General features: G+C 50.0%; 1 protein-coding gene and 1 non-coding gene across 3 annotated transcripts; both read right to left on the bottom strand.

Annotated features, from left to right (window-relative positions):
• Positions 1–40,410: 40,410 nt before the first annotated feature.
• On the bottom strand, positions 40,411–150,395 carry LOC111139160 (mastermind like domain containing 1). Of its 2 annotated transcripts, XM_022491327.1 has the most exons (6): positions 150,356–150,395; positions 93,610–93,768; positions 75,270–76,976; positions 49,146–49,389; positions 43,088–43,172; positions 40,857–41,854 (listed from the first exon to the last, which is right to left on the bottom strand). In XM_022491327.1, exons 2-5 carry the CDS (start codon positions 93,703–93,705, stop codon positions 43,132–43,134), a joined length of 2,088 nt encoding a protein of 695 aa, XP_022347035.1. In that variant the 5' UTR covers positions 93,706–93,768; positions 150,356–150,395; the 3' UTR covers positions 40,857–41,854; positions 43,088–43,131. The 2 variants fall into 2 exon arrangements, with proteins under 2 accessions (XP_022347034.1, XP_022347035.1); XM_022491326.1 differs by lacking the exon at positions 49,146–49,389 and having other exon boundaries at positions 40,411–41,854.
• A 121,294-nt stretch (positions 150,396–271,689) lies between these two features.
• Positions 271,690–271,762, bottom strand: TRNAK-CUU. The gene has a single exon. It is a non-coding gene; the product is annotated as a tRNA-Lys (tRNA).
• Positions 271,763–281,565: the final 9,803 nt, after the last annotated feature.

Below are 281,565 nucleotides of genomic sequence, written 5' to 3'. Positions count from 1 at the left end.
AGAGAGCCCGATGCGGGGCTCGATCCCAGGACCCTGAGATCATGACCTGAGCTGAAGGCAGAGGCTTAAGCCACTGAGCCACCCAGGTGCCCCGGGCAGAAACCTTTTTAAAGTCATACTACCATGGTACTTTGCAAACTGCCTCACACTTAAAAGACTTAGGTACTTTCTGAATATAATACTGAAATATGTTTTAATTGGCTATAATTTTTTTTTTAATTTATTTATTTGAGAGAGAGAGAGAGAGATCACAAGTAGGCAGGGAGGCAGGCAGAGAGAGAGGGGGAAGCAGGCTCCCTGCTGAGCAGAGAGCCCGATGCGGGGCTCGATCCCAGGACCCTGAGATCATGACCTGAGCTGAAGGCAGAGGCCCAACCCACTGAGCCACCTGGGCGCCCCTTTTAACAGCTTTATTGAGATAGTGTGTACACAATAAAATTCACCTATGTAAAGTGTACAAGTCAATTTTTTTTTAGCGTATTAACAGAGCTGTACAACCATGCCCACTATCTAAATCCAGAACATTTCACCAATCCCCAGAGAAACCTCATACCCATGAGCAGCCATTCCCCATTTCTACCTCCTGACTATCCCAGGGCAACTACCAATCTACTTTCTTTCTCTATAGATTTGCCTATTCTGGACATTTCATCAAAGTATAATCCTACAATATGGGGCATTTTGGGTCTGGTTTCTTCCACCTAGCATCACTTTTTCAAGGTTCACCCATGTTATAACATCAATCAGTACGTCATTGTTTATATATACACACACCACACTTTGTTTATCCATTCATCCTTCAGTGGTCATTTGGGTTGTTTCTATCTTTTAGTGAATAATACTTCAAGATCACTCATGTGCAAGTTTTTGTGTGGACCCATGTTTTCATTTTTCTTGGCTACACACTGGTTGCATTGCTGGCATTTGGAAGAATTGCCAGACCGTTTCCCAAAGTGGCTGCACCATTTTTCATTCCCACCTGCAGTGTGTGAGGCTTCCAATGGCTCCACATCCTCACCAACAACTGTTAATTGTCCTTTTGATTCTCCCCATCCTAGTGGGTGTGAAGTGGTACCTCACTGTGATGGCTTGGATCTGTACTTCTTGATGACTAATGATGGTGACCATATTTTCATTAGCTCACTGGCCATTTGCATATTATCTTTGGAGCAGTGTCTATTTGGATCTTTTGCTCATTGTTGAAAACTGAGTTATATGTCTTTGTGTTGAGGAGTTGTAAGAATACATATTTTGGATTCGACCCCACTATAGAGATATGATTTGTAAAAGTTTTCTCCCATCCTCTGGATTGTATTTCCACTTTCTGGATGGTTTCTTTTGAAACACAAATGCTTTTCACTTCAATGAAGTCTAATTTATCTATTTTTTTCTTTTGTTACTTGTGCTTTTGGTGCCATATTGAAGAAACTGTTGTCAAATCCAAGACCATGAAGGTTTACCACTGTTTTCTTCTAAGAGTTTTATAGCTTTAGCTCTCACGTGGAGGTCCGTGGTCTACTTTGAGGTACCTTTCATGTACGGTGTGAGATAGGGGTGGGACTGCATACTTCCGCTTGTGGGTATCCAGTTGTTGCAGTATTATTTGTTGAAAGGACTGTTCTTTTCCCACTGAGTAGTCTTGGCACCCTTGCTGAAAGTCGGTGACCATATGTGTGTGTATTTATTTCTGGGCTCTCAATTCTATTCCACTGATTCACACGTCCATCTTAATGCCAGTACCATACTTCCTTCTTTCTTTTTAAACTCTCTGGGTTTATTGGGAAAACCATCTCGGAAGGCCCCTAGTATATCTGGTGCTTTCAAGTCCCCCAACCACTCTCAACCCCTCTTGTTACCTGGTCTACTTAACAACTTTTGAAGACAAATGAATAAAGTGATCCTCCCTCATTTACAGATGAGGAAACCAAGGCTCAGAGAGGCTGCAGGGAGCTCAAGGTTACTGCGTTGGTAGACGGCAGAGCGGAGCACACAACCTCAGTTTCTAGCTACAAAACTCCCTCCTGGACAGCCACCGGCATGACTTTGAAGACATGCTATTTGACCTTTTTAAATAAAGGCAGCTTCCAGCCCTTCTTTTCCTACCCTAGCTAGTTCATAAATGTGTTGATGTAGCTCAGATAAATTAAAAAAAACCTTTGATAAATTCTCAGTGACTGAATACATGTGAGTAGTTACTCGTCGTGCGTTTCTACAACAGCTCTCTCCTGAAATCATCCGGATCAGAGGTTGAAATGGGCCATTTCCCACATCTTCTCTCACATTGCAGCTATACTGGGCAGGAGACTACTATAGCAATATCATCTCTCTTTCCCAGTGGAACAGTCACTCTAGGAGGGATCATCGTCCCAGTCATGTTATGTTGTCCAGAAAGACCCCAATATCATGTGGTATCCCTTTAAGGAGGGAAGCAAATAGTATTCAAGTATTGTACAGCCACTGAGTTACGTTTCTAAATTAAATTAAACACTCTCTCAATAAGCAGGCATTGAGAACCTCTGATGTTCTAAACACAGTATGAGGCGCTAAGGGGCGGCACAGAGAAGATGAGGATACAGCCGAGACAGGCAAGAACTGACAGCCTCACAGGGGACGACAAACACTTAAAGGAATGTGCTTTTTCATTCAAATTGTGCACCAGGACACAGACATGGTCCCCAGCGCCACGGGTTAGGGGTGAGTAATAGGTTACTGTAATGGACATGAACTCCCCCAGATAGCTCATCACAATCTGGACTACAAGCCATGTAGGAAGGAGGGTCCAGGACACCAAAAGCAGTGACCAGGGCACTGGGTCAGCTAGGGTGTTGGGGAGGCATTGCTGAGAAGATCACGTCTGAGCTGCTGTGACGTAGTAACTCCCTTGAGAACCCGGAGGGTGAATGGATGATATCTTGGCGGAGGTAGGGTATACTTCCCAGAGGCAGGGATGTTTGGGCTGGCCTTTGACCAAACATGGAACACGCAGTCCACACCAGGATACTTGTGAAAAGGGGCACTATTCACTATTACGCTGGGACAACAAGTAGAAGTTGGGACTGGCCCTGGTAACCCCGGAGGCAAGATCCCCAACCCCCGCAACCCAGCCAAAGCACATGACTCCCAGTGTGCAGAGAGTATTTAGGGAACAGAGCAGTGGGAGGGCGGAATGGGGGGGTAGAGGAAGGGATCGGGATGGAAGGTAAGTGCGTTCCTTTCCTCTGGGCTTCCAGGCTGCTGGTTACAAAGTACAACACACTGAATTGTTTAAGCAACAGAAATTTATCCTCTCACAGTCCTGGAGGCTGGAAGGCTGAGATCAGGTCGTTGGCAGAGCCCTGCTCCGCACAAGGTCCTAGGGAAGGAGCTGCGCTGGGCCTCCCGGCAAGCTTCTGGTAGTTGCTTCGCTCATGACAGCAGAACTGGGATCTTCACATGTTGTTCTCCCTGTGTGCCTGTCTCTGTGTTCAAATGTCCCTTTGTTAATAAGGACACGCAGTCATATGGGGTTAGGGTCCACCCTAATGACCTCATCTTAACTCGATCGTCTGAGAAGATCCTATTTCCAAATAAATTTCCATTCACAGGTACTGGGGTTTAGGACCTCAGCATCTTTCGGAAGGACACAATTCAGCCTTTAAGAGCAAGGCAGAAAATGGTGAGAGCTGCCAAAGAATGCCATGCTAGAGGGCCCAGACAATCCTGAAGGTCATGGGGAATTACTACCACTTGGCAAGCTGGCACGCAGCACGATCTCTTTCAAAACAGTAACCCTAGCAGCCCACACCCTCAATTTAGTCCAATTAGACATGGACAATGCTTTTTCGGCTTTTCTCCCCCTCTCCTCGCAGTTTCAAAAATACCTTTTTAGTATTACACTTCCCCTCTGGAAATCAAAGAAAACAAAATATGCATCCCAAAAACAATGGGGTCCCTTTAATAGAATGGGTATTCCCTCACTCGCAAACCATTTTCACCACCCGGCTTGCAAGACAACAATTGCACTCTCTATTAGAACATGCAGTGGGGGCTGATTCTCAGTAAATGCTTGTGGGGTGGAATAAAAAGCTGTTTAATTTTCCAGAGTGAACTTTAGGGGTGGTTGTCAATGGTGCTATGTGCAAGGTATCACCAGCGCTTAAAAATTTCATTTGCCTCTGATTCTGACCTACAATACGGGTTTCCACATGGCTCCTGATGCCCTCAGACGTACCCTGGGGACTGGAGGAGGATGGGTGGGGCAGACCAGAGAGGCTTAGCTCGGACTGTTTTTAAACTTGTTGGATGTGTCTGAAAAATACTTTCTGTAAGAAGTTGGGAAAACCTAGGACTTTATGCCCACTGCCAGCTTCTCTCAGCCAAAGGGCAAGTCCATTTGGGCACTAAATGAATTTCATTATATTCATTCGTCCAACAAACATTTATTCAGTGCCTACTTCGTACCTGGTACTTTTCTTGGGACTGGCATAGAACAGTGAGCAGGGTGTTTTTGTGGTTATCCCTTCAGAGAGAAGTTTGGTGAGAACAGAAGCTACTTTTTAAAAAAAGATTTTATTTATTCATTTGAGAGAGAGAGAGAATTAGCAGAGGGAGAGGCAGAGGGAGAAGCAGACTCCCCACTGAGTAGGCAGCCTGATGCGGGGCTTGATTTCAGGACCTGGAGATCATGACCTGAGCTGAAGGCAGATGCTTAATGACTGAGCCACCCAAGCGTCCCTTGGAAGCTACCTTGAAGCACATTTTGCTCAATCAACAACATCCTCCTAAATAATACCTAATAAAGATAATTTCCGAAATGTCTACATAGGTGCAAAATTCCATTAGGAATGTGTAGTGGGTTGAATAACGTCTCCCCAAAATTCATGTCCACCTAGAACCTCAGAATGTGACCTTATTTGGAAATGAAGTTTGGGCAGATGTAATTAGTTAAGGATCTTGAGATGAAATCCCCCTGGATTTAGGGTGCGCCCTACATGCAATGATTAGTGTTCTTAGAAGAAGCCAAGAGGACCCAGAGACACAGAGAAGACCATGTGAAGACTGAGGCAGAGATCGGAGTGATGGGGTCACAAACCAGGGAGTGCCCGAGGCCACCAGAAGCTAGAAGAGGTGAGGAAGGATCCACCTTTGGAACCTTCAGAGACACCATGACCCTGCTATCACTTTGATTTTGGACTTCAAGCCTCTAGAACCAAGACATGACGTTTCTGTTGTTTTGAGCCACCCAGTTTGTATACCTTGCTCTGGCAGCTCTAGAAAGGCTTTCTTTCCATCAAGGCTTTCCAGACCCTCTATTTAACCTTCTCTCAGAAGAGGAGGTACAGACCACACAGTACTTTCCCCACACCTCAGGACGAACTCTAGTACCGGCCCTGCCGCCCCAGAGAAACTGGCTGTTTTCTCACTTCCTTGTCCCTCGTGCCTTTTCTTGGCTTCTCAGCGAGGGCTGGCCACAAGTGCTGGAGTCCCGCAGCTCTAGAACGCCACCAGGAGAAGTCTTGACAAGAGTAGGGTGACAAGTTGGGATGGTTTCCGCTCCCCTCCCCTCCCCTCCTTTCTTTCCTTTCTTTTTTTAAGATTTTATTTATTTATTTGACACACAGAGATCACAAGTAGGCAGAGAGGCAGGCAGAGAGAGGGGAGGAAGCAGGCTCCCGGCTGAGCAGAGAGCCCGATGCGGGGCTCGATCCCAGGACCCTGAGACTATGACCTGAGCTGAAGGCAGAGGCTTTAACCCACTGAGCCACCCGGGCGCCCCCCTCCCCTCCTTTCTTAAGGCAAAAAGGTGTCACACACAGTGGTTTCAGCAGCAGCGCCGGCCCTTCTGTGTACCCCAGCCTAACCACCCTAGGCTGGCCAACATAACCTTGGTGGATGAACATGAGCCAAAGCAGCCCCTTTCCCATCTTCCCACACCACACCGTCCATACTGCACTCTCTACCTCCAGGCGGCCAAGAGGGCAATGGGAAGTGGGGCATGGTCAAGCCCATGCCAGGTGGGTCTGGGCAGTTCTAACTGGGGAGCCACTGTTGGGAAACCCCGTATGAGAACTCTGCCTCAGTGACATGCGAAGAGAGAAGAGCGGTCACTATGTGAGCAAAACACCTCTAGCCTGACTCCCACTGCTTCCAGGCTGAGGGGCATTTATTAGCTTTGTTTCTGACAAGGGTGTCCATTTCTTGAGCCCTGAACCTATCTTCCCATTTATCATCTTATTAAATTTTCATCACTGCCCTGCAAGGTTAGGATGACTATTAACCCATTTCAGAGATGAGGAAATGGAAGTTCACAGAGGCTTGGGGGGACCTTCCTAAGGTCACATGGCAATTTGACAAGCAGACTCTCCGCTGAGCAGGGAGCCCTACCCAGGGCTCCATCCCAAAGCCCTGAAATCATGACCTGATGTGAAATCAGGAGACAGAGCGCCCCTGGTCTTGGTCTTTTCAACATTCACCTTTAAGACTGATGGGCGGCTTCCCAAGGCCTCCAACTTCTGTAGTGAATTTATGGGACCTAAAAAGAAGGCACTGATTGCCTCAATCATCCTTGGGGGTGTGCCTGCTTCCAGAGAGATCTGGACTTTTCCAATAATTTCCCCTCTGAATGCCTCGAATTTGTGAAAAAGCAAACAAAATCCCTGCTAGTTTGTCATTTCTTCCTGTGCACAGTGGCTAGCATTTTAATTTTAGGCCAGATTATGTGGACTATGTATATTTGTGTGTCGGGCCTTGTATAACCTGCGTCCAGAGAACATTGGTGTCCATGGACCCCGGATCCCCCTTCTCCGTTTCCCATGATTCTCCGCGTTTAGATAGCTGCTGGGCTGGGTTAGGGTCATCAAGTGTAGTTCGTAGAGCCTCATTCGAAGAGCCCCAGTATGGGAAAATGTCCTGGCAACTGTCTTTTAGAGGTCCCATTTGCACTGCAACCGGCAAGGGGAGAGCTCGCAGGACAAGCACGCCAGGTCTGCCGAAGGTAACCTTGGAGAGGGGACTAGAGGAGGCACAAGAATCAAGAGTATGGCTCAAGGGCAGGGTCTTAGGGTGTCAAGAGGGACAGCCGCCTTGGGGACTGCTGTGGTTCCTGGGGCCACACCTGCACGCCAGAAGCCCTGAGTCCTTGTTGGGGCAGAACCAGTTCACACTCCCCTCCCCTCCTGGACCCAGAGCCTGTCCCCTCTAGTGCCACCCTTGGGCTCCCTCCCTTTTGCATCCGGCACCCTGAAGGGGGGAAGCTGAGAGGTGACCAGTGAGAATAACCGATTCCACACCGGGAGTTCTCAGGGCACTGTGCCTGCTGTGGGGCTCTGGAGCCCCTTTTAGAAATCCTCCTGAGGGGCGCCTGGGTGGCTCAGTCAGTTAAGCGTCTGCCTTTGGCCCAGGTCAAGATCCCAGAGTCCTGGGATCGAGCCCCACATTGGGCTCCCTGCTCAGCAAGGAGCCTGCTTCTCTCTCCGCTGCTCCCCCTGCTTGTTCTCTCTCTCTCCCTGTCAAATAGATAAATAAAAAAAATCTTAAAAAAAAAATCCTCCTGAAAGCATCTAGCCCTCAGGCCGCTATTCCTTGGGTGGGACTCATCTTACTTCCTCTGTTCCTTCCTTCCCCAGCTGGAGGCTGCCCCTCCTTTATCACGCTGAGTGGAGCAAACCACAGGCGGGACACCAATGGTCAGCACTTGCTCTGCGGCTCCAAGACGCTGGGGAGACGCTCAACTGAGGGGAGCACCATCCTGGGGACTCTAGTAGACGCTAGGGCCGTAGTCTGGTCACAGTTGAATCATTATTATTTTACCCTTTTGTTTGCTTATTCATAATTCCACTGTGACCAGACTTCCTATTGAAACTCCCATCCCCCCACCCCATTCATCAGCCCCCTGAGCCACACCCCCAGGGCAGCCAATCAGGCTCTGGCCCGCTCTGGGGAAGAGATGACCAGGGTGTTGGCGAGCAAGCACAGCTTTGCCACTCTTCTCAGCGAACGGCTCTGCTCCCGCTGTACGCACAAGGCTGGCCGGCTCCACGCCTCCCCCAGCAGCACTTACTGGCTTCCAGTGTAATTACGGGTTTTCACGCGGTATTCTCGCCTGGGCTTGGAGCTTCTTGCGCACTGGTTCATCGTGCTCCGGCTCCTCCACCCTCTCCCTTTCCGTAGGGTGCCCCGCCGCATTCGGGGCTCAGGGTAGGGTGAGCTCAGGGACGCCCTAAGAGTGGAACATCCGCCAGGACAAACGCCTCTGCTCACATCGGGGGTAATTTGTGACAGGAGAGGCCTGGCGTGTCTGGCTTTATCCACTAGAATGGGCAAGAGCCTACCTGCTTCCCTCCCTACTCTGTGTTCAGGGCCTGGCGCGGGGGCTTGACACCCTAAACCCGTGTTGCCCGACTCCTCAGTTGTGTTCCCGGTGACTGAGGCCCACGTCTCCCAGAGGACCGGCCTCAGCTCCCACGGGATGAGTGAGCTGGGGTGCCGGCGACCGCCACCACGGGCTGGAGGGAGAGGAGTCCGCAGGGCAGGGAGCGCGGGGGACTGTGGGCGCCGGGCGCGGGGAAGGAGCGGCCCCCTCGAGAGGGAAGCGAGCGGTGGCTGAGCCCAGGGGAGCGATCCAGGCCGTGTGCCGCGGGAAAGGCCGGGCGCTGGGGAAGCTTCCCCGTCTCCGGTCCCCGTCCCGTCCCGTCCCTGAGCGGGCCAGGGCGTGAGGGCTGGCTTCCAGCCCGCGCCAGCGGCGGGGACCCGGGTCCGGGTGGTGCTCCGGGCGCTCGGTGGCCCGCTGGGCCGGCGGCCGAACAGGTGACCCGCCCGGCCAATAGCGAGGCGGCCGGGGCCGCGGTCAAGGGCCGTGGGTGGCGCCAAGGCGCGCGGCGGCGGAGGCGGGGCGGGGCGGGGTGGGGGGGGCTGCGGGGCGGGGCAGGGAAGGGGCGTGGGGGCGGCCGCGGCCGCGCGCCGGGGGAGGCTGCCCGGCTGGCACGAGCCCCAGCCCCGGAGGGCCGCTGCGCGGGTGGGTCGGGCACGGTGGCGACTGCCGGGAAGCCGGCGGGGACTCCCTCCTCGAGCCAAGGCCGGAGGGAACGGGACGCTCCCTGACTCCCTGGGCGGCCGCAGCGGGAGGCGGCCCCTCAGACGCCTGCCTGCCTGGGGACTCAGCGGGGCAGGCCTGCTACCCTCACGCTGCCGCCCGCCAGGGACCCCACCCCCACCCCCCTGCGCCTGCCTCCCCGTCGGGGGAGCGCCAGGGGGCAACTGCCTCACCTAGCCGGGCCGGAGAGAGCGCCGGATGGAGGGAGAGGGGCCGGAACCCTAGATGAGTTTAGAGAGGGAGGCCGCCGTGGTTCACGGTCAAGGCTGGATCTCTCACCGCACTCCTACTAGGTGCTTCGGCGGGGTTTGTTGGTGAAGAAACAGAGGAGCGACGGAGGAAGCAAGGAAGCCTGGCAGTTGTAGCTGAGGCTGAGGACTGGGGGCTGTGGCTGCCTTCCCACCGTGGGGGTCCCCACCGGAGGGCCTGTGAGCTCTCGATTGCGACTGCAGTGCGGCTTTTATAACAGGGCGGTGGAAGAGGAAGCTGCCTGTTCTCTCCTGCTAAGCAGGGGTGGGCTTGGGCCAAATAACTACAGTGTTCACTTTAAGAGGACACCGTAAGCCTGAGCGATTTGATAAAACAAATCTCAGCGTCCACTGTTTCCAGTGTCATTGTCCTTCCACTGGCACGCTCTGCTCTGGGAGTGTACCTTGGATCCCTACTTCCGTGGACTACCACATGGGCAAGGTTCTACAGTTCTACAGGCCAGCATCAAAGGCCTCCTTATTTAGAAACCCCTTGCCTCCTACAGAGGGCCACGGATCCCCCCCTCCCCAGGATGTCCCCCGAACACTGGTGCAGTGGTTCCACCCTCTGGGCACAGTCCTGTATCCTGGAATCTGAAAACCCTGGGCTGAAATCCTGGCACCCCCACTTCCTAGCTTGTCTTTGAGCCTCTTTGTCTGTATCTATAAGATGGATGACCATAATGGCACCAGGATTATTCCGGGGCCCAAACGCAATGTCTCCTATGAAATTGTCTAGCACGGAAGTGGTCCTCTGAATATGGTAGTCCTCAGGCTCCTGGAGGGTATGGACTGTACCCTCTTTGCTCCCCACTCTCTCTAGCTCTGAAGCCTCCCAGATAGCTTGGTGCGAGTAGGCACTCCAGGAAAATCTGTTGTCACACTGCCTTCCCTGACCAGGACTGGTTCCCAAACCAGGCAGGGCCAAGTTTGCAGGCTGCTGCCGGGGCTGGGAGAGGGAGGCTGACCAGTCTGGCATAGTGGCTCCAAAAGGACCCACCACTGAGACCGAGTGCTTTTTGAACTGGGTGCGGAGACCTTGCTTCCTGGGAGCTGAACACCCTTCAGCTGCGTCAGTAGGGCAGCACCGACAGGAGCAAACATGTTTGGCTGTGTCCCTAGTTCAGTGCCATCCCACAAGATGGTTGCTTCTGGAGGTCTGGGCGGCCGGGGCTGGAGCTCAGGCAGCTTTATCCCCTGCTGCAATTTGCCTAGTGACCTAGATTTGTGGCCAGGCGCTGGTCTAAACTCCTGCCTGGTTTGGCTGGCACTAGGGTTTCCAGTTTTAGCAAATAAAAATACAGATAAACCACGAATAGCTTTGTAGTAGTATAAGTATGTTCCGTGCAATCTTTAGGACATACTTACACTACGAAATTATTTCTTGTTTATCTGAACATCCCATGTAACTGGACTCCTGCGTTTTCCCTGGCAAACCTAGCTGGAGCTTATCCAGCCGCTGGGGACTGGAAGGGCCTGGGCCTTGCGGGGTAGAGTGGGAGGGGACAGCTCCCACCGAAGGCACTTTGAATTGATGTCAGAACAATGGCATGGGTTGTTCTGTTTTTCTTTGCATAGAAAAAGAGCATTCCATGTCACTCAAAAGAAAACAGAACGGTGAATTTCAGCTCTCTGCCTTGCTCTATTGATGTTGACCCGGAACATGCCTGGACTCTGAAAGGGATATTGACTGGTAGACAAGTGGCCCTTTCATTTGTTTCTGCAACGCTCCTTCCAGGGGTTGGTGCCCACTTCCCTGTGGCCCGTTTGGCATACACCCGGGATGGGGTGTGCAGTGGCCATTTGCCTCTCCAGAGGTCCCTGTTTGGCTAGGCTTTTTTGATGCTCCGAGCACAAAGGCCACTTAATTGAGTGGCCTGAGCCACAGATGAAGGAACACATATAAAAAAGGAAGGGTTGGTCAATTTCCCAAACACCTCTGCAGCCTTGGGCCCTTTACGTGGCACAACCTTGAATCCTCACAACTCTGAGAGGCTGTGTTATTCCCCCTTTACAGATGGCTAACCTGAGGCCCAGACAGACAAAACGGTAGGTGTGGGATCATACAGCAGGTGCGTGCTGATGCTGGGGTTCAGACTGTTCTCTCTGAATCCAGTGCCTTAACTCTTCCTTTTTGTCCTGGCATGTGACCCTTGTGTCCACCAGCTTGCTCAATCCCTGCTCCAGGCCTCAGTTTCCCCATTCATTAAATTGTGTGTGTGGGGTGGGGTGGAGATAGACGAGGTGATCCCGGAGATCTCTCCCAGTGATTCTCTTTTTAAAGTTAAGTAAATTCTGCTCCCAACATTGGGCTCAAACTCATGTTCAGCCAGCCAGGTACCCCCCAATGATTCTTTTTTGATAGAGCTTGCCGAAAAGATGAATTCACTCACCATTTTCATGCATGCGCTTGTCACCAGCAAAGAGAATTCTGAGGATATTCTTTGGCTCAAAGCAAAAGGCTGACCAACATTCAAATCGCAAAGATCGGCCAGCAAAACATGTGGGCTGCCTGTTCCCCATGGCATGGGCCTGGTGGCTTACAGCACTTTCTGTGCAGGCCAAGGGCTACTGCATGGAGCACCTGGTCTCCAGCCCTGGGTAGGAACGGGGCGTTAGGATTAGCTACATGCCAAAAATACATGGGACATACTTGTGAGTTATGAAATGCAGGCCCAGCCTCTGCATCCGGACCCGACACTCCCACAGATAGCAGGAGAACAGAGGGAAAGGCTAGCTCTGCTTTCCCCTTCCAGACCTACAGAGACCCATCAAGTGGCCAAGACTTCCCATAGATGCCGCCAAGAACCTGCTCAGCAGCAACTCAGCGGTGGCCTGACCAGAGCTGGGTGGGACCAGGGCTGAGGACTCGGACGTGCTGCTCTTTCCGACAGGGAATAGTATCATCGTTTCCGTGTTTATAACTTCCCCCTTCTCCCCTGTCGTTGGCGGCTCACACAGAGGGTCAGTGCCCTCCCATGAGTCCCAGGACACCTGGGGCTTGACACTCTCTCGGCCTCTGTCTCCCCCACTGGGCTGTGAAGACGGAGTCCGAGTCCTTTTCATCTTGTCCCCGTGAAGTCTCCCAGCTCTTGGGTGACAGACTCATTACTTTCAAGTCTCAGCTTAAATGTTACCTCCTCAGAGAGGCCTTTATTGACCTCCCTGGCTAACACCCACCTGCACCGGGTTATTCTCTTTCAATGTCTACATGGCACTAATCACTGCAGAAATCAAATCATGTCTTTTTCACTGAGATGAAATTCACCTAACATGAAATAATCATTTTAAAGTGTAAAATGCGGTGGCATTTAGTACATTCACAATGCGGTACAACCTTCATCTCTCTCTGGTTCCAAAATATGGTCATCACCCCAAGAAGAAACCCCATGGCCATCAACCATCACCCCCCTGGGCCCTTGGCACCCACTAGTCAGCTTTCCATCTCTCTGGATTTGCCATTGTTGTCAAGGTTCACTGATGCTGTGACACGGTGTCAGCGTTTCATCCTTTTCTGTGGCTGAATGATATTCCATTGTGTGGCTAGACCACATTTATTTGTTCATTTGTCAGGTGATGGCCAGTTGTCAGGTGATGGCCAGTTGTCAGGTGATGGCCAGTTCTCACTTTTTGGCTATTTTGAAGAGTGCTGCTGTAAACATGTGTTCAAGTTTTTGTGTGAACATATGTTTTCATTTCTCTTGGTTATATACCTTAGAGGGCAATTGCTGGATCAAACAGTGACTGTATGGTAACCTTTTTGAAAAACGGGCAGAACGGGCGCCTGGGTGGCTCAGAGGGTTAAATCTCTACCTTCGGCTCAGGTCATGGTCCCAGGGTCCTGGGATTGAGCCTCACATCGGGCTCCCTGCTCAGTGGGGAACCTGCTTCTCCCTCTCTCTCTGCCTGCCTCTCTGCCTACTTGTGATCTCTCTCTCCGTCAAATAAATAAATAAAATCTTAAAAAAAAAAAAGAAAGAAAAACGGGCAGACCATTTTCTACAGCAGCCACGCCCTTTCACACTCCCACCAGCAATGCGCAGGGTTATTTTCCACATCTTGATTGTAGCCATCCTCGAGGGTGTGAAGTGGCGTCTCTTTGTGGTATTTGCTTTTATTTCTTCTTGTCCTTCTCCCTGAATGTGGGTTCTAGGAGGCTCCAGGAGGCCAGGAGACCATGTCTGACCCATTCTTGGCACATGGTAGGTTCTCAAGATGTGGAGGTCGAGTCAATGCCTGAGTGAATTTGTCCTTGCTGCATCCTTTCCCAGGGCCTGGCACGGAGAAGGCCTGCAGTGGCTGCGGGTTATATGTCTTGACCCAGTGGCCCTGGGCTGTGGTCTGGCCCCTAGGGCAAGAGACTCTCAAGACCATGCAAAGGGAAGGACCCTCGCTACCTGGGTTGGGGCTCAGAGCAGCAGTCCTGCCTTCATAGGATCTGGAGTAACACAATAGGGGTTCAGCTCACGACAAGGACACCTGCTTCAGGTGGGAATTTAGAGGGAGGTGAGCAACAAGGCCAAGGCGCGCCACTTCATGCCGCCCCTTTGGAGACCAGGCTCTGGGTTAAATGCCAGGGGGAACGGAACCTCTTTAGATGCAGCTCCTGGTAACTGTCCTTCGGTTGCTACCACGGGGCGGGGGGCATTCCTCGTACTACCTGGTGGGGGAGGGCAATGGCTTAGAAGGAGCTGGCGGGGCTGGGGCCTGGCTCTCCCATGCTCCAGGATGGGGCACGGATGGAGCCTGTCCATCCTTGGGCACTTGGCCCCACACCGCCCACAGGTGTAGTGTCTCTGCTCCCCGGGCACAGCAACAGGCCTAGACATGCAATGGACTTTTCCAAAGGCAATCCCTGCGAAACACTGGCAGTTTCTCCAGAAGCTGAGTGCGCAGAGTTACCACATGACCCAGCAATTCCACTCCTGGGTCTATATCTCAGGGAAGGAAAAAGAGATGTTCGAATGTTCACAGCACCATTTCTCATGGGAGCCTAAAGTGGGAAACAACCCAAACGTCCATCAGTGGTTAGATGCTTAGAATGTGGTATTGTCATACAATGGGCTATTATTTGACTATAAAAAGGAAGGAAATATCAAATCATTGTGTTGTACACTGAAACTAACAGGAAGCTATATGTCAGTTGTATCTAAATAAGAAAAAAGAATGAAGTACGAATACATACTACGATGCCGATGGACCTTGAAAGCATTATGCTAAGTGAAAGGAATGAGATCCAAAAGCCATGGATTGTACAACTCCATTTACATGAAATACGAAGCGTAGGCAAATCCCCAGAGACAGAAAGCAGAGTACAGGCTGCCAGGGGCTGGGGCACTAATGGCTTGACGGGCAGAGCTTTTCCTCTTGGAGTGGTGGAAATGTTCTGGAAATAGGTAGAGACGGTAGTTTTACAGCACTGTGTATGTGCCCCATGGCACTGAATCGTTTGCTTCAAATGGTTAATTTGGCGACGTCATGCAAACTCCGCCTCTCTTTTCAAAACAAAAAGCTGCTAATGTCTGCCTAATGTCCCTTTAGGTCCCAGGAGTGCAAGTCCTCCTCAGGTTCCGTTTCAGGCGAAGGCTCACTTGGTTCTCACGTGAGCCCACGGTTGTCCTCCTGCAACTTCCCCTTGCTGTTCTCACTCTTGAGAGGGGTCACCAAATCAACGTGTACTATTTGCACCCCTTGTGGGCCAGGATCCAGAAAATATGAGGTTAGGGACCTCTATGGCTTTTCACACCTGGGTAACCCCCCGCCCCAGGGATTTCTGGGGCTGGCACACAAAGTGTAGGAAGGCTCATGCTCAGTTTGGCAGAAGAGAATAGCAAAAGGCAGCCTTTGCTGTGGGATGAACACAGTCACTTCGAGAACAATCTCTGCTCCAGGCCCGTAGCATGTGGAATTATCCAGAAGTACGGTCTTGACTAGCGGGCAAATATTCAGACAAGCGCTGGTGCTGTGCTGGGTCCTGCTTCTCCCTAATGCTCTCTGAAGCTCAGGGAGCCTCAGAAAGAACAATTAGGCTTTCAGGGGCCACTTTCCCTTCCCAGGGCAGGTCCCAGGGTGTACAGGTCGCTGCAGACCTCCGGTAAGCCTTGAGCTGGGAGGTCCCAATTGCTGGGCTGCTGCTGTCCCCCTGCTTGGCCCCTCTCAGCCCAGGTCTGCTCTGAATCTGGAACACTGCTGCAGATCCAGTTTGGAAGCACATAGGGACTGGTCTACATGCTGACTAACAGCCTTCAATCATACCTCCTGATACCAGAGAGATCTTCGTAAAGTACAGATCTGCACAGTCTGGCTCTTGCTTAAAACTCTCCTAGGCCTCCCCATTGCCTTGTGGATCAAATGGAAGATCCGTACCCTGCATTTCAGAATGTCTGTAGATCCTAGGTCCATCTGGGCTCCAGCCTCTTTCCCTGTCACTTGCCGGGCACTCTTCCCCCACTCCTCTTTTCCAGACTCGAGCTTGATAATGTTCCAGCCACAGCTTACACGTCTGGGGCAGAAAGTGCAGGGAGGGGGCTTCAGTGAGGCAGGTGCTGGAGTCCAGAGGGGCCGGGGAGGCACGAGGCTTCTGGAAGAGGCTGCCAGTCACCCAGAAACAAGTGTGGAGCTCAGGACAATGGGCTGGGTCCCTGAAGCCAGAGCCGGTATGCTCCAGGTCTGCCTTGAGCTGCCCATGGTGGCCTGGGAAGAGGCCTCCTGGCTTCTACTTTGTAGCATCTTAAACTTGCCACCCAAGGTCCTGTCACACTGCTAGCAACTCAGCCCTGTGGACCTTCCGGACCTCAGCTTCCTGGCCTTCGTCCATCACCTCAGCTTGCAATGTCCTTACGCCCACTTTAAAAATTTGAAACAATAGGGAAAGTTATTAACTCATAACAGGAAGTCCAAAGGTGGGACAGGCCCCATGATACAGTCAAGCCCTCAGATTTTTTTCTGCCTCTCTCCACTGTCACCCACAGTGCTCCTCCTGAGGCCGGTTCCCCTTGGGTCCCTAACACGGCTGCCAGTAGCAGCTCTGGCCTGTGGGATTCCTCGTTCGCATCCACTGGGTGAGAGAGCCAGGAAAGGTCTGGACGGGCCCACTTAGTTCACAGGCCGGCCCCTGGATCCGTGACTGTCTCAGCAGGAAACGTCCTGTGCGTTTTGGCTTAAACCTAGGTTCTCTGTTGTCACCAGGAACTGTGGAGCAGCGTGTGTCACCAGCTCCCCCCCACCCCAGGGCCCCAGGGCTACCCCAGCCCCTGTGCCTCCATTGTCACAGACAGCACTGCTGCCACTGTGTGGTCACTGATGTATTTTTACCGTCAGCTCTGAGAGGACGGGTGGCCCCAGGGCCTGCGTTGCCTCAGCTGTTGAGGGAAGGCGAGGGAGAGCGAGTGAATGGGGGTGGTGTCTGAGTGGGGGTGGGGGTGGGACAGGGAGGCTTGGAGCGGGGAGCGGGAAGGCTGCCTGCCAGAGTCAAAGCAGGCTGTGCCCATGGGTGAGGCCCTCCTCCCGCCGCAGCGAGCCCTGGCTGACCGGAGCCTGGCCGGCTGTGGCTCCTTTAAGCAGCTGGGCCAACACCAGGTCTGGCACATCCTTCCTCCCCCACCCTGGCCTTTCCTGGCCACTGACTTCACCCCTCTTTCTCCTGCCTGTCCTTGTCTCACCCTCTGGATCTGAGGCCGCACACACCGGTGCCCTCTGTCGGCTTGCTACCACTACTCCAGGGTCGTGCTCACCGTGCCCCTGCCCTGCACAAGCGGCTGCACCAGGCGCTGGATCTCCAGCGAGCCACGCGGTGACCTAGGAATCATCACCCTGGTCCCCGGGGGGCTGCGGGCTTGGGGTGCGGCTGAAGGCTCGCCGGGAGACAAAGAACCTCGGTTGAGCCAGCGTCAGTGTGCAGTGTGGGGCCAAAGCCGTAGCTGCCGCTCTCCAGGGAACCCCCTGGGGGGGGTGCGCCCCTGCGGAAAGATGGATCATAATGGAACCGCTGGGCATTGGGGACGGGAGCCCGGCCTCCGTAGCTCCCTGTCTCATGCTCTGTGGACTCCAAGACAGCTTGGGTTCAAATCTCAGCTCTGCCCCTCACAAGCTTGGTGCCCTGAGCGAGTGGCCTCTCCAAGCCTCCAGTGTCTTGCCTGTAGTGAGGAGTGGGAGAGCACAGAGAGTCCTCACCTCTAAGGATGGTTGGGAGCATTGTGCGGTCTGCTGCGAGGTGAATGACCCCAGACGCCCGAAGAGCTTAGCACCCGGCTGGCAGCCAGTGAGGGCTCCGTGCTCTGCCTGGGGGCCTCCAGCCTCCACCATCCATGCAGTCATGTATTCCTGTGACAAGTGTCTGCTGGCGTCTCTTGTGTACCAGGCACAAAGCTGGGCACTGAAGGCCGCCCTCACGGACTGGTTGCGATCAGAGTCAGGAGAGCTGGATTAGGGACACTCCGTGCCCGAGTGCCATGGGACATGTGCATTCCCATCTCCCCAGACTCCTGTGCAACAGAGGACAGGGGCCCAGTCCTATGGTCCCTGGGCTTTCTGCAGGGGAGCCTCCTGATACTGCTGCGAGAGGGCAAATGGGGCCCGTCTCCTGCCCGCCTTTGCCAGGCCGGTGCTCTCAGCAATGTGGCCAATGTGGCCATGGAGTGGACGCTTGTGCTTGACAGTCCCAAGCCCGGGAGGCCCTCTTGGGGCCACTCTGGGTAAACCCTTCAGGGCTCAGTTCAGGCACCGCAGAAGCCCTCCCTCCAGTGAGAACCTAAAATCCCTTAGAATCAGTCTTGACGGCTGAGGGGAAGAGAGCAAAAACCCCACATCCTGCAGCCTCGAGGGACTTTCTGCGCCGTCCAGGTTTGCCCCTGGCTCAGTCCATTCGGGCTGCTGTAACAAGTACCACAGAGTGGGTGGCTTATACGCCCCAGAAGCTTACTTCTGGTAGCTCTGGAAGCTGGAGGCCCGGGATCAGGGCACCAGCACGGCCAAGTTCCAGCCCGGACGCTGCCTCCTTACACAGAGGAGGACCTGCAGGGAAAGCAGGCTCTCTCAGACTCTCAGCAGGCCGTGCATCCCATTCCGAGACTCCACACTCCGGACCTCCCATGATCCTAATTCCTACTCAAAGGCCTCAATTCCTCCTACCATTTGGGAGGAATCAGCCAAGAGCAGCCACCTGCCCCTGCCCGCGAGCATGGGTGTGGGGAGTTGGGGGGAATGCCCTTCCGGTGGGACAACCGCACACCCTCTCTTCTCCACACAGAGCCCTCCGCTGGGCCCTGCGGGGCCCTGCTGTGACGAGCTGGGCAGCCGGACGGGCGCAGGAGCCGGGCTGCTGGGCTCACAGGTGCTAGTCCTGGGACGCCAGGCCAGGCAGCCTTGGGGGCACCAGGTACTCCTGGAGGTGCCTGGAGATCCTGAGCTCAAAGGGATAGTGGGTTCTCTGATTGCCAGAAGGTCCACACCCTGGCAGGGGCACCTGCTGTTGGTTTTGCCTGGGATGCTCCTCCTTCCCCAGACTCCTGGGAGGGTCTCTCATGCCTCATCATAGGCCTGGCTTCCTCCAGGAGAGATGTCTCCCACTGCACCCTGCCCCGGCCAGGCTTGGCCTCCTCCCTTGTGGTTTCCCTGTCCCCTGAGCTTCCCTTGGCGAAGGTCCTTAACATCGTGTACCCGCACACCCTTTCCCCTCATGGCCCTGTGACCGTAACCTGTTGTCACTTATACCCCAGCTCCAGAGGATGAATGAATCAGCCATCTTCTATCAAGAATATCTTCAAGGGCAGGAGAGAAGAACCATGTATATTCCACCAAATGGCTCAACCCCAGCATGTCCAGTGCTGGCAGGCAGAGCTTGTCACCGGGCACTGGGGACATGGAGGAGGCTGGGCTCTTGGTGGCTGAGGTAGGCAAGGCCTTGAGCCCTTCCAGGGGCCGAGAGCATACACAGGGCCGGCCAGGGGCAGCAGGAGGCTGGCTGGAGGAATAGGTACCAGCTCTGGGAGAGGGGGTGAACAAGGCGGGGAGGTTTGGGGGGAGCTGTGACCCTCCTGACTTATATCTCAAGAGCTGTGTGCGAGGAGACACCTCCTGCTCCCTGGGGAAGGGGAGAGTGTGAAAGGGATAGTGGGTTCGAAAGGCAAGCTGGGATCCCTCCAGCCCGTGACCTTTTCCTGGAGGGTCCGTTTTACTCTCAAATTGGGGCAAATAGTTCTTTGAACTGGTAAGTAATGTAAATATCATCTTGTCATATTTGAACAAACATGGATGTAGTATGCCCTTGAATGCAATCTTCCTATGGATTTTTGATAGCTATAACATAAGGTATCAAAAGGGCGACTTTGAGCTGTGCCCCAGGGGACCCAGACCACCCTCGGGGGCTGCATCCCATCTCTTCAGTTGTTAGGAAAACCCGGTGGGAAAACTCAAGAAACCCAGCGTGTTGAGGGTGGGGAAAGCGGTGACCTTAGGCATTAGATGGACATGAATTCCCATCCCACTTCCCTCCATAGCTTGACCTCCCTGTTGATAAGATCGCTAGGACCTTGGGCAGGCACTTCTGATATTTGGGGATGATGATACCTGCCTTAGAGACTGGCATGAGGACCAGAGACTACGGTGGGGAAGCTGGCCCTGCTCAGACCCCTTCCCCCGAGCCTGTGTTGGGCCTGCTCTGTCAGGCGCTGGGCTGGGAGACCGAGCCCCACAATTTCTGCCATCTTCCTGCTAGCTACAAGAGAAGACAGGGGCCTTTGGAGCTTTGGGGAGGAGAGGGGACAGGGGCTTGAGGGCCCAGGAGGGCTCTAGCTTGCATAACGACCGCTGATTCACTGCCCCTGCCCTTGGAGAAGCACCTTCCTCCTCTCCATGGACATCTCAGCCTCTGGGTCAGCCTTCCCTGGGCTGGCCTCTCCTTGACTCCAAGAGGTAGGCTGACTCGACCTGACAGCTCATTCTGCTCCCTTGGCCCACTCCGGGTCTCCGCATGGGGAAATCATCATTTGCTGGGCCCCGCAGGGGTCTGCGCAGGGCTTGCATTCCTAGTCTCTAAGTATTTGGATCATCTATTCAAGGTCCCAGAGATCTTCTCACTGGTGACGCTGGGCTAGGGAGGGCTCAGGAATGTACTGTTTCATAGTCCTGGAGACTAGAAGTTGGAAAATGAAGGGTCAGTAAGGCTGGTTCCCACTGAGGGTTGTGCAGGAGATTCTGTTCAATGGCTCTGCCCTAACATCTGGTGGTTTGTTGTTGTTTTTTTTTTTTTTTTAAGATTTTATTTATGTATTTGACAGAGAATGCAAGGGAGCATGAGCAGGGGGAGCAGCAGAGGGAAAGGGAGAAGCAGACTCCCTGTAGAGCAGGGACACCGACACAGGACTCTATCCCAGGACCCTGGGATCATGACTTGAGTTGAAGGCAGACTCTTAACCAACTGAGCCACCCAGGCATCCCAATAGCTGGTGTTTTGCTGGCAATCCTGGGCTTTGAGTAACATCCCTCCATCTCTGCCTTCATGCTCACGTGGTTATTTTTTTCCCTGTGCACACATCTGTGTCCAAATGTCCCCTTCTTACAAGGACTGGGTAATATTGGATTAGGGACCCACCCCACTCCAAGATGACCTCAGCCTAGCTGACCTAATTCCGTTGACGATGATGGCCCTGTTTCTAAGTAAGGTCACATTCCGAGGATCTGGGGATCAGGCCTTCAACACACAAATTTGGGGGGAGGGACAGAATTCAACCCATAACAGAAGTAAAATGGAAATTCGGGTTCATCTGATGCCAAAGGCCACCTTTTCCCTCAAGCTGCTGGTGCTTCTCACACTGCTGTAGCGGGTTAAGTGGTGCTCTCCTCCTCACCCACCACCCCTGACCCATATGTCCGCTGGGTCCCTGTGAATGTGATCTTATTGGGAAAAAGGATCTTTGCAGATGCAGCTAAGCCAAGGCCCTTAAAATGAAGACCAGTCTGGCTTACCCGGTGGGCCTAAATCGCAAGACAAGCATCTTGACAAGTCAAGAGAAGCTGAGAAGTCACGTGTGGATGGGGTTGGGGGAGGCAGGGACTGGAGTGATGGGGCCGCAAGCAGAGAACACTTTGGAGCCACCAGAAGCAGGAAGAGGCAAAGAAGGCTTCTCCTCTAGAGCCTTCAGGGAGAGTGTGGCCCTGCAGACACCTTGATTTTGAACTTTTGCCCTCCAAACTGTGAGGGAAGAAATTTGTGTTCAAGTTACCCAGTTCATGGTAATTTTTTTCTTCCTTTTTTTTCCAAATTTTTATTTATTTGAGAGAGACAGAGATAGAGATAGAGAGACAGCGAGCGAGAGAGAGAGAGAGAGCATGAGCTGGGAGGAAAGAGGGAAACAAGCTCTCCATTAAGCAGGGAGCCCAACTTGGGGCTCGATTCTAGGACCCTGGGATCATGACCTTAGCCCAAGGCAGACACTTCACCGACTGAGCCACCCAAATGCCCCAGTTCATGGTCATTTCTTATGGCAGCCCTCGGAAACTCCTATAGAGGCTATTGCAAGAATCCAGGTAGAGGTGCCGATGCTTTGGGCCAGAGTGGTAGTCATGGAGCTGGAGAGGGGTGGACTGGCTTGGGATAGGTTTTGAAGTTTGAACTGATATACGACTTGCTGATGAGTGGGTTGTGGGGCATGAGGGAAAGCAAGGAGAGTCTTAGCTACAGATTGCTAGTGAGTGCCCCACACTACCTGGCCAGCCCAGGTGACTCTCTGGATTTGATCCTCAAGTAATTGGAGGAAGAACAGTGTCAGGTATTGAGGTGAGGAAGACTGGGGATGGGGGGAAGGCTTGGAAGCAACCAACTGGCAATGTACTTGGCCAGGTTCCCTTCGAAGTGCCTGTTGGACATGCAGGCAAGGCTGAGGAGATGGCCAGATATCTGGGTATGAAATTCAGGAGGGGACCCTGACGAGGATGCATAGATTTAGGGAGTTGTCAGTGTAGAGATGATATCAGGGTTTTTCCCCCAAAATTTTTATTGTGGTAAAAGATATCTAATAAAAAATTGACCATTGTAACCTCTTTTAAGTGTACAGTCTAGCGGTATTAAATCCATTCATGATGTTGTGCAACTGTTGCTAGAACACTCTTCTTCTTCTTGTAAAACTCTTCTTCTTCTTGTAAAACTGAAATTCTGTCCCTATTAACAGTAACTCCCCATTCTCCCCTCCATTCGGCCCCTGGAAACACCATTTTACCTTAGTATCTATGATTTTAGCTACTTTAAGGACCTCATGTAAGTGAAATCATGCAGTATTTGTCTTTTCATGATTGGCTCATTTCACTTGAAGTCCTCAGGGCTTGTCTGTGTTGTAGCTTTGAATGCATGGATATAAACATCTATTTTGAACTTGGCTTTCAATTCTCTGGGGTATATATGTGGAAGTTGAATTGCTGGGCCATGTGGTCATTCTATTTCTAATAATTTGAGGACCCTCCACACTGTTTTCCACAGCAGCGGCCCCAATTTACCTTCTCAACAGCACCCAAGGTTCTAATTTCTCCACATCCCCACCAGCATTTGTTATTTTCTGTCTTTTTTTTAAAGATTTTTATTTATTTATTTATTTATTTGACAGACAGATCACAAGTAGTCAGAGAGGCAGGCGGAAAGAGAGGAGGAAGCAGGCTCCCTGCTGAGCAGAGAGCCCGATGCAGGGCTCGATCCCAGGACCCTGAGACCATGACCTGAGCCCAAGGCAGAGGCTTTAACCCACTGAGCCACCCAAGCACCCCAATTATTTTCTGTTTTCTTAAAAAAAATAGTAGCCATCCTAATGAGTATGAGGTGGTATTTCATGGTAGTTTTGATTTGTGTTTCCCTGATGATCGGTTCTGTCGAACGCTTTTTCATGTGTTTAATGGTCATTTGAATACCTTTGGAGGAATGTCTGTTTAAGTACTTTGCCCATTTTTGAATAGGGTTGTTTGCTTTTTTGGTTGCTGAATTTTGAGAATTTAGAGATGATGTGTTTGGATAGTCATGAGACAGGGTGATGCTATCTAGCAGGGGAATGCGGACAGGAAAGAGAAGTCTGAGGGCTGAGCCCTGGTGCATTCAAATGATTAAAGAGTGAGTTGGTGAGGAGCCAGCAAAGGGTCAAACGCTGTTGCCAGATCAAAGAAGATGAGGACAGGATGTAGGTCATTGGTGACTTTTATGGGAACCCCACCGGCACGAACTGGGGAGGCAGTGGGAATAAAACACGGTACTAGCCTGTGTGGGTAAATCTTTCAAGAGCTTTTGCTGTGAAGGCAAGTGGAGAAGTGAGGTGGCTAGCTCCCGGGAGATAAGGAGTCAGGGTGGGGGGATACCTCAGGAGTGATCCAGAGAATGGGGCACCGGGGTGGTGTAATCTGTTAAGCATCTGACTCTTGGCTTTGATTCAGGTCATGATCTCAGGCGTCATGAGATTGAGCCCCACATCATGCTCCGGGCTCAGTGGGGCGACTAGTGGAGATTCTTTCTCCCTTTCCCACTGCCCCTCCCCCGACTTGCACTCTCTCTCTTTCTAAAATAAATAAATAAAACTTAAAAAAAAAAAAGGATGCCAGGGCGGTGGAAAGGGGACAGCTGTAGGAGCCAGGGACATGTCTTCTGGGTTAACATCAGGGAAGGCAGCGCCTGAGTACAGATGTGAGGCCTCGGTAGGTATGGTATTGTTTCTGCTTTCAGATGGGAAGGTGGAAAAAGTGTGAAAGCATTGTTAAGGGAAGTGGAAAAACACCTGTACTCAGGGAATGTAGTAGGTTGCTGGACGGTGCTGCCTGCTCACATGGTATGCAGTGTTACCATTATAGTGAAGCCGCCTTCGATAATTGCGTGTTTAGATATCACAGCTTGACGTATGGTGTCATGGGTAAGAGCCCTGACTTTGAACATTTGTTTCTTGGCTTGGTCCTCCCCAGCCAGAGAACTTGGACTGAGTCACCAAAGTTGTCCAGAATCGCACAGCCAAAACCGGACGGAGCTGTGGTTCAAACCCAGAACCTCCAGCCTTCCTCCTGTGTGACGTGGCCTCTGTTCACCCAAGAAAAATGCCAAATATCGAGAAATTGCCAAAACGCTTTTGCTGTTAAGATACCGTTTGGGAAAATGTGATTGGAGATGGTGGTGGGGTGGGGCGGGGGGACCAGAAGTCTGTTGCCTACTCATTTCTGGTTATTCCAGCCTGGGTTTGAGAGACTATGGAATGCTCCTTGGGCTGCCCCTGCCAGGTTCCCAGGCTCTGCCTCTCTCCTCTCCCCAGCCCTTGAGCAGCTCGTCCCTGGCACCTACTAGCCCCTCTCTTGGGGCCTGGAGCCTAGCCCAGTCAGCCTTTGTCCAACTCTGTGGGATCCTTCCCTCACTTTCCCAGAACTAAGAGGAGCCAGGACTGGGACCCTCCAATGATTACACAGCAGCAGCAGCAATGGCAACACAACAACAACACTGCTCTGAGGATCTTGAAGAGACCGGCAGAGGGGCAAGGCTTTCTAGTTCTGCCCCAACAAGCAGCCATTAAGAAAGCTCGGCCTGCGGCCAGACATTCACCAAGAAAACATAGCAAGCCACTAGGCTTGGTGTTAGGAGGAATTGGAGAGGCAAAGGTATTCTGGACCAAAGACAAAATCTCTTGTCATAGCTGGTCCCTAGCACAACAGGAGTCTCTGTGGGGAATGGGAGAACATGGCCACCAAAAGCCTCACAGAAGGGCCCGGTTGACTTCATGGGTGAATGAAAACTTTGCTTCACTGAGAAGCAATTTGGGAGATGGTGACAGTTTTGTTTGGCAGACATTCCTGAGCATGCGTTGTAGTTGTGTGCATGCACGTGGTGCACTGTCGGATCTGTCTGCTTGGGTTACAACAAGAGTCCGATAGCCATCAGTGTTGGCCCTGCATATAGGCTGTATTTCTGTCCAACAACAATGCCTTTGAGCAAAGTCATTCAACAGAATGGATCAAGTTGGGCTGCTGGGACTTGGCAACCCCACCCCTGACCCCACATCATGTCTTGTGTTCTGCCTGGGCAGCCTCGGACAGGAACGCAAACGACCTGGGACCATCCCGGTGGTAGGCAGATATTACAGTTATGAACTGTATACAGTTATGAACAGATATTACTGTTATGAACTGAATGTTTGTCTTCCTCCAAATTCATATGTTGAAGCCCTAACCCCACAATGTGACTATATACAGAGATAGAGATAGATAGAGGTTAAATGAGGTCTTAAGTGTGGGACCCTAATGTGATAGAGCTCGTGCCCTAATGAGAGGAAGAGACACCAGAGCTCTCTCCAGTATATGAAAACACAGCAAGATGGTGGCCATCTGCGGATCTGGAAGGACACCACTTCCTTGCATTGCTTTCCAAGATGGCATCTTAGGCAGGCCCAGGTATCACCCCCTCAGCCTTCACTTTACTACTGTGGGCTCCTCCCAGGCTCTCAGAAAGTGTGAGTGTGACCGGGTTCTTGGCTTTCAGGTTTCCCAAACCACCTTCCAGTGTGCTTGTCACAGGACACTAGTCCCAGGGAGAGAGATGAGACCCACATGCCGACATCTCCCTTTGCTTTCTTTTCCCTGCCATCCCTTTGGCTTGAAGTGAGTGGGTGGGGAGGGAGAACTTTCCACGTCTTTTTACTTTGCCTTAAAAAAAAAAAAGGATTTATTTATTTATTTTTTATTTTAGAGAGAGAGACGGGTTGCGGGGAGAAGCAAAGGGAGAGGGAGAAAGATAATCCGAGGCAGACTCCCCGTTGAGCACAGAGCTTAACATGGGGCTCCATCCCACAACCCCAAGATCATGACCTGAATCGAAACTAAGAGTCAGATGCCCAACTCACTGAGCCCCCCAGACCCCCTTCCCACCTCTTTTTCGTCTCAGCCTGAGTTTCTGCTCCCTCTATCATAGAATAATATGAGCTTGGTTCTTTATGGGATGATAATGGGAACTCTGTTAGTTAGGGTTCCAACCAGAGAAACAGAAGATATAGAGAGGATATAGGGTGTGTGTGTGTGTGTGTGTGTGTGTGTGTGTGTGTGTGTGTGTACTATGAAGAATGGGTTTATGTGATTGGGCGGGGTGGGGGGGTGGGTGGTGGTGGTAGTGGTGGTGGTTGGTTAGGCAAGTCCAAACTTTGCAGGGTAACTGGCAGGCTGGAAAGTTGGCCATAGCTGCTGCTGAGGCCTTGAGGAGGACTTCTGTCTTCCTCAGGGAAACCTTAGCCTTGGGTCTTCGGGCCTTTCAGCTGTTTGGATGAAGCCTGCCTAGGGTTATGGAGGCTAATCTCCTGGACTTCAGGTCAATTGATTACAGGTATTAACTATAACAACAAACACCTTCGCAGAAATACCCAAATTAGCATTTGCATAAATACCTGGGGACACAGCCTAGCCAAGGTGACACAGGAAATCGATCATCAGAGAAACTAAAGGAGTTTAGAAGAAACATCTTTTCTCTGTAGATAAAGCCTGGCTTTCAAGACAATTGTCTAGCCATGGACACAAAAATCCTATTTTGGGTATCAAAAGCTGACTTTATCTTTCTTGTTATGTTCTTCCTCTGATCGGAATATTGTGGGTAGAATATCACCCACAGGAAATGTGAATGAGAAAAACACGCGAATAAATTTTTTGTGCAACGTTTTGCCCAAGGAAGGACATTTTGTCTTTATAGCCACAAATCATCTTGTTGGAGAGGAAAAAGAAGCAACTGATGAAACCAGCAAGTTTCCATTTGAAAAGAGCGTGAACAGGGCGGGTGGTGGGGTTTGTCCCGGGTCGTGGTGGGCACAGACTGTTGGAAAAGCACCGGGAAGGCTGAAGCTGAGAGACAGGAGGCAGGGGGTGTTTTCAGCAGTGCCTGGTACTTGGTGAACCCAGAGGGATGGGCCTATTGCCTTACGAGGCTGGGTTCATACTACCAGCTGCTAGAGGCTGTGAGTTCAATTCAGGTCCTAATTTACTTCTCATCCAAGACATGATCTCACACCACGAAGGGCCCAGCTGACACTACCTTCTCCTCTTTTGATCCTCGTAGCTCCCCCATGACCTGGGGGTGGGGGGCCAGGTGCTAGGGCTGCATTCAAACCCCTGCTGAGAGGCAGCGAGGACCCTGGAGAGGTGGGTGGCTGGGATCCTGAGCCCCGTTCTCCGGGCCTCACAGGTACTGATGCTTCGTCTTTCAGTGTAATTCAGTGCGGAAGGACAGTTTATTTCATTTTGATGAATAGTTTCAGTAACATTTTTGGTTTTTAAAAAACGGTTTTGTTGAGGGGCACCTGGGTGGCTCAGTCGGTGAAGCATCTGCCTTCAGCTCAGGTCATGATCTCAGGGTTCCGGGATCGAGCCCCGTGTGGGGCTCCCTGCTCAGTGAGGAGTCTGCTTCTCCCTCTCCCTCTGCCCCTTCCCCTGCTCATGGTTTCTCTCTCTCAACTAAATAAATAAAATCTTTTAAAAAACAGTTTCGTTGAGATACAGTTCATATAACATACATTTTACCCACTTAAAGTGTGCAATGGCTTTTAGTCTCGTCACAGATCTGCATACCATCTCCAGTCAGTTCCAGGGTATTCTTACCACCGCAGAGAACCCATACCTTTAGCTACCATCCCCCGTGCACACCAGCCCCCCGGCAAGCACACAGCTACTTTCTGTCTCAATGGATTTGCCTATTCTGAACTTTCAGATGAAGCCTATAAAATATGACCTTTGATGCTTAGCTTCTCTCACGGGACAGTGTTTTCAAGGTCCATCCAAGCTGTGGCACTGATCAGCATTTAATACGTTTTAAAAAAGATTTTATTTATTTATTTGACAGAGAGAGAGATCACAAGTAGGCAGAGAGACAGGCAGAGATAGAGGGGGAAACAGGCTCCCCACTGAGCAGAAAGCCTGATGTGGGATCAGGACCCTGGGATCACGACCTGAGCCGAAGGCAAAGACTTAACCCACTGAGCCACCCAGGCGCCCCTAATTCCTTTTTATGGCTGACTAATATTCCACTGTACGGAGAGACCATGTCTTGTTTATCCATTCATCTGTCAATGGACATCTGGGTTGTTTCCACTTTTTGACCATTGCGAATAAAGCTGCTATGAACTTCTGTGTCCAAGTTTTTATGTGGACATTTGTTTTCATTTCTCTTGGCTATTGCCCAGGAGTGTCTCATGGTAACCCTATGTTTAATCTTTGAGAGGTATATTGGTTCTTTTACTCTGCACAACAGCCCTATGGGGTGTAGGCACTATTATTATCTTCATGTGACAGATGGGGAAACTGAGGCACAGAGCAGCTAAGTGGTCTGCTGAACTGCCCAAGGCCCCACAACTAGCAGGAGGTAGAGCTGTGATTTGAGCTCGGAGGCTCTGGCGCCAGAGTTCCAGTGCTGACGGCTGCCCTTTGCTGACCCTTGGCTCATAGACCATGTCCAAGTCCCATGAGGCTCTGGGGCAGCCAGGTCTTTGACCTTGGCCAGCATCCACTCTTGCCAAGTCCTCCCACTGCCGTTCGCCGGCCAGGGTAGTCAGTGTGCCAAACCCGTTCCCTTTGTTCCCAGATGAGCTTTGCAGCCACGGCCACTCAGAAGGAGGCTGGGTTCTGGGCAGGGCTGTGAAAGGCCCATACATATTGCCTCATTTTTGCTGACTGTGAACCATGTTACTGAGTGCAAGGAGAATGATTTATCAAAACCAAGGGCCAAGCGGTCCAGAGGATGAGGTTGCTACGTTTCCATGAAGGTTCTATGCCCCACACCTTGTATCTCTCATGACCAGAAGAATTCCGTTCGTGGGCAATGGCAGCTGTTTCAGTGGTCACAATGAGGCTCCAGCTCCTTCCGAAGGAGAAGCCTCCACGTATGGCCACGCCGGGGGACGAGGCTGGAAAGAGAAGGAAGAAAATCCAGTTTAGAAGAAAAGAAATGGAGCTGGCCTTGCCTGTGGAGGTGGCCTGGGGTCTGGAACCCAAGCGGGGCAGAGGCGCCAGAGGAAGAGCCTTCTGGAATCTGAGATTTGGAAAGACTTGTACCTGAATCACCAGCCTCAGTGCTGTCTCAGGTGACTTGGGGACAAATTCAGTCTGCTGGGGTAGAGCTCCCCCCATCAGAAACCACAGCAGCAGAAAGCAGGATTCCCCATTCTCCCTGCCCCGGGAGGACAAACTCTGGTGACATCTTTGGGTGCCTTCCTCCTGATGGGCAGACCAGGTTTCTGCAGGTGGCAAGAACTCTCTAGAAAATATCATTGTGCATGTGGGTGTGCACGTGTGCGTGTGTGTGTGTTCTCCTTACAGTCCTCCTGCCTCCAGTTTCAAGCAGGGATCCTGGCCTGGCTTCTTCAGGCACCTCTGTGAAGGCCGCTTTCCTTCCTGTCATTTGAAAAGCAATGGGGGCCCTGGATGGCTCAGTCTGTGGAGCATGTGACTCTTGGTCTCAGGGTCAGAAGATTGAGCCCCATCTTGGGCATAGAGCTTACTTAAAAAAGAGAAAAAAGAAAGAAAGAAAACTGAATTGAGGAGATTGTGCAAGGGGGGGGGTGGGCAGAGGGGGCAGAGGTGTGGGGGTAGAGATTTTTTACGGCTCTGGGTATTAGGCAGGGGGGGGCGGGGGTCTGCAGCACACTTTTTAAAAGCAAAACTGAATTTTAATGGTAGTTTCTTTTAAACGCATTTATTTGGCGCTAGAGAAACAACTGGTGTGGAGCAGAAAAATACTTACCTTATTGCAATTGTGTTTTGCAGAATAACACAAAGTAAAATCACCAGTGTCTACTTCCACATCTCTTTGCCACAACATTTTCCTTCATACCCTTAATACTGCATTGTGTCTTGTCATCGACTTTAGAAGCGGAAGACACACAGGCACCTGCGATTTGCCAAAGGAATGTCGAATTATGCTAACAATCATGACTTTTTAGCATAATTCTGCATCTTGTTTCCCCTTGCTTTCAACTCTCAGAAATTTTTAAGGCCACGTGGACAGTCACACCTGTATCCAATTGGATCTCCATCCCACTTGCAAGACAAAACTTTATTTTTTTTTTACTATTATTATTATTATTATTATTATTTTAGAGAGAGAGCAAGAAAAGAGAGTGTGACTGGGGTGGGGAGGAACTGAAGGTGAGGGAGACAGAGAGACCTAAGCAGTGAGGCTCAATCTCATGACCCTGAGATCATGACCTGAAATCAAGAGTCGGACACTTAACCAACTAAGCCACCCAGGTGCCCCAAGAAAAGCCTTTAGATGTGAATAAACTTAACCAAAGTAGTAAAAGGTCTGTACTCAGGAAGCTATAGAACACTGATCAAAGAAATTGAGGAAGACACAAGGAAATGGAAAAAAGCATCCCACGCTCATGGATTAGAAGAACAAATATTAAAATGTCTATGCTACTCAAAGCTATCTGCCCATTCAAAGCAATCCCTATCAAAATACCATCAGCATTTTTCACAGAGCTGGAACAAACAATCCTAAAATCTGTATGGAACCAGAGAAGACCCTGAACAGCCAGAAGAATGTTGAAAAAGAAAACCAAAGCTGGAGGCATCACAATTCCAGACCTAAAGCTGTGTTGCAAAGCTGTGATCACCAAGACAGCATGGTACTGGCACAAAAACAGACACATAGATCAATGGAACAGAATAGAGAGCCCAGATATGGACCCTCAACTCTATGGTCAACTAATTTTTGGCAAAGCAGGAAAGAAAACCCAATGAAAAAAAGACAGCCTCTTCAATAAACAGTGTTAGGAAAATTAGACTGCCACATGCAGAAGAATGAACCTGGACCACTTTCTTACAGCATACTCAAAAAACCCTCAAAATGGATGAAAGATCTAAATGTGAGACAGGAATCCATCAAAATGCTAGAAGAGAACACAGGCAGCAACCTCTATAACCTCGGTCACAGCAACTTCTTGCTAGATTTGTCTCCAGAAGCAAGGGAGACAAAAGCAAAGATAAACTCCATCAGGATCAAAAGCTTTTACACAGCAAAGTAAACAGTCAACAAAACCAAAAGACAACTGACAGGATGGGAGAAGATATTAGCAAATGACATATCAGATAAAGGGCTAATATCCAACATCTATAAAGAACTTATGAAACTCCCCCAAACCAAAAAATCCAGTCAAGAAATGGGCAGCAGACATGAACAGACATTTCTGGAAAGAAGACATCCAAATGGCCAACAGACACATGAAAAAGTGCTCAATATCACTCAGCATCAGGGAGATCCAAATCAAAACCACAGTGAGATACCACATCACTCCAGTCAGAATGGCTAAAATTAACCAGTCAGGAAATGACAGATGTTGGCAAGGATGCGGAGAAAGGGGAACCCCCTACACTGTTGGCAGGAATGCAAGCTGGTGCAGCCATTCTGGAAAACAGCATGGAGGTTCCTCAAAAGTTAAAAATAGACCTACCCTACCACCCAGCAATCGCACTAGTAGGTTTTTACCCCAAAGATACAAATGTAGTGATTTGAAGAGGCATTCACACCCCAATGTCTATAGCAGAATGTCCACAATAGTCAAACTATGGAAAGAGCCCAGATGTCCATCGACAGATGAATGGATAAAGATGTGGGATGTGTGTGTACACACACACACACACACACACACACACACACACACAATGGAATATTACTCAACCATCCAACAGAATGAAGTCTTGGCCTTTTGCAATGACATGGATGGAACTAGAGGGTATTATGCTAAATGAAATAAGCCAGAGAGAGACAAATACCATATGTTTTCCTTCGTATGTGGAATTCAAGAAACAAAACCGATGAACATAGGAGAAGGGAAGGAAAAATAAAATAAAATAAGATAAAAGCATAGAAGGAGGCAAAGGGTGGGGGGTGGGGTAACTGGGGGATGGGCATTAAGGAGGGCACTTGATGGAGTGAGCACTGGGTATTACATGCGATGAATGAATCACTAAATTCCACCCCTGAAACTAATAATATACTATATATTAACTAAATTTAATTTAAAGTAAAAATTTTAAAAAAGAAAAAAAAATAAATGCGAAGCTCAGATGCCTTGGAGTTTCTCTGTGATGGAGACACAGCAAGTTCCACTTCTGCTCTTTTTGGCAGGATCTTTTCTTCGCTGTCCTGCTGCAGGAACGAGTCTGCTGGTAGGTGGGAATAGGATGAGGGTCAAGTTACTGAGGCCCTTCCCTGGCATTCATGAGGACAGGTAAGATGGTGCTTTTCTCACTGTAAGATTTGACGAATTAATTCATGAAATTCAAATTCAAATCTCAGTCGAATCTGGTAAAGGAAATGCTAAGCGAGAGCTCCCTATTTCATTAGTTTTTCAACATCCAAGGCAACCATGTCTGCGCTAATGGCCTCTTTTGTTGGGTCTCTTCTTCATTGTCCTTTGCTTAGGGCAGCAAGTCTGTGGGAGGGGGTGGGCTGGGTAGTTGGTACCAGGGCAGAGGGGCAAGTTACTGGAGCTCTCTATCAGCATTTCTGAGAAGGAATGACAAGGAGCAGCTGTATGTTCTCAAAAATTTCTTTTGAAGCCATCTGGGAAAACTCCAGATCCAAGATGGGGTTGAACTTCCATAGCAGCTCCATGGAGGCCCGCTCACAGCAGGAAGCTCCTCTTGAGTGACGCTCAAGGGTCTCGAATGGGTGTACGTGGGCCCAGAAAGGATTCCAGCCTAGTTTGGGCAGTGGAATCCAGATTTGCAATAAATAGAAAGCCTGCGTGCTTTTCAACAGCGACATTGTTGAATGGCTTTAACCAGCCTCTATTTGGGACACTTGGGTCGTTTCTAATTTTGGGTAGGTCGCACAATGCTGCAATCAGTGATTCTGCACACACATCTTTGAACGCTTGCGCGAGTTTTCTCTGTAACAGATTCCCATCATGTTGAAAGCCTAGCCAGTTATCCTTAGCCCAGGAGCTTTAAATACAGATCCCTGGGCTTTCGTCTAGCCCCTCAAAATGCTATTCTTTGAGGTCAGGCCCCACGCAGATGTATTTATTCCAAAGCCCCAGGTGGCTCCGACTTATAGCCCAAGTTGAAATACCCCCGAATGGCCAGAATGCCCCGCCCAGCAGTTAGGTGCATCGCCCTCCAGCCTGTGAAGGAGAGAGAGGGCCTGTGAGGCCATGATCCATCTACACCCGCTGTGATCAGTCGTTACATCTGGGGCCCATCTGATAGAAACAACATGACAGAGCGTCGCCGGTGTTCCTGTCATTCCTGTCACTATAAGACAGGAAGGCGCTGGCACCCTCTCAGGTTTGACTGGCAATTTGGGGGTCCTTTGAGCATTTCCTCTTCATTGGGTACTTAATCATTTTCTTAATGTAGTACCTACAAAGGAATAAGTGTTTACCAAGGTAAATAAGTGAGAAAAATGAAAGCGGAAAATTTTACAAAGAACGATTGCAAAAATGCTGAGAACACAGACAATCGAGGTGAGTAAAACAGGCGAACCATGGTTTGGGCGAGCGGTTTCTGCAACATGTTGTCAGGATAGGGTGAGAGAAGACCAATCTTCTAGTTGTTTCATGTAGCAGGTGGCTAGGAGCTCCCTGTGGTTTTGTATTAAGCTGTACCGACTTCCGGAAAACAGACTGTAGGAAAATCAGGCACAATTCCCCTTCCACTTCTCAAGTATAAACTGGGTCTCTGTGGCCTTTTTCTTCTTCCTCAAATTGCTCTATTTATACTTAAAAAGCACCTCTGTACTTTAAGAAATTATTTTCCCTGATGTTTTATTATGGAAATTTTCAAGTAATCAGAAAAGTTTGAAGAGATGTACATTAATTCTTGATAGACCGCCTCCTAGATTCTATAATTAACATGCTATTCTATTTGCTTTACCATATCTATCTCTCTGCCCATCCTCTCTAGCCACCCATCAATCATCTTTTTGTGTGTTTCCAAGTAAGTTTCAGACATGAGTACACTTCACCCCTGAGTGCCCCAGCAGATCACAAATTACAGTTCAATACTTGTTTAAGATTTTTCTATTTTAGGTAAAATTTAGTTACCATGACATGCTCAGACCTCAAATGGAATATTTTCTGAGTTTTGACAATGCGTACACTAAAACAACCCACATCCCTAGCAAGACAGAGAATTTACCAGCGCTCCCGGGTGACTCAGTGGAGCATCTGACTCCTGATTTTGGCTCAGGTCATGATCTCTGGGTCCTGAGATCAAGCCCTGCATCTGCCTAGGCTCCATGCTGAGTGTGGAGCCTGCCTAAGATTCTCTCTCTCCCTCTATCTCCGCTCCTCCCCCCAGCTCTCCCTCTCTCTCTCAAAAGAAAAGAAGAATTTACCAGCACCCCAGAAAGTTCTGTGTCTGGCTTCTTTCTCTCAGCATATTGCATTTGCAATTTATCTACTTTGTAGCTTGTTATCAGACATCATTCCTTTCCACTGCTAAGATTGTCACTCTGTGCAGATGAGTAGTTCTGCTTTGCAATAACAAACCAGTTTGTCTATCCATTCTCCTACTGGTAGATGCCCAGGTTGTTGGTGAGTTTTGGTTATGTTGAAGAAAACCGCTATGAAATTCTGGTACTTTCCTTTTTGTAGACCATCTACTACCTTTATTTGTGAGTATTAGGTATATCAGCCTTTGTCTGTCATGTGTTCCAAATTTAAAAAAAATGTCATTTATCTTTTGACTTTCATGGTGTGTTTTCCTGTATACAAGTTTCTATATTTTACGTGGATTATTTCATCAGTCTTTTCCTTTATGGATTCTGGGTTTCACGTCATGACTGCCGAAGCCTGATCTACTCTATATTATAAAAAATACCCATCCTTGTTCTCTTATAGTACTTTTATGGGTTATTTTTTTCTGTGATAATCTTTGAATCATCTGAGTTTATCTTGATGTGTTGAGTCTCCCTCACTGATTTAAAACACCACCTTCTTCCTTGTCTTAATTCCCAAGTATGCTTCTATTTCCTTTCTGATGGCTCATCTGTCTTGTCCTGTGCCAAGGGCCACACTGAGAGAAAGAGACAGAGACAGACAGAGAGAAAGAGTTATATGCAGTTGACCCATGAACAACACAGGGGTTAGGGGAGACTAACCCCCTGTGTCGTTGAATTCATGTGTAGCTTTTGACTCCCCCAGAACATAAGTACTAGCCGCTGACTGTTGACTGGAGGCCTTACTGATAACGTCAAGTCTGTTAACACATATTTTCTATGTCATATGTATTGTATACTGTATTCTTACCATAAAGTAGGCTAGAGAAAAGAAAATGTCAAGAAAATCACAAGCAAGAGAAAATATATTTGCAGGACCGTACTGTATTCATTGGGGAAAAAAATGTACATATGGGAGGACCCACACAGTTCAAACCTATGTTGTTCAAGAGGCAAACGTGTAGAGAATGCTTAATTTTGTGTGTCACCTTGACGGGGTCATGGGGTGCCCAGATTAAGCCTTGTTTCTGGGTGTGTCTGTGAGGGTGTTTCCGGATGAGATCCACATTTGAAATCAGTGGACTCAGCAAGCAGATGGCCCTCCCCAACGTGGGTGGGCATCTTCCAATCTGGTGAGGACCTGAATAGAACAAAAGACAGAGTAAGGTGGAATTAGCCCCTTTTTTCCCTGCCCCACTCCTTGAGCTGGGACACGTCATCTTCTGACTTCAGACTGGGATTTACACAAATGGCTCCCCTGTTCTTAGGCCTCCAGGCTCACTGGCTGTCCTGGTCTCCTGCTTGTAGACGGCAGACTGTGGGACTTCTCAGCCTCCAGAATCGTGTGACCTGATTCCTCGTAATAAATCTGTGTGTGTGTGTGTGTGTGTGTGTGTGTGTGTGTGTATTCCGATCTATCTATATCTATCTATCTCTATATATAGATACAACTCCATCCTATTGGTTCTATTTCTTTGGAGAACCCTGACTAACACATAGCCCTGACTCTCTCTCTCTCTCTCTCTCTCTCACACACACACACACACACACACATATGTACACACACACGTACAGCTCCCACCGGCTCTGTTCTCTGCTATACCCCTGATGCCTAGACCCCTGACACACCCCTTTGGCTCCATGAGGCTGGGGACCGTGTCTGCGTCACTGTCTGTGCCTGGCACAAGGCTACTCGTGGAATCACTGAATGACCACACACTAGGGAAGCCAGGCACGTCTTAGAACCCCATGTTCGCTGGCAGATCCCCCGGACTTCCTAGGCTGAATGGCAGGCAAGAGATAGTACCTTATCTACAGACCTTGGCCCTGGGGGCTCCAGGGGCCTGAGCTTACTCTAGTGAAGGAGGGAGGCCTTGGGGTCTCACAAAGGTCCCTGGGGCCTTCTAGCATTTTCATTGAGGTTGACCTCAGAGTTGGGAGCGGGTGCTGGGATGGGGCGTGGAGGGAGTGATCCTGCTTCTTTCCCCGCGGCTGTGGGAAGGCCTTCGGGTTCTGGCCCGCAAGCTCCTGTGGGAAGGACTCGCACAGGCCAGGGGCCGTGAGGGACTCTGCCCAAGAGTGCTGTGGTCCGAAGCACAGCGGGGAGAACTGTCTTCGTGGGAGGCATCTGGAGGACTCTAAGCTCTTTCATTCTTTATTCAAGGGGCCTAGAGAGTTTCAGCCCAGTCCCTAAGCATTCCCCTGGGGACTGAAACCGAGGGCCTAGCCCAGATGCACCACACTCTTCTTCACCGGGCCATCAAGATGCCGAGATGCTGGAATGCAGGCTCGAAACCCTTTTGTGTGCCCAGGAGAAGGGAGGGGAAGGGGAAGGAAGTCCTACATGAGTGAGAGGAAGCGCCGGGAGAGCAGTGTCTTCTCACAGAGATGCAGGGCAGAACAGATCTCAGAGCAGGAGAGGGCTAGGCTGCAGGCCAGAGGCTTCCAGGAGCTCAGGGCCAGTGCTTTTCTGGAAGGAGGGAGAGTCCAGTGCTGCTGAAGGGGCAAATCCACGGAGGACTGGGAAGCTTGCATTGGACTTGCACCAGGCGGAACCCGTACTCTGAGCAGTGTGCTTAGGGGAAGGAGTGGGGACTGGAGCCGGGCACTCTGGTTGAGGAGTGAGTGGGAGGGTGGTGGGGAGCTACAGCCGTGGCTGGGTGGGCTGTGATATTTAGGGCTTTTTGAACATGGCTGGGTTGGGAGCCCCTGGGTGGAATCCAGCAGAGGAGAGGCTGAAGGTACAAAAGAGAGGGGAGCTAAGTGGCGGCAGAACAGTGGGAGCTGTCGCCTCCAAGGAGAAACCTGGGACAACCATGCTGGAGGAATAGGGAAGGGCCCGAGGTCAGAGGGAAAGGATGGTAAGGGTGGGGGAGGGCAGTGAGACCAGCACAGGTGGGGTGGTGGCAGGGGTGGGGGGGGACAGTGAGACCAGCGCAGGTGGGGTGGTGGGAATTGCTCAGGGAGCCGTCAACACTGCTGTCCACGCTGGCTCAGCCTCAAGGTCATGGCTGGCTGGCACTGGTCCAGTGGGCTGAGCTCAGCTTTTCTTTGGGGGCCCGGACAGTCAGCAGAGTGGGGACAGCTATGGCTCCCAGAGCCCTCTGGAAGGCTGGGGAAGCCTGACTGGGAGGGCTGGGTTGGGGGGTCTACAGGGATTCGGCCCCTCACTGGCTGGCTGGGAGCAACAGTCACTGGGCAGGTGGGTCCAACACAGAATCAGGAAGGGCACGGGGCCCCACCCCTGATGCCCCTGGGCCCGTCAGAGACAGGAGACAGGAGAGCTGGACCTGAGTGCCCCAGCATGGCCCTGAGGTGAAGCTGGGGCTTGCCTGGAGCCTGGCAACCCAGGGCACTTAAGGTAACACTGGGAGCCCCAGCGAGGAAGGCTCCTGGGGAGGTGCTGCCTGTGAGTGCCTGGGGGAGAGGGCGCGAAGACTGTGACAGCGGTTGAGGCCCATAGCTCAGGGACACCTGTAGGACACATCGGTTATCCAGACCTGGGAAGAATGTTCTGCAAGCTGGAGGGGCCTGTATGGAGCAGGAGGCCAGGGGCGGGGCTTTTGGGGAATGCCGGTGTCCTCCACCCCGCTGGCCGGAAGGCTGTCCATCTTTGCTCTTAGTCTCAGCCATTGAGAATTGTGGGTGAAGGCGTGGTCCTGGAGCTTTTTAGGCTCCATTGGACAGGACAGGATGCCTCGGCGTCCATGCGTCCCTCAGCCCCCAAAGTGTGCCATTGTGGTGGAACACTTTGTACATCCAGGATGAGGGTATCAGTAGTCCCAGGCAGTTGGGGGATACATGTGATGTATTCGGTTTGCACTACAAACGATGCCAACCAGTGATCCGCTCTGCTCTTCCAGAACACGGCAGGGAGGGGCCTCCCAAGTAGCTTGCTTCCCTGCTGCCTTCGGGGGTGGGGGACGTGCGCTTTCATGGGAGAGGCAGGGGTCCCCGCCATCCTATTAGGGTCCCCCTCTCAATGAGGCCCGACCATAAGCGAAATCCATATTAAGCTCTGTGGAAGCCACTTTGTCGCTGTGAGGGGGTGGCCCGAGTGTGGAGTCACGGAAATCCCTGTGGATTTCGTGCAGTTTAAATCGGAAACAACCGACAGCCACTCCGCGTGCTGCAAAGGTCTGCTGGGAGAAGAGCGGAGGGGACTGTAGGGGACGGTAGGGGACCGTAGGGGGCCGGGCGGGGGCAGCAGGTGGGGAGTGAAGGGGCGGTGCAGCGACTCCAGGGGGCGGGGTTTGGGAAGGGGCGGGGCTCGACGGGGGCGGGACGGGGGGCGGGCGAAGTGCCGCTGTAACTCCCCTTCCACTGCGGTCCGGGGCCTGAAGCGGAGCTCTGCGGCCCTGGAGCCCCCGCACCCAGAGCTCCTCCAGCTCCGCACTCAGGGGGGCACTGGGCTGGGTTTAGCCCAGGCTTTGGGAGAGGAGGTGGAGGGGGCGCGGCAAGTCCCAGTCTCCCCGGCCGTCCTTGCGAAGAGGCATGACTTCCCTCTTCCGTGCAGCAGACGTGCCACCTGTCTCAGCGCGCCCCCCGCCCTGTGCCCTATTTGGGTGTCCCTTGCATGGGAAGAATACGGATCTTTAATTGGGTCTGTCACCCCCTCAGTGGAAAGAGGACGGGGGCTGGGGCTGAGAGTCTGGATTGGCGGTGCAAGTCACCCCTGCCCCCTGCCGCCGGCGCAGCTACTAAAGTGGCCTCTGTTTCCTTCTCTGTAAAATGAAGGCCTTGGGGTAAAAAAAGAAAATGAGGGGCTTCACAGACTTCTTACCCATCAGCCCTCGCTGTGGCATCTTCCCACTGCACAAGGCACCGAGTAGCCTCTTGAAAGGACCAAAGTCACCAGGAGGCTTAGTGGACACAGAGACGTCGGATGATCCCTTGAACAATGAAAACATAGAGGCACTTTTCTCCTGGCTGTTTATTACAGTACAAAGAAAAAACGCACTGGCTGAAAACAGATGCCAGATTTCAAATGTAGAGGCAAAAGAGGAGGTGGCAATTAAAACTGATTACACAAGTCTGGGCACTGAGGAAAAGTTTACAGGACAGTGGGTGTGGGTTTTCTATAACAGACACTTAAATATACATGACGATAATTGCAGATAAAAGCCATCAAAGACAAACCCCAAGTCAACTATTAATGTTTACAGACTCCCCCCCACCCCACCCCCAACCACAGACCTTACATGAAAACAAACACTGAAGGGCTTTAAACCAGGAACATCTCACCTCCGCCCTGCAAGGTGCCACTGGGGAAGTGGGAGCCTGGGGGTTTCTCTCAATGATAGAGGGAGGACACCCTGGATGCTCAGCATGGACAGCATGGCCAGTGTTCAGCTCACAGGCCCTCTCTACACCCCTCCCAAATCCGAAGAACTCCAAGCCTTCTGGAAAATTTCCCCTGCGGGCCACCTGTAATATGCGCACCAGGCGGACACTAACAGGTTTGCAATAGATTTTAAGAATCACACAAGACGATAGCATTTTTACTGAAAATTGCAATAAATGGCCAAGGGGTTTCTATTTGGCCATAAATGGCCAAGGGGTTTCTATTTGGCCTTTGTCAGTTTGTACAATGCCTCTTGGTCACATCCACATATCTCATTGCATCAAAACCATAAGCGACTCAACCCCGTGGCTTCTAAGGGAAGCTTCACTGGGGCTTCACAAGGGAGCGCTGGAGCTCCATACACAGCCTGCGTATTTGCAACAGTGTGTAATAAACACAAACAATGCATAATAAACACAACTCTACTGAAACAAAAGCCGTCGCTTTATTTACAAAGTCACAAAATGAAGTATAAATACTTCTGTCATTAACGTTTAGGAAAACCATTTACAAAATTTTCAAATATGTACAGGTAGCTTGAAAAATCACCAGCTTTCCACTTTGTCACAGGTAGAGAGAGGGATGAGCACAGGCGGGTGCCACTCACATCGTAGGGAGGAAACAACTGCGTGGCTGGGGGGCAGGTGGTGAATTTGCTATGGCGTTGCACGCCACTGCCTAAAGTGGTGTGGGTGTGGGTATTTCTATGAGCACTTAAAGCCCCCCTGCGCTCTGGGGGACAGCAGTGGTGGCAGCAGCGGCAGCGGCAGCGGAAGCGTGCTCTTCCAAAACGTCATCGATGAGCCTCAGGTTGCACACCCAGCCCTCCTCGGGGCTCCCTCTGGGGCCTTTCAGGAGAGCGTCAATGAAATCCACCTCACTGTAGTCAGGGGCTGAGAGCACACCGTTGAGTTGGGGCTGGGGCGGGGCCAGAAAGTCATAAGGTGGCAGCTCAGGGGGGGAGCCCATTCTGCTGAATGGACCCAGGGACTGGCTGGTGGCGATGGCAGCAGCCACATAGCTTGGCGGCTCGATGCCCTCTATGGGACTCACAGGACCAAAGCCAGCCATGCCCTGCTGGAGGGACTTGGTGGCACTGGACACCAGCACGGGACCCTGCACTGGGTTCTGCCTGAGACTCTGGTTGCCCAGAAGGCCGAAGCTCACCTTCAGGCCAGGCCTGCCTCCTGGGGCCACTTGATTGGGGGGCACAACTGCTTGCTGTGATGGAAATGTTGGGGATCCCACCGGAGCTCTGGTGGGCGCCTTGGTGAAGATCGAGTTGCTCTCCAAGTGCGGCCGGATGCTAAGGTCTATGTGGCTAAGAGGGGGCTCCCTGGAGACCGCTGTGGTCCCAGCTGCTGCCGCCGCCACCCACGCGGCATCTGTAGGATTTCTTGGCACACAGGGCTGTCTGAGCTGGTGGGGACTTGGAAGCTGGCTGCCCAGGGGTCTGGGACAGAACCCAGGCAGGGGCGCTCCTGGGGGGATGGCCTTGGCAATCTGCAGACGGGCACTGCCTGGGGGGTTCTGGCCCAAGCGTGAGGGTATGGGAAATGGAGGGTTAGGGTTGAAAATTCCTTGTTGATTGCCCGGAGTCGGAGTCAGCGAAGCCATGTCCATGCCCTTGCGACTCTGGTGCCTGGTGGGTGGGATCATTGCTGGATTCGGATTGTTCTGAAGGAGCCCCGCTCTGGGTGGTATCATGGGTTGACTACATGGGGATCTTGCCTTAGTCTGGCTACACTTGGAGGTGACTTGTTCTTGGACGGCTACCGAAAGAGAGAAGTGGGGGTCAGTGCCACAGTCATCCGTGACCTGGGCTACAGCATCAATCTCTTGCCTTCCGCCCTTGGCTCCCCAACTCCTCTCAACTCCCCTTTTTCCTATACCCTCAGCCGACTGCGGTTCTTCTGTGAAGCCCTCCCCGAATCTCCGGTCTGTGCTCCCAGCTACCCCGAACACATGCACCAAGAGATGATCACATCGTATGAAAATGCCAGCTTATAGGGTCTACTTTTTCAGGTAGATTATAAGCTTCACAAGGCCAGGGTCTGGGTTTGCTTATATGTTCAGCACTCTGTACATAGGCCTGGCACCGGGCACGCCTTGACATATATCCACCCCTTGTTGCTGGCCTTCCTGGAACTTGTCTGTCCTGTGACTGCTACTGAAGCATGCCTGACATGTCCCTCCAGCCTGGGCAGCTGGGACATTCAGCTGGCATCAGGCCCCAAGGAATAGGGCTTCTTGCAGGAGAACGCAGTTGGCACTGGGCTAAAATGAAAATGTCGACCACCTGCCAGAGGGCAAGCAGCCACCCCTCGTCCCAGGTTAGAGTCCTCTTGTCCTGGACCAAGGTCACTCCACTGGCTCATAGAGATTGTTTAACACACATGTCCCCAGCTAGTCTGGAAGTTCCACGAAGTGGGGACCACGCCTGACATCTTTTGTTAATTTCTGTATCCCCGGCCCATAAATGTGGATTACATTTGTAGTGGCCATGGTAGAGGGTGGGGACCCCTGCTATCCGTGAAGGCTCTGGCAGCCCCTGCCACAGGCCCTTTGAGGAAGAGCATCCCCAATGCCGGCTCCACTTCCCACACCTCAGAGATGGCTCAGGAATATTTAGAATGGGAGGTCACTCCAGCAGCGGCTGTGGGTGTGGGGAGGACAGGATCAGAAAGCTGAAGGTGTGCCTTTCTCCTTTTGAGAATAACTGCTTTAAGGGGCCTGATTCAGTCTAATTAATCTCTTGAATTAAGCACTGATATTAGAGTCATTAAAACCTGGCTTTCAACTGAGATCCTACTGAAGCTTTCAATGTGGGATCGATCCCATCCTGTGTGCTGTTGAACTGAGCTGCAGACCTCCCTTCTCTCCCTCAGAACTTTCAGAAACACTGACAGTGACTGCTTATGCTGGAGTGAATTCTCACCACCCCGTACCCTCTCCACACACACTCCCAGGCCTGCCCTTTGGGAACAATGACCTTAACTGCTTACCTTGAAATTGACTCATTTGTTGGGCAATATATGCACTCCGCTGTTCAGGGGTCATTGCCGTAAGACCTGATCTCTGCTTCTCTCGCTAAACAGAAGATGAGAAAGACGTGTTAGATAGTGACTACCAAGAAAACTGGCCTTGGGATTGCTGTGTGGGGGCCCAGGACTTGGCTTTGGTGTAGCAGAAAGCATGAGTGAACACATCAACACACACTTGCATGCATGCCCCGCCCTCCCGAGCAAAATTCCACAGGTATAAACAAAAGTAGGATTCTGCACCTGGGTTAAGAAATCAACTGCGACAGCATAGGATGGGGCAGGAAACACAGAGCTTAACAGCAAGAGCACACAGAGAAAAGGTTCAGGCATTTTGGATGTCCTTCTGCTCAGGATGGGTCAGCAGTGAGATGTGGTCACCAAAAGAGCAAATGTAACATTAGGCTGCATTAATAGAAGCAGAGTATGTAGAAGGAGGGAGGTGACAGTCCTGCACTCCTCTGCCTTGGCCAGACCATGTCTACAGTGTGGACAAGAGTCTGGGTGTGCCAGTCTCAGGGAGACCCAGATGGACCGGCTGTACTGCGAGGACACTAGTGATGGGGTAAGGCTCGGACCCGGAACTGTGAGGACCACGAATGGCAGAGCAAACGAGGGATGCTGTGGATGGGGCAGAGCTGACGCTGGGCTATGTGGCTATGTGGGTACCTAGCCTCTGCCGGGCTGTCACGGGGACAGGGCCCAGGCTCGTTCTGGGCGGTGCTGGTATGAATGGCAGGATGATCACACGGTCAGATAAATGCATTGTCTGCCACCCAGTGTCGCCACTCACTGCCAACTTCCCTTCATTCTCCTGCCTGGCTGGAGCATGGGCAACTGGGACAAGCTTCCTGTCTCCATCGCAGGGGCAGTTGGTGGGCCGGGGAAGGAGCCAAGCTTCAGGGCTGTAGCCCCAGCACTGGGTCTGGGAGTGGCTCAAGGACGTAGCCAGCGGAGAAACAGACAAGGGCCCCGCAGCGAGGTTTGTCCTGAGACCCTCAGCCCTTTGGTGTCAGGTTGCGAATGGGACCCAGGTCTGACTCCCAGTGCAGTGCTCACCCACTGCCATCTCTCTCCCCTTCTCAGGAAGCCTGCTTGATAGGGTGCTGACGACCAAGGCAGCTGGGTCAGGAAGGAGCCTCTCCCACCTTAGTCTACTTGTGGAGCTGCACCCCACCCCCACCCCCAGATGCCAGAGGACTTGACCTAGAACACAGGCTGCCCGGCAGGACCTGCTTTTCAGCCCTCATGGGACAGGCAGACAACAACAGAAGCCATTTCACTGTCCCTTCCTTAGCCTGCTTCCTGTCTGGGCCCTTGCTCCCCTCCACTGGGGCCACGCCTCGGGCGGCCCATGGAACTGCCCTCTTCCTGCTAGAGCCTGGGGGGGGCCCGGGGCCAGCCCACACGTGCTCACTGTACTGAGCCGCCTACACCCTTTCTTTCACGTCCTCCTTGAGGTTGTCCCTGCTATGTCATTCTGGATAGGGATCTGGCCACTGAGGAGCGCGGGCATCACATGATGGCCCAAGGCAGGAAGTGGGGCATGGAAGCTCGGCTCTGCCTGCCCCTCTGGGGGCAGCCCTTGCCCTTCCGTTTTTCCCCTGGGCCCTATGCCAGCCTTCAGAGATCTGGGCAGAAGATCCACGGCGCCAGCTTACCGATGAGACATGTGAGGCCCTGAGAATTTAAATGACAGCCCAAAGTGGCACATCTAGGAAGGGCAATGCCTCCTAAATGAAGACCCAGCGCTCCAGCCTCTCTAACCTCTTCAGCCCACTGCTTGTGGGGACCAGCTGCTTCTGGAGACCGGCTCCTGTGGCTGGCTGGGTCAACATCAACCCTAAATCCGTCTGCACCGCCTGCCCCATCAGTTCCCTCAAACAACGCAGTTGTATAAGAGTGGGGGTTGGGGGTGGTGGGGGGACAGGTAGAGGCTACCGAGCACAGCCAAGGAAAAAGCAGAGGAAAGGCAGAAGAGTCCGAAGGGAAGGCGGTAGAGGAAAGACACTCCAAGGGCACAGGAAATAAAAGAGAAGGCTGGGCTGGGGTAGGGGTCAAGGGTGGAGGGACTGGGTGGTGTTGGCCAGATGAAAGTCCAGTGTTCATCCAGGGAAGCACGGGATCCGGAGGTTCCCGAGTTTAAGGGGGACTCTGGTCAGCGGGATGGCTACGGCAACTCCCAGGTTTAAACAGCACGTTGACACTTGGCATACAGGGCTGGGCCTCCGGCATCCTGGGACGCTGGGACGCCACCGTGGAGCAGGAGTCTCTTCGCTAGGCTGGGCGTCTGGAGGCCCGCAGCCCCGCCGCTCTGGGCCTGGTCCTGTTGGCCCTGGCAGAGGAGGCCTCCCCAGGAGGCTGCTTCCTTTGTTTGGCAGACGGAGGCCCCCATCCTTTGTTCTGAATCAATGTGCTCCAAAGATAAGCCCCGAGAAAACAGTTGTTGCCTTTTGACACTGACAATTAGAATCGCTGGGAAATGGAGAAAACAGGAAATGACAAATGTTTTCAGTGACTGGGAGGAAGTGATGGCTGAAAGCTGCTGCTTAGTGACCAACGCTTGGGAAGGATGGCTCAGGCAACCTGTGCTTTTCCTAAGCCCGGTGATGGAGCAGATCATCAAAGGACTCCTTTTTCTAGGGCGGCAATTGTCACGGCGCTCAGTGCTGTTGTGCCGGGTGACACCAACGAGCAGGGTTTGGTGAGTGCTGTGTGAGCCTGGGGGCGCTGGCCTGGGGCCGGCCGGAAGTCTCCCAGAGAACTAGGGCCCCAGTTTTCTTCTGTCACCCCTCCTCCCAGTCCTACTTGGCTGAGGTGCCACATTCACAGAGAGGTCTCAGGCAGGACGGCCACCCTGGAAGATCTGTGGCCGCCTTTCTAGAAGCTTCATGCTGATGCCCAGGAAGCTGCAGAGCCCTCACCCAACTCTGGGGGCTCACAGAAAGGCAAGTGCCTCATCTGTGCATGCTAGGCTGGAGAGAGAGAGGCAGAAAGCTGGCCTGAACCCCACAACTGCCCAACTCAGTTGAGCCTCACACAGCGGCCCCCACGAGCAGGCCCGGCTTCCTCCTTCAGCCGCCACAGGTGAATGTCTCCTGTAAGCCCAGCACCTAATCAGGCGGAGGAGGTGCGGGAGAGGCAGAAGGACAGATGCCCAGCAGCACTCACACACAGGAGCCTGCGAAGGGTTCCTGGATGTCGGCCAGATTCAGACTGAAGTTTTACCCCCGACCTCCAGGAGAGCATTCTGACTCAGAAGGGGATTCCCGAGGAGTAGCTCCTGGGGGATGGCAGGGGATGTACAGCACCTTGAGGGGGGAAGGCGGGGGGGGGGGGGGGGGGAAGAAGGAGAGGGGAAGGGAGGGGAGGGAGAGGGAGGATCTTTTTCTACCTTTAGGTAACTGGGCCTCCTTTCCAAGCACACCTGGCCCCTGAGAGTCCCCACGGGGAGCCAGCCTGCCACACAGCAGAAGGCACTCAGCTACCTTCAAGTTCAAAGGTTAATGAGCTCTCCTCTGCGTGTTGATTCATGTATTACTCCACTAGGAAAAGCACCTTCTTTTGTAGTTTCTGGAAGCCTGGTTTGGAAACAACTCACCCACCTTTCTGACTTATCCTTTGAAATGGTAGGGAAGACAGCATTGTCTTTGGAGAGCATGAAGTCAATATCGGAATTCTTGGGGCTCTCACACCCAGAAGGATGGGGACACCTGAGACCCATGGGCTCTGGCTCCCCGGCAGCCCGTGGGTGCAGGGAATGCAGATACTTCCATCGGGAGCCCTGTCGGAGGGGGTGCTGACGCTCTTGGGCTCCACCAAGTGTCCTTGGGAAACCATAGGGGTTTCCTACAGTGAATGACTGCTGAGGTTCCTTGTTTCCGGGGCCCTCCTGACTCTCAACGCCCATGACTTTCTCCAGAATGATGGGACTGAAGAGTGTGCCATCAAGCCACTTCTCTCTGTTGACAGCTGAGGCCAAGATCTGGCCCTCTTGCTTTGCCTCTGCTCAATGTCCTTCCGGGCTCAGATTGCCCCCAGCGAGATGCGGGCCTCAGTGGCTCTGGAGGTGGTCCCATAGCAGATGGGAAGATGGGGTTTACTTAGCGGCCAGAAGTCCCTCCGTCAATCAGTGGACACACATCTCTTGTGGGATAGCGCTGGGCTTCTCATTCTTCCAGAGCTTTTAATGGAGGGGGAAGCTGACAAGATACAAGTAACTTAATCGAAGAAGATCCCTGCAGATGGTGACACATTTTCTAAAGAAACCAGTGATAGAGTGAGGGGATCGAGAGCGGGTGGGCCTGGCCGAAACCCTGAGTCTGTTCTGCAGGGGTCCCTCTGGGCCCCTCCAGGACCCTGGCATAGGGGCCCTGGAGCCTCCCCCATGCAGAGGCTGCTGCCCTTGGGTCTGGACCAGTCTGAGGCTGTCTCTAGGGGCTTCACTAAGTCAATGCCATCAGCAGCAAAGATCAGAGAAGCTGCAGGTCAGCTGTTCTACTCTCCAGTTTCTGTCTTTCTGCTTGATCTCCGGCTGCGTGACCTCTATTCTGATTCCTCCCCTGTCTCGGGCGGTTCAGGGCTGCCTGGTCCTGGAAGGGCTTGGTCTAAATGCTGGGAATGATCCCAGGGCAGAGGAAACAAATGTCTTTGCGGCTTGCCTTTCTTCTTCTCCTGTGGGGCCTGCATCCTCCGTCTCACACTGATCCTGGCCTTCCTGAGTCCCGGGCTGAGCTGGCAAAGTCACCCCGTCCCTTGAAGCCCCCGAGGAGCACCCAGCTTCCAAAGCTTCTGAGGAAAGCCTGGCTGGCCAAGCATCTGCCTGGCCCTCCTCCGCTGCTGGGCCGAAGGCAGAGCCTTGGCAAGAGACACAATAAGGCAGGGGAATGAATAGGAATTTGAGGCAAGCTAGCTGGGATCCCGGTCCATGACGGTCCATGACGCTGGACTCGTGAGGAGAGGGAAAGGCAGGGAAGAGCAGGTTTGCTGATTCTGATTCCTGGGCAGTTTTGGGCTGGACTTTGAGCCGTGATTTCTCCGGGTCCAGCCGGACCTCGAACAGCTGAGGTGCCCTGTGAGTCGGAGAGTACACAGAAAAGGGCCCAAGGAGAACAAGGCCATATGTACCCGAGCAGGATTTCCATTAAAGGCCAGAATCCCGGAGGCCCTTTCAGCCTGATGAGCATCTTCTGATCACTATCACTTAGCAAACGCTCACGTCTCCAGCTTTTTCTGCAGACCGGGCAGGCGGCCTGGGCACACTGATATTTTACGCCCCAGAACAACAACGCCATAGTTCACGTGATACTCTCTGCCAAGGCCCATTCTGGCTGGCGTCCCCCATCTCGCCCCTGTGACCACTAACGTGACTCTTCAAGGCAAGTCAAGCCGTTCCTTCTAGACTCCAGGGGCTGATCCAAACTCACAGCCATCGTGGACAGGCTCGGCCTGGCTTCCTGCTGCCTGCTCTCCTCCAGCTGCCAGTCCTCTAGTGGGGGGATCCGGCTTCCCACTTCTAGGGCACACGAGTCTTGGGTGGGGTCAGAGAACACCTTGGGGGTGCAGAGTCCACAGTGGAGCTGGCGGGAGAGACAGTCCCCGAACACCCACTGGGCACAGAGCAGGCAGGCACCGGATGGGTGGGGGACCTCCAGGAGCCCAGCCCCTGTCCCCCTTCGGGCTCACAGTCTGGCCACAGGGACAGACAGGCAGGGAAAGACCCAGGGTGCTGGAAGGCTTACCGCAGGGAGGGGCAATTGCACCCGGGGCAACCCCCATTCATTTCCCTGCCGGTGAGGCTCAGGGGCCTGGAGAACTCTGCTGGCTTGGGTGGTCTCTTTGCCAAAGACTGTCCGGGGCACAGTAGAGAAAGCACTAGAGATCCCTCCTAGGTGTACAGAGCTTTACGGGCTGTCACCTCCTCTGTTCCTCCCAACAACACTGTGAGGCAGGCGGGCAGGCTGAGCAGGGGACGGCGCCCCGGTTGACAGATGAGAAAGCGAGGCTCGGGGAAGTGACTTACCTACAGCGTCGCAGCTAGGCAGTAGTGGAGCAGGCACCTGCCTCCAGGCCTTCGGATCCCAGCCGCCCCAGGGCGCTGCCTCTGAGGTGCTGTACGAGGAGGTGACTCGGGCCAGCTCATGAGCAAAGGAGCTGCTGGGCAGGAAGGACTCACTCCCCAGGGCCTGGCAGGATGGGGGCTGTCGCCCGAGGCTGACCTGGGGGTGCCTGGCTTCCCCAAGCTTGCAGGCTTTGTCTACATGAGTCTACAACAACCGATTGAACAATCCATCAGCTGCTTGGCTACAAAATGCTTCTGACTGATCTTGTCACTGCCATGACTGCCTGCCTAGCCGGGTCGTTTCTGGGGGGCTGTGGTTACACACACCAACTGGTCTGGGGCAACAAAACCAAACAGCTTTGCGGTCTTAATTGCCTTGGGTCACAAACTCCTTTGAGAATCCCTTAAAGGCTATGGTCTCTCTCCACAGAAAAAGCACTCCCAGTGGTGTTTCCCCACTCCCGGCCCACAAACATTTTACGGATAATTTCAGGGGTTTTCTGGACACTTACTGCCCGTCCATGGATCTCAGTTAGGGATCCTTTGCCTTGATCAGTCATTGTTTTGTTGGAAAGATAGCTGGTTCATCGGCAATGACCTCGACCAATCCCGATCCCTCCCACCCCCTTACCCGCCCCCACCCCCCAACAGAGCACACAGTTCTAAACCGGTTTGCAGGTTTGTGTGTGTAGAAATGCTGGGCAATCTGCAAAACCAAATGGTGAGTGCAAAACCAAACAGTCAAGTGTAAATCCCACCACAGCCGAGTCCTGAACTTGTAGCCCTCCCTGCACTTCAACTTACCAGGGCCCCAAGGCTTTGGGACTCGGGTGTGTGTGGGACCTTTCCTTGCCATCGTGTTCTAGATGACAGAGATTTTGCCAGAATGGAACCCATGACCCAATTCTTTCAGCCAAAGGCAATTTAAAAACCTTGCACTTGATAACTGTGTCAGAGAAAATTTCAAGGACCAGAGGGAGGCCTGCCTCCATGGGCTCTCCCTTCTACAAGATACTGCCTCCTTCCTCTCATGCTGGACCTCCTGGGCTGCGAGCCCTCACTCGCATCTCCCAGCATCACAGGAGAAAGGGAAATCTTTATCCCCCAAACCAAGTTAAACGGCTGGAAGCAATTCAATTCATTGTAATAAACACTTACTAAGCACTTCCCGCGCACAAGTCCTTGCAATGGATGAACACATCAATGGATGAACATCCTTGCAATGGATGTCCCGTTCGAAGTAACAATAAAAAACCGCTGCCACTGAATTTATCGAGCATTTGCTCGGCACCAGGCACTGACCCAAGTGCTTTCGACATTTGGTCTCACTCAGTCCTTTAAGCATCTATGAGGCAGGACCTGATATTGTCTGCATTTTATAGATGAAGACACTGAGGCCAGAGGTTAACTAAGTTGCCCAAGGTCACACAGCTCGTTGGTAGCAGAGCAGGATGCAAATTCAGGTTTGCCTGGTTCCCAACCCCACAGGTGGTTAGCCACTGTGTGTGTGTGTGTGTGTGTGTGTGTGTGTGTGTGTGCGTGATATCAGTCTTTAGCTTACCACGTTGCAAAACGAGTTTTGAAATGTAGAAACTATGAAAACACACCATTTAGAAAAGTTCAGGCAAAGTGTGGCAAGGGGTTTCCAAATTCTTAAGAACAAATTATAAATACTTAAAGAGGGGATTGGGAAGACAATCTGACCACTGGAGAGTTTCGGAGAGTCCCCCAGACAGATACGAAACCAAAAAACAACACAAAATGTTCTTTGCAAGTCAACTCAGCGCACTTGGGAACGAAAACTTCCTCGCCATTCTCTCAGTATACGGACTGTGTGTGTGGACTGTGCAGAGCCATCCAGGACTTTCTACAATTGACAATTCTTTTTGCCTGCATACCTAGCTCCTTGATCATTTTATTGTCTTAAAGATTTTATTTATTTATTTATTTATTTATTTGAGAAAGAGAGAGAATGAGAGAGAGAGAGGATGAGAGGGGAGAGGTCAGAGGGAGACGCAAACTCCCTGCTGAGCAGGTAGCCCGATGTGGGACCTGATCCCAGGACTCCAGGATCACGACCTGAGCCAAAGTTAGTTGCTTAACCAATTGAGCCACCCAGACTGCCCCTCCTTGATCATTTTAAATGCTATTTTATAGCTGCATCGGAGTTTTTACAATCTCTAAATGCAAATATTACTAGAGTTCTGGTTGCCCTCCCACTCTGGTGCCACAGCCTCAAAGCGTTGAATAGGGCTTATTTGGTGGGAACTGAAGCACTTTAAGCTTTTGCTCCGGAATCCCTGGTAGCTTCACGTGGCTTGGAGGGTAAGAGTGATGGGTCAAGAACCAGGACCCCCAATCAGCGTTAACATACGCTTGCAGGGCCTCAGTAGCTCAGCACTCGGAACAACCTGCGGACAGCACTTGGACATTATCAGCGGCGGAAAACGCCCCAGCTCTGTGGGCGATACTGTCTGGGCAGAGACTAGGGGTGGGCCTGGACCCACTATTCATTCTATGGGAGCAGAATGGGAGCAGCACTTGGTGGACCAATGCAATCCCCAGTTGAAAAGCGAAATAAATAAAATAGATGAGATTCAGTCTCAACTCTGACTGACTAGGCGCTTTATAACTGATGCTCATGCATCTTCTCTGTTTTATTTAACTTGGGAGGAAAAAGCCCTGATTACCACACACCCTATAAATGTGAAGCTCAACTTTCAAAAAAAAAAAAAAAAAAGGCTGCTAGGGACATTTCAACTCCTTGAGGTTTCCAAACGTAAGGTAAATCCATCTCTTTGGAACCGCTGAAAATCTCAGAATAGCAAGTCAATTAATAATTATTGGTGGGCATGATCTAGCTCTTAGACTGGCTGGTTCTCCATGAGTCTAAATTTTGCATTAGTAGACCATGGGATGGACAGTGTGTGATACTCGTAGCACCTATTTCAGAGAACTCACACCCACTCAGTTCCCTGGATCATGGGCTTTCCATGATTGCCAGAGAGCTTGTTGGACTGAGGTTGGGTCCCTTCCCCCTGAAAAATCCTCCAGTGGCTTGCAGTTGTCTAGGGACAGAAGCACATCCTGCTAAATTCTGCTCTTTGGGCTGTCCATAAGCTTGGGCTCCCGTCTTCTCAGCAGCCCTAAGAGCGGAATTTTATGTTCCATACTGTCATTTACTCTGCCATCCAGTCATGCCTGTATCAGCCCATCAAAGGCTGCCATGTGTGTTCAGCCCTCTGAGCTGGTGCCCCTTGATTCGCCCAGCCTAGAACGCCCTTTCTCCCCACTTTCACTCTGAGACTCCTGCATGTCCTTTGAGATCCAGCCCCTCCACCCTGGGAATTCTGCTTCTCCTTCGGTCCAGCTCCCACGGCTGAACACCTGCAGCTGACGGAACATCCATGCTGGGCCGGGTGTTCATCATCTCTCAATCCGTCTGGGGCCCAGACAGTGCCTGGCACAGGCAAGGGACTCAGCAGATACTCAGAAAATTCAACTGACCTTACTCTTCTAGGAGCTTGGCGTGATACGCTGGGCACTTGAGAGATGGTCATCTAGTGAAGACCGTGCTGGCCTCTATCCCAGCTGAACGTTAATGATAAATGGAGTCTCACCCCTGATTTAAGCACGTCTATTCATCCCTTTCAACACTGTTGCATTAATAAAACCCATCGGTAGAACAGAGTGGGATCATATCCACACTGTACAAATAACATCAACTAACAAAGAAGCAGAGGTAGGAGGTGGGGTACAGACCTGGATCTGATTTACAGAGTGGCTAAGACCCAAGCAACTCCTGGGTTTGGAAGCCCAGAGGCTCCTTCTCTGCACCAGAAGAGGAGCAGTCCAAGGTGTCCTCCTTCCTTTACACTGGGGCATGAAGCAAAGGTCATGACTACGCCGCATAGACATCCAGCTGCTTGGCAAGAAGTGGATGTCTGTCTAACTCTATAAATTATTGACTAGATCAGATATCAGTCCAGTCTTCTCCACCGTGGAGACTTGGAAGGAGGTAAATGTGTATTCACAAGGTTAGGGGTGTTTACTATAATTCTACCGGATTCTGGGAGTTTGCAGATTTCTAGGCTGAATCATCCAGGAGTTCAGGCAAGGAATCTTGAGCTCTTTCCTTTCTTCTCTCTGGCCTTTACTAACCGTGTAACAGAAGTGAGCAGAGAAAGCCCAAGAGAAGGAACTGGAGATGGGGAACATATGCCAGAGACTCTCAGAGCCCAGAGTCCTTCAGGGACTCTGCCGACTTCAGAAGTCAGCTCCGGTCCTTCAAGTCACAGGTGAGATGAAGGTACACGGGTACTAAATGTTGTACAGAGAGCCCAAAGAGGTCAAGGCAGAGCTGTAGAAGAAGCTGGCTCTTTGGGCAAATTGGTGAATGTCCCTACACATCAAACAGAAATGACAGGAGACCGTTTGGCAAATTTGAAGTAATGCATTGGGAAAACAGGAAGAATGTAATGTGAGTTAGACTTTTTGGCTTTTTGGCTTTTTGCTTGGCATTTCCCTACTGGGCCAAGTGCAAAAGGGATTTCAATATATCACAACCATGTGTCTATTAATAATAATACAAGAAAGCCGTATAGCTCAAGTCTCAGATTTTCTAAGGAGTAAAATCCTGGAAGCTCTATAAGTAGCATTGTCTACCAGAATGTTCTGAGATGATGTTGAATCATCCTCCCTGAAAGAAAAGAATGCTCTCTATACCTAGGCTGTCCAGCATCATAGCCATTGACCACATGTGGCAACTGAGAACTTGAATTCTTAATTTTATTTACTTTTAATTGATTTAAATAACCACATGGGGTTGCTGGCTAAGTACTGGAGAGCACAGCTCTTTGGCATAGGGGCTCTGGAGAAAGAAGGTCTGGACTGGAATCACGGACTTGCCGCTTCTTAGCTATGTCACTGTGAGGAAGTTACTGACTCCTCTATGCCTCAACTTCCTCATCTATAAAAGAGAGGTCATAGTTGTACATTATGCATAGTGTGGTAGGGGTTATGAAGATTACTTGAGTGAACACAAATTCACAAGTGCCTGTTACATGCACTCTCTGAAGATGAGCTACTGGTAGTCTTCATTACCAATAATGCCTCTGCCTTGTATTGAGCAACTGCCCAAGGTCATTCATTAGTAAATGCCAGAGTCTGGACTGGAACCCAGATATTACCTGACTTCAAAGCCCATGCCCTGAGTTTTGCATGATCAAATTGCCCAACAGAAGCCATTGCCATTATGATAAGCAGACCTGCAGGGAGAAGATCCTGGAAGGCCGCAAGGGTTCCACAGCTGTGGAATGGCTTCTGGGTTGGCTATGGTGTGACCTATGTGTCCTTCTTGCAACAGCTGTATCCTAAAATTAGGAGAACTTGAAGTTGGGGTATTTCTGTTAAGACCATGTGGTACAGGGGGTGGGAGGGAACTAAGGCTCACTGAAGAGATTCTGCCAAGAACTCTAAGGTAGCACCAATCCCACCCGCTGGGTGGAGCTTTCCCTTAAATTTTGTTCAAGTGTCGTTGGAGCAGAGTATTCCCTATGCAAGAACTGGAAGAGTTTGAGCTTTTTTGGATTTTTTCCTTTTATAAATGTATAGAATTTAACTTGAATTTTTCAAAGTTTAAATATCTGGGGCTGTCTAATATTGATGGGGTTCCCAAATCAAATTCACTTGGTCAAATCAAGATCTCAGACTTGGAATTTAATCACAGGATTAAGTTCAACTGGTAAACTGCTACTTTGCTGATAGAGCACAAAAAGGCAAATCAATAATGTATACATCAATTAAGGGATGAAGGAAAAAATTTTATGCAGCATGAATCCCAATGAGGAGGCAGGTGGCCTGCGAACCACACAAGCTAGAGACTGGTGTGCTCCTCGGGGTCTCCCATAGAGCCAGGAGCAGGGCATGTCTGCAGTCCACTGCTGATATTTTGGTTGGCCATTTTATCTGGGGCCCTTTTGTAGTGTGGCCAGAACTGCTGGGTAATTAGCTAGGAAAACTGTGGTTGGTCAGGGCAGGTGGGCCCTGGGAAACATCCCAGGAGCAAGGTGAGGTCACAAGCATTGCTGTGGAGAACCTCAAGGGCTGGGTAAAGGGGTAGAGCATCAAGGCTTTCTGGAATCCAGAGCCTCAGCAGCCAGGAGAGGCCTGTGGCACAAGTTGCTCTGACAGATTCTGGAAGGTTCCTAGGGTCTCAGGATGATGACAGTGATGTTAACACTTACCATGTGCTGACCATGTACAACGTGCCAGGCACTGAATTAAATGTAATCCCCTTGAATTCCCAAGACAATCCTGAAAGATGGGTACCATTACTATTCCTCATTTTATAGGGAGGAAAATAAGGTTCACAGAAATGAAGTAACTTGCTCCAAGTCCACAGTTAAGTAAGGGGCAGAGCTGGAAGCCAAACCTGGGTCTGAACTACTCCCAAATCCGGGCTTTTAATTACAAATACTAAAAATGCAATGTTCAAAGCCTAACCCTCATGCTTATGAGTCCCCACATTCTTTCCCCTCCAGGGACTCCCTGCTGGGTCCAGTGAGCACTGCTGATAGGCCCCAGGGTGCCAAAGGAGCCATCCAACTAACCATCACATTTGGGCAACCGAGGAAGGGAGCGGCAGGATTTCCTTTGGAGACTTCCGGATTTAGACAACCAATTTAATGCAAGCATCCAACTTCACTCCCTCCCAGAGCCCCACTAAAAATGTGGTAAGGGTTTTGTTTTGCTTTTAAAGACACAATCTCACAAGGAGAAGGAGAACAGGAGAGAAGACAACCACACCACAGTTTCCCAAGTTAAAGAATAGCTAGAAACAAGGTTAACTGACTATGCAGCCCCAGGAAACTGAATCACAAGACATCAGAGGGGAAGGTGGAAAAACAGCTTGGTGGGGATGGCCGAATCTCTACTGGGCTCAGCCCCAGGTTGTCTCTGGAAGGGAAACCAAGTGGTTGGAGGGGGCCAAAGCAAAGGGATAGAGCCTGGATCCCCTCCCCCTCTCCTCACCCGGGAGTAGCTGCTGAATTCCTGCTCTGCTTTCTAGATCCTGCTCCCTGGATCAGCTGAGGACACCACTTCACCCCAAAAAGGTGTCTGGTGTTGACCTATGCCTGGAGGCTAGAGGACTTGGAGGCAGGCTGTGGCAAGCTTGAAATCTATATCTCTTCCGGGCGTCCAATACCATGCCCATGACTCTGTCAGAAATCCCTATGGTGGCGGGCTCTATACATGCCCCAGCCCATTGTGCCTTGGGCCACCGACTTCCCTAAAAGGGGAGCTGGGGACGGACAGTGACCAAGACTACTCAGCTTCCCTTCTGGAAGCCTTCAGCACAAGCTTAATGCATAAGCAACAAAGAGCCCTATTACCACTATTAGCTTGTGCTCACTGCTCAGTTCTTCAACATGAAGTGACTGCTTAAGATTTCATTCATAAGTGGTGAAACTATCTAGAAATGCAAGAGAATGATGACGTCGGAATCAAGAGAGTGGTTGCCTCTACAGAGTGGAGAGGCTGAGATCACAAGAGGCACAAGGGGATCAACTTGGGAAGGGGGGGCAACATTCTATTTCTCAACCTAATCGGTGGTGACACAGGGTTTCACTTTCTACTTCTTTAAACTGGACGTAGAGACCTTGTGCACTTTTCTGTGTCTACGCTATCTTTCACAATAAAAGATAAAGCTATATACAAAGCTGGTGAAATAATGTGAAAGACATAGTTCTGCATAGAAAACATAATGAGGGCACCTGGAGACCTTAGTCAGTTAAGCATCTGATTCTTGATTTTGGCTCAGGTCATGATCTCATGGTTCTGAGATCACTTGGGGCTCTGTGCTGGGCGTGGAGCCTGCTTGAGAGTCTCCCTCTCCCTCTCCTTCAGCCCGCCCCCTGCTCATGTGCTCTGTCATTTAAATAAAGAAATACATCTTTTTAAAAAAGAAAAGGTAGTGAAATGCTATATCGCAACATGTTAACAGTGTTTATTCTTGGCTTATTTATATATCATATATTTATATATTTTAGTATCCCATGGAGTTTGTGTTTTCCCTATACTTGCCTGCACTTTCTAAGTTTACTCCAAAGATTACTCTTGTAATCAAGAGACTGGAAAATGACAAGGTCCCCATCGAAAATTGAAATTAGTGAGGATCAATGCAAAACAGGTGGGTGGAGCCCTCTGTGGAAATCTATGCAGACAATAGCTACCTAAAGAGATTGGTGACTGCCTGATCTACCTAAGAAGAGCTGGAAGCTCACCAAGAGGCCTAGGATGCCTTTCTAGAGTTGGCTTTTAGAAGTCAGGAGAGTCGTTATCTCTGGGGAGTGGGAAGGATACACAGATGGCTACTAAGATATTTTCAATGTTCCATTTCTTAACCTGGTTGGTGGGTACATGGCTATTGGTCTTACTATCATATGCCTTATATGCTCTTCTGTACATAACATACGGATTCAAGAAAACCAGGATTAGAAAAAACCAGGAACCATGCAAATAGAAAACACAGTGCTATGTCAAAGGAACAACTCAAATTCATAAAATATCATCAGTTTACAGGTTAGGGGAAAGTCGCTTTGGAATTTCAACCTTATTTTCTTTTTCATGGCCAATCCCAGCTCTCTGGAGATGCCCCAGTCTGACAGGTTTAGGGTGGGGTCAAGGTTAGGAGGACCTAGCACCGCACACTCTTCATGAAATTGAGGGTTGGTCTGGTGTCGGTTCTCTGATTCCTGGTGAGGATGCCAGTACTTCCGGGGCTCAGGATTCCTTCCCCAGATTTTGTCCACATGGATGTGTGAATATGTATTCTAACTACAAATGGGCCCATGCTCTCTGACTATGCCACTTTCTCACAACTGACCGGCTGGTCTCCTTCCTTTCCAACCTTTATGGCTGTGGGACATCATTCTCTACTTTCCTTTTACTGGAACCCTCATCTTCTGTCTTCTTCTGACCCATTCTGTCTCCCTGGGGCTGACTCCTTGCTCTCTCACCCTTGAACTTTTGTAACTTGAAGGGAAATGAGAGGTCAACCTATGCGAGGCACCATTTTCTGTAGATGGAGAGGTCCATGGTTTGCTTAAGACTGACAAGCAATGGATAAACCTTGTTCTGGAAAAACCACCTTGGTGATCATGGTATCCCTCCTGCCAGGTAGATATAGTGGTTGCCAAGGGCTGCGGGCAGTGTGTCACAGAGAGTTATTGTTTAATGGGGACAGAGTTTCAGTCTTGCAAAATAAAAAGAGTTCTGGAGGTGGATCGTGGAGATGGTTGCATAACAAAGGGAAGGTACTTAATATCACTGAGCTGTACACTAAAAGATTACCATTTTTTTAAAAAGATTTTATTTATTTGACAGAGAGAGATCACAAGTAGACAGAGAGGCAGGCAGAGAGAGAGGGAGGGAAGCAGGCTCCCTGCTGAGCAGAGAGCCCGATGCGGGACTCGATCCCAGGACCCTGAGATCATGACCTGAGCCGAAGGCAGCGGCTTAACCCACTGAGCCACCCAGGCGCCCCAAAGATTACCATTTTTGTGTCATTTGTATTTGAGCACAATTGAAAAAAAGAGGAAAGAAGGTGGTCAAGCAAGCTAAAGATGGAGAGTCGGAGAGTCTGAGAGACACAGAGAGCACCTTGTTCCACTGATTTGCAAGGACTCGGTCTCTGGGAATGGCACCCAGAAATGCCACCTTCTGAGAAATACTGGTTGCTACCAATTCCCTAGTTGGTAGGTGGGAACTCTGGGGCTCATGGTAGGGAAGAGCTTGGCCCCAAGACAGAGAAGAATAGAACTCGGCACAGCTGATTCCCAGTCCAGGGTGCCTCCTTGCAAGCCCACTATCCCAAAGGAAGCCAGTGTCCCTGGTCTAAATGCTAGGACAGGAGGAAAGAAGGGTGGCGGGTAGCATGTGCAATGTTGGTGTGTGGCTGGGTGGAAACATATCTATATGCAAGGCTGATGGCATGAGGAAGAGAAAAGAGTAGACCATACAAAGTCAACTGCTTTCAACCTCTCTGTGATTCTCAGAGAGAGCCAGGAGAAAGGGCAGCCCATGTTTCTGAGTTAAACAGGCAGAGTGGTTCTGTGAAAGTCTGGGAATGGCCTGAAGCCTCAGGGCTTGGCTTGGAGCGAGGGGTGGGGTGGGGGCACTCTCCAAATGTGTTTTTGAAGAGAAGAAGCTTCTGGAGGCCATGGTGAACACTCCAGAGGAAGCCTGGCCAACTGGGCCTTCAGTATAGCTCCCTCTGAGACGCTCAGGTGTGAGGCCAAAAAGAAGATACCTCATGGCATCCTGGCCCTGCCGTGTCACTCCCTGACTCTCTGAAATGTCTGCCTGCTTCTCGTCCCACTGGGAAGAGCCAGAACTCAGTAGCAAGAGATCTCACTGGGCTAGGCCCTGCCAAAATCCAGGCCAGCCTGGCCCTTAGCTTCTCCAGGAACAAAGGAACAGCCTCATTCCTCTCTTTTTCACCACTGGCCCGCACATCCCAGCTTTCTGGCCTCTGGCTTCCCCTATGCTTCTTTACAGATCTCTGGTCCTTGCACATATGTTCTAGCCAGTAGCATATAGAAATGGCCACCTGACCCAGATTTTACCGTGTTAAGTTAACAGCCTGGGCTCTGAGTGTTGTCACACACCGGCACAGGGGAGGGGCTCTTCCCCCAGAGAATTTGGAGGACACTCCCACCTGCTCTCAGCAAAAAGCCCATCTACTCGGCTTGGCAGTACATGATCTGAGAACTAATGGAACCCAGTTAATCCAGTGGCACCAATCAACGAAGGAAGCAATGAAGGGCAAGGAAAGAGCCAGCGGGGGAGTCAGGAGACCTGGGGTTTAGGCTTAGTTCCTCCTTATGCTTGGCAGCCAGGTAGACTCAGGTAAGTCCCATTGTCTCTCTAAGCCTACTTTTTCATGCAGAAATTAAGGGCAATGACAGCGCCCACTGCCAGGGGCTGTTGTGAGAATGGGATGGAAGGACAAGGGGAAATTCCTCCATATGGGCTTCGGGCAGTGCCTGCACAGGGAAGGGCTAGTTCCACCTTCCGTCCCCACTCCCATTGCTATGGAGAGCTGTGGCTCGGAAGCTGGGTCACCTGAGTGTAGCCTGGGCTTTGCTATTAACTTTCTGAGCTTGAGAAAATCCCTTTCCTTTTGTGTCTATTGAGATGGTGGGTTTTTTTGTTGTTGTTGTTGTTTTGTTCTGTTAATATGGTTCATTACATTGAATGATTTTCATAGGTTGAACCAGCCTTGCTTTCCTGGGATAAAGCCCACTTGGTCACAGTGTATAATTCTTTTATATGTTACTGGACTGACTTGCTAGTTTTTTTTGTTTTTAGAATTTTTGCATCTTTGTTCCTAAAGGGTATTGGTCTACTTTTCCCTATTAGGCCCTCCCTGTGTCCTCTTCTGTAAAAGGATGTCATTGAACTAGACAACCTCCAAGGTTTCTTTCAATATTCATGTTCTCTGACGTTGTGATACAAAGACAACTAAAAGACAGTGATTCTTAGGCCCTAGACAAAGCTTGGACTCTTCCCTGTGTAGTCAAGAGGCTGAAGATTCATTTTGCTGATTTCTCATATGACTTTAGTCTCTTCAGTTGACCTCACATGCAAGGCCCAAGCATCTTTAGATGCTTAGGATGGAAACTAAAGCCAGCCAGCCAATTCATTTTAAACTTCTTCCAAATGCATATGGTTGTATTTTCCTAGACCTGGGGTCAAAGGGTGAATTGAACAAACAAGGAGAAAGGGGGAAGGGAACCAAGAATCCAAACACTGAATGGAGAGGCAGGGAAAAAGCACGGTCCACCTGCAAACTAATCAAACAAGCCTTGGCCTCATTCTCCAAAGTAGCCAATTTGGCGCTACCCTTGCACTGGTTCCTGTCACTATCTGTCCACCCCGAACTCAGGGAAGGGCCTGTCCTGTCATAGCTACCACAGGAACGATGTGGTGATGTGGAGATCTGCTCAGATCTCCTGCCATGGGGAGCATCATTGGCTGGCAGCCTTCAGGAACCATCCCGTTGGCTTTGTCACCATATGTGGCCCTGACCCCACTCCCAACCATTGAAGGAACATGGCAGGTATACTAATGCAAGCCCACTCCTGTGAGGTATGGGACTCTTCCAGCGGCAACTCTGGCTCAAGGACTCTCCATTGGCCTTGCTGAAACTTTCCTGGAGCTGCACTGCATTCAAGGTTGTTCTTACCCAGTCCTTCTCTGGCACCCAGTCGTCACGGACCACCTGCACTGTGGGCAGAGGCTCCCCTCACCCCAATGCACGTCTTAGGCTTCTAACCGCATACTGAAGGCAGACACAAAGGAGCACATGGCTACTCAGCTCTTCTTTCTGCCCCAAATACAGAGAAAACCCTTCCCCCCCACCACTCCTTACACTGCCCGTGAGGTGCCACAGGGAGCAGTGAGCAACATAAGTAGTGCTCCCCTGTCTCTTCCCTTAAACACTTGGCTCACAGCTCAGAGACTTAATTTCTGTCTGAGTTTTATTGGAGTTTCCAGAACTTCCTGGGCCAGATATCTCTTTCTGTTATTTTCCTTCCTCACCCCAGTCATGAACTGGGCTACACAAGTCATGAGGAAATGCTGGACATGTCCAGCAGCCCTCAGTAAACACAGTACACTGCCCTGAAGAGAAAGTTCTGGTAGCTACCGTACTGCTCTCTCTCCCTCATCGAAGCTTTGCAACCCAGTAAATGGGTGGATTATGGGGCTGTTCTGAAGGAATGAGGTCTAGCTCTGGGAACCAGAAAGGCAAACATATGCATAACCTATCACTAATGCTGGATGAACAGACGTCCTTTTTGATGTGTGGACATCCAATGAAAAAGGGTACATCAGTTACACTAAACTTAGACACGGTCTTCAAAGTCAGTATGTGCAGGATATACTGATAGCTAGTTTGTGGACTTTAATAAATAATTGGCCTTCTCTGAATAAATTAATTTAAGGGTTTAGTTTAATTGTAAAATTGTATTTAATAGCAGAGGATTACAGCAGTGGTGATAAACTGTCAAGAGCACATGAAGTTTGTATCCCGTCCCCAGATTTGAAGAGCAGAATTTATGAGCTCAGGATCTGCGCCGGGAATCAGGGGACTCCAGCTGTTACTCAGAGCCAATCACTTCATGACCTTGTGGGACTGTGGGACTCCCATACCTCAGTGGAAAAGTGAGGGGTTCACCCAGATCAGCTTTCTGGACCTGGCTGCCTGGGGCCTATTATGAACTGAGGGGCATCTCTCGCTTTCCCCCAACTGCCCATCTACAAACCAGATGCGTGTGGGACAGGAGGGAGATGAGCACTCAAGGGGCTGCTGTGTAGGGCCAGGAGGCCCAGGGGTCTGGTAGGTAGGGAGGTCCCCTGGGCCGCTGATGTACCAGACTGCCAGAGAGAAGGAGGGAGACAGAGGCTCCTAAACTGTCCGTGCCGTTGCCAAGGACACTGGGGTTCTCCGTGGGGTGTGTGTGTGTGTGTGTGTGTGTGTGTGTTTCTTCTGAGGGCTTTGTCTGTTTGCTTCCTCTGGAACACCTGTCATCTTATCTTGTAAAACGTATAGTGTAGTCGTCTAGTACTGTAGAGGCGGCCTGCTCAGTCAGCCTTTTATACATTTGTGCGACACGTATTTACTGAAACACTGAAACGAGGATTTCTGGTATAGCTTGATAAGTGCAGAGTGTTTGAGAACAAACAGGAGAACCCAACCTAGTCTGGGTGGCAGTTTCATGGCGAAACCGAGCTTTCAGCTGTGGCCCGAAGGATGATGAGACGTTGGCCAGGTGAGGGACTCCGGGAAATTGGCAAAGTTCTCAAATCAACTTGATCTATGTCATAGCCATACCCAGGGCCACTCCTCTGAAGACCCAACGAACACCCAGGTCGTGGATATTTGGGGGAATGCTTGCAACATGAGGCTTATGGTCATCCCAAGGAGCACGGTGCTCTATGGGCAGTGGTGAAGGGGATGGATGGATGATCTTCACATTTCAGTTCCTAACTATTAAATTCTAGAAGCTTGTTAACCTTCCAAAAGCCCTAAGGTGTCCTGAGACATGAGGACGGTGCAGCACCTGCTGTTTCCTAGATTGGAGCTGAATCCCTTTGGGGAGGGAGTAAATAGACTTTCTATAGAAGTGAGCATTTTGGGAAGCTTGTGCTTGGGAAGGAGGGGGCAGATGGATGTGGATGGCGGAGGAGGTCAGTTATGACAGCTCAGTCAGCCTTGCTTGCCCTGTGCTGCCTATATGCTTTGGGGGAACCTGGCGTCACCCAGGGCTCTAGAAGTGGGACGCTCAGCTCCACTCCCACGAAGCGGCATAGTAGGCATGCAATCAGGGGGTTCTGGGAAAGAAGCCTCCTTGTTTTTCCGACAGAGCTTCTAGAAGCGACTCTCTGTCCAGCTCGGCTGGATGAGGGAAGAGGAAGCCTGTAGCCCCTGGAGCTGCTGGCAGCTGTGTGTGCCCACAAGGGGGAGCCAGCTTGAGGATGAAGAAACAACTTCCTCTGTAACTGTTGAGCTACCGATTCAAATCACCCCTGAAGTGGACCCAACCTCTGGACTTGCACTTACAGGACTCAGTCAGCTCCCTTCACTGGCCAAGGCAGTGCGAGCTGGTTTTCCTGTCATTCGTGACCCAGACCTCTGAGTTCGTGAGGTCCGGGTTATACCTCCAGCCTCCCGTTGGAGAGCATCCCATTCCCAGGGATGAAGCCCAGGGCTTGTTGGACCCTGGTCAGCCTCAAGTCATGCTCCTTTGTGCCCGGACCAGTTTACAAAGAAATCTACCACACATGAACCGCGCGTGTGACCTGCTCCGGCAAAGGTGGCTGGTGCGGGTCAATGATGACAGGCTTAGGGTCTTCATTCAGATCTCAAGTGAGCTGCTCAAGCTCTTAAATACTCTGTTTTGCATGAGTTGAGTGCGATACACATTTTAGAAGCCGAACTACATTAAGGATTCCTAGTTCATATTCGATTCCAAATAACTCGAATATGTACTTTGTGGGTTTCTGTGAGGAAAATAATTGATGGTCCAAACTGGAAGTCATCTATAGAAAATAGGCAGAGCTAGCTCCTAAAAGCAATTATTGGCATCGAGCTCCTGAATTTTTAAATCCCTTGAAAAGTCAGAACATACCAGAAAGTAGAGATTTCAGAGGTAATAACTGTAAACAAAATATTAAAAGCCCATAAGGGGTGTTGCCAAGTAGGATGTTGATGGCTCTAGAGACAATCATGAGGGCTCATTCCAGTTCCTCATCCCTAGTCTAATATTCTGTCACAGACTTTATTTACCCCGAGAGTGGGAAATAGACACAAGTCAAGTGCAAGTTTATAGGGAAACACTCGGCTTTCGGGTACCTCTTCTGGGAGTGGGGAGGTATATAGGTTGAAGTTTGCCTGGAAAAGGAGCTCAGGCAGGGCCAAGAGAAGATACTGCTAACACCATGGCAAATGAGATTTTGGGAGGCAGGAACAAAGCATGACCTTCCTGTTCCCCTCTGAACGGGACTGATAAGGCAGGAGCATTTCGCTCAGTTGAGTAAAGCCTCACCCACCCCGAGGGTCTCACTCCAATGCCTTGTGCTCAGGTCAGAGGCGATCCTCCAGGACAGGGGGTGAAGAACTGGGGAGAGAAGAGAAGATTCAGGGGTAACGTCACGCTTGTCTTCAAATCTCTCAAGGACCCTGAGTTCAGAAGACCTTTCTAGCAGGTAGCGGGAAGGAATCTCGTTGTAATGTAATTAGTCTGCCAAGGAAGACACTTCGAAATGAAAAACTAATGAAGCAAATAAAAGACACAAACAACACGGCTGTCAGAATGACAAAAACAAAACCCTCAAACTATCATCTCCACAAAGAATGTAAAAATCCACACTCGCGAGCTAGTGAAGAAAACCTCTTAATGCTTTTGTTTTTACTTTTTTGAAATTGTTAAACCAAGGGTGAGAGCTTATTCAAAGACAACTGGAACTTAGAACTTCTAAGTTACAACTGAAGCCTGAAGAGAGAAGAACATAGGCTGAAAGGCCTTCCAAATGGGCTTCTTTGACACTGCGCTCACCAGAGGGAAATGGCAGACTTAGAAATAGGCTGTGGGTCAGTGGAAGCCACTCACTTTGCTCTCAGGACTGGCTGAAACATACTGGTTTCTGCAGGGAATACTGGTGCCAGCTCCGAGTGGCACAAACGGATCTCACATGGGAAACAAAACAAAACAAAACAAAACAAAACAACAGTGGTAAGAGTGGCCTGCGTTTCCAAGCCAACTTTTTTGGGGGAGGGAGGGCGGTTCTTATGTGCTGCTGTCACTGTGCTATGCGAAACGGCTGCCAGAGGTCCTGTTCTGTCTTTCCACGATGCATCACACGATGACCACCAGCACCGCGGAACAGCCAGTGCAAACCACCCCTGGGGGTGAGCAACTGTGGGTGCGTTAGGGGTTGGAGGAACCCCGTGTTCTCAGAGCTCACTCTTGGGGAATGCCAGGCACAGCTGGACCAGAAAAACGCAGCACAGTGGGGGGGGGGGGGCGGCGGCCCCATGTGAGAGACTGAGTTCCTCAGCCTTGAAGTCTGCGAGTTTCTACCCCTAATTACTCGGAAACACTCAAAAATAGTCCCAAGAGCCTAATTCAGCAACACCAGCAGATGTAATTCATCTGTCTCATCCCCCCTTCCCGCCAGCTTCCATTCATTCCTCCAAAGGGTCGTTCAGCTCGCTTTGACAGAGCCAGAGAAGGCTTCTTCCTTGTTGATATCAAGTGGTGCTGCAGACAAGACCCAAATAACTGATTACAACGTGAACCTCACCAAGCCCTGAAACGCGGAAACCAAATGTCTTGGGAGCTGGGCACGTGAGTCGGGACACAAGAAGCAGGTGTGTCGACTTTTTCAAAAGTCATCTGGGCCTTGGTCAGAGGCTCTCACTTCCTACTTTGTGTGCCAGAGTCAAGGCCTTAGGAGCTGGCTTGCATTGTGGCTGAGAACCTTAACTTCTTCCAGAACTCTACTCCAGGGCCCAGCACTTGCTCCAGAGGGAGAGTTTGCGCAGAAAGCTAGTCACACATGGCGAGTCCCCAGCATCATCCTGTTGGCTCTTGTATTAATCAGCAAGTTGTGAATCATCGTAGTATGTCTAGACTTGTAGACGCACCAAAGGACCAAGGAAGCAAGTGGGGTTTCTTAACCCCAGTCAGAAGCAGAGATAATGTCTCTTCCTGTCTACAGTCGCTTCTCCGTTCCCTGACCCACATGTTGTCATGTCGCCAAAATACCCAGAAAGGACAGAAATTGCGTTCAACTGACCAAGAAAGTGATTTCTAAGTGCGGGCTACGCACCTCATTAGGACATCCAGAAACCCCAGCTAGCTCACGCAAGATGATGGGCACCCACGTAGTCACTACGGCACCTGTCTCTGACAGAAAACATGTAGCTCGGCCCAAGGCCATCTTTGTCTTGCACACTCATATTATTTGAAAACAAAATATTCTTTCTGATGAGGACAGGATTGACAAGTGTTTTAAAACTCAAGTCTTGGGCGCCTGAGTGGCTCAGTGGGCTAAAGCCTCTGCCTTCGGCTTGGGTCATGATCTCAGGGTCCTGGGATCGAGTCCCGCATCGGGCTCTCTGCTCAGCGGGGAGCCTGCTTCCCCCTCCCCCTCTGTCTGCCTCTCTGCCTCCTTGTGCTCTCTCTCACTCTGTCAAATAAATAAAGAAAATCTTTAAAAAAAAATAAAACTCAAGTCTTTCTTTTTTTGTGCCAAAAGTTGCCATTTGAACCATTTTAAGTGCAAGCATCCTCACCATCCATCTGCAGAACGTGTTCATCAACCCAGACTGAAACTCTAGATCCCCATTAAGCAGCAACTTCCCCTTTTCTCTCCCCCAACCCCAGGCATCTACCGTGCTGCTTTCTGTCTCTATAAATTCGCCTACTCTAAGTACCTCATGGGAGTGGAATCATACAGCATTTGTCCTTTTGTGTCTGGCTTCTTCCACTGAGTATAATGTCTTTAAAACTCATTCAATAGTAGCAGGTGTCAGAATTCCCTTCCTCTTTAAGACTACATAATAGTCCGTAATATGGACAGATGGACTGTGCTTACCCATTCACTGGTTACGGGCCTTTGGGTTCTTCTCACCTTTGGGCTGCTATGGAAAGAGCTGCTGTAAACACTGGTGAACAGATTTCGGTTCAAGGACCTGTTTTCAGTTCTTTGGGATCTATGCCAAGGAGTGAAATTGTTGGGTCATATAGTAATTCTATGTTTACATTTTGAGAAACTGCCATACCATTTCCCACACTGGCTGCGCCAGTCTCCATTCCTACCCATGCTGCCCACGATTTCCAATTTCTCCACATTCTCACCAGTGCTTGTGATTTTCTGTTTTTTTTTTGTTGTTGTTGTTGTTTTGTTTTAGTTTTGTTTTTTTTTAATAATAGCCACCCTAATGGGGGTCAAAATTTTCTCTGTTTTCATTTTCCAGAGCTTGTTTTTGAAAGTGTGGCCTGATAGAGTGAAAGGGTCATGGAATCATTCCCACTTACTCCCACTCAGAGGTGGCTGCGGGCCTCCCACACCCTCCAAAGCTTGGTCACCTGGAAATATACGATCATCACTGAAAACTGTAAATGAGGAGTCCCCCTTCATCTATTGGCCTAGAGCGTTAGCTGGCTTTGGCAAATTCTCTTCATGTACCACCCAGCCATGCACCCATGGAAGAAGACTAGCTCCCCACAACTGTGCTCCCCTCTTCTCTCAAAAACAGAGGCCGGCCGAATGTGGTGGCGCGCTACAGGGGGGTAACCAGCTACAGGGGGCTAACCAGCTACAGGGGGTAACCAGCTACAAGGGGTAACCAGCTACAGGGGGTAACCAGCTAGAACCCGCGCCTTTGGATTCAAATCCAAAGGCCCCCAGAGCAAAGCAAAACTTGGAATACTTTTTGATGAAATAGGCTATGCACCTTTTAAGCCTTCAAGGGCCACGTTGAGGCCAAAGCTGTATGATAATTTCCTGAAGTGCCTGCTTCCCTTTTGCCTGGGTACCTAAGCTTCAACAGCCAAATCGAGCTCTGTGGGCTCGGTGCGATTCCCAGCTGCACATGTCCTAATCCAACAGGAAACTTTGTTCACATGGGAGAAGGACCAAAGTATGGAAGAAAGAGAGAAACGCTGCCTCTTCACTGACTCCATTCTGCCTTAGAAACCTGGTAGTCCACTGGGAGGCAGGAGCATGGGAAGGCTGTGCTGGGGCCACCTGTGCGTCTGCAGTGGAAATGGGATCTCTCTGGACCTGTGCATGCATTTTGACTTTCAACAGCCTCACTCCTTTTGATGGGAGGGACTCAAATGAGTCAACTCATGACAACAAAACACAAAAAAAACCAGACAAAGCATTATCTGTCACCGTGGGCAACAACTAACGAGATCCAATAGAAATCCAAACTTTTTTGACTCCTTAGAAAAAAGCAGAAACTTCTTCGGTAGTGAGGGGGCGGTGAGGGGTTTTGCTTTAACCATAAATAGCGTTCCATCCTCTGCCCACCCTCAAGTTCATGAGCAGCCGGCCAGGGCACACACATGGCCACGTTAAGCAGCAGGCCCAGATCTGGGGATTTGTCAACCCCCAAGGGAAAGAAGAGGCTAAAAGTACAAATGGACTCAGAAGAGTTTTCCTAAATCTGTGCTATGGGGCCATTCACGGGTTTGCGAGGGGGTGGCTGGGGAGGATGCGGGAGGGAAGCGGGGGCAGGCAGTGGAGTCCCATTAGTGCGCGTGCGCGGATCGCCGTCCGGCCCTGCACGTGGGGTGTTAGGGCCACAGCTGAAGGGCACAGGCCTCCTGTGATTTTCCACTCACCCTCGACACTTTTTACGTTTTGCTACCTTTTCACTTGGGATCACAACAGCAGCTCAGAGCACTTCTGTCCTCTTCTACTCTCTGAAAACCTTCCCTGGATTTACAGCAAGAGATAAGCTGGTGTTTCGGTAAATGGTGCAAAAGAAAACAATTTCTACGCTTTGTTTCTAAACATCTCATTTTGAGCACCTCGGCTTCAGCGAAGTTCATGGTTTCTTTTCAAGTGTGTTAAGGAGAAATGAACAAACAAAAAACCCACAAAAACTTGATCGGAGGTTTCTGAAAATGCTTGTTTGAGCCTTCATAACGCAAGCGCTAAGCAATTATAAAATTGGCTCGGTTGATCTCTGGGATCGAGGCCTCGGACTGCGGGCTCTTTGCACCCCCATCAGCTTCGGCGTGGACCTCACTGCAGAGACAGAAAGTACCACCGATGTTTAAAGGGCTCGTACTTGACAAGCAGCGCATTTAAAAAAAAAAAAAATCTGCTCTTTGAAAAAGGTGGAGGATCCTTAATGATTCTCAGAAACCAGAAGAGAAACAGAAAGAAAAACCAGATTCTGGGTAATATTAGTACCAACTTCTGAGTCTGCATTTCCCAAATTCAACGCCCTGTGGAGTTTCGTTTCATGGCCATTCAGAGTGGTTGAAACGAAACTTGGTCAACACGGAGAAACCGGCCCCTGAATTTTCAAAAATGTATGTTACACTGCGTCTAATTATATTTCCTCCCAAAGCAGCTAAAAAAAGCCTTCCCCAAACGAAATAGCATTTTGCAGCCCCATTTAGAAAGAAAGGAAAAAGTAAGCTTGTGTGTACAGTCGTGCTCACAGACGAAATGAAGATGCTTATTCAGGAAAAGGCTGCCCCATCTGGCAGAGAAGATGCATGCAGAGCCAGCCCAGCCGTGACCCGGGGGCACCGGGAACCTGACTCACCGCCCCCATCCTCCCGCGCCTGGTGACAGCTTGCCCAGAGGCCTCGGCTCTTGCATTGCAGCGGGACTCACTTCCGGACTGAAATCTGTGATGCTTTGTGCCAGAATTAGTAAAAGACAAATGCAAGGAAATTTTTCTCCCAATAGGGAAGCCCTATTAGGAGGGTTCTCTCCCAGCCCTTACCCTCAAAACAAGAGAAGAACTAAAGGAAACCAGTGAAAGGACCAGCAAGTCCAAGGTCACAGGTCCTCCCTGACAATATGTGGTACATCTGATTCCCGGGAGTGGGGGGGAGGGGGGTCCGGTATGTTAGCAAGAGAACTGTCACCCACTTTCCAATGCTTATGAACAATTTGAGACTGGAAGGAGGCTCCCCAGGACCACCATCACTCCCAACTCTCCCTCTCTTTTTCTTAAATTTGAATTTTTAAAAAAATTTAAAGTTTTTTTATACAAGTATAATTAACGCACTGTGTCATATTAGTCTCAAAAGTACACATATTGTGATGAGCACCGAGTTAGCATGTAGAATTGTTGAATCGTTACACGGTGCCTCTCCTGAATCTTTCTCGGGTGGAAAGTGGAGCCGATGTCACTTTGACAAGGAGAGACAGTTGTCTTGGTCTAGCCTGGTTTTTATCATTCTGTTTTCCATGAGGGGTCATGGTGCAAATGTAAAGATTTTAATTTGCAGTGCTAACCAAGACAGCAGTAATTAAAGGTTCTGCTCTATTGAGCAGGTGAGCATAGCCTTGGAAATTCAAACCAAGAGGAATCTTGAGTTTTGGCAAAGGTTCTTGTGGGAGGCTTCGGGAGTGGGTGTGAATGGTGGAGGGGAGGAAAGAGGAGGGGGGAGGCAGCCCTGCAGTTTCAGCAGGGGTGCTCCGAGTGTTGGCATCCATCTGGGGCCCCAAGCAAGTCTCTAAGAACACAGCGACGACAGGGGACACCCATCCCCCCAATGCCAGTGACAAGGCAGAAGCAGCATTTCTGCTGGCACCGGCGCTGGGTGACCAGCAAGGCTAGCCTGTGCTCGCCCTGCCATTGGCTCTCTGTGCCTGTCAGCAGCCATCCTGGGCCCCACTTCTACTGTCTGTGCTCGGAGGGAGGGGCAGCCAACGTTCTCCCCTTCTCTCCGGCCAGGGGTGCTCAGAAAGCTATGGCCGGGCTCAGCAGCTCGGCTCTTTCCTGGGGTCACCGACTCGTGTCCTCTACTTGACTTCTCTTCAGCCACCTGGCAAATGCCCTCCCTGACCCACTGCCCCTCCCCTGCCAACAGCTAGAGAGGAACCTGGACACTGAGGCAGTCTAACCCATTCCACTGGGTTACTGGTGTTGTAAGTTTCAGGGACTTTCTAGAAGTAGCAGCAGCTAACATCCATGGAGCATTTTTGTGAACCAGACCCTACACCCAGCATTTGTGCCTCACCTCTTTTAATCCTTCCAGCAGCGCCATTAGACAGGGATACGAGTATCTCCAGCTTACAGATGGGGAGAGTATGACCCGGAGAGGGAAAAGAGCTTGCCAAAATAAAAAGTAACAGAGCTGGGATCAGGACAATAGGGATCCAAATCCTGGGTCCCCTTGAACCTGGCCTCAAGCCCAGGGCTGGGGCCTGCCGCCCGCCAAGCACACCCGTCCCCCACTGCCATGTCCCCTGCCCAGTGTCATCTCCCTCAGGCCTCGGGCCCTGGGGGTGCTACACCCCCCAACGGCTGAGGCGCCACTTCAGACCAAGCTGCCCAGATCCCCACGGCCGGCTCAGCCCGTCAGGGAGGCAAGATGGTGAGTTCTCTCGTTTCACCCACTGTCTCCGTGATTCCTGGTGTTCACCGCTGCTGCGGCTGACGGGACGGGAGGCTCATGGGTAAAGGTAGAAATCGTAGCAAACCCCGGAGGCGCCTCATCCTGCCTTCCTCAAGGCAGGCTTGGTTCCCCTCCTGCCCTTCTCAGAATCTGTCCAAACAATGTCCTGGGCCTCTTTGGTCCATTTCTCCACAGCTGCCCCCTTCCCCTGTGCCTCGGCCTGCCTCAAGGATCAGATTTCGGGCCTTTTTGTTCTTATTCCAACTGGCCACCGTCCACATCCCTCCTCCCCAGGACACTGTGCTCCCAGCTCTGCAAACCATGTGCACTGGGGGCCCTCAAGCTGCCTCCTCAGTGGCCCTGTTTGCATCTCTGAGCAAATCTAAGTTCCACTCACAGCGTTCCGACTGATTTTTGCGAGGAGCTCCTTCAAGGAGAAGGAGCCCTAAGTTTTGGAAACAAGATTCAACTTGATTAAGAGCAGAGAGATGTCAGAGGCCTGGGTGACACAGGGAGGCTATGACAATCCCACATGCCATGGCCACTTGTCCCGACTCCAAGGGGAGTCCTTCTTTCATAATTGCACTTGCCCTCCTTTCATAATTCCAGGTCCGCTTTCCTTATCTGTAATTTCAAACCCAAAAAGCTCGAAAAGCCTATTTGTTTTGGTAAGTTTGGCGTCGGAATTTATTTGGGGACAAAAATGGGTTGTGGACTTTGGGAACTATTCATAGTTTTCCGTAAGAATAACGAAATGCTGCCCCAGGTTCCGCCAGAGGCTCACGTGATACTTGGCAAAAGCACCATATTAGCTTTCTAAAGTCCCTAATGTTCTGAATTTGGAAACGCATCCACGCCGGGAGGCAGTCGATTCCAGCCCCGGGGTCCGCACCAGCCCCGACTGACCACAAAGCGTGTGCTGGGCTCTGGGCTACTTCAGCTCAGAGGGGCTGAGTGATGTTGCTCCCGGCACAGAGCCCGGTCAGTGGCAGCGCCTGGACTTGAACCCCCATGCCCTCGCTTCAGCTGCCACGCTGAACTGCCAGATGGCATTTGCCTTTTCCCTTCAGTGCAAACAAACGGTCCACCGAACTCGCCAGAGCTGAGAAATACGGGAGCTGGGCAAGGGGCACCGAGCGAGAGACCCCTGCCTGTGGGGTGAAGATGGCCAGTTCCCTTTTCCAGCAGGCCGGGAATTGCCTCAGTGGGGCTGAGCCCAGAACAGGGAGAACCACGTGGTCAGCAGGCGCCACAACCGCTGTCCACCTGCAGGGAGCACCGCTTGTATTCCGCCGTCCCCACACAGCATCAGTTTCGAGGGCCACATTTCAGCCCCCAGAAACGGGATCTGGAGACTCAGGGCCAAGAGTTAGTCTTAGTGATAACAAACCGTCATTGGCAAGTATCTCGTGCCGCGAGACCCCGTTCAAAAATCTTTAGATGTATTACTGCGTTTAATGTTCAACCAACCTGTCAGAACACTTCACCGAGGACTGGTTCCCAGGTGTGGAGCTCTCATGAGGCATGGAGGAAAAAGACACGGGTCCTATCCTCCAGGGGCTGCCCTGGTCACACTCATCCGGGGCCCTCAGAATAGAGGTCAGCCCCGACAGCTACTTCCCACAGGCCAGGTCCCTGGCCAAGCTGTCCTCCTCGGCTTCTCTACAGAAAAGGGAGCCCGCATGGGAGATGGAAGTACCCGGGACTGTCTGGAGAAGCTTCCTGGAGGGGAGGGCACCTTAGGAGCTGTAGGAGTGGGATAGGAGCCAGAAGGTGGGAAGGGACAGCCAGGAAGAGGGAATGGCAGGAGTAAGGCTGCAAATGCAGAGTGGGCCAGGAATTACGAGCATTCCGGATGATAGAAGTCAAGTGCCAGATGGGCCTGAAGAGTACTGAGTCTAAGAAGGCACATGGAGCCTCTGGAAACTTCTGAGCAAATGTGAAACACGGTCAGTTCTCTGTTATATGTGGTCACTTGAAGGTAGTGTTTGCAGTGATGGCTGCTTTATTGGGGGAAACCACTTTAAGAGACAACTCTGAGTTCAGACAAAGAGCCAAGAGGACCTGAACTCAGGGAGGGCTGAGATCCCTCCCCAAAGGAGGGACCAGGATAAACAGCACCCTGGGTAGGCAGGCATCTGACATGGTCCCCAGTGACCCCTGCCTTCTGGTAGTCACACCTTATGTTTGTATCTAAAGAACAAAATAGAGCAGAAGAGGTGGGACATCACTTTCAAGACGAGGTTCTAAAGACCGTGACCTCTGACTTGCTGGCACTCCCTTTCCTCTCTTGCTGGCACATTCTGTCTTGCTTACTCAGATGAAACCAGCTGCCATGTTGTGAGATGCTCTATGAGGAGGCCCACATGGCAAGGAACCAAGGGAGGCCACTAGCCAAGAGTTCATGAGGAACCGAGGCCTCAGTCCAACCACCTGCAAGGAACTGCTTCCTGCCAACAACCTCGGGAGTGAACTTGGAAGGAGAACCTTCCTGATTGAGCTGGAGATGACCACAAACTTACAAGCGACTCACGGTCAAAAGACCCAGCTAGGTGATGCCAGGACTCCTGGCCCACGGAAACTGTGAGGTGATACACGTGTGTTGTTTTAAGCAGATGTTTTGGAGTAATCTGTTACCCGGCAAGAGACAACCCATTCCACTTCCTGAGTGGATAACCAACACAGGCAGCGACTGGAGCACTGACGAGGGCCAACTGTGGTCCACACCACTCAGGAAGGACCAGCTGAGTCTAGCGGTCAGATTGTAGGAGATGAGGGAGAGGGAGAAGTCACAGTGATTTTGGGAAGAGCACAGGCTCTGAACTAAGACTTCCTGGTTTCCGGTTCCTGCTCTGCCCCTGGCTGTATGACTCTGGGCAAGTCATTTCAACTCTCTGAGCCTCAGTTTCTTTGTAGAATGGAGATGCTAAGAGTAACTACTTTCTACGTACCTGTCCTTTTCATTTGGAACCTGCTCAGCAGAAGTTTGCTGGGCCATTTCTAGAAGGCTCCATGTGCAAGCCTTATGCCAGCAGGGACAAGATTTAAATGCTTCGGTGCAATTTCCTTGCATCCTGCAATGTGTCTGCTAGCCTTGGGTGAGGGAACACGCCACGCGGCGCAGGGCAGAGCCTTGCCTTCCCCTGGTCCCCTTCCCCTGGCAGCACCTTCTGGGTACACGTTTCCTCCCAGAGGAGTTAAGTGGCCCACACAGGAACTGAAACCATAACCTTGGCCTCATTAATACTGCAGTTGGACCACACGGAATTTGGCTGAAATAGACTTTTCCCGAGTCAAGTCTGGGCTCAGAGAGGACTACAGCCACGTTTGCTTCCAGAGCCAGGTCGCCAATAGCATAAGACACGGTTCTTAGTTCCAGAACCAAGGACCGCCACTGGACATGAGATCGTCTTACCTGTCTGGGCAGAGAAGGCATGGAGTCCCGCGCCCCCAGCCGCTGAAAGCGCTGGGGCTGCTGCATCATCTGGTGCAGAAGGAATGATGAGTGGTCAGGCTGCGGCAGTGGTGGCAGCAAAGTGGCAGTAGCGGTGGACAAGGTGGTGGTGGAAGAGGCCGGCGGTGCCTGCTGCAGGTAGTGGAGCAGGGACGTCTGCCTAGAGGTGGCGGGCACAGGGGGCACCTTCTGGGGGCCCGGCTCAGAAACGAAGTGCGACAGGGGCTTGGTGTTGCCGAAGGTAAAGGGCTCCGGGATTCCAGGGCCGGGACTGGGCAGCCCCTGCTGCATGATCACGCTCAGGGTTTTGGATGAGTCGTTGGTCAAGGGCTTAAAGATGGTGCTCGTTGACTGCCGGGGCGGCGGGGGCGGCGGCGGCGGCTGCGTTAGCGGGTGGCCAGAGGGTGTGAGGCTCCGGATGAGGGAGCACTGCGGAGTGAAGGACTGCTGCGGCAAGCCCGGGCTGGAGAGCTTCTCCGGCCGGTAGGGGGGGGAGGGCCCCGCGTTGCTGGCAGGCAGGGCGGACAGCAGGTGCCCTGGAGGACTTTTGACTCCGGAGGACACCAGGTTGGCCAGGATGGAGCTCTGTGGGTTGAACTGCGCCTGCTGACTGAGAGCAGGGCTGGGGAGCTTCTCAGGAGTGTAGAGCATGGCGGGCCCCAGGGCAGTGGTGCCGCCGGACGCCAGGCTGGCGAGTAAGGCATTGGGGGAGGCTTGGAAGGCGCTCCCCGGCAGGTTGCTGGACGCCATGCAGGACACCATGAGGCTCTGAGGGCTGAACTGCGGTGGCGGTTGCGGAGATGGTACCGGGCGGTAAGACGGGGACATGCCCGGAGGTGGCAGGCCCGACCAGCTGGGGCTGGGCGCCTGCGGTCTACTAGCGGACCCCTGCTTGCTGGCCGCCAGCACCTTCAGCTGGTGGGCGTGATGCCACTGCGGCACTGGGACTGGGGGCAAAGCGGCCGGGGGCACCCCCGGGGCCTGGCTCTTGGCATGTGCCACCGAAGAGCTGGGCGAGGCCCCCTGCTTACTTGGCGGGGGGATCCCATAGCTGATCCCAGCCGGGGAGGGCGGGACTTGAAGCGACGGCCCTGCCCCCGTGAGCTGGCTGCAACTCGAAGCAAACTCTTTGCTGGTACCAAGGCTCTCCAAGTGGGGCATCTGCACTGGAGGCTTGGGATTGGTACCCAGGGTCGCCTGCGGGTGTTCTAAGACCAGTGGTTCTTCCGGCTTGCTGCCCAGGATCTTCTCGAGATCGAGGTCATTCGGAGAAGGTTCTTGAATTTTTGTTAGTTCCTCCAGGAGTTCTTGAAGTTCCTGGTCCACAGCCGGCACGCTGTTGGCTTTGTCATAGTAGGGCCCAGGGGGTCCTTTCAGTCCCACTTCTGCAGCCGGCGGCACCACGAATGGCGAGCCCATGACGCTGCCGTTCATGGGATTCGTCTCAAGGGGTAACGAATGGCCCGCTCCTCCCATGGCTGTGGCACTGGGGTTCATCGTTAGCGGAGGAACCTGCAGTTCCACACAGGCCGTGCTGGGGTGGGCACTCGGGCCCATAGAAAGGGTAACGTCTTCCAGGCAAGGCCTCTTGATTTTATTAGGGTAACCCCCATCAGCCATGCCTGGAAACTGGAAATCGTCTCCTTCCTGTCTCCTTTTAACGGGTCCCTGTGGCAGAAAGAGAAAGAGAAAGAGAGAGGGAGAGAGAAATTTTTATAAGGCCTTGGCACATGAAAGCTAATGAACAGGAAACTTGCAAGATAAAACATCTCTCCATTTCGGGACTTATAGTTGTCAAAACTATATAATACAGCCTATTTTGGGAACCCTAATGCTTGCTTCTTTGTTGCTGTGTTTCATGTAAACTGTCTTGTTACACTTCGAATTAGGAATTATGCTGTCTGTGTACCGAACACCACAGGAAGTCCCACAAAGGATCTTCTCTGCCCGCGTAAGGGGGAGCTCAGTTCGGCTGTGTGGAAGCCACGGAAAGAACTGTGTCCTAGACGGGCGTTTGAGGGCACACTGCAAGGACCTGTCTACAGAGACCCCCATTACTAAGAAGGAAAAGCCTAATGTAGACGTTGAACTTTTAGATTGCCTCCCTGTCTTGGTTAAATGCATCAGACTAAGGTCTGCAATGGGACCACAATAGAGCCTTTGGAGGAAAGCAGATCTGGCTGTGGGCTTTGGGGCAGCTGGCTGAGCTATCCTGTTTAGGGGAAACACAAGTTGCAGACCGATCATAGGGGCACGGGCACCTCTATTTCTACACACACACACACACACACACACACACACACACACACACACTCTGCTACGTACATGCAAAAATCGCTTGGAAGAACATATATGTGACCATTTGGAGCAGTCATCTCTTGGGGGTGACTGGCGAGGCCCTTTCTATTCTCTACGGTTTGGAATTGCTTGTTTGTTTTTACTGAGAATGACTTATAACCACCCCCCCAAAGTATAAAGTTATCTAAAGAAGAAATTCCTCTCTGCAGGTGCATCCTTAGGTTGGGGAGATATGGAACAACAGGAAAAGGACCCAATCTGCGATCTGCACCTTGGGGGAGCTGCTCTCCGTTTATAAAAGCATAGCCTTTGGGAACAAAGCAGTTCGTGATGCAGTATTTTCTACTCGTTCGAGGCTCCATACAATCATCTGTGGCTGTCATGTTAATGACTGTGACCCGCAAGTGGAGGGAAAAGCGAGTGGGGTGGAGGGGAGGAATGTGTAGGAAGAGAGGGGCTTGGAAAACACCTCCATGCCAACAGGGGAGGAGGGAAACGGAGGACCCTTGAAAATGGCCCTGCTGTAAGAAATCCAACTGTAACTTTTGACTCCCCTGAAACTTAACTACTAACAGCCTACTGTGGACTGGGGACCTTATGGTAACCTTGGGTAGGTTAACACAGATTTGGGATGTTCTACGTATTGTTATTAGAGCCTTACAACAAAGGGAGCTAGAGAAAAGAAAATGTTACTAAGAACATCATAAGGAAGAGAAGACGCATTCACAGTTCCTTCCTGTATTTCTCCTGAAGAAAACTGCCTGGAAGTGGACTTGTGCCGTTCACACCTGTGTTGTTTAAGGGGCAACCGTGTTTCTCCTGAAGCAAATTTTTGTGTAAGAATCCCCCTGTTTAGCTACAGAAGTCTCACTGGGACAATTGTTGTTGGTCCTTTGATGTCTCCTCATGCTTGGCTCACTGGTGAGGGAGGTGGGGTCAACGTGTGTGGGTGGCCCCCAGCTAGTGCCACACTGGCCGTGACTGTCATGACAGAGTGAACATCCAAAGAGATTCCCCCAGGGCTGCACATCTCGGGCTCTGGTGCTCATCAGATTCCCCAAGACATATCCAGATTCCCAGCGCCCCACCCCGAATGAACTGTTTCACTCTCGTCCAGAGCAGGGGGGGGGGGCAGGGATCTGAGTCTTTTTGAAGATCCTGGGCTGATTCTGATGCTAAATGCCTCATCTCATTGATGCTGCTCTGAGATCCTGCGGCACCTCCCTAACTAACCCTCCCTAACTCGTGGCTGCCATTACCAAGGGCAGCCATGCCATGCCAAAAGGTCCATTGGGACCTTTTCCCGTCCTAGGAGAGACAGGGGCTCTGACACCCAGGGAAGGGAAAGGTCTTGCCCAGAGCTGCTTGGCTGGAGGGCAACAGGGCCCAGAGAGATGCAGGCCCCCTCCCCGACCCCTCAGCTGCCTCTCAAGCTGAGGCCTTGACCCGCCCTGATGGGAGGACACTGTCTCATTGCCACAGAAAGGGCTCCACCCACTGGAGTGAGGGAGCTTGCCTCCTTCTTTGCCTCTTCTCTGCAACGTGGACAAGGGCACTTTGAGGGGCAGCTCTGCCATCAAATCCACCTGGGGCTGAGGTTCTTGGGGTCGGCAAGAACGGGCTGGGCACAAGAAGCGGCCTCTCCATTCACCTGTGCCCACTCTTCCATCCGGGAGCAGCGGACTCTGTCTCGGCCCACACCAGGTGTTCAGTAAACAGCAGCTGAATGAATCAATGGACAAATGAACCAAATGACCTGGTGTGCAGGGGGCTCTGCTACATGTTTTCCTGGCCATTCATTCAGTCAATCATGGGCCAGCCCACAAACAAGTCACTGAGTCCCAAACTGATTCTGTTTCATCGGCATTCTCCCAAGGAGTTCAGAGAATTCCAATATATTGAAAGTAGAAATGGATGAAATGGATCAATAAGGGATGAGTGGGGGCGGGTTCTAGCCCGGATCCCCTTCAGGGAATTCAAGACTGAGATGCAGGTGCCACGACGCTTAAGTCCACGTAGTCGAGGCAGGGGGAGGATGGAGTGGGAGGAACGGGATGGAAGGGAGGCCTGGAGCAGACTCTGTGGGTTCTTGGACCTTTTCCTTAGTCGTTCGTCTGCCGTCACTTTGCTGGGACCAGGGTAGCAGGAGGTGGGGGAGGGCTGGGCATGACCACGAGATGCAGTAGCTCACAGGAGGAACCGCTGGCACGGGGCAAGGGGACGTAGTCTCTAACTCTTGAGGCCTATGCATACAACTTTTCAGGCCGCCAAGCCTATGCTCCCCACCCAGCCGGCTCCTCAACAGCCAAGTGGACCCTGGGGCACCCCTGTAGGGTGTTGGGGGCTAGCCCACTGCTGGGGAATCCAGTTTGCCCAAGTGGGTGCCGCCCTGGCTGCTCGAAGTCGGCAGCTGGATGTCTCACTGGACACTTTGGGAGGATGCCTAATCAGGGGCCGGGCCGGCCTTGCTGTCCCTGAGGGTGCAGCAGGGGGTCGGGGGGGCGCGGTGCTGGCCGGGGCTCGGCTTCAGCGGGGCAAGCGGGAGCCTCTTTTGTGCTTCCCTTTTTCAATGGACTTAAGAGAGACTTGGTTTTGTTGGAGGCCTCGGCTCTGTGTTTCGGGTGTGAGGCTGAGCGCTTTCAACAGCCAGCCCGAAGCCCGGCCGAGCCTGCACGAGGCCAAGGGAAGGAGGCTGGGTTCATGCAGAGGTGCTCACTGAGGCCTGGAGGTCTACTGACTTCTCCCCCTAGATAGCTACATTTAGGGCAATGTCATGTTGTTAGTGGCAAGTCCCTCAAGAAAGCTTCCAGACCCTTCTAAACGAACCTTCTAGCTTTGCCCCTGGGCCATTTTCCAGTCTCTGTGGAGCCTACGGCAGCGAACTATTGGTCTCAGCTAGCAGCAGCCCCTCTTTCCTCAGGCCACATATTGTACACAATCCTGCCACTCACTGTGATATTTTTTTATATATATAATAAGCAGATCAGGAAAAAAAAAAAGTAAATCAGTAGAAAGTGGTGGGATTTCCAGAGAGTACATCTCAATCTTCTCTTTTTACAGAAAACAGAATGGGATGTGATTTGCCTGTGGTCACACAGCTAGTTAGAGGACAAGGACGACAGGGCAAGGACACAGGTCCACCTGTGTTAGACCCCAGGTGTCCCGACTCCCAGCCTGAGCCCTCACAGGTCAATCTTTGGTGGGGTTGGAGGGACAGGGTGGGGAGAGGAAGTGGGGGAGTTCCCTGGCATCTTTTAAAAAGGAATGGCCATCGCTAACCCCATTTCACAAGCAGACTGAGCCACGGATGTGATCCCCACAACCCTATAAACATTCACTGAGATGCATTTGAAAGCATGTGATGGCTTCTGCACCCCTTAAATAATGAGAAAAGTAAGGCAACCCTTCTGATAGGGGCCAAGTTCAGCTCTGTAGTCAGTATTATTTCTGGTTCTGTCTGAACAATGACATGGTGATTCTTTCCTTTCTCCATTTTTAGTCCAGAAGGACAAAAAGGGCAAATATTTCTTGGGAAAAAAAAAAATTTCTTGGAAAAGGTCTAGATTATGAGAGTACAGTCCAGGTTTATAAAATGGGCGTAAGAAGAAAAAGGAATATGATATATGTATGTGTATTTGTGTGTGTGTGTGTGTGTGTGAAAAATACATAAATATATCACTCTTCCCCAAGAAATCTAGCAGGCTGTTATAAACCCTTCATTTTGAAACTCTGACCAGAGGCTTAACATGGACACAAACATGTGCACAGTTCTTGCTGGGTAAGAACAGAGGAGGCTAAAGGTGACCAGGAGGCATCAGTTCAGGGAACCTCATTTTCCCTGCAGAGGTCGCCGGGCACATAGGGCCATGACAAAATGGTCAAAAAGGTGGAAATGACGATCAGCTTATTAGATTCTGTCACCCCTCCCCCAGCTGGTGGCTCCCACAGGTCAGCTTGGGCCAGTCTGCTGCTACTTCTCTTAGTCTCTCTCAAGCATGTCTGTACTCCATCAAATCTTTCTTCCGCACAGTTCTCCATTTCCGGAGTTTCCAAGCGTTGGCCAGCTACATTGGATCTCAAGCCCTTGGAGACAAGGATAGTCCCTAGCAGACCTGCTTAGAAGGAAGGAGTAAAGACATTATGGGGCGTGATGGAGGTAGCCCCAGAATGGATAAGACAATGTTGCAGCAGGACTGGGCTTTCAGGAACTGAGAGAGGATGGAAGGAAGGGAGAGGGGGAAGAATATGTCCAGATCCACACGGGGGATAAGGTTAGAATCGGCGTGTATATTGTATGTTTCACTTGCATGTTTGTTTTTCAGAAAGATCTCCTCACAAATTGAAACTGACCTTTTTGTAGCTCAAACAGGATTTTCAGCATTTCCGGAATTGCAAGACATGAGGCTTTGGACAATCCCATGGAGGCTGGGAGTGCCAGGGAACCCTGACTGCTGACTGGCTCCAAGAGGAGTCAGTTTGTCTCAAGCACAAATCTCTGCTAACAGGTGGTTTGAAGCAAGAATCTCAACCTCCAAATGGGGAATCTGTTGGTGTCCTTGCCTTGCTCTGAGCCGGCAGATACTGTAGCCTTGGCCCCTGACGTAGGCAGTGGCAGGCAGGGGGGCAGGATGGAGCCCTGGAAGAGGCACCAGAAGACCTGCATTTAAGTCCTAGCTCTTCTGTTTGCTGTGTGACTGTGGGGTGAATCACTCCCCCTCTGTGAGCCTCAGTATCTTTTTATGTGAAATGGGTCCTGGGCCTGCCCTGTGTGCCTCACAGCGTCAGTGAAGCAGGTGCATCACGAGCTGTAATTGCCACTGATCTCATTCTCCAGGCCCTGGGTCCCCATGCTGCCCTATGGCCCTCCAGCGTAGGCCTCAGTTTGCCCTCCGACAAATAAGGACACGCCCACTGGGAGTGGAGGGAGGCAAGGGACGTGAGCAGCCTAGTCCCTATGGTCCCGCAGCACTGCCCCCGCCCTCTGGGTCCTGTTACGGTGCTGCAGCACTCTGACGGCCCGTCCTGAGGACCTGGGCTTCAGCGAGCGTCGACCAGAGCCATCTAAGCAGCAGCCCCAGCAAATGCATTTTCTAGAACTGCGTTCTTCCTTTCTGTAGTGGACACACAGCAGCTGGAAGTGTTGGCAACTCCTAAGGATGCCCCCATACCTGGAGGCTTATGTAGCTTTAAGGAGCTCGTAACTCATATTGCCCCCACACCCCGGAAAGACCTGAAGTGTTGTGCCCCCAAACAAGGGGTTCTTGAGCCCTAAGCCTTGCACTCCTAGCTCTTCAGAACTTCCAGACCCGGAGAGACAGGCTCACGTCAGGACTGGTGGGGCCTGGAGCCTGGGAGAGATGCATCCATGGGCCAGCTTTTCAGACTCTCAGGTTAGCCCTTCTTTGCCCTGCTTTCCTCCAAACACAGTCCCATGTGGCATCACCAGTGGGATAAGGATGATCACTTCTGGGGAGGACGGAAAGATGGAGTCAGTCTCAAATGGTTGGACCCATTTGGCAAGGCAGGCCAATGGATGGAGCCGGGGCTGCCGGGGGCTGGAATGGAAGCTGAGGGTCGAAGGCAAAGGCCCTGCCCCAGTCCAGACAACCCTGTGTGTGCAGGACCCAGGTTAACAAGCTTCATCGGTGTCCCACTGGAATGCGGCTGACGAGCCTGGAACCATGCAAAGAAGGGGAACAGTGGAGGCAGAGCTGAGGCTCAAGGCCACACACCGATGGCAGAGGCCACCAGGGCCACTGGGCAGACCCTCCTCACTTCCCTCTGGGCTGGGCTTCCAAGGACCCAGTGATATGACCTCTCCTAGGTCCCTAACCCATTCTGGGCCTCAGTTTCCCCAGCTGTAAAGGTCTCTTCTCCCCCACCCAGGAGGGTCTCTCTCCCTGGGGTGACAGTAGGCCAGGAGCAGCCCAATGGCCCACAAGCGCCCTGGCCACGAGCAGGATGTGCATATGCTGTTGGCAGCTGCAGACTCTTAGAGAAAGCACACCCTCCCCCAGCCCAGTGGGGGGTCAGATGATGGTCCTCCCCAAATATCTCTAGGACGTTTTAATAAGGAATTACTTGAATGCATGTGTACCTCTGTGTGTATGTGCGTGTGTGTGTATGTCTGTGCACTAGCAGCATTAGTGCTGAGCACAGCAGCTGTGCACTAGCTGAATCTGGAAAGGCAGCCGACAGTTCGGGTCAAGTGAGCCGTGCTCACTTGCATCTCGTTTAGGGTCCTACCAAATCACCAGGAAGCCTGCCATCTCCCCAGCTAACTCAAGGGGCCTATGACGGTCAGTGGTGCTGTTTTAAAGGCTATTCCTGAAGATCTATCAAGAATGAGAACTCGGCAATGGGCTCAGTCAGTCGTCTGGGCCTCTGTCCCCCCACCTGCCCGCCCTTAACCGCTCCACCAACCACTGTCGCAACTTTGCATCTCTCCAGCAGAATCCGACACGTAGGGAATGACCGAAATTGAAGGGAGGGGGACTGAGTTCACAGAGAACACCATGCCAAAGGCGGAATGCAGCCATACTGGTACTCTGAACCTGTCTGGGAGGCTCTGGGTCCATACCACAAAGGCCCCAGTGAGGCCCCCAGTTTGGCTGCTGACCACACATGGGATGGGAAGCTCTTACTCCTTCTCCCTCGCTATCTGGTCCCCGGCTCCCCAGGCCTTCCTTTCACAAGTGCCCCCATGTTGGCAGGGACTCTGGAAGCGGGCCCCATCAGGCAGTGGTTGGCTCCTTGCCGGTGTTGATGGGTTTGGGAGTGGGGTCAGTGGGGAAGCCCCTGGTCTGGGCCCTGAGGGGTTGAGTGAGTTTTTAGAGGGGCTGTTGGCATATTTCAGGGATAGGACTTCTGGTGGAGCTGAGCTGGGAAGCAAGTAGCCATTGATAATCCAAGAGCTGGAAACAAGTCCTGGGTCATTTTGAGCCGGGGCAGTTTGAGCCGTGTGGAAATCATGCCCCACGTGGGGTAGTCATAGCGCTCCATCTGGATAAGGCAGACTCAAGGCCATGGTGACAGTCCTGATTTTGTGGGAGGCAATCCTCCCTGTTGCTGGGACACCAACGTGAGTAGTTTAAATGGGGCAAAGAGAAAAATGGTTGCTTATGGCTCAGTACCTTCCCCTCTGTTCCCAGGTATGCATCTCTACTTTGTGGGGACTGAAGCTTACACAGTTTGGGGGCCCCTCTTTATGAAAGAGAATACAACATTAAAAGAACAAAATTAGGGGTGCCCGGCTGGCCCAGTCAGTGGAGTGTCAGACTCTTGATCTCGGGGTTGCGAGTTTGAGGCCTACGTTAGATCTAGAGATGATTTAAAAAAAAAAAAAAAAAAGAAGAACAAAATTAGGTACCAGGCCTTGGAACTTTTGAAGGCTGAGTCTTGAAGCTTAGGTGCACGGATACCTCACTTTTCTGCCTGTGCCCCAACAATGAGCTAAGTAAAATGGCAACAGGCTTTCGAACAAGGCAGGAATTTCCTTGCATGAGAAACCCGACAGCTGTGTAGGTGGGAGAAGAATCCAGAGCCACCTGGTTAGTCTCGTGCATTTAGAAGGTCACGTGCTTGTGAATAAGCACATTTTAGCAGCTGAGTGCCAACTTGTGACTCTAAGATCTACTAACCGTCTGCAGATGTACCAACCACAGTTAGCAGAATTTAGAACCAGGCGGTTTGAGCTCCGACACCAGAGATGCAGAGGCTGGGAGGGGCTGCGGGGTAAGGAGCATCATGGTTTTTCCAGCCTTACGGAGACACGATTGACAAGTAAAAACTGTACACATTTAAGTGATGCAATGAGATTTTTCAAATGTATCATGTGAGGATTTCATATACGTATACTCTGTGCTTGCTTCGGCAGCACATACACTAAAATTGGAACGATATACGTATACTCTGAGAAATAATTTAGGTTTTTTTTTTTTTAAGGTTAAATGCACAGAGCGTTTAATGAACCTCTTTTAAGCATATGATTCAGTGGCGTTTCACTCACTCACCACGCTGAACAACCGAACTGGGGCTAGTAGGGCCAAGTAAATATTCTCTCTCTTTCCACTCTTGAAAATGCAAACACATTCTTGGTGGTCCTAAAATAGCCTTGAACATGGTTTACTCAGCAGCATTTGTCATTCGAGGGAGAGCTGCCTTTACTCATTGGCTGTACTTCTGAACAGCTGTAGGCAAGGCTAACTTCTGTAAACCAAGTCATCATAAACTGCAACAAGAATTGGCCATTGGCAGAAAATCCTTCTACAAAGCAAAAGATCTCTCATCCAAACTTAGGTGTTTTTTAAGGTGTGTGCTTGGGGACAAGAGGCTTCTTCTGGGGGGAAAGAGTCCTAATTTCATTTTGCCCACAAATACATGCTTGACGTTCTGGGTCCTCCAAAGCACGCAGCAACAGGCGTGGGTTACATAGCGAAAATAATGACAATGGAAAATATTCCTTTCTTTCACTATATATAGAAAGTGTCTGTGATCACATCATGGAATGTGTCATATAACCCAAAGCATTTCCTCTGCCTCGGTGTGTGCGTGTGTACACGTGTGTGTGTGAGTGTGTGCATGCATGTACGTATGGAAAGATGGGGGTGCTCCTGCGGGTATAGAAGACCGTCATGATAATGGTGGTATTTGGTGGAGATGGTGTTGCCGTTGTGGGGGTTGTCCTCAAGGATGGCTCCTCCTTGCTTGGCCTCTCTGTGAGAAGCTCCAGCGGCTGGGCCCCGAGGAAGAAGGCTCACCCTGAACTAGCCCAGACTGGCAGCTGTCTCCTTGCCATCATAATGATCTCGGTTCACCCAGAAACCTGAAGCTGAGCCGCTGGTGGAAGCATGGCAGATTTCTGTTTGTTAAAATGCTGCCAATAAAGTAATTTCATGTCAGATTTAACTACAGGAAAGGGCAAGGCATTTCTCAGTTCCTTAGCTGTCATGCGGCTAAAATAAATAGAACGGACAGCAGTTAGCCACAGTGCGCTTAGCTCTTTGAAGCCCTATATTCAGAAAGCAGATGTTGGGTGTTGGTGTTTGGGGGCTGGCTTCCTGGAGATATTTTATATTGGCCAAGTTAATTGTTCTAAACCCCAAAGGCTGGACTTAAAGGGCAAAAAGAGGCAAGAAAATGTTCAACTTTCCTACAGTGTGTCACAGGCAGTCCCAGCACTAGATAACTTGAGCACCAAGAGCTCGCTCTAGAAGAGGCAGCTAGAGAGAGTGGCCCCGGGCTTCTGCCCACTAACTGTGCAAAGCAAGGCTGTCTCGGGGGCCCCAAACAGAAAACCCTTAGAAGGAGCAGACCCCAGGGAGAGAAGTGGAGCCATAGCCTGAGAGGGAGCCGGCATTCTCGCAGGAGAGACAGCAAGCGTGTGAGATTGGAGCGAGAGTGGCCTTCTTCAGAGCACTGAAGAAAGAGTGACAGGACAAAGCGGGCCTCCAGGCAGGAGGACAAAGGCAGCGAGAAGGCCCTGGGTGGGGGGAGGGGGGCGGTGCTCCTGGCATGTTCCATGGGTGGGCAGGCAGCCAGTGGGCTCAGTGCACCATGAGCCCGGGAGGTGGCCTTGAGCTCACCGTGGGGCCCCATGGCAGGTGGGGGAGGGCCGTGGACGAGAACTTGTCTGTGGCGGGAACCACCAGCTCAACCTGTCTGTGATGCCGACAGGTCAGGCAGAACGGAAGTTGCGGAAAGAACCAGGACCAGTCACGGAGGCAGGGACTGCGGGGGAGGGCCAGGGGGACTGAGCCAGCTGCGGCATCGGAGAGGGAGCGGGGGCCTGGGGCGGGGGGCGGGGTGGGGGCGCGAGGATCGGGGATGTTCCCTCAAGCGGTACCGAGGAGTACCTGCTTATAAGGAGAAACTGGCTTCAGAGAAAATGAACCGAAGCCCAGTGACCTGGGTCAGGATGGCAATCTTCTTCCGTAAAGGCCTGAACCCTAATGTTCTCAGGCCTGGCAGGCCACGTGGTCCCCGTTGCAGTTCCGCGGTAGACAATATGTTCTTGGCCGGACGTGCCTATGTACTAATAAAACTTTACAAAAACAGGCTGCTGACTGTATTTAGCCCCTGGGCTGGAGTTTGCCAACCCTTGACCTAGAGCCTCAGCTGAGCATCGTCCCCCAGGGAAATCTGTTATTGCCAAATTGCCCTCCCTACCCTGCTGGGGGCCACGGAGGTCGACTGTTGACAAGAACGGCAGGTAACATTTTCAGAGCTGAAATCTTCCCTATTTTTGCTGTTGCCCAAGTTAGGTGACCATTTCTGAACTGGGCCTGCACTGGGCAATGTGCGCAGCAGCCTCAAACGCCGTGTTTCACCTTTGCTGATGACAGCGAAAGGAGAGGCGCCCGCCTCCTCCAGGGCGCCCATCTGCCTTGCTCTCCCAGCCTCTGTACACTTTTAAACAGTTCGCGTCTTGTCTACCAGATTCAGGCACACCCTCTTCCCTCAGGCCTCCAGGGGTCTCTACAGATAATACAGCTTCACCTTCTACCCCTTTCACTTCCAGCCCCGTGCTCTGGCCAACCTCAAGGTCGCCATGTTAGGCCTGCCGCTCTCTGAAAGCAAGGGCCATTTCCTCCCCATCTCTGTACCCCCAGAGCACCTAGCCTTGTGACAGGACAGGTCGGAATTAACCATTGGAGCAAAAGGTTTCCTGCAAATTATCCTGTTCTTTCTGTTTCTGACAAGGCCAAGAGACAGCCGCTTTTCAGAAAGTGTGATTAAACTCACTAACTGGCCCAATGACCTTGGACATGCTCCTTCTCCTTCGCGTGTCCTTGGCCTCTTATATCTGGCACAGGGGCTAGCCTGAATGGTTTCTAAGGGAACTTCTGGCCAAGGGGGACAGGAGATGCTGCTTATGGATCATTTACTAGGTGCCCAGGCCTGAGCCTTGGATGGAATGGGAGACCTCAGGGTCCCAGGAGGGTGGGAGGTGGTGGCAGGGGCAGCCACACTTGAGCCCTCGGCAGTCAAGTCCAGTAGTCCATGGCTCGTGGCTGCTTTTCTAACTTTGGTATTTGGGGGGTTGGAAATCTGGTGAGAAGGAGGGGGAGATGAGGAGGAAAAAGAAAAGGCAGGAAGGAAGAGGAGGAGAAAGAAAGGCGAGGGGGAGAAGGAAGGGCGCTAACAAATTATTCTATGCCGACTGCAGAATCTGTAGCCCAAGCCTAGAAGCACCTGCTTCCCCCATTCCCTCATGAAGTCTGGAACTTGGCACCCCAGGGGCAGCACCTGACCCAAATATCTGTCTGAAAGCCCAGTTCTATTGAGTTCTCCAGCTGGAGATTTGCAGCAAAAGCAAGAAGCCTCAGCCAACACAGGCCAGCTCGGACTTCGGGGATCCCCAGGCCCTCATCTTCAGGGCTTGTCCCCAGGTGGCACATACCATAGATGGGGGGTATGCCTCGGGCTGCAGCTCAGCTGGGCTCTTCCACTGCCCTGGCCTGGGGTCCGACAGAGTCTACTCTCCTCCCCAGGAAGCTCCACCTCCAGACACCTGTCACCTTGGGCCTAAAGTCAAGGAAGCCAGGGGCCAGGGGCCAGGCAGAAAGGCAGGCAGGGCAGGACTGAGCTCCCAGATGCCAGCAGAAGCCAGCTGCCAAACAAAGCTCGCTCCCGGCACCCTCCCTTTCAAACAGACTGCGGTTTTCAGGTCACTAGTTTGCTGAACTGGGCTACCCAGGCAGGACCCAGATGTGGCGCCCAGCAGTGTCCAGCAAACTGAGCAGTGCTTGGCCCTGGCAGGAAGGATTGGTCTTCAGGCCAGGCCTCTGCCTAGTGGCCGCCCTGGCTGAATGTCTGAAGCAGGAAAGGTCCCTTCCTGCAGGAGGAGGAGGAGGGGGAAAAGGGAGCGAGCAGCTGCGTGCTCCATGGGGAGGATCCCCAAAATAGAAAGGCGCATACGCACTGCAGGCCTTGACCCAGAATGCTCAGAGCCACAGCGCAGAGACCGAGGTGTCCTCAGGGGTCCTGTGTGTTTCTACCTGAGCTCCAAGGACACACTTCCCACTGCCTTCTGAGCCAATGCCATTCTCTGATCATTTAAAAAAAAAAAAGTGCAAACAGCAGTAATGCCTTGTGGGTTTTAGACTGCGTTCATATCCACATCTTGGTCATCGTCATCCCAGAAACCCTGATGTGGGCAGAGGTCGGCTTAGTGACCCTATTTTACTAGTGTGGACCTAAGCCCAAACACTCCTGCAAGATTCTCGGTAAGTGTTAGGGACAGCTGCCGACCTGATGAGTCGGTCTTCTGGATCCCCTGTGTTCTGGAAGAGGGGCCAGACACATCCCTCCCCTCTCCTGGGGCCAGACCTGCTCCTGACCACAGCCTGCACGAAGTGGGGCACACTGGCCCAGGTTCTGGCTGGCTGTCCCTACCTCCCTGTAAGGTTTTTAATCAGCTGGCTCATTGCACACAGGCTGGGCTGTAGACAGGGCCGGTCAGAAGTTTCCAGGGAGTCACCAGGATGGTATAAAAGATGCATCCATTCTACCACTGTTTACAGGCTGTCTCTGCCACTGGGATGAAATCTCCAGGTCACCTGGGACTCTGGTCCGCTGCTCGAGCCTGAGCCCCAAAAGTCATGCCCAGTCCACAGAAGGTCCTAACACTCTGGGTTCCTAATCTGAGAATGGGAAGCAGCAAAGGAAGATGACCTTCCAAGTCAGGGCACCTGGAGCTGAGATCTGAATTTCCAACCTACTGACTGTAACGCTGGGAGACTCCCCGTAGACTCCCCGTCTTCTGCCAGCCTCAGTCTCTGCGTTGGTGAAGTGGAAATACAAATCCTCTTCCCCACCCTGCGGGGGCAGAGGAGCTAATGTATAATGAAGTAGCTTGTGTGAAAGAGCCACTCAATTCTCTCCTCCCAGTTTCAGGGTAGGATAAGTAGAACTGCAGAGTAGGACTGATCTGTTCCTGGGGGAGGAAGCCCAGGAACAGTCCGCGCCTCGACTGGGAACTGCCAGAGCCCAGGGTCTGGCATGGGGCTGGGCACACAGAACAGACCCTGGAAATGGGGTGGGGGAGAGGCCAGAGACAGACTCTCTGACCTCAAGAGGAAATGGACATGCTCAAGGTCTCACAAAACGCTAGTCTCAGGTCTCCTTACTGAGTCCTGTACTCTTTCACAAGGAAAGAGAGGTGCCTCCAAGGACGATGGATAAAATTTCTGAACCCTGCTCACGCGGTACAGCAGGAGGTGAACGTCCTTCTCTTACTGGATATTTCTAAGGTCACTAGTCTAAAGAAGAGGGACACTAGTCTAAAGGATGGAGCCAGTATTTTTGTAGCCATCCCAATCTGTATCTTCTCCTGTTCCACACAGGGCTCCTCTCTCTTCCTTGCTCAGCCCCACTTGCATTTAGAGGTGAAGAGGAGGAGGAGGAGGAGGAGGAAAAGGAGGAGGAGTAGAGGAAGCAGCAGCAGCAGCAGTAGTAGTAATAGGGAGCGGTTGGTTTTGATCTCGGGATTATCCTACGGGTTACGGGAGATACTGCTCCGCAAATGCTTGGCACAAAGTCTTATTTCTGGTTCATTTGACTTTTGTCCTTGGGGAGGGAAAAGGATGGACAAAGTCCCAGAGCTATTTAGTAGCAGAAGCAAGACTAGAATCCCGGTGTCTTGAGCCCTTAGGACGGTCTTAGGATGTATATTTCCTGTAAGGGGGCTCTCAACTGTTCACAAGAAATAGTTCCGGGCTATTTAAAAGATTTCTTCTTTGAGACTGATAGGATTTTATGAACAGACCTTACTTAAAATATGTTTTTGTTGTTGTTGTTAGTTTGTGTTTTGGGAAAGGACGAGAGAAGCCCCTCATGAGCGTCTCAATCAGATCTCCACGTGACAGAGGCAAGCCGCTCCCATTCTTGCAATCACTTGTCTGTGAGCAGGTTTCCTGGTGACCCGGCAGGCCCTTCTGCATCTGATCTGTCCATCTCTGTCCCTCAGACCACAAACACCCAGGCTGCTGAGATCCTCGGGGGGTGCAGCCGAGCTCTGTGTTAGCACCGGGTATTTTCCCGAGGCTGCAGAGATTTAATGACCATGAACATCTAGCTGTGCTCAAACCAAGACATGCCCTCAATGCTGGCTGATGGTGGCAGCAGCACCCGCCTTGGCCAGCCTCTATGCAAGCCCTGCAGGCCCACCCGGAGAAGCGGGCTCCTTCCGTATCATCCCCTTCAGAGACCACAAGCATCTTCCAAGAAGACACATGTGCTTTTTACTGCAAAGGGGACTCATCTGGGAAAGTTGCTTTTGGAGACTGAGGTCTATTTTTTTTGGATCCCCTCAACTGGGGCAAATCCTTGGTCTTCTAGGACAACTTAGAATTTTGGAAACAGGTCACTCAGAGCCAAGGCAGAGAACAAAGAGTGGCATGGAGGAAGAAGGACTGATTTTGATCAAGTCCAAGGTGTGACTCTCAAGCAATAAATGTGAATTTTTGGCATGGCCTACAAAGGGCTCTACAAGACCATCTGCAAAGAGATGCAAAGCCTAGAAATGGTGCAAGCAATGGCAACTTCTCCCAAGTGAAGGCACGGATGGCCACTCCAAGGGCCTATTCTAAGAAAACCCTTCCAGCATTGAGGTCTACACGGATCAAAACCAAAACAGTTGCTTGCCAGTCACACTCTTTTAAAGGGTGTTGGTGGGGCTCAGGAGGGGAAGGGGAAGAGGACCCTTAGACTACAGCCCACTCATTCCTCCTAGGAGCCAAACCCAGTGTGAAACAGAGGAGAAATTGGAAGTCAAGCCCAAATGCATCTGGACTCTAGATGCATCACCGAGAGGTTTTCCTTCACTGACTCAGTTGTCAACCATAAAAGAGAAGCAAGAAATCTAAAGGGTAATTCCACTGGAGGTTAGACACTGCCTTCTAAGAGAGGCTGCCTGAAGGGCTGGCAATGTGGAGGATGGGAGGCTGGCCAAGGAATGGCTCCATGTCTGCCATCCCATCTGACCGCCATCTCCGTGAGCGGAGCCCGGCCGTCCAAGTCTGTAAATGTTTACGTATACTGAGGCTGCGGTATCCAGTTGAGCACGTAGACATTGAGGAGAAACAGAGAAGTGAGATTTCAACAATCTCCCCCCACACCTGTGCACTTACGTTTGTGGATCGCCCTTGGGATGGGAGAGGCCAGGCCCTCTAGTTATGTGAAATGGCATTACCTCAGAGCCCCGAGCTCCCAGTTCTCTGAACAGGAAGGAAGCAGACCCACGGCTCTATAAGAGCCATTTCCTCTCTGCTGTATTAATTTCACAGATTAGGTAAGCCTCTCCTCTGTGGACCCAATACACCGAGATAACAGCCATTGTGTTTGCTGCAACTCCTACTAATGGAGCTAATCTTGGTAGACTGGTGATGTTGCAGGCTTTTAATGTCAAATTCAACTAACCAGCAGCTCTCGTGATCCCTTCTTTTGTCCTGGCTCCTAGAACTACTGCTGGAAGCCTTAGCCCTTAGTTTCAGACACATAGATGAGGTCTCGGTTCCAAGGAAGGAAAGGTGAAATTTGTCAAGTGGGCTTTTAAAAGGACACCAGAGTCAGAGAGTTTGAATGGGAATCTCTTTTTGTGCTCTATTCACTGGCTTCCTGTTCTCAGTGGTACTAGGAAGTGAACGCAATATTATTTAGTGTCTGTCAGTTCCACATTCCTTGTTTCTGTTAAGAGAAAAAGAAGGCTTTACTTCCCTCATGCTCTTCCTTTCTTTCTAGTTGAAGGGGTGCAGGGCAGAGCTCACTAGACTGGGAGTCGAGATGGATCCTTGGACCGTATTTCCTGCTCTTCCAGAAATTCGTAAGGGGCAAGGTCAGCTCATCTCCTACATCTTTTCTAGGTCAGATTCTAGTTCCTTATATTTTGGGTTGGTTCCCTGCCAACAAGTTTGCACAGAGAATTTCAATAACACATCTCATATTCAAGTTTAAGATAAGAAGCATTCAACAGCCCCCTCCCCCCAATAGCCCATTGTCTGACCGATTCCTGGAGCTTTCTGGGCTCCTGACGATTTCCCACCGTGCCGAAATGGGGAACCATGCTCTTGATTACAAGCCGACTTTTCCATTCATCCATTGTTTGACCTGCAATTTTATTCTTGACTCTCCAAGGCTCTTCCCAAACGACCTAGACACAGGGCTTAGGGAGACAAAAAGTACACTGTCTTTCAGATATGAAGATGAGACCATCGACCGCGAGAATCACAGACTTTCACTCTGAGGACAGGTTTGGGTGGAGTCAGCCACATTCCCTTTCATGTCTCTCTCCCCACCCCACCCCCCTCATTGAACCCCTTCCCACCCCCAGGGATGGGGGCACTTCTGTGAAGCAGTTGGCTGGGATGAGATGGCAGTCCCTGGCTATGAGGCAGAGCGGAATTCACTGGAGAGTGGAAGGATGGGTGGAGAAGCAGCCTGACGTAACTAAAATAACACTAGGCTTAAAGGCAGGGAATGAGGATCTTAGGTCTGGCTTTTTTGTGCATGTGGTATGCAGTGAGATCTGGGGAAAGACTCTTCTGTTCTCTGACACAATTTTCTTATGTGAAAACCATGGTGGTTGGATCAGGTGATGGCTTAAGGCCCCTTCCACTCTCCTAGAGTAAGACTTATGGTGCACTGAAGGAGCAGCTCCAAACTCTGGCCCCATTAGCACCCAGCCAAGTTAGCTGACTAACAGTTTATAACCTGACAGTCAGTGGAAGGAAGCAGTGGGTGTTGGAAGGGGCTCATGAAACTCTGGTGTACTGGTTTACCCAAAACTAACCAAGCAGATGGTGACATGTCTACTCCAGTGCACACCTGCCATGACAGATAAGCAGACCTGTGCTAAACCAAGTAAAGCTTTTTTTTTTTTCATTTTATTTTGTTTCTTTTTTTTGTCTTTCATGATAGAGACATGAAATAAGAGCTCTGTTAAGGCATTCATATATGAGGGAAGATCTCCTTCTTGGAAATCCTCTTGGCAGTATAGAATCGGGCACAAAATTGTCCACATCCAGACTTCTGCCTTTGGGAAAATGGGAATGTACTCTTCCCATTTTCCCACTGAGTACAACTAAAACCTCTGGACATTATATATAAAACCAACATAAGAAGACCTGGAAAGTGGAGAGACGAAGGGACCTTGGGACCTGAGGAACAATGTGGTGGTGAGTTCTCTGGGTTTTTGCCTCATAGATCTCAGACACGGACCTGAAGAAGCTGGCAACCCCAAAATGACAATAGACACTGACGAAAATTCCCCAACAAAAGCTTACTCTCTCTAGCTAAAGGACCAAAAAAGGGACAGCCCACAGAGGCAGAACATGTTTATACAAGAACTGCTCTAATTCAGCTAAACACCACAGGAAAAAGTGTGGTCCCATCAAGTCCCAACATCAGAGGCCAAGTGGGGACCTAGACTCTACCCCAACCCGGCAGTTATGATTTATTTCTCCCTGTCCCCAAAAAGGTAGTATAGGAGGAGGCCTAATAGAGAGTCAGGACCTTTGCTCCTGCATAGTGGTAATGAGTCCACATCCCATCATTGTCAGTGTCAGTGGGGATCACATGGGGAACAGTGATGAGGCACTACTACCGATCCCAGCCAGGATGGTATCAGTAAAAGCCTAGGAGGGAGCTAGAATTCTCACTACTACCCAGCAGTAATGAGGCACCCCAACCTCCTTGGTGTCAATGAAGGCTAAGTGGGGAACCTGGTAGAAATGAGATGGTGACCCTGTTCCCTGCCAAAGCATTGTCAGAGGAAGTCAGCTAAAACAGAAGATCTAAATAAGTGCTGAAATAAGAGAGTTCTCTTATTTTATCTCAACCCAGAATCTTATACCTAGTGAAAATATGCTTCAGGTATGGAAGGGAAATCAAGATATTTTGAGATAAAGAAAAACTCAAAGGATTTGTTAGTAACAGACCACTCCTAAGAGGATGGATAAAGAACGTTCTCTAACCAGAAAGGAAGTGATCAAAGAGGGAATTTTGGACACCACCAAAGAAGAATGAAAAATGGAAAGAAAAAAATATGGGTAAATATAATAGACTTTCTTTCTTTCAAGTTTTCTAAATTATATCTGATAGCTGAAGCACCAATTATAACATTGCATGCTGTGGTTCTAAATGTTATGTGGAAGAAATATTTAACATAATTACATTATAAATGGGAGGGTAAAGAGCAGATGGAAAGAGAAGTAAGGTTTCCATACTTCACTCACACTGGTAAAATATCACTCACACTGGTAAAATATTGACATCAGTAGACTATTACAGGTTATGTATATATGACATAATACCTAGAGTAACCACTAAAAATGGCATACAAAAAGATGCATGCAAAAATATTGTACATGAATCATCAAATGGAATTTCAAAAACTGTTCAAGTAACCTATAGGAAGTCTGGACAAAGAAAATAAAGAAACAAAAAACAAAACAAACAAGATAAAAATAAATTGGTAGACTTAAGCATTAACTACCAGTAAGTTCATTAAAACGCAAATGATCCAGGGACTCTGGGTGGCTCAGTTGGTTAAGCATCTGACTTCAGCTCAGGTCATGATCTCAGGGTCCTGGGAACCAGCCCTGCATTGGAATCCCTGCTCAGCAGGGAGTCTGCTTGTCCCTCTCCCTCTGTCCCTGCCCTTACTTGTGCTCTCTCTCTCTCTCTCTCTCTCGCTCTCTCTCTCAAATAAATAAAATGTTTTTAAAAATGAAAATGATTTAAATCTACCAATTAAAAGACAAACGTTGGCAGAGTGAAAAAACAACATGATCCAACTATATGCTGTCTGTGAGATGCTCATCTCAAATATAATGATATGAACAGGTTGAAAGTAAAAGGTGAAAAAGATATATCATGTAAATGGTAATAAAAAATAGTTATGGGGTAGCCCTGGTATTTGCAGATAAAATGAACTTCAGAACAAAGAAAATTACCAGAGACAGAAAGGGGCATTACATAATGATAAAAGGGTCAATCCACCAAGAAGACATAGTTATCCTAATTGTGCACACACCAAACAACAGAACTGCATGACATATGAAGCAAAAATCAAAAGAACTGAAAGGAGAAATAGAAAAATTCGCATTTATAGTGGAGACTTCAACTTCCTCTCTCAACAACTCATAGAACTAGATAGAAAATCAACACAAAGAATTCAACAACATCATCATCTAACAGGATCTAATTGACATTTAGAGAACACTCCATCAAAAAAAAAAAAAACAAGTAAAATTTGCATTCTTTTCAAGCACTCAAGGAATATATATCAAGATAAACTTATTCTGGACAATAAAACAATCCATAAACATTTAAAGAATTGAGATTTCTCTGACTATAATGGGATCAAATTAGGAAACAACAATAGAAAAACAATAGGAAAATCTCTAAACACTTGGGAACTAAGCAACACATTAAAAAAATTTATGCGTCAAAGAGGAGGTCTCAAGACAAATTTTAAAAATACTAGGGATGCCTGGGTGGCTCAGTTGATTAATCATCTGATTCTCAATCTCAGCTCAGGTCTTGATCTCAGGGTCATTTGTTCAAGCCCCATGTTGGGCATGGAGCCTACTTAAAAACAATTGAACTTAATGAAAACAAAAATACAATATATCAAAATTTGTAGGACACAGGTAAAGCTAGAGGGAAATTTACTGTACTAAATGCCTACAATAGAAATTTGGGAGAAGTCTAAAAACAATGAATTACCAACTAAGGAACCAAGAAAAGAAGAGCAAAATAAATCTAAATCTAAAACAAACAAGAAGAAGGGAATATCAAGAATAGATGCTGCTATTGAAATTATATTGAAGGGGGCGCCTGGGTGGCTCAGCGGTTTAAGCCTCTGCCTTCGGCTTAGGTCATGATCTCAGGGTCCTGGGATCAAGCCCCACATCGGGCTCTCTGCTCAGCAGGGAGCCTGCTTCCTCCTCTCTCTCTCTGCCCGCCTCTCTGCCTACTTGTGTTCTCTCTCTGTCAAATAAATAAATAAAATCTTAAAAAAAAAAAAAAAAAAATTATGTTGAAAACAGAAAAAAAAAAAAATGAAGCCCAATGGGGCAAAGGTGGTTTTTAGGAAAAAATAAAAATAAAATTGACAAGCATCTAGAAAGACTAACAAAGGGAAAAGAGGGAAGAGACAAATGACCAATATTGAAATGAAAAAGGGAATATTACTACTGATTCTGTAGACATGTAAAGAGTAATAAGAAAATACTATAAACATCTCTACCCATGCAAATTTGAAAATTAGATGAAATGAGCCAATTATTCTAAAAGAACAAACTACCAAAATTAGCCCAATATAATTATTAAAGGAATTAAATTCATAATAAAAAAAACCTCCAGAAATTGAAAACTCCAGGCTCAGACAGTTTCACTAGAATTATACCAATAGTTTAAAGAAGAATTAGCACCAATTCTACATAATCTCTTCAGAAAACAGAAGAAAAGGGGACACTTCCCAAATCATTGTGTTACCCTAACAGCAAAGATGAAGAATGTGCAAAGAAGTCTACAGACTAATATTTCTCAGGCACATAAACACAAAAATCCATAACAAAGTTTTAGCAGTTTATGAGAATTATACATTCTAATCAAGTCAGGTTTATTCTAGGGATGCAGGGCTGGTTTGATATCCAAAGGTGAACACGCATTATCTACCATATTAATAAGCAAAATAATAAAAATCATGTGATCACTTCAAAAATATTGAAAAAGAACAAAGTTGGAGGAGTCACACTTTGCAGTTTTAAAACGTACTACAAAATGACAGTAATCAATTCTCCTCGCTCATGCTCTCTCTGTCTCTCTCTCAAATAAATAAATAAAATCTTAAAAAAAAAAAGCCTCTTCAAAATGACAGTAATCAAAACGGTGCACTACTGGCATAAAGACAAACATATATGCCAATGGAATACACTTGAGAATCCAGAAATAAAGCCATAAATCTATGGCCAATTGATTTTCAAAAAGGGTGTCAAGACTATTCAGTAGAAGAAACACTAGTCTCTTTAACAAATGGATAGTCACATGCAAAAAAATGAAGTTGGACCCCTTACATCACACTGTATTTAAAAATCAATTCAAAATGGACCAACCTAAACACAGTAGCTAAAACTATAAAACATGTGGAAGAAAACATAAGGGAAAATCTTTATAACACTGGATTTTGCAATGGATTCTTAGATACGACACCAAAAGCATGAGCAACAACAACAAAATAGATGAACTGGACTTCATCAAAATTAAGAGTGTCAAAAGGACATTATCAAGAAAGTAAGAAGACAGCCCACAGAGTAAGAGAAAACTATTGCAAATCATATATTTGATAAAGATCCAGCATGACTTAGAATATATAAAGAACTCTTACAACTCAACCATGAAAAGACAAGCAATACAATCTAAAAAATGGACTAAAGACTTGAATAGACCTTTCTCCAAAGAAGATACACTTTTGGCCAACAAGCCCATGTAAAGATGCTTAATTAGTAGTAGGCCTTAAGGAAATACAAATCAAAACTTGATATACCACTTCCCACCCATCAGGATAGCATAATTAAAGAAAGGAAAATAATGAGTGTTGATTGTAGAGAAATCAGAACCCGTGTACATTTCCTGATGGGAATTTAAATGTTACAGGTGCTGTAGAAAACAGTTTGGCAATTGTTCAAAAAGTAAAATGTACAATTACCATCTGACCCTGCAATTCTACTCCTAGGTATATATCCAAAAGAACCAAAAATAGACACTTATACAATTTTACACAATCCTCTTAAGTTCATCATCCATGATAACCAAAAGGTGGAAATAGCCCAAATGTCCATCAGTGTGTAAATGGATAAACAAATTTGGTACAACCGTACCATGGACTGTTACTGACAAAGACTAGGACATGGATGAACTTGACAACACGCTACTAAGTGAAAAGAAGCCTGCTGTGAAAAGTCCCATATTGTATGAAATTATGTGAAATGTCCAGAATAGGTAAATCCATAGAGACAAAAATCAGATTGGTGTTTGGTAGGGGCTGGGGGAAGGGAAGAATGAAGAATGACTGCTTAATGAATAGAGGGTTTTATTTCAGGGTGATGTAAATATTTAGGAACTAGATAGAGGTAATGTTTTAGTACATTGTGAATGCATTAAATGACACTAAATTGTTAATGCGACTTTCATCTTTAAGAAAATAGTGACCACACTAAATATTGACCACGATGAGAGAAACTGGATCACTCATACTTTGCTGGTGGGAGTGAAAAAGTCACTCGGCAAAAACAGTTTCTGCAAAACTCTTTGGCAGTTTCTTTAAAAACTAAACACACGACCATTGGATGACCCAGCCACTGAACTCCTGGATATTTATCCCAGAGGAATGAAGACTTGCGTTCATACAAAATTTTGCAAATGAGTGTTTAGAATAGCTTTATTCGTAATAGCCAAATAAGGGAAACAACCCAGAAGTCCTTTGATGGATGTATGGTTAAACCAGCAATATAAAGACATGACTGCTAATCTAGACAGTGACCTGGATCAATATGCAGAGAATTACACTGTGTGAAAAAAGCCAAGCCCCCAAATTTACATATTGCATAATTTCCTTTATATAACAATCTTAAAATGACAAAACCATAGAAGTGGACTGATTAGTGGTTGCCAATGGTTAAGGAAGGAGTGAGTGTGGGAGGGAAGTGGATGTATCCACAAACGGGCAACATGAGGGATTCATGTGGTGATGGGAATGTTCTGTACCTTAGCTGTACCAATGTCAGCATCCTGCTTGTGATATCGTATCATAGTTTTGCAAGATGTTATCATTAGGGGAAGTTGGCTGAAGGGTACATGGGACCTATTTGGATTATTTCTTACAACTGCATGTTCATTTATAATGATCTTGAAGCAAAAAACTTCTATTAAAATATGATCATATCATTTGAAACATAAAAAGCACTTCACAAAATTCAACATCCATTCATGATAAAAACTTTCAGAAAACCAGGAGTAGAGGGGAACTTCCTCAACTCAATAAAGGACGTCTGTAATAAATCTATAGCTAACAACACACTTAATGATTAAAGAATAAATGCCTTCCCTATAAGACTATTAACAAGGCAAGAATTTCTGCTCTCATCACTGTTTTATCAAATCAATATGCTGGACACCTTAAACTTATACAATGTTGTATGTCAAATGTATCTCAATTTAAAAAACCCAAAATAAAAACATAGTACTGGGAAGTTCTAGCTGGTCCATTAAGCTAAGAAAATGAAATGAAAGATATATGTACGTGTTAGAAAAGGAGAAGTAAAGCTATTTCTATTTGCAGTTGGTGCAATTGTCTATGTGGAAAACCTTAAGAAATTTACAAAGAAACTCACAGAACCAAGAAGAGAGTTGAGGAAGGTCTTGGGATACAAGATCAATGAATAAAAGGATTGTGTGGTATTGGCAAAGGGACAGACACACAGATAAATTAAATAGAACAGAGAACCAAAAAAAGACCCACACAAATACACCTGATTTTTGGCAAAAGTGCAAAAGCAATCTGGTGCAGGCCTAATAGCATTTTTAACACAGGGTTCTGGAGCAAGTGAACATCCACAGACAAAAAAATGAATATCAATCTCAACCTTATCCCTTACACAAAAATTAACTCAAAATGGACCATGGAGTTAAATGTAACAGTCAAACTATATGTGTTTCAGGAAAAAAGTAGGAGAAAATCTGTAGGAGGTAAAGCTAGGCAAAACGTTCTTTCTCAGATTTGATACCAAACGCATGACCCATGAAAAGACATATAGACAATCAGACCTTGTTGAAAATACAATCTTTTGCTCTATGAAAAGACCCTGTGAATAGGATGAAAAAAACAAGTTACAGACTGGGAGTAAGTATGTGCAACCTCATATCTGATAAAGGACTAGTATCTAGAATATATAAAGAGTCTCCACACTCAATGGTAGGAAGACAAACTACTACTATCCAAATGGAAAACGGGCAAAAGATGTGAAAAGACATTATACTGTCAAGTTCGTACAGCTTGCAAATAAGCACATACAAAGATGTTCAATATCAATAACCATTAGAGAATAGCAAATTAAAATCTCAATGCGATTCGCCTACATACCTATCAGAATAGCTAAAATAAAAAATGGCCACAATGACAAAAACAGGTGATGATGTCGAGAAGCTGTTGGTGGGAATGCAAAATGGTACAGACACTCTGTAAGATTGTTAGGTAGTTTCTTCTAAGAGTAAGCATACAAGTATCAGAGGACAGAGCAATTGCACTCCAGGGTCATTTATCCTGAAAAAATTGAAAATGTGTGGCCACACAAAAGACCCATAGCGAGACTCATTAGGAAAAAACCCACAGCAATATAGATTTCCTGGTTTTGATATTATAAAACTGGGATATAAGGTGTAACCACAGGAGACCTCTGTACCATGTTTGCAATTTCCCCTGAATCTGTCATTACTTCAAAATAAGCCACGAACTGCTATTCAAAACAGATGTCAAAGTCCACATCCAGGGGGACACCAATTCTTCTTCTGGCTTCTGGGACATGTCCTAAGGAATGTTCGTTTTTAAAGCAACATACAGAAGTTTGTACAGACCTTTTTATTCTTCAAAAAACAATTGCCACCCAAATATTTCTTGGGTGTTTTAGGGACTGAGCCCAAGGCCTTGGCTGTGACCTCACTCAAATACTAAGGTCTGGGGACAAAATGGCATATAACGTACAATGCACCCAAAGAAAACTGGAAAAAAGAGACCCCATTTTCCACAGAGGCCATCACTAACTCCCTGGCCCGGCATCTGGAGCCCGTGTGGGGGACGGAGGCCGGGATCTTATTTCAGGGCTGGCAATACAAAACCTATCCACATCAAACAAGCTACCCATTCAGCTCTAAAGAAAAAAGGCAAAAAAAAAAAAAAAAAAAAATGCCACTATTGCTTTTAAAGACTCCACTCCACTGATTTCTTGTCCTGCCCCTTTGTGGCTCCCAGCAGCCAACGTAAAGGGGACAAGTGGGGGTAATGGCCAGAGCTTCCAGAACAAAGACTTGATTCTCTGGTCTTCGGTAGCAGCCTACTGGCCCAGCACCACATCAGTGCCCTTGGGTACTGGCTGGACCAGGGCTGGGGAGCATAGCCAATCCGTAGAGTGGGGGAGGCACTGGTAGGAGGTCCCCGCCTGGAAATGGCCTTTGTTTGGTCCAAGTCAGAAGGGGTGTCCCACCCCCAGCATATCAGCCTTGGGCCTTGGTCTCAGATCTTCCTTCCCTCTAGATGAACCCAGGCCTGGGAAACAGCGCTTGGGCAGACCTTTCTGTCCACAGCAGGGGCTCTGCCACCTTTCCACCCCTGAGGCCCACCTGGGCCCCTAGTCCCCTGGCAATGCCCATGAGCACCTATTCGGGAAGCCTATGCCCCTTGCATAAAAGGCAACCAACTCCCAGCATTTGTTCTTACCCAAGCGTGGTCCAGGGCTGTAGATGTACCCCGGAGCCATCTGCCACACACACTTCGGATTTCATTCCCACAAATCCACATACACTCAACGTTCCACTTCATATATATCTATGTTTGGTTTCCATACAGAAAGAAAATGTGCCCCATCCTCACCCCTATCCCCACGGGCACAGGCTACAAAGTCAGAAAGCACATGTTTTGTGACTTTGTAGCCTGTGCCCGTGGGGATCGTGTTGAGGCAAGGGGTTGTTGTCCTCCGCCTCAACTTCAGAACAGAAGCCTGTGGCTCTGGCTCTAAGCACATACCTGGGAACCCCTGGCCACCCACCCCAGAGCTCCAAAGGCACACTATTACCTCTGGGGTTTTCGCTGGCTCACCCCTCCCCGTGTTAGCCATGCCTCTAGTGCCTGACTTCTTGCTTCCCGGGTCTGTGGAGTCTGCCAGATCCCTTATGTCCACCTCCAAGTGCCAGCTGGGGCCACCTGGCTGCAGGCATGACTGAGGAAGGAAACAAGGAGCCAAGTTATAGGCACTTGGCAAGGAAGGAAGAGGAGCATGAGGATATTGCTGGCGCATCCCTGAAGGCCTGAAATCTTGTTTAACAGCACAAAGGAGGGGCACTGGGTGGCTCAGTTGGTGAAGCATCTGCCTGTAGCTCAGGTCATGGTCCCAGGGTCCTGAGATCAAGTCCCAAGTTGGACTCCCTGCTCATCAGAGAGCCTTCTTCTTCTTCCCCAACTCCTTGTACTCTCTCTCTCTCTCTCTTTTTCTTTCAAATAAATAAATACAATCTTAAAAAAAAAAGCACAAAGGAGTTCTGCCTTTGCCCCCCAGCCCCTAGCAGCTCAGTCAGGAAGAGCCTTGGGCTTCAGACTGGAAGGTCCAAACAGCATGCTGCACTGCAAAGCCAAGTTGAGTGTCTACTTCTCAGGCGCACTGACAGACCTGAGTGTGTCCGTCAACCTGACTGCTTCTTCCCCTGTATCCCCTGGATGGGGTGAGGATGAGGAGACAGACTCAGCCACTCCCAGGAGACCCCTGAGGTCACAGTGTCCTATCATGAGGCTCCAGGTTGTTGGGCAGATTTTTGGTTGGGATAGAGGACGTTCAGGAAGAGGAGGTCTTCTTTCTCTGGGGAAGGTCTTCATTTTTTTCAAGGGTGAAATTTAGCCCCCAAAGCAAAGAAAAACCCCAAAGACTTCCAGGTTTCAAATGGGCTTGTGGATGAACACATCTACAATGCTGATGGATAAATAATTCAAATCTGTTTCCAAACACGCACACGGTGCTATAGGTTGAATTGTGTCTCCTTCCTGTATTTCACTGTGTGGCTTTATTTGCAAATATGGTCATTGCAGGTGTCAGGAGTTAAGACGAGGTCACCCTGGAGTAGGATGGGCCCCTAATTCGGTAGGACTGATGTCCTTATTGAAAGGGGGCATTTGGACCCAGAGGCATGGGCAAAGGGAGAATGTCATGTGCAGACGGCAGTGATGCTGCCACAAGCCAAGGGACCACCAAGCTCTAGAAGAAAGAGCAGGAATAGGTCCTTCCGTGGCCCCTTCTGAGGGAGTGCAGCCCTCCTGACACTTTGATCTTAGACTTCTACTTCCTAGAGCTGTGAGAAAACAGATGTGTGTGTGTTTTAAGGCACCCTGTCTATTGAATTTTTGTTACGGCATCCCCAACAAACTCACACACTGGGGACAAAAATGTAGGGGAAGGCACAAGTGCCGGCAAGGACTGGTCTGTGTCCACAGCACAGCACATTCCCTGGTACTCTGAGCTCCTGGGCTGGCTTACTGTTCTGAGATGAAAGATTATCTCTCATTAGGATGACTAAGAGCTGGAGTGTTCACATCCCAGGGCAGTCTTTGGCTCTAGGCACTTAGAGAACACCCAGATCTGGACTCTTATTTCTCTGCCCACCCCACTAACCTGAAGCCAGGGGTCATCCTACTTCTTCCAGGTGGCTCTGAACCAAACCACCAGACACAATGCTTTTGCTCATGGGAAACAGTTTATAAAATTTTGTAGACAAAACTGGGGGCTGGGGGCGGGGGCATGTGGGACTGGAAAAGAAGCAAGGGCACGAAGGGAAGGAGGATTCCCTTGGCTTGATGTCTGGCTGCACACAGACCCAGAAGCTAAGGCCACGCCTATCTTCCAGATTTCTAGGCCAGATGGTGGAAAGTGTGGGGCTGCTGATAGGCAGAGATAGCACATGATGAACAGACCCCGAAGCTCACTGCCATCCGCCATGGCCACTGTGGCTGCTGATCATAGCAGGTCACCCTGCTCTGAAAGGTAGTGGCTAACTGTTCATAATTACTATCTGCCACTCACAATCTTGGGGTTAAGCTGGGCGTGAGTCAAGTAGGATGCCCTGGTTCCAGTAGGATTCAGACCCAGGCTGGAGACAGGCAGGTCAAGGGTTAAAGAGGTCAGGCTTCTAGCTAACAGTACAGGCAGGACTTTGGAGCCCAACGACAAGCCCTGAAGTTGGAAGGCTGGCTTCTCAATCTTGAGTTATGGGGCTCTGGAGAGGCACCCACCATGAGCCAGGCATCTGGCTTGGCAATTTACACAGTATTTCTATTGGCTCTTTCCAACCTTCCTACACAGTACACATGAAGAGCTCCCTTTGTGTCCCCATCACGCATGGCGGAAAGTACTTTTCTAACATTTGGCTCCCCTGTGGTCTGTAAGCCCTCCGAGGGAAGGAAAGATGGCTTACATGTGCTTCTCTATAGAATTCAGAGCACACAGTAGGAGGTCAGGAACTATCTGCTGGATGCATCCACAAAGTGGATTCGAGCTTGGGTGGAAGGTTTGACTAGAAACCCCTAAAGCAGTCCTTCAGCCTAGAGCCTTTATGATGTGGTATGTTGGAGCCCATGTGTCCTTAGGAACTCATAACACATCCTTCATTCTGTCCATTTAAAAGGACTGCTTTGACAGTGAGAAGAGCTGCAAGGCTTGTAATTATCGCCTCGTGCTAATAAGTATATTAGTATCCTAAAACACTGTTTTTACTTTTTAAAAGTTGACTTTGAAAAAGCCCAAAGTGATTCGGAAAAATTGGAATCCTCAAATATTGCTGGTGGGAATGAGAAATGGTGCAGCCACTCCGGAAAACAGTTTGGCAGCTGCTGAACAAGTTAAACATAGAGTAGCGACATGATTCGGCAATTCCGCTCCTGGGTGTACATCCAACAGAACTGAAAACACATCTACACAAAAACTTGCACGTGGATCTTCCTAGTAGCACCAGTCACGAGGTTTAAACAACCCAGATGCCCATCAACTGGTGAATGGGGAAGCAAAATGTGGTCTTTCCATAGGACTGAATGTTATTCAACCATGAAAAGGGATGAAATGTGACACACACTACGGCATGGAGGAACTTTGGAATCATGTTATTAAGTGAAAGATGCTAGGCACAAGAGACCCCCACATATTATATGATTCCATTTTTGTGAAATGTCCAGAACAGACGAGCCTGTAGAGATAAAAGGAGATTTGTGGTTGCCTAGGGCTGTGGGGAGAGAGGATAATGTGGAGGAATGGACATGGGTTTCTATTGAGGGGGACAAAAATGTTCTAGAATTAATTGTGAGAATGGTTACACGTGCCTGTGAATACACTGAAACTCATTCACTTGTACACGTTCAGAATGAACTGTAGAGTATGTGAATGATATACTAATTGAGATTTTTTATAAAGCCCAAATTGTTATCATTCCTTCATCTAACTTGGGGTTTTAGAAAGATGTTCCTTTTAGAGAAAGTATGAGTCATCTTGTATTTGGAAGAAAGAAAATTTATATCCTCTTCTCTTTTTTTAAGGTTTTTATTTTAATTCCAGTTAGTTACCAGAGTGTAATATTAGTTTCAGGTGTATGATATAGTGAGTCAACACTTTCATATGTCACTCTGTGCTCATCACAACACGTGGGTTCCTTCGTCCCCATCCCGTTTCCCCCACCGCCCCCATCTCCATTCTGGTAACCATCAGTGTGTTCTCTAGAGTTAAGAATCTGTTTCTTCCTTTGCATCTCTCTCTGTTTTCCCTTTGCTCCTTTTTTTGCTTCTTAAATTCTGCATATGAGTGAAATCATATAGTACTTGTCTTTCTCTGACTGACTCATTTCACTTTACATAATACACTCTAGCTCCATCTACATCTTCACAAATGACAAAATTTTGTTCTTTTTCATGGCTGAGTAATAGTCCATCATGGATATATACCATCTCTTCTTTGTCCATTCATCTCTCTTCTACTCTTAGTACGAATGACTCCTTGTGAAATGGGATGTCAAAGGGCCTTTTCTCCTGTTGCTGGTGACCTTTCTCCAGTGATCTAGATCATTACTAAAAAGCTTAACCAAGTTGATGTGGACATGATATCTCAAGCTCTGGTTGATTATAATTTTTAAAAAGATTTTATTCATTTATTTGACAGAGAGAGAGAGTACAAGCAGCAGGAGAGGCCAGCAGAGGGAGAGGGAAAAGCAGGCTCTCTGCCCAGCAGATGGCCCAAATGTGGGGCTCGATCCCAGGACCACGGGACCATAACCTGAACCAAAGGTAGATGCCCAACCAACTGAACCACCCAGGTGCCCCGATTATACTTCTGACACAGCCACTGCTGTTTCGCAGGAACTCCCCACTTTGCCTCCTTTGGGCTTTGGGATATCATGCCACTAATGTCAAAAATGCCCCTCCCCATCTAGGTGCCGTGTACCAAATCTGCTTCGGGCCGGGTCTTCCTGGCAAGTACAAATGTCTTGTGGTCCCACAGAGTAGGCCTGGATGGCAAAGTCCTGCTTCAAGGACCCAAGAGTTGTAGAGAGACCTAAAAGTCAGCTGAGAGCACTGTTTCTCCAGTTGGCCTTGCCCTGATGTGGATTTGACTCTGAGACTGAGCAATGTATGATGGTCACCCATTACGGCAAACAGAGAACAGAGGTTTCTGGAACATGGGGACACCAACAAATTAGGGCAGACCAAGACAGTCTTACAGCAGTGGTGACAACGCCGATCTTGTCACATGATTGACAGCAGCAGGACTAGCCTGTGAGGTGATATGAGGCCAAGTTTTGTCAAGAGCTCATTTCTGTACTGGACTTGTTCAGCATTATCTTTTCCTGTCACAGACATCACACACTTTGAGAAGTGAAAGAACCCCGGGATTTAGCATGGCTGCGCAAACGAAGGCCGGGCCCACGACGTGCTGCCCCTTCCATGTGCTGGATACCTAGAAGCCCAGTTTCTCTGAGCTTCTCCACAGGAGACTATGCAATTTGGGGTTGTGTTGGAGGGTGTTGGGAAACTGCTCTGGTGTCCTCTGCAGGGCCAGACATGAACATACACACAAGCAGACATGGGTGTGCCCAGTTGTACATGCGCATAGAAACACATACACAATCACAAGTATGTAGTCACCGATGTACGTGTGTGCGCGCGCACACACACACACAGATGCTGTTGCATATGCATCCCGAAACACACAGAGACACAGATGCACACAGTCCCACGTGAATACAGAAACAGAGGTACGCAGACACACACAGACACAGACACATGCAGACTGTCTCACAGATACACACACACACACACACACATAGGCAGACCCACAAAGACAGACATCGACACACAGATTTCCCCCCATCTCTGCCCCTGGCAAACACCATGGTGCTAGGGGCCCTGGAGAAAGTGCTCCCTCTCTAAGCTGGTTCCAGCAGTGGCCGGCAGAGGGAAGAGAGCTGGAGCTGCGCTCCTCCTTTCCAGCCCTGCCTACCGCTTGTCTTAAGGCACACACTCCAGCAAGGTTCATTTCCTCTCGAAATGACTGCCAAAACAGTGTTGTCCGGGAACTTAACATACAAGAGTCACTGGTGATGCTGGGCTAGGGAGGAGGAAAGCATCGGGCATGGTTTGCTTTTGTAGGAACTTCAGAAGGCAATAGCTTCAGAGTGCAGAAAGAGCTTGTAAACACCTGCCACGTGGGCCCAGGTGCCTGCCATAACCACAGCCAAAGCAGGCAACTAAAGGTGTGCAGTGTGCTGTTAGCTGGTGGCCGAGGAGAAATCGTGGGTGGAACATGGGAGCCAGGGGACCTGGGCTCCACTTCCATCCACCACGAACCTCAGGCTCCATGATCCCCTTTGCTCTTAGGATGATTGGCTCTGGACTCCCAGTGGGACTGGGTGGAGCTTGGGTCCTCTCTTTCCGCAGGAAACCACCTCCCCCACTCCCGGATTTCTAAACAAGGAGATCTGGGGATCAGAGGCCCTAGATCTCTAAGTAGGACAATGCTCAAGAATTCTTCATCCCCCTCAGAGGTCAAAGCATTCTGAAAAGAAAGTGGGGGGAGACAAGGCCACAGCTAATTGGGGAACGTGGGCACTTGTTCTCGGCTGTGGCGAGGAGGTGTCCCCATAGGTCTGCACCCTCGGTCCAGCCTTCTATCTCCTGTTACACTGTGGTGGGTCCAACTGAGAAGTCTGCCTAAGAAGGCAAACAGAAGGAAGGAACAGGGCTTAGCCAGTGGCCTGTAGGAGCAGTGAGTTAAAAGAAGGAAAGGAGCAGCCATTTCTTTGAAAATAAAGACTACTATTAGGCCAGAAAAGATCTGTGGAGAGCCCATGTTTAAGTTGTCTTCCTTAACACATTCCACTCTTTAGATGGATTTAGAATAATAGGAAAAAACCCTAGTGTGACACTCACAGACTTCATGTGAAATCTCGTTTGATGGGAGGAAAATGTGCTTTCAGGACTTACTATGATGAAATAAATTCTGTCTATTCTTGGAAACGCTTCTTTGCAAATATTTCTGATATTATTTCACAAATGAAAGAAAACAGTCAAGCCTGCTACCCCATCTTTGGAGGAAACAATCTAATTTTCAAGAAATGTATCACAACTTGGCAACAATGGCTCTGGCTTCCAGAGAAAGTGGGAAAATTGCTGTGCATTTTGGAAACAGTTCGCGGACTTCCCTCCCAGGACACAGTCACCAAGACACAGACGAGTGGACACAATAAGCAGGCCAGAGAGGGCAACGCGGGCAGAAGCTGGCTCCTGGCTTCGACACAAGAGCAAGACGGACACGAATACTTTCGCAGGCTGCTCTGCTCGATCGCCAAGAGTGAATTTCCACAGTTCAAACTCTATGAGCCAATTTCCAGTGCCAGTCCTATGCCACATTTGCTGCCTTAGAAAACATGAGACCACGCTGCTCTGATCTACCCCGAGTGAAAGAGAGACTGCCGAGTGCCAAGCCAATCTTGAATGCAAGCACCTGACCCATCCCATAAACCCAGATGCTAAGACGGACTGCACAAGCATCTTTTCTTGATCAAACCTGTCTTGCTGAGACAGAAAAAAACAAACCCATGCCATCAGCTGGAGCTTAACCCTGTGGAGGCCACCTGTGCTAGTTCATCAGGAGGAGGAAGTTTCAGGAAAACGACTGGATGGTGTCGGGCTTAGGAGGCTCACAACTCAAGCTTTTCCTGAGTCCGACCTGATCCGCTGCATTTATTCCTTCTGGACCAGTCTCTTCATGATCCGAATCAGGTCCACCTCCACAACTTTATGAGTCCCTGCTTTAACTCCTTCAAGGGTGGCTATAGTTAACTCCATCTTTAGACCAAACGCAAATGTACGTTTCTGGGGTTTAAGGGTTCAAAGAGCTAGAGCTCTTCAGTGGATTGTCCCGCATTACCATCTGTCCACTGTGCACCAAGTTGGTTAGGAATTCAGAAGCATTCCAAACAAACAGTTCTGTGCCAAGACTTTGCAGTCCATGCATCCGGTCAGCCGTCCACTCATTCATCTAAGCAAGCTGTCTGTGTCATCCTGATTCATCCTTCCTCTTTCACTTATACAAAAAAAAAAGGATGAGAGACTTGTGCAGAAGGTACAAGAAAAGAGACAAACTTTTCATTCTCTGTTGCAGCAAACTTAAGGTGTCGTAAAGTTCTTAGCTATACAACCTTAGTGCGTCCAAAAGGTACTGTTTTAATAATATGTACTTTTTTAAGTGGTTAAGAAACCTCTGGTGGTTTCTGAAATTCAGTTCATATTTATTTAAGAAATTTCTTTATTTTCTCTTTTTATTTATTTATTTATTTATTTATAAAGATTTTATTTATTTGCCACAGAAAGAGAGAGAGAGAGTGTGTACACACAAGCAGGCAGAGAGGCAGGCAGAAGCAGCGAGAGAAGCAGGCTCCCCGCCGAGCAAAGAGCCTGATGCGGGACTCGATCCCAGGACGCTGGGATCATGACCTGAGCAGAAGGCAGCGGCTTAACCAACTGAGCCACCCAGGCGTCCCTTTTTTTCTCTTTTTAAAAAGATTTAGTTTATTTATTTCAGAGAGAGAAAGAGGGAGTGGGGGGAGGGGCAGAGGGAGACAATCCTGAAGCAGACTCCCCACTGAGGCAGAGCTCAACGTGGGGCTCAATCCCACGACCCGTGAAATCACTACCTGAGCCAAAACCAAGAATCAGAAGCTCAACCCACTAAGCCACCCAAGCACCTCTAAGAAATTGCTTTTTATGAAAGAGTATCTCTGTTGAGTTTCTCTTGGGTATCGGAAGTTAGAGGGAGTAGCTTGCATATCTACAGAGGCTGATAGGGTCTCTGCTTTCCATTAAAATGTTTCCAACTCTCACGGCATTTGTCAATATACTCAGAAGAATCAGAATGAAATGAATGCAAGGCTTGGTATTCAAGGTCCTGCATGGGTGTTTATGAAAAAACTCTGGGGGTACCTGGGTGGCTCAGTGGGTTAAACATCTGCCTTCGGCTCAGGTCATGATCCCAGGTTCCTGAGATCGAGCCCCACATCAGTCTGCCTGCTCAGCGGGGAGCCTGCTTCTCCCTCTCCTGCTCCCCCGGCTTGTATTCCCTCTCTTGCTGTCTCTTTCTGTGTCAAATAGATAAATAAAGTCTTGAAAAAAAGGAAAAAGAAAGAACTCTGAAGTTGGAGTAAGAGTGCTGGGTTCAAGTCCGGCTCAGAAGGTTGCCGGCTACACGTGTGTAATTGTGAGCCTCTTTATCACCGTCTCTCACCACCGGTGGGCTAATTACACTGATGTCACGGGCAATTAAAAGTTTACAAGTCCCTAGTTTTTCGCAAGCCACCGTTCTCTCATCCTACACTTGGGCAGATGGGTTCACAACCTAGATGTAGGAGCTACCACTTGTCCCTGTTAAATTTCCCATGACAATTTCAAGCTTGTTCAGATCTCTTCAGATCCCAAGTTCATGCTACAGAGAATCATCACCCTCTGGCATTATGTCACGGTCAAATACCAGGTCTGGGTTTCTGTATTCTCATCCAGATCATTGAGGAACGAGTGAAACCAGCCAGGAGGGAGCCTTGGGACTTGCCTCTAGACTTCCTTCCCCAAGGGAGTACATTAATCCATTACCCATGGCCTTGGGATTCAGTCCTTTAATTGGTTACACAATCACAAAACTGGGCTGTAAACAAGGATTTCACAACAGACACTGCCAGATGCTTTGCTGAGGTTTAACAACACTTGCTTCCTTTTCTCTGACCTACCTGCCGAGTGAACAATTCCACCAGAAAAGGGGCCTATTCCCACACACAGGTTGCTCCTAATGAACCCCCGGAGGCTCCGAGGGATCCCCACTCCTTCTGCTTTTGTTTTAGACTCACTTTTCACTGGCTTCCTTTTCTCAGCACGCATTCACTCACTTTTTCAAAGGGCACGTTCTACAGTTTTTCCAGGAAGCCACTCCACCCTAACCATCGCTACGTGAGAGATCCAGCACGGGGAACTTCTCCAGCAGTTTGGAAGTGCGTGCCCATCTGGTGGTTTATGGTTCCTCTTTGCAGATGTGTGTGATTCCCTAATGTTCCGTGACAAGGGGTCACGGTCTTGTTAGCGAGTGCTCTCCCCTCAGTACCAAAGAGCACCACCAGCCTTTTACATCTCTGCACGCAGAGTCCCTTCCCAAGCTGGGAAGGCCAGGCTGTGGTGTTTGTCCGCCACCTTCTGGGGGCGCACCCCTCCCCTGGCTCTCTCTCTGCCCCTGACTCTGAGGCATCTCCAGGAGATCCGGAGTCTTACTCTTGGTGTGATGAGCTCCAAACACCTGTTTCTTCCTAGCCGAAGAGGCTTTCTTCTGGTCGGCCCTGTCTCAGGGCTTTCTTCCCGGTCCGGACTCAATCTTCTGTCAGAAAGCACTGTTCCTGGGTAAGGTGGGAAGAGAAAAGGTGCACCTCCCTAACAGACTCGTAAAGGGTCTGGAGTAAGCTTGGGAATTTCCCTGCGCCCCCCGCCCCAACCTTCCAGTGATGGCTGAGTGTCCATCGCTGAATTTCCCAGACAGAGCGCAGGCGACGCAGGGAGTGGGCTGAGGTGAGTCCCCCTGAAGAGAACAGCCTGAGAACGGAGCCGGAGAGGTGGGTTTGAGGGCAGCGGGGGGTTTCTCCAGCTGTGTGGATGGGTGACAGCCAGCAGAAGCCTGGGGACGGAGGGGTGCCGGGTAGCGGTGCGGTGTGAGGAGAACTGGAGACAGCTTGTTGTCACCTGTTGTCCCCCCACCCCTGCCCGGCTTGAGAGTGGGCCTGTGGAGACAACTGAACTCTTTCCCTCTCGCACTCATGATCGATTTGATGTGTTCCGACGCCGGGTCCCCCATCTCAGGGCCTCCGCGTTATCGTCTGCAGCGAGAAATACAAAAGCAAATCCCAGTGTTGTTGGTTTGCCGACACATGGACTTTTCTCTTCCTCCTGAGTGATTACGTTTCCTTCGATGAGAATCTGTATGTCCACACTAACAGCATTTCATTTAAGCTCTAAAACATTTTGTGGGGACACTTTTACATCCTTAACTTTTAATGTTGTCATAGATCACACGGGTTTAATTGCTATATTTCGATTCCCTAAATTTGACCAAAAATAATGGTTTGTAAAGCACACAGGCCCGTAAAATCAAGTGGTCTCTGCGGCTCCCACAGCTGGGTTGCTGGGACCCAGGACAGAGGGAAATGGGCCAGAGAAAGCCACCCTGGCTGCAAAGGGTCCCGTTGGGCAGGTTTGCAGGTCGAAGTCAGGACTGGGCGGTGTGGGCTGTGGGGACAGCATCCCAGGCAAACCGACAGACTGCCTCCCGCTGCTCTAACTTGCACAGGTCTCCTCCAGCTGGTCCAGTAAGACAACAGTCTCTGGTTCTCTACAAAACCTGCTGGGGCTAGACTGGGGGCAGGGAGGGGTGGTCAGCGCTGCTAAACTTTTCAAGGGGTGCCAGAAACTGGTGCTATCAGAGCTGGCTCCTCTGAGCCTTGCAACCATTTTGTGAGGCAAACAGGGCTGGGGTTCCTATCCCAGAGAGGGGTGCTTTGGCTGAGGAAGGGGAATGGGGTACTGGCCGGGCCCTGTGATACCCAGCTGGCTACCTCAGAGCTCCTTTGGGAGTGAAGGCACTCACCCTTAGTGGGGAGAATCTAGGGTGGACCCCGGAATGGCTGTTCTGCTGGGCCTTCCTTGAACTGGGTGGGATCTGGACTTGACATTCTGTGCGGTCCCGAGAGGCCGTATAGTAGCCGAGCAGTTAAAACCCAGACTCTGGCGCCTGATGATATGGGTTTGAATCTCAGCTTTGCCACGGATTAGTTATGTGACCTTGGGGAAGTGACTCAAACTCTCTGTTTATGTTTCCTTAACTGTAAAAGAGAGACGGTGATAATTGCCTCTGCCCATAGGGCTGTGATGAAGATCAAAGGCATGATACCTGTAATGTGCTCAGAACAGGGGCTGTCACGTAGTCAGCCGCACAGAATGTTAGCTTGTGGCATTGTCTGCTCTGGGCCCCAATCCAGGTCCTGGCAGAGGGGAACCAGGCCAATGTGGCAATCACTGCCGGGTGGAATGAAATGTTGTCATGGTCACAGAGCAACGCTGCCTGTTTTTCTGTCCAGTCTCTCTGACACGAGAACGTGAGCCCCATGCTGAACACTCGGGCCTGGAAGAGGGCCTGGCACACAGTAAAGGAGCAGGTGTGGGAATCCCCCCTGGAAAGGGTCCCAACGTTTGAAAATTCCTAGCTTGGGAGCAAACACAGTTGGGTGACAGACAGCAGGGGACACCGAAGCAGGCTTCAGACAGTCTACAGAGCCCAGAGCTGGCCCAGGAGGTAGGATGCTGGGATTAGAGAGGCTTTGCTGCTCCCTTGCCATGGGGTCTGGGCAGTCCCTGCCCCTTTTATGGGTCTCAGTGTCCTCTCTGGGTGACAAACAATGTGAGGTGGGACCATGATCCATGCCCTCCAGGAAGTCCCGTTCCCATCTGGGCCCAGAACACACAGGGCACTAGCAAAACAAGAGGGGGAAGGGACCCACCCAGTTCCTATGGGCTCCCTACCCTCATGTTCAAGGTCAGGCTCAATTTCTGACAATGATACCCACAGCCCATTTCTATGTCAATTATAGGAGCCAATTTCTCTGCCTTACTTTGTATTATGTTCATCTCCCCTCCCCACCCCATTCCTAAGTGAAACTTACATTAAAAAAAACACATTTTGGAAAGCAGGTACATTTTGATAGGAACGATTTGCAATCGCCACAGGTATAAGCCCACGTGAATGGAGACCATGCTGAGAGAGCCACATATTCTGTGGCAAGGCTACTCGGCTGCCCACTCTCTCTTCTCTGAAGTGCACGAACCATGGCATACCAGAGAAATGGATGAACCCAGACTACTCGAGTGGCTTGTTTTATTTTAGGTTGTCCATTGCTTCCAGAAGCCAGAGCCCATCTTGGCAGTGATGGGCCCCATTCCCAACTCCTTGTCATCTTTGGGTAATGACTGTATTAATATCCAGTCTGGATGATGAGGCCAGCTCGTCTATCTACTACCAAGCAGCCAGCCAGACATATTATCCAATCGAGTGAGGTTTTCACAAGAGGAGAGCCAGAGACATGGGCTACCATTGTGTGGACCCTAGTAATGCTGATCACAGAGATAGGAAAGAGTGGCATGTCTCAAAGTACCCAACCAATTGATTGTACCCACATTTCATGAGAACGCCTACGATCCAAGGGCAACCACATGCGGGTGGGGGGAGACTGTGGGACCAATAGCTCAGCGGGCCGCCCTGTCTCTGCAGACCTCCCCGAGGCCACAGAGAGTGGAGCTGCATGGTTTCTCCTGTGGAGCACCCCATAGCATGCCCACACGAGAGGCTGTGGCCATCCTTCTCTGCAGTCCCAAGTCCTCTCGCGTGCCACCTCTGCCATGTTTCCTTTCTCCATCACGTGTTCGTATCCACACCAGGGGGAAAGCAGCAAATACAACCAGCTTAGAGACCGTGGCAAGCTAGCTGAGAAGCACTGGAAAACAGCTCATGCAACCAAATGCCAATGCTTGAGCAAACCACCACCCCAGGACGGCCTCCCCCGCATTGGCCCTGCAAGTCTAGCTACTCAGCGCTTCCATTCGCCGACATAAACATCCACTTACGGGTTCTGAAAACACCATCTAAGCCAACATTTGGACTCAAGCAATGCTAACAGGGCTGCATAATCAGTAAACTCCCCTTTCTGCTGTGTGCCTTTGCGATACTCTCCAAGAGGACGGCACTGGAATCTTAGATAAAAACTGACATGGAAGTAAGTTACCAGAACATAAAAATGTTGGATTTTAAATAAAAAAAAACTGTACTCTGCAGATAAAGAGAACAGAGATTTCCCCCCCTCTGCTGCCTTATCTCAAAACAGATCCTTTTGCAGAATTGCTGACATGGAAGTAATTATCAAGAACTGAGAACATTAATCAAGAAAAACCTGTTCTTTCCTTGATCCCAAACTCTGTAGATAGAAGAATCAATAGACTGAAAATGAAATTAACTTACATCACGAGGAACAGTTAGTTTTCTCTTCCGAAACCCATCTGACGTTTCACACCTTCCCCAGATACAGCAAAGGTTGTCTCACCATCCCAGTGGGGAGAGGAGCCCCTCACCCCCCTACCTTCCAGGACTGTGCTGGTGAATAATTAACATGCAGCTCTTCAGGGGGAAAAGCTCTCACTGGGGCTGATTTCTGGCCACCAACAAAATTCCTGCAAATGTGACATTTGGCTCTCAGGAGCGGGTATGCGCCGGCTCTAGCACACCGGTGCCCCTCCCCTGTCTGTGTGTCCCCTGCCTTCCACTCTGGGATCGTAGAGATGGCAAATAGATAAATCACCAAAGGAGAATGCAGATGACTATTGATGGTCACACACGGACAGGCTTTTGGCTTCTGAACTCTTTCCCTGTGGGTAGTTATCACGGCTAGTCTTTATTAAGGGCTAACACAGGGCCGAGATGTTTTACAAGCACAGCCTCATTTAATCCTCATGTCAACACTAGGTGGAGGATACTCTTGTTATTCCCATTTCACAGAGGAGAAAACTAAATTCAGAGAGGTTTAGCAGGTCACCCAACTTCACACAGCACACAAGCGGGGAGCGGGGACTGGAACCTAAGTTCCCTGGTTGTGCTCTGGCAGTAAGAAGAAAGTACAGTACTGTATCAGAAAAAGTTGTAAAGTCAACAGTTGACTTAGCTGAAGAATCAGGAAAAACCACCACCACCACCACCACCACCGTCAATTAACTAGGTTTCTGTGTTGCCTTAGCAGGGGGCATCTAACCTAGGGTTCATAGACGGAATTTAGAGAGTCCGTAAAGTTGTATGCAGGAAAAAATTACATTTCTATTTTCACTGACCTCTAACTGAAAGTTATTTCCTTTCGGTTATGAATGCTGGCAACACACTCTTGTAATATTTACAGAACCCATGACTTTGCCACCAGGAGAAATCGCAGACATTTTTACTTCACATTACGGTCATAGAAGGAATCTCCAATTATCACTGCCTTGAAATTACAGTAGTTATGAGACCTATTTGTAGATCTTATTTAATGTGTTAGGAAGCACTTAGTAACAAAACAAATTTGTGATATATTTATATATGCTCGCTACTTTAATAACTATTTCAGTTTAACTGGTATCCTTTGTGATCCCATTTAAAAATGGCTTTTTGTTGTTGTTGTTGTTAAGGTCCATAAGGTTCACCAAAAAAGCCATGGACATCCACAGCTTGTAAAGGGTTAAGAATCCCAGCCTTTGAGGGTACTTCTACTGGCGCCCAGGACGGATCCTGTTCCCTTCCAGAACCTTGAGGACCAGCTTGGTCCCAGAATGATCAGAGCCACCCCAACACAACTGCTCTACGAATCCTAGAATCTATAGCGTCCCCCACCCCATCTCCAGGTATAATGAGCCTTTTGATTGTTAGTTAGAGAGGTTCTCCTGAGAGCTCTGTGTCTTGTTTCCAGAGACAGACATGCCTGTTTGTTTAGGATGGCTGGGCCCACTCGGACAGAGGCCATGCCCATGGCTTGCAATCGTGGACAGGCGCTGCAGCATTTTTCCCTGGTGAGACAGCTTGGGATCGTGAGTCAGTCATTCCTGGGAAATGGCTGAGAAGCAGCTTTCAGAGATGAGAACGAAGTGGAGGGGGTGACTGAGGGAGGGGTGGGGGAGAAGCTGAGTCAGACCCCAGCCACTCTTCTAGGCTCTCCTAGAAGCCCTGCTCCGTGGATAGGGGGCACTGGCCTGTCCTCCCGGGGCCGAATCACTGCAGGGCAGCTTGGCTTCTCTGCCTGTGTCTCCTTTGGTGGGGCCCCAAACCCTGCCAACGTCCGCCACAGAGAAATTCTAAAACGAGTGTGTTACTATCTTGATGGAAAAATACTAACGAGGTGGATCTTCCGGGGAGTATGACACCTACCTCCTCCCGGCTTGGCCATCAAGGGCTCCCAAAGGCACCCAGAGGACCCCAGGCGCACTCGTATTCCAACAGGCTGAGGAAGCCAGGCTGCGGTGTGGGGTCTGGAGGAGTTCTGTTTGGGCGGCCCTGGAGTTTGCTCACTGCTACCCAGGCTCTGTGAGGGGACGGAGGTCTCAGGACAACGTGCTTTCCTTCCTGACCTGCGTGCTCGGATCTCATCTTCCCTGGCCACGTGACAGGGAGCAAAGGCTTCACCCCAAGCCCCCTCTCCACTTTGCCTTTCTCCAGTCGGCCTTTAACGAGCAAACAGGAGAATGAAAGGCTAAGCACAAGCAGAAGTGAGCAACAGGTGGAAAACAGGCCAGTCACACCGGCCCTCTCTGTCTGACTTATTCCACGTCAGAAGCCAGATGTGTACTGCCCCATGGCCAGGGGCTCCCAGACCCAGGCCCTAACGTGGCCGCACAGGAGGGTTCCAGGGCCTGGAGGCGGGGGCCCTGGAAAACTGCCCGGAGAAAGGCTCTGAACACCCACTTGGTTGCCCCCCCCGCCCTTCCCTTGGCCCTTGGCAGAGCTCCTGCTGATGTTCCCCTGTCCCCAACGTGCCTCTGTCCCCTACATCCACTTTACTCTTCACCACTTGCCCCTCCTTCCAATCTTGTGTCACAATATAGCCCCTGGAACTAGACCAAAGGTGATTTCTGGACACAGCCCAATGTCAGGTTTGCTGCAGAACCGGCCGAAAAACTATGAGCCTCTGCGAAGCCCACAGAAAGGCATGGATTTGAAAAACCACACCAGTGTGGAATGTAAAACTACTCAGAAAAAACAGTTCGGGAGTTTCTATAAAAGTTAAACATATACCTTACAACCCAAGCATTCCGCTGCTGGATATTTACCCAGGAGAATGAAAGCTTGTGTCCACACAAACACTCCTACCCGGACGTTGAGAGCCGTTGTATTTCTAGCAACCCCAAACTAGAAGCAACCCAAATGCCCACCAACAAGTGGACGGAGAAGCCACTGTGACATCGTCTGTACCAGTGAGTACTAGTCGACCGTCAGAGGGACGGTCTGATTCAGATTCCCTCTGAATGCACAATGGAGACGCACAGCGTGACTGGATCTCAGTCATGCTGCTAATGAAAGGAGCCAGAACGGAAAGAAGTCCCTATTCTGTGATTCCCTTTATGCAAAACTCTAGGAGGTACAAACTGCTCGACATGGATGGCAAGCAGATGAGCGCTTGTCTAGGGATGACGAAGAGGGTCAAGAGGGAGGGACTACCTAGGGGCACAAGGCAACTTTAGGGGTGTGAGCGTATCATTATCTGGACACGCATGTGTCAAAACTGATCGAACACGTGCCGTTTGTTGTACGTTACACCTCAGCCGACGCGGTCAAACGATGGGATAGCTGCTCAGTTGCCAGCTTCCCTGAGTTTCGGAGTAAGGGAATATGGGCAACTTTTGACATTTCATATGACGCATGAATGTACTTTTTCTCATTGTTCTGATGCCTGGGCTTTCCTAGCTCTCAGGATGAGAGTCTCCAGTGAATTTTCAGTAGAATTTTCTAGAGGGTTCCAGGAGGTCCCAGCCTAGGGAGAAGCTACCAGGGAAAGAAATCAGTCCATCAGTCCATCAGTCCAGAACCACAACCACTCACGGAGACCCTTGAACAGCAATGGAGTACACGCCACGGGCCTGGGCTCCCTGTGCTTGCCTTCTGCCCTTTCCAACACAGGGTACGACTCACTTACCCAGAAGCCAGACTGAGAGGGAGCGCCCCACCACTCAGAGGCCCTGGGGTGTTTTTAAGAGGGTGAGCTACCTTGCTCTTTATTCCTTGTGGACAGATGGGAACTCTGCGGCTGCCTGCTGCTCAGCTGAGGGTGGCGGGGCGGGGGCCCCACAGAGAGGCTTACCGACCTCCCAACTTTCAGAAACCAAATAATAAATTCTGGTGTCAAGCCTGCAATATCTTTGTTTATTGAAGTAAAAAAATCACACAACACGAAGCTAGCCATTTTAAAGCACACAATTCAGGGCAGTTAGTCTCGTCACAGTGCTGTGCAACCACGGGCTCTCTGCGGTTGCCGAACAATTTCTTCCCCCAAAGGAAACTTTGCACCCATTAGCAGTTGCTACCCATGTCCCGCTCCCCTCGCCAGCACCTGATAGCTATTAGTCTGCTTTGTGTCGCTGTGGATTTCGCTATTTGGGACATTTCTTACCAATGGGATCCTACAGTATGTTATAATTTGTGTCTGGCTTCTTTTCCTTGGCATATTTGAGAGGTTCGTCCGTGTCGTAGCATAGATCAGGACTTCATTCCTTTTCATGGCTGAAGAATATTCCAGCACGTGGACTACAGTGACCTTTAGTATCTTCGCTTCTTCTCTACTTTCCAAGTCAAAATCCTCTGGCGGGAGCACATACTGGTTGCCATCTCCTCAACTGTCGCTAGTGAAGGATGGGATGAGGCAGTCTGAGGTAGAGCAGGAAGAACACTCCTCTGGGAGTCCGAGTTCTAACCTCCTCAGGGAACCTCCTGCCTGTGACCAGGAGTAAGCATTTAACCTACAGGACAGAATGGATTTGTAGGCCACCATCTTGTGTCTCTGACAGGAGCCTGTGACAACTTCGAGCAACAGCCAGGATTTTTTATTTCAGATGAGCCTCGCTTTAAAGACCAATGAGACAAAAGCTCAGTCCGAAATAAAAGACAATCTCTTCTGAAGCCACCACAGCCCTTGCCAAAGTTTTAGGCCATGAATGTCCCCATAGAACCTCCTCAATAGTCCCCAAGACCCCACTCACTTATCTTTCACACTACTTGTATTGGTTTTCTGTGGTGGTTGTAACGAATTACCACACACCGGTGGCTTAAAACAACAGAAATCTATTTTCTCCTAGTTCTGGAAACCAGAAGTCTGGAATCCAGGTGTGGGTAGGGTCAGCTCCTTCTGGAAGCTCTGAGGGAGAATCTGTTTCATGGCTTTGCCCTAGCTCCTGGCATGGCCCGCAGTCCTTGGCGTTCCTTGGTGTGTAGCCACATCACTCCCTGTCTGTTTCTATCTTTGCAGGGCCTTCTCCTGTGTGTCTCTGTGTCCACCTTTCCCTCTTCCTGTAAAGACCTCAGTCAGTTTGAACGACTCGAATGTTCAATGTTCAATTCAACGACTCTAATATCAGCCCACTCTAATGACCACCTCTGAACTTGAGTACCGCTGCCTGGACCCCATTTCTCAGTAGAGTCACATTCATAGATGGTGGGGGTTAGGGCTTCGCCGTATCTTTTTTGGGGACACAATCCCACCCACAGTACCATTAAAGTCTCTGAGATGAACACCTTCTACACTTGTTAATAACATTTTTTAATCACAAATTCTAGCCTACATCTCTGTGTGGGTGAAACATCAGTCAAGCCTGTCTTTGGAGTAATAGCCATCTGTTGATTCTGCCTCTCAGCCTTCTGTCGGGCCTGTCTCCTTCCACTGCCCTGGCTTAGCCTCATAATTTTTCCCTTGGACTCCTGCCACAGCCTCCTCTCTGGGGACCTCCTCTGCCTCTAGTCTCTTCTTTCCAGTTTGTCTTCTATACTAGAGTCAGACTGATCTTTCCAAAACACTAATTTGACCATCTTCCCTGCTCAAAAATATGGGTGGTACCATAGTCCCTCTGGGGAAAGTTCCAGAATAAGGCCTTTGGAGTTCTCCACACTTGTCAGCCCCTCTCTGTCTTGCCTTCAGCCCCATAGAGCCCCCGATGTTCCCAAACTGACCACCTCAGGGCCTAAGCAAAAGCCTAGGTGCTTGGGTGCTGGCTTCTGTCCTGCATGACCTCTTCTTCACCATGTGATGTCGGCACCATATGTCCTCCTCCCTTCCCTGAACCCAAATATCACTTTGTTTGGACCCTTCTGGTAGCCATTCATCCACCCCCTGAGCATTTACTGTGGGCTGGGCGTTAAGCTTGGATCTCAGTGGGCTGACCTGTGACACACGTCAGAAGGTGCAAAACACCAAAACAGAAAGGCTTTGAGGGTGATAAAGTTGACCAGTTTGTTAAGTTCCTACAAGGCAGAAAGCACACCACACCAGCTTTTCCTACTCAGTGCTTAGCCCAGTACCTGGCCCAGAGAAGCTGCTGAAGAAACATCTATGGAATGAATTCTGACTAAGGAGACTAGAGAAAGGTTTCCAGGAGCAATGACATCTGAGGGTGACCCTAATGAACGAATGGGACTCTGATAGGGAAACAAGACAGAGTGGAAGATATATTGAGATAGACCAAAGACAGTTCCTGCCCTAAAAGAACTGTCTAGAAACAATTATGCTTCAAGGCTGCAGGCAACCAATACCTTCTGAAAACAGAAATGTCCCTTGGAGGTTCATGGAGGAGGCAGCATTCTACAGTTTGCTCTGTATTTATGGTCACTGATGTTATATTTCTTTGTTGGCCTGTCTCCTCCACTGGTCTGGAAGGTCCCTGATGGCAACATATGTGTGTCACTACACCCCAACTATGTCAAGGGAGTAGGGAATGGCTGCTGAACTTCCTTTATTGAATTCAGACTGAAAATGCCCTGCGGTAATTATCACTGACAGCCTTCATCCTAAAGATGCCGATGCTGCCAGTTTTCTACCTGCGCTGATAGAGTGGAAGAAAGGTATATCCACAACCAATGTTGATATGAGACTTTGCAAAGCTAGTGCGATCTCACTCCTTATTCCTCCCTCTCTTCCTCCTTTTCTTCCTTCTTTTCTCCTCCCTTCCACCTATGCCCCCAACTCCTGCCTGTCAGAGTAGTTGGAGATGATGTGGGAGTGGAAGGCTGGGGTCAGCTCAGAAAATGCCCTGATATGTATTTTTTCATTATTATTCATTATATTACATTATATATATATTCATGCATGTACATTATATATTCATATATATTTCTTGAATATGAAATATATATATCTATATATATGTATATATGGATATATATATATCTATATATACATAAAGAGACGGAGAGTCAGAAATGGGCAGGAATAAAATGGATTGCCACATAAGGGAGGAATTTTCCTGCCCCTGGAAATGTATGTTCAGGCATATGACAGGAAACAACATAACGAAGACAACAAATAGAGAATTTAGGCACCAGAAGTGTGGTTATGCTAGATGACTTTATGATTCCATCTAACATGGAGATTTCATGATCCTGGCTTCTAAACTGCTTGAGAATCAGGACTGAATGACTAATCAGCTGGTGAGGGGCTGTAAAAGGAGGAGTTAGAAATAACCACACAGTTTCTGGTGAGGGTTGTTGCTATTACTGGAGTGAGCAGGAAAGAGGAGTGAGTGACCATTGCACACACTGACCTGAAGGTGTGGGAGGACCAGCCAGGGAGCAGGCTCACTGGGTCTGAAGCTCAGATGACAGGCTGGAGATGGAGATTTGAAGGTCACTAGTTTACTTCATGTACCCAAACAACCAAGGAGGGGACACACACAATAGGAAAGAGAACCCCATTTACAGAAACAACAAAGAAAATAACATTCTTAGGAAGAAACACAGCAACCATGTGCAAAACCTCTATGAAGAAAATGCTACAACACTCCCAAAAGGCCTGAAAGTAGACCTGAACAAATGGAAAGATACTCTTTGCTGTTAAATGGGATGACTCAACTCATAAAGACATCATCAGTTCTCTCTAACTTAGTGTATAAATATGAAATGCAATCTTGATAAACAAGTACCCACAAGCTTTTTAAAGCTGTTAGACAACTGACACTAAATTTAATGTGGAAAAATAAATATACAATAATAACCAGGAAGACATATTATAGGGCACTTTTGGTTCCAACCAAGACAGAGTAGTCCCATTTCTCCCAGGTCCTCCCTCTTGCAACTAAAAACCCTGCACATTGCCTAACAACATGAATGAATTTAACAATGCTGAATGTACACTTACAAATGATTAAGATGCTACATTTCACATTATGTGTATTTTACCATGATTAGAAAGTTTTTAAAAAGAAAACTGCAGAAACAAACAAAACCTAGAAATAATATAACAAACAAGTTTAAGAAACCTCTGAAGGCAGAAAGAGAGGGTGGGTGGTCAACTAAGGGATTTAAAGACTTGAGGAACAGCACATCAGGGAGTTTGATGGGTTTCCCTTATTTACTCCCATATATCCTGGAAAGGCTGCTATGGAAACTTCCAAACTGGAACTGCCAATAAGCACAGGTAATAATAATAATAATAATAATTAATAATAATTATTATTATTATAAAAGACTTTTCCCACTAAGCAAAAGACTGATGGAAAGGTGGCCTAAATGACAGAAAACTTTCTTAAAATTCCCCACCCTGCTCCAGGCAACACCAACAGAAAAGCCATCCTTGTCCTGTGGTTTCAGCCAGGCAAAGTGCGAAGCTCATATTCCTTCTCACCCTCACCCCAAACCGAAGTAAATGGATGGCCATTCTCTGATTCCTCTGCCCAGAGATGTCAGGGGTCCAAGCATGCTCCCATTAATTTGCCCACTGGTGTAGTGTCAGCTCAACAAGCAATTACAAGTACTCCTGAAACAAATTAACAAAATAAGAAATCTTAGAAAAGAAATAGAAGTTATATAAAAACAAACAAATAGAAATTATGAAATTGAAAAGTACAGTAACAAAAATAAAATAACTCACTGACAAGGCTAATTAGTAGGATAGAGATTAAAGAAGACCTTCAGGGACCTGTGGGACAACAACAACAAAAGATTCATCATTTGTATTATTGGAGGCCCAGAAGAGGAGAGAGTGAGATGGAAAAATCAGTCAAAGAAATAATAGCTAAAAACCTTCAAAATTTGCCAAAATCATAAATCTACTCAAGAAACTGAGATAATCACAAACAGGAAAAATCCAAAGAAATTCTTGCCAAGACACATCATAATTAAACTTCTGAAAATGAAAAGACAAAGAGAAAAATCATAAAGAACTATCAGTTCAAAAGATAGGGGATTTCTTTTCAGGAAATGTGGGGTGCAGAAGGAAATGGCATACCATTTTTCAAGTGCTGAAAAAAAAGAACTGTCAACTCCAAACTAGTTCTCTGGCAAAAAAAAAAAAAAAAAAAAAAAAAAAAAAAAAACAAAATCCTTCAGGAATGAAGGGGAAATCGAGACATTCTTGGATGAAGGAAAATAAGACATCATTGCTAATACACCCATCATTAAAGAATGGCTAAAGGAAGTTCTCCAAGCAGAAAAGAAATAACAGAAAGAGAAACTTTATAAAGGAAAGAAGAAATTCAGAACAGGTAAGAACAGTGATAAGTACAATAAGCCCTTCTCCTCATGAGTTTCTTCAATCTTATATTTGATGGATGAAGCAAAAATTGTAACACCATCTCATCTCATTCTCAGTGTGTACAGAAGAAATGGCGAAGACAATTATATTTTAAAAGCAGGGAGAGAAAAGGGATCTAAATGGAAGTAGGACTTCTACACTTCACTCAAAGTGATAAACTATAGATTGTAGACTGTGATAAATTATTTAAAAGACTGTATAAATTAGTATACTGCTATTAGAGTAACATTAAGTCATTACTAGAGTAACAACTAAGAAAGATTATACAATATGATACTCAAAAACACTAAGTATAAATCAAGATGTGATCCTAAAATATGTCTAAGTAACTCACATGAATGCAAGAAAGAGAAACAGAGGAACACAAACTAGAGGAAAATAAAACAGCACACATAAGCTGGAACATACCAGTAATTACCTTATATTTACATGGTTTAAACACACCAATTAAAAGACAGAGATTGGCTGAGTAGATTATAAAAAATGGCCCTACTAAATTCTACCTACAAGATACTCCAAATACAATAGCATAGGTAGGTAGAAAGTAAAAGGACAGAAAGATATACCATGCAAACATTAATTTTAAAAAAAGAAGTAGTGGCTGTATTAACATTAGAAAAAGACTTGAGAGTAAAGCATATTATGGGAGACAGACAGATATTATATAATGATAAAAGAATTGTTCTGCTAGGAAGACATAACGATCCTAAATGTGTACACACCAAACAGCAAAGTATCAAAACACATGAAGCAAAAACCAAGAGAACTAAAGGGAAACATAGACACATCCACCTGATACTTGGGAGACTTCCACACCCCATGCTCAGCAATAGATACAACCACTAGTCACAATCAACAAAAATGAAGGACTCAACAATACTTTATTGATTAACAGGTTCTACATGACATTTAGGGAACACTCCATCCAATGACAACAGATTACACACTCATTTCAAGGGCCCATAGAACATACATCAAGATAAACCATGTCCTGGGTCCTAAAACACACCTCAACAAATTTAAAATCGTTGAAATCACACAGAATATGTTCTTTAGTCACAATGTTCTTTAATCAGAGTAGAAATCAACAGAAAGAAATCAGGAAAATCTCCACATACTTGAAAATTAAGCAACACACTTTTAAACAATCCATGGGTCAAAGAGGAAGTCCCAAAGGAAATTAAAAAAAATGCTTTTAGCTGAATGAAAATGAGAACACAACTTACAAAAGTGTGGGGCGCACAGCTAACGCGTTGCTGAGAGGGAAGCCTATAGCACTAACTGTGTACATTAGAAAAGTGGAAAGCTCTCAAATTAATATGTAAGATTAATCAATAATCTAAGCTTTACCTCAAGAACCTAGGAAAAGAAAAGCGAAATAAACGCAAGGCAGCAGAAGTTAAGGAATGATAAAGATGCGGAATCAATGAAATTGAAAACAGAAAAACAATAGAGAAAAATCAATGAGACAAAAAGCTGGTTCTTTGAAAAGATCAGCAAACTTGACCTCTAGCGAGACTGAAAAGAAATAGAGAAGACACCAATTACCAAGATCAGAAATGAAACAGAGAGCTATCACTTACAGACCTGGCAGACACCAAAAAGGCTAATAAAGGAATATTATGAAAAACCTCATATGCACAAATTTGACAATGTAAGTGAAATGGACCAATTCCTTCCAAAGCACAAGCTACCAAAATAGACTACTCGAATGGCCCTGTCACTACTAAGGAAATTGAATTCATAATTTTAAAACTTTCTCCCACAAAACACCAGACCCAGATGGTTCCATTGAAGAATTCTACCAAACATTAAAGAATTAATACCAACTCTACACATCCTCTTACAGAAAATAAAGAGGATGGGACTTTCCAACGCATTTTATAAAATAAGTATTGCCCTGATAGGAAAACCAGACAAAAACAGCATAAGAAAGAAAACTAGAGACCAAAACCCATCATGGATAAAGGTGCCAAAACCCTTAAGAAATTACTAGCAAATGGGGTGCCTGGGTAGATCAGTCAGTTAAGCATGTGACTCTTTTTTTTTTTTAAAGATTTTATTTATTTGACAGAGAGAGATCACAAGTAGGTAGAGAGGAAGGCAGAGAGAGAGAGAGAGAGAGAGAGAGAGGAGGAAGCAGCCTCCCTGCTGAGCAGAGAGCCCGATGTGGGACTCGATCCCAGGACTCTGAGATCATGACCTGAGCCGAAGGCAGAGGCTTAACCCACTGAGCCACCCAGGTGCCCCAAGCATGTGACTCTTGATTTCAGTACAGGTCATGATCTTAGGGTCCTGGGATCCAGCCCTGTGTTGGGCTTCTTGCTCAGTGGGGAGTCTGCTTGTCTCTCTCCCCCTCTGCCCCTGCCCGGCTCATGCACTCTCTCTCTCTCTCTATCAAATAAGTAAATAAATCTTTTAAAAAAGAAATTATCAGCAAACCACAACTTTTACAATATGAAATATATAACCCAAATCACCCTAGCACTACTAAGGAGATGAAATTGTAGTTTAAAACCTCTCAAAAGAGAAAGCTCCACACCTAGGTGGTTTCACAGGAAATTTTTACCAGATATTTAAAAACTGGGTACCACTTTTCATAATCTCTTTCAGAAAACAGAAAGGACACGAAAACTTCCCAATTCATTTCATGACTCTGATACTAAAGCCAGACAAACACAGTACAAAAAAAGAAAACATGAAACCATTATCTTTTATGAACTTAAATTTAAAAACAAATCAACCAGACATTAGCACATAAAATCTGGGAATATCTAAAAAGAATAATAGATAATGACCAAGTGGGGTTTATAGTGGGATTGCAAGGTTGGTTCACCTTTTGGAAATTAATCCATGTTATCCACAATATTAACAGGCTGAAAAAGTAAAAGCACATAATCATATCAATTGACACAGAAAAAACATTTGACAGATTCAACACCCATTCATTATTTTTTTTTTTTTTTAAAGATTTTATTTATTTATTTGACAGAGAGAGATCACAAGTAGATGGAGAGGCAGGCAGAGAGAGAGAGAGAGGGAAGCAAGCTCCCTGCTGAGCAGAGAGCCCGATGCGGGACTCGATCCCAGGACCCTGAGATCATGACCTGAGCCGAAGGCAGCGGCTTAACCCACTGAGCCACCCAGGCGCCCCCCATTCATTATTTTTAAAACCCCATTTTTCATAAAATTAGAAACAGAACTTCCTCAATGTGATAAAGCATCTACAAAAACTCTACAGCTAGCATTATACTTAATGATGGAAGACTGAGTGTTTTTCCTCTAAGATCCGAAGCAAGGCAAGAGGAGAGCCTGGGTGGCTCGGTTGAGTGTCTGACTCCAAGTTTCAGCTCTGGTCATGATCTCAGTGTCTTGGATTGAGCGCCGCATTGGGCTCTGTGCACAGCAGGGAATCTGCTTCTCCCCTCCCTTCTGCCCCTTCCCCAACTTGTGTGTGCTCTCTCTCTCTCTCTCTCAAATAAGTAGACAAAATATTTTTTTAAAGAAATAAGACAATGTCTTGTCACCACTGTTATTCAACAAAATACTTATAGTTGTAGCTGGTGTAATAAGGCAAGAAAATAAAAGTCATAGAGATCAGGAAGGAGGAACTACATCGTCCCTATCTGCAGATGACAAGATAGTCTACATGGAAAATCCCAAAACACTTGACAAAGTAGCTCCTAGAACTAACAAATGAATTCAGCAAGGCTACAAGACATAAGATCAGCAAACAAAACCAATCACATTTTCATATACTATTAACAAACATTTAGAAACTGAAATTAAAAATACAATAACATACTGGCGTAAGGATAGATGTTTAGATTAATGACATAGAAATGAGGGTCAATAAATAAATCTTCCATTTATGTTCAATTCATTTTTGACAAGAGTGCCAAGACAAAGCAACAGTGTTTTCAACAAATGGTGATGTGACCACTGGATATTCATAACCAAAAGAATGATGTTGACTCCTTTTTCACTATACACAAAAATTAACTCCAAATGGAAGCCAGAACTAAATGTAGAAGCAAAAATTACCAAGCTCTTATCAAACATAGCAGTAAATCTTTGTGACCTTGAGTTAGACAAGAGTTTCTCAGATATGGCATCAAAAGCATGTGTTTAAAAATATTGATAAATTAAATTTCATAAAATTGAAACTTGTGTGCTACAAATAATACCATCAAGAAAAAAGGGACACCTGGGTGCCTCAGTCGGTTGAGCATCTGACTTCAGCTCATGGCATGATCTCAGGATCCTGGGACTGAGGCCAGTGTCAGGTTCCCCACTCAGTGAGGAGTCTGCTTGTCCCTCTCCCTCTGCCCTTTCCCTGCTTGTTCTCTGTCTCTCTCAAATAAATAGATAAAATCTTTTTAAAAAAATACCATCAGGGAAGTGGAAAAATGACCCAGAGAGTGGGAAAAAATATTTGTAATTCATAAATCCGGTAAGGGTTTAGTATCCAGAATACATAAAGAACCCTTACAACTCAACAATAGGAAGACAAATAACCCAACTTAAAATCGGCAAGGTATCCAAATAAACATTTCACCAAGAAGATATACAAATGGCCAACAAACACAAAGATGCTCAACATCAGTGGCTATAATCAAAAAGACAGAAAATAACAGATGTCTGTGAAGATGTGGAAAAAAAATGGAACCCTTTTATGTTGTTGGGGAGATAGTGAAACTGTGCAACTACTTGTGAAGCGTTCTGTCAGTTCCTCAAAATCTTAAACATGGAGTTACCATATGACCCAGAAATTCCACGTGTAGGTACAGACCTGAGAGAAATGAAAGCTACATCTATATAAAAACTTGCACAACATTATTCAGAACAGGAAAAAAGGTGAAAACAACCCAAATTGCTACCAACTGGTGAATAGATAAACAGACTATGGTATATCCATACAACTGAATATTAGTTGCCAATAAAAAAGGAATGAAGCACTAACACAAACTTGAACATGGATGAAACTTGAAAATATTATGTTAAGGGAAAGAAGTCAGTCACAAAAGGCTGCCTATTATACACCACCATTTATAGGAATGTCCAGAAGAGACAAATCCATAGGGCCTGAAAGAAGACTAATAGTTGCCAGGGGCTGAGGGTGAAGGGGAATGGGGAATGGCTGCTAATGGGTGTGCGGTTTCTTTTTGGGGTAACTACTAAAATATTCTGAAATTAGAAATGGGAGATGGTTGCACAGCTCTGTGAATATACGAGAAAAACCACGCACTTTAAATGAATTTTATGGTATGTGAATTATACCCAAAAGAGCCCATGTTTTAAAAAACACAGTACCATTTATTTACAATCGTGCCAAAGGAAATGCAATACTTAGATACTAAAATCTAAGACAATATGCATAGGATCTGTATCTAGAAAATTACAAAACAGAAATAAAGAGCTCAATAAATGAAGAGACTGACTGTGTTTATTGATTAGAACAACACAGTAAACATTTCGATTCAAACTGATCTATGGTTTTAATGCAATTCCTATCAAAATCCCAGCAAGACATTTTGCAGACATGGACATGCTTATAATAAAATTTATATGGAAGCTTCGGGTACTAGAATAAAACAATTTTGAAAAATAAGAGTACAATGGGAGGAGTCACTCTACCTGGTATTAAAGTTTATTAGGGTAGCAACATTAATTGGGACTGTGTAACATTGACCAAGGGATAGGCACATAGATCAACAGAGCAGAAACATACCTACACAAATATGTCCCACTCATTTTTTGACAAAGGTATGAAACTAATTCAGTGAAGGAGGGAGAGCCTTTTCAACAAATGATGCTAGAGCCTTCGGCTCAGGTCATAATTTCAGGGTCCTGGGATCGAGCTCCACCTCCAGCTGCCTGCTCAGTAAGGAATTTGCTTCTCCCTCTCTCCTGGCCTGCTCGTGCTTTCTCTCTTTACCTCTCTGTCTCAATTAAATAAATAAAATCTTAAAAAAATAGATCACAGTCTTAAATGTAAAACACATAACCATGAAACTTCAATAGGAGAAAATCTTTGGGACGTAGAGCTTGATAAGAGTTCTTAGACTCAACAACAAAAGCGTGGTCCATAAAATAATCCTTTCATGAAAGAATCTGTTAAGAGGATGAAAAGACTAGCTATAGACAGGGAGAACATATTTTCAAATTACATACTGGATAATGGACAAGTATGTAAACAGAACTCTCAAAACTCAATGGTAAAACAAAACAAAACAAAAATAAATCCCACAAATAATCCAATTAGAAAGTGGGCCCAAGTCATGAACGGACATTTCACTGAAGAGATCACATGGATGGCAAGTACATTCGAGAAGTGTCATTAAGCATTAGGGAAATGCAAAGTAAAACAACATCAAGAGAGAGCACTCTACATGGGTCGGAAAGGACTCCCCCATACACTGCACTACACCACCACCAAAATTATGCTGCTTGGAAAAAGCCCATCTCTGAGTTTACACTGTTTAATTACATTTTTATGACATCCTTGAAATGAAAAAATTACAGAAGTGGAGAACAAGTGAGTGGTTGCCATGAGTTTGGGACTTGGGGTGGGACGGGGTGGAAGGGGGGTTTGGTTGCAAAATGGCAACACGGAGGATCTTCCAGGTGATGGTGGAGATCACATGAGTCCGTACATTTGACAAAACTGCTTTGAATTAAATACATATGCTCTGAGGTAAATAACAGTATGTAAAATCGGTAAAGTCCAAATATAGTGGATGGATGGCATCAACGCCCGTGTCCTGGTAATAATATTGAACTACGGTGATGCACAATGTTACTGCTGGGGGAAACTTGATGAAGGGTATACGGAATCTCTGTTGCATCACTTCCTAAAACTACATGTGAACCTACAATTGTCTCAAAATAAAAAGTTTTAAAAGTCATAATGTATATGGTTTGTCTTTGCAAAGACAGATGTTTAAAAAACTGAGGTTGTGATAATTGAGTCACCATTTGAAAATGGGCAGAGATCCAAACCATATAACCAGCCATAAGGATAAACTCCTAAAGGATTAGAAATCTAAATGTAAAACCCAAAAGCCTTCAAACAGTAGAAGAAAATTGGGTGAATTCCTCTTTAACCTGGGTGTGAGGAGAGGGTTTCTAACTGTGACTCAAATCCAGTTGTGATAAAAGAAAGGGTTGATATTTGACTATGCAAAAACGCTTTTTGTGGGGGCCTGGCTGGCTCAGTCTGTGGAACGTGCAGCTCTTCTTGATCTTGCGGTTGTGAGTTTTAGCCCTATGTTGAGCGTAAATATGACTTAAAAATTAAATCTTTTTTTAAAGCGCTTTTGCATGGCAAAGAAAAATAAACACCATCAGTAAACAACAAATTGGGAGAAATTACAACATTTATCACAGGTTAGAAAACTAATAGCCTTAATATAAAAACTCTTAAAATTGAGGATAAAAGACCAAAAACTCAGTCGAGGAAGGGAGGAAAGACATAAAAAGATAATACACACACACACACACACACACACACACACACACCCCAAAAAGGCTCCGGAGCATATGAAAAGATGCTCCAAGTTACTCATAATTAGAAAAATGCTTAATTAAAATTCCTGAGATACCATTTCTCACCTAACAGATTTACAAAAATTAAAAAGTATAGCAAACACTTTATTGGCAAGGTTTTAGGAAAAAGGACCCTCTCACACATTACTGAGAGGAATGCAAATTGGTACAAACCTTTCAAGAGGGGAATGTGGAAATTACCTGACAAAACCAATAGGTGTTTACTTTTTGACACACCCATTCCACTTCTAGGAATCTACCCTGAACACATACCTTTGGCAAAATGAAAATACATATGCACCAGGTTGCTCACTGCCGCGCTGTAATTGCAAAATACTGGAAACAACCCAAAGCTCATACATAGGAAGGGTTGAATCATATACGGTACCTTCGTGCTGCTGTTTTCGGCAGCTGTAATCAAAGAATGAGAAAGAGCTCTAGGAAATGAGAAGAGGTGACCACTAGGATGTACCATCCCATAAAAAAGTGAAGCTCAAAAAAGGATCTACTCTTCATATAAGAAAAAAAAATACACAGACGTCTGCTCATTTGTGCAAAAAGAAACACAGGAAAACAAATGAGATTGGTTACTTAGTGGAGATGAATGGAGCAAGGTGGGAAGAATAGAAGTAATGGGAGGTGTTGCTTTTCTATGGTTTTTAACTTACAGAATTATGTTATTTTTCACCTGCTCAAAAAAGAATTAAAATTAACAAATGTGGGGAAACAAAAACCCCCAAAAGTATCTAAACGAAATAAGTCAACTGAACCGCACTCAACTGACCACCCCAGGGGCAGGGGGATGGAAAGCTAGCCCAGGTAATTTTTCAACACAGTCTTTGGGTGTTATAACCTCAAGCAAAAGACAAAGAGAATTCTAAACAAATATCGTAGTCTAGTTATGGGCTTCTTCTCACACAGATACGAGTTAGCAATTATGAAACTACCTTCTGTATATACTAGGATTCAGTAAATGAGTAAATACATTATGGATAGTAGCAGGTAGATTTCTCACTGTCATAAAAGGGAAATATAAATATGGATGGGGAAAGAATTGACTTTGCTATTGGATTAGAATTTAGAAGTATCAGTGTGAATTCATGGATTTTAGATAGATAGATAGGAGACAGACAGGTAGGTGGGTAGATAGAGAAATTATCACAATAATGGAAATTAATAAAATGAAATATAGATGAAGGTTAAGTAATTATTTTCCTACCTTTGTGGACTGAGAAGTTCTATTAGCAATGACACTCTTGTAGAAATGAGCATATATCTAGTACCCGGATCTTTGTTTCTAGATATCATTCTCCACCAAAAGAAACTAAGGCTCCTTGGAAAAGTAGCTGATTTTTAGGGCAGAGGCAGAAAACAAACAAGATAAGCCTGGAACACCTTGCTATGCCAGAAACTAAGGCTGTGCTCAGAGAATGATTAGGGACATGTCAAAAAGACTTAAGAGCTGGCATAAAGGGTTAGGTTCCCACTGACCAAATCTGGGAAAATTTGAGCATCGAAATAAATAATGATAGTAAAGGATTATAGCTCATTGAATAAAAAAAAAAACCCACTAGGTTACCTGATATAAATGAATATACAAGTAAATAAACGAGGAGGGAAGGAAAGCTCTCTCTTGTAGTAGACAGCCAAAAAATACATAGAGAAGGGATGATGAAATTAGAAATTCATTATTTGCCAACCAGCATAATAAAGTTGCCTCAGGCAAGGATCATCACTGGATGCTAAATTAGTGAGTGAAACTTTTCAGAGTAACAGGCTATTAACATTTCTTCAAATATATCCCCATAAGATAATTACAACAGAAAAACTAGTACCTTGGCAGTGGAGAAACCTGGCAGACACCACATTAACCAAGTGATCAAGGTTAACATCAGCAGTAATGACCTTGTGATCTGAGGGACGGACCAGGACCCAGGATCGCTTCTCCAGCGTTCCTGCCGCAGGTGCAGAGCCTGAATCTAATCACATGGAAACATCAGACAAACCCAAAACGAGGGGTATTCTGCAAAACAACTGGCCAAATGCACCAGTTCAGAAACCTGAACTTTCTTTTGCTATAAAACACATTACTGGGACAATCAGCAAGATCTGAATAAGGTCTTTGGATTAGACTGGAAACAATGTTAACTTCCTGATTTTGATCAACATCCTGTGCTTGTACGAGAGGTTACCTCTGTTTTTAGGAAATATACATTCACTTACTTTGGAATGGGAGCATCATGTCTGCAGTTTATTCTCACACAATTCAGAAAAATAAATAGTGTGTGCATGTGTGTGTGGGGGGGGAAGGGAGTGGATAAAACAAAGAAAATGTGGTAAAGTGTCAAAATTTAGGGATTGAAGTAAAAGGTATTCAGCAATCATTTGTATTATTTTTTGCAACTTTTCTTGAATGTGAATTCATGTCAGTCTAAAACATTAAAGAAAAAAAGCTTAGATGTGATCAACAAACCCCCAGGATGAACAGACTACAGGCCTGAGCGCCAACTATTAGGAAATGCTCCCAGTTGATGGGAGCATTCCCATGAAGCAACAGGGCAGGGGTCTCTGGGTGTATGAGGGCATTCAGGGAATGGTTGCTCTCATTTTGATAAATTTCAGGTCAATACTGGAGCCTTCTTCAGACAAAAGACCTGTTGCCAGTGGTCTGCAGAGCCCTGCTCAGTGTGGCTGACACCAACTGGTTCACTGGACTCCATATGGCCAGCCCACAAGGCAGAAAGGCTAAGAATCAAAACTCCTTTCAGGTAGAGTTGTTTTGGAGGATGGATGGATGGATGGATGGATGGATGGATGGATGGATGGGTAGATGGATGGACGGACAGATGGATGGACAAATGGATGGATGGATGGGTGGATGGGTAGATAGAGAGTTAAGATACGGCTGTTGAGCACTTGTAATGTGGTCAGTCCGAATTGACATGTGCTGTGAGTGCAAACCGCATGCTGGAATGTAAAGACTTTCCATGATAAAAAAAAAAAAAGGACAAATATGTCAGTAATTGTTAAGTTGATCACTTGTTGAAATAATATTTTAGACAGTTGGGGTTAAATAAGATATATTCAAATTAATTCCACCTGATTTTTAACTTTTTCAATGTACTTATTAGACAACACTGGCCTAGTGGATTCATGGTTCTGCAAGTTTTTGTTCAAATCTCACCTTCTTGGCAAAATCCTTGTTGCCTACCCCATTTAGAAGGACACCCTTCCCAGTCACTCCCTTGCTCCCTTCCTTGACTGATTTTGCTGCAAATCACTTATCACCTCAGACATACAGCATTTTTTACTTATAAATCTTGTCTTCCTTCAGTCTCCCCCACGGGATGACCTTCCAGGAGCATTTCTGGTCTGCTCCGTTTGCTCTTGTATCAACACCCTGACAAATCATTAATTTGCATAAGTTCTTCACCATGGGTACTCAGTAGCCTTTTACACTGTAACATCTAACATAGCTGCCTATCCTTCCTTCCGCCCTTCAGTCGGTCTGTCCATCCATTCATCTATCCATCCCGTCCATCTGTCCACCTTTCACAGCCCAGGCACACAGTAGATACACAAAACATCTTCCTTGAATCAAATTTTCAGAATGACTTTTGACCTATTCCTGAATCAGTCACCCAAGTTCCAGTCTTGAATTACTTTGGGGTCCTGTTCCATACGGACCCCTGACTTGCCCGAGTTGGAAAGGAGAAGCAGGCTAATGTGCCCCACCACCTGTGAGGGTCCACAGTAGAGAGAAGGGTCTTGGACACTGTCCTCCCTTCCCCACTCCCTTTTAGGAGCCAAAGCGCCAAACAAATCCAAGTGAAGGGCTGGAGATAGATACATTTTTCCAAATGTATCCCAAAAGCAGACAGCCATCAGGAACTATGCAGGCAAAGAAGCATATTTGTTTGTTTGTTTGTTTCAGGAGAGACAGAGAGAGCACAAGCAAGGGCAGAGGCAAAGGGAGAAGCAGGTTCCCTGCTGAGTGGGGAGCCCACTGCAAGACTTGATCCCAGGACTCTGAGATCATGACCTGAGCCCAAGGCAGCCACTCAACTGACTGAGCCACCCAGGTGCCCCAAGAAGCACACATATTTAAAAAATGCTAGTCCATTTCAGTTCTCTTGGACTCCATGTTTCCCTTCCTCTTCCAGTGATTCAGGCAATCACTGAGTTTTACCTCTAGAAAGGATTTAAAGGTCATATACTCCACTGGTCCAGTCACAGCCTTTAAATACAGTAATCCAACCCCAGAAGAAAAAAATCTCAGAGAGCCCTCTATTCTTCTCAGCCCTTCATTGGAGTGATGGGGACCACAGGGCCCAGAGAGGGTAGGGGACTTGCCCAAGGTCTCACAGCAAGGTAGCAGAGCTGGGCCTGGCACCCAGGCTGCCTCCTCCTAGACACTGGTCCTGTTTCAGGACAGGGGAGGGGATGTGGCTAGGCTCAGATAAGAGGTGCTTGGGCTACAACCGAGAAAAACAGTCTCAGAGCTGGTGGCTGTGTGGGGATAAGCTGGGTAGATTTTGTAGATGCTCCATGAGCTAAAAGGGGCCAAACACAGACCCTTTCCTCTATTGTGGACCCTCACAGGTAGTGGGGCACATTGGGCTGCTTCTCCTCTCCAATTTGGACAGGTCAGGGGTCAGTATAAACCTGGAGCCCAAAGTAATTTTCAAAACAAACAAACAATAAGCAAACATGCCAAGTACAGCTTCTTCTAGAGGAGACAAGCTGTTACTCACTGCAAAACTAAGGGTGGGGTAGTTTGGGTTTTTTTCATAATGAAAATTAGCAAATATGAAGTCAAACCTAAAACAGCCCATATGTTTAAATTAAAATAATTCCAAATAACAAGTCTCCAAAGTCCACACATCCCTACACCCCTTATCCCAGTATTTTTAAAAATCTGTTTTATCTTAAATTAGGCATTAGTACTAACAGAATTAAATATTTACTTTAGCCGGGAACAACTCTTTGTTACTGGAGGGTAAAGATGGGGGCAAAAATCCTTTTTGATAAGCTACCATTTGATAGCTAGAAATCAAAATCACCCCCATCTTCCCTTCTGCTGCCCACAAGCTGGAAGCTCAATGATGCTTCTGTAAGAGTCTGTGAACCGGTGACACAAACAGCTCCAGGGTGGGCTGGGAGTGGGAAGGCCTGAGTCCTGGACTAGTTCAGCCCCAGCATCCTCATGTGTAAAACCAGGGGTCTCTAAGGGAACTTCCACTTTTCCCTTTCTTTGGTCCTACATAAACACATACCAATTGCTTTTATCTTTACCCGAACTTCCAGAACTCTTCTTGGCCATATAACAGTCGTAGCCCCCACCTACCAACCTAACACGAACCCCCCCCCACATTGTCAAGTCTCTGGTCGTTTCAAAAAGAGCAAATGATGATTTATCATTTTCAAACATTTTAAGTAACTTAAGAGTTTAATTCGCAACTCATAGCACTGTGGGATGTCATGGCTGGAGGAGCCCTACAGATTTCCCCTAGTCAAGTCCTTCATTGTACAGACGGGGAAACTGAGGCTCAGAGCTAGATCCACCCCCCCCCCCCGGTGGATGTTCTACCCACTACAGCACAAAGAATCCCTCCCAGACTCAAAGCTGGTCCCAAACAGTGACTCTTCCAAAGGGTAAGATTAACTGTCAGGATCTCCAATCTCAGGTTGATTACTGGACGATGCCTCCAACTGCTGGAGGGCACTGACTTTCCACTAACTTGCTCGACTTCTCTCCCTCCAGATGAGTCATAAAGCAGAGGCCCAGACGCTCCAGCAAGGGACAGACAGAGCGGGTGCCGCTCTGCATAAGGACCCAAAACTGAATACTCATCTTCACCATGACCCTGACTTACCCAGCCCTGGCAAATTTGGCTTTCTTTAGCAAAAGAAACAAAGGATGGGGGGGCTGGGGGGTGAATACCTCAATCTGTATGCAAACCAGTTCAAAGCAAACCAGCACTTATCTCTTCATAAAGGAGAGGGAAAGCCCGAGCTCCTAGCAACATCCTCCCTTCCCAGAGGTTCTACCTTGAGTGTGGGGGGATGGGCATAACCAGATCAGCAAATGTGAGTCACCACACAGGCGACATCCTTTGAGGGTTCAAATGGCTTCCCACACCTACTCTCCATGTTCTCGGCTGGCTTTCAGGACCTGAGCACTCATTAGGGCCAGGTTAATCGGATGACAGGGTGGTCTTTAAGAGAGGTAAAAAGCCCTTACTGTAAGGGGGAGTGCACAGCCCCACTCAGAGCCTCAGTTTCCTCATCTGTGATTTATGAGCCCTTCTGGCCTTGCCATGAGAAGCCTTTCCACATTTGCAGTGTTGGACAGGGACGGTGGGGGAGGTTCTCTGAATCGCACCCAGCACATGCCCCACCGCTCCTCCTGAGGCTTCTCTCCAAAGAGAACATGACGCCCCCGCCCCCATCTCCCAGGAAGGGCCCCGGCCAGACATACGGGCAGGTCCACCACCCAGTTTTCACAAAGAGCTGGTCAGACCTTTTCAGTGATTTGGGGGGAGTCAAAGACCCACTTTTCCCTCCTGATGCCAGGTGTGACAGTGGAAATGTAGAAAACCCAACCAAATCAGTGGCCCTCTCAGATCCCATTTACTAACTTCCATGGCAGGCAGACATGGAACCTCCTCCAGGGCCTTGGGCCAGACGCACCCTGCCTGGCCCCACTCAGGAGCTGCAGAAGGCTGGACGAGCAGGATCTCTAAGCAGGCAAATCCTCCAGAGTGTCTAGATCCCAGAAACACTGCATGACCTTCCAAGCCAGGGATTCTCTCACGCTAGTTTGCTTGGGTGTAACTCACACGATGATCAAAAGAAGGGACAAGAGGACTTTTGGTATCAAAAGAGACCTGCTTTTCTTTTGTTACATTTCTCAGGCCACATGAGAAGGCAAAACAGAGAGTGGCCAGTGACCCTAAAGAGAGGAACCCCTGAGTGTGTCCTGAGCCTGATGTCTGCCAGACCATGTCACCAACACCCGCACTTTGGAATCCCCCACGATGCTATTACGCTGGGCGGGACTGGCCTTCTCATATGCCCATCTGTCACCCAAGGACCCTGCAGCTCAGGTAGGGGCAGGGACTTGCCGAAAATCCCGCGGCTGGTCCATGACCTTTGCCGGAAGGCAAAGCTCTTTATTCCTCCCACCACATCACAATGTATCTACACCCACGAGGTGACCAGGGATGGCTGTGCGCACTACAGTGAGGCATTCTTAGCCTGTTTCAAAGAATCCCTGAGGGAACCATGAATGGGCTTCCAGAAAGGTCTATGAGCTCCTGAAATTAGATGCAGCATTGCATATTCTTGTGTGGTGGTCTGAGAAGACCCACAACTTTCATTAGATTCCGAAAGAAGGCTGTGATCCAAGGACTGTCCCTGCTCCAGAGAGACAGAAATTATCTTTGTCATGATTTGGGGCTCAAGAGATGAGCTGGAGTTGGCCTCCCTGGTGGCAAGCTCAGGAGAGCCTTGGCAGCGAGGTGGTCCTAGCTCTTCTCCAATCTCATGATCAGAATGAGCTTTAGGCATGGCATGGTGCCACTTGGTGAGGGGGCTATCCAAAAGGACCTCCCTAAACACTGAACACCTCCTACTGGCGTCCTAAAAAGAGATGCTCTCCAAGACACGGCAACACTTACATCCCATAATTCAAGTTGGAGGTTCCAGCTTCTCCTGATGAAGGGAATCACCCCGAGACATACAGGGCTGGGGAGGGCACCCTTGCAGGTAAGAGGCAGGGGCAGGCCCAGGAGCCAGGAAGGGCGAGGTGCGGGCACTGAACCCAAATTTGGTCTGCTCAGGATTTTGCAAAGAGCCAGCCCACAGACGTGACTGAAAAGGTCGGAAAGACTGTCCCCAGCCATGTGGGGGGCAAGGGCTTCAGACCCAGCCCTTTCTACCTGGGTACCACCTTCCTGAAAGGGTGTGGTGAGGATGAGAGAGACATCAGCTTCTAGTTCTCTGCTTCTGGGGTGACATGTGATGTAGAAGGCAAAGTGCCCCACAGGAAAAGTCCGGTTGACCTGGTTAGCCTCCACTGTGGACTCAGAAATACGACTGGGCATTGGCGCCAAAGGATGCTTTGAGGGCCTCCAGCCCTGGGTCGGAGAAGCCAGCCATCCTCACCGTCCCAGGGAGGGGAACAGCCTCCGGCTCCCACACCCACTGCCGCTGTTTGGTGAGAGAGGACGGAGAGTTTTGTAGGGCTGCCAAAGGGCAGTCACTCGGGAGGGATGCAGGGAGGAGGAGAGAGAGAAGCCTGCTGGGAGGCTCCTGTTGCGGGAGGGGGTGTGAGCCCTGGGGAGTAGACCTGGGGGAGACTCCAGCTTGACCTCACCTGGGCTATGGGCGCAGCGCCCACCGCCCCGCCTCTGAGAGTGGCAGGCAGGGCCCCGTCCCCCTCCAGGGAGACTCAAGGGGGCCAAGGCCAGGTGGCAGGAGGGGTGGCAGGAGGGCCCTGACGCTCCTCCACAGTGTCAGGGCTGTGGAAGCTATTGAGTCGCTAATGCTCTTTACCTCACCGCTGGGGCGTCCCTAGAAACAGCCGGATTGCTCCCTTTCATCCAAACAGCAGCATGATTGTTCTAGCACCAAGTGTGTCAGATCTGACTCCATCATATCCCCCAAATTAATTTTAGAGCGGTGGCTAAATGAAATGGCATACTTCCTTGAGCTTTTGTTGCAACATGTTCATGCAGCAAACTGAGAAGCAAATGTAGTAATTAGAGGTTAAATTAATCCTTGACAGACAAGCAGCTTAGAAACACTGTGGCCTCCTCCCCGAACCCAGCGTCACGCATGCCTGTCTCTCACGTGACGCTGGCAAGCGCGCCACAACTACTGTTCCACTTAAAATTCCAAGGTCGGCGCTGCAACTTCCAGAGATCTCATTAGGAGCAAAACCCAAACAATCCCCCAAACTGAGAACAGAGCCCACCCAGCAGAGCCCTCCAAGGGGCTGGCTGCCCGACTCTCGACTCTCCATCAGCAACTCGAAAACAAGAGGAGACACACTCCTTTCTGAGGCCCTGAGGCCCGGGCACCCCACTGCTCCTTAACTTAGAACCTGCTCTCTTCGCTCCCTGCGACTTGGAACTCCGATTGTAATCCGCCCCTGCGCCTTCCTAACAGGGCTCCTAAGCAGTGCGCACCACGTTCCCCCCACCCCCACATTTCGCTCTCCCTCAAAAGGAGAGTCCTGCGCGCCCACAGCAGATGTGCAAAGAAGGTGTTCTGGACTCAGATGGTTGACGGAGAGTCAGGGTCCCCTCAGGAAAGTCAGGCCGCTCCCCTCTCTGGGCCTCACTCTCCTCTTCTGTAAAGTTACAGGACTCTACTCTCCCAGCTGGAACACTGTGCATCTTTTACTGTGGGAGTTTGGAACCACGCGCAGGCAGGCATGTAGGCAACAGACTAATGGGGCCACATAAAGCGAGGCAGAGCAGATTCCAAGCCCGCCCCTCTGTGTCACCGAGCCTCTGAGGTTCAAACACTGGGCAAAATATGAAAGCAGGTGCCATTCACGAGCTCACACCCGGTGACATCCAGTGGCCTTCTCTAGAATCGGCAAAAATGTGTCCCTATGGCCCAGTGTCCAGGTACTTGCACAGGCGGAAGGAAGGGGGAAACACAAGGGCCAGCTGGCCAGGCCTCCTTCTAGCCTGATGGAACCCCATGGTCAGCCCCATCCTCCTCTGGGCCTCATGGACAAGTTCTCAGGGTTCAGAAAACAGCATTGTCCAAACCCCCACTTAATGGTTATTTACTGTGCAGAGCGGGAAGTGGGGCACACTGGGAGGGGAAGGCAGCTGGGCCCCCCATCCTGAGGAAATTTCCAGGCTGGGACCCAGGCTGTACAGAAAGGGGCACTGACCGCCCCCGGGGTCAGAAGGCAGCAGCCAAAGCAGGACTGCGCTGCTGTGGGTGGGCGGAGGAGCCCACCCTCATGCGGGCCAGGGAGGGAAGGGAAATCTGGAGCTGGGGTTCCTGAGAGGCCCCGAGGAACTCCTCTGGGCAAGGAAAGTTCTCACAGACTTCGCAAAAGGCTTTTTCCTTCTGGTGCCCCTTAGACCCTGTCTCTGTCTCTGGAAGCTTTTACTCTGGGGAGTCCAGGGTCAGCAAAGCCCCTCACTACGCCTCACCCTGGGAGATCTTTGGGGGCTGCGACCAATGTGATTGCTTTGGAAAATCTGAATAGGTCAGATTTTAAGGGTGGACTTGGGGCCCAAAGGAAATCAGGGAGGCTCTGTGAACAGGGAGAAAAAAGAAAGCACCAGCGTGGGGGAGGAGGACACCCGACTTCTGAGCTCAGAAGCCCCAGGCTGCTCATTTGGAAGCAGGACACCACTGCGACCATGCACCCATGGTCCTCGCACGTAAAGATCACATAAATGTCACACAAGCAACAGGCCCTCACCTCCATGGGACCCCTGATCCACCGGCCAGCGGCTCTGTGGGGAATCTTCTTCCTTTGCCACAGTTGCAACCAAACGAGGACAGGAGTGACAACAGCAACAAGTAATAAGCCTTGCCAGACAACCCCATTGGGTTCAAGCAGGTTCAGGAAGCTTCCCTACTCAGGACCTGAAGATGTTTCAGGACTCAAAGTCTGCAAAATCAGACTGCTTCCAAGTGAGCTTCGAGAGGCTTCTTTCCTGCCATACAGCTGACTGATGCTGCCTAGGTTACCCTGGGTGTCGGCGCTGGGAGGGGGGTAATGGGAATCAGTTTATTGTGCTGGTGCATGGTAACGGGCTCCTGCTTCCCGCCATCTATCTCCCTCCCCGGCCACATCTGTCTGCTCCAACAAACACTCAGCCTTTTCTGCTTGGATAAGGAGATTTTCTAGTTACATCCATTATATGTGTATCAACATTTATGGCAGCAAGATAATTGCCAAAGAGCTCAGAGGATAAAAGGTCCTCCTTCATAACGTTTGCATCGCCCCCCTCCACGTTTAAAAAAATCAATATTAAAATCAAGCAAGAATTCTTGCATGGCTGCTGCATCCTCAAAGTTGGAAATGTGATTTTTAGAAAACACCCAGCTGGACCCGGACGAAAAGAAAAGGTTTGACAGTGAGTTCAGAGCCCCAACTCCAGCGGGGCTCGCGTGTGTAGACGGAAGTCCTTTTTGTCCTTGAGACCTTTGCTAAACAGCTGCAAAGCGGCAAATCTGCTATTAAATGAGTGCTTTGGAAACACGCCGGTCTAATTTCAAAGAGTTTAGATCCCGTTATCTGAAAACCGACCCAGTGACTAGGAGGCCTGCCGTCACTAGGCCCTGAGGTCCCCAGATTAGGGGTACTGGACGAGAAGCCCTCCAGGACGCCTCGCAGCCTCCACCACCTCTGTTTCTGGGGAGAAGTTCACACCAGCAAAAGACACAAAGAGAGGGAGTACTTCCCACTTTTATACTGTTTTCATTGGCTCTCTGCCATATTTTCTCCTCCCTCTTCTTGCTGCCCCTCAGAATCTCAGCCCCATTTCTTTGTACATGCAGCCATTTTCCCCACAGGTGTTTTACTTCCACAGAAAATGACTATTTCATTTACAAATCGCAGTGTGTTAGAGCTGGAAGGGACTCAGACTCCCAGGCCATGAAGGAGGGCAGGGAGGGGGATAGGAGGAGCAAGGAGAGGGGATGGACTTGCCCAAGATCACTCAGCTAATTAGGGTGGAAAGTATTCTAGAACACAAGTTTCCCAGCTCCTAGGCTAATTATCCCTCCAATGTACTGCTGCAGGGGGAAAAAAAAAAAAGAAAATCAGACTCTTTAAAAAGAAAAAAGAAAAAGAAAGGAAAGGTAAACTGCATAGAGGAAGCCCCTTTAAAGAAGGAGGGTAGTCCGACTATTGTCAGAACCACTGATCTAAGATCAGTTTCTGCCCATTTCATAAGCCTGAACAGCCACTAAGTTTCCTAGGGATGATCTATTAACAGGTGCATTTTAAGCCTTTGGGTGATTTGCTTAAAATGGGAAAAAATTAAACATGCTGGCCAGGCTTGAAAAAAATCCCTTTCCATACTGAAAAGGATGGACAAGAGTAGATCTCCTACCTGAAGATGCAGGAACATGTAGCCCCCACCCCCACCCCAGCAACAGGCTATTTCCTGGTTGAGTTTAAAAATTCAATGACGTTCCTGTTCCAACCCACACATCTGTGTCACTGTCAGCGTCAGTGGCAGGAAAACAGACGAAGTCACCCTTTGCTAATGATTTCCTAACATGGAATTTCCTTGTATCTCCTGAAGCCTTTCTTCTTCTAAAGCCAAACTGTTTTTCCTCCTCTCAAACACATTGTACTGAAGGAAAACTGAAAATGGTCACGGCCGGAAGGGATGATTTCTGAGGAGATCTTATAAGGAAGAGCTGCAGATCTTTGTGATATTTTTAATATGTGTGTGTTGGGGTGGGGGGAGAGCTGCTAGTTCTTCTAAAGCCAATAGGAACAAAACAGAGAGATTTCCTCCTAGGCATCTGGAAATATCTCAGCCCCTCTCCTGCCTCCTTCCCAAGTTCCACTTGGAGCAACATTCTTTTATCAGTATTAAAGGGAACATCCGCACTGGCGTACTGTCGGTTGGCATGGGGAGCACCGGGAGAGAAGCCAAGTCAGCACCCAGAGTAGGGACAGGCGTGGGGAGAACCACCAAAACAGAAAACAATGTAGAAGCCCATCTCCTTTCTCCTCTGGGGAATATTCTATTTAATATGCAAACTGGTCATCAAGAGAACAGAGGGATGTTACTTTAAGGCAAAGAAGCTGATTAGCTGCTCAGGCTGGCAGCAAACAGCTGGTCTGTCCGGCAGGTTCAAGGCCATTTCTGCTACTCTCTTATGGAGGCACCATATGTTCCATCTCGCACATCAGCAGCTTTATTTTCCAATGATCTTGCTCCAGAAGGGAAGCACAAAAGGGGGAGGAGAAGGTAGAACCTGTGGTTTACCATTTGAGTACTTCCTTGTGGTTTTAGATGCAGTTGGGATGGGGGGGGGGTCCGGGACCTTAACGCTTCACCTTCGATTCCAAACACCAGAGAACAAATGTTTGACCAACACTGTCCACTAACCTCCAGAGATGGGAGTGGAGTGGATTAGGGGAAATAAATTCAAAAAGGCACAAATAATATCCCGCCCGAGATTAAAGGGGAAGGGGGAGGGAGGCGGCGAGAGAGCGGGAGGAATTCGACTTCGCTCTTTGGACCCCGCCCACTTCTCCCTATTTGTCAATTTTTCTTATTGTCAGTATTCCTTGTCCCAACAGAACAAAACTTTAGGAGAGGAGCGAACAGCTTTGGGTGGGTAGAGGCGGAGGCGGGGTTAGGCCGACAGGCGAAAGGTTACTTCTAACAGGTTTAACATTCCTCAGTGCAAGTCCGTGTTCCCATAAGTTTGGCGGGGCGGGGAGAGAGCAGGTGTAGGGGATGGAGCCCGCTAAATCCTCAATCCAACTAATGCCAGCGGCCCACGCGTGGTGGGCACCCCCAACTGTCCGGCACTGGATCCGTGCCGAGGCGACACACCCACGCACGGTCCCCACAGCCCGTCTAGGCTGCACGAACCTCGGAGGTGGCGGTTCCGACTCCCTCCCTGCCTCCAGACAAAGGGGAACCGCGGAGCGTTTGAGTCCCGGTGTGTGTTGTGGTGGGTGGGGGGAGAGGGTGGCCGGCAGGAGGGCACAGGAAGGAGTGAGTGTAGCCGCAGGGTGGCGAAAGCCTCACAGTCACTGCCGTCGTCTCAGCCACCCGCGGACGCGACAGCCGCCGGGAGCGGGGAGGTGAGGGGCCGGGGTTGCAAAGCGAAACCGAGGAAAGGGCGCCCCCTATGCCCGCGTCCGGCGAGCGCAGCGGCGAGCCGCGTCTGCCCTTCCCGCGGAGCGTGCTCGGCCTCTGGCCTCCGCGTCCTCCCGCTCGCCGCACCGCCGGCCGGGCCGTCCCGGCCGCTGGAGCCCCGGGTGTCCGCTTCGGGCAGGCGGGGCGCGCCATGGGCGCCAGGAGCCAGGGGCTCCCCACGCCTTCTGGGGTTCCTGGGGAAGGTTTCCGAAACACAACCCCCTCCCCCACCGCCTACACTTGCCCTCCTGTCCCAAGCGGCTCAAGGCCACTGGGAGGCAGCCGCCCCCGCCCCCCTGCCTCTGCGTCCCTTTCCCCCTTCCCTCTCTCCAGCCTCCAGGGAAACAAAGGCGCTTTTTATAAAGCGGATTGTTGGCGGCTGCGGCGGCAGGGGTAGGAGGGAGGGGGGATCTATAAAGACAAGAAGAGGTGGGGTGGGGGGAGAAGCTGCGCGGCCTCCGGGAGCCCCAAGCGGCCGGGTGGCCGGGCGGCCGGGCGGCCGGGAAGCCCCCGCCGGTGCGCGGCCCACCCCGCCCGGCCCGTGGGCACTCGGGCGGCGGCCCGCGCCTGCCAAGGGTTGGGCTGCGCCGCTGCGATGCTGCCCGCCGGCTCGCCGCAGCCCGGGAACACGATTGCTCGGGCCGCGGGGCCGGGGCGGTGGGGACCGCACAATTCCCGCGGGGGTCTCCCCTGGGAGACCTGGGCCCTCTTCCCCGCCAACTCTTTCGAAATTGCTTAGGCTCAGGGAGACTTTGCGTCTTTGTTCCAGCGCGGCTGCCTCTCGCTCGATCGGCTCGCTCGCCCTCGCAGACAATGTCCCGGAGCCGGCCTCGGTCGGCTACCCGCAAACGACATGTTCGCTGTAGACACGGCACCCCGGGGGGATTCCTTCTGCTGCCAAACAACGACGACAAGCCACCCCAGCAAGTGGAGTCCCTTCTCCCCCACGTCCCCCAGCCATCCTGCGCTCCCTCCCGCTCACACCCTCACACCCACACTCGGGGCGCCCGGCTCAGCCTCACGGAGCTGCGGGAGCGCGGTGGGGCTAAGCCCCCGGCCCGAGGTGCGTCAGTCTGCTCAGGTTCCGACGACTTCAGGGCAGTTTTCTGGCAAGCTAATCCTATTAGTGTCTGCTCAGTCCGCATTTAATCACCGATCAAAATCAGACGGTCCGGCCAGCTTTCCAAGTGGCTTCGGACACACTGCATCGGGACAGAGCCTCACCGAGCCAACTGGCCCAGAAAAGTATTTGGCGGCGCTCCGGGGGGCTTCCCGCCCGCCCTTGCCGGCGCCGGGCGCCGGGCTCTGCCGACGCTCCGAGGCCTGGGAGCTAGGAGCGCGGGGGCGCCGGGAGCTCCGGGCAGGAGCCCAGTCGGGGCTGCCTTGAGCCGCCAGCTCTGTTCGGGGCTGCTCTCCAGAGGAGGATTTGGCAGGGGAGGGAGCGCCAGGCAGCGGGCTCGGCGCACGCACACTCCACACTCCCGCTCAGTGGCGGCAAACCGGCTTGGGGTGTGTGTGTAGGGGGGGGTTGGAATCCTGTGCCCAGCGCCCACTGTCGACTGGCCCAGGCTCAGGGAGCTGGCATGCGATGGGAGCATCGCCGGTGGCATCCGGGCCGCCAGCGGCCCGGGGGGCACCAGAACGGAGTGGGAGCCTCCCGGTGAGCCGGGAGCAGCCCGTGTGGCTCGAGCCCCTCTGCCTTCCGCAACAGCCCCCCCCCCCTCGCCCCCGGTACTTAACTGCCCCCGCCCGGTTCCAGACACCCGATGGGCGCCAGGGAGCAGGCAGAGGCCGAAGTCCTGGGCGATGGGAGCTGCGCCCAGGCCGGCCCGGCCAGTTCGAGAGCGGGGCCGGCCGCGCGGAGCGCCAGGTGGGCTGTGTGCTCGGAGCAAACTTTGGGGTCCCCCAGCTCCTACGCGACGGGAACCACAAGTAGGGGCCACAAATGCACGCCGGAGCCCCCAGAGCAGCCGGACCTCCCGCTCCCGCCCTCAGTCTTACCGTGCTGCGGAGCTCCCTGGCGGCGGCGGGGGCAGTGCCCGAGGGGCGGGCGGCCGCCGGCGCAGGCAGCCTGGCCTCGGGCACTCGCTGAGCGGCCCGGCCCGGTTGCAGATCACCCCCTGGCTAGCGGCCGGTGCCCCCGCGCCCGCCCGCCGCGGGCTGCTTCAGCTCGCGGCCAAGTTCATGCCGGCGGCGCTGCAGTGGCGGCCTCAATCTGCTCGCTCCATTCCCACCGCCCGGCTCCGCGCCGCGCGCCCGGAAGGTGGAGTTTCGGGGGTTTAAGTTACTGATAGGCATTTCTCACTGCTGTGTCACTCGGGGAGGAGGAGACACGCACGCCGCACACTCACACACCCTCACACTCACGGCGACGAGCGGCTCCGGCCTTAAAGGGGAAGCCGCGCTGCCCCGCCCGCGACCCTGCCAGACCTGAGCCCCCGAAACGCCGAGTTTCCAGGCCGGATGGGGCCGGGGGCGGCGGAAGCGCGGCGACCACCCAAGGGGCCTCCCTGGCCCTCCTGCCACTCTTTGAAAGGGAAGACGGCCGCAGGATGGCTTCGCTGCGGTCGCCCCGTTTCTCCAGCGCACTGGAGCCAGGGCAACTGGGGAGTGCGGAAGGGAAGGAAGGGCCACGGTCTCACTTACCTCGGTGGCTCCGCGCGCAGCGGGAGGCGATGGGTGCCCTCGGCGGCAGGTGGCCCGTCTAGACCGTGCGCTGGTGGGGAGGAGCGAGAGCGGGGTGACCGAGGGCCCCTGGGCACGGGCGGATGGAGCTCGCCCGAGGGCAGCAGGCGGAGCCCCGCGCGCTTGGGAAATCCGCACGCGGCAGGTAGCCTTCCCGCGTCTGGGCAGAGCTGGCTGCTAAGCCGTGCGCGTCCCTGACAGACGGAGAGCGATCGGGAGAGCGGGAGAGCCAGCACTCACCAGCGACAGGGCGAGACAGCGCGCGAGACTGGCAGAGACAGAGAGGGACAGAGGGAAGGACGGAAACCAAGAGAGACACCGGCAGACCGAGAGAAAACGACGGAACGACGGAGACAGAGTGGTAGAGGGACGCCACGGGGCAGAGAGGGAGGGGTGAGAGAGCGAGAGCAGATCCCTGGAAGACACCAGAGCGTCACAGGGACCGGAGTCTCACCGTAAAGTAGCCTGTCCAATCCGCGCCCCCACACACCCCCTTCCCATTCTGAGCAGAAACTGACCCCAGAGCTGGCGGCCGGACCCCTCCCCCCCTCGGCCTGGGAGGGCGCTCACCTTCAGTGGTGGCTGCTGGGTGGGTAGCACCGTCCCACGCCTCTGCGAGCTGGCTCCCGCTCAGACAACCAAGTCGACCTGCTGTGAGGGCAGTGGGGACCAGTGCTCTCAGGTGGCGGCTACTGAACTGCACCGCGGCCCCCCCCCCCCCCCCCCCCCCGCCCCCCCCCTCCCCCCCCCCCCCCCCCCCCCCCCGCCCTCGCCATCCCCTCCTCCACTGCCCGCCCCCACCTCCGCCTCCGCGCAGACCCTGTCTGTGCTGCGGGCCGGTAAGCTCGGCCAGGAAGGAGCCCAGGCGCGCCAGCCAGTCTCCCTCCCCACTGGCCCGGGGCTGCGAAGCCCCTTCGCGAGCTACGCTGGACCGGCCCCCTCTCTGCAAGGGGTTATCCCAGGGCAGACACCTGCGGCTTCTGTAGGAACATGAGTTCCTTGTGAACCGCCCAGCGGGTCAGAGCGCGCTATCCGCCCTCTGCCCTGGCGCGGAGGCCAGCGGCTCCCCTCCCCCCATACTCGGGGGGCACTGGCCGGCGCCCCTTCTGTAGGGTTCCCGGCAGGACTGCGTTTCCTAACCTGGTTTTCCTGGGTGGTAGCAGCGGCGGGGACTGAGCTCAGCCCACGGACGCCGCGTCTGGTCCGACAGCAGCGCCTGCGAAAGCCCCAGAGCCCAATCACAGCTCCTGCCCGCACCTCTGAGTAGCGACCTGTCTCCACCACATCTGGTCGCATTCGGCCGCCGAGGACCAGGAATAAAGGGGTGGGCCCGCCGCCCACTCGGCCCCTCCTTCTCTCTGCGCCCACGCCCTCGGCCCCGCGGGAATCGCTGGGGCCCCTTATGAGAACCAACCAAAGTCCCTTCGTGGGCTACGTAGGCGCGACGGAGCTGGGCGCTCGCCTCCGAGAGCGTTTCCCAAAGTTCCCAGGTTGAGGAGCTGCGTCAGCGCCTACGGCGAGGCACAGGTGTCAGACCCCTTCTTCGCAGCCCGCGTGCGCCTGGGCGAGCAAGGCCCAAAGAGGCACCTTGCGGGTGCAAAGCCCAGCCGGGCTGTTGGGTAGTTCTCCACCTTGGCGGGGTCCAGCCGAGGCTGCTCTGGAAAGGGCCATGGGCCTGGAGTATTTACTGCTCTCTCGTGATGGAACTGATAGCAGTCCCTGCCTTCACCCCTGACAAGGCCTAAGTGGGCTCCTGGCCCCTGGCCTGTCCCTTCCTGCAAGGATGGGGAGTCATCCAATTGCCACCATGACCCCTTCAGCAAGAGAGAACTCTTGACAGAGTGTTGAAGAGAATATGATTAAACACAGCGGCCCCGGGCTGAATAACGGTCTATCAGCATTGCAGAGTGCTTTTAAAAATTCTTCCCACTCCTCAAAGTGCACTGGTCCAGGAGGGTGAAGATGGGGCTCTGTTCCCAGACACTTCCACTCCACTCTCATGTCGCTTCCCCTCTGCTTCCCCAGTGGGGTGGGTGATGTCCACACCCCCAGTGTACTGGGAGTTTGTGAGATGACAGGTGCACCTCTGTCAGTCAGCCCCCCTGCCTGGACCACCACTAGACCTCTCCAACTCCAACGTCTCCTCAAGTCGGCCACCTCAGTTCACAACACCTCCATCACTCAGTTGCCCCAGCTGGGTTCCCTGCTGTCTTCCTTGATTCTTCTCTTACGCTCACACCCCACATCCAGAGAAACGGACAATTCTGCTTCCATCTGTAATTGCATCCACACTCCCAGCCTTCTCTCCTTCTCGCCCTCACTCCCCGCCACCAGCATCTAACCCTAACAGGTGGCTCTGTTTCCTACCTCCCGCCAGTCGCCTCTTCCCCAAATCCCACTTAGATCCCTGATGTCTGTGCACCTGCCGTGGCTCCCTGTTTCACTTGGTGACAGGGAATTGCTTCTGGTGGCCTAAAAGGGCCTGTATGCCATGCTCCCCTCCCCACTCTGGATGGTATCATCTTCCCTCTTGCCCTCCCTCTCTCTGTAAGTGAGCTCCAGGCTTCCCAACTCTTCCCCAACACACCAAGCACATCCCTCCCTAGGGCCTTTGCACTGGCTTTTCCCGACACTGGAATGCATTTCCCCAGAAATCTAAGGGGATTTCTGGGGGAAATCCTGGCTCCCTCCTTTCCTTTAATATCAACACGAATGTCACCTGGCCTCCCTCTGTGACCTACTCCAGAACCCCTTTCACTCTCTGCTGTCTTCCCCACTCCTAGCACAGCGGTCCCTGGCAGGGAGTATCTGCTTGAGGAATGTTAGTTGGATTCTGTTTTCCCGGAACTTTTCAGGAAACTCTGGGGGCTACAGAATTGGACACATGCCCTGGGAAAGGGGTGTGTAACTGTGGTACATTTTAAGGAGTTTCATGACCTGAGCAAAGGTTAAGAAGGATGGAGGCCAGGCCAAGAGCTTTGCATTAGCACCATGAAGCTCACCTCAGCTCGGGTCACCCTGGGGCGCTGTGATCCAGATGTGTTGTGGTTCTTTCAGTTACTATAGGAAACAGAGGGCCTCTTGTGGTTATCACTTTGGGTATCCTGAGGCAGACGGAGAACTGGGTGAGGGCTTTCTCCTTGCTGAGGAGACTGGCTCTGTAATCTTTTTGCCACCCAAATGCAGACCAAGTCTGGAGGTAACAGCTCCCTACACGGACCCAGGCTTACTCTGTGTTCCATCTGCATGAGTCCCGGTACGCAATGAGGTGTGAGCCATCATCCGCTCCATGTTCTAGATGAGGAAACGGGAGGCTCAGAGAGGTGAAGGGACATGTCCAGGGTCACACAGCTAGAGAGTTGCAGAGTGGGAAACAGCTGGGCCCCAAAGCTGAGGCTGCTTCCCCTGCCATGTGGCCATTCACATTAAGTGTATGCGGTGCTGGTTCCAGGTGAGGCAAGGAATCCCACAGTGCTCTCCAGGGCTGCTCTTCAACCCAGGGGAAACTTCTGGCCCTCCTGCTGACAGGCTGCCTGGAGACTGGCCCCGGGATATCCATACCAAGGCTTATGTGGGCCCTGCCTCTGGTCTAACCCAAACCTGGAGCTCAAGGGATATGAAAACAATCCGTGGCCATCTGTCATTCCTTGTCCTATTCCTATGAACACATACTAAGTTTTCCCAAGTTCTTGTGACAAATGCTGGGGGCTTAACTGGGCAGCCTTTAGGATTTGGAAAACAGGCGTGCTGACTGCAGATAAGAAACACACAACCGGTTGCTCTGTTCTTCATTATGCCTCTGCTCCAAAGCAACCCATGGCTCCCTACTCCTAGTGGCACCGAATCCCAGCTCCTCGGCCTGGCATTCAAGGCCCTCTATCGGTGGGCCCAGGGCTCCCGTTCCAGATCTGTCACCTGTTGCTTTCATACATGTCCCTGGGCCTCCTGCCTGGCCGGACTGTGCATTGGACCCCAAACAATTCTTGGTTCTTCCCACCTCTGCACCTTTGCCCATGCATGCCCCACGTAGAATTCCAGGTCTCCTGTCAAAGTCCCACCCTTGGCCGTCCACAGCCCTGTCTGTATCTCTCCACTTCTGCATGCCCTTGCCCTCGGCTCCTCCCATTTCACTGTTTTACCAGAGCCTTTGAGGATTCCCCCAAAGCTTGTCTGATGAGCTCATGGCCAGAGGGGGTTCAGGGTACCCTCTGGATGAGAGAATCCAGGTCCAGGGGGAAGCACACAGGTAATGGGTATGGCGCCTCCCCCTGCCAGTCCCCCCCCCAACACTGTCCATATGTAGAGGTTGTTGGCTGTGCCGACCTGGACGTCACTCCTTGCTCCTGCTCCCCCTGCCTCTACCCTGTCTCCCAGCCCCCTGTGGCCGCACTCCCCCCATGCAGAGGCCATGTCCCACAGCCCAGGCTCTGAGTTCTAGGCTCCTGAAGCATCCACTCGGGGCTTGTCAACTCCTCCTCTGACACTCCTGACCCTCGTGACCACAGCGGACTGGAGGCCACCACCAACAGGAACCAGGACAGAAAGATGCCCTCGGGGAGGCCCAAGGTAGCAGTCGCCCCATGCAGAGGAAGTGGAGGTTGATCCAGGAGGCTGGAGCTATGGGTGCAGGTGCAGCCCTCGCTCTCTCCTTAGTGAAATGGGGGTCACAGTCATATCTGCTTTATTGCGATGGAGTTAAGGTTGTGGCCTCTATGACCCGTAGGTCATTAGTCCACAGACAGGATGTGACCCTTATGATTATTGTCCCCAAACCCCCAAAGACAGTAGGCAGGTGTTGAATCTAAGACGACACCCAGTAGGACGAAAGCTCAGGTCCCAACACCATATGCTATTGGGCAAACTGGGGGCATTTTGATAAGTCTGGCACAAGCTAAGTCTCTGCCAGGTAGGAAGCCAGATTGGGGGGTTTGCAGAGGACATGTGGGGTCAAGGAGAGCCCCTGGGAAATGAGGTGAACTATTTCTCCTCACCGTGTTCTTAAGCAATTTTAATTTTTACGGGGAAGTCGGTGGCGGTAAGCATTTTTAAAAATCACAATGGAAACAAATGGGAAATTGTTAAAACATTGATTGTAATTTCCTGGCAATGTCCCTGATTTTAAAAACTAGGAACCTTTAAGAAAAAAGGCCCTCATTAGCAAGCGAGCAGTTAATTAAGGGGTGATAGAAAGGCTTGTATCGATTTTACTGTGAAACCAGAAAACTGTGGCTACAAGTCAGTCCCCCCCTCCACCGTTGCTTGCTTACCACGAATGCCACTTCCAGAATGCCATAGGTAATACCATCAACACATCGATAAGGACCGGGCCATGGTTATTTAAACAGAAATGGATAAATAATTTAGGGAATTAACGTAAACCCAGATGGCTGCCAAACATACAGCTGAAAGACGTCGTCAAAGCTTTTATATAGAAAAACGTATGCAGATGGCTTGCTAATTATTAGTCTTTATGCAATGACATCTTTTTACAACAGCACAGGCACGACTTAGGCCCCACATGGGAAGACGTTCCAGCCACTGTTCTAGGACCCTTCGGACCATTTGCAATTTTGTGATTAAAAAAAAAGAAAAAGCCGCACATACGACAGAACACTGGCCTGCGGCTGTCCTAGCAACCAGCTAGGCTGTTGCACCATCACTATGCCCCTAGTGCCAGGGAACCAGCCAGGGCCCCCCTTTGGGCAGGCGCACTGTCTAGGCAGAAAATGTACTCCCACTCTTCTGGGTTTGGAAGACACAATCATATAAACAATAAAAACAGCTAAAGCTTGGGGCACACCTACTACGCACCAGGCCCTCGGCTTCCCGTCGTGAGCTCCGTGAAGCCCTGTAAAAACTGATTGCAGAGCTGAGCAAACAGGCTCAGAGAAGCTCAGCACCTGGTTTGAGATCCCACCGTCACTTACCGGTAGAACCAAGATCTCAGTGTCCTGGGCTGTCTGGGGCTCAGCAGCCTCCAGGGAATCCCGGTAAGATACAGTTCACCATGGAGGAGGGAGGCAGCCTGAGCTTCCCCGGCTTACTAGCTCTATGCCTGGCGCTTGGCTGGCCCGCCGGCTCATACCAGCTCCTGGGAAAGGACTGCTACGTTTTCAGAACTGTCATGAACCTCTTGATGACTCATCAGTAGCTTGGACTTGGCTGTGGCAGGAGTACCTACACAGCTGAAATGGGCAAAATGCTGTAAATCGGGGCTGGATGTATGCAGGTGCTGCAGCTGGACTGTCTGGTTCAAATCCGGCTCCTCTCCCTCCTCCTGCCGCCCGTGCCCCGGACTCACTGTCCGCGATCCGGGGGTCAGTAAGACTGGTTCTTTCTGAGGGCTGGGAGGGAAAGATCTCTCCTTGGTTTGTAGGTGGCCGTCTTCTCCCTGTGTCTCTTTCAAAACACACCTCTATGTCCAAATCCCCCCCCCCATTTCATAAGGACAACCGTGGTATTGGATTAGGGCCCCACCTTACACCGGGTGTTGTCACACCTGAACTTAATGACATCTGCCATGCTCCTACTTCCAAATAAGGTCCCATTCTGAGGTGCTGGTGGTTAGAAGTCAACATTCAAATTTGGGGTGGGGGGACCCAATTCAACCCATCATGGTCTGCCCCTTGGACCCCAAAAGCACACGTTCTCATATGCAAAACACATTCAACATCCCGCCCCAACATCCCCCCAAAGCCTTAACCCAGACCAGCACCAAAAATCAGATATGGGTGAGACTCGGGGTACAATTCATCCTGAGCAAAAACTCGTCACTGTTTGTGAGCAAGTGGAGCAAAGTATCGAATTGTCTGCTTCCAAAATGTAGCGGTGGCTGTAACGGCTGTTTTTGTGTGTCAACTTGACTGGGTTCAGAAATGCTCTGCTAGCTGGGAAAAGACCTCATTGCTGGGTGTGTCTGTGAGGAGGTTCATGCAAGAATCAGTAGCTCAAGTAAAGAGAAGCTCCCTCTCCATTGTGGACAAACACCACCCAATCTGTTGGGAGCCCAGACGGAACCGAAAGGCAAAGGAAGGGCAAATTCCCTCTCTTCCCTTGAGCTGGGGCATCCGTCTTTCCCTGCCCTTAGGCTTTGGGGCTCCTTGTTCTTGGACCTTCAGATCCCCGGAGTTACATCAGGGCCCCCCTGAAACCTAGCAGGGAAATTCCATTTGATTTTAATGCTTGAGAATAGTCTTCTGGCTCAATGGTCTGTCCTCCAGGTGTGCCTTCCAGCCCCCTCAAAGACAACACGTGTGACGGACACGTTGTTCTTTCACACCTCCATGCTGTGCACACGGCGTTCCCTGCAGCGGCAGAAAGCCCTCGTTTCCCAGCTCAATAGGCACTCCTCCGCAGCCATCAGGACTCAGCTGAAGCCTTAGTTCTCTTCCGCCCCACGTTGTTGACCCACCACCTCCTCCCCAGGCCCCGGGGAAGGAGCTGTCCCTTTAGGAAAAGCACCGCTGGTGACTTAGTTGACTCTAGTGCCATCTTGCCCTCCTGGGCCCACTACTGGGGATGCACCTGGCTCTCCCGCTTTCAGGCATCAGCTCTGGTTTGTCCTGTCTTCCCAGCTGGTGTGCAATATACAAACGCTGGCGTGTCCAAGCGATTGCCTGCACAAAGGAGCCTTTTCTGAGCACCTGCTGTGTGCAAAGTGCTGGACTCGGGCGGTACACTCTTGGTGGGGAGCAAGGACAAATCATTTCACATGCATTAGAGACAACCGATGAACCTCACTTGAGAGCCGGAAGAGCCCTTAGCAGCAGGTGCGGATACCTGACATGTACTGACTCATCGGACCCTCGCGCCGATCCGGTGAGAGATTCGATAGCGTAGCATAGAAGCAAGCAACCAGGAACCAGCCTGAATGCAGCCCAGGTTCTGCCACGCACCAGCTGTGTGACTTTGGACAGCTTGCTTACTCTCTCTGTGCCTCTATTTCTTCATCGGTAAAACGGGGCTAATTGGGGTACCTACGTCACAAGGTTGGAGTGAGGATTTTGTGAGTTAATATCTAACGGATGTTAGCTGTTGTTCCCAAGAAGCCTGCGTCTATGCAGCCTGCTGCTGCAAAGCACGGCCATCTCCCAGTCACAGGGCTGCCCGGGTGAGTCCCAAGGGCCCCTCCAGCTCTCAGGTACAGGACATTGTTCATATATATGAAAAGACTTTAGTGCAACCAATAGGCAACATGGGCAAATCAGCATGCAGAGGCAACAGTCCCTTCAGGAGCCACTGATGCTGGGTGTCTTGTGGGGGCAGCTCCTTCAAATGCTAAGAGGCCTGGCCTGGGAGGCAAGAGTGGGGGGACTTGGCTCAGTCTTGTGACTGCCCCAGTACAGGAGCCCGGGCAAACTCCTTTCCCTCTCCTGGCTCTAGCGTCTGGCTCACACCTGGGCTTGGACCTCCCATTGGCAGCATTTTCTGGGAAGGCGCACTCCCTCCCCATCCCACCTCACCTGCCCTGGTGACCGAGAGGCCAGTCCTGGGCTGCAGGTGGCCACTGGCTGTGTCAGAGCTGTGACGATGCAGCCACCGTCCTGCCTTGAGGAGCGAGTACGGATGGCATCTGGTACAATTTGAGTAATGCAACTGAAGGGCCAGGAAGCAGCTTGCCACTCTTCCCTCGGAGCTGGGCCGGTTCATCTCTCCAGCTCTTTCTCCGCAGCACAGAGGCAAGTGACGCTGAGAAGATGCCTTGCTCCCCAAGGGCCTTATCCCTGGGCGCCTCATTTCTCTCACAGGGTCTCAGAACCTACGATGCAGAACAGTCTTCTTGCCCCCAGATGCTGCCCAAGGGACTTCCAAGGTGGCACTATATGGGGAATTACGGTACTGAGAATTTGCCAGGAGGAAGAGTGTGTGCTTTACATGGGACTGAAATGTCCCTGCTGTTCAGAGAAAGGAGATTCAGAGAAGAAGGGAAAATCGGTGCCTTTTGCTGCAGCCAAATTTCCATCTTATTGCTGTTGCCGGAAACGCGATGCCCAGAGCCCGATCGCTGGAGTCAGCTTCCTCCCCACCCTCCGCCCTTCACTAGCCTGGTCCCATAGAAACCCTCCTTCCCAGGATGCATCATCGTCTATTCCAGAATCCTGGCCCTGTCTGTGAAGCTACAGCCGTGCCCCACCTGCCATGACTCTCTGTGGGACCAGGGAGGCCGGGGGAGCAAGAGCAGAAGCCCCCAGAAACTTCTGTAGCTCTCAAAAAGCTGTAGCCACGAGAGACCACATTTCTCGATAGTGGGATGAACAGCAAGCAGAGAACATTTCCTGCCCCTGTCGGAGGCCAGAACTAGTTTTCCCCCGCCAAACTCCATGCCAATTCCTCTTGCTCTCCACTCGGGCTTGTTCCTGCTAATGAAATGGCCATTTTGCCAGTGTAACATTACTTAGCGATTTATTAGTGATTATTGATTTTCAGTTGTGGTTTCCTGGGACTGCGGGATGGTACAAATCGAAGTCATCCTGCCTGTGGATGTCCATCTAGTTGCTTGAGGCCATGGGCTCAGATGTAAGCAGCTCGTCCCATGCCAAAGGAGCCCAGAGAGGTGGCCGGTACTGCTTCCTGCTGCTCAGTCTCCATTCACTGTTTCCTGAAGAACCCTCCATCCCACTTCCTCTAAAGCCCCAGCTACAGATGCAAGCAGACAGGACTTTAAGTAGATACTTTTATAAGTTTTTTTTCCCATGGCCCTGACTGGATCCTGTTGCCTCTTCCCAAAACCCAACGCTACCCCCTTGTTCCTCAGAAGCTTCCCTCTTAAAGGATTCCTACTCCTTTGGATTGGTCCATTGTCCCTTAGTTGGGAAATGGTGGCCTCCATCCCCTGGCAGAAGTGAAGCAGATGCCTCCGGGCCAGTAGTCTCTGCTGCCTGTGGCCTTGGTCCTTCCTACCAACAGTCTTGGGCCTTGAAACAAACATAAGCTAGGCAGTCCAGCTCTTTCCCTGGCCCTGTCCGTGACTCCCAGCCCCAGCCTCCAGCCTGGGAAGGAGCAGGTGCTCCATGCTCTCTTCCAAGTGTCTCCTGAGCATCTTGCTCCGCCACCACACTGGTCCTGGAAGGAAGATCTGTTTAAATAAATAAATAAATAAATAAATAAATAAATAAAAGGAGAGCTATCAACACCTCTGAGCTAACATATCAAATCTGCTTAGCTTCGTCTGTCTCTTATTCCTGCCACTTCTGAAACAACCAGTTCTTTCCGTGTGGGATCCAAGAAACTTCTCATGGGTACAGCTGGACAGCACCTTGCCTCAGGCTTATGCTCTATGTCTCCATCCTTGGCCTTCTCTCTTGAACCATGGCGTGGAATACTAGGGAACTTGTTCCGTGCACACACATGTCAGGGAGGTAGGTTCCATGGAAAGAAACTTTGGCCTGGTGGGGAAAGGAGAGGAAGGATGACCGCTGCCCCCACCCACCCCGGTTCTGAGACGTGTTACGTTTGGCTTCTCAGAGGGTTGATATGGCATCAGACAACCAGTCCCACATGATGGTATAGAATTAGATATCATAGCCTTGTTTGGTCTCTTCCTTCCCCCTTCCCTGTCTTACCCCTGCCCCCTTCAGTTCTTACTCCCGGGGGTTGCCTGGCTTTTGTTACTTTGAGAAACTTGCAACAAAGACAATGCCAGGCTTGGGTCAGTTGACCATCAACTCTAGAACCCTGTGAAAGGGAGACGGCTTCCATCCTCATCTCCTTCAGCACCACGGTGGACCATGATGAAAATCAGACCCAACAGCGAATTGTAAGAACAGTGTTACAAAGAAGAAAACGGTGGGGCTCCTGAGACCTGGGATAGAGACTCTGGGTGGCTAAGCCTGAGAAGCTCGAACCCCATATTCTCCCGAACCCTCCATTCTGGTAGCTTCTTTTCTTTTGCCAGAGGAGAGGAGCCTCCCGCTGTGTGGACAGCCTGCCACGGCCTCACCTGATGTAGGAGCTTTGCAAGAAGATGTTTTTCCTTTTCAAGGCTGACCTCCACTATCTCTCATGGCTTCTGGGCTGAGAGCCAGGGTCAGATATCAGTATAGCCCAAGCTTGGAAGTACAGTTCTCATTCCAACAGAAAATAGCTTGCATGCCAACAGAACTGCAGAGACTGGCTAAGATGTGCCCGTGAGAGGTGCGAGAGTGCTCATGGGACTTAGGTATTGAAGGTGCTGGACCCAGGGAGTCGACTGGGGAGAATTCAGTGACCTACCAGCATTCACTAGTACCTAGGCCCTCAGTGTTCAAAATTATTGGGAATGAGTGCTAATACCCTGTTGGGAAGGCTCCCTGAAACTTGAATGTGACAATGGCCTATAATAAATGAGATGGGACTGCTGTAACTTGGATGGTATAGTATTGAGGATGGAAGTATCATGTCCAGAGAGGTATTAGAACAGATTTATTATGTGGCACCAGAGAACCCACCATTTGCCTGTGTTCCTTGCATGGGACAAATAACATTTCCTTTATAGAGGCATTAGGGAAGAGGGGCACTAGCAATTTTGAGAAGTTTGATAGGCAGTTGTCCTCTCTAGGCTGGGTTTTATAGGATGAGGACGGCACCACGAAAGTGGGTTCCCTGGTGTCAGTAGACATGGTGAGACTCTAAAATAGCAAAGGCCAGTGGCAACACTTAGCCATTATTATAGTGGGGAGCAAGGTCCAAGTAGCAACCGGGGTACCATGCCTGCAGGGCTCTGTATGATAACCAACAAACCGTTGTGTTCCTAGGATAGATAGATGGAGGGATAGCTGAGCTTTCCCTTGATTAGGATAATTAAAAAAATATCTAAACATTATAAACAGAGGGTACATGTTAGCCACAACAATGTAAAATTCAGTTCCTTACCCAGGTTCCAGATCTACATCACTTCCCAAGCCCAGAGCCCAGGTGGAAGGGGAGATTGGTCACCTTGGGGAAGAAGTGTCACCACAATTACATATGGCAAACATTCTCCCAACCCTCCCCAAAGAGAACTAAGGACATTTGTGAAGGTAACTGTGTTAGGGAAAGGGAACTAATTCTACTTTTCAAGAGCTGTTGGACATAGGGTCTGAGCTTTCCTTGGCATCAGGAAATCCAAGATGCCACCATGGTTTCCTCATTAGAGTGGGGACTTAGGAAAGTCAGCTGATATATGGAGTTCTGGTCCAGTGGTTTGATGGATCTCTGGGTCCGTCTTGTGGTCATTTCCTTGAATCCAAACTATATAATTGGAGTAGATATTTTTAGCAGCTAGAAGAACCCTCCTATCAATACCCTGGCTTGTGGAGTGAGGCTTATTGGTAGGAAGAAGCAAGTGAAAAGCACTGAAACCATCCACTCCCTCAGCTGCCTCAGCCAAGATAGCCCATCAGAAGCAACACCAGGAGAAATTGCAAAAATTGTCTCCACTTTCAAAGACTTAAACGATGCAAGGGTGATGGCTCCCATCAGATCCTCATCCACTTCACCTGTACAGCTCCAGCAAAAACCAGATGGGTTGTGGCAAGATGATGGTAACAGCTTCCTGCAAACTTCCCCAGGTGGTTGCAGCACCCGTGCTATCTTTGCTAAAGCAGACCAGAACATCCAGTGGCCCTCGGCATGTGGCCTGAGATCCAGAGAATGCATTATCTTAATCCCTGCCAATAAGAGGGATTAAAAGCAGTTTGCCTTGATCTGAGCAGTCCAGCAGTACATATAAAGCATGTCACCCCAGGGTGAGGGGACTTCTCGGCTCTCAGCTCTCTCCTAATGTAATCCGTGGGGGTCTTGGTCTTCTTGACATTTCATAGAACACGTTGCCAGTCCGCCATGTTGATAGAACTGCTGACCTCACTCTAGTTGGATCTGGTGAGCATCAAGCGGCAACTATGTTGGATGTCCTTGTAGGACACATGCAAGTGACAGGGTGGGAGATAGACCCCCAGAAGAGGCACAGGCTGCCATGTCAGTGAAATTGGTAGGGGTCTAATGATCGAACCATGCCATGACATCTCCTTTAAGAAAAAGAATAAATTATTTTTCCTTGAATTGACTACCACTAAGAAAGAGACCTGGAACTCGGTGGGTCTTTTTTGGATTTTGGAGGCAGCACAGCATGTAGCTGGGAATTTGTCTCCAAGGTATTTCTTGGGTTGTTCAGAGAGTGCCAGTTTTGAGTGGGTTTTGGAGAAAGAGAGGGCTCTGTGGTGGGCCCAGGCTGAAGTACATGCTACTTTACCTCTTGAGCCTAATGACTCATCAGATCCAGTGGTGCTAGATGTGTCTGCAGTAGATGAGAATGCCACGTGCGGGCTTCGTCAAGCTCTAGTACCAGAGTCATGGTGCGGACCCCCAAGGTTTTAGAGCAAGGTCATGCTTTCTGTAGCAGAGAAGTTTCTCCTTTTAGAGAATAGTTCCTGGAGTGCTACTGGGCTCTGGAAGAGAATTAGCACTTGACCACAGAACCTCTAGTAACTGTAAGAATGCCGTTGTCCCCCGTGAGCTAGTATTGTTAGATCCATTACCTTATGAGGCTGGGCAAACCCATCCTTTATATGATGAAAAGAGTCATTTGACTTTAGATCCAAGAAGGTCCATGGACTCGACTAAATTACACAAATAGACGGTCCAAGTTCGGTGTCATCTACATCAGTGGCATTGACCACACCTTTCCGTTCGCTCATGCCTGTGGCTTTGCAAATTTTCCCAATGACCAACTGATAGAGGATAAAGAAGTTTAGGCCTGGTTCATAGATGGGTCGGTACAAAGTAGTGGCGAGAGCTGACAAAGAAATGGGCTGTGGCTACTTTCCCACCCCACTCAGAGAGGGAGTAAAGAGCAGTGGCAACGGGAAATACTCCTAGGATAGAGTTGGTTATCAACTTGGGTGGAGGGAGAAGTGGCCTATGAAATGATGAACCACTGGCTAGTGGCAGCTGGCTTCATTAGTTGTCATTGGTTCAATTTTGCCCATCTTCCAAATTAGTATGTTGCAGTCCTAACTAACCCTGGTTCCTGAGATTGGAGCCTTATTTGGAAACAGGGTCATTGCAGATGGTATTTGTTAAGATGAGGTTCTACTGGAGTAGGACAGGCCCCGGATCTAAAATGACCTACGTCCTTATGAGGAGAGGAGATCAGAACACAGACGCACACAGGGAGGAGCCCGTGGAGACACACAGGCAGAGGTGGCTATCTACAGACCAAGGACAGGCCTCCCTCCCAGGCCTCAGAAGGAACCAACCCTGCTTACGCCTTGAGTTTGGACTTCCAGCCTCCAGAACGGGAGACGAGATATTTCTGTTCTTTAAGCCCCGGCTGCGCTACTTCTTCTGGTAGCCGGAGGAAAATTGATACAGTAGCTGGCTAGGGACCTGGAAAGAACACACTTGGGAAACCATGTTCATGGCAAAAGAGGCACAACAATGGGCACAGGATTCACTGGGATTACTGTGTAGCCAATCCCACAGTAGTGGCAGGTGTCATAGAATAGCCTAGTAAAGGGGGACAACACACTATGGAGTTGAGGCCCCATCCTTCAATTGCAGGGTGTACATCGATCCAATGACTGATATAGGGTCCCCAATAGTTAAAACCCACAGATCTGGAAGCCAAGAGATGGATCTAGGAATGGTTCTTAATCACCATCATTCCCAGAGACCCATTTGTTGAATTTGTGCTTCCCTTCCCTGCAGCTTTAGTCTCTACCAGATTAGAGGTTCTGGTTTGATGGGACAGAATGTTTCCACCAAGGGTCACAGAAAGGATTCCATCGAACTTGAAGCCGCAATGACCATCTGGTCAGTTCTGGTTTCTCATGCCAGCAAATCAGCAGGAAAGGAAAGGAGGGGTTAGAGTTGCTGGCATACAGTGGTGGCAGTGAGGAATGTACTTAGAGCTCAGGGAATTCAACGTGACCATTTTTCTTGATGCTTCAATGTCCACTAATAGAGGTGAATGGGCAATTGCAGAGATCATGGCCCCACAAGAGCAAGGCAGCTAAAAGCTTAGAGTCTTTGGGAATACAGGCCTCAGTCACCTCACCAGGCAAGCAACACAGACCAGCCAAAGTGCTGGCCCAGGGAGGAACGTTCTAGAAGAGAGGGTGGAGTAGGAAGATGACGAATATTAATTATGGCCTGGACTGGACACATGGGTGGCTCAGTGAGTTAAACATCCACCTTCAGCCCAGATCCTGGGGTCCTGGGATCAAGTCCCTGCACTGGGCTCCCTGCTCAGTGGAGAGTTTGCTTCTCCCTCTGCCTGCTGCTCCCCCTGCTTGTGCCCTTGCTCTCTCTCATAGATAAATAAAATCTTTAAAAAAAATTATGACCCAGGGATCAGACAGGGCACCAGGGACTATCACTTTATCACCAACCCTTTTGCCTTAAGTCTTTGCAAAGATTACAGCTGGCATCACCCTGAAGGGACCTCTGGGATGGATTGGTCTTTGGACTTTGCATGTCTCAAGAAAAAGTGAGAGCATTTTATGTTCTCAAAAACGGAAGTGCCGCATTGTTATATGGAGTTGGGCATGATGGAGAACACAAGCAAATCTGAGTGGCACAGGTATGGGACACTGTCAGACATTCCAGAGTCTCTCTACCTCACCCATCTCTTATTCCAGCCCTGTTGTGGTGACCAGTTCCGTGGAGCTTCTGACCACCTTCACGCTGGTGCGACATGCCAGTACCTTGCAATGCCTCTGGTGGATGCTTCTCTCATACCTTGGGGTTCTCTGGTGCCAAGGGATGGGATTCTGGGAAAGCACTCAGCACCCATGCATACGCACCCTGGCATTCTGGGGTATTAACACCCCATGAAATAACTGCTTGCCTTTTTCTTCCATCATGGATGATTTCGAGATGCATTTCATATGGCTCCTGAGACAGTCCCATAGATCCAAGCAGTCTGTTGCCTTTCATGGCGTCCGACTTGATAAACGTGTTCTTGTGTTGACTTTCTAAATTTATTTTTTTAATTTTTGAAAGATTTTATTTATTTGAGAAAGAGAGAGAAAGCAGGAGCAGGGGGAACAACAGGCAAAGGGAGAGGGAGAAATAGATTCCCCGCTAAGCAGGGAGTGTGGCATGGGGTTCGATCCCAAGACCCCGAGATTGTGACCTGAGCTGAAGGCAGAGGGTTAACCGACTGAGCCACCCAGATGTCCCTTGTGTTGACTTTCTTTCCTTCCCTGCATTGCTCCCCCTGCTCATCATTTCTGCTCCCTGGGGTCACTCTCCCCTGAATAATATTCACACTTAAGTCTTTGTCTCAGATTCAGCTTTCTGGAGAGTGCAATGTAAGAGAGAAGGCACATGCCTGTCCTCACTAAATTTCCACACTGGTTGCAGAGATAAGATATAAGACATTTGTACACCCAGTGTAAAGTGTCTCACATGGGGGCTCTGGCCAATGCCGCAGGAGTGTGAGAGATCATAAGAGTCCTAAGTAATCTGGGGAGAGGTGCTCAGGAGGGTATCCTTAAATTGCTATGGTTTAGCTGATATATGAAGCATGAGTAGAAGGTTCATCAGGAAAAAGGGGTGTGAGCCAGTGTTTTGGGGGGAAAAGTGTTTTTGAGGGATAAGGGGAGGAGAGGATGCCTCAGAGATTGCTGGTTGTTTCAACCTTGGAAGCAGTGGTGGTTATGGGGATGTGGGGGATATGGGGCCAGCCAGAGCAGAGTGCTCTTTCCAGAAGAAGTGAGGCCCCAGAGGCGATAGGACAGGATGGGGTTCCAGGACCCAGGGGAATGGGTCAGCCATCCACAGGGGAAGGAGGCACCTTTTTTCCTTTGAGACTGAAGAGAAAGAAGGAAGAGGAAGGGAGGTGTGCAGTGATTCTGAGGTGGAGATGACAATGGAAGCTTCTAGTTGGATGACTCTGGTCTTCTCTGCAAAGCCTGAGTTGAGCCTGCTGCTGGCAGAGTCAGGGTGGGGCCTGGGCTGGAGGAGGCTGGTGGCCAGGCTCAGGACAGCTGCTGTGGGGAATTCCAGAGGGACTGAGTTGACGGAGGGAGCGCCTCGGGCCCTACCTGCTTGCCAGGCAGACGGAGCTTCGCATAGAGGAGGGCCTTGAGATGTTTGCTGAATGTAGGGTGGGTTTGCCATTTGTGGCCTAAATTGCTGTGAGTTCACACTTACCCTCCCTTTGACCCGTGCTTGGTTCTCCTTCTTACTGCCACCCCCACTCTCTCCAATGCACCCCCCTTCCTATCCCCGAGCCTTTGCCTGAGTCGTCCCTCACCCAAGCAACAACTGGTCTCAGATCCCCCCCAAGCCACAACCCACATTCCTCAAATCGCAGCTCCAAGCCCCACCTCTAAGGAGCTATCTTTGTGATTAATACCAACCATTCTCCAACCCCTCAGCAGAAACCCCAGACTGGCCCTCTTGTCCCAAGCACTCCTATAATTCCTGTTGTTTTCCGAATTTAGCTGGGGCTAGGGGATGGCAAGCACCTATCTCAGGACCCCATTAGAATGCCAGCTCTGGCCAGGAGCCCAAGGACCACTCCAGGGTCTCCTAAGCCAAGTCCAGGGATCCGTAGGGAATCCAGGGAAGCATCTGATGAGAGCCGTGGATGTGGGTGCAGAATACGGGGTGTGCCCATGGATGAGATTCTGGACGTTTTTCTGGAGAGAAGTTTCAGAAGAGAAGTTTCTCAACCCCTAACCAAGATCCAGAAGCACACTGTGCCCAGAAGCACACTGTGGCCCTTTCTTGGTGGACCCCCCAGTGCCGTGGGCCTGTGCTATTCTGTACAACTCATCGGCAGAGCATAAGAACCAAACAAATAGGCAAATGCTCGCTGCAAATGCTCAGCCGTGACATCCCCAACATCCCGACAAATGGTTGACCATTAGAGAACCAACCAGCTTTATGGGTCTTGTGGAAATTTAGAAGATCCTAACCTTGCGGGGCTAGACCACGAGTTTTGCCAGAAAAAGAAGAGGTGTTCTAAGAAAAAAGGATTCTGAGATCAGAAAAGCTTGGGGGATCCTGGGTTAAACAGCATGAGTCTTCATGAGGTTATGGAGGCTTTGGATTAAAAGGGCTCTGGGGCGCCTCCTACTGACCAGGTTTGGGTGGGAACCGGTCTCATGAATTTCACCCCCTACTTCAGTGGAGAAGTCCCCTGGGCACCTGAGCTTCCTTGGGGACGAGTGGACGCGGGGGCACATGTGCGTGCCCGAGTGCCGCCCGGACTGTCACTCCCCAGCCCCGCCCTCGGCCCAAGCTGCCACCTGTCTGTGTCTGTTCTATGATCCCCTTGTGTTGCGCTTCCTTAAATCCCAGATGCCAGCCCGAGTGCTTTACAGTTACTCACTGCAGCAGGCAGGGTTCACCAGGGAAACTGGGCCAGTGCGTTATAAATATATAAGGAGTGTATTAAGGAGTTGGCTCACGCGATTGCGGGGGCTGGCAAGTCCAACTTCGCAGGACAGGCCAGCGCGCTGGAAGCTCAGGCAGGAGCTGATGTTGCCACCTCGAGGCAGAATTGCCTCCTCCTCCGTAAACCACGCTTTTGTTCCTAAGGCCTTCCTGCTGACTAGGGCCAGCAGCTGGCCCGTGACAGAGGTGGGATCGGAACGCAGGTAGCCTCATTTCAGGGGGTGCTCTGCCCACCACAGCCGGCTACACCACAGAGCAGCCTGGCCCCTGAAAGTCAGTTTCTCAGGGGAGGGGCCCCCCGGCTCCGGGTCAGGCTTTGGGGCCCAAGGCTCAAGGCCCGCCGTGGCCTTAGGCCGAGGGGGCGGTTACGCACCCCCTCCCCAAGATTTTCCGCTGACAGGAGACGTTCCCACAAAGGCGGCAGAGACTTGGCACCTGTCTGGGCTTTATTTGCCTGCGTGTTTGTTTGGAAGTGTCTCCGGCTCGTGTTTCCCCGGTGTGTGTGCTCAGGCCTGTGGGGGCGGGGAGTGCGGACTCGCCCCCTGGTCTGAACTGTGGAACTCGAAATCTCTGTCTTCTAGAGCCCCGCTCAGGAGTTGTCCCCCAAGTCTGAAGCTGCAGGTTCCTGCCCCGGCTAGTACCCCAAGCCAGGACCGTGGCAACAAATTTCCCAAATGGACAAGCTTCCGCAAAATGTCCAGAAGTGCCTCCCATGCTGGCCAGAGGGCTACACTGCAGGCCACGTGTCTGCTGAGGATGGGAGCTCAGGGGAGGTCGGAGCCGGGGGCCGGGGAGGGGACCGTCCCTGGGATTGGGCCTGGCTGGCATGGTGACATCGGAAGAGACATTCCCCCCACTGGCCTTGGCAAGCCCGTCTGTATGATGAGAGGGGAAGACCAGAATGATCCTTAGCGGGCTCTCTGTCTGACAACCCGGCCTTGGATGGCAGAGTTTGAAGCCACTTTCCCGAGGACGCTGTTGAGGACTCTTCTCCTGGAGCTCGGTCTCAGGAGCTGGCTACAGACAGCTCGTGTGTCATTCACACACTTGCATAAAGCAAGCAGAACCCCAAAAAGCTCTAGTGGGGGACACCATTCTAGGGTCAAGGGATGGTAGTTGAGACAAAATAAACTTGGGAAGAATCAGGAATTTTAGGAACAGCAGCCTTGATGATTACTCCCTCCCTTCCTTTTCCTCTCCCTCCCTCCCTCCTTCCTTCCTCCCTCCGTTCTCCTTTTCTCTCTCCCTCCCTCCCTTCCTCACTGTCATCTGACCCCAGGCACAGCTGAACAGGGACAGCAGGCACCCGTGCATCACAGGGGCGGGGAGGGGAGGGGGCGAGCAGCAGCATTCTTCCCCTGCCGCCCCTCGCCCCTCATGTTTAACACACACTCCCCCATTACCCCGAAAGAAAAATGTCAGGATTCCGGGAGGCCGTGCAAATGTGGGCTGGCCTTGGGGCCTCAGAGCCTCACCGAAGGCGACCACAGATGTGTATGCCCAGGCTCCGGCCTCTCTTTCCTTCCGGGCCCTCGCGTGGTTATCCTTGGGCCTCAACCCTGATCATAGCGAGGGCAGCCCTGACCAACACCAAGTTTAGAAGAGAGAGCTGGCCCAGCTGAGGCACTCCAGGAGGTACCCTCTGCTGGGACATCTCAGGAAGAAGAGCCTAGAAGCCCGACTTCTCGTTCCTGCCTCTGGCCCACTGGGCTTCCATAAGAGGACTCCCTTGGCTTCTTTACAGATTTCCGAACGGGTTCCCGTCCATTCAGTTCATCCATCCATCTGCTGGTCCTGTCGCCCACTGTATGTGGATCAGGAGCTAGCACGAGAGGCAGAGTGGTGGCTGTGAGCTACCTCGTCACTGCCCTCCTGATGCTTGCCATCTGGCGGGCAAGAAAGACAAGGAACAAAGAATTGTTTCAAAGGCTACAGGGAGCCCACTGCCACTCTAAAAGGGGGCAGGGAAAACCATGCTCAAGATCAAGGCAGGGGCATTCTGTCCCAGGGGTCCTAGCTCCCAGCCCATGGCTCCCTCTACCTCTCCTCGCCACCCTCCCTTAGTTCTTCCACCCACTCCCAGCTGCTGCCAATTAGATTGTCGCTCACTGTCATGTGGTGAGCTTAGCCAATGACGAGGTCCAGCACTGGCTGCCTCTTGCCGAACCTGGCGATAAACCCAAAGCCCTTGGCAAGGTGGAGAGAAGGCCAGCACGTAGGGAACCAGGGTACCTTATCCACCTGCCTTGATATCCCATCCTCCCTGTGGGGCCAGGCTCAGCCCTGGGGCTCCTGACACCTAAGGGTGGGACAGGGTGACAGGGACCTGAAGAGGGGGGCTGTTATCAGGCTGGGCCCAGAGAGAGAGTGACCCAATTTGTCGAGGGATGTTGTGGGTGTGGCTGTGTTTAGCATGTAGAGGGAACCAGCCAACGCTGGGCCCCTCCTCTGTGCCTTAAACCTGCGCTTGACAGGTATGGAAGCTGAGGCTTAGAATGGGGAGGAGTGTGACTTATCCAATGTCACTGGGCTAATAAGTGACAAGGCTGGGATCAGACCCCACACCTTAGGCCTCTGGGGTCTATTTTGCCATACTATTGTGAAGGGTCTTGAAGGGAAGAGGACCCAATATTGACTGGCCCCAGCATAACGGAGTCCAGGGGACGTCGGAATATCAGAAAGGGGCAGGAGGGAAGGCTGGCTGGGCGGCAGCAGGGACCAGAGGTAGCTCTGTTTTGGGCGATCGCTTGCAGGGTCCTCCAGGGCTGGGAGCACATGACCTCTTCTCTTGCCACACCTTTGCCTTCGGTTTCGGAATGGCAGTCAAGGCTTTTCAAGAGCTGTCGTCATAGCCTGGTCCGCCTCGGCTCAGCACTTGCCCAGGTGTCTGACGTCATCCTGACGCGTGCCCTGTGTGGGATGTCCGGTTGGTGGGCCAACCTGACAACAGAAAACCCAGAGGCACAGAGTGGAAGAGACATGCCCAAAGCCACCTGGCCCCCCAGTGGCATTCTTGTGCCTCTCTGACCCATATTGAAGCATCCATGTTGTGCCTTTCTATAGAATAGGGGCTTGGCTCCTGCTAGCTAAGCCACGTTCCTGAAATTTCACAGGAGAATCTGGAATTCTGTGACAGCCCCCTCACACTAAAACACTGGTTTCCTTTGCTGCCACACAGATGCTGTTCTGCCAGCAGTTAGCCTGCTGCTAACCGTCCGCCGGGAACAGAAAGCCTGGTCCTCATCCCTATGACCAGACCCCCAGCTTTCTTTCCTTCTCGGGGGCGGGGGGGTGGCTAACAGGCAGTCCCTAGACCCTCGGTGCCCAGGCCTACCTTCCTTCAATAAGCCTCATGATCTGGACCCATAGTCATGACACAGAACATCTGAGAAGCCCCGTTGGGGGTGTCCACCCGTTCCAGAGCTTAATGTGGAAGGGCCGGAATCTCAGGAATCCTTTAGGCTCTCGGATTCCACCTTTCTCTTTTGCAGGGGGAGGAAAGAAGGGGCAGTAGCTGTGAAACCATATCCTTAGCCCGGACTCTGGTGCTGGCGGAAGAGGGAGGGTCTGAGAGCCCACGCCAGGAGCCCCTCACCTACCCTCCACCTCCTCCTTGGTCTCCTTGGCCCCCAGGTCCTCCAGGGGGTTTCTGGTTCAACCAGACCCCTCTGGAGCCCCGGAGCCCTGTGTCTAGGGCTTCGGGCCCCCGAGCTGTCCCAGAGATGGGGTCCTGTGGGGCCCAGCTGCCTGCCCCGAGTGGGGCTTGGGACCCTCACCAGGCGGGCCTTTTCCTGCCCTCGTGTGTCCATCCCAGGCTCGTTCCGTAGTGGTCTCAGTCTCTAGGGACACTCCTCTGCCCCATGGGACCTGCCCCCGCTGGCCCTCTGAGGAGGACGGGGAAGAGGGCTCGGTGAGGAGGGGGGCCCCGGATGGCAGCCCTCGGCTGTCTCCTCTGTGCATTCCCACCACACTGGGGACACAGGCTATCTCCGTGTTGGCGGGCAGGCTTCTGCCACCAGGGCCCTGTGTGTGCATCCCCTGGGCCGGGACCTTCCTGTGGGCCAGCGACCCATGTGGCCTGCTGTCCTTTGCTGAGAGGCCCCACACCAAGGGGGGCTGGGGAAGCCACAGGCCCACAGGTGGCAGTGGCCTTCCGCTTGTGGAGAGCAGCCCATGATTCAAGGGCCGTGGGAGACAGACAGATGTTCACGTGGGAGGCAAAGGGGACCCGGAGCTGAGGCCCTGTCCCTGCATTCCTCTGACAGCCTGGGAAGGAAGGGGGTGGAGAGGGAGGGAAGGAAGGGTGCAGGGAAAGAGGGAAGGAGGGAAAGCCACGGGTGCCCATTGGCAGAGCCCCATCAGCCGGCACCAGGGCCCACTCGGGACCGGGGTGGCTGCTTCTGAGACGTGTCCACTGTTCCCAGGGTCCGTGTGCTCGACAGATGTCCCCTTCGGCAGGTGACCGGGGTCAGCAGACCAGGCCAACCGAGTCCCCAATGAGAAAATCTCCCAGTAGCTCTGGCCTCGGGTCATTTGCTCCTGGTGGGCTTGGATGGGGCTTCTGGGTCCTCTGGAGACCACAGGCTCCCAGACTCCACAGAGAGCTCTGGCCAAGGACACAGGGTCCCCAGGCTGGCCCTGACTTACCTGTCTCCCCGGCTACAGCCCCTGCCCCCTGGGGGCCTGGTCTCCCCGCCTGTTCTGTGACGTGGACCGGAGACCTGGCAGACCCGAAGGGCCCTGCCTGTCCCTCCCACAGGCTCTCTGGGCCCGGCCGGCTCAGGGCTCCGGGCTCCAGGACCGTCAGGCTCCCTGAGCCACCCTGAGTCCGCTCTGGCCACCTGATTGATGCACGGGGATGGGAGCCTGGGCAGCCTTGGGTCCTCGGTCTCCATCCCTCCGTCCTGTCACCACTCCAGGGACAGGGTGATCCCTCAGCTCTGTAGAGCAGTCCTCCCCACTTTAGTGCTGATCCTGGAGGTCCTCACGGGGCACCCAGAGTTCTGATGGAGATGGTGACGCAAAGCTACAGATGTGAAAGGGACAGCAGAGACAAGAGGGGCCTGGGCTCTCCCAGGCTTAGGCCGAGTCACCCCAGTCATCATTCCCTGGGGTCCATACCACGGCCCTGGTATTCTTGCTGTCTCCGTCATACTTTTGAGGAAATGGTGGTCTAAAGCCACACCGTGCCCAGCAGACGTGGCTCCAGGAGCTGGAGTCCCAACCCAGGCTTAAAGGACCCCAGAGCCTCTAGGCTGTTGCTTCCTGGGAGCTGAGACCTTGTCCAGCCCTCACCCCAACCAATGCCCAGCACCACGCCACACACAAAAGAGACAGCCGGTTGGCATTTCTGGAACGATCACCTGGTTAAAGGAGCCACCCAGCTAGCTAAACCGAGCCAGTTCCCTTAACAGGGCCTGCAGCAAGGGAAAAGCTGTTTCTGCAAAGACGCTGTCCCTTGCCATCCCAGCAGTAAGCCCTGAGCCTGTCGTCCCAGGCAACAGGGGCTGGTTGGAGAAGCGCTTGGTAACCTCTGCTGTCACGGGGTGAGGAGAGCTGGCTCCGTGGCCTACAGCTCTGGGAGTAAGGGAAGGAGCCAGGCTGGGTTCCTAGCATGAATCCAAGTACACATTTGATCCCAAGGGCTGCAAGACTGGGTACCGCTGACTGAATTATGGAGGGAGGGATAGGGTGGGGGTTGCGGGGAGGGGAGAGGATAGCAGGGGTGGGGGGGTGCCTTCAATGTCTTCCAAGGAATTACACTTCTAGAAATGAGCATAAGTTACAATCAATTTCCAGATAACACATGCCTTGAAAGACAGATTGGTGGCTTGCATGTTCATTGTACCCAAACTTTAATTAAACCCTTTAAAACGAAAAGCCGCCTGGCATTATTCTGCTAATTGACCTGACCTGGAGAAAGAAGGCCCTGTCTGGGACTCCAGTGATTGTGTGTTAATAACATTTATACCTGCGGTCTCGCCCAGCTCTCTATTATGTATTCAAGAAATGCGTTGGCTTGAAGCCGGTCATCACAAAGCAAAAGGAATAAACCCTCCAAGACCCTTTGCCCCGCCCCCACCCCCGCCCTGCCATTTCTGGTCAAGCCAGCTGGGCCGCGCTCCCTGGGCCACAAGCTCAGGAGGGACTATCCGGGATCCCTTCCCTGACCAGCAGCGGAGGTTTGAAAGTCCCCAACTGCACTTGGAGGCTCGGCCGGGTCACAGGGGACAGAGCTGGTGATGGCTGGTAGGCAGCCCATTCTTTAGGATTCCATTCAGAGAAATCCGGGGTTCTTAGCCTCATTGCCTTGGAGGGCTGCAGTGCTGGGAGCTGCCACAGCCCTTCCAGAACCTCAGACCTGGCTGCCTTGTCCATTTGCCACCCATGTGTCCAGCAAGAAAGGAAGTGACCTCCATGCCCTGTGCTGCCCCCCACAGGTCCGTCTCACTGGGGCTTCATAACAAAGGAGGGGGCCTAGTCAGAGAGCTGTGTCCCCCGGGGCACAGCCCCAGGGTCTCCATGGGCCAATGGTAGGCAGGCTGTCGGTCACCTGACAAACGGGAGCTGCATATGGCAAAGTGAGCTGGCGCCAGGTGCTGCCTCAGTAGCTGTGGAGATAGAAATATCGAAAGTACTACTTGGCAAGTGCAGGAAGAGGCACTGTGGGAATTCACGAAAGCCACTGTGGGAATTCAGGCAAGCGAGTGACTAAGGCTTCTGGGGAGGCTTCCCGGGGAGGGGGCATGGGACCTGGCTTTCAGGGATGTGGCAGAAGGAGACACAGAGGGAATGATGGGCAGGGATGCTGGAAGGGTGTGGAAGCCCCCATTAGGCTCTAGGGTGCCTTGGGCCTTGTATCTGTTTACTGTCCCCACAGCCATGCCACAGGGGTGATTGTCGGGCTGTGCTTGGGTTTGACAAGTGTGGAGCTGCAGACGCCTGTGTGGAGAAGGCAGGAGGCCATCGCACTCGGGCAATCTGGAGGGGACAACGGTGTCAGCAGCCCGGCGGAGGGAATATTTGTGTCCCCCCAGATCCCTGTGTTGACGCCCTGCCTCCTACCGCGGTGGCACTGGGAATGGGGCCCTTAGGAGGTGCGTGGGTTTAGATGGAGGTTGTGAAGGTAGAGCTTCCATTATGGGATTAGTGTCCTTTTAATAATAATAAGAGAGGCCAGAGTGTTCTCTCTCCACCATATAAGGACACAGCGAGAAGGTGTCTGTCTGTTAGGCAGGAAGAGAGCTGAGTACCAGGAACCAAATCCGAAAGCACCTCGATCTTGTACTTCCAGAACTGTGACAAAGAAATGTCAGTGGGTTAAGTCCTCTGGCATCTGATATGTTGTTATAGTGGCCTGAGCTGAGTAACACTGTCCCAGACATAGACACAAGCACATACACACGTGCACATACATGGGCACACACGCACACAGGCACACGCCCCACAGCTGGGCACACACACACATGCGCACGCACATCCAGAGAAGCGTTCACTTGCCTCCCTGCAGACGTGTGCTCACCTCCAGAAGCATGCTCACGGCATGCCCCCTCCCAGGCACATGCCCACATGCCCGTGCACACGGCATATGTACAGTGACCGCCCCCCCCTTTACACAGTACCCCAGACCTCTGTGCGCTTGGGTATCCAGTCAGCAGGCTCTGCTGTCTGAATGGGAGCCAAGTCTGGAACAGACGCTCAGTGTCCCATTCATTGCACAGGCCGAGACTCTGAGTGGGCCTTTCAGAAAGCATGGAGGATCCTGTCCCAGGACTCCTGGATGGGACAGTCCAAGAGGGACTGGATCAAAGTCCCTTCTTCAGTCTCTGCTTGCGATTCCCACCCCCAATACCACCATCCCTGCAGCGCCGGGCAAGGGACAAGGGGTGGGGGCCTTCGAGGCAGAGGCTGCAGTTCTAGGGTGGTGGGAGGGCAGGCAGCATGGAGCCTGGCCCGTGGGAGATGCAACCGGCCTCTGTGTGTCCGTGTGTGCACGTGTGTGTGTGTACCAATGTGCATGCGTGTGAGTGTGTGAACTGTAGGCGGCAGCCCTTATTTGGCCCCCTTAGAAATACCGAGCCCCCGACTCCCGCTACCTGGGTCCATGCTGATGCCGGTGCGGCAGGATGGGTACGAGCAGCCCAGACCAGTGATAATGTCCTGGCCCGTCCGTGGCCGTGAGAGGGGCTAGGGGTCAGCGCGGGCTTGGGGGGTGGATCACAGTTGCTGGCAGCACAGCTGGGCCTGGAATGTTGTACGCCTGGTTGAATGCCAGCTCCATCCCTGTGTGGCTTTGGGCCTCAGTTTCACCATCCTAAGAACTTGTTAAAGAGAAATAGGTAGGGACCCCTGGGTGGCTCAGTCAGTTAAGCATCTGCTTTCCACTCAGGTTGTGATCCCAGGGTCCTGGGATCAAGTCCCACGTCGCAGGGAGCCTGCTCCTCCCTCTGCTTCCCCTGCTTGCGCTCTCGTTGCTCTGTGTCATGCTCTCTCTCTAACAAAAAAGTAAATAAAATCTTAAAAAAAAAAAAAAAGAAATAGGTAAACCAGTTGTTACCCTTGTTGGAGGGGGGAAAGTGAATTTGGAGAATCAGGAGACGTCTGCAAGTTCATCCCACACCACGCGAGCGGCACCGATGAATCAAGGGCTAACTTCGGGTGGGCTCTGTACTGGGCCGAGGAGCACGTTCAGGGCTCATGTTGGGCAGTGAACATGATGAGCTGTGCTCTGCCTTCAGGAGCTGATATTCTAGCTACGGAGCTGGAATAGACGAAGCCGGATGCGATGTGTGATCTCTAAGGCGCCCCCTCCCCCAATTCTGAGGACCCTGAGCTGGCTCCTAAGTGGCCTGGTCAGGAACGGGAAGGTATGGTTGGTAGAACAATGCCTCCCCCAAAGATGTCAACACATCTTAGACCCTAAATGTAATCACAATGGTCCTTATAAGAGGGTGAGAGTCAGTGGTAGGACACGTGACTATGGATGTGGAGCGATATGAGGAAGAGCCATGAGCCAGGCATGTGGTACTTTCTGGAAACTGGAAAAGGCAAGGAAGCAGATTCTCCCCTAGAGGCTCCAAAAGGATTGCTCAGCCCCGTGACACCCAGTTCAGACTTGTGACCTCCAGAAGAGAAAGAGCATAAATGTGTGTTGCTCCATATAACGGTCCCTGTGAGCACAGCAAGCTCTTACAGATGGGGCTCATGGAGGAGCGGCTGGCCCATGTTCACCCAGTGGAGAGGTGGTAGCACGAGGACTGGCCCCGGGCCCTCTGCTCTCCCACTGCCTCTGGTGGAGAAGGATCCGCCAAGAAGGAGATAGATTCACCAGCGGTCATTGCAGCACTAGAGAAGGAAGGAGCTGTTCTGGGTCCTGCCAGACTTGCCTTCTGGGAGCCTGGGGCTGGCTGGTCATCAGGGTCATCTGGTGGCCTCCAGCCCCTGATAGGATGCCCTTTCTAGCACCCACGCTTGGGCGCTGACCCCAGGCTTTGTCTAGAATGCCTGGAGAGGCAGGGAACCCATGGAGCTGTGAGGCAGCCTTGAAACCAAAGGGGTCTTGAACACCTGTGTCCCGGCAGGCTGGACATGGAGCCTCAGAGAGGGACAGGGCCTTTGCCAAGTCACCCAACTGGGCCAGCATCAGATGGTGGCAGAGCCAAGGCCCCTGATGGCCAGCGGCTCACTCGTTCTGTTGTGTGAGGTCATTGGCCCTGATTTATGGGTCGAATAGGCTCGATCCAACAGCAGACGCAAGCAATGAGCAATTAGCCCGCCAGCACAGTAGCTGGCGTGGCAAAGTGAATTTCTTCACTGGCCCTGGCGAGACCTGTCAGAATAGCACAAGAAGGTGTTAACATTGATCCAGGAAGCCTCACTTCCCAGCTACTCGGATTAGCACTGATGACTGTCCAGCCTGTGGCAACAGCAGTGGCTGGGAGGCAGCCCAGTTTACGTGGCTGGCCGTGACACCCCATGGGGATGACAGCCAGAGCAGAGGAGAGATGCGTGGGCTCCCATCTCACCAGACTGGAGTCTAGGCCTGGGGGTGGGGGGTCGGGGAGAGCAGACCAGGGAGTGGGATGTTGGGCAGGCCCTCCCACATCTGTGTTCTGTCCTTTCCTCTTGCTGCCAGGACCTCCCCTTTTGGGCAATGCCAGAGGCGGACTTATAGCACTATTTGGGACAATAACACAAGATGAGGAGAGCAGTCCCTTTTCCTTGGCTCTGGCTCACTGAGGATACCACGGGGTCTCCTGCAGAATTTCACTATAGGAAGCCCTGGTGTGTAAGGTAACAATGCAACCCCCAACCCATCTCCCCTCCGAGGTCCTCAGGGGCCTCTGAACAGCCCAGACCAGCGGACCCCTGGAGGTCAGACCGGGGGTCCCAGCCCCAGGAAGAACTCACCATCTTGTGGAGCCAAGGGGCGTCCCCCAGGGGTATGTGTTCCCAAGAATCATAAGTTAGGGCCTCAAGACCTCAACCACCACCCAAAACTCTATGAAGCACACCTTGTTATCCCACTTCCCGAAGGATCTAAGACCAGGCCCAGTTAAGCAGCCCCCGCGCTCTTGCCGCTGGGAAAGTTGCTGACCACAGATGGGACCCCACAGGGAGTGGATCAAAACCAGTGCCAAGCCACGTGCTGAACAGACAGCTCACACGTCTCCAGGGGTCCCATCATCCCTGAACCACATTCTGGGATCTCTCATTGACTTGCACTCTCGTTGGGAAGCTGCCATATCTTCATTTCTGGTTGATCTTCAATGTATTTTCTCTGTTCCAAAGTAGTCAACGGTCTGTAAACACTTTCTTAAATGCACCTGCGAGCTGTTTCATCGGTGGTTCCCGGAGTGCGGTTCGCAAAGCAGTAGTAACTGTATCACCTGGAGCTTCTTGGAAATGCATATTCTCGGGCCCTGCCCCTGGTCAAGCAGATGCTCTGGGAGCAGAGCCCAGCCAGGACTGGCTACATAAATTGTGGGGCTCAGTGCAAGACGAAAATGCTGGATCCCTTCTTCAAGATTTCTCGCTACCGTAAGCATTGTCCACATAACCATGTCTTTGTTGGGTGTATCATCTGTCACTCCCCGCCCTGTGTCAGCCGGTCTGTAGCTTCAGATGCCCCTCCTCCCATCTGCTTGCTCGATGGCGGTGGTGTGCCCACTTTCAGCAGAGTTCTCCGGTAAGATAGCTGTGACAGATGATACATCCGACCCACTGAAAACACACCCGTTTCATTCCTTCCCACCCCTTCCTCCCATTCCCTGGGACCACTTCCCAGAATATTATCTTAGCTTGTGTCCTTCCCCGAAGGAGAGTCCAACATGTTTCTTCTGGGAAGCGATCCCAGGGAGTAGGAGGCATGTCGTCTTAACCCAACTCACTTGGGGGTACTTCCCGTTGGCTCCTGGTTTTCCTCCATTTTACACTGAGGTGGATGTCTCTGGGTGCGAAACTTTTCTGCACTCAGGTGATTTTCCCAGGGCAGACTCCCAGAGGTAGACTTCACGGGTCAAAATGTTGAGCATTTCCAGGGCTCTCGATCCTGCATTGTCTAAAGGAGAACAGGCTGGCTTCTGGCTGGTTAGGCCGGCAGCCCGGGACTGACGGAAAACCTCTCCTAGCTTAAAGGTATAGGAAGCATGACCTGGACACAATTATCACACCCTCCACCGAGAGTAAGCGAGAGGGTGAGTCAGAGGCAGGGGAGGGGAACATGAATGCCCAAGTTTCCTGCGGCTGCCTTCAGGCCCACAGGCCAAAGGGCTTACACAATAGAAATGTGTTTTCTCACACTTCTAGAGGCTGGAAGTCTAAGGCTAAGGTGTTGGCAGGGTGGGTTCCTTCTCGGCCTCTAAGGGAGAATCTGTTCCCTGCCTTTCCTCTAGGTTTGTTTTATTTATTTATTTATTTATTTATTTATTTATTTATGTTTCTTGGCCATCTTTGTGGCACATTCCACGGACCCTTTGTTAATAGGGGTGTCATGCCAAAATGTCTTAAATATGTTTGAGAAATGCTACCTTCTTGAAAGTGCAACCACAGGTCTTCTCAGGGCCTTTACTGTGTCATGTGCATTAGGATCTGCTAGGATGGGGACGGGATATGCAGAGTTTTGCAACTGCTTGGACCTCAGAACTCCTTTCTCTGTAAATCCCTGTTGACTTTTTTCTTGACTCTTGAGATGGGCCTCTGAAGCCCGTGGGAGCCTAAAGGTCTTGCTGCCAGGCAACAGGCAAAACAGTGTGGGTCTTAGGAGGAGCCGGCTGCAGAGACATGTGGGAAGACCTGGGGGAGGTGGGAGGGGGCCTAGGTCTGTGGTCCACACCTCCCTTCTGTGGACTCAAGAAGTAGAATCACCTCTGGCCTCCATAAGAATTAATTACCCAAGCCTCCTCCTTACAGCACCCCTTAATAAACCTCTGATTTCCTCTGTGCTGAGGTTTCATGGACGTATTTACCTGTACAGAAACATCTAGTCTTCTTTTATGTTCCTTCCTGTACCCGCTGAGGCCCTTAACCGCACCTAGTACCCTTCAGCCTCAGCCCGGAAAAATATAGCCTACTTCTCGCACTGATTTCCATCCTCATGGAAGGAGGATCCATCTCAGGAGGACTGAGACCTTCTACCAACAAAGGAAGGGGACCGGGATTGAAGCGGTAAGTGCCCTGCCCCTCGTGGAAGTCTCGGGAAAGTGAAAAGGGCCTCCCTCAAAATTCCCAAGGTCCCACTTCGAGGGTTCCAGGGTCAACAAGGCAAATGCATGAAGGTGAAATGTCCCTTCTGACAGAACTTGTTTCCCAACCTGAGGGAAAGCGTATTTGGCTAAAGACTCTTGCTGGAGCCCACGTGGCAAATCCAGATGGACGTGGGTAATGACACCCAACCTCCGGAGGCAGAAAAACACCACGAGGTAGTTGAGTGACTTTAGACAAAGCCCTCCGTGGCGGAGCTACCCCGGGTTCTCAGAAACATAGTGTGTCAGAAGGAAGAGGAGCCCCTGGTTGGCACCCTTGGCCCCAGGAGAGGGCAAAGGAGCCAGCGGAGGCTGTGGGCACCGGTCCACACACGGTGCCCCAGGAGGAGCCTGGAAGCCCAGCAGGCAGGAAGTCCCTGTTATCGGTGTCCAGGTCGCCTGTCATCAAAGGAAATGTGTTCTGGGCCCTGGCTTCGGGGGAATTTAGGAGCCACGAGGCAAGGCTGGTGGTGCAGGGACTTCCTGCCAATCCGGGAAGTCGGGAGGGGACAGGCAAGCCCACCAGCCCTCCGGGGACAGGCTGAAAGGTGTGCTCTGAATCTGGCAGGCTCTCCTGTTTTATTCATGAGGCGCCGACCCGAAATGGAGCGAGAGTTCTTGCCTGTGGACGTCCTGGAAAGCTTGGAAAGTAAAAAACAAAAATACCTCAGCCACAACATTTTCTGTCTCCGCTTGAGGCGGGCACGTTATGTAATCGTCACTTAGTCATACTATTAAGTGTACAAATTGCTAAGGTGATAAGAGGGTGGAGGGGGACGGGGGCGACTTGCCTGGGGAGAGCCCACCTCCCAGCTCCCCAGGAACGGGAACAGGAACGGGAACGGGGCGACCGCGACTGACAGCACTGTGGCAACGGGAGGGGGAAGACAGGAGCTGGCTCCCCATCTCACCCAGCCTTCGAGGCCCCTGACAATGGCTGGAAACAGGAAACCCTGCCTAGGTCCCCAAGATGACTACTTCAGGTGCAGGTTGGGGAAGACTGGTGGCCAGGGAAGCTGGCTCCCCTGAAGCCCACTGGAGAAGGAAGGGGCTGGGCTTGATGCTTGGGAAGCCCTGAAGTCTCACGTCCCGAGGCTGGATGAGGCAGGGGTCAGGAATGCTCGTCCGAGGGGCCTCGCCCTCGTCACCACCACCGAAAGCCTCAACCTGGCTTTGGGGCCAGAATTCTGCTGGCGGAGAAGGATTAGTCAGCGGAGAGAACCCTCAGAACCTCCGCACCTGAAGAAAAATGGCATTCGTTATGATGTAAGGCCCGAACCTGATTTAGCTGTTGATCTAAAAATTGAGAGAGGGAGAGAGAGACAGAGACAGAGAGAGACAGAAAGAGAAAGGCACACATGCGCGCGCGCACACACACACACAGACAGACACATGGATTGAGAGAAGAGCACCGGGAGATTTTAGAATGAGCTTGCCCGTGTCACAGGTGTGTGAGGGGGGAGAGGGCGACTTAGTGTGGGAAAGAAAGTGGTGGGGACGGGGAGAAGAGAAGATGTGTGTTCGGTTGTGGGGGGCGGTGCAGATGGGGAGAACAATCGAGTTGTTTTTGATCCTCCCCCAGAGGGAAGCGACACTCTCAGGAGAATAGGAAGGAAGGAAGAAGGAAATGCACAGGCTGGGACTAAGCCTCCGCGTTTCCTTTGGGAAAGAAGGCGGGTTAGGTGAGCATCGGGCGTGGGCCCAAGCGGCAGGTGCCCACACTTCTCAGAAACCCCCAGGTCCTAAGGCTCGCCAGTCCACAAACTGAGTGCACGCTTTGCCTTTCACTCTGGCACCTGCCGAGTACAGAAGGCCTCCCCTGGGTCCTCCCTAAGCCCTACAGGTGGGTCACACAGGACAACATCCTCCTTGGCATGTCCTTTACTTTCCCAACTTCGTGATTTTCCTCATGCTGCTTCTCCAGCTTGGCACGTCTTCCCCAGCCCTCTCCACCCCATGAATCCTTCCTGGCGGCAAATCCATATGCCTCCTCTTCCGTGAAGTCCTCTTAAATTCTCCCAAGCGTAATGAGTCTCTACTCTCCAGGAGCAATGTTTTTATCAGTCATTCTGCTGAATGCTTTCTCTTTTTCTGATTGGCCAAGCAGGCTTACAGAGATAATTCAGGCAAAAATAGAAAAGCATTGAGAGAAAAAAAAAGCCCAAGGGGAAACCCACCTATAATTCCCTCTCCCAGGAACAACTGCTTAAGATTTTGCCATATTTTTTTCCAGTTATATTCCCACACCTAGTTTCCTTACTGTATACACACATCAGTACCCTGCTTAAATCATTTGTCACCTGTCTAGGTACCCTAAGCGGAGCCCTCCTCATGTTATCAACTTTGCCGCAACATAAGGAAAACTCGGGAGGAAAGAAGTTGTATGTATTTGCCCAGGATTTTACTCTTTCTGTCATCCTTCCTTCCTGATGTTCCAAGACTCCTTTTTTCATTTGTTCTCTACTTAGAGACCTTCCTTCAGCCATTCTTTGGGAGCAGATCTATTGGTGACAAATTCTCTTAGTTTTCCCTCAGGATGATATGTACTCTGAATTTAGATTTCTGGGTTGACCGCTCTTGAAAAAAATGTGGTGTCACTTCCTTCTGGCCTCTGTGGTTTCTGAGGAGCTATCTGTCCATCGTTCAAATGGTTCCTAGAGGGAAAGGAGCGTCTCTTTCACTTCATTCACTTTTTTTCCTCTTTCTTTCTCTCTCTTTCTCTCTTTCTTTCTTCCTTCCTTCCTTCCTTCCTTTCTTTCTTTCGCACTGTGGTGTGTCTTGGAATGCATTTTGTTGAATTGATTCCATTTGGGTTTCGCTCAGCTTCTTGAATCTGTAGGTTGGTGTCTTTTGACAAATTTGGGACATTTTCAGTTGTTACTTCTTCAAATACTTTTTCAGACCCACGCTCTTTTTCCTCTCCTCCCGGGACTTTAATGACATGATGCTCTAACGACCTTTCATCAGAGTCTCATGGGTCTCTCAGGCTCTGCTCATTTTTCTGCCAGTCAATTTTCTCAGTTGTTCAGATTAAATAAATTCTATTCTCCTAGCTTCCAATTCACTAAGGATCCTCCAATCTGGAGAGACGTTCACATCACTTATTACATTTCTCAGATCTCAAATTTTATTGAACTCTTTTTTGTATCTTCTATTTCTTTGCTAAGGTTTTTACATTCTTACTTGTTTCAGGCATGTTTGTAATCGAGAGCTGCAGCATTTTTATGACAGCTGCTTCAAAATTCTTGCCGGCTAATTTCAACATCTGACTCGTCTCAGTGTTGGTGTCTGTTGATTACCGTTTGTCATTAGCGTTGTGACTTCCCTGGTTCCTGGTATGACAAGTGGTCTTGATTATATCCCAGGCATTTTAGGTATTACGTTGTGAGGCTTTCCTGAAATCTGTTACAGTCGGTCTCGCCTGACACTGTCCAGTGGGAAAAGGATAGTGCTGCCTTGTTATCGCCAGATGGGGTTGCAAGTCCAGCTTAGGCACTCAGACTCCTTTGACACCCTGGGGATGGGGTGGGGTGGGGAGGAAGGGATGCCTTGTTACTGCTGAGTGGGAGTAGGAATTCACCTTGTCCTTTGGGCCTCCTATTGATGCCACCTGCCTGGCCAAAAGGGGTAGGGGGGTAGCTTCTTACTGGTCCCCATGTGGCCTCCATGACATGAAGGGTGGAGATCTCCTTTGTTCTGGGGGTAGGGGATGAAGATCTAGGCTCCTTATGTGGCCTTTGGAGATACTCCCCTGAAGCCGGGAGAGGTGGGGATGCCTCACTGTAGCCTGGTGAGAGTGGAAGTACGGGGTCCACACTCTGCTCCTTCAACTCCAAGTCTGGGACATAGGAGGCAGAAAGAACCCCAGGAACCTCCCTACCATGTCATCACCCAGGTCCCCTGGTCCCCAACTGGTCTGTTTCTTTTACCTTTCAGAGTCCTTCTATTTTTGTTTTACATATAATGTTTGGGAGGTTTGCCATACGTACTGAGAGGAAATAAGGACAAATATATCTACACCATCGTGTTCTGGGAGCAATTTCTCTCTCTTCATCCTCATAACAACCTTGTGAGACAGGTACTAATTTATTTCCATTTTACAGGTGAGCAGTGAGGCCCAAGGAGGTCACCCAGATACCTCAGGCCAGGGCCAGGGCTGTGAACTCCTGGCTCAGATTTTATTCTATGACACAAAACATGGCGGTTTTTGGTACCAATCTGGAGGAGGCAATGGCTCTGTTTTCCCCATGCCTTCTCAGGGTAGGGAGTGGGAACCTCCCTCATGCTCACCTTTGTGGACAGGGTGGCAGAAATTCCTAGTTTGGGAGGACAGAGACAAACAGGCCATGAGAACATCTGGATGATGGAATGAGGGAATTCTAAGAACCAGATGTGTCACCAGATGTGACAAGTTTCCTGGCTTCCTCTTGCTCCTTGGGCATGGCAGGCATGGTGGGACATGGGCTTGCTGTAACACTCGCCATCTCTTTATGGTCTTGGAAGCACTTGCCCATGTCTTATCTCCTTGGATACTCAAATTTGTTACCCCCGTTAGCTCCAGTCTACAGGTGAGGGCACTGAGGCCCAGAGAGGTGAAGTGACTTTGCCAAAAGTTCTAGAGCTTCTAAATGCTTATGCCTCTGGCTCTCCTGTGATTGAGAAGTCCCTTGGGTGGGGATTTGCTACCTGATTCTGATGAGTCACCAGCCTCTAGTTGAGAGCCTGGCACAGAGGTGACTTAGAACTTTCTTTGATTCCCTCCTACCCTGGTTCCATTGTGGGTGGGGTCCAGTTGGGGGCTGGCACCCACTAGGCAGTTCCAGCTCTCACTCATGTGCAGAAAGCCTGGCTGGGGGTGTGGGTAGAAGGCAAAAATAAGGGGACAAACCGTTCTTACCAGGCCATCTGACCTTGGGGCTAATTGACACCTGGCATCCCATGCCAGAGGAGTGGGTGTGGATGCCCCAGACCTTGGTATTAGCCAAAAGGGGAATGGCTGGCACAGCAGTGAGGTCTGTGGGCAATGGGGAGGAGTAGCTCTTTGGGGGCCTTCTCTCTAGTATTTAGAAAACGTTTCCTGTGGATGGGTCCTTAGCAATCCACCTTTCACACCCCACCCTGTGCCCTTTGAGCAGAACCAAGCTGGTGACATCATGGTGATTATAAAGCTCCAATTACAGGGCCCCAGACAGTGGCTGAGCAGACATATCTCATGTTACATCTTTTTGAACTAAGCCGAACTTATATATGTGCTGCTAAATAGAAATATTGCTATCGGATAAGATTCATAACAAACTGTTGCTTAGCCTGAGCAGGAAGCTGCTTAGGAGACCGGGGAAGAAGATTCATCTGGCTTCTGCACAATGAGGCTCTTGGTAACATCTCATAACCCCAGCAATTTGTTGAGCACAGCCACATGCATTTGCGCGTGCGCGTGCGCGTGCGCACACACACACACACACACACACACACACACACACACACCAGCTCTCTGACGTAGTTTTTTCCGTGATCAGGCAAAACGGGAGATATTTTCCTGCATCATAGAATGGCTGTGTGATGATGGGGCTCGTGTAGCTTGGTTTGGCGAATGCTGCCCCATGATGGGAAGGAGACGTCCTCGGTGAGTGGTCGTCAAGGCTTGTCTTGAGTGAGACAGGCCCTGGCAGGTGCTTCCCGCTGACCAAAGCCTGCTTAGCTGGCCTGAAACCCCGGAGAGGACAAAGTCTCGCTATGTCCTGGGAGGAACTTCCCCAGAGATACTGTATGTGACCCAGATCCTGAACTGCTCCTGTCCCAACCCTGAGACATTATGAGGCTTGGTGGAAAAGGTGTAATTAGAAGAAAGTCGACTTAGGAATCAAATCAACCATGTTTCTGATTCTCTTCATAGAACGGTGAGGATTTCCATGGAACCAGGTCTGCGGAGGCTGGAGAGTTTATAATTCTCAACCGGACTTTTATCGTGTAATCCCTTGGCCTGGGATGTTCCATTAATGCTCAGTGATGTGACCATTCACATGGGCTCTTCGTCAACCCGTACAGCCGAGCTGCCAGGAGGTATCAGTTTCCTCTAACAAATGACCATGAACCTGGTGGTTTGAGACAACCAAAATTTCTTCTCTCACAGTCTGGAGGTCAAAATTCTGAGACCATCATTACTGGGGCTAGATCAAGGTGTCAAAAGGGGCACAGTCCCTCCAAACGCTGGTGGAGAAAACTGTTCCTTGCCCCTTCCAGCTTCTGGTGGCTCCGGGCTCTCCATGGCTTGGGACCCCATCACTGTCATCTCTGTCTCTGTGGACACATCACCTTGTCTTCCAGTATGTTAAATCCACCTCTTATAAAGACACTTGTGATTACATTTATGGCCCATCTGGATGATCCAGAATCATCTCCCCCATCTCAAGATCCTAAATAATTGCATTCATTCTTTGAGTTAGATCAAGGAACAGTCGCAGGTTCTGAGGATGAGGGCCTGATAGCTTTGGGCACCATTTTCCATCTGCCAGTTCTTTGGGGGTAGGGGTGGGGTAAGGGTAGGATGGGGGTGGGGAGAACGGCTTCTCGTTAGAGGCGGATTAGACCTGTCCAATTTGCTTGTCAGATTCCTGTCCATGCTTTCCACCAAAGAGCCCAGTCCTGGGCCTGACCCACGACCAGTGTTCAGGCGGGCTTGGAGGGAGGCATGGAATGGAAGACAGATGGAAGGATGGGTGGCTCAACAGACAAATGGAGAGCTGATGGGACCCACCAACAGGCCCTGAGCCCCTCATCCTATCTGTCCGCGTGTCCCCATCGTCCGGACAGCTGCATTTCTCCTAAAGGGCTTTCTCCCCCAGCCAAGGTCAGTCTTCCCTTCATCCAATGTCTCTCATTTGCTCTGCCTGTTGATTCTGATTCAGAGCTGAAATGCCTTTGGAAGTATAATCAACAGTCTCTTCAGCTCCGCTCACCAGCCTGGCGGGGATGGAGATCAGATGCCCGCTGGGCAGCCATCCTCCTCTCTCCGCACCGCCCCACACGGCTCCGGGGCCCAACTTCGTGCGCGCCTCTCCCCGTCGCTGGCCGGGCTTCTCTGCCTCCCCCCCGCAGCCCTGGTGGGGAATCCTCTCTTGATTTTCCCTCCAGCATGGCTGCTGCTCTGGCTGGAGCTGAATTTGGGCTTTTCTTCCCCCTCACCACCTCCATTGAAATTCAAGCTCAATGACAACACTGTCATGGGAAAAAAAGTCTCTCTCTTCCTCAGATGCTCCATTCTATTTAGACTCCTCCCCAACTTGGTCAGACGAGCAGTGGTAATTTGTCACTCCCGCTGGCAGAATCCACTTCTGAAGAGATTTCTGTTTCGAGAGCCTCAAACTCCCGGCAGCCGCATCCTCCAGCGGCGCACAGGTGACCACAGCTGATCAGTTTCACCCCTCGCGGGGCCTCAGCCCCATGTGACTTTGAAGGCAGCTCGTGTCGGGAGCAGCCTGTCTCTGATGTTGCCTCGTTTCTAAGCTGCGTGTGCAGAGAAGCGCAACCGTGGGTGGCGAGAGGAGTAGAAAGTTGCTTGGCTCTCATCTCCCTCCACATCAGCTGCGTGACTTTAGGCAAACCACGGAACCTCTGAGACCCCATATTCCTCGTCTGAAAACGTGGGTAGGGTGGCCCCCACCTGTTAGGGTTACTGTGAGAACCAGATGAGTTAATGGCTAACAGGGAATGGGGGGGTCCTCCTGTCCTCCTCTGTGGGAAGTGATCTGCACGTGGCCAGAACTTGAACTCGAGCTCTTGGAAATGAGCCAAGAGGCTGAGTTCCCCAGGTCAGGGCCCACCACGGAGAACTTGGGAGCTGGTAGTAGAGGACATGTCCCAACATGGGTGTGAGCCTGCCCTGGGGAGGGAGTCTTGGAGGGAAGGACCGATGGATTCGCAAGGTGGGGCCGTGTCAGGGAGAAGATGGACTGCTCACAGTGCTGAGAGGGAGAAGGGTGCCGAGGACACTTCCTTTCCCTACAGGGTGGGCTGTGGAGGTGTGCCCAGGACCCACTCCCTCCCCCCTCAGAATTCAGAAGCCCCTCAGGACCACACGGGCATTGCGTTAGGCAAGGTTCTCATGAGGAGCAGAATTATCTATCTCTCATCTTTCTCTCCCCGCCACCCCCCCAGCCATCTATCTAATCTATCTGTTTTAAGAAATGGTCTCACATGATTGTGAGGGCTGGCAAGTCTGAAATCTGTGGGGCAGCCTGGCAGGCTGGACACTGAGGTAAGAGTTGATGTTGCTGTCTCGGGGCTGAAGGCTGGAGACTCAAGCAGGATTTCTCTGCTGCAGTCTAGAGACTGAATTTCTTTCTCTTTAGGGAACCTCAGCCTTTGCGCTCGAGGCCTTCAACTGATTAGATGAGACCCACCCACACTCTAGAGGATAATCTGCTTTCCTCAAATTCAGTTGATTTAAATGTTGATCACATATTAAAAATACCTCCATCAGCGATCTCTAGTGTGGTGTTTCAGCAAACAATGGGACACCGTGGCCTAGCCAAGTTGACACATAGAATTAACCATCACACACATCTCGATTTTGGCTACTCCGCATCATCCCCAGCTGCCCTCCGTCTTGGTCAGGGCAAACTTTAGGATGAGAGAAGCAAATCCCAGGAGTCTGGGTGCTGCTTTTCTGAAGCGAGAGTGTGACAGTATCTTCGGTGGCCCTTAAGTCACATCATTACAGGGTGCGTAGAGGCTGGAGGGTGAATTCCCATTCACACTTTAAACTACATCTTCCTGAGCATGCGTTCCCTAGATGGCCATTCATTGCCCCCACACCCACCACAGACACACACAGACACACACACACACATACACACACACACACAGCCTTGCCAAATGCTATAAAGATTGTTTGGAGGCCCTCAGAGTGTTTGGACTTGGATTCTGTGACAGGTGCAGCTGGGTTCCAGCTGAAGGGTGAGGTCTGAAGTGGACCACAGGAGACTTTTGTCTCAATATACCAGGACATGGCTAAGTGTTGGCTGGAGATAGGGAGTTCTGGGTGTTTATCCACTGACTTCGACCACTGAAAACAAGTAAATCCTATGAAAACATTTGAGTCAACATGGGAAAGCTATAGAAATAACCAAGAAAGGCCCAAATGGTGGTATGGTAGGCTGAAAATCGTCCTCCGAAAGATCCAAGTCACAATCCCTTGACCTTCATATGGCAGGAAAAGGACTTCGTCGATAGGATTACAAAACCTGAGATGAGAGATTGCCCTGGATTAGTCAGGTGTGCCATAAATATAGCTACAAATGTCCTTCGAGGAGACAAGCAGAGGGAGATCTGACACACACTCGGAGGCGGCAGCCAGAAGAGGCGCAGAACTCCCCGAGGGTCTCTGGAGAGAGCGTGACTTTACCGACATCTGGACTTCGGCCCAGCGATACTGGTTTTGAACTTCTGGCCTCCAGAACTGTGCAAGAGTGCTTTTCTGTCATTTTAAGCCCCAAGCTTACAGTTCTTTGTTATGGTAGCCCTAGGAAACTAGCACAGGTCAGCTGAGGTGAGGACCCTTTTCTGGGAAAAGGAGGAAAGATCACGAATGGGCCATGCTGGAAGGGTGTAGAACAATAATTTGGATCAGGTTGCTTGATGACAGGGAAACTGAGGCCCCGCCTGAGAGAGGAAGGGCCTCGGCTTGGTGAGGGGCTGGTTGCTGGTTGAGGCTGTCTCCGGTCTCCTGACTCCTAGAGGTGAGCATGTCACCTGCCCATTGTTCCTCTCGAGAGATTTTGCTTTCTACCTTCTCCTTCTCTGAACCTTTCCTCTCGCCAGGGAGCCTCCCTCTGCCTGTGGCTTCCCCACCGTTAGTCTCTTTAGAGCCTTTGTCCTCCTGGGCCTCAGAGCTCTGCTGGCCTCTGGTTCCGGCCTCCAGCTTCCCGTAGCAGGGCTCACTCCCTCCCTCAGCCTCCAGACTTCTTTCTACCACACCCAGGCTCGCCCAGCCCTCCCCGCACCCCCGGGGCAACATGTCTTCCTCATAGGCAACCTCTCTCTCACACAAGCAGGCGCTTCCAAAACCCCAGCTTGAACACCGGCTATACAGAAGGTGGCTCCTATCTGTGGCTTCGAGGAAGGTGTCAGGCTCCAAGGCCTCTGCCGAGGCCAGCCTCCCATTATGGAGGCTGTAGTCTTTCTAGTACTGTCTGGCCCAAATATCAGGAGAGCAGCCTGGCAGACTGGCCAGCCCTCTGTGCCTTTGCCCTGCAGCAGCCCACCTAGCTCCCGTGCAGGGGGCTTTCAGCAGACAGGGGTAGCCATGGGCGGGGGTTGGGGGAGGAATCCAGAGCTGGACCCTCTTAACATGCTGCTTCACCTACACGCAGTCTGGCTGCCGGGTCCTCAGCACAGCCCCCTCAGCCACCACCACACCAGTGCCGGGCCTTTCTAGATTTATCCCCAAGAATAGATAGAAAGGGTATTACTGCTCATTTAAAAATAAATGCCATCTCCTAAGCAAGATACCAACTGTCCCAGTAAAGACTGGCATCCCGCCTTTTGGAATTTTCACACAGAAATCTCTAGAAGAACAAAGCCTACACCCTGGAAAATGAAGGTGACCGTCACGTTGTCCTCATGAGCGAACTCTGACCAACCTACTTTGAAATCTTCAGTACAGGCCGCTGAATGTTCAAGGGACACTCTGTCGCCTGACACCCAGCCTCCTCGGGGAGGCCTCCACGGAGGCCAGAGCCGCTGTCAGGGAGACCCACTCATTGCTCCAGGGATGAGAGGTTGGTCTCCCAAGGTATCGTTTTCTACCCTTTAAAGCAACAAATTGTGCTTCAACCCCATGTTCCAGCTGGCCTCAGAAACGACTTACAAGATGGCAGAACTTTTCACGTTTGGTAACTTGGCTGCCTTCAAGTGCTTCCTTGTGGGGAGTGCTGATCTGCTTCTGGGGACTTCCACAGCTGTTCTAGCCTCTGAGGCCTCAAGGTACAACTCTGGGCCCCAAGACGCCCAGGCCAGCCCTCTGGAGAGCCTAGGACATGAGTCAGGACCCCCATAGGCACTTCAACTGCTGTGGGGGATCATGTCTCCTTCCCATCTGAGGTCTGTCCCCTTACAACCTTGGTGTTTGGCTCCAGGCCTCCTACAGCAGGGGACCCAGAGTGAGCTGAGCCAAGAGACCAAGGAGTATCCACCTCTTTAATGTGTTCCCAGGCTTAGCCGGCTGCCACATTTCCCTGTGGCCAAGGCCCACTTCCATCGCCACGTGCTGGGGCACATGGTTGACAGCCTTGAGATTCAGAATCTCGTATTTCTACCTATGATTTTGTGCAAATTGTCCAGACCCCTTGGGGCCCCTGGAGCTAGGGTTGGATATATGAGTTGCCCCTTTGACCTTGGTGTTTGCCCATATTTGGCACAACGATGAGAGTCCTGAGCCAACCTGCCTGCCCCGTGTGCCTCGCCCAAGCCTGTGTATTCTTTCACTGGTCGCCATTATGTTTTTTTTTCTATAGGAAAAGAAGAAATTTCCCAGCTGTCTGAGCTAACAGCCTTTTGATCAGGGTTGGGTTAAGGTGGGGTCTTGCCCCAGGGGATCTTGTTCCTGGACCAGGGACAGGTCTGTACTCCATTGGCTTGAACTTCCCACATTTTAATCCTTTCTCGTGGCTCTTGTAACACAGCAGTACAAACTTGGGAGCTTAGAACACCGGAAGTGTGTTCTCTCACAGTTCTGGAGGCCGGAAATGAGAAATCGAGGTGTGGGCTGGACCACGCTCCCTCCGGAGGCTTCTGGGGAGACCCCTTCCTCACCTCTTCCAGCTTCAGGTGGCCCCAGGTGTCCTTGTTTTGTGGCCACGTCACTCTGGTCTCTGCCTCTGTCTTCACGTAGGTGTGTTCCTCTGTGTGTCCATTTTATAAAGAACACGTGTGATTCCATTTAGGGCCCACCCAGGCCATTCAGGATAATCTCTCCATCTCAAATTCCTTAACTAAATCACATGTTTTGCTGTACAACGTGATATTTATAAGTTCCAGTGATTAGTACTTGAGCATTCAACCCACTACAGAGCTTTGGAATGGCCCAGTGACCCCAGACCCTGGCCAGCATGCTGGGAAAGCCCTTGTTCCACTTTCCATGTTCACGGCTTCTAGAATGGGCCAACCACCACCCCACCCACTCTACAAACAGAGGCCAGAGCATGAGACTGGACTGTCAGCTGGATGGGCCAGGACAAGGTGCGGTGTGGCCCAGTTTAGACAAGAAGAGGCCGTCTATCCGAGAGGCATGCCTTAGTGACTGTCCGTCATTACATGACAAGTGGCCCAAGGCTGGCAAAAGGACATGAGTTTATTGATGGACACATAAGCTCTAAGAGCAAGAGAGAATGCACACTACACAGCTGCAGAAGAGACAAGGCATTCTGAGCCCTGCCCCGAGAGAATCACACGCAAGAACAGGAGGCCGTTAGAATAGTCCGCACAGCACAAGAACTTATGCAACTCTTCAGATATACATGGCATTGAATTAGGCCTATAGGGGCTTGCCTCCTGCAGGACTCGCTGTTCCGTCAGGCAGACAAGGAATCAAGACTCTGTGGTCTTGTCTTTCCCTGCCTTCCCAAGCCAGCTGCTCTGAACCCTCATTTACACTCCTTACCCTAGATCAGTAGGAGACCCTCCTGTGGGGTTTCCAGACACGCCCTCTCAACTACCAGCAGGCTTGGAAAGACCTCTTTGTAGCTTATTTCTTTGCTTTCAGAGTCTCGACAATTCTTCATTGTGTAAACGGGTCCTTCTCAATCTTTTAGACTTGTGGGCCATCTAGACAGTGACCAACCGTAGCTGTCAGCTACTCAGACCCAGAGGAGAGGAGAGCAGAGGAGTCCCTGGCCAATCAAATGGGGCACCAGCTGGCAAGGCTGTGCAGGCATACCTCTTGCCCACTGACTCCACCCACAGCCACTCAGGGCACCTCCGGGGAGGCGCTGGGTCAAGGACACAGTCCTGAATCCTTGCAGAGGAACTGAAAGCCCTCTGGTAGGGGGTGGGGCATTCCCTGCCTGCCACAGCTAATCGGTCCGATTTTCCGCCAGACTAGCAGTTCAAAGTCTTCTAGACAGTGCTGTGTTTGCCCTGCCTCGGAGCCTGTGTGCCTGGTTGTCCTCTCACATGGGATGTCTTCTCCTCTGCAAGTCAAATCTTTCCTGTTTGCCTGAGAGCTGCCTTATCCAGGAAGCCTTTCCTGACTGCTTTAGAATCTGTTTTAGTTCATTTTGACCCTCTAACAAATTACCCCAGCATGGTTATTTAGTGTGTGTGTGTGTGTGTGTGTGTGTGTGTGTGTACACTGTGTGTTGGTTCTCCTGCAAGCTCGAAGGACAGAGACCAAGCCGGGCCCTCCAGCCAGCGTGAGGCGAGGATGCAGCAGGTATTCAATCAGTGATGGCAAAATGGCCTTGACTGAGGGATAGAGTGACCTTTCTCAAATCGAATCACGCCCCAATTAGACACAGCTGCAGCTCTCTCGGAATGAGGATGAGGCTTGGGGTCAGGCTCTGCCTGGCTCCCAGCCGGTTTCCTTCCTCTCCCCAATTGTGGGGCAGCTTGGCCCCAAACCGCAGGCTCAGCCCCCAGGAACCTGTGAGTGTCCATGGGGCCTGGAGTCTGCCTAAAGCCCAGCCCAGCTCATGCCCAGCATCTTGGCCCAGGTACTGAAGCCCCAGCCCTGCTGACCGATGTCCAGATCCCAGTGTGCGACCTGCTTATGAGCTGCTGCTGGCCTCTGTTTAACCCCCTGTTGCAATGGGCTCAGTTTCTGCTCCTGTCCTGCTGGCCTTCTTTGGTGCTACATGGGGCTTGCTTAGGGGCTGCTGTGAACTGAATGTCTCTTCCCCTAGGCCAGTTCCTGTGTTGAAGTCCTACCCCTCCAATGTGATGGTATTTGCACATGAAACCTTTGAGAGGTCATTCGGGTTAGATGAGGTCATGAAGGTGCCCCCGCCCCCGCCATCATGGGATTACTGTCCTTATAAGAAAAGGCACAGAGAGTTTGCTCTAGCTCTCTGCCCTGTGAGGACACATGCTGGTCCCTCAAGTGTGTGAATGCTACCCTCCATGGCAAAAGAGACTTTGCGGGTGCAATTCAGTTAAGGATCCTGATACGGGGAGATCATCCTACAGGAAATGAGGGGGCTTGATGTGATCACAAGGGTCCTTACAAGAGAGAGGGCGGCAGCAAAGAGGGATTTAAAGACCCTCCCTTGCTGGCTTTGAAGATGAAGGAAGGGCCATGAGCTTCTAGAAGCTGAAAGAGACAAGAAAACAGATTGTCCCCTCGAGCCTCCAGAAGGAACCAGCCCTGCTGACACCTTGGTTTTGGACTTCCAACCTCTAGATGTGTGAGAGAGCACATGTGCGTGGTTGGACACCTTTTTACCACAGCCCCAGGAAACTGAGGCATAGCCCCACATCCATCCCACCTTCTGGCACTGGCCTGACCTGCCCCTTTCTCCTGAGACAGCGTCAGACCCTGTACCCTGCCAGCACCTGCCTCGGCCTCACACCAAGTTGTCTCCACGTGGTGCAGGACCGTCTTCCAGCCCCGCCTCCATCCTGTGACTGGGTGTCTTCCATCCCAAAGGCAAGGGGGAAGCCCCAGCCACCCTTTCCCATCCCTCCCCACTCTGCTTATAGGTCAAAGACCTAGGAGGAGAGAAATAGCCTCCCAAGAAGGGGTGCCAAGCTGAGGGAAGGGAGCAGTTCCCCCAGAGGAGAATTTCTAGAAACCGGGAGAGGACTGATGCTGATCAGTGCCAATGATCTCCAAGGGAAGGTGGGCCAAGGGTGCTCTCCACACCTGGGGGACTGTCACGAGCTAGTGGTCAGCCGACCTGTGGCCAGAAGCACTTACCAAGAAGGGACTGGAAGCCAGGGATGCTTGGCTTCCTGGCCCTGGCTGGAGCAGCACAGGGTATGGGTGTCACTATCTATTGTGGACCAACCAGTCAGGGGAAGAGGTACCCAGGCCCACCCATCATGCCTTCCTCATGGGGACGATTCCCCCTCCTGCCTTGGGCCGGGGCTCGGAGAGGAGGGAGCCAATCCATCCAGGGGTTAGGGAGTAGGGTTCCAGCTCTAGTAGCTACTTTGGTACCAACTGCCCCACAGACGACAACCCTAGACTCTGATGAAAGCAGACCAAACCAAAACACACCCCCGCAGGCCCTGGAAAGCTGCCCAAAGCAGGCCACCAGGACAGGGCTGAGCCCTTGGGAGAAAGCAGTGTCTCTGAGTGAGCTCTCCGTTTGCCCATTTGCTGTGCTTTGCACACTGCCTAACTCTGAGAACCCGCCACCATCTTTCTGGTCTGAACCCAAGAGGCCTGAGGTCAGGGCACTCCCCACTGCAGCAAAGTGAGCAGGATCCCACACAGTGGAGGAGCCAAGGCCAGTCCCAGACCTTGCGATGAACACTGGTTCTCGGGCTGACTGCTGACCATGAGTGCGTGGGGACCCCAGAGAGGGCTTTCTGCAAGATCACCTTCCCGGCATACTGGATCTCCTCCTGGCGCTTAGGGAACAGCTGCTCTGTGGGGGACTCTGTGCCAGATGCCAGAGTGCCTTCCTCTGGGTTTCCCCAGGACCAGTGACCAGACATGGGTGCTTGCTGCTACATGTGACGGCCACACAACCCTGTGTGACTGCATCTCAGAGCCACGTGTCTCAGAGCAGAAAGGGAAAGAGTGTGTCAACAGATCTCTAGTTCCCACTGGTCAGGGGCTCACCCTATGGGGCCTTTAACTGCACCCCCCCCACTTCTGGGCTGCATGTGAGTGGAATCCTAAACCAGGTGTCACAGTGTGCAATGCTTCTGGGCCCACAGGGAACACTGGTGTGGGAGGCGGGAGGCGGGAGGCTCCCAGTGTGGGCGCAAAGTGAGACCTCTTACTTGTTGTGGGACCGCTGTGCACTGAATGTTTGTGTAGTTCTGAATTCACATGTTGAAACCTACCCTTCAAGGTGATTGTATTTGGGAGGGTTCCTGAGAGGTGTTTCATTCATGAGGGTGGAGCCCACATGGATGGGATTAGTGTCCCTGGAAGAAGAGGCACAAGAGCTTGTGGGAGCTCTGCTCTTCACCACATGAGAACACAGTGGGAAGACGGCCATCCACAAGCCGGAAGTGACCTATCTCTAGAGCCGCACCCTGATGTCAGACGTCCAACTTCTAGAATTGTGGGACATACAGTCTGTTGTGCAAGCTGCCTGGTCTATCCTCTTGTGTTATAGCGGCTTGAGCAGATGAAGACAGTGACCTTGGACATACAACTTTACCTCTTTGGCCTTGTTTTCTCATCTATAAAGTAGACAAGCAGCACTCATTCTGTGTTTTCTAAGATTTCACAGTGACAGTGGCTGGCCTTCATTGTTTCCTTGGTGTCAGGCACAGAGTTAAAGACAGTTGTGGTTGGGTCCTCCCAAGTACCATCAACCACTGAGCTGAGACTCTGGGCCAGTCACATGGCCGTGACTGGCAGCTCACAGGTGAACCAGACCCGATGTGCAGTGTTCATCACAATCTAATGGGGGAGATAGACCCAAGCACCACCACCAACAGTTCAGCCGGCTGTATTATGTTAGCTCTGGGTTTGGATGTTCCTAGAGCTGGGGGGATGACACTAATTGACCTGTGGGGACTCCAAAGCATGTCGAGGTGGAGCTGGGTTGTGAAGGAAGAGCCGCATCTTCTGACACGCATCATTGCCAGCAGAGGAACCAGCATTAGCAAAGGTCTACAGGCATGATGGGGCTGAAGTGCCAACGGAGCCCTGAGAGGTCGCTGGTGGTTGTGTATGGGCTAGGGGTGGGAGCAGTGGGACAGGAAGCTAGAGAAGCAGGGCAAACATTGCTGGCCACCATTAGAAGCTTTGACGTGATCCTGAGGGCAATGGGGGAGCCATGGAAGGGTTATAAGCAGAGGCATGCCAGGGTCAGATTCAAGAATTCAGACATCCAGTGGAGTTGCAGGAAGGGAAGCACATTTGAAGGAGCAAGTAGGGAAGCAGGAAATAGGTAGGAAGATGGGGCCATTGTCTGGGCAAGCAATGGTGAAGAGTTGACCAGAAATGGGCAAGCCATGAACATAGCACCAAGGGGCCAATCAAAGGTCTTCAGATGGGCATACGTGCTTGTGTTCCAAGTCACTGTTGCCCCAGAGCAGTTGTATTGTGAGCTGAGGACATAGACAGCTGGAGCTGGTTCTCATGAAAAGTCCCTTTTGAGAGAGAGCATGAGGACCTAAGGCTCCATGTGACCCCCAGTCAACACTCTGTTTAGAGACCTTGCTCCTCCAAGATTTCTAACTTTTACATGAAGTGTGATTCAAAGGACCCCCTCTTGTAACACATTGGTTTAGCCACAAGCACCGTTGAAAATGAACCCCACAAAATCATTTCCAAATTTTACATGTTCATCTGCATGAAAGTCTACATTAAATAGTATCCATTTCTTTTCTTTTTTTTTTTTTTAAATAAGAAAGCTTTCATTTTCAAAAAGAAAATTGGGCAATGATTTATACATAAGGTGGCCTTGTTTCTTTGGAGAATTTGAAAATCCCTAACCCCAAACTCAGCATCTGCTTTGGACTCAATTTGGTCAGAACAAAGCAATCAGTCCCGCCTGGGCCCAGGCACAGCATTTTCCCCAGAGATGCACAGCCGGCGGTCAGAGAAGGGATGTGAGGCACACTGTGAACTGCCCATTAACCAGTCTGCATCAGACTGGGGCCATGGCCTACAGAGTTGGGACAATTTGCAACCCACAAGGTCATCATTTTAGAGAATGTCAGAGCTAGAACTGGTCTTGGAGATGACCCAGGCCAGGCCCCTAACAGTACAATGGGCTCATTGGGTCCCAGAGAAGGTGTGCACTTAGCCACGGTTATGGTGTGAAGCATTGGGAGAACATGACCTGGAAGCCAGCCTCCTCCTCCCAGTCTAGCATTTGCCCTACATCCTTGCTAGCCCCTGCCTCATTTTCCAAGGGCCATATCTGCTTATGACAGAAGCACTGATGGATCCCCACAAGTCTTTCTAGAACAGTCAGGATCTTGGGGCACCTGGGTGGCTCAGTCAGTTGAGTGTCTGACCTTTGATTTTGACTCAAGTCATGATTTCAGGGTCATGAGATCAAGGTCCTGCGTCCGGCTCTGTGCTCAGCAAGGAGTCTGCTAGAAGATTCTCTCCCTCTTCCCCTCCCTCCACTCTCTCTCTCAAATACATAAATAAATCTTTAAAAATCAATCAGGATTCAAAACAAATGGTCCATGTCTGCCTCAGCTCCAGGGAAGGTTTCCATGTTGGTTCTGAGGGTTCCTCCTTCAGACATGGGGCTCCCTGCTCCCACAGATGCTCCTTGGGTGCCTGGGCTACCCTCCCCAGGGCAGAGCATTGGGTGTTGACAAAACACATCGACACCCAAGATCTCAAGGTAGAGAATCTTAGCAAGGTGTCCTACATTGGTCAGCAGCTGGTCCAAGGCCACACCAGCCTACAGGTGTCAGAGCAGTGAAGTGAACACAGCCCTTCACTCTGCCCAATTTCCTTCCCAGATCCGCAGGTTGCTCACATTGCCTGCAGCCATGACGCAAAGCCTCTTGAGCTCAGGGCCTTTAGGTAGACCTAGGTCACTGTTCCTCCTGCCCTGTAGGACCCACACTGGCACCAGATATTTCCAGGTAAACAAAAAAAGGTTATAATGCTGAAATAATTGCCTTCATTTTAAATCTCAGAGTCTTTTCAGATAATATAATTTTGTGGGGCCCCAATGAGGTTCCTGCCTGCTCTGCTGATTGGATGGAACAAGCCCAGGTAATTGCCTCTTCTGTGTAAAGACCAATTTGTCCAGGGAAATGAGCATGGTTGATGTAATCAATTAAAACCCTGAAAGCAGTGCAGAATATACAGGAAATGGAAAAGAAATTGGAGCCTGGGCCCCACCTTACTTCCCCAATGCTGAGTCCTGCCTCCCCAGCTAACAGTTTCTTTCCTCTTTGGGCCTGACTCCACTCTGTCAAAAGAAGGCTAAACTGACAGGATTGCTGAGGGCACGGAATCCTGGCTCCTTGCCAGTCTTGGCCAAACCCTGGGGCAAGGCCTGCTTCAGATATGGAGCCTCGAGGAACATGGGGCTTCTCCTGTGCCCAGCACTGCATTGGTCATGGGCTTACACTGGGGAGGACAGGAGCCACAGACCCACTGAGGGTCTTCTCGCAGCTGGGCCCTTGGATCAGGGATGGGTGCCTGTGGGGAGCTGGGGACCAGGCTGGGAAGCCATGCCACCAATGAAACCTCAGGGTTCTGTGTTAGTTCTTGGCCTGCGTCTGGCCTTTGGGTGCCCATTTGCTAGCCTTGAGCTCTGTCGGGCTGTGTCCCCGGCTCCTGAGACAGGGGGAAGCTTGGGTGGCCAGGCTGGCCAGCTTGCTAATGTCCCCAGGTGTGGGGTTGACTCATGGCCTGGCAGTTTTGTGCCTCTGGCCTGGTGCCTGCAGCTGTGACATGGGCCAGGCTTCCTGGTCCCTGAGGCCCCTGCCTGCCAGAGCCCACTGTCTGCAGGGAGGCAGGCATGTGCCTGGTGCCGCAGGATTCCTCCTTGCCCTGGCATTCAGGGTGCCCTGGGAAGCAGAGAGGATGAGACAAAGTGTAGGAAGCAAGATGTGACTCTTCTCATATTTCTAGCCCTGGTCCTCCAGCTAGGGACCCTCTCATCCTTGTCAGGTAGGTGCTTGCTTATCTCTCAGAGGAAAAACAATGAACACCCACCCAGGCAGGAATACCACCTGGGACTCAGGGGTTGGACTTCTGTTTCGGAAGGAACCCACTGGGGTGCCTGGGTAGCTCAGTCAATTAGGCTTCCGACTCTTGGTTTTGGTTCAGGACATGATCTCAGGGGTCATAGAGTTGAGCCCCGCATCAGGCTCCACACTCAGTGGGGAGTCTGCTTCTCTCTCTCTCCCTCTTCCTCTGCCTCTCCCCCAGCTTGAGCACATGCGCTCTCTAAAATGAATAAATAAATCTTTAAAAAGAAAGAAAGAAAGAAAGCCACCACACCAGCCTGGAGAATTGTTGATGACTATCTTAAAGCCACACAGTGACATGGAGAAGTCTTGGCTATACTCTTGACTGAGAATGGCCCCCAGAAATTGACAAGCATGGCCAGGCAACAGATGAGTCTTTTTATCTAGACACGGTGTGTACCCCTAACTTACTTCTTCACTTCTTGAGGGTATAGAGCAGGCCTCGGAGAGTGTATTCTGTCATTCTGCCCCACCCAGATTTGGGGGTTCATGATGTCCAGGAGGCTGAGATGGTAGAGGATTCTACTACCATTTGACCTCAGTAATGATCTGGCCTGGGTGTGGCTCACCCTTGAAGGCGTTTGGGGCAGACAGATCATGTGGAAGACATCTGCAGCCCCCACACACTTGGGAGGGGCTTTGCCTGTCTAATGGAGAGTCCTCTCAACGACTAAGACCTTCAGACTCCAGGACAAGAATGGCACATGGGTTTCTGCTTGTGTTCCAACACTGACAGACTGGAAGTGACTAGGTCCAGGCTCAGAGGGATGAACATCATGATTGATTAGCAATGTCTGCCATGCCAGCAGGAAGAGGGTGATGGCATGTGTTTAGGGTTCTTGCCATCCCTGGTCAGGAGAGATCTTAGGGAAGTGCGGGAAAGTCAAGAAGGGAATAAAGGGGGATGGTACAGGTTTTGCTTAAAAAATCTCATTGGCTTTCCCAGGCCAGGCTGCCTAGGCCCCCCAGCACCATTTCCCAAGCCATATTCCCTCTGTGGTGGAAGCCAATGGGAAACAGGTGTTTACCAGCAATCTCTGCTGCCAAAAATGCCAGATGGGTCTGTGTTTTCATCGCTATGGTAGCAGTGGCTCTGGGCCCCAAAGGCATAGTCACCAGGCAAGAGGGCTGGCATTTTTCTGCAGGGAAGAAAACTGAGTTATCATAATAAGATACCTCTTCCCATATCCCCCTGTGGCCTCTGTCTTCTGGAGCCACTCAGGTCAAAGTTATTTCTTAGAATTGAAAGAGGATTATTATCCCTTGATTGAAACCATTGTTTTTTCCCTGATCAAAATCCTCTCAGTGGCTGCTCCTGCTGGTCCCTAGCCTGGTGATTCTGCTGTGATCAGCCAGGTTTGTGGTCTAGAATGTTCCAAAAGTCCAAGTGACCAGTCTGGCCTGAATGTGTTGCATTCAACCAAGAGGGGCTGCTGATGTTGGGCATGGCGGGGTGTGCGGGTAGAGCAGGAGCTGGTGTTGAGACCAAAAGGTAAAATGTTCCCTTTTCTAGCCAAACTCTTGGCCTCAAGAGTCTCAAAACCGACATTTATCTCTTTCCTTCCCCAAAGCCCACTCAAGTGGCAGGAAAGAAATAAAGAGGGGTCTATACCCTTCGGGGCAGAAAAGAGAGAAAGGAGGCAACTATGAGCCAGAGATGCATCTAGAAAGTAAACGGATGAGTGGTTAGTGAATCGGCAGTGCGGAGAGTGGAAGTGTAAACTGTGGGGACTCAGGGATTGGAGGCACCAGGGTCTTCTTAAATGAGGAGCACGAGATAGGGCCAAGAACGAGAAGACTGGTTCAGAATGTGTATCAAGAGTGGCTAGCCCTCAAATCCCCTCCCTGAACTGGGGTACGACCACTCTGACAGAGGACAGGAGGCCGACTTGCTGGAGAGGCAGGCCACTGAGCCCACAAGGGGAAGTAGCTTACTGAGAATAGAGATTAGTCGGAAGCCGCGGAACCGGTGATAAGAAGACCCCCAGCCTTCTTCCCTGCTTGGACTCCAGAATGCCAACAGCCAGGATGGGTAACTGGCCAGTTCCATAATGGAAACCTCGAACTCTGATTTAAGTAAAAATGGCAATATGCATATACTGAGAATTCGGGGGTAGGAAAGGGTAGAGTATGTAGGGAGGACCCAAGAGAGATAAATCCTTGTTTTCCATAGTAGGAAGTCAAATGATTTTCTACAATGATAAAATCAAGATACTGCAGTGCAAACCTGTTATGCAGAGCTACTGAAGTACACACTAGAAGCTGAAGAGCTATAAGAGTTGGGAGTGGCTGCTTCTGTAGAGTAGGAATTGGGGGTGAGGAGCGGTATGACAAGGGGCACCATTTTTTATATAAACCTGGTGATCTAGTTGGCTTTTTAAAGCATTTACAAGTATTGCCCTGACAGAAATAAAAACACAAATAATCTTCGTAAGGGTCTCTTGAGCCAGATGAACAACTCAAGTGCCTAGACTTAGCCAATAGTTCAATGCCAGGGGGCAGTCTTCAGGCAAGATGGTAGAGCGACAGGACAACTTGCATGAGCGCTGAACAGCACCACTCTGTGCAAAGTGGCTTCCTCTCCATGTCACTGACTCCCCCAGTGCCTTTCTGTTCCTGTTACAGAGAAAGAATCTGTGGCCCAGACAGAGGAAGGGGTTTGGGCATGGTTGCATCATGAGTCTACTCTAGCAAAGGCTAGAAGGGCAGCAGAACAGATCTTTGCTTCAACTCACCCCTGTATGAGCACAGCCCTATCACTGGTTCTTAGCACTCGAGGAAGAAGCCCTATCCTGCAAGGCTTCACAGCCGTTCCCTCTGCAGTGGATCCTACTAATATCCTCATTTTGCAGATCTGGCCACTGAGGCACAGAGGGGCTAAGTAAAGGTTAAGAAAAGGGTGAATGTGGGCCAAGCATTTGCAGATAAGACTTATGGAAGAGACAACACATGAGATGAGTTTTTAAAGTAAACTTTTTATTTTGAGATTGCTGTAGATTCACATGCTGTTGGCAGAGAGATCCCGAACCTACTTGCTTTCCGATCAACAGACAGATCCCCCAAATTTGGCCTGATAATCAGAAAGCTGTATATACCCTTCCAGAGGGGCTGTGTTGTCTCTTTAGGGCAAGTAGAAAGATACTTGGGCATGGTTGCTGTTGTCTAGCCTTCCCTCGCTTCTGAAACAGGGACACTGCCACCGGCTCTTTTGCTGCCTCTGAAGTTTTGGGTCCTTCTCCATCTCCTGTGTCCAAAGCTACTCCTGACAGTGCAGCATTGAAAGTCCTCTTCTTTGTTGCTGACATTTCAAGCCCTAGTCAAAACATCAGCCTTATTTATAACAGGCGTCACCAAATGCCCAAAGCAAATGCTCACCTCGAGGGAAGCAGGGTGAACTCATTGCTGAGCTGTGCTGCACCTCGGCCTGTAGGGCCCAAGTTCCTTGATAAGGGCTCTGTCTCTTATCAAGATACTGGAGGTGGAAATTTTGGTTAACTTGGCTCCGTCATGGAACGTGAAATGCAAGGCATGTTCAGTGTAACACCTACAAAGTCCAAACCAACGTGACAATGTGCAAGTCCCTGGGGCAGTCCAAGCAGCCCAGGTGGGTGGCTCCAGGGAGGTGGCACTGAGGCCCAGTCCTGACAACCAAGGACCAAGTAGAGGGGGGCAAGCTCATGGAGAACCACCTCTCCCAGCTCCTGCCGTGGCCCCTCCCTTAGGCTGGAATTGCAAGTGGGAATTGGCAAACCCAGTTGCACAGGAGAAAAACTGGGACCAAATCTGGGCCAAAAAGGGTTTGTAGTGCAAATTACATTTCTCTGCTAATTGTAATCTGTTAATTACATTCAAAAAAGAGTAGAAAAGGGGGAGGCTCCCTATCCCCAACACTCCTCAAAACCCAGTGCTGTGTATGCACTGGCTCAGTGAGGCGAGGCATACACAATTTCAAGACGCAAAGGCACACATTGAAACATGTCGCTGTATTTAGAGATAATGGAATTTTTCTTTCTTAAGGCCTGATATAAACTTTGATTACATAGCATTTCTTTAATTTGTTGCTATTCAAGAAAATCCTGGGAACACCAGGGCAAGCCATGCCTAGCTTTTTTTTCATTTGCATTTTTCATTTGCATATTTTAATTTCCCTGACTACAGCCCCACACCTACACGTACAGTCCCTGTGGGAGGGAAGAGGATACTTTTCAGGATAAATAATACCTTCTGGTATTATTTGGTATTCTTTCACCCAGCTAAAGAACAGGGAACCCTGGTGGCAAACCCCACAGACAACCTTGGACTTCTCCACTTATATGTAGAGTGTCTGAGGCTGAGCGGGTCATCCCAGAGGACGGATCACAGAGCTGGGGCTCCCGGTGGCTCAGGCTTAAGCCTTCCATCTTGAGGGAACAAACAACCAGAGCATAGGACCCCCAGCCCAGCCTGGGGAGCTTCTCCCCCTGCGTCATTCCCCAGGGAGGCTTCTGAGTTGTGCGTATCAGTGGTTCACCTCTCTTTACTGCTGAGTAGCATTCCACGATATGGATGGATGTACCACAGCCTGTTTAACTGTCCTCCCTGAGGGGTAACTCCAGTCTGTGGCTGTACAAAGCAGCCACAGAGGACCAGCAGGAAGGCCGCGGGAATGCCCCCGGGTGCAACAGCTCAGCTGTATGGCGCTCACAGGTCCGAACTACACATGGCTTCTAAAAAGTCCCAGCTGCCTCCGGGCTCTCCATCTAGTGCTCTTTCTCCAGCTGCTACCTCTCAGCCTGCCGCAGCCCCATAGTAGCTGCGAGGCTGCCTGACGCTCGCAGGGGTGGGGGTAGGACTAGGTCTTGGGCCTTGACGACTCACAGGAAATGGCCTGTGCCATCCAGCATATCAACTGGCTTTGCAAGTACCCGGCCCAGCTGTGTCAGGCCTATGGACACAAGCCCCCTTTATGAAGCTCGCTCAATGGGCGTCTGTGAGCCCAGGGGCATGCTGGGTAACTGCCAAGCCAATGACAGAGTCCGCAGTCTCTGGCCTTTGCTCCCCCTTCCCGTTGACTGGAAAGTCTCCATCTTCCACAGCATCAGTGGGGACAGTGCAAAGCTGAGTCGCAGGCTGGCAGGGCTCAGGCCAATCTTCCTTGTACGCAGGCCATGGGCATCGGGCGCAGGCTCTGCAAACATTTCCTGACAAGACACTGGGGGCCCAGGAGCTTCCTGGCTTGGGGGGCGGGGCGGGGGAGCACAGGGAAGCGTGAGCGTCCAGAAGCACAGCCTGGTTGTCTGGGGAAGCTAGGGGATGGGGCACAGAACCCAGCAGATGTTGCAGGAAGGGAGAAGAGCTGGGTGAGGCCAGAATGAGTGACAGGACAGGAGCAGAACATGGCGGGAGTGGGAAAAGCAATCCAGGGCGAGGGAACAGCTCTGGCAAAGGCCTGGAGGACCACATTGTGAGGGCAGGAGCACTGGCTCTCATCTAGAGTGGAGAGGAAGCCCGTGAGGGGCATAGTGATAGACAGAGTCTGGTAGGCTGGCGCCTCTGTGGAGAAGACACTCAAGGCCAAGGCAGGACAAAGAGGTCTTGGCCAGGGGGGATGACAGTTTGGAGCAAAAGTGGGTGTAGGGAGGAACAACAGCCCCACAGTAAGCAAACAGTGGGATTATTTTCCACTCCCCACCATTCTGCATGAAAACAACTTGATAACGTCTCTTCCCCACTGTGCATCTCCAGACAAGCAATTTGAAACCCTGCCATGATTCATGGGCCCAAGAGGGTCCTGGGCTGCCAATCCCCAGGGAACCAGTGCACGCAGACATTGCACACCAGGTCGTGCCCGTGTCTGCGAACAGGCCAAGCCTCCCGCTCCAGAGCTCTGCACTCACTGCTGCCGCAGGAGTGCAGGCGCCGCTGCATGTGCCCCCGCACAGGGACTGGGCGACAGCCTGGGTGGCAGCACAGGACACCAGACGGTGCCAGCTGGCCGGACGCCCAATCTCTTTCATCCCAAGACAAACAAAACAAGTGCAAGTCACAATAAATCAGCCTATCCTTAGGGTCAGGCCCCCAGCCAAGCACTTCCACAGCCCCTGGGACCCTCTCAAAAATCCAGTGAGGTGGACCCTATTATTAGATCCATTTCGCAGAGTAAGAAAGCAAGGCTTGGAGAAATGAAGCACCTTTTCTCAAGCTCACAGCTGGCTCGTTATAAATCCAGACAGGCTTCAAACCCAGGCTTGGCTAACTTCAAAACCCACGCTCTTCCCACAGTGGCACACCTGGAGCCTACTTTTTTTTTTCTTTCTCACTTTGCATTTTGCAATAACTATGGATTGAGAGGAAGGTGCAGAGATATGACCTACAGAGGGGTCCTGTAGACCCTTTACCCAGTTCCCACCATTACAACATTCCTACAGCACAGTAACAGAGTCAGGAAGTTGGTATTGCTACGGCTTGTATACAGTGTGGTTTCATTGTGTCACACAGGTAACACAGAGCTGTTTCCCCCTACAAAGATAGTCCTTGTGCTACTCCTTCACTCACATGTGTGCACGCGCGTGCTCTCTCTGTCCTCCATCCCACCATTCCCAACCACTAATCTATTCTTCATCTCCAGAATTTTTTTCATTTTGAGAATTTTGTGTAAATAGATTGAGTTTTTTCACTCAGAATAATGCCCTTGGGAACCCTCCAAGTTGCTGTGTGTATCATTAGTTCACTTTTGCTTTTCTTGCTGAGCAGTACCCCCACGGTTTCTTTAACCATTCACTCACGGAAGGATAGCTGGCTTGTTTCCAGTTTGGGGCTATTACAGTCGGTAGAACATGCAACTTTTGATCTCGGTGTTTTAAGTTGGAGTCCCATTTCGGGTATAGAGATTACTTAAAAATAAACTCTTAAAAAAAAACAAATAAAGCTGCTCTGTAGATTTTTTGTGTGTGGAATAAGTTTTCATTTCTCTGGGATCTATGGCCAAATGAGTCATGCAGTCGTTTCTTCTTTAGTTTTATAAGGAACTGCCAAACTATTTCCAGAATGGCAGTTCCATTCTGCATTCTCACCAAGAATGTATGAGCGATCCAGTTTCTCAGTGTCATCTCCAGCACTTGGTGTTATCGCTGTTTCTAGTTTTAGCTATTCTGATAGGCATACAAAGATATCTTATTGTGGTTTTAATTAGGACTTCCTGATACCTGGTGATATTGAGCATTTGTTTATGTCCTTATTAGCCATCTATGGATTCTCTTCCATGAAATCTCTCTTCATATATTTTGACTCTTTTCTAATGGGAGTGGTTGGTTGATATTTTCAAGCTCTTTATATATTCTAGATAAAAGTCTTTTGTTAAATATGTAGTTTGGAAAATTTTTCCCCCCACTCTGTAATGTGTCTTTTCATCCTCTTAACAGGGTATTTAATTTTGATGCCCTTCAATTGATCTGTTTTTGTTTTTTTTTTAAAGATTTTATTTATTTATTTGTCAGAGAGAGAGGGAGAGAGAGCGAGCACAGGCAGACAGAATGGCAGGCAGAGGCAGAGGGAGAAGCAGGTTCCCTGACGAGCAAGGAGCCCGATGTGGGACTCGATCCCAGGACGCTGGGATCATGACCTGAGCCGAAGGCAGCTGCTCAACCAACTGAGCCACCCAGGCGTCCCGATCTGTTTTTTTTTTGTTTGTTTGTTTTTGTTTTTTTATGGATTGTGGTTCTGCTATGCATGGCCTGGTCCATACATAGGAAGGTCCCTATATACCAAGGCTTAGGTCCTGAAGATTTTCTTCTATCTTCTCTTCAGAATGTTTTACATAGTTATATATTTTACATTTAAGTCTGATCCATTTGAGTTCATTTTTGTACAAGTTATGCAGACTGTATCTAGATTTCTTTTCTTACTATTTTTGTTTGTTTGTTTTTGCCCATGGATGTCCAATTGCTCCAGCATCATTTTTTTTAAGACTATCCTTTCTCTGTTGAATTGCTTTTGCAACTTTGTCAAAATATGTTGGACATATTTGTGTGGGTCTATTTCTGTTTCACTGATCTATGTGTCTATTCCTCTGCCCAAACCACACTGTCCCGGTTACCACCATTATACAACAAGCCTTAATAGCAAGCAGCACAATTCCTCCTCTTTATTCTTCTTTCTCAGAATTGTTTTAACTATCTTAGTTGCTTTGTTTTTCCATATAAATTTAAGGATAATATTGTCTATATTTACCCAAAAAGTCCTGCTGACATTTTGATGATTTATTTGATGATGCATTTAACTCACATATCAGTTTGGAAAGAACTGACATCATTATTATGTTGAGTCTTTTAGTCTCTGAACATGGTATGTCTCTCCATTTATTTAGATCTTCTTAGTTTTCAGCGTAAAAGTACTGTACTGTTGGGTTTATGGCTAAGTATTTCTTTCTTTTTTAGGACTGTCTGTAAATGATGTTATATTTTTAATTATAGTTTCCACATGCTTGGTGCTAATATATAAAACTAGGATTAATTTTTGTGTCTTGTTCTTATATCCTGCAACATTGCTGAACTTACTGATTGCTCATTTTGTAAATGTCTTAGGATTTTTTGTGTGTAGACAATCACGCCATCTGCAAATAGGGACAGTTCTATTTCTACCTTTCCGACCTATATTCCTGGTCTCTCCTTTTCTTGCCTTATTGAGCTGGCTATGACTTCCAATACTCTGTTGAGTAAAAGTTTAATTGTTCCTGATCTTAGAGAGAAAATATTCATTCCTTCACCTTTAAGTACAATAGGTTTTTCATAGATATTATCAAGTTGAGAAAGTTACCCTTTGTATTAGTGTGCTTGGGCAGCCATAACAGAATATCATAGGCTGGATGGCTTAACCAACAGAAATTTATTTTCTCACAGAACTGTGAAGTCCAAGGTCTAGGTGGTAGCAGGGTTGGCGCCTAGTGAGAGCTCTCCCGTTGGGTTGCAGATGCCACCTTCTTAATGTGTCCTTACATGGACTTTCTTCCATGCACATGCACGGTAGGGAGACAGAGAGACGAGACAGAGATAAAGCTCTGGTGTCTCTCTTTTTATGAGGACACCAATCCTACTGAATTAAGGTTCCACTCCTATGACCTCATTTAACTTCAATTGTCTCTTTAAAGGCCCCATCTCCAAATACAGTCACACTGGTGGTTAGGACTTCAACACAGAAATTGTAGGGGGACATAATTCAGTCCATAATATCTTCTATTCCTAAATTGCTGTGAGTTTGTTTTTTTTTTTTTACCATGAGTGACTGTTGGATTTTGCCACATGTTTTTGCATGCTCAATGCGACTTTTCTTCTTCAGCATGTTGATATAATGAATTACATTGATTGCAAATATTGAGCCAAATTTACATACGTGTACTAAAGCCTGCTTGGTCAAGGTACACAATTATTATCATATATCTGCTGAATTCTATTGCTAATATATGTTTCAAGAATGTTCGTCTCTACATTCATGAGAGGTATCAGTGTGTGGTTTTCATTTTTTGTACCATCTTTATCTGGCTTTGGTATCAAGTAAGACTGACCTCATAAAACGAGTTTGGAGCTTCTTTTCTCTTTTATTTTCTAGAAGACACTATAAAATTCATGTTAATTCTTCTTCAAACCCTTGATAGAATGTGCCAATTAAACCATCTGGGTCTGGAGATCTCTTTCTCAGGAGTTTTTTTTAAAACTATGCATTCAATCTCTTTAATGGTCATATGTCTATTCATGCTCTCTTTTTCATATTGGGTGACTTCGGTAGTTTGTGCTTTTCAAAGACTTGGTCCATTATACTTAAGTTGTCAAAGTTATGTGTGCAGAGGTGTTCACAATATTCCCTTTTTATTTTCTTGATGCCTGTGGGATTTGCAGTGATATTCCCTATTTCTTCTCTTTTTCTTCGTCAGTACTGCTAGATGTTTGTCAACCCTAGTGATCTTTTCAGAAAACTAGCTTCTTACTTCATTGATTTTTGTCTTGTTTGCTGTTTTCAATTTAATCGATTTCTGTTATTTATTATTTCTCCCTTCTGCTTGCTTTGAGTTTATTTTGTTCTTCTTTTCTAGACTTTTGAAATAGGAATTTAGACTATTTATTTGAGACTCTTCCTTTTGTCTAAGGTATGCATTTAGTGCTATAAATTTCCTTCTGGGCACAGCATTAGCTGTGTCTCACAAATCTCAAGGTGTTTTATTTTGATTTCTACTTGGATACCACTGTGGTCACAGGACTCCTTCTGTATATTTTTGATTCTTTTAAATTTGTTTAGGTTTGTTTTATAGCTCAGAATATGGCCTATGTTGGTGAATATTCTCTAGGCACTTGAAAAGAATGCCTATTCTGCTTCTGTTGGGTGGAGGGTTCTATAACCATCGATTAGATCCTGCTACACAATGGTATTGTTGGGTTCTCCTAGACCTTTGCTGATTTTATGTTTAATCATTCTATCAATTATTGAGAGAGGGCTGTTGAGGTCTCCAACTATAATTGTGGATTTGTCTATTTCTCTTCTCAGTTCTATTAGTTTTTGCTTCACGTATTTGAAGTGCTGTTGTTTGATGTGTACACATTTAGAATTGAGATGTCTTTTTGGTGCGTTAACCCTTTTATTATTATATAATGTTCTTTTCTGTCTCTGGTAATTTTCTTTGCTCTGAAGTCTACTTTATCTAATATTAACATAGTTGTTCTTGCTTTCTTTTGATAAATGTTTGCATGATACTGTTTTTCTGTCCTTTTGTTTTCAATGTACCTATATTATTGTATTGAAATGATTTTCTTATAGACCTCATACAGTTGGGTCATGTTTTTCAATCCACTCTGTCAGGATCTGTCTTTTTAGAATTCCATTTTGGTTTTTCTACAGTGTTATTGAGGGTATCTATTTATATAGTTTTCTTAGTAGCTATTTTGCAGTCTACTAATGTCAACACTTTGCCAGTTTGAGTAAAGTGTAGAAACCCTATCTCCACTTATGTCCCTTTGCCTTCCTTCACTTTATAGTATCAATGTCTTAAATATTTTCTCTATATATGTTTATTTTTTAAAAGATTTTTATTTATTTATTTATTTGACAGAGAGAGAGAGAGAGAGAGACAGCGAGAGAGGGAATACAAGCAGGGGGTGTGGGAGACGGAGAAGCAGGCTTCCCGCCAAGCAGGGAGCCTGACGTGGGGCTCGATCCTAAGACCCCGGGATCATGACCTGAGCCAGAGGCAGACATTTAATGACTGAGCCAGGTGCTGCTCTATATATGTTTGTTTAGACACCTGTTAGTAAATGTCATAAATTCTGCTTCAATCATCTAACATGATTTAGAAAACTTAAACTCTCTTATTCTCTCTGCTGTTCTTCATTTCTGAGTTCCAGGCTTTCTTATTTTCAACATTTACTTCCTGTTTAGAGAACTTCCTTTAGCCATTTCTTAGGGTAAATGTGTTGGTGATATATTCTTAGTTTTCTTTCATCTGAGAATTTGTTCCTTTTGCCTTCATTCCTTGAGGTTATTTTCTCTGAGTATGGAATTCTAGGTTGATAGTTCTTCTCTTTTAGCACTGGGAAAATGCTGTGCCACCTCCTTCTCACCTCCAGAATTTCTGAAAAGAAATACACCACCATTCAAATCAGTGTATCTTGCTTTGGACTGATTGTGTGCACCCCTATTCATATGTTGAAATCCTAATTCCCAAGGTGATGGTATTAGGAGGTGGGGTCTTTCGGAGGTAATCATGTCATGAGGTTGGAGCCCTCCAAAATGGGATTAGTGCCCTTATAGGAGGAGAAATGAGAGTGATGATCTCTCTCTTCCCTGTGTGAGAAAACAACAAGAAGACAGCCATCTGCAAACCATAATGAGGGCCTCACTTGACCACACTGGCACCCTGATCTCAGATTTCTCAACCTCCAGAACTGTGAGAAATGCATTTCTGTTATTTAAGCAGTCCAGCCTATGGTATTCTATTATAGCAACCCAAGCAGACTAGGTCATACCTTTACAGGTCATGAATCACTTGTCTAATTATTTTTAAGGTTCTTTTTTCATCTACTTTTAGTTTTCTGAAGTTTGGCTATGTTGTGTTGGTGTGGATATCTTTGTGTTCATCTTGCCTGGGTTTTGCCTCGCTCTTTGAATCAAGAGGGTTATATCTTTTGTCAAATCTGGGTATTTCTCATCCATTATTTATTCCAATATTTTCAGTCCCACTCTCTCTCTCTCCCCTCATCTTCTAGGATTTTGATGATTAAAATATTACATTTTTGTATGTTCTCACATATCCCTAAGGCTTTATTCATTTGTGAGGGTTTTTTTTTAAATCTATTTCTTTCTGTTGTTCAGATTAGGTAATTTCTATAGTTCTATCTTCAAATTCACTGGTTCTTTCATCTGTCCCTTCCATTCTTCTGTTAAGCCCATCCACTGAGTTGTTTGTTTGTTTGTTTCAATTGTTGTATTTTGCAGTCTAAAATTTTTAATTTTGTTCTTCTTTGGTCTTCTATTTCTTTATTAAGACTTTCTATTTTTTCCCTTGCTCCAAGAATATTCATAACTGCTCATTGAAGCATTTTTACTGTGGTTGCTCTAAAATCCTTGACAGATCATTCCAACATATCTGTCATCTAAGTGTTGACATTGGTTGATGGTCTCTTCTCACTCAAGTTGTGATTTTCCTGGTTCTAGGTATGGCAAGTGATTTTTCAAATATATTCCAGACATTTTGGGAATCATGTTGTGAGACTTTGGATCTATTTAATCTTGATTTTTGCATATAGTCACCCTGTTGAGGTGTAATATGTGGGTCTAGCTGGTGGTGGATGCTCTACTCACAAATGGGCCCTAACAATACCATCCTGACAAAAGTGCAGTGCCAAATTATACCACTTGGCATTGTCTTGTTCCCATAAGGTAGAAGTGGAAGTTCATCTTCCTGCTGGGCCCCATTAACACTACCATATCTAAAACAGTTCAGTGCCAACTAGCACCTCCTTTCACTGTCTCATTCTACCTCTTTGTTATTGGGGTGGGGCCAGAAATTCCGTTTCCCACTTGACCTTACTGATACCACAGGGAGAAAGTAGTTTTTTCTTTCTTGTTTGGCTGAAGTAAGACAGGTAACATCAAAATATTTCTGTTCCACTAGGTCACATTTTCCCAGTTCTTTGGCTAGAAGGACATTTTCTCTTCGGTCATTTCATGTATGCCTGTTGCCAGTTGCAGGTTGGAAGTGTCTGTAGTGTGCTGTCAGGGATACATGGAAGGCAGTAAGGAATCCCAGGGAACTCACCACCATGTCATTCCTCCAAGTCCCAAGGTCCCTAGACAGTATTCTATCTTTTTTCTGCTTCTTGGGGTCTTCCTATGCTGCTTTTTGCATTATGTCCAGGGTTCGCTAGCTGTCACAGAGAGAACCTGGGAGGAATGGGACTATTCCATCTTTGCTGGACCCGGAAGTCCCTATATTTTATCAAAGTAATAAGAATGACAAACCCATATTAAATGTGTACTATAGACCAGGTACTCTGTCTTCTGAAAGCTTTCTGTATATTATCCCATTCCATCCATGTGCAGTGCTGTGGATCAGTTGACAGAAGAGAAAACTGAGTCTCAGGGTTGAAAATGACTTGCTTAAGGTCACATAGCTAGTTGGTGACCCAGAGTTATCTGATTCCTGAATCCTCTCATTAACCTCGATGATAGAAGATTTCTTAGATCAAAGAACAAGCAAATATGCAGCAGGAACAGAGAGGAAGGTGAGATGAATAATGCCTAGGGAAGAAGCAGCAGTCAGCAAAAGTGATGGGCAAAAACATTTCTTAAGCATCTACGTGATCTCAAGCACTGTATTAATCAGTTTGCATGTCATGCCATAAGGGAAGCTGTCTAAAAGATTTGGCACTGCACTGGCCCTTAAAAGATAAGTGAGATTCCTACAGACAGAGAAAGAAATGAAAGAAATTATAGGTAGATGGAACGGTATGAGCCAAGTCAGAGAGACTGGAAAGCACAGAAAGAATTCAGGGAATGGAGACCATGCTGGAGCAGATGGAACATGGGGAAATGGAGTTGGAGAAGTTGAAGCAAGGTCAAGTCACAGAGGGTCTTAAGTGCTGGGCATAGGTGCTTAGGCAGAGTGCACCTGGACAATGGGAAGCAAGACAATGTATCCCAGTCAGATACAAGGTCAAGATGGTCCTGTAGATAGCTGCATCCCTGTCTTCTTGCCTGTGGCTTCTGAGAAATTCAATTTTATATAAGCTGAAGAATTTAGTTCCTAAATACATAATATTAAACATTAGAGTAGATCTGCTAATTTCAGATTATGGAAAGAATAGGCCCAAACACCAGGAAAAGCACAATTCCTAAAAAGAAAAGGGGAAAGAGACTGCAAAGCTGGCTAGGGGGTTAAACGTTCATTCAGGTTACTCAACTCCAAGCCCACCCAGAAGTGGGCCTTACATGATGCCACTCCAAGGGAGGGGGAGAAGGAGCCTCCAAAGAACCCCAAATCCCTGTCCCAGCCAAAGGCCTCTCTTTAATTCAGAAAGAGTGAATGAGTTGCTCCTTCACCTCTGCCTGCATTGTTCAACCTCTCTGGCCAAGGGGTGTATCTTCTCTTACAGAAAGAATGGAGGACTGAGAGCTGGAAGTATCCCCAAAGCCCAGACTAGTGTGTGTAGCAGGGGCTCAAAAATAGATTCCTTGAGTGACTGATTGGCTAGTTGCCTTGCAAACTGGCAGCATGCGTTCCCAAGTTTGGCGTATTTCTCCATAATCTGAACCTCCCCATAGCCGACCAGGTAGAGCTTTTAATCCCACTCTACAGATGAACAAGCCCAAGATTCTCAGTAGCAAAGGGATGCCCTGGAAGCAGTTGAACCTAACCCTAACCCAACAGAACCTCCTACCCACCTCTGAATGGCTCTCCATTGGGCACCTTGCCTCGCCTGCCCACAAAGACCCCAGCCTCTGCTATCCCCTACTTCCAAAACTCCTTGGAAGAAGTAACCAGTTTCCATCAACTGTACCTCAGCCTCCCCATTGACCCCCTGATCTCTTGGGGGATTCATGCATCTAGTCCATGAGGGGACCTCATCTGCAGCTTCTTATTGTTCCTTGGTGTTAAGTGTTCCTCACTGCTGAGTTTTCAGAAGGCCCGTCCAGTCTGCAAACAGACCCTGGAACCCCTCCCATGGTCATCAGTGTCCAGCTGTGGCATAATGGAACAAGGCCTGGTTTGGGTACCAGATAGACCTGGGTGTGAATCATAGCTTGACATCTTACTTGCTCTGGGTCCTTGTTCAATCAATATACCCTGTCCATCTAAGGTTCTCAGAGAGAACCACAAACTGCAAAGCATCTAGGTTCCTCCTTCTATGAACCTCACACCTGGCTAGAGCCACTAGGGAGAGGGAACAGTTGATGGAAGAAACAGCTGTGGCCAGTGAAGCCTTGTTCCACCACCATCTCCAAAAATCAGCTGAGAGGAAGGACATTTGCCCAGTTAGCAAGAAACTCCAGTGCTTGGGGCATTAGGAAGTGAGTTCGCTCAAAGGCTTAGACAGCAGCACGCATCATGCCCAGCCATTTCTCACTTCCGGCCCCATGGATGGCGTTCCCAGCAGAGATCCAGATTGCTTCTCAGATCCTCCGGGGCAAAGGCACAGAGACTCTGTACCACCCCTGGAGGGCTTGATAGGGGTTGGCAGGGGGTAGGAGCATGGAAGGAAGGGACTGTTACCACGGACAGCCTTGCTGGGAAGCAGAGCCAACTGAGAAGGGAGGCGGAGGGTACGGGGGCTATACTCTTCAGAGATCACGCCCACTGAGGCCCCAGACCCGGAGAGCAAGTTGAGTCCTGCTGCAGTCTTTCCCCGCCTCTAGCACAGAGCCTCACCAGATCTTCTCTGGAAGAAGAGTCATCTTCTCCTGGAGTTGAACAGAAAGAAAGTCCATCATTCTAAAAGAACAGCAGAAATTTCCTGAAGGAGCAGAAATGAAATCTGAAAGGGAAGAGATTTTAGCAGATCTGATATGGGCTTTTTAATCTGCTAGCTGATATCTCTAAGCTAATTTCTAAACAAAGAGAACAAAGAGCCAGCTGGGCCTCCAGGGACATTCATATTTTCTAGCTGAAAAGTGCATCAGGTTGGATGAAAGTGAACAGACCCACGCCCAGAGCACCTTCCTCCATGAGTGGTACATGAGAGGGGAAAGCAGGCTGGGGGGCAGGTAAGAGGGGAGACAAGGAGGAAGAACATTGTTAGCAATGGGTGCACCTCACTCCTTGACCTTAAGAACTATCCTCTAAATATTTTCTAAATAATTTCTTTATAGCTTTTCTAGGTTCACATACGCAGGCACACCCAGTGAGGAGGGGGCTGACACCTAGTGGCAGGGCAAAATGGCCCAGAGACCTGACTGGGGTATTGGAAGACCAGGAATTATAGCCCTGGCTCCAGCATCCCTTCCCTTGTCCTGATTAGCTGTGTGATTTTGGTAGGGCCTTTGACCTCTGCTTTGAACTCTGCCTAGCCAAATCCCCAGCACTTTGGTAAGGAGCAGAGGGACAGGAATTCATGACACATTTGCAGAGCCATAAGGGCTGTACGCTTAGGGTACAGGAATCTCACGACCATCAATGGCCGCCTAAGAGCATCCAGCAAAAGTATGGTTCAAGTCCATATAAGGCCAAGGCTGCCTTCTCATTTCCTACCCATTCAACCAACAGAAGAGCCATATTACCTGCAGAATCTCTTAGGGTTCACTTCTGTATTCTTCCTCAGGAAAGCTCTTTCCTCTGGTTTGTCCTGCACAGCTGAAGTGTACCCTGCATATAGTCCTGATCATGTCCCTTCTTTACTCCAAAGGCTCCCACGTATTCCCATTGTCATCAGGATGAATTTCAAGTCCCTTCTTATGGCCTGCAAGGCCCTATAGGATCTGCCCCTGCAACAACTTGGCCCACAAGGTCTGCCACTACCAGCCCACCAATACCCCCTAGTCCCCTGGCTGCCCCTCTTTCTTTAGGGTTCTTCTCATGTTTCCTGCCACAGTGTTCCTTTGGTTGTCTTCCCCATTAGACTGTGAAATCCAATGACACTGACTGGCCTCATTTATGCTTGGACCCTCCTTTGCCTGGCACGCAGATGGACTAGGCACTTAGAACAACTTTGTGGAATGAATCTCAGGGACCATGTTTCCACGTGGACACAGCTTGAGTGACACAGGAAATGAGCCCAGTACAGGGCCATGTCATCAAAGGCCTGCTGTTCATATCACCTCTCCAACCCAGCGGGCCTAGGACCTCATTGAGACGCATGAAATTCAGACCCTGGAAGCAGGACTCCCTGAGCCCTGTGAGCATCCTGTGTGAGAGGACTACTATCCTGCATGGCAAGATGGCGCCAACCCCGAAGGCAGCATGAGTGAAACCTACAAACATCCGGTTGCTGTCCATCATGGGGTGGGAGCTTCTGCCAAGTCCCTGCTCACCTCCATGCTAGGTGGAATGCTGAGTACCATGGACACTTCTGCCAGCCTTTCTTTTCCCCCTCTGGCTTTGGTCAGCATGGGCAGAGAGAGGTAGGTACTTCCCTCAAGAAGGCTGAAACCTCTGGGGCACCATGGGACAGCTCCCTGGGAGACGTCTTCTCTCTTGCCTTGAGGACAAACCCCCTGAGGCCCGATCCCGATCCCGTGTCTCCTTCCCCCTCTCGGCACATTAGAACTGGCCAGGGGCTGACCCTTTCAAACGCAGATTGACTCCAGCCATTGAACCAAATTGCTACTAGCTACCACCCCAAAGTGAAGGGGATACCTTTGTCAAGGGGAAAAAATTACCCATTTGGGGGCACCATACAAAGACAGTCACACCTCAACACATCTGATCCCAAGTCCAAAAGGCCCGCCCCTGGTAGAACTGCACCCATGTAGCTCTACTTGATTCCTGAGCCTGAGACTTGGTTAAAAATTAGTCTTAGAAACAGCCTTATGACTGTCTTCTGAATTTACTTTGAAACTCTTAACTAGTGTTCCACTGAGTATCTTAACTCTAAAACCTCGGGTTTAGAACATTTCCTTTCTTTCTGGATTTGGGGCCATTGGGGGAAAATATGTCCCCCTGAGGAGAAAAATATGCTTTCTTTTTTCTGATGATGAAAACTCTGGAGTTCTACATGTCTTGGTTTGTTTCTTTCTTTTTTTGCTCTGGCTGCCAGTAAGCTCCTGGCTAAATGTTATGTTTAGTCCCCAAATTATGTGAACACTTAGAAATATCAGGTTTACTTCTTCCCTCTTCCCTCTTCCCCTGAACACTGATTTTCTCAGTGTTCCTACTTTATAAACTTGGACAATGCCCACTGTACCCCCAATCCTTTATAGAGTCAGAGTAGGGGTATGCAAATCATAGTTTGAGAAAAGCCTTTCTACAATAATAATCATAACCCAGCTGTGTGCTTAAAAGACAGGGTTCCAGGATACTCCCTTAGAAGAGATGGCTGATTAACTGAGTCAATGTGCAGACCTGCAGCATTGACCAAATGGCCAATATTCTCCCTCTTCCTTTCTATAATATAGTTGGAAACTGAACCCAAGAGAAGGGAGAAGACTAACCCAAGGTCATGGCCCAAGGTGAAGTCAGAATTGGAAAAAATTTCTCCTCACTCCTTTTTAGCTCTATCTCACTGCATCCCTCCTGCCCCCTGGTTTGACAAATAGGGAAACTGAGGCCCCCTAAAAAGCAAGTAGTTGACAATAACTCCCCTTGGCCACAGAATCCTAGAAACCACAAAGCATATCCAACTTTCTGTTCTAACCCCATTATGGCACTGATGTGTGTATTACAAGGGGGAAATAGAGAATACTTTCCTTTTTGTAGTGAACCATGCCCTAGTCTTCACTGTATAAGCTGGGGCATGGTTTAAGCTACACAAGAGCCAAATCTATGGCCTAGTGAGGTGTTTATAGTAGGGAATTCTGGGAAAGCATCAACAACAGATGCAGGGTCTTTAGTTTCAACCATCTGGGACCCTCCAGCCTAACTTGGTGCTGAATAGAAGGTGTTCCAGATCACCCGCCCATCCCCTTTTGAGTCCACAGCATCTCATGCTTATCTAATCAGCCTCAAGCACCCCTAACAATGGTACCCTGAGCTGGGCACTCAGTCCTGCCTACATGCAGCTATCCCAGTGTTGGGCAGACAGGCTTCAGCAGGGTAGTCTAAACACTTCCTGGGGTTCTAGACTGGGGCTCTGGCAAATAGAACCGATCCCCTCCTCCCACTGTCCTTGTCCTGATATTCACTGAAGAGTATTTATAGCGCATGGAGGAGCCCAAGCAGAGGGAAAGATACCACCAAAACTGGGAGTGGACTCTGCCACTGGAAAATGGAGACTCTGTAATTTACTCCATTATAATTCAAGAAATAAAATCTATTTCCGGTGATTAACTGGGTCTATTTATAGACTATGAGGCCTGAACTGTGATATTTATAGAATGTCATCGCATTTAGAAGTAATAGCACAATTACATGTTTATGAAGTAATGGTTTTGCAATTTTTCCTAGAATTCTCTGACATTTAGATCTGGAAATTTTACATTTTAACAAGCAAGAACAGCAGCTATTTATTTAAGGGTGAACAGCAGAAACTGTCTTCTCTGTAACTCCTTTTACTCCAAGAGCCTGCAAACCCTCCAATTCATTTTGCTTTCCCATATGAAATAAGATGGTGTACAGCGAATAATATACCTATTTTTGTGGAGCTCCGATTTCGTTCTTAAATGGTGTCTGTCATCGCCTGGGATTCTTACCTCCCTGAATCTTCCTCCTTGGGATTTGGTGTTGACATGTTACTCCTTTTCTGTAAGGATCTAAGCCAGGTAAGAGGCCAAGAAAGACAGATGTGTTCAATATTCAAAATAATACAGTGGAAGTGAAATGAAACCCCATGCTGAAGGGTCCACCTTTGCTCTGACTCATAATAGGACTTGGTGTGGCAAGAGAAGGGAGTGAAAATTCTCATTTGGTTATCAATCTCAGCAGTAAATCAGCATGACCAGTTGGGTATCCCTGGAGTGGGTGCTAGAAACACTTTGTAAGGCCCAGGACTGAGTGCTGACCCCAAATCCCTTAATCATCTAATTCCAAGGTGGACATTCTTCGCACACAGCTACCAAACCATAGCTCACAGCCCCTGGTGGCAGGCACAGCCATAGGGGCTAGAAGATGGATCCGTAGTGACCTGGAGCCATGATGTGCTGGTAGCATTTGCTGATTCCCATGGTCTAAATATTCACATCGTAGCTGATTTCAAACTCCCAACGTGATGTCATCTGTCAGCTGGCTCTATCATTTCTGAAGATTGATCATTGTTCAGAACCACTGCTGACCAGCTCTGACTCACTGCTCCCTGAGGCCAAATGATGAAATGGAAGCTGCACCAGGCTGAGAGGCAGGAGTTCTGGGTCCAGGACCAGTTCATGGGACTGGATTCATTGGCTCATCCTTGTGAACACACATTTTCTACCCTGAGCCTCAGTTTCCCCAGCTGTCAAATGTTGAGACTAGTCCTTGCCTGGGCTTGCTTCGAAGGTATTGGGATGTCAAGAGCCGTGGAAAACATGAGTGGTCTGCACGTGAGATAGGTTTCTTGTCTTCCCTCCATCTCCATGCTAAGTGCCCTCAACACCTCCCCCATGTCCTTTCTTAAACCTTTGCCAGTGACAACTTGCCTCACTCTTTTGCCAGCCAAACTCCTTTGTGGCATTTGCTGGGTGCCCCAATATTTAAAACATGGGTATTCTGGGAAGCAACCGCAAGCTGCTTGGCCATCGAGGCCTCACATCGCACTGGAAGTTTGGAAGAGTTTTTTTCTGATCATAACGGACACTCCTGGGCAGGGGGTGCAGGACTCAGGGGTTTGACTTCTTTGGCCTCCCCCCACATCACCTAAAGCAGGGCGCTGTGCACTTCACACCCTCACTTGTGGTAACTGACCCACTAAGTCCCTTGGTGTTTGCCTAGAAGCTGACGTGGTGTCCCAACAAGCTGTCACTTCCTCCTCAGGAGAACTGGGGTTTCAAGATGGCAGAGCATTCCGGGTCACTGGAGGGTATGCTGCCCATGGGCTCAGTGCTGCCAACACCTGCCATGGGCGGACCTCTGTCTTTGTGGTGCCTCATCTTCAAGTCCCCAGGGGAGGGCAGATGCTGATGGTGCAGGCTGACCTCTTGCCTACCATTGGTCCCCTCTCCTGGGCATTGGGTGTTGGCTATGGACATCTCCTTCAGGAGGTCCCCTCACACTGGCAGTAGCCCCTGAGAACTGCTCCTCCTCTGGTGCTCATCATCTCAGTAAACGCCCCTTCCGCTTCCCTGTCACCCAAAATGGATATCTTCTTTCTGATTTCCCACAGCCTACCAGTTACTATGTCTGGTCCATCCTACTCCTCCATGTCTGGGATCCGCCCTATCCTCCCTGGGCCCACCACCAGACCCTTCGTGGGCCTACAGGAAACTTCTGACTGGTCCCCTGCCTGTGCTCTCTCCCTCTAATTTGTCTTCCACAACTCATGATGTGACATTTTTTGCACATACAATCATATTACGTCCCGACCTGGAATACTTCTGGGGCTCCCTGCTGCTGCCACTCTCCCTGAACAATTTATTTACATAAGCCGCAGAGTCTATGTAACAAAGTGTCCCCTAGACATCTCCCCTGGACACTGTACAGATCCCTCAAACCAACTTGTCCCAGATGGAACTCATCACCTCCCCCTCCCCTTCCTCAAACCCACCTCTTCCCCAGGTCTTCCCATCTTGGCATGAGGCCCCATCACACCACAGCCCTTGTTGTGGGTCAGGTCAGAAGGCTGTCACTGTTGACTCCTCTCCCTCCTTCACTTGGTCCTTTCCATTCTACATCTTAAAAATACAGAATACACCTATCCACTTTTCTCTAGGCCCACCACTACTACCGTGGTCCAAGCCGTCATCATTTTGATTGGGATTATTCCAAATCTCCCTCCCCCCAACCATTCTATCCTCTTTGTAGCAATTCACGTGCTCTTAAAACACAGGTCTCATGCTACTTTTGCTGAAATAATGTTCAAGAGTATTCCATTACCTACAATATAAAGTAATTTGCATACATTACCTCCATTCTTCATAACAACCTAGGAAAGTAGCTATTATCCAGGAAACTGATTCACTGGGAGGAAACAGTACAGTGAGTATAGAGCAAAGTCAGGGTTTGAATTCAGCTCTGCTTTTCTCTAAAGCCCATGCACTTTCCCTGTACCACATGGGTTGGAGGGGCAGTGGGCATGTGAGATTTGCCAAGAAATGCCAGGTCTTTCCTACACCATCCTCAGTCAAGCTCATTCCCTACCGGCCCTGACACACGGGAAGCGAGGAAGAAGATCCAGGGCTCAGATGGGGGCTCTCCGTGGATGCTCGCAGCTTGGACAAGCACAAATTCCAACACTTGGGAAGCCATTTGATCGCCGATTTGTCTGTCCTCTTGGAGGCCCGTTTTTCAACCTTGCTAATACTGAGGCATCTACTACTTACAAGGTAACTTCTCTTGCCCTCAGCCCCTTCTTAATGAAATGGGAGGATGAGTCCCCGCTCTCTTTCCTCCCTAGGCTGTTGGATTGGTCAAGGGAAAAGTGGACATAGACATTCTAGCAAACCGCACAGTGAGTTACAGGTATGTGGGTTTATTGAGCATAAACTTCTTGTTTCCCTCTTGGTGCCGAGAAGACAATGAATAGTCAGTCCCCTCAGCCCCAAAGCCAGAGTCTGGGGTGGTGCAGGTCTCTGGCTGTGTGGTGATGTCATCCCTTGTCATCTAAGTTTGTCAGCTTAAACAGGTCGTAGGCCTGGCGGGCCAATTCTCTAGTTGCTTTGCACCTTGGACCTCAAACCATCAGCTCAAGGAGGGACCACTTTCCTAACGCACACTCTGGGGGGGCAGTGGGCACCCTGCAACCTGACTATTCCTGGGCAGACACCCTTCCGGAGCCCAAGATAGGGATCAGACCGACTTGAGTTCTAATCCCAGCCCTGTCTCTTACCAGCTGTACAACCCGGATTTGGGAGCCACTCAGCGCCTCAGCCTCATACATAAAGCAGACGTAATAATTAATTTGGCACTGGGTGAGTTTTGGCTTCAGATTAAATAATTACAGTTATGTCAGCATACAATGGCTAGATATCCGCTCTGTGAGCCTCAGAGCCAGGTAATAATAATCACTAGCATTGGTGGGGTGCCAGGTGCTTTCTGGGTCCTCGCCAGGGCTAGGAGGGAGGCACCACTTTTGCCCCACGTTGTCTACGGAAAAGGAAACCAAGAGTCCAGGAAGTGAGGTGACTTGCCCAAAGCCAGAGCAGAGCGGTGCTAGGGCCTCCATGCCAGCTTAGGGAGGAAGTGGGCCTGGGTTACAGACCTATCTCCAGCCCAGTGGACCGAGCTGTGTGATCTTCCTCAACACCCTTGAGGACTGTGGGCAAAAGAACAGACAGATCGAAGGATAAGCTCCTGGCTGCTTCCTTCTTCTGGGGCCCCACACTTTGGGCCTCCTTGGGGACCACCTCAGTAGTAGCTGAAAAGACAGGCCCTCCCTTCCCCAGCCCCGTCCTGGCTGCCGGCTGGCAGAGCTGCTGTCCAGCTCGGTGTTAATGATTAACGCACAGCGGTGGGATCGCAGAGTTGCCTGCAAGTCCCGTGTCCAAGAATGAACTGCATTGCTAAATCAGCGAAGACAGTTGCCAAGGTAACCCCCATGTAATCTATTTAACTGGCTCCCCAAACACCAATCAAGGTCAGATAACGCACTCGAGCACCATATGAACACACTCAGACAGCATCAAGCTTTGTAGCAAGACAGCAGGGAAGGAAGAAACCTCATTAGGAAGAAGGAAAAAAAGCACCCTAAATTTCATTTTGAAAAGTGTTAATTGGGAATGCAGTAGGCTTGGGCGGGGGCTGAGTCCACCACTTGGGGTCTGTCCTGGCCACAGAGGAAGTCTCTGGGGGCCATTTGGTAAGAGCTGCCACCCATCTTCCCACTTAGGATCAAAACAAAAGGCGTGGCTGGACTGAATTATTTATTTCATTGAGTGTTTTATTAAGGCAAAGTCTTGTATTTACATTTTAGCCTAGCAGGGTGGTTTTTACTCCTTTTAGGGGTCCCCTTATCTGCTTCTCCCTTAACCACTAGCCCTTTCCCCAGCACTTCTCAATGGTTTGGTTTTGTTTTTTTAAAGACTCTGAGGGCCCATTGAACTTGTATTTCCTCTTTCCTCACCCCATCAGCATCCTCAGAGAGGGGCCCAGAGAAAGCTCCTGGTTTGTAGACTTATTCTCTAATGCTATCTCCTTTCTGGCTCCTCTAAATAAAGTCCTGGGCTGGAGGTAGGGAGACAGAAGGGGAGGCACGGAGTAGGAGTTAGGATCCCCTGTCTCTGGAGGAGACTTCCAACAGTGAGCCCCAGGGCTCTTCTCTTGAGCCCTGGGCTTTCCAAGGTTCTCTGAGGCCCCTGGCTGGGTAGAGCAGAGGGGTGCCTGCCTCATTCGTTCATCCCCCAGTCTGCTTCCCAGTCTTCATCCAATCCATCATGGTGGTCTCGTGTCGCATAATCCCACTGTGACGCGGGGACCACGCTAGGGTCTGAGGCAACGTTACTGAGTTAAGTCATCTGCGTCCTCTGGAGTACATCCTGAGACTTGACTCTCTGCTCTCTGGCCTTCAGTGTGTCTTCCTCCTTCTGGTCCTTCCGGGAAGGAGACTGAGCCATTGGACCCACTAGCCATGGGAGCTGCTGACAGGCACCTCAGTCAAACATTTCCTCCAAAGAAGAGAAGGATTTTGCTTTTTTTACCCAGAGGCCCAGCCACACGTAGATTTGTCCAATTTGTGTCCTGAACCCTCTTTTTTCAAGCATGATTAACTTGAGAAACTAAGAGAGCTAAGAGAGCTCTCAACTCTGATGGCTTCATCAGAAAATTAGCAGCTCGTGTCTGGATTTGGGCCCATCAGGCGGAATGCTCACGCCACTCACAGCCCATGATAGAAAGTCTTCCCAGATGAACTGAAATAGCCCAGACTGGAATGACTGCGCATTTGGAGCACAGGAGCTGCGACGCTGGGACCTTCGAGTCACCACTTCCCCCATCTGTCTCGAATATGGGCAAGGCGGCCCCTAGGACCTAGGACCAACCCACTGCAGGCAGACTCCTTGGGTCCAGGAATTGTCAGCCAATGCTGTGGAGGTGGGGGTCAGTGTGCCATGCTGGAGGGGGGCTAAGAGAGAAGAAGGGGGGCTTTATGATACCGCAAACATGTCTACGTTCCACATCGTGGACCAGTAGTTTTAGAGGGGGCTGCCCTTCAACAAAGGTGGGTGTAATGGGATATTCCCAATTTGGCCAATAGGCTGCTTTCAAAGTTCATCGCAAATTGTGTAATGACTGTGATGTATTAACACACACTGACCTGGGAAGCATTGTTCTCATCCTTTGAACCCCAGCATCAGCCCAGCAGTGTGCTAATACTACAGATCTTTGTGAAGTCAGAGGCACATGGAATTTCTCCTGTCCAAGTGACTCTCTGATTGTCAGGCAGGCCAGTCACCTGGAAGCTTCCAGGATAGAGGGTTGAAGGGTGGGTTTTGGTGGCATTGCTTCTGGAATAGAGGGGATCACAGCAGGCCTCTTTCCGCAAGACTCCCAGAGGGGGGTTCCCCTCTGTTACTGCTGCCTGGCTGGGGAGAGACACGTGAGAGGGCCCTTCACGTCCCAGGTCAGCTCCTTCTCTCCCAAGGGCTCTCCCCGGTTTCTCTTCTCCTCAGCCAGGACCCAGCTTTGCAAGGAGACAGGGGAAGTGGGCGAGCCCTGGGATATGTTGACACCCCATTTCCTGCGCTTTCCCTTGTGTTCTCTCCTCCCACTGTTGTACTCTTTCTATAAGAGGACCCCACTTTGGAAACACCCAGATGGTAGGATGGTCTTATGGCCTTGGAATGTTCTTATTATCCGTGAAGTAGACATTTAAAGCGGTTAAAATGATACATGGTATGTTAGGTATATTTTGCCACAAGACAACGTTCTCAAGAAAGTGTCTAACTTGGATCTGCTTGCAGTCAAGAAAGAGGGACTTGGCAAATCAGCTCCTATTTGGGTGATCCCCCACCACACTTTTCTGCAAGCATCCTTCAGTGGGCCTGGCACTTGGGGGACTCAGCCAAACCTGGCGGGTGGGGTGTGCACAGGCGAGTGGCACCGGTGGGCTCATCCAGCACTGGGAATCCAAATAAACAAGCCACAGGCACCCCAGGCTCAGCTGGACCCCAGCCCGCCCTCCTCAAGCCCCAGAGGGAGGCAGGCGGGCCAGGGGAGGAGCAGGCTCCTCTCTGACCAGGTGGGAAAGCAGTCCAACACCACAGAGTTGCGGGGGGGGAATGGGGGGAGGAAAGAGAGGGACGGAGCCCTGTCTCCATCACAGGGCTGCAGGCTTGCTTGGCTGGAGTGCCCTTCCTCAGGCATTTGGACCAGGCCGGTCTCCGCTGGAACAGAGGTACCCAGACTAGAGGGCAGATGCTGTCCCAGGAGGGATCATTTTGAGCCATGTGGAACCCAGCTCTGGGAAACAGAATTAAACCTCTGGTTTACTGACCCCTGTGGTCCCACTCCAGTCATCTGGAGTCACAGTACTGTATGTTATTCCTTCCCCACTCCCAGGTTATGGCAGAGATCAAGGTCACAGAGGCCTTAGCAAATTGTAGAAGTTGGAGAAGAACAGAGGCCATAGGGCGCAGAGCCCCAGATGTCACCAAGAATAATACCAAGCATGCATTTTTTTTTCAAGAGGCAGTGAGGAGTCCCTAACAGGTCTTTTTTTTTTCCTTTATTCATTGTATTTTTGAAAATCGAGATGTAATTCACATACCATAAAATCCACCCTTTGAAGGGTACAATTTTTAGTCAATGCACAGGGTTGTGGGACCATCTCCACTATCTCATTTCAGAATATTTCCATCGCCCTAAAAAGAAACTCTGTACCCATTATCAGGTACTCCCCATAACCCTCCCCACAGCACCACCCCCTGCAACCACTGGTCCACTGTGTGTCACCGTGCATTTCCCCATAGCTGACATTTTGCATAAAGGGGCTCATTCAGCCTCTGCGACACTTCATTCTTTTCATGGCTGACTCATAGTCTCTAGTACAGATAAACCACGTTTTGTTTATACGCTCATCAGTTGATGGAAAATTCAGCTGCTTTCATTCTTTACTGGTATGAATCCTGCTGCTGTGAACATTTCTGTACAACTTTTTTGTGTGGACATCGGTTTTCAGTTCTTTCAGGGTTACACTTTGGAGTGGAATTGCTAGGTGACGTGGTCACTCGGTGTGAATTTTGAGGAACCACCGGACTTTGTTCCAATGTGACCACACAATTTTATCTTCCCACTGACAGCATAGGAGGGTTCCAGTTTTTCCACATCCTCATCCACACACCACTTCTTTTCCTTTTAAAAAACTTAGAGCCAGGCTTGTGCATGTGAAGTGTTCTTTTACTGTGGTTTTGATTTGCATTTCCCTAATGACCAGTGACGTTGAGCATCTCTTTGTGTGCTCATGGGTCATGGATATATCTTCTTTGGAGAAATATCTATTCCGATCTTTTGCTCATTTTTAATTGGATTATTTGTCCTTTTATTGTCCGATTCTTTACATATTCTGGATACATGTCCCTATCAAATATATGATTTGCAAATATTTTCTCCCACAAACTGACCTTTAGTTCATGGGTTTGGAAACACTAGAGCTGGGAGGATCTTCTGGGATCCCTTGGATCTCTTGATCCCCCTGTACTTGAATGTCCCTTCCAGAATCCCAGATGCTGTCATGGCAACCAGGTAGAAGCAGGGTGTAGACCGATGGCAAGAGCAAATTGCTCTTAAAAAACACTTTTAGTCAAAAGTGACCTCTCCCCAGTCTGCTACAGAAAAGAGATTACAGAAAACAAAGCAACCATCCAGAGACATCCACCTTCAACAAACGGTCCACCCGACCAAGTCTGCAAAACTCAGAGCAGTGATTCCATTTGTCACATGGGGTACGCCTACCTTGTTTATCTCCCAGTTTGGAAAAATCTGACTCCCTGAGACATTACAAATGAGGTTTAAATTTTAATTAAATCTCATTCCAAATACATGTGTTCAATCATAGCAAAGCCCCAAACAACAGGGGTTTGGCTCCAGCAGGGCGGGGGTCGACCTGGAGTTGGGGGTTCCTTCCCATGGCTGAGTTTAGTGAACTGCCTTAGGCATGCAGGTGGGTCCTGGTAGGGCAAAGACTTGCAGGCGGGTGTTTGCAACAGCCCCACCCCTGAGAGGATGAGGAGAGCTTCCTCCTGAGTCTCTCCCAGAGGGAAGAACAGTACCTCCAGGAGCTACAGCAACATGAGCGCCAAGCCAGCTGTCTTCTGAGCCCAGATCGGATTCTTGCCAACAAGGCCATCTCAGCTCTGCTACTCGGGAAGGAGAAAAACAAAACATTGTCATCTCGACCACTGTGGAACAGTTTGGAAGAACCATTTTCAAAACCTAACTTAGAAAGTACTCAAGTCCCGGAAAGAAGCCATTTTCTCTGAGGAAGTGAGGCTAGCTGTGGCTTGGGTCGATCTCAGAGAGCTTATGTGTCCTGGTTTCTCTGGATATTAGCAGGCTATGGACAGCCACTTCTCTCCTGGAACAGTGGGCAGACTGGCTGGTGTGCTTAATAGTGCGCTTTCCCCGCAGACGTGGTGCTGAGCATCTCAGCCCAGTCCCCCCAACTCGGCCAGAGAGCACAGGACAGCTGACAAGCTGTTCAGAGCTTCCTTCAAATGTGTGCAAAGTCTTTTGATCTGAGGGGATTGCCTTTAAACTCTCTTTATGGTGTCAACCCTGGGAAACATAGCATGACAAAAAACGGTGGATCCCCCAATTTTTATTTTCTATCGTTTCCATGTTTCCTCTGACACCCGTCATCCTTCTCCTGGTCCCAGGCCCCTTCTTGCACCTGAATTCTGTCACCCAGTCCCCCAGGAGCCTTGAGCATCTGTCCACTGGCTTGCCTCAGATCATAAGATTTATGGCAGAATCAGATTTCAAACCCGGTGCTCTTCCTGATGCTCAGGCTGCCAGGGACACTTCTCCCAGAGCCCCACAAAAGTAGAGGAGGTTACTGTGAGGTTGGAAAAAAAGAACAAACGACGCAAACAAAACCAGGAAAACAACAACAACAACACAAAAAACCCCCACCCCATGTGTGCTTCACGAAGACGGCTGTGGGAGAAGTGTTTGGCTTAGAACCCAAAATGATTTTCCAAGCTACAAAGGAAAAGACCAAGAGTCAAAGTTCAAGTGGGCATATTGACTACACTTGCAAGAGTAACACAATGGTTTACGAATGGCGGGACTGTTCCTCTTCTTGGCTTCCCTTGGTGGGCACCAGTGAGGGGGAAGCAGGCACCATTTCCAGCCCATCACCTGGGCAGTAAGCGAAACGGCTGGATGTGCAGCCCTGAGCCTTCCCAGCAGCAGCCCCAGGGGCCCAGGCTCCAACGTGGCACTAATTAGCTGTGTGATGACATTGGACCATCCCAGCGGTCCCCTGATTCTGCTCAATTGGGCCCCACCTGATGGCAGAAGTAGGACAATATAAACAAAGGATAAGCACAGAAGAAGCAAACTCAAGGCTTTTTGGATTGGGGCCTGCAAAGAGGCAGAGCCTGCCATGGCGCATGGGGGACCAGAAGGTGGGGAGAGAGGGAGTCGCCAGCCCGCGGAGACCAGAAACACAGAGATGAGAGTGGCTGTGTGCGAGAGCATGTGTGGGTCTATGTACACATGTGTACGCATGTACGTGTGCAAGTGCATGGGTGTGCGAGTGTGTGCACACATGAGCATGCGTTTGTGTGTGAGTAAGCCTGTGTGTGTGCATGTTTGTGCACATTTGTGTCTATGCGTTATTATATATTCCACCAATTAAGGCTTCCCTGGTTCCTCCTTTCCCCAAAATATAGTACAAGGTGAGGGGAAAAATCCCCGAGCCTGGTCCAGGAAGAGGAGAGGGCAACACCCCTGTAGGTAAGTGCTCTTATTATATTCTGATTTCTCCGATGAGGATATAGGCATTAACTTGACCAGTATCCCAGTAACCCCCAAGTCCAACTCCCTGGGAGGTACTTGCAGAGAGGGGACAAGAACCCAGGACTTCTGATTTCTACTCCACGGCTCTTTTTTCAATACCTGCCGCTCCAGGACCATCACACATTTCTTAGCAAAATGCCAGTGGCACATAAAGGGACCGAAAGAGCTGAGAGAGGCCATCCAGCTTTGCTCCCAGCTTGCTGTGATCTGGTAGGGTCCCCTTCCTGGAGGGCAGGATGGAGAACGGCCACGGTCCCAGTGCACGGTCACAGGTGGGGCTCTGTTAAACAACCTTATGAGTTGTTGTGACCAAAGCACCTAGAGGACCCAGCAGGTGGTATGGCCAGACCTGCCGGTTGGTGCCAGGTCAGGGAGGACCCTCTGCGAGGCGGGGGAGAGCTCAGCCTTTACTCCATAAACAGACGGAAGCAATGGAAGGGAATGGAAGCAGGGAAGGAGCACGGGCAGATGTGGGGTCAAGGAACCTTGCTCTCTGAGAGCCGGTCTGGACCCAGAGAGACCAAAGAGGAGACTGGAGTGGTGGGGCTAGTCCCAGGGGATGTAGGGAAAATCCAGGCTCCAACCCGCCACATGAATCCCTCTGCCTACAAAGGCAAATGCCACCTCAAAGACAGCAGTGATCATATTGCTTTGTAACTGGCTTTTCCAACTATTTACATACAACAGAACCCCCACAAAACAGGTGTCAAAAATCCAGCAAACTCTATTGTGCTGAAAAAGTCATTTTGACAAGTCTAATTTACTGAGATTGAGTCATGAGAGCATAAACAAATCTTTCTTGTCAAAGTCCATATTGTAAGTGGGGAAAATAGATTGTAGAATTAAGCGCACTAATGCTTGGCAAGGTCTTCTTATTTCCTTTGGCAAATTCTAGCTCTGCTCACCTCCAAGCCCCTCAACCTCCAAACCCATCCCTCAACAGAACACACCATTTGGCACGGCCCAGAACTCTGAGTGGCTTCAGAGGTGGGAGGGCTCTGGCTCCCCCAGCCTTGAGGGTCTCATGTAAATAAACCAGTTCCACAACCTCAACTAGGGGGACCTTGGGGACAACCAACCAAAAGAGGACATGGATTCCCCAGACAGAATAAAGCTCTTGACTACAGTTGCTAGTTTCTCACGTGTTTTATAAATCCCGTTGGAGGTCAAAGCTAGAAGGACAAAGCAAAAGAACATTCCAGTGGCAGCGGCCACTTCTCTCCCCCTTCTGATGCCCCCAGTGCCCGGCACCCAAGGACACTGTGTTGCTCCTCTTGGCTTTTTCCCCTTTGTGTTGAAAGCCCATTTTTGGCTCTCCCGGTTGGCCCTCGTGTCTGGGCATGCGTGGTGGGCCCCGAACTTCTACTGCCACCCCCAGGTTGGGCTGGTTTGAGTTCTCCCCCTGGTGTCCCCACCTCTACTGGCTGGGAACCCCACAACAGAGAGCACCCCTAAGGCTTCTAACCTTCCTGGACTCTGGTGGGCCCCCTCTCCCTCAGGAAATGCTTGGCTGGGGTCCAATTTGGGTTAAAAGTCAGGAAGGCCCTGGAGCCATCACCCTACCTCACCTCCCCACCGAGCCTGGGATGAAAGGGTGTCCCCAAGATACCCATGGTCACCACTTGTCCACGGCAAATCCAGAGCACTAAATTGATGTATGAAGCAGCTTGAGGCCAAGCAGAAGAGGCAACAATTGCAGTATTATAAGTGATTTCCATCAAAAGTGGTTGGCATTCAAAAAGGAAAAAGTATTTGGTATCTTATGGGTCTATGAGGCTCCCGGCCTGGTCAGCTCAGCGTCTATGCCGCGGGGACATCGAAGGCGATATGCACAAATCAGAGATGGGAGAAGCACACTTTGAATTGTTACCAGGTACCACTGGACCACAAAGCGCCCCAGCTGACTTGTCAGAGGGAAGCCCAGCCACCCCAGCTAAGGAAGTGGGAGAGCTGATCTCCGATATCAACACCACATCTGTAAATTACCATTTATCACTTTACCATCCTTTCCCACCCTGGGACTGATTAAAGTCCAGGGTGGCAGAGAAGTGCTTTGCCCTGCTTGGAAACTCCCCATTGGTCCAGAGGCGGGGGAGCCACCCGGGGCTGGCTGAATCCCTGCGCAAACACAGTGTGGAAGTGCAACGTGTCAGACGCTTTTCAATTAACAGCCCCTTGCTTAGTGACCTTGGATTACAGGCTGCCAGGGCTGAGACAGCCAGCTCTGGCCATCAAGCCAGTCAGTCCCTAGAAGCCTGGACCCCTCCTGTCTCTGATGGGTCCTGCTCCCCTCCTACAAAGCAAATGTCCACTTGCATCGTCTACACTCCCCCAATGCCACATCGGGTCGTGTAAAAGAAACGTTTTAGACACGTCGCGCAGGGAGCATAGTGGAGGCTGGTCCGAGAGGAGGAGTGGGAACAGCATTTTCCTTCTACCCTTCCTGGTTTGGGGCTGAGACCCTCCGGGAATAAAAAAAGTCAGATTAAAGGAGGAAACCAAACTGCAGCTTAATAACCCAGATCCCTCCGAATCCAAGGGAGAGACCAAAGAAAACTGCACAACTCCTCAAAATGGCCCAAGCCACTACCTAAATTAGCAGGTCAGGCCCAAGAAGACAGAAGAAGCTGGGGATGGGGGAGCGGGTCAGGGGAGGTTATCAGGAAAGGCAGGGTAAACAAGGATAAGGTTGTTATGCAGATAAATTGGAGGCCTTCTCCATTGATAAGTGTTTCTAGAGATTAGAGTCTCCCCCCTCTTCCTGGTAAGCTGAGGGATACCCTTACACATGGAGATTTCCCTTAAACATGTAAATGTCTCCTACAAAAGGGTGACTTGTACTCCATTTTCCCAGCTCCTTGGACGTGTGCTGTTTCCTAAAAATAAGAGCTCAAGATAATCCCTATGCCCTAGAGGCAGATTTTTGGTGGTGAGTTCTGCCCCTCTTCCACACCTTACTCCACACTAGGATTTGGGGCCCCGGGCCTCGCTGGAGAGGGGAAAAACCTTCACCCACAGGAAAGGCTGCTGCTGGCAGCATCCTCGTCTGGGATGAGGCCATCACCACTGGACACTGCAGCAGAATCTGCCCCTGCCCTTGGACCCTGCCTCAGAGACCCAATGCCAGTGTGGCCTTTGCCATGGACCCGGTGGGTGCCCATGGGTTCACGCACGGTGGGTGGGCGCAGTCTCCGGCAAGCGTGCGGGCTGATGGGGGGCACCCAGAGCAGCTGTGCCCTCTCTCTGATATACTCGCAAGCAGGATCAAGCTTCTTTTCTCCTTAAAACACCCAAGAACTTACCCAGAATGAACTCAACATTCTCAGTGGAGCAGAGCTGGACAAAGCCCAAGGCCACCCCACTGGGAAGAGGAACCTGATTTAGACTCCAACTTTGTGCCTCCCAGATACAGCCTTCACTACCCGGCCCAATGTGTGACCCCACGTGACGCATGCCTCCCAACAGACTCTCGCTCTGGACTTCCATGGGGGTCCTCTGGCCTTAATCCCCATCCAAGGGGGTCCCCTAGCCTCATTCTTCTGTGAGAGAGGGGAGGCATGGTGTCACTTGGTTTCTTGTGTCAAGAAGTGCCTGGAAGACTCATTCGGATGGCCCATCCCGCTGCACTTCCGTCCTGAAGCACTGCCCACCCTTTGCGCATTTGCAGGGCCCATCGGCACACCTTTGAGTCTGGTTTGGAGTCTGTGTGGCTGTGTGTTTGCTACGGGTCATTTGTTTGCCCTCGGACTGAGGTACTGCTTTGGACTTAGCCAAACATGAGCTCAAATCTCAGCCCCTCACTGCCCTGCTCTGTTACCACAGATGAGGGATTTAAGCTCTTTGAGCCTCAGGTCCCTCACAAGGAGCCGCACCTTCAATCCTCCTGTGCCCAGCAGCCCTGTGCGGCTCGCAGGACAAGGCCCTTCTTTTGAATGGAACAGGGTGTGTGGAAGCCAGAGCTGCAGAGGGTAGGGAGACGGCTGCAGAGCGGGGTCAGGCTGCAAATGGCCTCCTGGAACCATGACCTTGTTGGAGTCTTGAATCCCAATCTTGGAGGCCCACTCCAGTTTGGGATTATGCTTACTTTTGCCCGGGGTTGACCAAGTCCTCCTTTGTGCTGGGAATCCAGTGGGAAGTAAAGCGGACCTAGACGCTTCCTTCATGGCGCCTCCAAGCCAGGGGTTCCCGGGCTGGGGCTGCCTCATTATGCCGGGATTTGGGGGCAGGTGGGGGGCAGAAGGCTGTCTAGTTACAGCGGAGTGTCAGCAAGGCAGTGGTAGGGGTAGGGGTAGGGAGATGGCAGGGGGCTGGGTCCGTGGGGGATCAGGGCTTTTTGGGGGGGTGCAGGGTGGGAGGGCAATCGCAGAGGTGGGAAGAGGTCCTTGCCATAAGCCCTCTTAAAATGCAAGAACAGTGGCAGCCCCCTCCACCCCACAGCCTGTGGGGCTAGCCTGGGGCTGCACCCCCAGATGGCAAGGCACTGTCTGGGGCCCCAGGCTCTCTGTAACCACAGGAAAGGCTGGAACTTTTCTTTCCTTAGAAACACATCTGCTCAGAGAAAAATAGAGGAGTGTCCACTCGAAGGTCCCTCCTGCCCAAACCCCCCTCCACAGATGCCAGCATAGAGGAGCTGGGCCGTTCCTTGCCTCCCGCCTGGCTTGCTCTGCAGCTCCGAGCGGAGTGAGGAGACTGGGTCAAGGGGGGCAAGTGCCTGGGCCCTCCACACTCCCAGGCGAGGGTTCAGTCCAGAAAAAAGCCACATTCCTCTCATTGTCATTTGCACCCTTTTGTCCCCACTGGGCCCCATCTCCTCCGTGACTTGGTCCTACGCCTTTGAAGCAGCTAGTGTGAATTTCCCTGGCTGGTTAATGGCCTGCAGGTTTACAGCTGGGGCATAGTCAGGGACAAGGCCAGAGCGCAGCCCCAAGTCACAGAATGGCCTTGGGGGAGGGGAAGGCTAAGGAACGTCAGCGCGGCCTTCAGTTCTCATGGCCCGTCAGCTGCTTGCTCAGTGAGATTTCTGAAGCTCGCCCCAAGTCAGAGAGCTAGTGGGTGGCCAGAGGCTGGGTTCTAACCTAGACTGTTTAACCTGGTGGACAACTCAGACCCTCCCATCGGACCTCCTCCGTCCAGCTCAAGTCACACTTACTGAGCCCCTGTGCTGCCCAGGCCAGGGCCCAGGGCAGCAACCTTGGACTAGAACTTGTTCCCTGTCATCTGTCTCTGCTAGAACATAAGCGCCATGACAACAGGGAGTTTTGCCAGTTTGCGTCATTTTCACGTTAGTGTCTAAAACCATGCTGCTGGGTTGGGAAGCTGCTAGTCCCAAGTGGCCATTTAAGCATAAATTAATTGAAATTAAACACAATTTAGAATTTAGTTCCCGTTATACCAGCCACATTTCACATGCTCAAGAGTTGCATGATGGCCACTCTACTGGACGTCACAGAAGTTTCCACTGGACAGCACGGCTCTAGAATAAGGCCTGGTACGCAGTGCGCACTCAGCATGTCTCTTCTGGATGTGGAACCAACAAAAGAACTTTGAAGGCTACGGCTTTGATAAATAGTAAAGGGAGTAAACAGCTTCCAAGAGCTATTGATTTCTGTTTCTGATCATGAACTAGGTAATCTGGATCATTCTTCTCTAGGAAAACTAGAAAAGGTGTATAAAAGGGTAAATTTATGGGCAAATCTGAGTGAACACAGGCTGCAGAAAATAAGAGTGCTATCTTATGGGGGCTCAGGGTATATGTAGAATTCAAATACACTGCTACAATGGCATATGTATTGGAAGAGGTAAGTAGCGTTAAAACATAAGGACTGGGCACTGGCGTGGCTCAGTCGGTTAAGCATCTGCCTTGGGGCTTGAGTCATGATCCCAGGGTCCAGGGATTGAGTCCCATGTCAGGCTCCCTGCTTAGTGGAGAGCGTGCTTCTCCCTCTGCCTGCTGCTTGGGTATGTACTCTCTTTCTCTTTCTGTCAAATAAATAAATAGACAATCTTTTTAAAAATTAAAAAAAAATAATAAAGCATAAGGACTTTGCATCCCCTGAAGAGAGAGAAAGGTAGAAATTAACATTAGACTTTGCTAAGTCAAAGTTGAATGTTAAAATCTCTAGGCCCCCCCTGGGGTCTCCAAGAACCTTTCAGTGGGTCTGAAAGAGGCAAACTATTTTCATAATAACATGAAGATGAGAGTTGCCTTTGCCATTCTCCTCTCACACCTACTAGAGGTTTCCAGAGACTGTGACATATGATGTCACAACGGATGGAACGCAGTAGCCAGTGTGAGAATCCAGCTGTCTTCTCTTATGCCGGACATTAAAGAGTTTTGCAAAAGTATAAAACAATAGCACTCTTCTTGTTACATTTTTTATTTAGAAGACTATAGTCATTTTTCGTAAGACGAATGTTATTTGTGTTGACATGTAATGTATATTAGGGTTCTCCAGAGAATCAGAATCAGAACCAAGAACCAACAGCACAACACACACACACACACACACACACACACACACGTATGGAGGGAGGGAGACCGAGTTATTGCGAGGAGTTGGCTCACATGATCACGAAAGTTGACCAATCCCAAGATGTGCCAGACGGGTCAGCCAGCTGGGGGCCCAGGGTAGCTCCAGTCCAAGTCTGGAGGCTTGAGAACCAGGAGAAATAATGGCCATTCCCGTCGGAAAGCTAACAGGCTCAAAATGAAAAGTTCTTCTTTTCAGAAGACTGCTAAGAGAAGTAAAGACAAGTTACTATCTGGGAGAAAATACTCATAAATCATTTATCTGATAAGAGGTTTCTGTCTAAACTATATAGAGAAGTTTTGCACATCCTTTTTCTTTTCCTTCCATCTCTTGGATGTTTTTTATTGCTCCATTCTCTCTTCCATCCTTGTCAGCTGGTGGTTATATCTCCATATTATTACTGATGCTTCAGTTCAAGTTTGAAGGAAGGGAAAAGCCTGCCTTGTGGTTGGAAGGCAATCAGGCAAGAGGAATTCTTTTACTTGCGGCAAGGTCAGGCTTTTCTTCTGGTCAGGCCTTCAACTGATTATATGAGGCCCACCTACATTAGAGTGGGCAAGCTGCTTGATTCAGTCTGCTGATTTAAATGTTCACCTCACCCGAAATCATCATCTCAGAAACACCCAGAATCATGTTGGACCGGATATCTGGGTACTCAGTGGCCTAGTCAAGTTGACACATAAAATCAATCATCACAAATGGATTTATTATTTTGTAATCTTTAAATGAATTGATTTTTAAGTTATCTTGGTTTTAACTTCTGATACATTAAATATCAATAGATATAATTAAAGGGGATCCAGAGATTGGAATATTTGAGAATCTCTGCTCTAGGGTAATTATTATCACAAATGATGGAGACCACTCTCCAGCCATGGCTTTTGCTTTCCTCCCCATCAGTCTTGCCTCTAGAGGCAGAGCCTGATTCCCTATGAGCATGTGGCTCTGTTCCATCATTTCTGATGGCAGACATGAGAAGCATGGGGCAAAAAGCATGGACCCCTAAAAGATACTCCCAAGGTACCCCAGCCCAAGAGAGCTCTCCTTGCTAATGGATTTGCTCTCTCTGTATACATATAAATATACACGGGCAGAATCCAGAACCACATAGAACGTATACACGGTTTGAAGGTTGATCAGATGTCTGAGACCAGATGGAGATAGCGATGCAATCGTTTGTGATCGTGCAATGGGGCCACAAGTTTGCTGGCAGTCTTGTGAATGACTGGACCAAGTACAAGGTCATCAAAACAGTAAACTGCAAAATGGCCGCCTCTCTCTGGCCGTCTGGGCAATGTAAGGGGCTTCAAAGTGTTGGGAAAAGGAAAGTGTGCTGAGGTTATAAAGACTTGGGAAATGGGAATTTGAAGTGGAGCTCCTCTTCAGGAGGCCTCAGGTGACACGGTAAGAGAGGCAGATGGCACCTGGGTGACCATTTACAAGGAAGATGGGAGAAGCAGAAAGGCCTTGCTCCTGGGCACATGTGAGCCTTGCTGTAAATGTATAAATACTTGCTTCTTTGGGCTTCAGGCTTACTTCCCCAGCATTGAAATTTCCTTTACTAAGAAGCCAAAGAGAGGAAGATACGCTTTCCTGGGGCCTCAAGAGCCCTCATTTTATCTGGGGTACTGCAGGAGTGCTGGGGGTAGGGCCAGGATGGAAATAATCAGGGGACAGGGAATCCTAACTCTAGGCCTTGCACTTTTCCACAGTTCTATCCCTAGGAGACTCCCACAGCCTCAGTGTGAGGCTGGGACAGGGGATCCAGGAAGCTTTAGTGCCTGTGCCTTTCCTCAGTGCTTCCCAAAAGGAGGAAGGGTAGAAGGAACTTGTAGGAATTTTCCCTAAGGCAGGCTTTGGGCTGAATCCAAAAAGTCACTGGTGCCAACTCATTGCTCTTCGTGTGTGTGTGTGTGTGTGTGTGTGTGTGTGCGCGTCTGAACTCTTGCTGTCCGTCCGCATCCAGACCTGGGCTGACAGGGGTACGGCCCGACCCTCTCCCTTCCCCGAGAAAGTGAGCTTCGGCTGTCACAGGCTGCGTCTTCTCCCAGACCTTGGGTCACTCTGTCCCCAGTGATCATGTGCAGTTTCACAGCCAGACTCTTTCCAGATTATGAGTGAGAAAACAAATGACAAACAAGCTGCTAGCACGTGCCCGCCCGCAACGTGTCCCTCGAAGGCTTGGCAACCACACGCCCGGCCTTCGGGGGCCCAGCAGGACTTCGGTCAGCTGCAGCAGCTTGCTGCGAGAGGCACTGGGGGGACCAAGTGCCGGGGGTCCTGGGACAGGTGGAGAGGGATTAAGATGACTGAGGGGCGACACGGGAGGCCACCTGATACTTGTCTGAGGGGTTTAAGGCCAAGCTGAGCTGTCGCAAACCTTCCCTGACCACCTGTACCCCTCCCTGCACAGTCTCGCTCGCCGGCCCAAGCTGTGCGTTCTGTCTGTTGTGAGGTGCACACGGGCCCGTGAACCCAAGCACACTCCCACGCACACTTCTGGTCCCTGGTGACCTGAGCTTCTCTCTGCCTGAGCCCTCAGTCCACTGGCCCCAAATTCCCCATTCCTAGCATGCTCCCCATGCCCTCTGGAGAAGGCCCAGGGCAGCTGAGACAGAGCGCATCCTGGGGCCGCTCCCTCAGCACTCCCTCCTGCAGGCTCAGAGAGTCCCTCCCCAGCCCTCAGAAGGAACCCGGTCTGGTCACAGCTTCACTGTGGGCTTCTGGCTTCCAGAACTAGGAGAGCCGCCTTGAGGTGCCAGGCGAGGGCCTGCTCTGGGCCCACAGCCCTATCCCTCGCTCAAAGTGGCAGAAACTGTTCCTGAGGGCCCTGCCCGCCTTTTTGGGTCACTCAGCCCCTCCCAGTAACCTTCTGATGTCCACAAACGCAACACAAGGCCGTCCTTAGCTTCCAGCCGTTCCGTGGCTCCTTGTGGTCCCCAGATAAAGCCTGGCCCCTGCCATCCCCAGGGCCAGAGGGGCCGGTCCCCCACCCCAGGAATCTGAGTGTCACTCCTCACACTGCCACCACCCCCGCGTCCCTCAGGCCCCATCCCACTGGTGACCAGGCCAGTTCACCCCCTGTTGCTCTACCTCCACTCTGGCCTAAGCTCTCCTCTCCCGCCCGGATGGCTGAGGCAGCTTCAGGCCTGGCCTCTTCACTTCCGGGTGGCACGCAGCCCACTGCTCTCCACCGGGCCCCAGCGGGGTCCCCCATAAGCGCCAATCCCACCGCAGCTCTCCCCTACTTCCCACATTTGAGTGGCATCTGGCGGCTCAGAACACAAAGGCCACAAGGCCCTGTGACTGCAGCCCTGTCATCCCCTCCAAGGATGTCTTCTGTCACTTGTTGTCATTGATCCAAGAAAGCTCCCAGGGGCCCCTGGAATGGTGGCCCAGGTCCTGCTGGAGGAGGCACTGTGGGTGTGACAGGCGGGCTGGGAGCCTGAGGGAGCCACCGGTCCCGCTGTTTCCTCGGGAGTGCGGGGAGAGGGCCCCACTCAGCCACTTGGCCGTGCCAAGGCATGAGCAAGCCTTCTAGGGCTGAGGTGGGCAGGGAGCCTGCATTATGCCAGCTGGACCGGACTTCTCAGGCCTGTCCTGCAGCCACAGATTTCTAGAAAGTGTGAGCACAGTGAGTGCGTGGCACGAACAGGTGGCCCCGGGAAGTGAAGGAGTGTGTGTACACATTCGTGAGTAGGTATGTGTTCACTATAACCATGTCTAGATACGTGAGTGACTGTGCCTGTGTGCACACACGCCTTCCACACACACACACGTGTATGTGTGGGTGCGTGGGTGTATATATGTGTGTGTGTATCTTTGAGTATATCCATATGTGTGTGTGAATGTGTGCTATATGTGTGTGTTTATGTGTGTGTATATGTGTTCACATGCGTGTTCAGATCTGGGCGTGGATGGACATTTACACATGGTGTGTCTGCCTGGGTATGTATATGTGTGTATAAATGTGTGTGTCTGGGTACATGTATGTATGTGTGTTTGGCTCTGTGTTGGTGTGTGTATAGCGTGGATGTCCATGTGTGTGTCTGAGCCAATCTGCCCAGGTGTGTGTGTATGTGTGTCTATGTGTTTAGGTGTGTGTAGTAGGTGAGTGTATTTGTGTGAGGGATACGCATGTTCACGGTCATGTGGGTGCATGTCTGTCTTTAGATGTATCTGCCTATGTGTGAATGAGTGCGTGTGTGTCTGTGTGTGTGTGTAAATGAGCATACTGGAGGTATGTGGGCAGATAGGGATGTGCAGATGTGTGTTTGTACTTGTGTCTGGGCGTTATTGGGGTAAGTGCAGGCGTGGAGAAGATGTATGTCTGAGTGTGGATGTGTGTGCAACGTGGGTGTGTATGGGTAGTTGAATGCACATCTGTATCAAATACATCTTCATGGGTGTGGGTGTGGGGTGCACATCGTGTGTTGTGTTCGCACATCTGCATCTCTACACGGGCATTGGTGTTTGTGTATGCATGTGTGGGGAGCAGTGAATGTGCATGGGTGTGCAGATGGATATCTGTAACTGAGTGTATCTGTACGAGCGTGGATGTGGGGAGGGTGCACGTGTGTGGGGAATATGTAGGGGAGTTTGGACATGTGCCTATATCCCAGTGTGTGTGCACAGACATACGTTTGTGTGTGCGAAGGTGTCTGCATTTCAGCATGTATGTGTTGGGAGTGCAGTCGAGTGTGTAAATGTGTGTCCACATCTGGGTTTACCCGCACAAGGGTGTGTGTGTGTGTGTGTGTGTTGGGAGTCCAGATGGGTGTGTAGATGGGTCTGTATCCAGGTGTAGAGGCGAGAAGAGTCCATCTGCGTGTATGTGTGTTGTGGGTGGGGTGTCTGCCCGGGATGGGGTCTGGACACTGTCTGCCTCGGCCCTTGCACCCACAGCCCTCTGGACAAGTCATGACTCCTCCTTCTCCCTAGGTTTCCCCAGGGGGACAATGGGAACATTAACAGCTCTTACTACACAAGATGGCTCTGAGCAGTCGGCTTCCCCAGCACCAGCTGTCTCCTGAGGGACCCAAGTCAGCGGGCTCAAGAAGAGCTTCGCCTTGGATTCTGATTAGTGAACACTCCGGTTTCTCCTAGTCTGCCTAGAACACGCTGCAAGCAAAGGCAGGGAGTGGTTGCAAGTCTGGGGCCCCTTTTCTGGGTACCCTGCCCCCATCTCCCTTCATCCTGGACTGCCCAGGACCCAAACCTGGGTTCATCCCATCCGGACAGCGACAGCTCCTCTGCCATCGACTTCCGCACTTAAACATGTCATATGAGGCTGAGCAAAGAAACACCAAATTTAATAAAGCCCAGGAACGGGGAGAGCTCTCCAACCCAAATCAATCCTCGGTGTGTTTTTAATTAAGTTATAGCCCTTTGTGATTAAAGAGTGTGAATTTCATTACTGTGACCATTTATCAAAGAGCGTACCTGCTGAACCTTTCCAATAGGCAGGGAAGAAGGCTTTTTATTTTCATCAACACCAAGTGCCCAGCTTGTATCTCGACTGACTCATCAGGGAGAATTGTCTCCCCTCCCAAGCTACCACCCACTCAGTACTGACAAAACCATGCCCGCCCTCCCCAGCACTGTCCATCAAAAGGCCAAGGCAGGTGAATATAAAACCTCTGATTTGGTTCAAGTAGCTCTTCCAACCCCCAGCCAGTGAGGTGTCTCCACTGCGAAAGTTCAGCCCCGGCCTCAGGAGTCGGTGCGCACAGAGGAGGGAGCCCGAGCATTCTCAGATGTTGAGGCTGACCTGCCTTGAAACATGGTCCGCTTCGAACGTTGGCCTGGCCACGGCTCATGGGGCTCCATGAATGAATGAAGACTGAATGTTAACAAATTGAAAGACCACTTAAGAGACGATGCCTTGTTAGTTTCTACATGTGTGTGTATGTACATGTGCTCTTTATGTTTTCCAAGATCGTTTACTTGAAGTATATACATAGAAAAGTGCTCAGATCAGGTGTGTACCAGATAAATTTCACATGAACAATTTGCAGAACCAGAACCAGATCAAGAAACAGAACACTAGTGCTCCCCCAAGTCCCCATAGTGTCCCACGTAATCACTAATGCCAGCCCGCCCCCACGACCACCCAGTGATAACCAGCATGCTGAATTCTACCAGTGTTTGCTTATTTTCATACTTTACTTAAATGGAATCATAAAGAGCTTGCTTTTTTGTGTCTGGTTTATTTCACTCAACATTACATTTGTGAGATTTATACGTGCGTATGTCCTGGTTTATTTACCCATTCTGCATCTGATGAATATTTGGGTCGTTTCCAGTTTGGGCAGTACGGACATTGCTGTATGACCCTTCAGAATTGTCCCAGACTGGGGCTGGGGACTGAGTCTTGCACCTGAGAGCAGCCAGTCAGGGAATGCACCCTTTTCCTGGGGAGAGGAGGTAGCTTCCGGCTAGGTGACTCTTTTCAGGTGAGGGCAATCACTGGGAGGGGGAACTCATCTGAGAGCTGTCTGATGTCAAGACCGTCTGGCTTGGGTGCCTCAGTCCTGAAGGGGAATCTGGGAAGCGCACTACAGAACACACTATGCTAGCGGTATTGCCTGGAAGCTGTAATTTGCATTTTCTGGTTTCTCCTGAGTTTGCACATCCTTTGGCCATTTGGATCATCTCCTTTGTGAAATGTTGATTCAGGTCCTTTGCCACATTTTCTATTGGGATATCTGTGTTTTCTTATTAGCTTCCAGGATTTCTTTATCTATTCTAGATAGTCCTTTAGATATATATTCTGGACATATATCTCTGAGAACTCTCCAAAATGCAGAATATATAAAGAATTCTTACAAATCAGTATGCAAAAGACAGACGCTTCAATAGAAGAATAGGCTGGCGGACCTGAATATATATATTGCAAATATCTTCTCCCCACTTTTCCACTGCTAATGCTTTTTTGATGAATAAAAGTTAATAATTTTAATGTAGTCTAATGTATTATATTTTTAATATGGTTAGTGCGTTTAGTGTCCCAGGTGAGCTATCTTTGCCTACTCTAAAGTCATGAAGATGTTCTCCTTTGTTCCCCTAAAATATTTGTGTTTTTTGTTTTTACCTTTTATCCTTCACCTAGAATTGGTTTGGGTATGTAATGTGAGGGAGGAGTCGTCACACTGTACTTTTCCATATGACATTCAATTGGCTCATAATAATTTATTGAAGGGACGATCTTCTTCATAATCAGCTAATGATATATGTGAGATATATATATATATATATATATATATATATATATATATATATGAAGTCTGGACTTCATTCTGTTCCATTTTCAAATTGACTTTTAACTGCCTTTGCACCAATGTCACATTGTCTCATTATTATAGCATTTTTTATATCTCGCATTGTAAAAAATAATCATTAAGCCGGCTTGGATCTTTACTAGAATTGAGCCAACTCTATGGGTTTAACATGAGAAAAGTTTATATATTTATGGTATTTGGTATTCTGGCCTCTTACTAATAGCATAGGCCTCCTTTTATTCAGATTTTCTTAATTTCTCTCAATAATGTTTTCTTATTTTCCGTGTAGAAGTTTTGGACACCTTTCATTTATTTCTAGAATTTATTTTTAGGCATTTGATGTTTTTTGATATTGTAAGTGGCATCTTTGCTCATTTTAATGGCTATTTATTTGTTGCTGATGTATAAAAATGTAACTGATTCCTATCAAGGAAAGTCCTATACTTTGACTTTGTATCCTATTTTATTAATTCTAATAGTTTGTAGATTCTATTGGATTTATTATGTATACAATCATGTAGTTTGTGAATAGCAGATTTAAATATTTTCTGTTGAACTAGATTAGACCTCTGATACGACGTAGAATGGAAGTGGGGATAGTGGGCAACTTTTTCTCATTCCCAACCTATGGGAAAGATTTTAGTATTTCAGTGTTGATAATGATGGTTGCTATAGTTTTTGTAGCTTGCCTCCATCTGACTAGAAAATCTCCTAATTTGCTAAGGGATTTTTATTTGTTCATCTGCTTGATCGTGGATGCCTATGGATGTTGTCAAATGCTTTTCTGCAACTGTTTAAATAATTCTATGATTTTCTTCTTTTTTTCTGTTAATATGATTGATTTTCTAATATTAAGCTACCCTTGCATAACTGGAACAAAATTTAATTGGTTGTTGAATTAGATTATTTTTCCCTAGAAGCAGACACTAGGTCAAGTATTGGTATCCGAGGAGGTGATTCCTGAAAACACCAGAAGGAATATGAATGTGAAGGGTTTCCTCTTTTCCTTTTTCTTTCTCTGTCTACACACACACACACACACACACACATGAATGGGACAATAAATATATATTAATAAATATGCATGGACATATATATGAGTATAATTTAAATGGGGATAGATCTATATGTATATATTTATGTGTGTATATAAATAAATACATTGATATATATATTGTAAGTGTATATATATATATATATATATATTGGATTTGATTAGCTGATATTTTTTTATTTTCTTTTTTTTTTTTTAAGTAGGCTCCACGTCTAACATGGGGCTTGAAATCACGACCCTGAGATTAAGAGCTGCATGCTCTGGTGATGGAACCAGCCAGATGTCCCTGATAGGCTAATATTTCATTAAGGTCAAGGTTATAGTGAGACTATGTTCATGAGAGAAATTGGTCTATAATATTCCTTTCTTGTAATATCCTTGTCAGGTTTTGGAGAAGGTTATAGTGATCTCATCAAAAAAGGGTGTGTTCCCCCTTTTCTGTTCTCTGCAAAAGCTTATGGAAGGTTAGTGTTATTTCTTCCTTAAGTGCTTAGAAGGATACACCAGTGGATCCATCTGGGCATTGGGGTTCTTTGTGGGATGGTTTTAAACTTATTTTCAAATTAGATAGATATTGGATATTGGACTACTCAAATTTTCTGTTTCTTCTTCTGTCAGCTTTGGAAGTTGTTGCTTTTTTTTTTTTTTTTTACTATAAGAAAAAGAAATCCCTGAGCACAGGAGAGCACCTAACTTGAGACATTATGTGAGACAAATGACCCTTGCAGAGATGTAGGCGGTTTCCCTGGCTGCTCCAGGGATGCAAAAGGTTAAATTAATTTATGATAGGAATGAACTTGTCAAGACAGAGCATAAAATGACCTGGAGGCAAATGCTAATGCATTGATTCAGAAGCATTTCCATGTTATCAACAGCCCTCCGTGATTATGTAAATTGGAAATAAATGATTGGCATTCACAAATGTGCCTGGGAGCACATATGGGTAATTAGCATGGCACCGAGGAAACCAGTTGTAGAAGGCAATTGTGACAAATCCACAAAAATAATGTTTCTTGGTTAACAGTTAATGATACGTGTCAGAGGGAGTCGAACTGCGGGGCCCTCCTCCTCCAGAGTGCGCTCTCCTTTCTTCCTCAGCCAGTCCTCCCAGCAGTGCTGAGCTCTCTACCTGACCCACTGCCAGAACTGGGAAATTGGAGACTCAGGACCAGGATGCCACAGAAGTCTATCGCAAAGCAAGATTCAACAGCTCCCTTCTCAGTTTGCAAATGGGCTGGAAGAGCACCAGCAAGAATGCTCGAATGTCAGGCTTGCTTCAAAGCCACAGTGTTTCACGAGTGCGGAGCTGGGGTTTCGTTACTAACACCAGCCGCAGGCAGCAGCAAGTCACGGTCCCTCCCCTCTCAGCTTCCAGTAACAATTCATAGAGAATGCATGGATCCCACAGCTCAGACAGGCTGAGGTCTGGAATAACACAAGGGCTCCGGTGCTATTAAAATCAAATGGGGTTTGACTGAAGGGCCCATGGAGCACAGAGACAGCACTTTTTATACTTTTTAACAGTTTGTACACACAGGTTGCGTGGCAGCTTGGGAACTGGTGAAAGAAGGGGGGGGTTAGGGGAACTCCCTGGGTTTCAGACGTGCTGAGCGCAGCGAGGTACTCTGTGTAGATGCAGGAGCGGCTTAAAGCAGGGAGGTAAGCTGGGGCTGAAATCTCTTGGGGACAGGGCCAGGGAGAGGGCTGATGCACAGGTGCTCCAGCTTTTTAAGAGTCTGCCAAGTTTGGGGCGCCTGGGTGGCTCAATCCTTCAGTGTCTGCCTCCAGCTCAGGTCATGGTCCCGGGCTCCTGGGATCGAGACCTTCATCAGGCTCCCAGCTCTGCAGGAAGCCTGCTTCCCCCTCTCCCACTCCCCTGCTTGCGTTCCCGCTCTCCCCGTGTCTCTCTCTATCAAGTAAATAAATAAAATCTTAAAAAAAAAAAAAGAATCTGCCAAGTTTAATGATGAGCCACGGCCAATTGTGATACTTTTGCTTGGCCTGGGGAGGGTCTTTTCTGCTGGCCAGAGACCCCAGGACAAGAGCAATTGACAGGGGATTTGGAAGCCCAGATCCTGGTTCTGTAAGGCCCTTGGCTCCTTGCAAGGTCTAGGTGAGTGTCTCTCCTTTATGGTAATTCTTTAAGGTGGTGGGTGGGTAAAACCCTCTACTTTGTGGCTAGAGAGTCTGGACTCACTGGAGATGCGAGGATCTGATAGCCACGGGAAGGCCCGGCCTGTTGGTTCTTTTAGGCCTTTGTCCTGGAGCCAAGCCCCTGAAACTTTTGATAAAAAGGTCCTGGAAGTCAAGGCTTGGGCGCTCAGAAGACCTGGATTGAAGTCGTGTTTCTGCCAGTAAGTTACTGGGTGATCTTACTGTTCCACACAGTGTCCCCAAATGTCCAGTGGGAGTGCCCCCCGATTTTGAGGAGAGCAGTTCTCAGGCTTTTTGGTCTTCGCAGGGCTCTTGGCTATGAAGGCTCTGTCTCTCTATTGATATTTACAGCTTTAGGAATTTGGATTGAGAAAACTTTAAAATATTTATTAATTCATTTATAAATTAACAATAATGTACCCATTGCGTGTTAACATAAATAACTATATTCTCCAAAACAAAAGTGACCACTGAGGAGAAGGACATCATTTCACATTTTTGTGGCTTTCTTTAGTGTCTTGCTTAATAGAAGACAGCTGCCGGATGCCTGGGTGGCTCAGCGGGGTGAAATGTCTGCCTTCGGCTCACGTCATGGTCCCAGGCTCCTGGATCGGTGGGGAGTCTGCTTCCCCCTTTCCCCCTCTCCCTCTTGATCTCCCTCTTTCACTCACTCTCTTTCTCTCTCAAATAAAATCTTTTTAAAAAGAATAAAAGACCACTGCATGCTTGTATCTGCTCGTGCATCCAGGCTGCCATAAGTCACCGGTGCATCTCTAATAAAAATTCACCGCAGTTGTGAGAGAAGGCAAGTGGAAAAGGCAGATGTCTCCCCCGCCCTCAGACCAAGTCCTGGACCAGGTGTCCTGGACCCCCTCCAGGTGTGTGCACATTGATGCTTAAGCTTGCTTCGGGAGGGGGCTGCTTTCTCACCCCCAAATCCTGAGGGAAGTGAGTCATTTTATTTCCAGAATCCTTACCTGTATTGGGGTCAGGTCACGGACATGACCGCGTCTGCCTACCAACTCGGGGTCTGTAACTGGTGCCGAAGGGCTTTATGTTGTTCACAAAGAGAAACAAAGCAAAAGCCAATAGAAACAAGCAAACGGCTACAGAGAAAGGTATATTCCCGTTTCCTGTTAGAGAGACTGAATGACTCCTTCACACATCAAGGTAATTTGGCACAGTGTGCGGAGTGGGCTTTCTAAACAGCGGGGCTGCTCTGCGGTGGGGAAGAGTAGACGCCTTGCAATTGTGCTCAGACAGACGCGAGAAGCCGGTAATGCTTCAGCCAACACTGCTCCGGGAGACAGCGGAGGACTTCGGGTACTGGGCGACAACCCCAGGGCCCGAGTTTGGTCAGGGGGGATTCTGCTGCCAGTTCCACGTGTGTGTGTGTGTGTGTGTGTGTGTGTGTGTGTGTGTGACAGAGAGAGAGAGAGAGAGAGAGAGAGAGACTTGGGCAAGTTAGTTACCCCTGGCTGCCCACCAATCTATAAAATGGAAAGACTGTCACCACCCTGCCCCTTCTCAGGGCTTTAGGGTACCCCGGCCACGAGGATGGCTGCAGAAGACCCTGAGAACCCGTGGCTTGGCCGGAAGAGGTCAGAGCCCCTCAGGAAGAGGCCGCACCCCAACGGGCCAGAGCAGCACCCACAGTGGAAGCCACTGGCCTCACCGTCTTGGGGAATGATGATGAAATTTCCCCCACCATCCTTCCTCCTCCCTGCACACTCCCCAAGCATCCTGTGTCCGTGCTGGCACATTGAGGTGGTTGGAAGGCCAAATTCAGAAAGGGTCTTTCATTCTCATTTTCTCACAGGCTTAGCTGAAGTCCCCCCACCACCACCACCAATGTGGTAGCAGATGTGACTTCCCTGGGTTTGGGTCGAGAGACAATGGTTTCCCTTGAAAAGCTTGCTGGCAATCTCCATGGTCTCTGCTGGGCTCTGGGAGGCAGCTGCGGCCACGCACCCAGGGGTTTTTCCCACTCTCTCCATTCAGAGCCCTTGCTGTCCGTCACCTACCTCCTATCAGCTGTGGGGCAAACCGTGACCTGCCCCCAGGCAGGCTGGCCAGCTGAGGCTGACAGCAGGACCCGATCCACTGAAGTGATGTGGACAGCGACTGGCAGAGGACCAGGGTGGCACCCATTCCAAGGGGCACTTGTGCCTTGCCGCTGTGGTCGGTTCCAGAGGCGGCAAAGGGGTGACAAGCACAGACGGCTTTAGCCGCTACTTGGAGAACAAACGGGGCTTGGCACTCATGGTCCTCTTTGCATACACACGGATCTCACCGCAACCAGCACATGGCAGAAGGGGAAGGGGAAGTTTGGACAACAGAGATGATCTGTTGCCAGGGCCTGGGATCAAAGCCAGAATGGCTGCCACCCACCCAAGGACCTTCCTCTCTCCGCGGTCGCTCTTTGGGACAGGGTGGGAGGAGCCCGTTGGCTTAGGAGGCTGTGGTGACTGAACTGAGGGGCCCGCGGCTTCACAGGAAGGGAGAAGAACCAGCCTCGGCACTCAGGCTGGTCTTCCCTGAATGGTTTATAAAGTGCCAGGATGTCCACTGTCTTCGTGGAACCAAGAGGTCAGCAAACAAGTAAGGCTCAGAGAGGTGAGGTGACTTAGTTGCCCAGAGACCCACACCTGGTGTGGTAGGCTAAGTACTGGCATCCAGAAAGTTCTGTGTCCTAGTCTCCGGAAACTGAACGGCATATAGTCAAGGGGAGGCTGCAGATGTGACTACGGATCTCTCTAGAAGCGGGGATCATCCTGGACTCTCTGGGTGGGCCCTAAATGCCGTCACAAGCGTCCCGATAAGGGAGAGGCGGAGGTGGTTTGACAGGGACAGAAGAGACCCCGGAAGCAGAGCCCCCCGCCCTTGGAGGCAGGGCCCTGAAGTGAGGAATGCAGGTCTTTGGCACAAGCTGTAAAGGGCAAGGAAACACCTTCTCTCCTCACAGCCTCCAGAGGCAAGCCGCCCAGCTGACACCTGGACTTTAGCCAAATGGGACCAACTGTGGCCTTCCACCCTGCAGAACTACAGGAGAGTAAGTGTGCATGGTGAAGGCTGGGAGGGCTTCACGGGGAGACAATGGTGGTTCAGGAGCCGGAAGTTGCTGGAAGCCACCAGCTAGAAGTCCCTTGCTTGAGGCGCGTCATAATGATTTACCCGATCGCTTCAAGGAAGGGACTAGAAGCATGGAGGCCGTGGCCGGTCCTTGGCCCAAGTGGTTGGGAGTCGGTCCATCGCTGACTGAGACTGGACCAGTGGCTTCTAGATTCTGGCTGAATCCCGGTGTCCCTGCCAACCCAAGGCAGCTTCTGTTTGACTCAGGCCCCTGTGGCACTGATGTGAGCACAGTCCACGAGGGCAGTTGGGGACAACTTTCATGCTCTGGTAGCTGTGCAAACCAGCCATTTCCCCTCAGAGAGAGGAGACCTTTGGCAAACTTCTGAGGCTTTTCCTTCCCTTGTGGCCTAACAGCAGTAGGCAGACCGGGCTGCTCTGGGAAGGAGGGGGCCCCACGTTCTTCCCTCCCCGGGGTCCCTCCCAATGGCCACAGTAGGTGGTGAGGGAAAGCGTCATGGCTGACAGCTGGGTGGCACTTGGCGATGTGAAAATTAAAACCACCGGGAACTGTCGGCATCCCTTCTCTTCTCTCCTCTCCCATCTCCCCTCCTCTGAGCTTCTCTCTGTTCTTCTCCTTCCTCCGTTGCCTTTTTCCCTGGTTTGTTGTATAGCCCTCATATTCCTCGCTCTGACAACTCTCTGGTTGACGGTTGGATTTCAGAACTTTTAAGAACTACTTTGAATCCTTAAGGTGTCTACAGACTGCTCAATTTGAGCAATGGCGGGGATGGGGCGGGGATGAAGAAGAGATTGCTACCCCCCCACCCCCGCCCAGTAACCCCAGCATCTTTACTTTGTGAGTCCCAGAACCTGGGCAAGTCTGAAAATTTATTTATTTATTTATTTTTTAAAGAAAGCAAGCAAGCTTGTAAGCAGGGGGCGGGGGGGGGGCGCGGAGAGGGGCAGAGAGAAAGGGAGAGAAAGAATCCAAAGCAGCCTCCATGCCCATGCCCAGTGCAGATCTCCCGACACAGGGCTCAATCCCAGAACTCTGAGACCATGACCAAAGCCAAAAATCAAGAGTTGGAAGCTTAACCGGCTGAGCTACCCAGGTGTACCGAAAAATTCATTTTTATCCCAAACTCTATTTCTAGTGGGCGCTTCCAAGTCATTTTCTTCGCTCTGCAGTGACTGGAATGGAAACGGCGCGGGGAGGAACCACAGGGTCTGTTTTTGAGAAACTGCCAGGGCGCCGCGAAGAAGGGGTGTGTGCGTGCCAGCTCGCGCGGGGACCGCGGGCTCCCGCGGCGGGGCACATCGCGGGGCCTGGAGGTTGGTCGGAAGTCGGTGCCGATGCCCGCTGGCTTCACGCCTCGGAGCGTGCGGCCGCGGAGCTGTGGGCGGAAACCCTGTTCAGTAAATGGAATCTTCGACCCTCCGGGGCTCCGTCTACCGCCGCCTCAGGAGAACTGCTTTTATGAAGCAAAGGGTGTCCTTGTAATGCAAATCACCACCCCTAATTGGCCTGCTTTGTAACTTAGGGGCCTTCAATTGCTTAAGGGGACCGGGTCCCTTTATCGCTATAGTACGTTTTTTATTTTGTTTCGCGCAAAGCTAGGAAGCTGCCAACTTCAACTCGGACCTCGCCGCTGCTACCTCCGGACCCGGAGAAGACCCTCTTGCACCCCTGGGGCAGGCCCGGTCCCCGGCCACCGCCTCCCCTCCCCTTCCCAGTGCAGGTTTGTGCCGAGCACTTAATCGGGAAGCGGGGAGTGCAGGTGGCACTCCGTACCACCTGGAGCCATCTCGGAGAGAGTGCCCGCGTCCTCTGAGGCCTGCGAGGAATACCAATTGCATGGTTACCGGGCCCCCTCAGGAGCCCACAAGAGGAAATTAAAAGGCATACACACGCCTGGAATAAAGGGCCCTCTTCTTGTAGCTAATCACCGAAATTGGTCACTGGGTTGTCCCCTCCCCCCCTCCGGTGACAGACATGGTCTTTCTCCTGTTCTGTTCCATCACTCCGTTCTCAGAAATGTGGGAGAGGGAGCCCAAGCTCCGCACGGGCTCCCCCTCCCAGGGCCTTCCAGCCCCAGCCCTCCCTTTCTCCCCAGTCCCTGCTTCTCCCAGCGGTAGGGGCGGCAGTTAGTCCCATCCCACGCGAGAGACAGATCAGTCCTAGACCCAAGGCCATACAGGTGGGAGGAGCGGCCAGGCATTTCAGTGACTGCCTCCTGCCGGGCCCCTGCAGGTTGCAAAACGCCTCCACTTCCCTCTGTGCATGCGCTCCACACCCCACTGGTGCGCGGCAGCCACTTTCCCTCAGTGAAGGGGCCTGAAGTGACAGACATGGTCATCAGGGGCTTTCATTTCAGGGCCAGGACCGGGACCCTCTGTGCTCCAGGGCCTGCTGCCTCCTGCTGGCGTGTCTTGGGCCCCCGTCCCCATCGGACAATGGGAGAGTCTCCAAGAGGAGTCTGGGCAGCCCCACAGGGCAGGAGCTGGAGCCCAAGACTCCAGCGGCTTCGAGGAGGAGGGGCTTCTACTTCACTGTCCCAGCAGCAAGCACTCTGGACACCTGCTGAAAACGAGCAGGAGGGAGGCCTCAGGAAGAGTCTCCCTTTCCCCTGCCAGGCTAGCCACTGGGGTTGGGGCACCTGACCTCCAGGTGTTTCCCCGCGAGTTCTGGAGAGTCTGTACAAGCTGTGATCTTGCCTCCTGTTGTGGCTGTGGGCACTTGGCTCTCAGTGTCCTATGGGTGGCATGGCCTGTGATCTTGGGGTTGACACGAGATCCTAACGTTCACACCATCGCGTGTTGAACGGTGGCCCCCGGAAGATATGCCTGCCTGGATCCTGTGAACATGACCTTATTTGAAAAAGGGTCTTTGTAGGCTCAGTGAAGTTAAGGATCCCCAGATGAGATATTGGAGAGGGAGGAGATTGGAAACCACAGGGAAGAAGGTGACGGAAAGCTGGAAATGACGAGAGGTTCTCCCTCAGAGCCTCGGACAGAGCAGGGCCCTGTGGACACCTTGATTTCTACTCTGGCCTCCAGAGCTGGAAGAGAATCCATCCATCCATCCATAATTTTCTGCATAAATCATACATTTCTGTTGTTTTAAGCCATCAAGTTTTTTAACATTTGTTTTGACAGCCGTGGGAAGCCAGTGTACATACCACAGAGAGGGGAAGGAAGGAGGAGGAGGGAGAAGGAGGAATGGAGAAGAAACCACCACCAGTCCCAAAGCTAACACTTGTGAGCATCTGCCGAGGGCCCAGCAGGCCCTTTCCTGGCCAAGGGGCCTTCCCTTGGCCCCAGGGAGTCCGGACAGGGGAGTCTGGCCAGGAGCCCAGGCAGCAGGACAGCATGCCTGCCTTAGCTTAGCTTAGACCTTAGCTTGGCTAAGCCTTAGCTTAGACCAGCACAGCTCAAGGGCCACTTGCTGGGCTGCTGATGGGTTCAGGCAAGAGAAGACAAATTTCTGACCTGCAGGAGATACCATGCAGCCAGCTGGACCCAGCACCTCCTAGCGTCCCCGGCTCCTCCCCAAACACAGCAGAGCTGGCCCCACAGGAGAGGAGGAGCCCTGGGACACACTCGGGGCACTGGTGGATCTTTTTTTTTTTTTTGTCACGCCTTTGCACACAGGTGTTCCTCCTGTTGTGACTCCCATCGGACAGAAACACGGGGCTAGGAAGCCAGAGTAGGGACTCGGGAGGTGGGGTGCCAAGATAATTTTCAGAGCCCATGCCCTCTCCCGCCTTAATGCTGCGACGCTTGCCCCGCTCCACGGACACTCTTAATGCAGTTCTGCCGCTGCGTTATTTTTTCCTGAAAAACGATTATCAAATTATTTGCATCCTAGCCAGGACACCATCCGAAAATCGAGGACACGCAGTATTTCGGTGACATGGAAACCTGACTTTGGCTTTCTGTGCTGTTCAGGATGGGCTCTGGGGTGTTCGTGTCCATCCTGTCCATTAGGAGCTGCTGATTATCTAAGCTTGCGATAGCCAAATACACCCACAGCTTTTCTTCAATAGATAAATAAATAAATAAATAAATCTTTCTTCCTGAAATCCTTGCAGGAGAAATGACTTTTTATTGCAGCTGCAGAATTTTCTAGCCCCCAGCTTGTCGCTGTGTTTTTATAATATCATGCTTGAGAGCGGGGAAATTGGTAGCGGGTTCTGTGTGTAGTCACGTCAGAGCCCAGCTCGGGCCCCAGCATTATAGCCCTGGTCTCCTATCATGATTATTTGCATGTCTCGTGCTTCACGAGACCAAGCTGTGAGCTCCAGAGGAGGGCAGAATTTCTGTCCTTCTCACCGCTGCACCCTGGACCCCTAGCACATAGTATGCTCTCAAGATTTGTTTCATGAGTGAATGAACGCGTTTACTGGGAAGCGAGGCTCAGAGCAGGTCACAAGCAAGTAGAAGGCAGAGCCCGGATGTGATCCTAGGGCTGATGTCACAGTTTGGGCTCTGCCCCCTCGCCCAACTGTAGTGACGGCAGGGTGGAGTCCTTGGGCTGATGCTCCCGTGGGAGCAGGTGGGCAGAGGCTGGGGGCCCGAGAAGAAGCTGGGGACAAAACCAGCCAGTCCTTGAGTGGGCGGGACACAAGGGGCGACTGAGGATGGCTCCCCCCACCCAGGGCTGTGCATCCTGAGGAGGGCCTGTTAGGGAGGTTCTGGGCACAGACTCCAGGGGCGCTGTTGAGTTGGGTTTGGGTATGATGTCTACCCATGGTCTTGGGGGTGGGGGCGCGGGGCTTAGGTTCCAGCAGCCAGAAGAGCTGAGAGGGAGATGTCTGGCTTTGGTTGAAACAAGGAGGAAGCAGGAAGGGGGCTTGGGAGACATCTGTACAACCTTGGGCAGTCTGGGCAAGATCTGCGCTCATCTCAGGTGTCAACAGAGTGAACCCCAAGTCCCTGTGCCAAGACAACTTTGCCAAGACAAGGGGGTCCCTGACAGGTTCTGGACTGAGGGCACTGTGCAGAAAAAGAGCAGCAGAAGCGGCCAGGGGAGGAGTCGGGAACTTTGGACGCCATGTGCTATGCTGGCTGACTCTGGACCCCTTCCATCTCAGCTGGCTCCACCCACCCCACCTCCCTCCAAATTGGTTAACTTCTTTGCCAACTGAGCAATGGGAGAAGCAGAGAGATACACACATCGCCTTTGATTCCTTTCTGCAGAAATCCGTTGTGTATCTTACCATGTGCGAGGTGTCGGGGACTGGAAGTTGAGTTCAACTCCATCCCCCGAGGAGAGAGACTCCTGTTAGGAGAATTGGCCAGGCTGATATGGACCCGTGGACCCTCGAGAAGGGACTAGGGCAGAGAGTCATTCTCAGCTCTGCAGGACTAGGAAGGCTTCTAGGAAGTGGTGAGTTGAGCCTGGAAAGGTGGAAGGAAGGTGAAAAGGTGTGGAAAATATCCTAGGTGAGGAAGAAGTGAGCTGAGGCCCAGGGACAGAGACCAGGGTATGCTGGGGAGAAAGGGGACTAATACGGGGTATGGATGCTCGTGAGGATGGGTGGGGGAGTGGGGAGAGCGTGGCTAGAGAGGTAGGCTGGGCCACGGGATGCTGAGAGCCGAACTGAGTGGCTCAGATAGTATCTCTCAGGCACTAGGGAGCTGTCAAAACCTTGTAAGGGCAGAACCCAAGTTGGCATTTGGTGGCTGAATGGAAGAATATACATATACATTTCCTTCCTTTCCTTTTTCTTTCCTTTCCTTCTCTTCTCTTTTCATTTCTTTTCTTTCCTTTCCTCTTCTTTTTTCTTTTTTTTCTTCTTCTCTTCTCTTCTTTTGCTTTTATTCATTTACTTACTTGGCCAGGGTGGTTTTGTGGTTGTGATCCGATTTGGGAAAAGGGTCTTTGCTGATGAAATCAAGTTAAGGATTTCAAGATGAACTGGAGGGGAGTAGGCTAAATCCGATGACAAGTGTCCTAAGAAAAGGAGTGACGCAGGGGAGAACAAGGAGGCCATTGAAGACAAGGCCAGAGACCGGAGGGATGCGGTCACGAGCCAAGGCACCACCAGAAGCTGGAGGTTGTGAGGAACGATCCTCTCCTAGAGCCTTCAGAGAGAGCACGAACCAACCGGCTGACACCTGGATTTCAGCCGTGTGGTACTTTCTCCAAGACCATGCAGGGTTCCCATCTGCCTTCCCTAGGAGACTGTGCACTTACAGAAGGCAGGGGCCATGTCTTTCTTGTCATTTTGGGCCCAGCAGGGAACCCAGGCCTGGCCCATACTGGGCACTTGGTGAACGTGGGCCGAGTGAAGTCATGGGGCCACCAAAGCCGAGAGACCACAGGGCCCTGTGTACACCAGGCGCCATCTGCCGTACATACATGGCTGTGTGCCCTTTTGTGTTCCTCGATCCACAGATAGTAAAAGTATCGCTAGCCGTTACGTGGAGCCTGCAGAACGTTTTAACACTGGAGTAGAGAGAGGAACTGCAGACAAGGCAATGAGGCCCGGCCCTGGGATTCTTCCTTTCTGCCTTTGCCTAAGCGGGACTGGAAGAGTCCCAGGCCGTGGCCTCCAAGGCCAGCCCAGCTTCTCACCAGCCTGGCTCCCGGCCAGCCACTCTCGGCCAAGCGCAGAGCACCGAGCGGGCAGCGGAGGCCCGGGCAGCCCCGCCAGCAGGGGCGAGAGGAGACCAGCCAGCTAGGAAACAGCCAAGGAGTTTCCAGTCCCATCTGGCCACTTCCTCACCTTCAGTCCCTTGGCGACGAGGCCGGTTTAGGATCTGCAGGCTGCGAAGAGCCTAGTCACAAAGAGCTGCTCCCGGGAGTGTCCCCGACTGCGGGGGAGGCACCTTTGCACTCTGCTCGCCCGGGGCTCCGTGCACATCCCGGTTCCAGCAGGGTTTCCCGGCTTTGGAGGATTGCTCGGTGCCTCAGGGCCCCCAGGGCCAGCGTGCTGGCTGAAGAGAAATGGTTTAGACAACTTGCTTTAAATAATCTGGCAAATGAATCTCCTTTCTTTATTCATTAGGGATATTTGCACCTAAATAGCCTCTTTGTTTCCCGTGATTTGGGTCCCCAGCCAAAGCAGGCGGGCACGGGGACCGACAGGGCCAGGGCTCGAGAGGGTGGGGAGATGCTTCTGCGAAGCCCAGAGACGCGCCAGGAGGGAGAGCCTTCCTCCGCCTCCAGCGCCCTCTCTTACCTCCAAGGCGCCTCCAAGAGCCTCAAACTCCAGGCTGAGGTCCGAGAGGAGTTCCCTCCGGCCCCCGAGGCCAAAAGCCAAGGCTATGAAGTCGTGTAGCTCTCGGATCACCTCCGGGCTTCTTGACGAGCTGCTGGGAGAAGGTGGACGGGGCGGGGTGGGGCGGGGGTGGTGGACGCTGGTTTTGCTGCACCTGTGGCTTGTGGCCTGTGGCCTGTGACCCGCCTGAATGGCCCCTGGGCCCTCACCAAAGTGTGCGGGGGCCCAAGCGGCCTCTCTCTGACAAACACTTCGGGAAATGAAGGCTGAGAAAAGAAAGGTACCCCTCCTGGGTGCTTTGTTAACGGAAATCTCATGGAACCTCACATCCCTGGGGATGGCGAAACTCCCTGAACATACCTCTGATTGGAATTTTCTTCATTTTCTTGCTCCAGACCCCCCCCAAAATGGAGAAAAGGCTTCTCTACAATTTAGCTACATTTTCATTCAGTTTGTTTTATGAGCATGAAAGGTTGAAACAAAGTATCCAGATTACCTGTATTAATGAGATGTTTTACATTGAAAAAAACACACAAGAAAGTAAGTTGCAGAGTAAAATATGAAACTCAGCAGGTTTGGAGTTTCTGCCACCAAGCTATTCAAAAAAATAATAATTAAGACGCAAACAGTAAACTGATTCTATGCATAAATTAGAGCGATCAAAGGTGAATGTTTGCTTTTAGATTATGATGTATGTAGATTTAGCTGTAAACTATGAGCTCCACGCGTTGAGCTAAACCTGTGCTCTCCTCAGGTGCGGAGGCTGGGCCAGGGTGAGGGGGCAGGTAACCCAGGCAGGGGCGGCGGTGGTGCTGCGGGGGCGCGGTGGTGGTGGTGGTGGTGGCTTCCTCCCCCGCAACGCCGTCGGAGGCCTAGAGCGAGCCAGCAGATGCCTGGTGCCGAGAATGCACAATGCGAGGCAAAAGGGACCATTAGAGCTGTCAGACTCCACAGAAACCCCCCTTCCCCGCCAGGAGTGCACACTGCTGGGTGCCATTAGCGAGGCAAAGAGACCTCGTGGGAGGGGGCGGGGATTTCAGTGGCTTTCCTCCTGTTAAGTTCTGAGAAGCGCGCAAGCCAGTCTTGCTGTAGGAAGAACTCAGTTGTGTCTACACACGTCCTTAAACTGTCTCCCGCTAGCGAGCTGCACAGACGGCAGCCGGCGCTCCGAAGAACAACAAGCAGACCACTCGGCAGATTGCTAAAATGCTTACGGATAAGCATCCCCAAACAGCGCCGTTACAGCAGACCAAACACTGGGGCATCTGAGACCCAAACAGCGCTCGGTGGAGAAGTCTTAATATTGGGAGTCTTCCCAGTCGGCTTCAAAAAGCTGGGGTCAGACATGTGATCAGGGCCCAAAGCCCGGGCTGCTAGAGACAGTATTCCACTATCCACTGGGGCAACCCCTGCTTCCCATACCCAGCCTGACCTCTCCGTGGCCTCACTGTCAGCCCCTCTGGGGAGGCAGTGGTAGGACCAGAGTGGATGCAGCTGGACCGGCCCTCCCTCATCCAGCTCCACTTTTCACACCCACCCCACGGGGCCCTCTGTACCTGCTCAGAGGCGGGGTGCGGGGCTGGCCACGGACACTTGCAGGGTGGGGCAAGGGGAGATGGGGCTTCTGGACCTGTGAATGACCCCTTCTTGCACCAAGGGGAGGAACCCTCGCCCTGGTTCTGGCCCAGCTTAGTCACTTGACCGTCCGAGGGACCTCCAGCATCTTCTGTGGCAGGGGCAGGTTTGGAGTCTCCGTTTTCCCAGGTGTGAAACCTTTACATGATTTCCCTGACATTTTTCACGGGCCTATTCTGCCCTTGGCTCATATTGATTGTCACAACGCACGGCCCCTATAAGCTGAGGGGGTGGGGACATGGTGAACCCCGCCCCCCGCCCCCCGACAGCCACTCCCAGGGCCTCCCACTCAGGGCCGCCCTGCCCACAGCCTTCCACCCTGGCAGTCTCGGTGAGGTCCGTAACTACTGATTATTTCTTACTTTCAAGGCTGGAAATACACCAACTCTTTTTATCCACAGATTCATGGCTGTCCCTAGAGGGTTAAAATATAAATAGCAGTTTCCAAGTGTACCAGTAAATAGAAGAAGCGAAGCAAACAGCTTCTCAGCTGGCCTCCCAGCCCCTCAGCGGACCCTCTGCGTGCGTGTTCTCTGGGCATGCTCCCATTTTGCTGAGGCCAGAGAGAGCCTGATGAAGTGGGCTAAAAATAAAATGAACAAGAGGCAGCAAACAAGCAAAGAACACTGCCCAGGGACCAAGCCTGCGCCCCAGGAGCCCACACTGGGTAGACAAGAGGGGCCTTGGGCTGGCATTGCCCTGCGTGGGGGGAGGACGAGCTGCAGATGATACTCTTAATCAGCCCTACAGTGGGAGGGAGCACCCTGTCCCTGGAGTGGTGACAGGACGGAGGGATGGAGATCGAGGACCCAAAGCTGCCCAGGCTCCCACCCCCGTGCATCAATCAGGTGGCCAGAGCGGACCCAGGGTGGCTCAGGGAGCCTGACGGTCCTGGAGCCCGGAGCCCTGAGCCGGCCGGGCCCAGAGAGCCTGTGGGAGGGACAGGCAGGGCCCTTCGGGTCTGCCAGGTCTCCGGTCCACGTCACAGAACAGGCGGGGAGACCAGGCCCCCAGGGGGCAGGGGCTAGCCGGGGAGACAGGTAAGTCAGGGCCAGCCCGGGTACCCTGTGTCCTTGGCCAGAGCTCTCTGTGGAGTCTGGGAGCCTGTGGTCTCCAGAGGACCCAGAAACCCCATCCAAGCCCACCAGGAGCAAACGACCCGAGGCCAGAGCTACTGGGAGATTTTCTCATTGGGGACTCGGTTGGCCTGGTCTGCTGACCCCGGTCACCTGCCGAAGGGGACATCTGTCGAGCACACGGACCCTGGGAACAGTGGACATGTCTCAGAAGCAGCCACCCCGGTCCCGAGTGGGCCCTGGTGCCGGCTGATGGGGCTCTGCCAATGGGCACCCGTGGCTTTCCCTCCTTCCCTCTTTCCCTGCACCCTTCCTTCCCTCCCTCTCCACCCCCTTCCTTCCCAGGCTGTCAGAGGAATGCAGGGACAGGGCCTCAGCTCCGGGTCCCCTTTGCCTCCCACGTGAACGTCTGTCTGTCTCCCACGGCCCTTGAATCACGGGCTGCTCTCCACAAGCGGAAGGCCACTGCCACCTGTGGGCCTGTGGCTTCCCCAGCCCCCCTTGGTGTGGGGCCTCTCAGCAAAGGACAGCAGGCCACATGGGTCGCTGGCCCACAGGAAGGTCCCGGCCCAGGGGATGCACACACAGGGCCCTGGTGGCAGAAGCCTGCCCGCCAACACGGAGATAGCCTGTGTCCCCAGTGTGGTGGGAATGCACAGAGGAGACAGCCGAGGGCTGCCATCCGGGGCCCCCCTCCTCACCGAGCCCTCTCCCCCATCCTCCTCAGAGGGCCAGCGGGGGTAGGTCCCATGGGGCAGAGGAGTGGCCCTAGAGACTGAGACCACTACGGGACGAGCCTGGGATGGACACACGAGGGCAGGAAAAGGCCCGCCTGGTGAGGGGCCCCAAGCCCCACTCGGGGCAGGCAGCTAGGCCCCACAGGACCCCACCTCTGGGACAGCTTGGGGGCCCGAAGCCCTAGACACAGGGCTCCGGGGCTCCAGAGGGGTCTGGTTGAACCAGAAACCCATGGAGGACCTGGGGGCCAAGGTGACCAAGGAGGAGGCGGAGGGTGGGTGAGGGGCTCCCTGTGCGAGCTCACAGGCCTTCCCTCTCACCCTAGTGCCAGAGTGGTATGTCCAACAGTCTTCCCCCTCCAAGGGACTAGGACCAAACCTGAACTTCAGCACCCTGCCCCCCCCACACACCACCAAGGAAATGCCTGAAAGGAGTTCCCCAGTCTCTGGAGCCCAGCCCTGTCTTCCTAATTCCTCCCCGGGCCCCGGCCCTAGAATAACCCACGGGCTCCTCCATCTAGGATCCAGGGATGGATCTTTCACCTTTCCCCTCGGACCACAGCCCTGCTTCCCACCTAGCAATGGTGCCACTGGGAGCAGGTGAGAAGGCTGAACCCCTTTTGGGACTTGGCCTCCTCCCTCCCCTCCCCACTCACTCACATCATATCCCCCATACTGATAGGAAGCCTTTTACTCTCAACCTTACATACATTGAATGGCTTTGTGGGGCCTCCCCGGGGGTCGGCGTCCCGCTTGGACTGTGGGACACTCACCCTTTATAGATAGTGAAATTCAGTCGAACCACAGAAATTTGCAATTAGAGCTCATGTGAGGTGTGTACTTATTTTGTTTTTCATGACGAGTTCTGGGGATTCTCCAGCATCCCGTTGTTTCACTGTTCAGAGCCCTTTTCCCTAAGCTGGACCCAGAGAGGACAGCCCAGCTGAGCCTTTTGGAATAGGGACTTCCCTCTCTGCGGCTTGTGGGATTGACTTCCATGAAAACGGAGACCCGTTTAGGACAAGAGTGGCCCTGTGGTCCGCTGGACCCCAGCTCTACGTTTCTTATCTGGTTTCTTGGAAGCTAAGTTTGGAAGGATCCTGGTCTTGGAGTTCCTCTTGGCCTAAGGGACCCATCCTCTTCACAATGTAGAAAGAAAAGATCAGAAACCGAACTACAGACAGTTGCTTGTGAAAAGGCTGTTCCCCTGCATTCCTCCAAGAGTTGCTGACATCTCGAAGCAAACAAGTCTGCCGAGGGACAATTAGGCTGATGCAGGCTCTCTGGATTTCCATTCCATTTCTTTTAACTGCCTCTGAGAGTGCTGAACTGCCAGCCCTGGGAGGTAAAATTGAACCCAAGGATTTTCCCAGCTCTCTGGAATGAAGTTTTCGCTTCTTTAATTAGAGTCCCAGAATGTCAAGCCTGCAGGGGCCCTTGGGATCAGCTGGTCTGTCCCCATCACAGGACTGACAGGCAGACTGGGAGGCCCAGCTGGGGTCCCACCCCTTCCTCCCCCTCTGCCAGGGCCCTTCCTGTTACACCTTCTGCTGCTAGTTTTTCCCTCTGAGTTCGACTTTTCTTGCAGACACACTAGGTGCTCAGTAGGTCCTCGGTGAAGGGAATCTGAGTTCTCCTGCCATCTCCCAGGCTGCAAGTCTTGGATCCACTAGGCATTTGCCCTTTGGAGTAAGTGGACGTCAAATTTCTTTCTCTAGACCCCAACACGCGCAGGAGACCATGCAGCACCTCTACCTGGTTTTGACCGCTCCTGCTGGTTCAGTCCCAATCTTATTTGACACCTACATTCCTGTGCAGGGCACCTCTGTTCTCTGAACATGCCAGGCAATTTCCCACCCCTGGGCCATTTCTCTTGCTTGTCCCAGACCCAGGTGCTAGTCAATCCTGGCTAGCCACCAAGACCCTTTTTCTTTTACAAGGTCCATCTCTGGGATTCCCTTTTCTATGAAGCATTTCTAAAGAGAACTCCATCACCTTGCTCCCTCCTTCCCCCACAATTTACTCACTTACTCAATGGATATTTTAATGGGCGCTCACCGTGTGGCAGGCGCTGTTCTAGCCCCAAGAGGTACAGCACTGAACAAGTCTCTGCTCTCATGGAGCTCACGTTCTAGTGTCTAAGAGAAGCAACAAAGGGAAGAAGTAAATGATGTAGAATTTTGGAGGTGGAATTAATAGAGGAGTGAGTGCCTGGATAAGTGAGTGGATGAATGTGAACGACAGGGAGGGGTCTCCAGGCTCAGGACACTTGTGGTTTTTAGCTTTGCCCAAACTCCCTTACACCTGAAAGCTGGGTGGCTTGAGCGTAGGATTTCTGAGGCCCAGGAGAAGTCAGCTGTGGCTCTCATGCCAGGGAACAAAGGAGAAGTGACTACAGAAACTCAAGATAACAACTTTGTGGCCCGTGCCACAGTTTGGCTTCAGTGGATTGGGGACTCTGGCTGTCTTTCAGGGGAAGATGTTTCTGGGCACCTAGCCTTCCTGATCCAGCACCTTCCTCATGCCCAGGATGTGCTCCCATAGCACCTTTGATTTCATGGCAAGCACCAGTAGTATTCAGAATGAGAGGCCTTTACATTTTCATATAGAAGAAGAAAAAGTAAACACCAACTCCTCCCTTAACCCATTCTTTGTTAAATATGTGTTGGAATTAGCTCCTTCTTATACAGCCAAATCCCTTCTAATTATTTGCCAAAGATTTTCATATCATTATTAACCAAGCAAATCTTATCTTAAATCTCAATTTTATTTGCTGTCTAAGAGATTAAGGGAATGATTTTATGACCTAAAATGTGAATGGTCTCTTTCTAAAAATCCGATTTGGTGGTGTAATTGAGTTGTGAACACTGTTTTAGTTTTCTTACAACGTATATAATCTGCTCTGGGACTTTATTTTCTCAAGAGACTTGGTTTATCTGCTCTTTATACACATCCAGTCTCTGTAAATATGCTTTTGCCTTTCCATAATACTATGAGACCTGAATGCTTTGGCACAGATCAGCAGGGGCAGGAGATGGAGAGGAAGGTTGCCATGCATTTCAACAGACTAGGCCGACAGAAAAAAAGAACATTTTAAGCATTTACAAACTATTTGCAATACCTTTTATTCATTTTGCTTTAAAGATTTTAATTTTTAATATTTTTTATTTTTTTACTTAAATTCAATTTAGTTAACATATAGTGTATTATTAGCTTCAGGAGTAGAATTTAGTGATTCATCAGTTGCATGTAACACCCAGTGCTCATTCCATCAAGTGACCTCCTTAATGCCCATTTCCCAGTTACCCCATCCCTCCCCTCTCCAGCAACCCTCAGCTCGTTCCCTAGAGTTAAGAGTCTCTTACAGTTTGCCTCCCTCTCTGTAGATAATCTCTATCTTGAACGTGGGGCTGGAACTCAGAACCCCAAGATCAAGAGTCACATGCTCTATGGACTGAGCCAGCTAGGCACCCCTCAATATTAGATATGTTTTATAGTGTTCTGTGAATTAGCCTAGGGTTAATTGGGTTGTTGTTGTTTTTCAAGTTAGTTCTTCCTTTAGTTTTGGTCACTATTTTTTGCTGTTGCTGTTGTTTTGGGTGACCTTTGCCATTGGGAAGACAGTGGCTTACTTTTCAAATGGTGTGTTCGGGGATGTCCTTATGATCCAGCCGGGTTTGGACTGCAAAGAGAATGCACTCAACACTACCCAAGAGGGCCTGAATATGACCCAAAGTCCCCCTTCAACTCCCAAAGCCCAAAGCCACGGGTGATGTGTCATGCTCAACAGCCTGGCTTGTGGGCTCTGTGGGCAGTCAGGAGCTCTCGGGCTCTTGGGAGCACCAACTGAACTTTTAGGACTGAACAGCAGAAAACACACCCCCCTGACTACTTTGTGGGTCTGTTTCATCAAACTAGAATCATCTCTCAGTTTCTGGGCCAGAAAGCTTAGCATTATCTTTCAGTCTCCAACCCCCTTACTCTTCTACTGACTCGTAACAAAGTGCCATCATCTTAACTTTCTCTTCTCAGTGTCTCTTGGATGCATCCCTCCCTGTTTCTCCTGCCACCTCCTTCATCCAGGCCCCTGTGATCTCAGCTTGAACACCCCAATAACCCCTGTGTTCTTTTGTTAGCCTCATGCTCCCATGCTGAGACCCAACTTGACTCTCCATTCATCCTCCTAAGAATCTCTCTCTTTTTCTCCCTGACATGCTAGGGAACATTGTGCCCCACCCAACACCAACTTCAGGCTTTTCCAACTGATTTTCTAGATCCTTACTAATGTGGCTATACCCAAACTTTAGCCTTCTAATCCCTAGTGAACACAGCCTGGGTCAGTAGCTATTGAGAGACATCCGTATTCTGTTATTTTGGTATAAAGATGGACAGACAGACTGGTGGAATAGAAGAGTGAGCCTGGAGACAGCCCCATGCACAGATGAAGTCTGATTTATGACAGAGGAGACAGTGCACAGGAGTGGGGAGAGAATCGTCTTTTCAGTCGAGTATGCAGGGACAATTGGGTATCCACAAGGATAAAAAATGAAATAGGTCCCCTACTTCACATCACACACAAAAATCAAGACCCGGTGGCCTGAGGACTTAAATGTAACAGGTTAAACTATAAAGCTTTCAGATCTTAAAGGAGAATATCTTCATGACCTAAGGGTAGGGAAAGATGTCTTAAACATGGCATGAGAAACACGAAGCATAAGGGAAAGGGGGACAAGCTGGACTACATTAAAATGAGGGGAGAAAAGTCAAACTCATGGCAACAGAAACATAGTGCACAAAAGTGGTTGCCAGGGGCTGAGAGGTGGGGGAAAATGAAGAGAGGTTGGTCAAAGGGTACAAACTTTCAGTTATAGGATGAGTAAGGTCTGGAGATCTCATGTCAAACATGGTGACCATAGTTGATTGCGCTGGATTGCATAACTGAACTTTGCTAGGGGAGGAGAAATGCAGTGTTCTCATAAAAAAAGGTAAATATGTGAGGTGATGGATGTGTTAACTAACTCAGTTGTGGGAATATTTTTACAATGTCTACATGTATCAAATCATCACATTGAACACTTGAAATACATTACAATTTTATCTGTCAATTATACCTCAGTAAAATGGGGAGGAAAAAGTATTCCCATTAGACTGGGAGTTCCATGGGCAGTGGAGCTAAGTGGAACCCTGGGGGGCCAACATAGGGCACATCTCAGGGCAGAGACACTCCAGAGAGTTGTGGTTGATGAAATTAGGAGGATGCTCTCAAGGAGTGCTACCCTTGATCTGCTTGGGAGGAGATATCTGTCGACTGCAGACCACTGTGTCACCCAAAGCACACCTGTGCTTTAAGAGGCTGCCATTCAAAGCTCAGGGTGGGATGTATGTAGCTCCCAAGACTTGGACACTACCTCTGGAGACCCCGCTGGGAAGGTAGCTTGGCACTGGCTGGCCACAGTGCCATTGCTGCTCACAACTGTGGTCACTGACCTCTTTGGGCCCCCTGTGGGCTTTCTTTTTGCTGGGCTTCGTCTTTGTCGTCAGCACTGTTTACTTTTTGCCACTCAATCTACTTTCCTTTTAGGGTGCTGTTTTCTAGCTTATTTTACTATTGGAAAATTTTTTCTACCTTTTAATTTTTTCCCTCTCTTACTTTCTTTGTTTATTTTAAGCTCTATGTGGGGCTTGAACTCATGACCCCAAGATCAAGAGTTGCATGCTCTACCAACTGAGCCAGCCAGGCACCCCTGTACCTTTTTATTTTTAACTTGTTTTGACAAAGGACGGGCAACATCATCATGAGGGAAGCAACTTTGAGGAGAACTTCTTGTCTAGACCAGGGAGGCTGGAGGTCCTTGGTGGAACCATCATTTTGACACCAGGGCACCCCTTGACCACTAAGTCATTCTGGGGGTCTATATTTATACTTCAAGATGCCCACCTTGGACTGGACAACTGTCTGCCGGAAACACAAGGAAAATGCTAGATGGTGCTAACACTGAATGACTAGAGTCATCCAACAAAGGTTTCACTAGGGGGCCCATTAATGACAACTGACCACAGCAATGAGGGGAAAGCAGTGAGTTGGAAGGCCAGCCCCAAAAGGCCTTCCTAAGGTTTCCCTTCACCTGAAACGCCTGGGAGGGTGACCCCTGATAGAGTTATAGGAATTCCTTTGGACAGAGCCAGGCCCCAGGAACACCCTTAACTGTGCACTTACAGATGTTCTGTTCTGGAACAGACCTTGCTTTCTTCTGAACTGAGGTCAAGTTTTAAAAGAGATGAGCATGACAGTTGACAGTAATGTGGAATGGGATGCAGAGGGCACAAGAGATGGACTAATAAGCATTGTTCCATAACCATTGTTCGTTATGAAAAGAAAGGTACCATCATTTCTCTAAATTCCAAGGGGACACTGTTCTAAGAACGGCTGCCATTTTGTGAACTGCCCCACCCCCCTGTTGATGATCTCCTGTGAGGTCCTGCTACCAGAGTCCCATGCCAACCTGCAAGACACTCTTCTTGTCATGACAACCTCTATCTTCCATAGCATGATACATGGAATGCTCATATGGCCAACTTGTGGACACCACTCAAGTAGTGTGCATTATTCTGGCAGGTTTTTCCGTTTCTAAATGAAAGTTGTCAGAAGGTTATAAGAACAGCCAGGCCCATGGTTGGGGCATAAAGACCTGGAACTTTTATGTTCCCATCTGGAAAAGGACGAACAGTGTTGGAAGGGGGGGGCATCCCTCCTGGGAGCCTGGGCTGAACCTCCATCCCAGCTGAGGGAAGGATGCTTGGAGGAAATCAGGACCACTTTCCTTTTGAGTGAGTGATGGGGAGACATTTTTCCTGTTGGGGGCTGAGATCAGGAAAGGGGAATAAGCAGATAGGCTAACTCACAAAGTCCAAGTCAGTTACCAAGGGGCTTAGTTTAAGGATTCAGAAACAGTCCACAGAGCTCTCCAGACATGCAGGGGCAGAACATGAAGGCATTCCACAGGCCTGAGGACTGGTGGAGTCACCAGGTGGTAGAAGAAGGGTGGAAATGTTAGGTGGCTTGGACTGTGAATCCCAGGAGCAAGCCCTTCATCCAGAGCAGCAGGAATTACAGCTCTGTTGAGGGACCTATGGCCTCTGGGCCCAATGGACCTTGCTTCTCAGAGCCAAGAGAATAAAATGTGCCCAAGATAGAGAGTTAAGGGTATTCTCTCTTTTCCTGCTAGAACCCCAGTCTGCTGTGTCATGAAGAGGTGTGGGCGGTTTGGGCAGTACCAGGAAGAGACCCTTGGCATGGCTTTTGGCCAGGTAGCAGGGTGGTTTCTATAAGGGGCTCCCTGGGCAGCAGATATCAATAAATGGGAATGAATTTTGAAGAGGAAGAAGATGGTTTGTGAACACTAACAAGAGCTCCTTCGGGAATTCCCAGAAATAGTTAAGGGGTATGTTAGTCAATTTGGGCTACTGTAACAAGATTTCACAGACTGGGTGGCTTAAATAATAAACATTTCTCACAGTTCTAGAGCTGGGAAATCCAAGATCAGGGTATTGGCAGATTTGGTTCCCATTGAGGGTCCTGTTCCTGGTTTGCAGATAGCCACTATCTTGCTGTGTCCTTACATGGTGGAGAGAGAGGGAGAGGGTTCTGTTCCCTCCCTCTTCCTATAAGGGCACTAATTTCATCATAGGGCTCCACCCACATGACCTCATCTAAACCTAATTACCTCCCAAATGACCCACCTCTAAGTATCATCCCACTGGGAGGTAAGGGTTAAACATGATTTAGGGACATAAACATTCAGGAGCCTAAGTGCAAGTAGGGGCAAGAACTGGGCCTTTGGCTTATTAATATTCTTAAGGACCCTGTATCTATAAGCAAATGAGGCCCTGAACCCACAGATTACAAGGTGATATGAAGCCTGTGAGGAGGCAGTGTTAGGAGTGCAAAGCTGCCTTTGCCTGCTCCCCACCACATCAGGCCCTGGAACAAACACACAGCCAGTCTCGGGATGTTGGAGTTTTCCAGATTTCTAGCCCCTAGTGTTTCTTGCACTAAATGGTTAAAGACAGTGGCTTTGCTTCATGCCAGTCTAGTGAAACCAGTGCTTCAGTGCCCGAAACCCCTTCCTGGTACAGCTTTTGGTCAGTGGAGACCACAGGAGAATCGAATGACTTTTGGAAAACGTAAGTTAAGTAGAAGCCAGTGCTGTGGTAGTTTGCACACAGTGGCCCCGATCTGGTGGCTTCTCTTGTTGACACGGGGTGGGTCCCAGTCCTGTAGCTGCCTCAGCTCCTGCCAGCTTTCTTCCTTTAGTGGGGTCAAGTGTGTGTGAAGCTCCTGGGGAGATGCACCAGTTTCCCTTGCAGGTCACTCATGGTACCCAGGTTGGAGGTGGCCAGAGACAGATGGGGGTAGCAGTTTGCCCTAGTTCTTGCCCATGTCTCATTTTCCCTCCTGACTGTTAGCCTGGGTGACAGCAAGCTCAATGCCTGATGCTTAGAGCCCTCCACCAGCCCCCAACGCCCACCCCAGGCAGTGGGTCCCATCCTACGATAACCCTGTTATTCTATACCTTGGCTGTGATTCTTCAAGTCAACCCTGGCTGGTGTGGATACACACCACAACCCTGAAAGAAAGAGAGTTTAGAAGCCAGGAGAGTGGATGGTAGGTGGGCAGAAATATACAAAAACACAGCATCCTCTAAGTAGTAAAATTACTTTGCATTTGTGACTGCAATCCAAAGGTGAATACAGTTTTTTGGGGGTGGGGTTTTTTTAAAGATTTTATTTTATTTTATTTTATTTTTTACAGTAATCTCAATACCCAACATGGGGCTTGAACTCACAACCCTGAGATCAAGAGTTGCATGCTCCACTGAACTGAACCAGCCAGGCACGCCTGGAGACTTTTTTCTTTAGCTTTATTGACAACAAATAATTGTTTATATTTAAGGTGCACGACCCAATGTTTTGTAAAATGATTATCAATACTGTATTGCATACTTGAACACACTTTAAAAAATCCAACCCACAGTAAAAACAGCTTTTGTTCCTCTAAGATGTGCTTGGGATTGTTTAGGGAAACTTGAGCTTCCTTGGTGATGTCAAGTCTTAGAGTCCTAGGGGGCTACTGCCACAGCTCAGCGGACAGCTTGGAGGATGTGGGCTTAGGTCAGGTGACCACTTGTTGATTCTAACCCTTCTCTGTTCTTCCTCATTATAAGACCTTAAACATGTCCCATCCCTAATTTTAGGTTTCAGTTTCCCCATCTGCACAATGGCTTGTTTGGATACATTGATGACTTCAAACATTTTTACCTTATTTTTTCACTTTTTATCTTAAAAAATTTTTTTTCTAAGTAAACTCTACACCCAACATGAGGCTCGAACTCATGACCCTGAGATCAAGAGTCACATGCTCTACCAACTGAGCCAGCCAGGCACCTGTCAAACATTTTTATACTAAGAAATCCGTTTTGCAGCAACACCCAACACAAGTACGCATACGAATCAGTATAAAGTGTAACAAAAGTTTCATGAATCAATACTTAGACTGCTACTTAAGATACTACTATACTCCCAAGGTTTGTGTCCCTAAAACACATATGTTGAAACCTAACTTCCAAGGTGATGGTATCAAGAGATAAATCCTTTGGGAGGTGATGAGTTTGTGAGGGTGGAGCCCTCATGAATGGGACTGGCATCCTTATAAAAGAGACCCCAGAGAGCTCCCCTGCCTCTTCCATCATGAGAAGACACGGCGACAAGTTGGCTGTCTGTGAATCAGGAAGTACACTCTCACCAGACATCAAGTCTGTTGGTGCCCTGATCTTGGACTTCCTAGCCTTCAGAACTGCAAGGAGGAAATGTCTGCTGTTTAAGCCTCTCAGTCTATGGTATTCTGTTATAGCAGCCCAAACAGACCAAGAAATTGGTACTGAGAAGGGGGCATTGCTGTAACAAATCTCTAAACATGTGGAAGCAACTCTGGAACAGTAGAGACTGGAGCCTTCATTGCTGTGCATGGGCCTTTAGCGAGAGCTCAGGAAGGAAAGAGGGGTGCTAGAGACAAAGCCTCAGTCTTCTGGATGGAAAAGGTCACTGATGAGATCTCACATGAAAATGAGGACATGTTGTTGGCAATTGGAGGGGAGGCAATCCTTGTTATACAGTGGCAATGAACTTGGCTGAACTGTGTTCATGTTCTCGTGTTTTATGGAAGGCTGAACTTACAATGAATGAAATAGAATATTAGCTGAAGAGATTTCTAGCAAAGCGTTGAAGGTGAGGCTTGGTTCCTCCTGACAGCTCATAGTGGAATGTGAGAAGCAAGAAGTGACTTAAAGATGGGACTGTTCAGCAAAAAGGAAATAACTCAGACTGGGAGAATTCTAAGCCCACCCATATTGGGAAAAATGAGAACCCTAAAAGTATAGCCAAGCAACCCTTTGATATGGAGAATAGCATGGATGTAAACTACAGACCGTCATCAACAAAGGTTAGGCACAGAGGTGGGATGACACCAGCAGAAACACTGCCACCTGGAACTAAAGGAGACAAAGAAAGTGAGGTCAAAATGAAGAAAGAATGTTGGACTTCTTAGACCCTATAGGACTGGAGGGTAACGCTATTCAACTGCAAACATGACTTTTTCCCTAAGGCTCAGGGTGCCTGCATCAGGCCATGGCTGTCCCCACCTAGGTTTCAAAGGACAGGGCGGCCACGTGGAGCCATGGGCTTGGGAGTCCAGCCAATGATAACCTTGGGGTACCAGCAGAGAGCCAGCTCGGGGGCAGGGCCTAACCAGAGAGCCACCATGGGCCATTCCAAGGAGCTGGAGGGTACTGTTGCCAGCCCAGTGGGCCTGAAAGAGCATCAAGCCAAAGGGGATTATTCTGGATCCCTAACGTTTAATGTCTGCCCTGTTGGTTTGAGACTTACTTAGGATCCATCTACCTCTTTATTATTTCCTATTTCTCCCTTTTGGAAGGGGACTATCTATCCTATGCCTGTCCCACCACTATAACTTGTTCGCTTTTGTGGGTTCATAGCTGGAGAGGAATTGGCCTCAGGATGAACCAGACCTTGGGTCTTGCTCATTGGTGATCTAGATGAGGTATAGATGAGCCTTTGGCCTTAGGATTTAGAGCTCTTGCCAGAACCAGTTAAAACTTCTTGGGCTGCTGGGTGGGATGAATGTATTTTGCATGTGAGAAGGACATGAATTTGAGGAGCCAGGGGCAGGATGCTTACTGAGACTGAATATGCCAGAATTCATATGTTGAAATCCTAACCGAGTGTTTGGGAGGTGATGAGGTCATCAGAGTGGAGCCCTCATGAATGAGATTGGTGCCATCATAAGAGACCCAGAGAGCTGCCTCAGTCTTTCTGCCATGTGAGGACACAGTGAGAAGATGGCTGTCTATGACCCTTACCAGACAGCAACTCTGTTGCTGCCTTGATCTTAGATTTCCCAGCTTACAGAATTGTGAGACATAAATGTTGTTTAAGCCACCCAGTGTATAGTTTTTTGTTGTTATTATCATAGCCCACAAGGACTAAGATGATACACTTGAATATTTTCCATTATGTTCTTTTTATTCTGTTTCATTTTTCCAAATATGCTGATTGAGGCTTGCAAATGTGATTTTAGGACAACTGCATGTGGGTCATGAGTTGTAGTTTGAACAACAAACTCTAGATGCTTCTAGTGTGTTCAGTGTGTTCAGTTAGCCCCCAGCTCTAGGACATGGAGGGGGGAGGGGTTTGGAGTCCTATGTTGGTAGCCTACCTCTAAAGTGGCTTCCTCTGAGTGTGGACCCCTGGAGGGGGCTGCATTTTCTCCTCTGCTGGAAAGGCAAAGACATTCAGTCCCTGCCCTTCACTCCCACAAGAGGAAAAAGCCTAAGACCCTGAAGATAGGACCCTGTGGCTGGTCCTTTCTGCCATTGCATCTAGGACTACAGAGCCCAGGAGAGCAGGACTACCCAGAGAGGGCACTGACAGTGCTCATTTTTGGCCATTGTTTACAATTGCTGGGACAAGGCAGGGAATGGCAGCAAGGGGCATGAGCTGCACCAAGGGGCCCTGGGGACAGAGCATCACTCTGACCTAGACAAAGGGCTAGACACTGGGCTGGGTGGTTCAAGGTCCTTCTGGCTGAGAACCTGACTTGGGTCTTCCTGACCAGGGAGGCAGGCAGACAGTTACAGAGGATTCAAGCAGTTAAATAAGCCAGCAAGTTCTGACCAATATCAATGCAGCCTGGGCAACATGAGCGTCACTTTACGTGTGACCCTGGCCAGACCATGGTCCCAGTTATTCCATCAAACACTAATCTTAGTGTTGCTGTGAAGGTGTTTTGTAGTAGTAGGCAACATCTACAATCAGTTGACTTCAAGAAGACTGCTGATTCTTGATAACGTGGATAGGCTTCATACAATCAGTGAAAGGGCTTCCAAGGTTTCCCAAAGAAGAAATCCTGCTTCCAAACAACATCAGCAACCCCTGACTGAGTTTCCAGCCTGCTGGCCTGCCCTACAGATTTGGGACTTGCCAGGCCCCACAATTTTGGGGACCAGCTCCCTAAAATCTATCCATCTCTCTATTCATCCATTCATCTATCCATCCACCCCCCCCCCCACATCCATCTATCTAGGTCCATCTGTCTATCTCATCTCTTGGCTCTGCTTCTGTGGAGAACCTGACTGATCCAGGTTGGCACTCTGTGGGCACCCCCAGGACCTGGACCAACTATAGCCTCACAGCAAATGGAGGTTTAAACAATGACGGTTCTGACCAGAATTAGTGGTTAACATTTACCTGTGCTGTTCTGACCAGGCAGCTCTCTTCCCGGCAGCCCAGTGGTAGCTGGAGAAGGTGGCAGATGAGGCTTGGGGGTAGACTGAGGGCTTCTCCTCTCCGGAGTAGGGGCTCTTCCACCTGACGTCTCCATGGCAGAAAAGGACCCTGAAATGGCAACAAGGGGCATTCAGGACTGGGTGACACCAACGAGCTCACCTCTTTTTTCCAAAGTGCAGCCTCTCTGCAGGTTGCTGGTAGTGATCAGAATCGGAAATGAGATGACCAGAGGGAGAGTGCCTCCCCGCTGGGGGGCCCAGGGTTGCACTGACTTCTGTGGTCCCAACACTTCCCCTTTTGTGGGCCCCTTCTTCACTAAAAAAATACATAACAACTATAGTTTATGACTCTTGCTATAAAGATGAGGATGTCAATTCATATGAATGTCTATGAATCCACATAATAGTACCTATTAAAATATTTTCTTCTGTCTAAAAGTTCATTGTCTCCCTTCTGATTTGAAAAGAAAGTGAAATATTTTCAGGAGCTGCTAAAAGTACCATGGCCCTAGTATGTCGTGTGCCTAATGGAGATGCCTGCCCGAGACCCCTGCCAGGCCTAGGAGGCACTTGGAGAACGTCCAGGCCATGGAGGAGCAACCTTCTTCCCTGGAAGAGCTGAGTCGGCTCAGAGAATAAGGTGGACAGCTGCTTTTTGTCTTTGTCATTAAGAAGTCTATTGAGTCCTGTGGGGAAAGACACAATCTCACAATTTAGATGACCAATTCTGTTGGAAAAAGCAAGGTCCCCGAGAAAAATCAGCAGTGCTTTTTTTTTATGATTTGAAGTCATAATTGTCACGGACCCTATCAAGAAGTATTATAAGCTGCACATGGGGTTCAGTGTCATACTTTCATCTTCACATGAACCCCATCTTTGAGACCAGAAGTTTGGGGTGCCAGGCTGGTGGGGGTTAGGGGGCCAGAAGGAGCAAAGGGCATAAAGCAGAAGGGACAAGTGGGGGAAAGGGACTGGGGAAGACACCCTCAGGGCTTCCCCGTCTTCTTATGATTTGCCCTTCTGGAACCACCTTCCATGACAGCTTCATGAACTTGGAACCATAGCAGAGAACCCAATTCAAAAGTTAACATTCTCATGAATGCTTTCAGGAAAAGAGCCTGCACTTGCCTCTGATTTTCCTCTCAGTGACTTCCCAGGCCAACAACAGAGGCCATTAAGTAAGAACACAGGTTATATGTTTCCTGCTCTTGAACTGAATGAGGATGATCCATCTGGGAGTCTGGGGAAGTCTCTACAAAGGGAGTGAGCCAGAGCAGCGCTTGGTTCCCTGAGAGAAAACTGCTTCCTGGCTTTGGGGTGAAGAGGCCCCAGAGCTGGCAGCTCTGTCTGGTAGGCTCAGAGGTGCGGAGGGCCTGGAAGCAAGGAAAGACTGCTGTTATCAGCTGCACGCTTTGTACAAGGACAAGGCGCTCCCAGGGGCTGAGTCCAGATAAGGAGCCGGGCAGTGTGACTCCAGACAGTTCTGACTTGGTCATTTACTGAACGGCCATGAACGGGTTACAGTGTCCCCTGGAGCTGCCTTTTCCTTGCACAGCACAGCTGCACAGCTCCTGTGTACCAGAGCTCCCCACGTACTCCTATGGAAACCTGGCAGCGAGGGGAAGCTTTGCTCGGGCGGGGCGCACAAACGAGGAAGCAGAGTCTTCGCAATGTGCCCGGAACCGGCAGGGAGTCTGCCAGTTCTCCAGTTCGCCCTTCCCGTCGCTGCACTGGCCCCACGACCGGGCCTCCTGTTGTCCCGCCCCCACTTAAAAAAAAAATTGTACTTAATAAGGGTGTGTGTGATGAGATCTGTCAGTAACATTTTAAAAATTATTGTTTTTATTTATCTGAGAGAGAGAGAGAGGGAGAGCTCATGCGCAGGGGGAGAAGCAGTGGGAGAAGCAGAGGAAGAAACAACAGACTGCCCGCTGAGCAGAGGCCTGACTCTAATTAATTAATTCACTAATTCCAGAACATTTTCATCACCCCACCCTCCAAAACCCACGTACCATCAACCAGTCATTCCATTCTTCCCCTCCCCGCCAGCCACTGGCAACCACTAACCTGTTTTCCGTCTGTAGGGATCGGCCTCTTCCGGACATCGCGCACGAATGTAGCCTTTTGGGACTGGCCTCTTCACCCTAGCACGAGCTTTTCACAGTTCATCCACACTGTGGCGCGGATCCGCACTTCATTATCTTTCAGGGTTGAGTAGTATACCGTTATGGATGGACTGCAGCTTATCTGCCCGCCAGTCGATGAACGTTTGGATTGTTTCCACACTTTGGGATTATGAATAATGCTGCCATGAGCCTTCGTTGTCTGAGCGCCAGTTCTCCTGGGTAGGTACCACAGGAGCGGAAATGCTGGGGCACATGGAAACTGTATGTCTAACTTTTTGAAGAACCACCAAAGTGTTTTCTGCAGAAGCTGCCCCATTTTCCAGTCCCACCAGCAGTGCACAGGGGCTCCAGTTTCTCCACAGCCTCCCCAACACTTGTTCTTTTCTGTTTTTTTTTTTTTTTTTTTTAATCTTAGTGGCACGAGGTGGTATCTATTGCACTTTTTGATTTGCATTTCTTCAATGGCTAGTGGTGTTGAGCACCTTTTCATGTGTTTGTTGGCCCTGCCTCCGCCCCTCTGGCAGCCTCCCATGCCCCAGTGCCTGCCCCTCTGCTCGTCCATTTGCACTCTGGGATCCAGCCACATAGGCCTCCCTCTTCCTCCCATGCCTCAGAGCCTGTACACACACAGTCCTCTCTGCTGGCCACTGCTCTCTTCCCTCGGTTCCCCATCCCTGTGGGTCACCTCCTTGTTCTCCGTCTGTCTGTCCTGCCCACGAGACTAGGCTGACCCCTGTCTGCACTGCCCCTCCCACACCTCATCCGAGTGGCAGGCCACCTGCTCCTTGGTGTTTTTTGATGGCATGTTCACTGCTACGGCTCCAGCTTCTAGCTGAATGCTGGACAAACACTACGTTTGGGTCCAAAGCAGTAGACAGAAGGCTGGACCAAAGGACTGAAGGACGTACAGGTTTCCCGCCAGTTCCATCTAGGGCTGTTCCTGCCCTGAGCTCCCAGTCCTAGGGCGGCAGCACAGACCAGGCATCCCCAAACCTCTCCCACCGACATCTTTGGAGCCGCCCTTCGCCAGCTGTGGTCTGTGCTGACTCATGCCCTTGAGGCATGTGTCTGTGGTCAGCAGAACTTCTGCATTTTAAACAGCAGCTCCGGTGTCCCTGATGCTCAGCCTGGCTTGGACACTCTGCATGAGCTGCTTGAGGGCCCTCTCCACTGCCCCAGACTTTGGTTCTAGGATTCTAGAATGTCTTTCTGTCACAGTCTTTGCTGGGTGAGTTCCAAGAACTTCCGTGAAGGAAGGCCAGCTCCCTTTTTATTTCCTGAACACCAACTCTGGGCCAAGACCTAGGCTAGTTGATTGCTGACCTACAGTTGATTCTAGTCTTCTAGGTGGACTGATTCTGCCACCTGCAGCGCTTCCCCTCTAAACCACACACACTCTGTGACTAAGGTGCCAACTGAGGGTGTTGAGGAGGCAAGGGGGAATGGCAAAACCCTTCCCAATGGGCACCTTGGGGAAGCCAGAGGCGGGGGCAGGCACTGCTGGGCTTTGAACAATACACTGGAAGTATACTGGGAAGGCTGTGGTGGCTTACGGTCGCGTGTCAAGGAAGACAAGGGCAGGAGGTGCAGGAGAAGCACCATGGAGGGAAAAGGAAGTTTCCAGATTATGAAGTGAGAGAAGTGGTAATGGCCATATCCTGGAGGACCTGGAGTATCAGGCGGGCCGGGTGACAGGGGTTGGGTGGGGAATAGTGGTAGGGCAGATTTGAAGCCTGATACAGATCCTATTGCCCCTGGGGACCACAACAGGCCCAGGATCATGGGCTACTGGTAAAAGTCTCTTCAATAAATGGTGCTGGGGAAACTGGAGAGCTACCTGCAAAAGAATGAAATTGGCCCACTTTCCAACACCGTACACAAAAATAAACTCAAAATGGATTAAAGACCTAAATGTGAGACCTGAAACCATAAAAATCCTAAAAGAAAACACAAGTGGTAATTTCTTAGACATTGACCTTAACAACGTTTTTCTGGATATGTCTCCTAAGGCAAAGGAAACAAAAGCAAAAATAAACTATTGGGACTATATCAAAATAAAAAGCTTTTTCACAGTGAAGGAAATTATCAACAAAATGAAAAGGCAGAAAATATTCACAAATAACATATCCAATAAGAGGCTAATATTCAAAATATATAAAAGAACTTATACAACTCAACACCAAAAATACCCCAAATAATCTGATTAAAAATGAGCAGAGGACCCAAATAGACACTTTTCCAAAGAAGACATAATAGCCAATGGACACATGAAAAGATGCTCAACATCACTCATCATCAGGGAAACGCCAATTAAAATCACAAGATATCAGTTCACATCAGTCAAGAAGGACTAGTACCAAAAAGGCAAGAAATAACAAAGGTTGGCAAGGATGTAGAGAAAAAGGAACCCTCACATATTGTTGGCAGGAATGTAAATTGCTCTAGCCACTCTGGAAAACACTATGGATGTTCCTCAAAAAGTTAAAAATAAAAATACCATATGATCCAGTAATTCCACTACTGGGCATTTACACAAAGAAACCAAAAACACCAACTCGAAATGATATATACTTATTTACAATGGCCAAGACAATGGGCAGCAACCCAAGTGTCCATCCATAGATGAGTAGATAAGGAAGATGAGGCTTTTACATGTAATGGAACATTGCTCAGCCATAAAGAAGAATGAGATCTTGCTATTGGCAACAAGATGTATGGATCTTGAGAGTGTAATGCTAAGTGAAATATGTCAGGCAGAGAAAGATTAATTTCTTATGATTTCACTTACAGTGGACAAAGCAAATCAGCAAATCAACAACAACAACAACAACAACAACAACCCAGAAGCAGACTCATAAATAAAGAGAACAAACTGGTGGTCACCAGAGGGGTGGGGGAGGGGGATGGGCAAAATAGGTGAAGAAGATGAAGAGGTACAAAATTCTAGTTATAAGATAAATAAGTCAGGGAGATGAAAAGCACAGTACGGGGAATGTAGTCAATGATACTGTGATAACCCTGTATGGTGACAGAGGATGACTACATTTATTGTGGTGAGCACTGAGTGAAGTATAGACTTGTGAAATCACCATGTTGTACACCTGAAACTGAAATAATGCGTATGTTAGCTATACTTCAATAATAAAAATTAAAACTAAAAAATAAGCATCTGTTTTAAAACAACAGCTTAGGGAGCTCGAGACTACAGCCCCGGGGAGGATAGAAAGGGATAGAAGCTCTCCCTGCCCTGACCTTGAATTTCTCCCCCTTAGGTTGCCCCTCATTGACAAGTATGCCCCCAAAGGACATCCCCTCCCCATATGGGATGGTCTTAATGACTTCAGGTCTGAGCTGGGGTTTCCAGCAAGCCTGTTCCTGACCTGTGGGCTTTCTGTTTAGAGCAGGGAAGAGGCTTTTGCTAGACTGTGTGACCAGAGGAGAAACTAGCACAACCCCAAGGCATTTAAGAATGGCAGGGCTCTGGATTCCCAGACTGTCTCTCCTCCTTGCACTTCCTTGGGCAAGCCATCCACCCTCTCTAATTCTCAAGTGCTCCTCCATGAAATGAGAGTCCAATTAGTACCTGCCTTAGGATTTCAATGACCTTAAACATGAGGCTGTACAGAAAGCCTGGGCACTCTCCTGTTCTTCATGGCAGAGGAGAAACCCCACTAGACCTACTAACTCAATGGCAAAAGCTGAAGTGTTGAGCTTCAGCCATGCCCTCGGGGCAAAGAACTCCACCAAGATGAACCTCGAGGAAGGGCTGAAGAGAACACAGAAGGCAGGGCTGCCAGAAGAGTGAGAAGAGTGAGAGGAAGAGAAGCAGCTTTCACAGAGCCATTGTCAGCTGATGCCAGAGGGGTAGCCAGAAGACCAGAGGACACCAAAGAGAGCTTCATCATTTGGGACAGAAGACAGGGGAGGGACAGAAGGGGAACCCTGGGGGAGTGACAGGCTGATAGTGGGTTGGGGGTCATTTGCACAAATCTGGATTCCCTCTGAGGAGTAACTTGCCCCTGCCTGGCCTTGGCCTGCTCTCAGGAGCCTTGAAGCTGCTAGACACTGTTCCCTCCTTTTGATGGAAGGTCAAAGTATGGGTTCAAACCCAAGGGTGTGGCCAATCTGGGCTGGGGGGAGCAGGGGAATGCAAAGACAGGTATCCCCAGGGAGGGAGGCAGAGTTGGGCCAAACCCTGGACCTCCAGGTCTGGCCTCCAACAGACACATTGCCCCCACCTAGCTCACCTCATTGAGGTC

Source organism: Enhydra lutris, unplaced genomic scaffold (genome assembly GCF_002288905.1).
Source record: "Enhydra lutris kenyoni isolate GAN:26980312 unplaced genomic scaffold, ASM228890v2 scaffoldscaffold96, whole genome shotgun sequence".
Lineage (NCBI taxonomy): Eukaryota > Metazoa > Chordata > Mammalia > Carnivora > Mustelidae > Enhydra > Enhydra lutris.
Note: the sequence above shows the minus strand (reverse complement) of the source record. Positions and strands in the feature narration are given on the sequence as shown.

Coding starts and splice junctions, on each gene's coding strand:
- LOC111139160 (XM_022491326.1), bottom strand. CDS start 93,705: ATGGATGAATGGAAAAGTCGGCTTGTAATCAAGAGCATGGTTCCCCAT. Junction 43,173..75,269: donor TGCCTTCTCTGCCCAGACAG/GTAAGACGATCT, acceptor TCTTCTGTTTAG/CGAGAGAAGCAGAGATCAGG. Junction 41,855..43,087: donor ACAAATGAGTCAATTTCAAG/GTAAGCAGTTAA, acceptor CTCTTTCGGTAG/CCGTCCAAGAACAAGTCACC.